A 288,358-nucleotide genomic window follows, 5' to 3' on the forward strand; every position below is an offset into this window, starting at 1 on the left:
AAGAATATATTTGCTAAATTTGTTAAAGCAGAACACATCAAAACATGAAGACTAAAATAGCAGTACATATCAGATTCGTCGTAATACTGAGTCATAAACACATCCACAGCTGTAAATCCCAGTTTAGTTAGGAAGGTAAGGGTCCACTGAACGCCATCTCATGGAGCATGTTTAGTCCAATGAAGCAATAAAATTGTAATATGCATGATAATTCCTTGATTGACGTTTCAGTTCTTCAGGGACAGTATTGTTTGTGTCCATTATGGAATAATTCATGCTCAGAAAACTGTGTTTTGGTAGTAAAAAAACAGCATGGTTTTTTAGCGTACAGTGCCACAAACAGAGTGAGCTTATCTTCAAAAAAAGTGAAAGATAGGCAGAAGTTTGTTTCTTTGAATTCTGGCGCTCTTTCGTGATGGCCCGTGATGTGCGCTGTGACGCACCTGTCATCCGATGGAGGTGTAACTTAGCTATTGGCTTTTTCTTTATTTGTTTTATTTTTCAACATTTTGCATTTATATGTGAGTGTGTTTTATATTAAATGTGGCTGTATCTGCATGATTACCATCTGTTTGATCGCAAATCAGCACGCTATTACTGTGTAATCACATCTATCAATGTGAACAGCATCTATATGTCAGGGATCAGGCAGTTCCAGTTCCTGCCAATCAACCACAATCCCCGTCACCTGAGTTAACCAGCCACACCTGCCACACCTGCCTCCGCTAAAGTAAAATTTTCTCTCAGAGGAACATCACAAAGCCCTCATCTCACAACCAGACTCCTCAGTTGGTACAGGACACCCCGGGGTAAATAAGACTCTTGAAGTGGTTGTGTTCTCTGTGCAATAACCAAGGTACCTAGACAATTACCTACAGGAAAACTAGTTTCTTTGCCTATTCCCCATCGTCCTTGGTCCTCATATAGGAGTTGATTTTGTCACCGATCTACCTACTTCTGATGAAAAAAAACTTGCATTCTAGTAGCCGGGGTAGGCGGATTAATGGGAGAATGAAATACGGGCTTTATTTTGGATACATGGAAGGCGGGATGAATTCTCCTATACGCAGGAGGGAGTTTAAGGTGGACTGCCACCGGACTAATGATCTTGGTGACAGTAAACGGGCCAATAAATTTGGGAGCCAATTTATTAGATATGGAGCGGAGAGGAATATTCTTAGTAGAAAGCCGCACTCTTTGACCCACGACGTATACGGGAGGCCTAGACCGGTGGCGATCGGCTTTGGCCTTGGTGCACGCCACCACTTGGAGTATAGTCTCACGGGCTCTAGTCCAAGTGCTGTGCCACCTCTGGACGAAGGCGTGAACGGAGGGGACCGCGACTTCAGATTCCAGACTGGGAAAAATAGGTAACCTACACTACACTCAAAAGGAGATAGGCCCGTAGCTGATACTGGTAAGGTATTGTGGGCATACTCCACCATAGACAATTGTTGGCTCCAGGAGGAAGGATTCTTGGAGACCAAACATCGCAACACCCTTTCCAAATCTTGGTTGGCTCTCTCAGTTTGACCATTGCTCTGGGAGTGAAACCCTGAGGACAGACTTACAGACGCTCCCAGTAATCTACAGAATTCTCGCCAAAATTTGGACACAAATTGGGGTCCCCTGTCGGAAACCACATCTATCGGGAGGCCATGTAAATGAAAGACGTGATCTATGACGGTCAACGCTGTCTCCTTGGCTGAGGGTAATTTGGGCAAGGGAATAAAGTGGGCTGCCTTCGAGAACCGGTCCACCACGGTTAAACTACCGTGTTGCCCTGGAAGGGTGGGAGGGCGGTAATAAAATCTTGAGTGATGTGGGACCAGGGTCTCGAAGGGACCGGCAGCGGTTGGAGTAACCCATCAGGGGGCTGATTGGAAGTCTTACCAGTGGCACAAACCGAGCAAGCCAAAACAAAACTGTGAATGTCGCGAGCCATAAGTGGCCACCAGAATCATTGCTTAACTAAAAATCTAGTGCGGTTTACCCCTGGATGGCAAGCTACATTAGAGCAATGTCCCCACTGGATAACATTGGACCTTAATCTCTCTGGCACAAATAAGCGGTTCGGTGGGGACCCGGGCGGAGGCGTTACCCCTTCTAAGGCCGTTCTGACCTTCGATTCGATCTCCCATGTGAGAGTGGAGACCACTAATGTCTCAGGAAAAATACACTCGGGAGTGGATTGGTGTTCGGAATGGTCAAAAATACGTGACAAGGAGTTGGGTTTGAAATTTATGGAACCCGGGCGGTACGAGATAGTAAAGTCAAAACGTCCGAAAAAAAGTGCCCATCGAGCCTGCCTGGAGTTCAACCTTTTGGCGGTGCTAATATACTCTAAATTCTTGTGGTCAGTCCATACAATAAAAGGAACCCTCGATCCTTCTAACCAGTGTCGCCATTCCTCCGATGCCATCTTAACTGCCAACAATTCTCGGTTACCAATATCGTAATTTGGTTCAGCAGGAGATAAACGATATGAAAAATACGCGGAAAGATGGACCTTGTCGTCAGGGGTGATCAAAATAGGGGTTGAAATGAAGTGGCTCTTCAGTTTGGCAAACACAGCCTCAGCTGTGTCTGACCACCTGAACGCAGTCTTGGCGGAGGTCAAGGCGGTCAGAGGTGCGGCTAGTTGGCTGAAGTTTCGAATAAAACGCCGGTAGAAGTTAGCGAACCCCAGAAACCTCTGTAGGCCCTTAAGGGAATCTGAACTTGGCCACTCTACTGCAGCCTTAACCTTCTCGGGATCCATGCGTATTCCCTCAGTCGACACAATATACCCCAGAAATGGAATTGACTGTGCATGAAACTCGCATTTCTCCGCCTTGACAAAAAGCCCATTCTCTAGCAACCTCTGAAGCACTCATCGGACGTGCTGCACATGTTCCTGGAGAGAAGAAGAAAAAATCTATATGTCCTCCCTGATACGAACCAAATGATAAGCATTGTGTAAGTCCAGTTTTGTGAAAATTGACGCTCCCTGCAACCTCTCGAAGGCCGAAGACATCAATGGCAAAGGATAAGTATTCTTTACCGTGATGTTGTTCAGTCCCCGGTAATCAATACAAGGTCACAGTGATCCGTCCTTCTTTCCCACAAAAAAGAACCCCGCCCCTGCAGGAGAAGAGGAAGGGCGGATGAACTTCGAAGCTAGAGAATCAGAAATATATTTCTCCATAGCCTCCCTTTCCGGAACAGAAAGTGAATATAATTTGACTTTAGGCGGAGACTTACCTGACAATAAATCTATAGCACAGTCCTTGGGACGATGCGGAGGAAGAGAAGCAGCACGAGACTTACTGAACACTTCCTTCAGATGGAGGTACTCCGCAGGCACGTTAAACAAATCCACCGCCTCCTCCTGTTACACAGACATAGACACAGACGTACAGGCAGACACTAAACAAGACTCATGACACTTTTTACACCAGGAAAGAATGGAATTGGAGGACCAGTCTATTTTGGGGTTGTGGAGGAGGAGCCAAGGGTGACCGAGGACAATGGGTGCCAGGGGAGAGTGAAGGATGTGGAAGGAAATAGTCTCAGAGTGATTGCCAGATGTGATGAGGGTGATGTCTTCAGTAATGTGTGAAATGGTAGGGAGTTGCTGTCCATTGAGGGCGTGAACAGTGATGTGGTGTGGAAGGGGTCTGAGGGGAATGTGGAGCTTGTGTGCCAGTGTGCTGTCCATGAAATTACCTTTTGCCCCTGAGTCCAGTAGTGCTAGACAGTGGTGGGTCTGTGCTGATCACCTCAGTCTTACCAGGTGGAGCGTAGATGATGATGATAATGACGGTGATGAGGTCTTCTCGGCGGAGATCCCACCCGATAGTAGCCTCATACGTACTACCAGGCCTGGCCTTTTACCGGACAGGTGTAGGCTTGATGTCCGGCCTCCCCCGCAGTAGAGGCCCAGGCCCAGGGACCTCCGCCAGTTCAATAAGTCCGTTGAGGGACATGGGGAGATCCAGGGCGTAGATCTCCTTCTGGACGTGGTCAGCGAGCCCATGCAAGAACATGTCTCACTGCACCTCCTCGTTCCAATGACACTCCACCGCCAGGGTCCGGAACTCGATTGAATAGTCCGAGACGGATCTCTCGTGCTGGCATAAGTCCGCCAGCCTCCTGGCCGCCTCCCGCCCTGCGACGGCCCGATCGAAGACCCATCTCATCTCGGCGGAGAGTGCCTGAAACGAGGCGCAGAGAGTAGAGTCAGCACAAAGGCCACCTTGGCCCTTTCATTAGCACAGATTCAGGGCTGTAGGGAAAAGTGCATGTCACAGCGGGTTAGAAATGCTCTATAGAATTTGGGCTCACCCAATTATGTCTCTGGGATCGGGAGACGTGGTTCCGGCTGGGAGGGGGTCACCGGTGGTATTGGGAGAACAGGTGGTGTGGGCGGCGCAGTTGGAGCTTGTAGTAGTTGGAACTGTTGAGTGAGCTCAGACACCTGCATCACCAAGGCTTGACCCGCGCGACTAGAGTCGTTAAGATTCCTCTCCTGGGAGTCCATCCTCCGAACACTGGTGCTGAGGAATTCCTGGAGAGCGGAAGGTTGAGAACTCGCTTCCTCCATGATGGTCAGATCATTCTGTTAGGACTGGGTATGGAAGACAGGAGGCAAAAGCAAGTAAACAGAGTTTATTGTAAATGATGTGATGATGGAAGGTTGGAGAGTGACGCAGGAACCTCGATGGCAGCACAGACTGGTGAGTAGGTGAGTTGAGTGCGCTGGTAAAGATGACGTTGGTGGTAGACCCGAGTGAGGTGACGATAATCTGTGTGCGAAGGGAACAATCCAGAGCAAACCGAAACAGGAGACAAAGCAAGGCAGGAACATGAGAATCAGACATCTAACATGGAGGACCTCAAACAACGATCTGACAAACAAGAGACGAAAGACAGGGCGTTAAATAGGCTGTTGGAATGAGCTGCACCTGCCGCTTATCAGACGATCAGCGGGAACACCCACATGAAACAATCAACATGACGTAACATGAATACAGCTGGAGACGGTGCATTCATGAACCGTGACAGGCGGGCATTCTTCTCTCTACTCAATGTAACAGTTAGTCTCACTTCCGGATATCACCCCCAAGCCAATGGACAAACTGAAGTAAGATACAGGACATTAGCCGATTCCTCAGAACCTTTTGTCACCAAAACCAAAATCTTTGGAACCTGATTTGGGCAGAATATGCTTAGATTTTGCTCCGTCAGTCCTCTACTAACCTTACACCTTTCCAATGTGTCCTAGGCTACCAACCCCCATTGTTTCCTTGGTCCGGTGAACCTTCAGAGGTCCTTGCAGTTAATAACTGGTGTGAGAACAGTGAAAGAGTTTGGGATCAGGCTCATCAACATCTCCAGCAGGCTGTAAATCGTCACCAACACTTTGCTGATGCTCACAGGAGACCACATCCCACCTACCACCCTGGACTGTATGGCTATCAACTAGAGATATCAGATTGAGACAACCTTGCAAAAAACTTAGTCCTAAATACATTGGACCCTTCCCTGTGGAGAGACAAATAAATCCCGTCACCTACCGGTTACATCTACCTGCTCAGAATCAGATACATCCAACCTTTCATGTTTACATCACCCATCTGTTTCCATTCCTACCGCAGACCCGGTCCCTGACGATGAACCCCCGTTGCCACCCATTGAAGCTGAGCCCATCTACACGTTACAAGAGATTCTAGACTCCCAACATCGTGGCGGACGATTGGAGTACCTTGACTGGGAGGATTATGGACCCGAGGAAAGATTTTGGGTTCCTCGCCAAGATATCCTAGACCCCAACTTGCTCACAGACTTTCACACCCAGCACCCAGAAAAATCTATAAGAACTATCCCAGTAGTGGAATCCTCTAGAACCAGTTGACAAATGTCCTCCATGTGTAACTGGCCCACACGAAGCTGGATGTGACCACGCAGTGTCGAACCTCTCACTGGCCAAGGGGACTTTATATGGGATGTCATCGAGTCTTTTCATGAGCAGGAGTGAGTTGCACGACAGTAGTCAGAGGTTGTACATTGACTGAGGAAGAAGAAACCACACTCATCACGGGGCGTTAGATGAAGGATGGGACACATCTGTATGATATGTCCCCCTGGCTGCAGTAAAGACACAATCCCTGTGTCAGCCGGAGGCGATGTTTGGCCAAGGACAGCTGTGTGTTTTCTACTTACATGGGCTAGTGTTGGGATTCTGGAAAGCTGGGAAGCTCTGGTTGGCAGAGTGGAACATGTGGGTTTTTGGCATTAAATATCCTTCATACAGCCGATTAGGAACCCAGATAGAGAATTGGAGGAAAACGCTCAAGCCCTATGGTGTCATCATATGCGGCAAGATGCAACTGCAAGAGGGCTCTAATCCTTGGTGATAGGTAGTCAACAGGGCATGCTCATTCAAACCACTCGAGGCTGCAAGAGTACGGAAGCATAGGGCATAGTCCTGCACAGAGGTTTTTCCTTGTTTCAGATGATATAATTTCTCACCCGCTGAAGCACCTCCTACTGGTTGACCGAATACTTCAAGGAAGTGGTTAATAAAGTCATAAACATGCTAATAAATCATGTAACCAACATGCTAGTTACTTGCTAATCAAGCTAACAACATTCTAGTCACTTGCTAGTCATGCGAGCAACATACCAGTCACTTGCTAATCATGCTAGCAACAAGCTAGTCACTTGCTTATAATGACTGTAATAATAAAAACGCCATAATCACAGGAAGTAGGAGGTGGGAACCAGCAGACATTCGAATAAAAACTTTAATTTCAAAATAAACTCAAAACAGCGCAACAGCCCCTCGTGGACGACTGCCACACACAAACAAAAGCAAAACACAAAACAGCTCTGGTCCTCTCTCGTCCTTCACTGTCATCGCTCCTCTTTTTTATCCTTCCAATCTCCTCCGTAGTACTCAAGACTGGTGAGTGTCACAGTTGTCGCTCATTTCCAATCACTCCACCGTCCTCGCTCTGTTCCCACAGCTCTCGGCCCCGCCCCACTTGTCACATACCCCCATCGCCCCTGGCAGGCTGGGGGGTACTCCCGAGACTGCGCTCTACCCCTACTCACGGTGACTCTCGCCCCTCCACCAACTGGGTGAACTCCTTCCTGCTGCCTGGCGGTGGCACTGGATGGCCCTCGGTGGACAGTACGACACTTCTCTGCTGGGATGGCAACAGCTTCTCCGGTTTTGGGCAGCTGGCAGCAGTCCCCTGTTCCCTGCTCCTCCCCATTCTTGGTGGACGGCAGCAGGCTCCGGTCCGGTCCCCTGGTGAATGGCACCGACTCCTCCGCTCCCTCACAGATGGCAGCTGCCCCTCCACATCACGGACGGCCAGCAGCGAGCTCGTCCGCCCCCGTAACTCCGCCTCGAGCGTCCACGCCGCCAGACTGCTACGCCCACTCGATGGCACTGCAGGTTCACCCCAATGGCGTGTAGTCTTCCTGTAGTCTTGTCTCAGAGGACCACCGAAACAAGGTCTTTACAGGGGATCTGTATCTGGGGCTCTAGTTGTCCTGGTCTCCGCTGTCTTTCAGGGATGTAGAGGTCCTTTCTAGGTGCTGATCCACCATCTGGTCTGGATACGTACTGGATCCGGGTGACTGCAGTGACCCTCTGATCTGGATACAGACTGGATCTGTTGGCAACGGTGTCACTTGCTAATCATACTACCAACATGCTAGTAACTTACTAATCATGCTAGCAACATTCTAGAAACATGTTAACAACATGCTAGTTACTTGGTAGGCATGCTAACGACACGATAGTAACTTACTAATAATTCTAGCAACATGTTAGAAACTTGTTAAGGACATGCTAATCATGCTTACGACATGCAAGTCACTTGTTAATAAAGTATTAACATACTACACTCTGTACTCTGACTTCTAGTTTCAAGTCTGAGAAGTACTCTGGCTTCTAGTTCATTTATTTGAACTAGCTGTGTTAAAAATATCATTGTTAGGGTTCCCTATCCCAGAAAGTGGGGTGGCAGTTAATTAGGCCAACATTCCTAACAGCCATATACTTTAGGTCACATTATTATTATCAAATTGAACAATTGCAAACAGCAATAACTTAATTCATGTGATGTTAGTATAGCTAGGCAACTTTGGTTTCCTCTTTTTGTGAAATTTAGATGGAAAATGGGTGCTTTTTTATCGATGAGTCCTTTATCAAAAGCTAAAAATAGATAAATTTGTTGCTAGGTGCTTTTGGAAGAAAAGGTTGTAAGGGTAGTCTGAAAAGACATAATTAAAAATGAGTAAAAATTTTGGCTAGCTGGTCGAGTTTTATTATCAATAGCAGAAGGTAAGAGTTTCTTGTATTGCCATAATTCATCATAAGATAAATTATTAGACTATATAATTTGATGTGGAAAAATAAACCACACAAAATTAAAAAGGAAATAAGACTGAGAGAGGTGTTGGTTTTGTTCACTTTGCCCTACTTAACCAAGTGTTAAAAGTAAATTGATAAAAAAAAACAAAAAAAACAAAAAACAGGTGGACTGAACATATTTCCTAATTGTTCTTAAGAAGATTGGAGATATTTATTTCTTATTACTCATTAAATTATATAAAATTTACCATAATGTTTTATTAGTCTAACAGCTGGTAACCTACAATTGGTTTGGAAGAAAGAGGATTTGGTTTAGAGTTACAAACATGCAAGCATACAAACGGTAGACAACAAGCCAAAAAACAATCGGTTACTACAGTTTTACTATAATAAAACCATGGTTATTTTTCATATGCCCTGAGAGGACTTCTTAAATTCATAGTGATTAACAAATATTTAATTAATGTCATCTGTGTATTTAATTTAATTTAATTTTAATTTATTTGGTTGTTTTAATTTAATTATATTTATTGTGGAATGTATATGAGGATGCCTGTGACAGGATGAATGACAGTTGGTTTGCGGTAATGGGACACATATGGCAGAGAGCACATTTCACAAATCTTCCCTACTCTTTGCTACAAAGTATGAGCTCAAAGGCATATACTTTTAGTCACAAAAATATTATACTTTTAAGGCTTATAGGCGAATAGAGACGCAGTTGGTATTTAGAAACAATGTTAAAAAAACTACAATTCCCAGAGGTCACGTAACTTCCGCCATCTTGATTGAGGCGGTCTGTGGACAGCAGGCACCGACCACGTTTTTTTATGCTCGCCTATGTATGTTGAGCTTGTAGTGGAGTGTGCAGTACATTTTACAGATCTACTGTTGTGTTACATTCCATCTGCTTGGACGTGTTTAAAAGCCATGGCTGAACCGATACGTGCGCTGTGTGATGAGCTCATAAAGGCTGTGAATGTGATGATGGAGGCAGAATCAAGCCAAACGTACCGTCTGGAGGCCCTAAAGGTGAACTATGTCTAAATTCAAATACGATTAAAAGCCTATTATGAATGCATTAATTTATAAATCCATATTATGAATGTCACATAACATTGTATTGGGAACTCCCGTTAATCGTTCCTCCATATCATTCGCGTTTTTGTTTTGTTCAAATATTCATACGCACAAATCGTGATATTAATAAGTTTTGATGTTCTTGTTTGTTGCCTTATCATACCAATCTTATCAATATCTGTCAAGAAACATGTGGAAGTTAGAAATAGGCAACATTTCTTTGAATATCTCGCATACATAAAATGTTGCATGCCATGCACATTTACATCCTCGCCTTTACAGATGCAGAGCATTCGGTATAAGTACACAATAACACTTGTTAACAGACGCTGAGGTGAGGTGTACCACACAAATATATGAAGACGAGACTATTTGTAGCTGCTCATATCTGAAGTATGGAGCACCTCACTTAGGAAGAAGTACGATAAAACAACAACAGCTAGCTAATATGTTTTCAGGTTTTTCTAATGTGTAAATAAAATATGCACTGATGTCTTTGAATTACATCAACTGATTTGTTGATGACTTGTCATTTTTTTAAAACAATGTGCACATGGAAATTGTTGCCCCCCCCATGATGTAAACTCAGTTTAATAGGTCTGTTATAAGTTTTCTTTTTACAAAACAAATAATTTTAAGACAACATAAAATAGTTTACTTTACTGTTCTGATCAGTCCCTTGAACTGCATATACTAAAATATGAATTGTGTAATGATGCAGTACAACATGTTGTTAAATTCTCTAATACGTTTCCCTGTTGTTGTAGTTTATTGAAGAGTTCAAAGAGAAAAGTCCTCTCTGTGTTGAATGTGGTCTTCAGTTAGCGGAGATATCACAGACTGCAGTGGTCAGACACTTTGGGCTGCAGATACTGGAGCATGTAGTCAAGTAAGTGTTTTAAACCCTTTTTGTGTGAACAGTTGGGGCCAGACGTTTTGGCAGTGACCTACATTTTGTGTTTTGCAAAGTTTGCTGCTTAAGTATTTGTAGATAATTTTTCTGTGTGTTTTATGGTATACTTAAAGGGTTAGTTCACCCAAAAATGAAAATTATATCATTAATAACTCACCCTTATGCTGTTCCAAACATGTAAGACCTCCTTTTATCTTCGGAACACAGTTTAAGATATTTTAGATTTAGTCCGAGAGCTCTCAGTCCCTCCATTGAAGCTGTGTGTACGGTATACTGTCCATGTCCAGAAAGGTAAGAAAAACATCATCAAAGTAGTCCATGTGACATCAGAGGGTCAGTTAGAATTTTTTGAACCATTGAAAATACAAATAGGGTTGTGCCGATAGACGATAGTATCGTGTATTGACGATTGTCAGAGATATCGACTGTAGCAGATTTCTCTGTCGATAGTCAAGATGATATTAGGCTCATTCTCCTATCAATGTATTAAATTATAGCTAATAATAATAACTATTATTATTTTTATTTGGCGGCCTATTATAATTCGGCTATCAAACTGCCCAGCTATTACACTTTAGCACCGCGTTTCACACACACACACACATACAAGCACGCAAAAGAGTATGAGCTTGTAGTCGGTTAAGAAGTATCCACCTACATCGTATGCAGATATAAGGTATTTAATTGCACTTTAACAAGTATTCTGAATGGCCTATTATGTGCAATATTTTAAACGAGCCCTCACTAACTGAGTTTAATGCCACAGTTATGTTAGAATGCATCTCGTTCTTGTTTCTGTGGCGGTGTGTTCTCGTTCTTGTTTCTGTGGCGGTGTGTCGGGGCTCATCATGAGGCGGGCTGTCTAGAGCACTGTATGACTAAAGCCCCTGTTTATACTTTCCACGTCCGCGAGTCTGCTATGGGCTGCTAGGTAGGCGTGACGTAAAAATCATCATCGGAGAGTGCCCATTTTTTTTCTGCACTGTCAGTAGGCTTCAAGACCACAATTGCACATGTGCAGGCAGTATGTAGAAGCCCATTGCTATTCAAACCTGTGCAATCTGTCAATAAAAGAATATAAAGACAGTCAGGTGTGCAATAATTCTGGGCAACTGTTTGTTCACATGTTTGTTGTATAGCAGACCATCAGCATTTGCTTTCGGAAGTATAAATGAAAGAAGTCCGTGTGCATGTCCGGATCGCTCATGCAGAAAATATAACATAGGCTTTATGCATCAGTTCAGTTGAACTTTTGAATAATTTATGTTTAACATGTTCGTTTATGTCCAATATAAGAGTTAAATCTACTATTGATTTTCACCGTTGACATTTAGATTGACAACTTTCCAACACAGATGTGGCAAATTTGTCACAGGACGCACTAGATGACAGTTCCGTCCGACTATATATGAACTAGCTGTTTTAAATACAGAATTTTTTTTATTTAATGTTAGTTTATCATAATGTCTGAAAGTATATTTTTTCGATTATTGGTGATTCAATAGGCTCTCTCTCGTGCACCTGCGCAGCTTAAAACACCAAGTAGTTATGCTATGACAAGGGCAAATTGTCATAGCATAACTCTATCTTGCTTCACCCATGCATGATGATAATATCGTGTTTCGTTGATCTCACGGGCTGACGTTATGACAATTTGAAAAATAACTATATTGCCCAACACTATACTGAAAAACAATAAGCATATCATAAAGTTTAAAGGTTTTTATTGGCAAATATTTATAGACTATATATTTACAGCATTGTTCTTCATAACCTCTGCAGTTCACTCTGGCATGCTGGATATTAGCTTCTAGGCCAAATTCTTTCTGATGGCGATCCATTCCTGCCTTTTTAGTTGGATCACAATTTGTTGGATTCTGCTTGTCCACTTGCCTTTTGAGGACTGACCACAAGTTCTCTATGGGATTGAGATCCGGAGAGTTGTCTGGCCATGGATCCAAAATTTCAATGTAATGGTCTTCGAGCCACATCTTTATCACTCTTGCTTTGTGATTTTTGGTGCTCCATAATGCTGGAAAATGCATGGTTCATCACCGAATCGCTCTTGCAGGACCTTTTGATACCATTCTTTATTCATGGCAGTGTTTTTGGCCAGAATTATGAAAGTGCCCACTCCCTTTGTTGAAAAGCAATCCCACTGGATGGTCTCAGGATGCTTCACTGTTGGCATAACACACATGACTCATGGTAGTGTTCACCTTTTCATCTCCGAACAATCAATTTTTCAAATATCACAAACAAAGGAGCTTCATCAGAGAAAATAAATTTGCACCTGTCTTCTGCTGTCCAGACCTTGCACTTCATGCAGAATTTTAGTCTTTCCTTGATGGTTTTCTTGGAGAGAAGTGGCTTCTTTGCTGCCCTTCTTGACACCAGGCCATTGTCCAAAAGTATTTGCCTCACTGTGTGTGCAGATGCTCTTACACCAACCTGCTGCCATTACTGAGCAAGCTCTGCAATGGTGGTGATATGATTCCATAGCTGACTCAGGAGGAGATGGTTCTGGTGCTTGCTGGACACTCTGGGATGTCCTGAAGAATTTTTCACTGCAGTCAAAACTCTCTCCTTGAAGTACCTGATACCTTTCCTTGCATGTGAGGCCATTTTGATGCAAAACAATAATTGCTGCACGCGTTTCTTTTGAGGTAACCATTGCTAACAAGATCACAATGATTGGAATTCATCCAGCTTATAAGCTTAACTTATTTTTATGCAATCAGTTTGCTCTTACAATGTAATCAGTATGATAGGGATTTTACCTGATTTGTACTCATTCATACTTTCACATGTGTTGCTGATATGATTAGTCAATTAATGTTAGCTGGTCATTTTGTGTCAGGGTCAAATTTTTTTGGTGAAAAGTAAATTTTTTTTGGTCAGTGAAGCTTTTAGCAATTATAAAAAATGCATCTGATCACTCTACACAATCTAGAAACAGTGTGAATGAGCACCACAACAGCTTAAGCAGCAAACTTTGCAAAACACAAAATTTATGTCACTGCCAAACTTTTGGTCATGACTGTTTACCACAATGAATGCTGAGCATTAAGCTAAACACATTTTTGTGAACAGGTTTAAATGGAATGACATGGCACCACAAGAAAAGCTACAGCTGAAAAACAGCACTATGGGCCTGTTGTCAGATGTAAGTATTTTGGAAGTGTATCTACTAAATCTTATCTGTTTATAAATAAATTGCTTATTCATATTATGGCTTAATGTCCTGTTTTAGGGTACACATCCAATTCTGCAAGAGGAATGTCATGTTAAGGATGCCCTCTCACGCATAGTTGTGGAGATGATCAAGAGAGAGTGGCCGCAGCACTGGCCAGACATGCTTAAGGAGATGGAGGCCCTTACTGCTATGGGGGTATCAAGATTATTTGCTAACATAAAGGGTGATGTTGTAAGACTTTGGTGCCAGATCATGCTCCTGAAGATATGCCTTCATGTCAGAGTTTATTTACAACCCTCCTCTTAAGGGCAGCCATGGTCTAATGGTTAATCGTCTAATGATCTAATCAGTTCTGTAACCTGAAGGTTGCGGGTTTGAGTCTCAGGTCTGGCAGGTGGGTGGGGGGAGTGAATAACCAAAGCTAGGTCTTGGCAAAAAATCTAATGGGATTTTCATGCGCATCTCATCAGCAAAGCCGCTCGTGTGTAGTGGTCAATGTGTTTTTTGACCGCTAATATCTTGGAAAGCAAATGGGGCTGATAGCCGATATAATAATAATAAAAAAAGATTATTAATAAGATGATAAAGAGAAATTTTAAATCATTTGACAATGGGTTAAAAAATAAAGATGTAAAAGAAACATACTTTAGATGACATTATTTTCCACAAATAAATATTTAATAAAAATATACTTAAAAAGTAAACACTGTAACCAACAAAACACTCAGTATTCTGGGAAGTTTGTGTGCATTAGGAATCATATTTTTAGGGCCGGACTATTATGGCCTAAAATCAAAACTTCGATTAATTGAACATTTTGCCTCGGTTTTGCTTTTTTTTGCCCTCATAGTTCACTGACAAGGTTTGTACTGTAAATATGATTGACTATCGGTAGTTATTTTATCTATGTTCGTAACATTTCTTACTAGGGTTGGGTATCGTTTGAATTTTATCGATTCCGATTCTTATCGATTCCTAGTTTCAAATCCAATAAGATAAAAAATCCAATATTAAAAAAAATTAAGTAAAATATTTAGATGTCAAACATTTTTACAAAGCATTCTGTTGCAGCTGAATAACATGAGAAAAAATCAGCAGCCTACAAAACACTGCAAGAGGAATTTTGCCTGTGATAAAAAAAAAAAAAAAACATGGCAAAAACAATTAGATTTATATAAATTTCAAATATTAAAGTGTTAAAGACAAGTAATAAGATAGGTCAGTAATAAGACAGAAACAAACAAATCAATTAGCAATATCATAAATACAACTAAACTAAATTTCTTTTTGTATCGTAGTTTCGACTTTGAACAACCTTTTCTACAGTTAAAGCTGCAGTAGGGAACTTTTGTAAAAATATATTTTTTACATATTTGTGAAACCTGTCATTATGTCCTGACAGTAGAATATGAGACAGATAATCTGTGAAAAAAATCAAGCTCCTCTGGCTCCTCCCAGTGGTCCTATTGCCATTTGCAGAAAGTCATCCGCTCCCGGTAAAAAACAACCAATCAGAGCTGCGGTCCGTAACTTTGTTTGTGTTTAAAATGTAGAAAAATGAACATAAGCGAGTACACCATGAATCCATTTTCCAAACCGTGTTTTTAGCTTGTCCTGAATCACTAGGAGGGTACACCTATAATAAGTCTTGATATTCTGACTATTTTAGATTGCTTCGGGGGTACCGCGGCGGAGTAATCCAGTACCTTTGTGATTCTTCATAGACATAAACAGAGAGAAGTAGTTCCAGCTACGATGTTCTTCCGCAAGACGCAAGAAGTTCTGTTTATTAACCACTAGAGCGTCAAAAGTTCCCTACTGCAGCTTTAAAATACACCGAACAGTCCGAGAACGGACACAAACCGGGAACCCGCAGCGCGACCGGTGCTCTCTATACAAGCGCATGTGCTTCATGTTCTATAAAAAGTTTTGAGATTCTAAGCTACTTTAGTGATAAATCACAGGACAGCGCTGACAACTAGTTTCTGTGTTCCTCTGTGCGCGCGATCTTCATAGCTACTGTTTATATGAGTGTTTGTGCCACAATGCAGCTGCATGAACAAGGTAGCTCGATATAAGAATACACATCCGTTTATCTAATCGCTTGAATGTCCAAACCATAAAACAAATGCAACTGACAAAGTTTATTGAAGACGCAAGGCTCACCACTCACACCGCTTTGCTTTTATGCCACTGACTGGAGAGCAGAGTCATGTGGCTACACACGTGCTAGTATGCTTTTAAGGGGGAAGTGTTAACAGGATTAAAAAAATGAAATAACCGACATGGGAAAATTACATCGGTTAGAGGTTATGAATTTCGGTTTTGATTATTTTCCGATTAATCGTCCAGCCCTAATATTTTTCAAATAAAGCCTGGGTAACACTCATTTTACATACCAGCCCACAATGAAAATGACATGAATATGACAGTGCACAAATGCATAAAGTGCAGCATACCGTATTTTCCGGACTAAAAGTCACACTTTTTTTTCATTGTTTGGCTTGTCCTGCGACTTATAGTCAGGTGCGATTTATTTATCAAAAATTAATTTGACATGAACCAAGAGAAATGAAACAAGAGAAAACATTACCGTCTACAGCCGCGAGAAGGGCCCTCTCGCCACTGTAGATGGTAATGTTTTCTCTTGGTGCTTGGTTCTAAATAAATGCAACTTATAGTCCAGTGCGACTTTATATATGTTTTTTTTCCCTTGTAAAGACGTATTTTTGGAATGATGCAACTTATACTTAGGTGCGACTTATAGTCCGAAAAATATGGTAATTTGAAATCTAGAGTTAAAATTTTAAAGCATTCAACTCAGACTGACTGACCATCCCGCAGAGAACATGTGATCATGCACACTTCACAAAATCTCATAGCAGGATTCTAAATTTGCAGTGTTTGTCAAATTAAATGTTCATTAGTCATTCAAAGATTTAAATTATATAAATGCGTATTTTCTAAATGCTGACGGCAAACGAGGAAGTATTATAATTGTTTGAATTTCTATTACTAATAGGCCTAATATAAAAGTAAAATGTTATAATACTTTCTGTATACATTAATTCCTTTTGTTTAACCGTTCTATCTGATTCTTGGACAAAGAGGGAACTGCTCCATCTTTCAAGAATAATCTTTGTGCAAACACACTCTACAAACGCAACTCTTCCTTCTCCATGGGAGCGCAACAACACCACGCCCCCTTTTTTTGTGTATTCCTGTGGGCGGAGGTTAGTCAAAAAACGCTTCTAGTGAAGTCATTAATGAAGGAAGTAGAGGGATGTAGTCCAAACTGGGCGTTCGATGTAGGCAAATTCTGTTAAATAAAATATCTCACTTGACATTGAACTTTGTACTTTAGAATTTTACAGATGTTATTTATACTCTAACAACAACATTACACACTAACTAAAGTGTAAAACATGGGATCACGAAGAACGGTAACTTTTAAATGAAAATGTGTGCCTTTTTATCTTTTAGTTTTAAGTGGTCTAAATGTATTTATATATTATGTGGAAGGTGTAGTACCAAGAAAGTGTGTAAATGTGTAATGTTGCTGTTTGAGCATAAACAATATATGCAAAGTTACAAAACTGAAAGTTCAATGCAAACGGAGATTGATCGGCTACTGATCACAATTGGCTGATAATCACTCTGGGATAATTGATCGGTGTCTCTAAAAAGGCAGATCTTATAAAACCAATCTCAAGCAATTTCTTGATTAACTGATAAAGTCATTTGAAAAAGTTTCTGTGAGACATAATTTCATAAACAGCTAGAGTTATTCCGATTCCGATACTAGTATTGGAAATATCACCGATACCACAACAAATTCTGGCATCGGTGAGTACATGAATCCATACACCGATCCGATACCATTTTCTTAAACAAGACCTAGTTATGACCGCTAGCTTTGCCTAACGGCTGCACGGTTCTTCTTCGGTGCTCAGAATGCATTGCAAGCACAGGAAGTTGTGCCGTTAACCCAAGCAACCCCTGTTTAGAGCAGCGAAGAAGAAATGAAAACGCGTTAGCAGCACTGATCTATATATGACTGGATCGCTCATCACGTTTTAAACTGCCAACAGACAGTGAAGCTGCTTCAATATTATAGATCAGTGGTTAGCAGTATGTCCGCTGTTTATCAGTATTTCAGACTGGACCAACCAGACTGTAAAATGGCGACTAGGGATGTCACAAGTACTGGCACTTCACTACTAAGTCGGTGCAGAAAATGTAAACAGAGTCTCTGTAGTACCGGTAGTAAGTTACCGACTCCAGAGTATATTTGTTACCCACAGCTACATTCAGTCACTTCCGTGTTAGTCTAAGTGCAGGGCTCCAGACTGTAGCCGAATATATACTAGTGTCTGTGAATATTAAACTGCAAAATACTATTTAAATATTACTCCTGCAAATTCTACATCTCTGTGGGTGATGGGCGCAGATGCGCGGGGGCTCGCTGTTTTGTAATCTCTGCGGTGTGTCACTATATGAGGACACGAATGCATAAACGAACGTCACTTCATGAGAATTTACCATTTCATTTGAGAAAACTGTCATATCATAAACACAGACACTCAAAGATCTTCATGGCAACCCATCAAAATAAATGTTCGGTTTAACGTGAGTAAATTGACAATATATTAAGCTACTGTTGTAGCCTACAGTAGATTTAGCTATGTCTCTATGTAGTAATAATAATACGTCTCTATTGATAATAATAATTATTCCTAGACTGTTGCTTGTTAAAGAGATTCTCATTAATATATAATTTTTTTATGTTCCTAGACTTATTTGTTGCAGTTTTTTTATACAGTTATATTGTAAAAATGTTAAGAGTGTTAGATTTTTGGCTCAATTTGAAGTTCTTTTTTGCTTAAGAAAATAAGTGAAGTGTCATACATAGTGAAGTGACATAGTGAAGTGAATTTGTGCTCTGCTTTTAACCCATCCAAAGTGCACACACACAGAGCAGTGGACACACACACACACACACTGTGAACACACACCCGGAGCAGTGGGCAGCCATTTATGCTGCGACGCCCGAGGAGCAGTTAGGGGTTCGGTGCCTTGCTCAAGGGCACCTAAGTCGTGGTATTGAAGGTGGAGAGAGAACTGTACGTGCACTCCCCCCACCTACAATTCCTGCAAGCCCGAGACTCGAACTCAAAACCTTTCGATTACTCTCTAACAATTAGGCCACGACTTCCCCCAAAGGATCTCTCGAGAGAATGTGCCATTGAGTTATAATCACATGCAGTATCTTTATCTCTTTCTATAAAGATATGTTTGCACTTATTCCTAATTTGCCATATCTATAGGGGGCACCCGGATATTAACCGGGGACCTCTTGATCTGCAGTCAAATGCTCTACCACTGAGCTCTACCCCCCAAATAAATAATATTACTGTCAAATTCATGTCGGATAATAAAAATACTGTAATAAATACAGTAGTTCACCATGTATTTGTTGATGTTTATCAAGAGATAAGTATAAAGTACACCATAAAATAATTATAGCAGTTTACACAGGGCTAGTAGTGTATACAGCTGTATATACAGATACACACCCAGGTCACATCAGTACTTGGTATCGGCCGATACCCTGAGCCCAGGTATCAGTATCGGGAAGAGAGAAAGGGTTACGGAACATCTCTATAATCAGTGTGAATGAATCATTGAGCACTCTCTCTCTCAGAATGTAAATGGTTTCAAATCACATCGCGTCTAAAAAGATAACGTCTCGCTAGAGTGGTCAGCTTTGTGAAGCGCCTTTCATTTGCTTGTGGATGTTTGTGTCTCAAGTGATATTGCATCGTACTTGCACTGCTGTTTTATTTAAGGTCACCTTCTTAATGGGTATTCCCTTATAACCCACGTGCACACGCCACACCTTAACCCTTTGAAGTCGATTAACGCTTCATTATATCTAATGTGACCACGCCCCTGCACTTAACGCGCTATTCAGATTCAAACTGAAGCGCGTGGCTTAAATACGCCCACACAGAAGAAAAAGCAGCCAGACTGTTCAAGTTTTTATTTTATTTTACTGTTTGCTTCGCGATGAGAGGAATAAGACAATTCACCCCAAAAAGATGTGATGTGGTTGAGGATTTGAGAAATGGATTTCCTCAGAAAAAAGAATGAAGCACTTTATTTAGCAGAGATCATAAACATGAGTAAGTCTCTTTTTATTTATTTGTACTAGTTTTCACATAACGTGTAAACATTTTACTAGTTAGAATTTTTCCAAATACTTTTTCCAAACTATAATTCCTGACTAAATGTATAATCAAGTGAAACATTATGAAGTTTCAATAACAATATACAATACGATAACATTCAAAAGCTTGATGTAAATAATATAAATGTGACAAACAGAGATAACTCTAAGAAATGTAAAAACAGTTCTTTTTTCTGCAGTTCTTTCAATTTATTCCCCTAAAAAAACCTGAAAAATATTCTCAGCTCTTTTCAACATTAATAATAATAATATTGATGATTTTAATAATAAATGGGTTTTTTTTTGGTAGAAAATAAGATTGTTAAAAGGATTTCTAAAGGATTGTGTGACTGGAGTAAGGATGCCAAAAAATTAGTTTGAAAGTAAGCTTTGATTGTTCCTAATAAACTGTTTAACTGCTCCCCCAAGTGGATATTAAATTATGTTGTGGGATAATTAAATATATTCTTAATAAACTACAAACGTAAAATTATATAGATTTATTTTATTCTCACATTCTTTCTTGTAACTCCTCACTCACAGTGGCACAGCTGAATGAGAGGCTCATTATGCGGCCCTTTGTCTTCTCGGGTGTAAATCACAATGATATTCATGATAGTTGACGCCTATGACTTTTACCAACAAAAAGTGTCTTAGAAAATGTAAATCAATATATTTTTTTATGTGAGTGAGTAAACCAGATGATTTTCACATAATTTAGAAAGAAAAATTCTAGGGTACAAGCTCCAGTTCTCAACAGTCCCGGGAACCAATGTTATGTATGTGTTTTATGGCCTTATTCAAGTGATTTAACATTTTTAGTTTTTCACTAACCATGCATAACTTTTTTTTTTTTTTTCTCAAAAATACAATCATGTACATGCATGCATTTTATACATATTATTATAGCCCAGTTTGTGCTGATTACAGTGATATTAGATTTTACCCATTTAGATATTTATAAGAAACTGAAAAAAGCACAAATATCAGGACATGACAAAACTTCTCCAGGCCCCAAATATACCCTTAGACTCCAGAGGGTAACCACGCGGCTTGTATCCAATGCCCCCGGTTGAATCAGGCTTTGATGGATCGAGGTTTGGTTACATCCTGAATCCACCAAGGCCGGAAAAATACCCCCCTTTTAACGCACGGGTATTTGGTATTCGCCGGCCTGACCGGGGGTGACCTGCGGGGCGTCCGGGATCCACAAAATGGTCCGGATCCCCGCAACGCCAGCAGGCCAGCCCAGACCTTTCCCCTGTCCCAGCGATGGGGAGTGGGCTTGAACGACTGGCGTGGAGAGAGCGGAGGAACGGAGGAGCTGTCCCCTCCAGCGGGCATCAGTCCCGGCCCCCTGGGCAGGGCTCTGGAACCCGCGAAGGACCTCTGGTCGGCGGGACTCGAGGAGGGCTGGGTGGCCGGGACCTAGGGAGAGAGACAAGGGCGAGAGAGAGGGGGAGAGAGAGTTAGAGGGCAGGGGTTCGCCGACCCCTGGGCACGCCACCACGTGGTCCTCCACCAGATGGATGGCCGAGTCCAGCGACGTGGGGCGGTGGCACTGGACCCCGACTACTTTTGATTTAGTCATTCAAAATGTGACATTCCGTCCGTGTTAGGCATTCCGTTTTTATGACTGTATTTCTGCATCCCGAAATTATTAGGGCGGTATGTCTCAGAATAGTCAGTGCAATTTGGGAAAGAAATCAGTTAAATCTGTATGTGGATGTGTGTAAATATTCAAATGTAATCCCCTTTGTAATTGTTAAAAATTTGTAATTTAATTACTCATTTTTTTGTAGTAACTAACTAATTACAGTTACAATAATTTTGTAATTAAATTATGTAACGCCGTTACATGTAACTAGTTACTCCCCAACACTAGTATATATTATTTAATGATCAAAAAACAGTCTGGTTTCAAATTGGAATTGTTTTTCTGCTTCGCTTTGATAGACCTCTGGCTTACATTAGCTGCACATATATTGCAAAACACTGCATTAGAGGAATCTTTACAGAAGTAGTCCCACACTTTGCTGCCACAGCGTTCACCTTTTTCAGCCATCTGTAGGGCAGAAAGAGAGAGAGAAAGAATAAGCATGTGTATTAATAATATCACCATGTATAATTACTCATGTCATCATTAGAATTATATATATATATATATATTATTTGTCAAACAATAGGTATTACCTACTTATATTTAACTATTATTACAACATTTTCTTATCTCTGTAAAGCTGCTTTGAAACAATCTGTAAAAAAGAAGAAAAAAAGCGCTTGTTCCGCTCACATTTATTTACATGTCCCCTCTGGTTTAATCATTTCTGACGCACCTACTGTAGTAACTGTAACTACACTATATTTGCTCTCACAGACACATTCACAACGGACCCGTATATCTTATCCTCTTTTTCTCTGCAGAGACCTAAGTCTCCTTCTCTTTGTGCAGTCTGAAGCAAAACATTGTCATGCGCTGGCAAACGTAAAGTTAGCCTTCTGTTACCGGAAGATTACGGAATCAATTCGAAGTTGAATGGTTAACGTTAGTGTCATGAACACACCAATTTCAATTTTGAGAAGAACCACCTTGGAACAAGTTAATAGCAAGCATTTAAGGGGCCTGCTAAAAAGGAAGCTATTTTAGCGTTAGAATAATGTAAGTTGTTGTTTTTTCGAGGCACGCTGTACATAACTTCTAGTCATTGACTACACGCGCCCCCCTGCCACAGTTACACGGTCATTATGTGTAAAACACTGCAGATATATTTAGAATAAGTTAAACGCTAACGTTATAGTTTGACCTCTTATTAACGTTTGCGCTCTTCCACTGATAAACATGGTATTAGCTTTGTGGCTAATCTAATATAGCAATGCATTAGCGGCTGTAAGTGATGTTACAGAATATTTAGAAGTGATAATGATTGGACCAAAAGAGCACATCTCCATGGCTCGGCTGATAGCTTTCTTCTGTAGTGGATTTCTGGCGCTGTTGTCAACTGGGGAGTTGCAGAGCTCCCTCTGGTGGGCAAACTATGCAACACTCATAACATGAGTGAAGCATGAGACTCTGTTTCTTATGTTTCATCGGCCGTTATAAACTCCGATGCCGATTTAAATGCAATTAGCTCATATCGGCCGATAATATCAGCCGGCCGATATATCGGTCGGGCTCTAATGTACATGATTGTGTTTGAGAAAATTTTTTTTATTCGTGGTTAGTGAAAAACTAAAAATGTAAAATCACTTCAATAAGGCAATAAAGCACATACAGAACATTGGTTTTGAGAACTGGAGCTTGTAACCTAGAATTTCTTTTTTAATTATGTGTAAATCAACTTTTTTACTCTCAGAAAACAACATATTGATTTAAATTTTCCAAGACACTTTTTGTTGGTAAAAGTCATATGTGAATAGGCGTCAACTATCATGAATATCATTGTGATTTACACCTGAGAAGACAAAGACCTGCATGACGAGCTGCAAAATGAGCCTTTCAGTCAGGTGTGTGACTGTGAGGGGGGAAGAGTTACAAGAATGAATGTGAGGACAAAATAAATCTATATAATTTTGTTTGTAGTTTATTTAGAATATATTTAATTATCCCACAATAATTGGATTGAAAGAATACGGTAATCTTTCTTACTGTGCATTGCCGTAGGGGAGCTTTTCACTGCGCAGAGGAAGGATTTTGCAAATATTTAATATTTTTATTTTCTGCTTCAACAGACAGAATGATTTTCAATGCATTGTCAAATGTCAATTTTGCTTCTGCTAGTAGACATCTTCGAATTCTGTCGTCATTTATGCCACAAACAATCCACACAAAGCTTGGCTCTATAATTGCAAATTTGTGCCAATCTTCTCAGCTCTGCAACAGATTCCGTTGCAGACTCTTTCAGCTTATGAGTGTACAAGTCAAATTTGTACCTTTGTACAATTTCACTTGGTTGTGGGTTAAAGTAATTCTTTAAAATCAGCACAACTTGCTGATATGTTTGTCTTTTACATTTTTCAGGACATTTTTATTGCACCCCACCATAAACTATTGCAGTAAGCTTACCACACAAGCGCTGCTTTGTTTACATTTCTTATATCTAAGTATATCTCGTATATATTTCAGTTTCTCTTTTTGAATAATGAATATTAACTATTAATAGCTGCTGATAAGGACAGCTCATTCCTCTAATGCATGTGCAGAAAGCAAATGTTAGTTTGGCATTGGCTGCAGTCTGTTCAAGCGCAGCTTTCTGGTTTGATGCTGCGGATGTGAGGTGACAACACCGTCTGCTTTTTTCGCCACTAATTCTTTTGAAGTCTGCTTTGTGTGTCCCGGCCTTTACATTTCACATGTATATGCTCCATTTGAAAATATTTAAAAAGCTATGGAAATATTTCCTGCTAAACTCCACAGATTCATTTAGAATGAGCGCCGCATCCCGCATGTGTGCCAGACATACACAGCTCAATGAAATAGAAGTGTCGTAATCTTGACTAAAATATCAATTTTGCTGAAATATTTGTAGTTGGACAATAAATGTGACGTAGAATTTTAAATCTACAAGTGTATTTGTATGATAGCACTATGAAGTGCAATGTGGTAATCAAAATAGCCTTTTTACTCAGTCTGTAAGATTCTACAATGCTCTCAGCATCTCTACGTTTTTTTTTTTTTCAATTTTGCTGTACTTTACCTGCTCATCTCAGGTCTGTTCATACTAAACAGCTTTGCCTTAACATCGTACACCCGACAGGAGCTTTTGGATATTGGTGTGCACTTTTCCAACAGTTTTATCACCAATCCTCGACTCATCCCTGAGATTTACAGAACACCCAAGGCTACGCACTCCCGGCCGGGCGGAAGTGCTCGCAGGCGGCATCGAGATCCTAAACAAATGTTGGGGGAAGCACAGAGGTCTAAGAGTTAAACTAAAGCTAACACCGCTCTGGCTCTCTTTACTCAGCATTTCAAATGGAAGAGTTACGACTTCGCATTACCCACAGTAAGAGACTTTTGGATTGCAATGTAATGGTTTTCACAGAAACATGACTACACAGCGACATACCCAATAACCTTATTGAGCTAGCCAGATGCTACACTCTCCGGGCAGATAGGACAGCAGATCACTCTGGCAAGACAAGAGGCAGCAGATTGTGCAGTTTTGTCGTTGTTGGGAGACACTACTAACCTAAGAATTTCTCATGGTCAAGTGTAGACATTTTTATCTGCCACGGGAGTTCACTTCCACAACAGAAAAACATCACAACTTACACTAATCAGAGGCCATGGATGAACAAGGAGGCGCGACTCCTGCTGAAACCCCTAAACACTGCCTTTAGATCAGATGATGCTTAGGACGACTACAGCAGATCTAGGGATAACCTGAGGAAGGCATCAAAAAGGCCAGGTACCTGCTACAAGCTAAAGGTAGAGGAACATGTTTCCAACTCTGACCCCCGACGCACGTGGTAGGGCATCCAGGTCATCAGTGACTTCAAGCCAAGCAACTCTACTTCAATGGTCACAGAGAGCCTGGAGAAATTTTGACATGCTCTGACTTTTGTGCTTTTTTCAGTTCCTTGTTAAAGTCTGAAAACACTGTATTGGGCTGCAAACTGGGCTGCAATAATATATAAATAGCATGTATGTACATGATTGAGTTTTTTGAGAAAACAACGCTTGTGTAGTTAGAGGAAAAACTTGAATTTTGAAGTCACTGAAATAAGGTAAAAAAAAAAAACCCACATACTTTTAGCCTATAATTTTTGCTTCAAAATTGTGAAAATCATCTTGTTTACTCACTCACAGAAAACCTTAGATTTAAAATTTTATTAGGTTCAAAGCTAAATTTTTAGCATCATTACTCCAGTCACACAATCCTTCAGCAATTATTCTAATATTGTGATTTGCTACTTAAAAAAACAAACAAACAAAAACTTATTATTATTATTATTATTAATTTGGAAAATAGCTAAGAAATTCTTTTTCAGTTTTTTTTTTATGAATTGAAAGAACAGCATTGTTTGTAACATGATTATTGTAATCATCACTTGTGTGCTAAGTAAGTTATAATTTCTATATAAACTGACTCCAAGCTTTTGAATGGTACTGGGTATGTTACATTTGTAGTAAGACTGGATGCTGAAAATGTAGCTTTGATCACAGGAATAAATATATATTTTTTAAATATATTCAAATAGCAGTTATTTTAAATAGTAAAATCGAACAATATTACTGCTTCAGAGAACTGATATTGACTGGTATTGAGTACTGTTGAAATATATAAATGAACATCACATAACTAGCATTTCCAATGTGTATATTGTTTATGTTCTCTGAAATAAACTAAATGATAAACTACATTATCAACATTTATTTTGATGGTCACTGATACTAGTAGTACAGTAGAACATTTAGATGATGTGAATGAAACTTCATAATGTTTCACTTGATTATACATTTAGTCAGGAATTATATTTTGGAAAAAGTCTAAATGTAAAATGTGAACGTGTGAAAACTAATACAAGTAGATTAATAAAAAAATAATCATCTTTATGATCTCTGCTGGATCAAGTGCTTCATTCTTTTTTTTTTTCTGAGGAAATCCAAAACTGAAATCCTGAGGTAATCCTCAGCACATCTTTGGGTGAATTATGTCTCTCGTGAAGCGAAAAGTAAAAAAAAAAAAAAAAAAATAGCCTTGAATAACTGTCTCCCTGCTTTGTTTTCTGTTTTATGGGCGTTAACACGCCCGATCTTCATGTGGAACATAATATCTATAGCGTGTGGGCGTGGTCACATTAGATATAATGAAGGGATACGTGAAAGACGGGAAATTGCATTGTTTTCATATGGATTACTTTATCACAGATTTTTTTTTTTTTTTCGGTAGCACTTGTTTAGTTTAAAAGTAGACATGTCAAGCTTTCTCTCTAGATATATCTATCATGTCTCTTTCTTGAATATTTGCTGTGATACAGTTCATTTTAATTACACGTGTTTCTAAATGAAGATCACCGCAGGCCAAGGCTGCAGACAGCTCACCCTGTATGTTTTCTTTATTTTGTAAATGCACAAAGTTTTGTTGTTATATGTGTATACAAATAAAAGTAGACCCTTTACAGATCCAATTGATGTGTTTCTCTTTATGATAAAAACTCAGTGTAATTTAAGTTATTTTCAGTGTTTTAAGGAGAAGATGCCACAAAACACGTATTCGCGTAAATCGACTCCAGAGGATAAACAAGCTTAAAGCCCCTTCGACACTGCCATTCCGGCAAATACATGGGTAAAGTGTTTCGGCAATTGTTCCCGGGTGGCTAGATTTTGCACTTTCAGGAAGTCGACCCGAAGTTGAAGTCGGCTGCATGCCGCCATCTTGTAGCAGAACTTCACTTGCGTTAGCATTCCCATTCATTTTGGCGTCACTTTGACAGCGAATAACTTTACATCTGAGGTGTTTAAAAACTCTGTTTGTCCATTATTTATTTCTAAAGATACACAACAATGTATAAAGGGCTCCATTACCTTCTATGTTACATTATGGCCCCGTAGAAACCCCGTAGTTTTTATAAAAATAGGCTAACGATTGCGTCATAACCACTCGACTCTGTCGCATTACCGTACAGACAGGAGGAGAAGCTCGCAGGCAATTAACTTAATATGGCGTACTGGTGTTACATTTTAAAATACTATACAAAATAATTAATCAGAATACTTACTCCTGCTCACTCACGCCAAAGAACTCCCCGCTCAAGCTCGCCGTCTTTGCAAGATTAACAATGGTTGTTTGCACGCACAGCTACTAGAAGATTTACATCTGTCAGACAGGTTGCTGACGTCATCAAGCTTAGTTTGAGTCTGCGGGTCAGAAACGGAAGTGCTAAAAAACGTTGCAATGGGGTCACTGTGTCCATTTCTTTTTCTGTCTGTGAAGCTGTCTCCTTACTGAAATCTGCCCTCTGACACCCAACACACTACAAACACATACTTCTCACCCTTCCTTGACACTTCATCTAGTTTACCAACAAACAATCAAAAAACAGTTCACTGTTATTACTTGCACTATTGTCTGTTCATCCAGAAGACTGAATAATCCGTTTGCACACTGGAATGTTTTTTTTTTTTTTTTTTTCTACTGTCCATTGCACTTTAGTGTAATTGTTCATAGTCTCTCTGCTTATAGTGTACACTCACTTATTAGATAATCCATCTGTATAGTATTTTCATAGTACACCTATCTTTATATCATGCTGATAGTATTTAATCTGTAAATTATGTCCATAGCCTTATCTGTATATTTATTGTACATTTGTAACTAGGGCTGTCACTTTTTGTTCGATCGGACCAACCAAAACAAGTTTCGAAAATGAAAATAGGGAATCGATTTTAACCAAATATGTACACTATTAATTTTGTAAAAATAATTAAACAATTAAAAACTCACAAACAAGCAGAAAAAGAAAATAAAGAATTCCAAAAGTGCAGTATGCGTTGCGAAAGCTAGACAGAAAAAAAAGAAATTTACAGTGGATTCAATCATTTCCTCCACAAAAACATGTAGGCTTAGCCTAATCTCTGTGAATAAAGGTTTTTCAAATGATAACTATATATTAATTGAGTCTTAAATGCATAATGAGGACAGAGTATATACGCTAATATTGATATTATTCTTTTATTAAATGTCAGCTGCTAGTGGCGAAGCAAATCCGGCGAAGCCTTTATCTTAATTTCGTTATTGCCAAATACCCATCTTAATTTAAAATATATCTTAATATAATTTGTAAAAAAAAAAAGACTAGTTTTATTGGTGAGTTGATCTATTTACAGGCTAAATGAGCCTATGCCTATTTAGAGTTCTGAGAAGTTACGATGCTACTTGTCGGGCTCGGGTCCTGTCGGGCCTAACTTTTTAGGCCAGATTACAGCTCTAATGCCAAAAAATAAGCAATATTGCTGATTTATGTGTTTCCAGCACTCTCTTTACGTTCATCTGTTATTTGGCGTTGAAAAAGGAAACGTCTTTTTTTTTTTTACATGAAAAATCGATTTTACAATCGATTTTTTAAGCATTTCACAAAAGTGACAGTCCTATTTGTAACATATTGTAGACACTGTATATCCTGTACTTATTGCTTATTGCACTTCTGGTTAGATGGTAACGGCATTTCGTTGCCTTGTACCTTACATGTGCAATGACAATAAAGTTGAATCTAATCTAATCTTATTATTTTCATTTTTAGTTTAGTAACCTTAATTTCTGCTTTAAAATTCTTTTTGTTTTTAAATTGCAATGGTACAATTTTATATTGTAATGTGATTTTAACCCTTTTTTTTAACATAATATATGCCTACATGCTTACAATCACTTTATTTGTAATCCAAATTCAAAATACTGAGATATATAGGGTACTGTATATTGCAAATCAGCCCAAAAAATACAGAGATATTAATTTTTGTTTGTATTGTCCAGCCCTATACAGATGTATACTGGAGTTTTAAAGTGTACTGGACTTTTTTTATATTTATTTTTCTTCTTTTTTTTTTTTAAATAGCTTAAAAAAAAACTAAATTGCAAAAATTAACTAAATTATTGTAAACCACAAAAGACACTAAACACTATAATGGTGAACAGTAAACCCTTCAGTTGCTCATATGAAGGTTAAAATTACCCTGAAAAGAATTTTAAGGAGGCAAATATTGGCCATTAATGAAAGGGTTTATTTATCTCACTGCTATGATCTGACCAACAAACAGAATTGAATACAAAATTGAAAAAAAAATTGGGAGTCAGCTAAACACAGCCAGCCAATGTTCCAGCACAAGAACACCCTCAGCAAAATATTGTCAAGTTACAACTGCAGGCACCTTCACAACTGCAGGCATCTTCAGGAGTCAGAGTGTGGACATTTTGTTGATCTATTGCTAAATGATCCTTTTGCATGCAATGTTAGTAAATAGTAACCTCAGTAAATAATAATTCCAAATAGTGTCTATTTGAATTAACGATCACATTCTAATTTTTGTTCAGGACACTCAGACGGAACTTGTAATGCTAGTCCTACTGCGGTTAGCTGAGGATGTGATCACATTTCAGACATTACCTACTCAAAGACGGCGAGATATCCAGCACACCCTTACACAGAATATGGACAGTATCTTCACCTTCCTGCTTGGCATACTGCAGCTCCATGTGAATGAGTATAAGAAAATGGTTAGTTCTTGAGATATTCATGAATAAATTACAACTGTAAAAAAAAAAAAAATATATATATATATATATATATTTTTTTTTTTTCTTTTTTTTTTTACAGTTTGGTGCATGCAACAGAATACTGTCATTTTCATATAAATTGACTGAATTGATTAATTCATGTTGTTTTCTAGAAATGCATTGCTGGTCAGGAATTAAAGGTGAGTGGAGTTCACGGACACCTATTTAGGATTTTCAGTATTTTAAGTCATCTCACAATTTTGAAACAATGAGTTCTGTTCACATTACACACTTTTGTGTGGCACCACTGAAAAGAAAATTAGGGTTGATGGGAGATTTTCTCAAATCAAGTCACCTTTATTTATATAGTGCTTTAAACAAAATACACTGCATCAAAGCATCTGAACAACATTCATTAGGAAAACAGTGTGTCAATAATGCAAAATGACAGTTAAAGGCAGTTCATCATTGAATTCAGTGATGTAATCAGTGTTATTAATTTGCAATCAAGTCAACAATATCGCTCTAGTGGCAAGGAACCTAAACTCCATCTGTCACAGAATGGAGAAAAAAACCACAAACCAGGCTCAGTTGTGGGGCCAGTTCTCCTGTGACCATACGAAACCAGCAGTTCAATTCCAGGTTGCAGCAAAGTCAGATTGTGTAGAAGAGTCATCTGTTTTTTGTGGTCTTGTCCCGGTGGTCATCTGAGACCAGGTCTTTACAGGGGATCTGTATCTGGGGCTCTAGTTTTCCTGTTCTCCGCTCTCTTTCTAGGGCTGTAGAGGTCCTTTCTAGGTGCTGATCCACCATCTGGTCTGGATACATACTGGATCTGGGTGACTGCAGTGACCCTCTGATCTGGATACAGACTGGATCTGGTGGCTACGGTGACCTCGGAATTAGAGAAAAACAGACTAATATTAGCGTAGATGCCATTCTTCTAATGATGTAGCAAGTACATCGGGTGTTATGGGAAGTGTTCCCGGTTCCGGTTTACCTAATTAATACAGCCTAAAAAAATCTTTCAACGGTTTTGGATATTAGAAGCATATTAGTGTGTTATGTGTAAGCCAGGTTAAGGAGATGGGTCTTTAAGCTAGAGTGTGTCTGCCTCCCAAACAATGTTAGGTAGGTTATTCCAGAGTTTAGGTGCCAAATACGAAAAGGACCTGCGGCCTGCAGTTGATTTTGATATTCTAGGTATTATCAAATTGCCTGAGTTTTGGACCAATCTTGGTGCTAAACAATTCAGGGCTCTATAAATAACCAATATTTATTTACAATAATTTAACCTTGAGGTCATAAAGATTAACATTTCTGCATTTGACATTGAGAGCATAGGCCGCAATTTAGATATATTTTTGAGATGGAAAAATGCAGTTTTACAAATGTTAGTAACGTGCCTTTCTAAGGAAAGATTGCTATCAAATAGCACACCTTGGTTCCTAACTGATGACAAAGAATTGACAGAGTAGCCATCAAGTCTTAGACAGTGTTCTAGGTTATTACATGCAGAGTTTTTAGGTCCTATAATTAACACCTGTTTTTTTCAGAATTCAGCAGTAATAAATTACTCTATATCCAGTTATTTTTATATCGACTATGCATTCCATTAGTTTTTCAAGTTGGTGTGTTTCACCGGGCCGCAAAGAAATATAGAGCTGAATATCATCAGCATAACAGTGAAAGCTAACACCATGTTTCCTGATATTTCCCAAGGGTAACATGTAAACGCGTGAAGAGTGGCGGCCCTAGTACTGAGCCTAGAGGTACTCCATACTGCACTTGTGATCGATATGATACCTGTTCATTCACTGCTACGAATTGATGGCGGTCATACAAGTACGATTTAAACCATGCTAATGCACTTCCATTTAATGCCAACAGGGTGTTCTAGTCTATGCAAAAGAATGTTGTGGTCAATAGTGTCGAATGTAGCACTAAGATCCAACAGCACTAATAGAGAGATACAACCATGATCAGATGATAAGAGCAGGTCATTTGTAACTCTAAGGAGAGAAGTCTCAGTACTACGATATGTTCTAAATCCTGACTGGAAATCCTCACTGATACCATTTTTCTCTAAGAAGGAATATAATTGTGAGGATACTACCTTTTCTAGTATCTTGGACAGAAAAGGGAGATTCAAGATTGGTCTATAATTAACTAGTTCTTTGGGGTCAAGTTGTGGTTTTGTGATATGAAGCTTAATAACAGCCAGTTTGAAGGTTTTGGGGACATAAACTAATGACAATGAGGAATTAATAATAGTCAGAAGAGGATCTATGACCTCTTTTCACCTCTTTTAGGAGCTTAGATGTTATAGGGTCTAATATGTTGTTGGTTTAGATGATTTAACAAGTTTATACAATTCTGCATACAATTCAAAACCGCTAAGCAAATATATACAGTTTCAGTACATACCACATAGCATACCGCCTTTGCTGATGCTGCTCTTGTTAAATTTCAGCCTCTGGATCTGTGTCACAGCTTCCACATGCTCTCAACTCAAAAGCCTACTGGCGCTCGTGATTCTTTAACTCCGCCCACACGTCACGCCTCTAGGCGCTCGTGTTTTTCCGGGAAAAATCGGTACAGACTATCTTTCTCTTATAAATATAATAAAAATAAAGACTTTTTGGAGTTATGAAGGATGCAGTACTACTCTATAGGTACTCAAGATTAACAGGATATTGAGTGAAAACGAGCATTTCACCCCCCCTTTAATGCTTTTCTGTAGGATAGGTTACTTTCCCGCCAAGCAATACGAAATACCTCTAGTTTTGTTTTTCTCCTTTTGGCTCCATTTTCCAGGCCGCTCTCTTTAGGGTGCGAGTGTGTTCATTATGCCATGGTGTCAGACTGTTTTCCTTAACCGTTAATCAGAAAGGAGCAACTGTATTTAAAATGCTAGAAAAGAAAGAGTCCATAGTTTTTGTTACATCAAGTTGTTCTGAGGTTTTGGATATGCTAAGGAATTCGGATACATCACGAAGATTACTTACAAAGCAGTCTTTAGTGGTTAGAAGTGATGATTCTACCATACTTGTAACAAGAAGTAGAATTTACAATTTTGGCTATATGAAGTTTGCACAAAACTAAGTAATGATCTGAGATATCGTCACTTGGCTGCATAATTCCAACATCATCAACATCAATTCCATGTGACAGTATTAAATCTAGAGTATGATTTCGACAACGAGTAGGTCCTGAGACGTGTTGTTTAACCCCAATAGAGTTCAGAATGTCTATAAATGCCGATTCCAATGCGTCTTTTTCATTATCAACATGGATATTAAAATAACCAATTATTTAAACTTAATCTGTAGCAAGAACTAACTCGGATGTAAAATCAGCAAACACTTTAATATAGTGTCTATGGTGCCCTGGTGGTCTGTATACAGTAGCCAGTACAAACACACAGGGGATTTATCATTAACATTTGTTTCTCTGGATAATGTTATATGAAGCACCATTACTTCAAACAAGTAAAACTTGAAGCCTACCCTCTGAGAAATCCTGAAAATATTCTTATAAATTGAAGCAACACCTCTCCCTTTGCCTTTTGACACAGCTCATGTTTATAACTGTAATCTTGGGGGTAGACTCATTTAAAATAATGTAATCATCAGGTCTAAGCCAGGTTTCTGTCAAACAAAGCACATCTAGATTATGATCAGTGATCATATTTACAAAAAGTGCTTTCATAGAAAGGGAACTGATATTCAATAAGCCAAGCTTTATCCTTATCGGTCAGCAGTGTTTGGAATAATTGTTTAAAAGAACGGCGTTATTTTTTCAGTAACGGGGTAATCTAACTAGTTACTTTTCCCGTCGTTACAACGCCGTTAACGTTACTGAACGTTAAATGTGGTGCGTTACTATGCATTGATTTAATAAACTATATGCAATCCGAACGCACCCCTGGCTCACACAGCGAGTGAGCAGGTGGGTTAATGACGAGACGGTTGTGACGGTTTTGATTGGCTAAGGCAGAGTCATGTGTTTCATGGTAGCCAGTCAGAGCCAGTGTTTTTACACACATGCCGGCACACGCGGCTGTGCAAGCGGCTCCAAACACACACACACACACACACACACACACACACACATGCAACAGCTACACAGAGATCCGCAGCAGAGATGGCGAGTCAGGAGCAATCCGATGAAAAGTTGGCATTTTCAAGGTGAAGATATAAGCACTACTTCAAATTAATTGTGGTCAAAGGCAAGAACGTGCATGTAATGTGTACATGTAATGTGTGACACGCATCTACAAAGTGGCCAAAAACACTTTTCTTACAAAGATAATACTTGAAATGCAGGATAAAACTCTTGCTGTCTGTTGATGTGCGATAAATATAGAAAGTTATGTACGAACACCTGTCTGTTCTACTCATTTCAACTGACTTGTGAAAACTGCAAAAAAAAAAAAAAAGTACAAATTCTCTGACATGTAGCAACTTTTTTTTTTCTTTTTTTTTTTCTTTTTTTTTTTTACAGTAAAGCAAATAGTTACTTTCCCTGATAACGAGTTACTTTTATTATAGAGCAATTCAGTTATTAACTCAGTTACTTTTTGGAACAAGTAGTGAGTAACTATAATTACTTTTTTAAAGTAACGTTCCCAACACTGCCAGTCAGCCCCCATTTTTAGCATGGAGACAGAAATGACATACCCAAAATAAAAGTTTCTGCTCATGATTCTTTCTGACTAGATACATAATCAACATTTGTTCACAAAGCTGACACTTCAAAGTTTACTGTTCAGGAATCTGAACCACTGAATGACTGTTATGATATCAGAGATATATAAGCTCAAACATAAAAAACAAAAATAAAAATATTAAAAACATATATTTAAATGTATTTTAAAATTGTTGATGTCGGATATGAGTTTAAGCCACGAGTCTTCCAAAACTTCATTAAAAATATCATAATCGAATCTGTAAAACTGTAAATTTTATGAAATATTTTCTAAGACCATGTCATGTATGTTCTTAGAGAAGGCTAATCCGATTGATTTATGGCGCTTGTTATCTCTGTAAGATCTCATATGTAAACACTCCTGTGTTTTGTATGTGTGTTGGCTTTGAAAACTCCAAGATTTATGGTTCTATTGTTCTCACCAATCAAATCTTTCACACCTCTGCCAGGTATGACACATTATCTGCATTATTCTTTCATTATTCTATTGTTTTTATTCCACCTTTATTAGCCTTTATTGTGGTTTTTCAGGCTTTACAAGGACACAAAGCTGCAATCTCGCTTTAATCTCAGTATGCATTTAGCCCTTATTTATCAAAAGTCTTACCATTAAAAATACAACAAAAAATTTTCTTACGACCTTACGTGAATTACGTGACAGAAATGCATTATGAAGAAATGCACCTATTAAGTAGCATTAGAGCTAACGTTAGCATCAAGCTACATCAGACAATTTATGAAATTATTAGTACACTTTTACTCAAAACTCACTTTAAACCCCGTTCGAGTGTTTATAATAACTTCCTTTAGCGATCAGGGGTGGAATTTGGTCGTTTACGGTTGTAAAAATACGCTATTTATAGCCTTTTACATCGCTGCACAAGTTAGCATTTCAGATGTACATTTTCAATTTTTGTATAAAAAACACCCCAGATCTCAAGAAAATCTCATACCAATTTTTTCTATCGTAATCGCGGGTTTATTATTCGGAAGCATGTGACACGATGTGGCGGTGTCCGGTTATGACACTCTAATGATTGACAAGGCGAAGGACCAATCGGATGTCTGATTGACACACAGCGCGGCTCTCCGCACTCTCAGCTGGGCCTGCCTCAACTCTAGGTCGCGAATCTGCTTCTCCACGGCCTACAGCTCGAGCTGCATTCGGTGTCCTCACCTACAATCAAAGGTAGACATAAATCTGCATTTAAAGCAAGTAACAGTGAGTAAAGCAATGGTAATATGTGTGAATAGAGTATTAGCAATGCAAGTGGGATTTGCTGCTACCATGCTGGAAATGCTAACCGCTATAAGCTAAATAGCGGATCCGGGAAATCAAAATAAAACTAGTGATAAGGCATTCTGATTTGTTTTTGTTGTAGGATATGTTATAGAAACGAAAGTGGTGTTGTATAAAATAGATTTTTAAGATAAAAAATAGTTGATAAAAAAAATAACGTGACTGACCTCAAACACAATACACACGGCAGCAACAAACAGGAATAAACGTTATAAATAATCTCAATTAGCCCTTATTTTCCATTTCAAGTTAGTTAAATTTGTTAACCCACAGCAACAAATTTTAACCAATTAATCGCCTATTTTCATTTGCTACATGTTTTTTGTTTGTTTTTTTAAACACGCTAAACAATAGTGTGTGAAAGGGGAAAAAAATAAGTCATGTATAAGTTGCATTTTATTATATTCAGAAATAATAACGGCAGGCCTAATAATGTTATAATGTGCCAACAGAATATTTTAAGTTCCCCACTTTACAACAAATCCTTTAAATTTAACAAATTTATCAGAAAAGAACAAGAAATAAAAAATATATAATTCTAATGGATAAACATAATTGCAGTTATAGAATATAGGCTTAGCTATAAACAAACAACAAATAATTTATTAATAATTTAAATCGAAAGGTAAGGTTAGGATCTCTCATTCGGGAGAAATCCAAATGTTTCCATATTCGTGATGTTGCCCATTTGAAGCTTAACTATTATTCATGAGGTAAAATAGGCTTTGTAGTTCAAACATGTTTCAATATTGACGAAAAAATCATAATGAGCAAATATTTGCCAGTGGACTGCTGCTCGCGTTTAATGGCTCGGTGAACAGCTGTGCTGTTTCCAGTGAATATGTGCATGTGAGGCTCCAGCGCGATCAAACAGCTGAAACTGAAAATACTCCATTTTTGGTCACACAGTAAAGGCATAATTCTAAAATGCAAAGTGTTAGCAGTTTGAAAAATCTAGAATAATAACAGTTAATTAGAATTATTTCTAAATGCTGGACCATTCTCATTTGCTCTGCATATGTAACCTGAAGATTTTTTTTAACCAAGAATGAACCGAAATTAAAACATTAGCTTTGTGTGTGGGCATGTTTATGTGAATGTTGTTGTGAATATTTTTTGAATGTTTCTGGGTGTCAGGACACAACTTTGTATAATGACATGGGTATAACACTGGTATTACAAGGAGAGGGTGACTTATGAGGACATAACCCATGTCCCCATTTTTCAAAATGAGTTTTGAGGTTAGGTGGGGAGTTGGTGTAGGGCGATAGAATATACAGTTTCTACAGTAAAAAAAATAATTATAATGTTATTGTTGTTTAACTTAGTCCTTTCATTTCAGTTTACAAACCAACATTTTACAATTACATTTAGTTCGCAATCAGTCCCTTTCCGCCACCTGGCGGTAGTTTCGCTAATTATTTTAACACGCGACTGACTTGAAGGTACACGTGGTGTGATTTACCCATTCTGGTTGTACACCTACTGTATAAATTGTCCGTTAGTCGGTTTACACACATGCACATAAATGTAAAAAAAAATCTGTACTCTTTCTTAGCCGTGCTGCATCATCATTCCTTGAGATCACAGTTTTAAAATAGAAGTCCTGGAGGAAATAATCCACAATATATACAAATATACCATTTAAATTTCCAAGTGCAACGTAATGTTAAAATGCTAAAAAGTATCAAAGGCTGTTATATTTTGGCCAATTTATTTTTATTTATTTTCCCCCTGGTACATTTTCCTATTCTGCTCTGCCTAATAATATTTGCCAGATTAAATTAGCTTTTTTTTTTTCTTTCTTTTTCTTCAGGCAAAAGCTCACTGGCGAGTTGGTGTATCCGCTCTAAATACTCTGGCTGGCTACATTGATTGGGTTGCTCTGGTCCACATCACCAATGATAACTGCCATCTTTTGGAGATCTTATGTCTGTTGCTGAGCGAACCTGAGCTTCAACTGGAGGCTGCAGAGTGTCTACTAATTGCCATTAGTAGGAAAGTAAGTGACAGCATTTACATCATAAAACTTGCTTCAGCTTCTTTTTCCCTTAATATTCCTTATTTTGTTTTTGTTTGTTTTTGCTTATTTTTATTTTATTTATACAGGTGCTAGTCATATAATTAGAATATCATTAAAAAGTTGATTTAATTAATTCCATTCAAAAAGTGAAACTTGTATATTATATTTATTCATTACACACAGACTGATATACAGTACAGACCAAAAGTTTGGACACACCTTCTCATTCAAAGAGTTTTCTTTATTTTCATGACTATGAAAATTGTAGATTCACACTGAAGGCATCAAGACTATGAATTAACACATGTGGAATGATATATGGAATTATATACATAACAAAAAAGTGTGAAACAACTGAAAATGTAATATTCTAGGTTCTTCAAAGTAGCGACCTTTTGCTTTGATTACTGCTTTGCACACTCTTGGCATTCTCTTGATGAGCTTCAAGAGGTAGTCACCTGAAATGGTCTTCCAACATGGTCTTGAAGGAGTTCCCCGAGAGATGCTTAGCACTTGTTGGCCCTTTTGCCTTCTGTCTGCGGTCCAGCTCACCCCTAAACCATCTCGATTGGGTTCAGGTCCGGTGACTGTGGTCATCTGGTGCAGCACCCCATCACTCTCCTTCTTGGTCAAATAGCCCTTGATGCCTTCAGTGTGACTCTACAATTTTCATAGTCATGAAAATAAAGAAAACTCTTTGAATGAGAAGGTGTGTCCAAACTTTTGGTCTGTATTGTATAACCGACAACAAGGACTCCCCTGGGCATGTACAGTGCATGTACAGTGCTCTCTCCACCTTCAATACTACGACTTAGGTGCCCTTGAGCAAGGCATCAAACCCCCAACTGCTCCCCGGGCGCCGCAGCATAAATGGCTGCCCACTGCTCCCGAGTGTGTGTTCACAGTGTGTGTGTGTTCACTGCTCTGTGTGTGTGCACTTCGGATGGGTTAAATGCAGAGCACAAATTCTGAGTATGGGTCACCATACTTGGCTGAATGTCACTTTCACAACAAGGAAAATCCCAAATTCAGTATCTCAGAAAATTAGAATATAAATTAAGACCAATACAAAGAAAGGATTTTTTGAAATCTAGGCCAACTAAAAAGTATAAAAATGAAAAGTATGAGCATGTACAGCACTCAGTACTTAGTTGGGGCTCCTTTTTCCTGAATTACTGCAGCAATGCGGCATGGCACAGAGTCGATCAGTCTGTGGCAGTGCTCAGGTGTTATGAGAGCCCAGATTGCTCTGATAGTGGCCTTCAGCTCTTCTGCATTGTTGGGTCTGGCATATCGCATCTTCCTCTTCCCAATACCCCATAGATTTTCTATTGGGTTAAGGTCAGGCAAGTTTGCTGGCCAATTAAGAACAGGGATACCATAGTCTTTCTCCAGACTCTGGGACCCTGATATGCAAAGGAAATGCAAAATTTACATTTATTCATTTAGCTGACGCTTTTTTCCAAAGCAACTTACAGTTGCTATATATGTCAGAGGTTGCATGCCTCTGGAGCAACTAGGGTTTAAGTGTTGCTCAGGGACACATTGGTGTCTCCCAGTGGATTCGAACCCGGGTCTCTCACACCAAAGGCATGTGTCTTATCCACTGTGCTAACACCACTCAAAAAATTTACTTTCATCAGAGCACATAACTTTGGACAACTCAGCAGCAGTCCAGTCCTTTTTGAAGCAAGACGCTTCTGACACTGTCTGTTATTCAAAAGTGGCTTTACACAAGGAATCAAACAGCTGATACCCATGTCTTGTATATATCTTTGTGTAGTGGTTCTTGAAGCACTCACTCCAGCTGAAGTCCACTCTATGTGAATTTGTTTTGTTTCACAATCCTCTCCAGGGTGCAGTTATCCCTATTGCTTGTACACTTTTTTTTATATCCCATCTTTTCCTTCCCTTTGCCTCTCTATTAATGTGCTTGGACACAGAGATCTGTGAACAGCCAGCCTCTTTTGGAATGACCTTTTGTGTCTTGCCCTGCTTGTGCAAGGTGTCAATGGTCGTCTTTTGGACAACTGTCAAGTCCGCAGTCTTCCCCATTAATGTGTAGCCTACAGAACTGATTTTGAGTTAATTAACTGATTAGAAGGTGGCACCAGGTGTCTTCAATATCTAACCTTTTCACAATATTTTAATTTTCTGAGATACTGAATTTGGGATTTTCCTTAGTTGTTATAAACATCAAAATTAAAAGAAATAAACATTTGAAATATATCAGTCTGTGTGTAATGAATAAATATAATATAGAAGTTTCACTTATTGAATGGAATTAGTGAAATCAACTTTTTGATGATATTCTAATTCTATGACCATCACCTGTATATCTGCAAGTCATTGCGGTCATTGGAGTCACATTCACATATACTTAGGGATGGGTATCTAGGTATTAGGTTAGGGTTAGGTTAGTGTGCATGTGTGATTATATTACAGGACCCTCGAAATTGAACTAATTCTAATTCTAACATTCTAAACAGTTTATTGTACACGTAAGTTAATCGTTGTTCTAATCTAATGTATTGCTGCACTGAATCTTTCAGTGCAGAAATGTAGTGTCAGCGCTGTTCTGTGATTTCTCAATAAAATACCTTGGAAACCGAAAAGTTCTATAATTTATTTCTTAATAACTAAATCCCACAGCTTCACTAGTAGAGAGACGCTGCCAGGTAGAATTCATTGACACACGCAATCACTCTCACTAATGTGTTCATATGAATCTTTCCTGAATGTAATTTTTGCTTTATCTGTATCTGATTTAAAATGAGCAGAAATATGTGAGAAATACAACGACCCAAAGACAAAAGAACTGATAAAATTCTAATTATTTGTTAAAGAAGCAATTACCATGTGGGCAGTGCTGTCACAAGGTTTTTTTTATTTATTATTTTACATCTCCAAGCTTATGTTCATTAATGACGTCATCAGCGACTAGTCGACTTCGTCTCGACTTTCAACACATAAAAGTCAACTTAAAAAAAATCACTGGTCGTTCAACCCCTACTCAGCGGTCATCTTTGAAACACCTCTTGGGCATCCAAGTGCAGCTCCTATCTCTTTGAATGTGGAAACTTAAAATTCTCCAAACCTGTTTTCCAAGCTAAGGATTAACCTTTTAACCCGCACCTGGATTAGGACTGTGCGATTAAGCGAAATCGTAATAAAATCACGATTTGAGTGTGTGCAATTTTTAAATTGCTTTATAGCACAATTTTCCGTGGCCCGACCTCTGTATGCTATCAGAATGCAGCGTGTCTGAGTGGAGCGCGAGAAAAAAGAACAGACTACAGGTTCACACACTTTGTGATTTGTAGCCTTTTTTTTCGAGCCCATGTTACCAGATCAGAACATTCACACTGCACGTCAAAAGATGAGAACAGAAAAGATTATAAATAGAAAGGTGCAAAAAGATACAATATCTTGCTTAATATCTTGGTTGAGCGAGAGGAGACATGTTTTAAGGCAGCGTGTATCTAAGCCTTATACAGTCTATGTATAACTACGTTCTTTATTTGCGCGTGTCAGTGTTTACGAATAGATGAAATGAAACTCACCAGAGACGTGAGCTGCCGGACCCGTGGTCCATATGAGAATCTCACCCGTTTATACGGCCATCCGGCCAGGATGCCAGGCCGTCGTTTCCCGTCAAGCGCTGCGGCCAGCGAGAAGGATGCTTGAGCTAGAAGCCGCCGCTGCCCCTCGCGCCCTGGACCGAAGAGGGGAGCGCGTGTGCCCGCCGGGCTTCACCCCTTACCTGGACCCTTCCTTCCAGAACACTGCCTGACCCACACGAACCCCGCAGCATGACAAGGACACCAGATCCCATGTTTGTTTTGGACACTCTCCCCCTTTGGATACTTATTCCCTCTTGTTTTATTTTCTGTTAATAAAAGCCTCTCCGAGGCCTTACGCCACACCCACTGTGTCTGTCGTTTGCTCCTTATGACTAAAATAGTTTGCAGAACCCTTCAATACAGGTGGTAAATATTTGTTTATATTTTAGGGGTGGGGGGGGCAGACATAGTATCAGAAAAATGGTTGCAGGAATCTCGTTTTTTCCATGGCATCATCTTCAGATTTGAAATAGAAACTGGTGAGACATGCAACTTTCAACCCATTACTTTTCTAGATTGCTCCAGGAATGATTTAATGTATTTTTATATCAAATAAATAAAAAAAATAAAGTAAAGCCCAAAAGGTCTTCTTTCCAAAGACACCTTATGTAACACAATTTTAAGTTAGGTAGGGCACTTTCAGCTGTGAGTCTCATAATGGGGGGTGCTGGTTAACAGGTTAAATTTCATATTTGAAATCACCAAAGAAATCTGACCACAACTGTGTGTCATAGATGTTACTTTTACTCCAGTAGCATTATGAAAAGCTTATTTCTCAGGCTAGATCAGCCAGTGTGCATGTGCAGTCCTAAGAGCAGCACGTCTCAGAGCGCTTACTGTTTCTATAGCAACTGGGAATTCTAACGGCAGCTGCAGTGACGTGCTGACTTTACGATAAGTAATTGGCTCTTTCACTCAGAAGGCAGGGCCTCCTGCGATTAAGTGGCCATATTGAGTGTTGCATATATCCCCATTCAAAACTATACGAGTGACATGTCTTGGCTATTCTATATTCTTTGGTATCATTGTAATGCCCAGCAGGCTGGGTTACTAAAATTAAAATGGGGAATGACTTTTCTGTGTGAGTTAAAACGTGTAAAATATGACATAAAAACAGAAATACGGTTAATAAGATTGGTGTAATTAAAGGTTCACAATAAAAGACTTTTAAATAACACAATAAAAGCAGGTAGACTCAAAAATATAGGTATTTTGTATATACCCTAAAAACAGTCCATGAATCCCTGTCTGTTATTAAGTCCGAATGTGAGTGTCCAGAAGTGTATATACACAATAGAATCTGAGTGAAATCCAAGTGGCAAGTGTCTGGAAAAGTAAATCCAATAAAATGGGGCGGCAGTGGCTCAGTGGTTCATGTAGGTTGTCTGCAAACCGGAAGGTTGGTGGTTCGATCCCCGGCTCCACCTGACCAAGTGTCGAGGTGTCCTTGAGCAAGACACCTAACCCCAGCTGCTCCTGACGAGCTGGATGGCGCCTTGCATGGCTGACATCGCCGTCGGTGTATGAATGACTGTGTGAATGGGTGAATGTGAGGCAAATTGTAAAGCGCTTTGGATGGCCATGTGGTCTGTTGAAAGCGCTATATAAATGCAGTCCATTTACCATTTAAATCCAATAAAAGTAACTCAACAGTCAGGGTGTGAGTGGAACCTGTTAATGGCCTCCTTGTTTGTTTGCCATGCTGCTCTTTTTATGGGGTTATTGCTTCCTGTCAGGTTACTAATCACATGACAGCCCAACCAGTCAGTTCTTAAAGACATACACTCTAAAGTGGATAAGAGGCATAAAATGGACTTAAGAACATATAAACCAACAGGGTGTCCGCGGGGTTTTAAAAAGTATTAAAAAGTGATAAATCAAAATGGTCAAATTTAAGGCCATTAAAAGTGTTAAATGTGGTCTCAGAGGTATTATTTTTTTCCAAATTAGGTATTATTTTTTCCAGACTATCAGGTGTCTTATTCTGATTGAAATTCTATCTGCGTTCGTGTTAGTTCGTTTATATGGGCTTTAGCATATCTGGGCACATAATCAAAGATCTTCCGTCTCCGTCTCACTGTATGTTTGATGCTGACGTCATATTCAGTGGTCGTTCGGCATCATCTCAGAACACTTCGCGCTCAACAGAAGTGGCTGGCTTACGTTTTATTTTAGACTTGCTTCAAGGCATATCTTCAACGACTGGACAACCATCGTCGTCTTCATGGACAAATGCAAGTTTTCTAATAGCTGGGTTAACGACCGGTAGTACCGAGGTCCCGTTCAAACCCGGTTCTTGACGCATACAGCGCTATGATTTCCGCGAAGCAGAAAACGAGTACGGAATCTCAAAATCCAGTCATGAAAATGAAACTTACATTTTAATATGGACAGTCATGGAATTTGTGAAAGCATAAATTAATCAAATCAAATCTCCATATGGACCAGTATCTGTAAATGTTAAGCCGCAAAAGTTGTTTGAAATATGAATCCGTGTTCTGCGCGTCTCTGTGTGAATTAATGAATGGCAGAGACGTGCGGGTTTGTTTACTTCATAGACTGAAGCACATGACGCTTGCATTAATTTCAGCATCTGTTGTCTTCTCCTGTCAAAATAATGGAGTTCATTTAGAATTATTCATATTCATTTTCGAAAAAGCAGAAGACATAGCCTACCGGTTTCTCCGGTAGTGGGCGGAGCTAATGCGCAAATAGAAATTTCAAAATGACAAAAATATGCATTCATTAGGCCTAAAAGAAATTTTTTACATAAGGGCATTGTGCTAGAAATATTACTATTATTTAGTAAAACGTATGTGATACTGCTACCACTGTTGCAAAAAAATAAAAAACTTTATTTAAAAAAAAAAATAAATCTCAATATTTCTCCCATGTTTTAATTTTAATAGCCATTCCCCTTTATTTACCAAACATTAAATGTGTTTAAATTTGATAAATTAAAAGACAAATTAAATTTGGGTGAAACTTGTTTACTGTTTTTCATAATTATATAACTTGTAGAAAAACTTTAAACACAATTCTAAATAAGTATAAAGAATGGCATTGGTTTTATTTTTAGTGCTAAAAAGTTATTTTTTTTTTATTAGCAAATTTTTGTGTTTTGCTTTGGTACCGAAATTGGTACCGAGAACCGTGGATTTTCACTGGTATCGGTACCGAATACTGAAATATTGGTACCGTGACAACACTAACAGGCAGGCTTATTGTTCGGTCTATCCATTTTAACCATTGCACATTTTATGGTATTTGTTTTATTTTTATTTACTAAGTGAAATAAATGTGCAATATGCTGTCAACATCAGTCTCTAAATCTATTATTTTTTGTATGTTATATATGTCAAAATCTGTGTAAATAATAGAAAGGTCGCTGATTAACACTTGCAATTCAGTGTCTTGATGGTTTTAAAAAATATTCTGAAGGTAGTGAAAAAGGTATTAAAAAGTAGTAAATTTAACTTAAGGATTGCTGTATATACCCTGACCAATTAACAGTGTAATAAATAGAGCGGTTAAAACATGTCCCTAGTGTGACAGTTTAAGTTATTTTTTTTCCTCATTAATGTACACAGTTGTTGACATTTTTGCTGATTTATTAAAAGAGAAAAACTAAAATATAACACGGTGTATCAGACCCTTTGTTGTGACACTCATATATTTAACTCAGGTGCTGTCTATTTCTTCTGACCATCCTTGAGATGGTTCTACACCTTCATTTGAGTCAGGCTGTGTTTGATTATACTGATTGGACTTGATTAGGAAAGCAACACACCTGTCTATATAAGAACTTACAGCTCACAGTGCTTGTCAGAGCAAATGAGAACCATGAGGTCAAAGGAACTGCTTTAAGAGCTCAGAGACAGAATTGTGGCAACGCACCAATCTGGCCAAGGATAGAAAAAAAAAATTAAGGCTGCACTTAAGGTTCCTAAGAGCACAAGTGGCCTCCATAATCCTTAAATGGAAGATGTTTGGGACGACCAGAACCCTTCCTAGAGCTGGCCGTCTGACCAAACTGAGATATCTGGGGAGAAGAGCCTTGGTGAGAGAGAGAGAAAAAAAACAAAACAAAGATCACTGTGGCTGAGCTCCAGAGATGCAGTCGGGAGATGGGAGAAAGTTGTAGAAAGTCAACTTTCACTGCAGCCCTCCATCAGTCTGGGTTTTATGGCAGAGTGGCCAGACGGAAGCCTCTCCTCAGTGCTAGACACATGGAGTTTGCCTGCATGGAGTTTGCTATAAAAAAAAAAACACTTGAAGGACTCTGGTCAGATGAGACCAACATAGAACTTTTTGTCCTTAATTCTTAGCGGTATGTGTGGAGAAAACCAGGCACTGCTAATCACCGGTCTAATACAGTCCTAACAGTGAAGCATGGTGGTGGCAGCATCATGCTGTGGGGGTGCTTTTCAGCTGCAGGGACAGGACGACTAGTTGCAATCGAGGGAAAGATGAATGCGGCCAAGTACAGGGATATCCTGGACGAAAACCTTCTACAAAGTGCTCACGACCTCAGACTGTGTCGAAGGTTCAACTTCCAGCAAGACAATGACCTTAAGCACACAGCTAAAATAATGAACGGGTGGCTTCACAACAACTCCCTGACTGTACTGTACCATCCAACCAGACCGAACTGGAGAGGATCTGCAATGAGGAATGGCAGAGGATCCCCAAATTCAGGTGTGAAAAAGTTGTTGCATCTTTCCCCAAAAGACTCATTGCTGTATTAGATCAAAAGGGTGCTTCTATTAAATACTGAGCAAAGGGTCTGAACACTTAGGACCATGTGATATTTAAGTTTTTCTTTTTTAATGTGCAAAAATGTCAACAAATTCTATGTTTTTCTGTCAATATGGGGTGCTGTGTGTACATTGAGGAAAAAAATGAACTTAAATGATTTTAGCAAATTGCTGCAATATAACAAAGAGTGAAAAATTTAAGGGGGTCTGAATACTTTCCGTACCCACTGTACATCGTTAAAGAAGCTATGTGGAGGTTTTTACTTAAAAAAACCTGGGTCTCTCACACCAAAGATATGTGTCTTATCCACTGCGCCAACACCACCCCCAACAGGCTTACAACAGTATGGCACGCCAGCCATTATAGTAAGCAGCAGCAATAGTGTTTTCAAATGGACTCTGCGGATGGAAAGAAGCGACCAGCCTCCAGCAAAATTCAGACACCCACGGACACTACTCGAAGTAAAAAAAAAAAAAAAAAAAAAAGAGCGTGCTCCTCTGCACACTGAGAACGAGCGTGAGACTGGCTGCAGTTCCTCTAACAGCCAATGGTGTCAGTAACGGCTAGAAATTTCAGAACCTACGCAATGCTTCTTTTAAGGTTTTAAATTTATTACTACTCTTGATGATACTGCTTATTGATCTGGTACTGTAATGGTTTTCATATCAGTTGTTTTTTTTTTATATTATATATATGTGTGTGTGTGTGTGTGTGTGTGTGTCTATATACAGTACAGACCAAAAGTTTGGAAACATTACTATTTTTAATGTTTTTGAAAGAAGTTTCTTCTGCTCATCAAGTCTGCATTTATTTGATCAGAAATACAGAAAAAAAATGTAATATTGTGATATTACAATTTAAAATTGTTTTTAAATTTAATATACTTTAAATCATCATTTATTTCTGAGATGCAAAGCTGAATTTTTAGGATCATTATCACATGATCCTTTAGAAATCATTCTAATATGATGATTCATTATCAAAGTTGGAAACAGTTCTGCTGCTTAATATTTTTTCAGAACATGTGATACTTTTTTAGGATACTAAAAAAGTAAAAAAAAAATGAAGCTATGTTTTTAAAATCTAAATATTTTGTAATAATATACACTACTGGTCAGTAATTTGGGGTCAGTAATATATATTTTTTTCTTTTTAAATAAAATCAATACTTTTATTCAGCAAGGATGTGTTAAATTGATATAAAGTGATAGTAAAGAAAATATATTATTATAATATATATTATTTAAATTTATTTTATTTTGAATTAATGCAGTTCTTTTTAACCTTTCATTCATCAAATATATTAGACAGCAGAACTGTTTTCAACACTCATAATAAATCAGAATATTAGAATGATTTCTAAATGATCATGTGGATTAGACTGGATGTTACATGTGACACTGAAGGCTAGAGTAATGATGCTGAAAATTCATAATAAATTATAAATTATTAATAAATATATAATATTAATAAAATAAATTCATAATAAATAATAAATATATATTTTTTTAAGTATATTCAAATATAGAACTATTTTAAGTTGTAATATTTCACAATATTACTGTTTTTTTCTGTATTTTTGATCAAATAAATGCAGGCTTGATGAACAAGAAGCTTCTTTCAAAAACATTTAGAATAGTAATGTTTCCAAACTTTTGGTCTGTACTGTGTGTATATATATATGTATATAGAGCATTTTCAGATTTTGACCGCTGAGTGGCGCTTTAACCACAAGTTATCAAACAAGTGCATCAAACCACATTTTCGCAAATAGACGTCAGTTTTGCCTCGCAGATGTGTTACATTTGACCGCTTCCGTCAGGAAAAATGAAAGAAAAACACTATAGTTAAAATATTTTATGTATTTAATATTCACAGATGAAAGTTTGTTACTTATGAAGTTATGCATCTTTTAGAACGAATTCAAGAAGAATGTCAAACCTGAGCCTGTGCTAATATTTTCTCTAAGCTACATGGTATTAAACCTTATTTTAGATTTGACACATTTAAAAGGTGTGCAGTATTATTTATATTATTATGAGTTATGTGTTTTATTATTCAAAAGAAATGTAGGTTTACTTTTCATCGGGGCATTAAAAGTAGTAGCCTATTTTAGGAGCTAGTTGATGTTAAAAAGAAAACCGATTTTCCTTCAAACTGATGTAAATTACACAGTCAAGTAACTTGCTTTCATATAATAGTTTCATTTTAATAAAATGCAGCTGCATTTAAATGCAGGTGTGTAAAATGTGTGCAAGATTTGCGCAGCACATGTGATTATCGTAAATCTGAATCAGAAACCTCTGATCAGTTGAACCTGCCCAGCAAGTTTGAAACCCTCATAAGACACTGTGCATATGAAAGAGCAAGAGATTCACTCCTTTATCTCAACCCCCACAAGCCATACATAACTACCCCCATAAAACCCAACCCCCTCCATCTGAACTGAATTCGGTCTGTTTTTTGGAAGGCTTTAAGACCAAGCGGAATCCTCCGCTTTTCTCGTAATAACAAAAACATTTTGTTATTACGAGAAAAGATGTCGCTGTAATGAGAAAAGATGTCGTTAAAATTATTATCTTGTTATTACGACATAAGGGGAAAAATAATTGTGTGTGGCAGCAATGCATCACTGTACATTACGGACTTGACAAAAAGAGTTTTTGTGAGACAACATATTTTGAAGACTGATTTACAATGCACAATCCAGTAGTAACAATATCTGCAGAATGGAGAAGGGTTGACCAATATCAAAAAATATTATACGCCTATCAATTTTATTTCAATTGTCATTTTCCTGTTTCAGAGGAAAAATCAATGTTAAGGATGTGTCATCTCTACATTACAGACTGTTCTGAAAGCAGAATTTATGCAAACACACATAAAATATATATAAAAAACCTTTAACAAAGTTTTCTAGAAATAATTTAATAGGACTGCCCACCAATTGTTTTTAGTTACTAGTAGTCATTCATTTAAGTCATTATTCAACATCGCACGTTTATATTAAATTAAAAGTCTAATCCATAATGAGCCTTATGGCCCTATAATACACCCGGCGCAATGCGATGCAAGGCGCATTGTGCAAGTGTGTTTGCTAGTTTCAGTCCGGCACCATCCGGATTTTCCGATCCAGTGCCACGCCGTTTAATTATTGCGCTCATTTTTGCACCCATGGGCGTGCTGGTCTAAAAAAAAAGAGTTGTGTTCAGGCACCTTACTGGTGAAATGCTATTTTAATGAGCAGAAAATAGACTGGGCCATAGACCAACTCAAACCTGGTCTGAAGTCTGGCACAATGTTTTTTCTTTGTTATTTAAAGTGTGTGTTAGTATAGACTGGTCCACAACGTGTGTACACGCTGCTTATTAAACACAGGGATGCACAGCAGCACACAAACATGCCAGATATTAAAAATTAAAGGATTGCAATGCAATATATATATATATATATATATAAATGACTACATTTCATAATTGATAGTCATCGCATGTATCAGAATTAGACTATTTATCGCACACTAGCAGCTCCGTTTCATCTTGGAGACGTGTTCTCTCTTTGCGCTTGCCAAATTCCGCCATGTAAATAGCAAATCCATCATGGCACGAGTGCAACTGGCTCTTAAAGGGAATGGAAGATGAGACTCTGATTGGTTTATTGCATGTTTTGCCCAAAAAACACCCATTACTCATTAAGAGAATAGGGAAAACCGGTTTAGACCATGCGCCCGGGTGCGCCAACTGTTTTTCAGTCATTAAAATAGCATAAGTGGATTTGGACACACTCTGAGTGCACCTGCACCATGTGCTTTACACGTTGCATTTAGATCGTTAAAATAGGGCCCTTAATGTTTTCTGTGCCTAAGCCCACACATTAAGTTAAACCACAAAGCACAGGCAGGAGTAGCCTAATAATTGTGAAAGTCATTTTAATTATTTACTAATAAACTGATGTTTAAGTAAACAAATGTTTCTTGTCAGCTGCAATTCATGGTTTGACTCTCTCCACATGAACGCGCCTTTAGAGAAAAATGCAACCTTCACAGATTACACAATGAGGTAGTATTTGCTTTTATTTTGAATTGGTTCATTCAAAAGTAGACTTTTCAGGCTTTCTTCTGATATAGTTTTCATGAATGCGAGACACCCAATTTTAAAGGGTTAGTTCACCCCAAAATCTAAATTATGTCATTAATAACTCACTCTCATGTCGTTCCAAACCTGTGAGACCTCCGATTATCTTTGGAACACAGTTTAAGATATTTCTGTTTAGTCTGAGAGCAGTTTGCGTCTCCAATAACCATTAATCCACAAATGACTTAAGCTGTTAACTTTTTTAATGTGGCTGACACTCCTTTGTTAAGGTAGTTAAAACAAACCAATATCCCGGAGTAATTAATTTACTCAAACAGTATACTGACTGAACTGGTGTGAAGAGAGAACTGAAGATGAACGCCAAGCCAGACAACGAACAAAAGATTCACTCGTTCACGAGTCAAGAGCTGTTTCTGTCGGACTCATCCGATTCGAGAACCGAATAGCTGATGATAACTGCGCATGTGTGATTCAATGTGAAGCAGACTGACACACAGAGCGTCTGAACTGAACTGATTCTTTTGGTAATTGATTCTGAACTGATTATGTGCTAATGTTATGAGCGCGGGTAAACCGAAGGCTTGAATCAAGGGCAATCATCGCCAATGATGCCATTACGTAGAGCGCAAAAGAACCGTTGAACTGTTTTCTTCAACCGGTTTATTTAATTGAACTGTCCGAAAGAACAACTGGTGATCTGAAAACCTATGCAACCGGTTCTTGACTTGTGAACGAGTCAATCATTTGTTCGTTATCTGGCTCTTGAGTGTACTGTTTGAGTAAATGAATTAATCCAGGATATTGGTTTGTTTTAAAAAGATTAAAAAGAATTAAAAAGATTTGTTCGCAAACCGGATATCATACACTGCAGTGAACGCGCTCACAGCGGACCTGGAAGAGAAGACAACGCTGAATAAAGTAGTAGTTTTTGCTATTTTTGGACCAAAATGTGTTTTTGATGCTTCAAAAAATTCTAACTGACCCTCTAAAGTCACATGGACTACTTTGATGATGTTTTTATTACCTTTCTGGACATGGACAGTATACCATATACACAGTTTCAATGGAGGGACTGAGAGCTCTCAGACTAAATCTAAAATATCTTAAACTGTGTTCCGAAGATGATCGGAGGTCTCAAGGGTTTGGAACGACATGAGGGAGTTATTAATGACATAATTTTGATTTTTGGGTGCACTAACACTTTAAGGTATTTCATTATCAGAAATTCAAGTGATCTCGAGGGCGCCTCTGTGTAATGCATGGTATAATCTATGCCATGAAAAATTAAGGCAGTTTTGAAGGCAAAAGGGGGTCCAACCCGGTACTAGCAAGGTGTACCTAATAAAGTGGCCAGATTGAGTGTATATGCACTGAGGAAATTAGCTCAAAAGTGGCGCGTTTGCATATAGACATAGTTTATAGCTGTTAATGCACAATTACCATGTTAGATCAACTGATTTGATTGCTATTAAAACTGAAAACATAAATCTAGGCTAAAATTAATGCAAAACTCTGACTTATTATTCACTGAAGTTCTACAGTCGGCAACGCTAAACCCAGAAGCACATATGCTTGCTTGCAGGCAACCTGCCAAAATAAAGGCTTGCTGATTTTAAGTTTAAAAATTAAAATAAGTTTAAATAATAATTAAGGATAAAATAATGATGATGATGATAATAATAATAATAATAATAATAATAATAATAATAATAATAATAATAATAATTCAATTTGTTTTGCATTTTATAAAGTTTACTATAAAATTTTTTTTCTATTTTATGCTCCCTTTTTATTTTAAAATAAAATAGTATTATCACACTTTATTTAGTTTATTTTATTAAAAAGTAAAAGTGCAATAATATTATCACTTTTATTAATTATTTTTTTATAGTTATAATTGATGTGCCACACCATGTGCTGTGTGAGGATCAAACCAAATCTCCAGGTTCAAAAAATGAATAAATGTGGCTTGAACATCTATTAACAAAACATTATTTTAGCCCTTCCAGTGAATATGCAGCCTGAAAAACATTAAAATAAATAATACAATTAAATAAGAAAGTAGCCTAATACACAGTCTACAACCGGACATGGGAGGCACAGCTCCGAGACTTATATCTGAAAAAGACTCAAACGTTATCATTATTATATTCAATTTGCTTAAATTAGATTATCAGATAACCAAAAATAGCAACAAATAGACAACTCATATAGACAATTTGTTTGTCAAAGTAGAATCAAATCAGCACGTTGAGTTCCATATCAAATTAGGGCTAAGCTAACAGATAGAGGCTGTTACTAAAATTACATCAAATCGAAGCCTCTAAATACATTTGCAATATGTGCAAATATATATGTGACCCTGGACCACAAAACCAGTCTTAAGTCACTGTGGTATGTTTTCAGCAATAGCCAAAAAAAACATTGTATGGTCAAAATTATCGATTTTTATTTTATGCCAAAAATCATTAGTATATTAAATAAAGATCATGTTCTATGAAGATATTTTGTAAATTTCCTACTGTAAACACGTAAATTGCATAATGTCAATGCATTTTGACCTCAAAGTACGCTGGTACGATTTGCCACTCTAAACTACGCAAAAAATCCATTGATGCCTCTGTCTAAACAAAGTATTCAAAACAAGCAACAGAAAAAGTTACAACCAATTAGAGCATTTTTTTTTTGCATTTAAATAATTTCTGCATTTTATATCTTCTAGTAGCCTATACTGTAGTTTATAGTTTCAGTTCAAAATGGCTCGCGTTTGCCCCGTCATATTTAATAATAGAAAGGCTGCACTGTTGCAGAGATGCACTGTTTAATGTGTTTGAGAGGTGCTATTTTCCTCAATGCATAACTTACATTTCACATGTATATTCTCCACCTGTAAATGTAAAAAAAAGTCATAGAAATATTTCCATTTTGCTGTCAGAAGTGCATTTGACCTCCACAGACTTGATTTAGGAGTGCCACCATGCACATAAGTGCCAAACAGACAGAGCTCAATGAAATAGAAGTGCAGTAACTCTGGCTAAAATATGTTTTGCTGAAATATTTGTAGTTGTACAATAAATGTTACATATGTAGAATTTTAAACCTCCAAGTAAGTGTATTTGTAAGATAGCACTAACTGTAAAGTGTAATGGGGTAATCAAAATAGTCTTTTTACTTAATTAGTCTGTGCTTTTTATTATTTAAATTTTTAGTACTAAAACATATTTTAGATTTTTACATTATCAATAGATAACAATTATCATGCTCAAAAACAGGAAGCCCTTCTTCTGAATTAAAGACCAATCACTAAACTGTAAAGTTAATGCATCACTGCAGCTGCTGTTAAAGTCCCGGTTGCTATATAAACTTGGCGGCTCAGGTTTTGAGAGATGCTCTTAGGCCTGTGCATGTGCACTGGCTGATCTAGCCTGAAAATAAGCTTTTTATTACGAGCAAAAGTAACAACGTTTTTGACAGTTGTTGTAAGATTTTTTTTTTTTGGTAAATACGATTAAATTTCAAATAGGTTAGAAATAGATTTTTAAGATTTTGATGTTTTCATGTTTTGAAGATAGGAGTTGCACTTGCATGCCCGAGAGGCATTTCAAAGATGGCTGCCGAGTGACATGACTTTGCATTAACCACTCTGCTCAAATTTTAAACTGCAGCGCAAGCTTACATGAGCAAAAGAGTTTACTCACTAAAGTCTCAGTCATGCGAGCACTAAACAGGTCTGAGAGATCCAGTGTGAAGTGCTTGAATTCAGTAAAAAACACAAATGACTCATTGATTTAAACTAGTTTAATGCCAGATGAAACAGCGCTGACAAACAAGAGAAACACTGCGTAATGATACAGTCAGAAGGCTTTCAGTCCACAAATTACCATCATTTACCATGGATTTAGCAGTACCATGGTATTGTGCCAGGGTATTCATATCGAATGTTATAAATGTAGATGTATATTAAATGTATGAAAAGAGTAAGGAATACAATTATTGTTTTTTGTAATTAAACCTTATCGGTTGGGCATTTATTCTAAATGTATTAAGACTACTGTTTTTCATACAAATATCTAGAAACCATATAGTTATATTTTTACCATGGTATTGAGGTACTCTGTGTGTTTTTTTTTTTTTTCTATATTATGTTTTTATTAGTTTTATAACAACAAACAAATAAACAACATGAGTCATGAGAACATTGTGGAGTCTGGTTTTAGAATAATGCAGTCTATGTACTATTTTGAACTGAATTAAAGTCTTGCATTGATGGTACAGCTATGTATTCTCTTCAAGATACATTTTAGACCAGATGTTATCAGATAATCTGATACCAGCATCCTTTTCCTAGGCTACCCTAAGATAGTCAGAAGATGTTATGACCTGTGTAGAGAACAGGGAGACGAATTGTGAAACCATATGCCGAGAGTCTGGGGCTTGTCGCACTAGATTATAGAAACAATGCTCTCCCTGGTGAATCATATAATCAGAATACGTCTGTTGAACATAATGCCAAATCTGCAAGTAACGAAAAAAAAGAAAGTGAATAAGATGATATTTACTCAGAAGATTATCAAAGGATGAAAAGTGACAATCTGTGTACAAGTCGATGGTCTAGATTTCTAAAGAAAGATTTTGTAAGATAAATTGGTAAATTCTGAAACAAATATAAAAATATTGGAAGGGCCACCATTTTTATAGCATTAACACGGCCAGTTAGAGACAGAATCAAGTAAAGAATAAACAGCATTTTTAAAGAATAATAGCAATCATCTGGAAAAGTCTAGTCTCTACAGACTCTATTGTAATGCCACTAATTGAAGAATGATGCCGAATGTTTATAGCCAAAAGGCTCTAGAGCCAGATTAAATAAAGACTAAGGCAACACCATTGCCTTATCCCACGATAAAGAGGAACATAGTCCGATTTATCTAGATTGGAAAGTATTGCGGATTTTGTCTTTGCATAAAGCATCTTAATCAAGTCTGCTTTATTGTCAATTCTTCCACATACGTACACAAATACATACAGAGATTCGTAATTGCGTTACTCTCAGAACTCTCATAGTTCAGTGGTGCCTGGGGCAGAAGAGGGGAAGGGGGCAAATTCGGGAGTGAGTTCAGCTTCCTGACAGCCTGGTGGATAAAGCTGTCCTTCAGTCTGCTGGTCTTTGCGGCAGAGGGCTTTGCGAGTGAGACGTGTTCCGTAAATGTGCTGGAGGTAGGGGAGAGAGACCGATCTTCTCCGCTGCTCTCACTATGCGTTGCAGAGTCTTTTGGCAGGACGCATTGCAGGCGCCATACCACACAGTGATGCAGCTCGACAGGATGCTCTCGATGGTGCCTCTGTAGAAGGTGTACATGATGGGGGGTGGGGCTGCTCACTCTCTCCACAGTTGATGGTCAGAGGAGCGTGCTGAGTGTGTGCTCTCCTGAAGTCAACAACAATCTCCTTCATTTTCTCCACATTCAGAGAGAGAGATGTTGTCACTGCACCACCCGGCCAGGCAGCTCACCTTGCTCCTGTAGATGGTCTTCTCTTTGTTGCTAATGAGACCCACCACAGTCGTGTCATCTGCAAACTTAATAAAAAGGTTGGAGTTGTGTGATGATGTGCAGTCATGGGTCAGCAGAGTGAAGAGGAGGGGGCTCAGCACACATCCTTGGGGGGCCCCAGTGTTCAGTGTGAGGGTGCTGGATGTGTTGCTGCCGACCCGTACTGCCTGAGGTCTTCCAGTCAGAAAGTCCAACAGCCATTTGCACAGCGAAGTGTTGAGCCCCAGCTGGATCAGTTTGTAAATAAGCTGTTGAGGGATGATTGTGTTGAATGCTGAACTGGAGTCAATGAACAGCATTATGACGTATGAGTCCTTTTTGTGGAGGGTAGTGGAGATGGCATCATCGGTCGAGGGGTTGGATTGATATGCAAACTGGAAGGGGTCCAGGGAGGGGGGGAGGGCAGACTTGATGTGGTGCATGACTAGCCGTTCAAAGCACTTAATGAGGATGGGAGTAAGTGCAACAGGATGGTAATCATTGAAGCAGGATGGAGATGGCTTCTTCGGAACTGGAATGATGGTTGTAGTTTTGAAGCATGTGGGAACAACAGCCTGACTCAGTGAGATGTTGAAAATGTCTGTGAAGACATCAGTGAGTTCTGCCGCACAGTCTTTCAGTACACGCCCAGGGATGTTGTCAGGGCCCGGAGCTTTGCGTGCATTGATCCAGCTGAAGGATCTCCTCACGCTGTCTGGGGTCAGCGTCATCACCTGGTCGCCGGGAGAAGTGGAGTCTTCTGTGCAGTGGTGCTGTGTTTTTTTTTGCTCAAAGCGAGCGAAGGTGTTCAGCTCATTTAGCTGAGAGATGTTATTGTCACAGATCTGTGGTGGGGGCTTGTAGTCCGTAATGGTCTGTATCCCCTGCCACAGGTTCCTAGTGTATCTGCTGTCACTGAATTGATGGGCTATCCTCCTGGAGTGCTGTCTCTTAGCCGCTCTGATGCCGCGGGACAGGTTGGCCCTGGCTGTTCTCAGGCCCACCTCATCTCCAGCTCTGAAGGCAGCGTTCCATGTCTTCAGAAGTCTGTAGACCTCCCGTCATCCATGGCTTCTGGTTGGCCCGGACAGTGATGGTTTTTGTGACCGTTACATCATCAATACACTTGTTGATGTAGTCAGTGACCGTCTCCGGGTACTCCTGGAGGTCAGTGGTGTTATTGCATGTGGCAGCCTGCTTAAACATGTCCCAGTCAGTTGTGTTGAAGCAGTCTTGAAGAACCTCTGATGATCCTTCTGGCCACACTTGAATCTGTTTTTGAACTGGTTTGGCGGCTTTAATGAGCGGTCTGTATGCAGGCATGAGCATGACAGTGATGTGGTCTGAGGCTCTGAGGTGGGGGAGGGGAGCTTTGTAATCTCTTCTCTGTGTGGTGTAATCAAAGTCCAAAATGTTATTACTTTGTGTTGGAAAGTTAATGTGTTAGTGTATTTTTGGAAACACACTCTTTAAGTCAGCATGGTTGAAATCCCCAGCTATGATGAGAAAAGCATCGGGGTGTGCTGTCTGCTGCTCACTGATGTGCTGGTAAAGTTCATTTAGTGCGTCTTTCCTGTTGCTGATGATGTTGAACGGGGTAATGTACACCGGAATGAGCAGTATAGCAGTATATTCCCTCGGCAGATAGAACGGCCGGCACTTAATAATCATAAACTCCACCAGGGGTGAGCAGTGTTTGCTGATCACAACAGTATCGCGGCACCACTCGTCATTGATGTAAACACAAAGCCTTCCGCCGCGGTTTTTTCCTCCCGCAACGAGAGCTCTGTCTGCTCGATAGCAATCAGCTAGTCACAACAGTCTCTTACAGTCCTCTGAGTTGAGCGTAGTAATCGAATGTAGTCCAGTTTATTGTCCGACGAGCGAAAGTTAGCCAGTACGATGGTGGGGATAGATGGCTTGTATGGGTTAGCCTAGCCTGGATACCTCCGCGCTAACCCCTCTTCTGTTTCCCCTCACACCGCTTGTGGCGCCTCCCCTGGGGCGAGATGCAGTAGTGGGGGTCGGTGATGGTGAAGGCCTCTGTAGCAGACGAGATCCCGCAGCTGTTCCGCATGCACAGTTTAACTGTAAAAATGCGGTTCTGCCGACATCGAGCAGAAACTCGCTACTGTATGCGTGCTTACAGACAGGTAGACGCGATGACGACGTACAAAAACACTGCGACTCACAAGACATAAAACACGAAAACACCGTTCTGTCAGGACAGAGAGAAGCCGCTGGGTGTTGACGCGCCGCCATCTTGGTATATCAAAAATGTTAATGTATGTACAAAAACTTTAACAAAACTCAAACTTACCGAGTACTAAATATAAATACCTTTGCGGCATCAAGTGATATAATGGCGGCACTAGGACTCTGTGTGATTTTACTGTGGTTATCGTGATCTAAATGTATGCTTATTTGCAAGTCTAATAGATTGAAGTTTCTAAATTGTTCTCTTTGGAGAAAAATCTGCTTTTAAACTTTAAAAAATAAAACTTGACACATTGTGATAATCATTGATATCGACTGATATAAAAAGATTAATAAGATATTTTATTTTTTACCAAATTGCTCGCCACTAATCCATACTCTTAAGGAATATACAGAGGAATATTCCTTTTTTGAACAAAGTGTTGAAATATCTAAAGGAAGTGGCTGTGATATAACCTCCTGCTTTCACCTAAGGGTCTTTTAGTCTATTTGTCTAGAGCACTATTCGGACGGGACTAGTTTTCTAAACTACGTTTGAGTTTCGATTCTTACCACCTGACGTCTGTGATTTTCATGTACCAATTCGGACGGGACTAGTATCTCCGTGTTTATTACAGAGGTGGGAGGGTCTGATTTGTGCATCTGGGCGTCACAGAGATCACGCGCTCTGTATGCGTGCATTGCATTCATTCAGAATGATTGCCTTAGTATTATTACACAATAAATACTAAATGGCTAGTATAGCAAAACCATGTTAATGTGTGGTTCCTTTAGTTTAACTTGTTTTTTTTATTTTATTTTTTTTTATTAAATGTAATTAAAACATTATGTAACGGAGTACATAGATGAACGTGAGTAATCTTACCTGATGCTGATATTACAATAGCCGGTATTAACAGTTTACGCGATCTTGCTCTTGATTTTATTGTTTGTATTATTTTTTTATTATTATTTATTTGCCGCAAAGCAAATATATCAAACATCTGCGTGGTAAGAGCATCTACGGTAATTCACGTTGGCCAAAACACACAAGGAAACGCGTTGTGAAATAAAATATCACCGCCAATCACAAACATTCGCATTCGGACGGGATTCGTTTTCTCAGAGGATCACTGAGTTTGCTGAAAAATGGTAGGTAATTTGCTCTGGAATTATCACAGAGGTTGTGTGAGAAAAACACAGACGTGGCAGATTCGGACGGGATTAAAATCACCAAGTACGTCTGTGAAACGCAGATTTCTCTAACGACCCCCTGTAAAACTAGTCCCGTCCGAATAGGGCTTAGGACTGCTTATTTTATTCCTTTTACATATGCGTTTTTTCTCCCTACACATGCGCTGCAGGTGCATGATGTGACGATGTGTGAATCCTTGTAGTTCTGCTATTTTCACTGCTATTTGCGCATGTACTGACTTTTAATTAAATTTAAATCTAACGTTCTTATTTTGTGGGTTATCAGATAATGATCAGTTAATGAGCGTGACGGTTGTAGGTCAGGAAAATTAACCAACATGAACATCCCTAACTTTTGCCGGCAGTGCGTATCTGTCCCTACACCACTGTTGAGAAGGTAACTTTAAGACAATGTTTTTATTTTCTTCTTTTCAATTGTGAATATGTACTTTAGAGCCCTGCACTTCAGCACGTGAGGGGATATTTTAATTATTGAGTCAATTGTACACAAAGATGAAGTTGGCGATCCTGACCTTTAGAGAGAAATTCTATTTACAGATTACAAATTGATTGAGTTTTTGTTACTTTGTTTTAAAGTAATAATTTAAAGCTTTCATTAGATATATTTCTATTGAGTTTCTGGTCATTTTTGTGAAGCAGCCTTGCTCAAGACAGAGACTTGCATCCCAACAGAAAGTGCATCCTTTTTGTTTTCTCTATATTACAAAAGCACAACATTTAGTTGATATTGTTAGTGCACACAATTAAAAGAACACACTTTACAGTTCCGAGTGATGTATTCCTCTTATGAGCAAAAATGGCATATTGTGTTGTTTCTGCTGTAAGAAAAAGTGCAAGTGATTGTGAAATGCATTTATCTAGGTTAAATGTTTAAACTAGTATTGTGATATTGAACTATTTTATATTTATATATTTTATTTTAGGCAAGTCGTGATGATTTTAGGAGGCTAAATTGATCAAACAGGCTATGATCAACTCTGTGTCTTCTGCTGGTCACTTGGTCATTACTTAGAAAAAAAAAAAAAACACATTTAACAAAAAAAAAAAAAAAAAAATGTGCAAAACAGTTTTCTAAATTGACCTAAACAAAAATTAAATTAAATTAAATTAAAAATCTAAACAAACTATAATCACTTTTCAGTTTACAAAACTGAACCATTTTAATAGTTGAAACAGTACTGTAGGCTTTTTTGGGAGAAGAGGAGAAAAATTCGAGAATTCTGATAAGCTGTCAAAAAAGGGCTGGGCTAGGCCCTATATTTCAGCCCTGTGCAGGATAATAATCCACTTCATCAACACTGATGTTCTCTGTTGTTTTCATCTGTTAGCATGCTCTTGATACACTGTAAACCCTGATAAGTTCACAGAACTCAAAAAATATTTTGTAACAGATTACACAAAAACATTTAAGTGATGTTTTTAAATGTTTTAAGTTTACATAAACTTAAAAAATTTAATTCCAGTTGCCTTAAATTATCTCAGAGTTATCTTAAATAATTATATTTCTGAACTTATAATTAGGGAGTAATTCACTCATAATTTTATCTATTTTTCCACTCCTATAATGTGGGAAATACACTCAAAATTAGGCTTTTGCTGTCCATCCTCAGTCTAACCACAGGCTCTACTCTTCACCACAACGGTAACACTACAAATCCAACATAACATAAACCTTTGTAAAATCTAATATAACACAACATTTATGTATTAACTTATGTCCCTCTATGTTAATCTTGTGTAAAAACACACAAAATAACACTTAATTTCTAAATTTATTTTCCTTGTTTTCTGATGCAAAGCATGCTGGGAACTAGAAAACACAATCATTTTAAGTTCACCTCACTACAACAAATTTTTGAGTTAACAGAACTTATTTAAATTAAGTCCAATGAACTTTCGTTATTATTTGAGTGCAATTAACTAATTTCATTTGATTAATTTCACTGTTCGGTTTTACAGATGTATTTTACCTTTCCTCTTTCTTTTCTTTTTTCTAAAAAACGCGTGACACATTACTGCTGGTATAGTCACAGCAGCATGATGGATAACTTATCGCCTGTAATCTCCTACAATTACTATGTAGTTTGAATCAATGATTGAGGGCGCCTCATGGAAAAAAATTAATAAAAATTTAGCAAGACTGAATAGAAATCACAATGTGACTGTTGAGAAACTTATGATGTCTGTTTTTTTCAGTTCATTCATCCTGCTGTGTTTTATTTCTCTCTCTTTTTTTATTTAATTGTGCCTGTTGTTTTAACTTCATGTATTTCCCATGTATAGGGAAAATTAATAAAAACCTAGTTTTCAATTGTTGGCTGCATAATTTATTAAGACTTTCTTTATCATTTTTTATTAATCAGCAAATAAAAGGAACAATCCTTTGTCGCATTTGTTCTTGCAGTAAAATGTTACTGAATCGATTTTATCAGGATAAATTGAACTTATTGAAGGCTCATTTACAGTGGTGTAAAAAAAGTGTTGGTTTAGTCCCAAACCCTGGTTTAGTTTTTTTTTGCATGTTTGTCACAATTTAATATTTCAGATCATCCAACTAATTTAAATATTAGTAAAAGATAACACAAGTAAACACAACATTCAGTTTTTAAATGAAGGTTTTTGTTATTAAGGGAAAACAAAATCCCAAACTACATGGCCCTGTATGAAGAAGTGTTTGCTCCCCTTTTAAAACTGTGGTTTATCACACCCGAGTTCAGTTTCTCTAGCCACACCCAGGCCTGATTACTGCCGCACCTGTTTGCAGTCAATAAATCTCTTAAATAGCTAGACATCACAAATCAAAAGCTAGACATCATGCAGAGATCCAAAGAAATTCTGAAAAAAATTAGCAGCAAAGTAATTGAGATCTGCCAGTCTGGAAAACGTTATAAAGCCATTTCTAAAGCTTTGGGACTCCAGCGCACCACAGTGAGAGCCATTATTCACAAATGGCAAAAACATGGAACATTGGAGAACCTTCCCAGGAGTGGCCGGCCGACCAAAATTACCCCAAAAGCACAGCAACGACTCATCCAAGAGGTCACAAAAGACCCCACAACAACATCCAAAGAACTGCAGGGATCACTTGTTTCAGTTAAGGTCAGTGTTCATGACCCTACCATAAGAAAGAGACTGGGCAAGAATGGTGTGCATGGCAGAGATCCAAAACAAAAAAAGCTGAGCTGAGCAAAAAAAAAAAAAATCTAACAAAAAAAAAAAGGTTTTGCCAGAAAACCTATTGATGATCCCCAAGACTTTTGGGAAAATACTCTGTGGACTGACGTGACAAAAGTTAAACTTTTTGGAATGTGTGTGTCCCATTACATCTGGCATAAAAAGAACAGCATAATAACAGTAAAATATGGTGGTGGTAGTGTGATGGTCTGGGGCTGTTCTGTTGCTTCAGGGCCTGAAAGACTTGCTGTGATAAATGGAACCATGAATTCTGCTGTTTACCAAAAAATCCTGAAGGAGAATGTCCAGCCATCTGTTTGTGACCTCAAGCTGAAGCGAACTTGTGTTCTGCAGCAGGACAATGATCCAAAACACACCAGCAAGTCCACCTCTGAATGTCTGAATAAAAATACAATTAAGACTTTGGAGTGGCCTAGTCAAAGTCCTAACCAGAATCCTATTGAGATTTTGTTGCATGACCTTAAAAAGGCGGTTCATGCTCAAATCCTCCAATGTGGCTAAATTACAATTCTGCATAGATGAGTGGAGCAAAACTCCCCCACACACTGTAACAGACTCATTTTAAGTTGGCAAACGCTTGTTTGCAGTTGTTGCTGTTGAGAGTGGTTATTAGGTTTAGGGGGCAAACACAGGACCATGTAGTTTTGGATTTAGTTTTTACTTAATAATAAAAACCTTCATTTAAAAACTGCATGTTGTGTTCACTTGTGTTATCTTTTAATTATATTTAATTTTGTTGTCTGAAAAATTCAAGTGTGCCAAGCATAAAAAAAAAAAAAAAAGAAATCAGGAAGGGGGCCTGCGTTTTTTCACACCACTGTAAATAGGCCATAAAAATCATATAAAGCTTGACTGCTGTTATTGAAAATACTTGCCAATGGTGCAAAATAGACAACCAGTGAAGAGCAACACTGTTGTGTGAAGTTTTGACTGAACCTGTTCTGTACTTCCACAGGGAAAATTAGAGGAGAGGAAGCCATTTATGGTACTTTTTGATGAAGTTGCCATGAACTACATCCTTTCTGCTGCACAGTGAGTAAACCTCTTGCTCTGAATCAGGTTTCCCAAGTCTTAGAGGGGCACTGTCTTCTAGGTTTTAGCTCAATCCAAGATCAAACGCACTTGAAATTATTTTGTAAGTCTGAAGTCCTTGGCTGCGCCCAAAGGCTGAAAAAAAAAAAGAAGCTTACTTTGCATGTGACATTAGGAAAGCAATAAAGCATGTCCAAATCCAATGATTGTGTGACATCCTGTGATGTACCTTAATCTGATTGCTTTTTGAAGGCAGCATAGATGTATCTTTTACTGGCTTTAATGTCCCACTTTCCTGTGCATTCCATTCTGTGACAGTTGAGAATTAATAAAATAATGAATAAAGTGTGTATTGGGGTATTCAGTTGTGTGTAAATATGTTTTTGATTAACTTTTTTTTCCAGTTTGATGTTTTTCTAGTAAGAAATTACTTTTGTGATAGATAAATATTTAACTTGGTTATAATCAAACTACTCTCCATTTTGTTGTAGATTGTTAAACTATTAGAAGCCTATCCTAAATCAGTTTTGGGAGCCTGTGCTGCCTGACAAGTGATTACCTGATAGGGCAGCAAGGCAACAAGTTAGAGCAGCTTTCAGGTGAAGCCTTTATTAGCTTTTTTCAAGTGTGTTTTATTAGGATTGGCACTAAACCGTTTCTATCCAGAGACAGATTTGAGGAACCCTGTTCTAAATGACTGTATACTATTTGTATGACTACACACTGCTCTTTGAACTTTAATTTAGGTCAGCTGGTGGTGCAGCTCTCTGTAACCAGTGAGTTAACATTTTCTTTTGAAACTGCAAAGCTTAGTTTAGAATAACTGAATTTACTTATGTTAATTATAACTACAACTGTCCATCTTAAAATTCAGATCATCAGGAGGCATTGTGGAAAGAAGATACACTTTTTTGAAGAGGCTGTGTCAGGTTCTCTGTGCCCTGGGTAGCCAAATCTGCTCTTTAGTGGTGAGGTTAACGCATACGCATCACTGTTTTGAAGCAATGTGTTTTGTTTTTTTCCCTCTCTCTCTCATGATAAATACAAAATATTTTATATATTTCTTTAGGGTTCCGATATTGAAGTACAAGTTCCTGTAAACCTGGATAAATACATGGAAGCTCTTTTTGCCTTCACTACTCATCCTAGCCAGGTTGAGTGGCATTAGAGTTACACAGTGAAACTGATTTTCCAATATTTTTTTTCTAAATTTGGTCTACAATGCATTCCATGTTTATTCATTATTTATATATTATTTGAAACAGTTTCTGAAGTCGTCCACGCAAATGACCTGGGGAAACCTATTCCGACATGAAATTTTATCGAAGGATCCTGTAGTTGGCCAGATGGCGATAAAATATTTACGAGCAGCAAGGATAAATCTGGTTAAAGTAAGTGTTATTTATACCAGGCAGAGCAGCCTTGAATAATGCTTCATATCATACTTAATTGCTATGTTTGCCGTTTACAGACTGGATTTCCCTCCAAGAATGATTGTCCAGGTTGTGAATTCTCTAGAGTGGACTTTGATAGTGATGAAGATTTCAACTGCTCCTTTAATTGTGAGATACAATTAGTTAGTAACTAATTTGCTAAATTTAATGTTATTACATCATTGTGCTTAAAAATATTTTTTTAGTTATATATTTATTTTATTTGTTGACTGACAAATACAAACATCTTTTTACAAACATCAATTTCTTGTTAATAATTTTGTACAATATTTTGTTCAGTTGTAATTTTGGCAATCAGATGCATATATCTAGGGGCCCTAGGATTTCTGTGATGAGGAAAAACGTATAGATGGAATTTCAGAATCCAGACATAAAAACTAAATTTACTGTATAACTTGCAATGTCATGGAATTTGTCAAAATTAATTAATCAAAAGTAGGGTATTACACTTGAATCAAATCGTGATATGGACTAGTTAGTATCTGTGAATATTAACCCACAAAATTACTATTTAAATATGAATCCTGCATGTTCTGCTTGTCTCTGTGAATGAATGACAGGCGGTTTTGTTTACTACACACATACTGAAGTGTGCACGTGGTTTCAGTGTCATTTTACTAAATGAGGACATAAATATATAACAACATCTCCAGAACTACTCTGAGAGTCACTTCACGTCCATTTTACCATTCATTTGAGGAAAAACTAGCATCATATTATAAACACACAGAAATGTAAAGGTATTCACGGCAACCCGTCAAAATAGAAATCAGGTTTAACTTGAAGTTAGACATTGTGCCAGAAATATTTTGCAGTAGAATGTACATATTACTACTACTAAACTTATTAAAACTTACTTTTTATGGAATAATCACACAAAATTCCAAAAGTTTATTTTCAGTAATTAAAAGATGAATGAAATTAATGTTTTATGCTTTAAATTGATAACCAGAAAAATGTAAATACACAACACAGAATTTCTGAGGAAAATTTTTCAAAAGGCTATTTTAAGAATTAATTTTGATAAATTAATTTGTTTTTATGCATTCAAATAATTATACATGCATAAAAATAAAACATGGTGGGAAAGTATAAAACATCACTTTTTTTGTTAAGTTTAATAAATTGATGTGACATTTCATGATTTAATTAATTAGACATAATATAATCAACCAAGCTGATTTGATAAGTAACATGAAGTTACTTATTAAAATCCTTTAATTTCAATGGTTATTCAAACAATGAACTAATTATAAAAATGAGCAAATAACTAATTATTTAAAATAAATAAAACTGCATTTACAATGGTTTGATTAAACCCTGAACAATTTTTTCCCCCTTTCCTTTTCATAAACAGCTTTCAAAGCTCAGCAGGGGGAAGCAGTTCGTCTGGCATGTAAAATTGTCCCATTTGAGGCCTTCCAAATTGCAAAGGAATGGGTGCAGTATCAGATTTGCACACCTATAGGTACTGGAAATACAACATGTGAGTACTGATAGTGGACTTTCTCATGCTAGGTAATCTTTCATCTGCCAAAAGTTTGTGAAGTTGGCAGTTTTTATCATTCTATATTGATCTCATTCTATGCTGTACTATCTCATTTGTTTGCATCTTTCTCATTCTATGGTATTGTGAAGAATACACTTCAGTGTATTGAAAACATTGATTTTTAATTGCAAAGATTACCTCAAAAAATGCCAGATATCAAACTTTGACCAAAAACCAGATGGGTTATTTTACCCCCCAAAAATGCTAGAATTTGTAAAAATCATAACTTTCTTTGGAATTTAATGAAATTTGGTGACTTTTGCAGCCCTTGCTATGTGACAATAAAAAACAAATTGTGGACTTTGTTTGAAAAAGCCAAACAGTCATAAAGAAAATAGTCACACTTATGTTGTTTTTGGTCAAAAATGAACAGCATAGGAATATATATATATATTTTTTTATATATTTTTATTGAATTTTGGTGTTTAAATTATCTGCTAGAGATGTAATTATCAAAATCTCACGATAAGATAATATGAATAATATACAATATGAAGTCCATAGTATATTATTGCAATTTTTATTATTTTAAACAATTTATTTACATTAAGTTAAATTATTCTATCTAATTCACTTTGAGAGGTTAAAAATTAAGAGCTCCATCCATTGTTCTTATCTCAGAAAACATACGTCAGAAAAAAAGTCAGCCAAGATGACCAAGATGTTGGTGCGTCCACACGCAGCAGCTTCTCTCTGTCCTGACAGAACGGTGTTTTCGTGTTTTTTGTCTTGTGAGTCGCAGTGTTTTTGTACGTCGTCATCGCGTCTACCTGTCTGTAAGCATGCATACAGTTGCAAGTTTCTGCTCGATGTCGGCAGAACCGCATTTTTACAGTTAAACTCGGACAGCGGAACAGCGGAACAGCTGCGGGATCTCAGTCTGCTACAGAGGCCTACACCATCACCAACCCCCACTACTGGATCTCTGATGGCTATCGAGCAGACAGAGCTCTCGACGGGCTTTGTGTTTTCATCAATGACTCACAGTCTGATGCTGTTGTGATCTGCAAACACTGCTCACCCTTGGTGGAGTTTATGATTATTAAGTGCCGGCTGTTCTATCTGCCGAGGGAATATACTGCTATACTACTCATTTCAGTTTACATTCCCCCAATCAACAGCAACAGGAAACAACACACTTAATGAACTGTACCAGCACATCAGTGAGCAGCAGACAGCTCACCCCTGATGCTTTTCTCATCGTAGCTGGGGATTTCAACCATGCTGACTTAAAGAGTGTTTCTAAAAATACACCAACACATTAACTTTCCAACACGAGGTAATAACAATTTTGACTTTTACACCACACAGAGAGGAGATTACAAAGCCCTCCCCCTCCCCCACCTCGGAGCCTCAGATCACATCACTGTCATGCTAATGCCTGCATACAGACCACTCAGTAAAGTTGCCAAACCATTTCACAAAAAGATTAAAGTGTAGCCAGAAGGATCACCAGAGGTTCTTAAAGACTGCTTCAACACAACTGACTGGGACATGTTTAAGCAGGCTGCCACATGCAATAACACCACTGACCTCCATGAGTACTTAGAGACTGTCACTGCCTACAACAACAAGTGTATTGATGTAACGGTCCCAAAAACCATCACTGTCCAGGCCAATCAGAAGCCGTGGATGACAGGGGAGGTCTATAGACTCCTGAAGATGCGGAACGCTGCCTTCAGAGCTGGAGATGAGGTGGGCCCGAGAACAGCCAGGGCCAACCTGTCCCGCGGCATCAGAGAGGCTAAGAGACCGCACTCCAGGAGGATAGCCCATAAATTCAGCAACAGCAGAGACACTAGGAATCTGTGGCAGGGGATACAGACCATTACGGACTACAAGCCCCCACCACAGACCTGTGACAGCAACATCTCTCTGCTGAACGAGCTGAACACCATCTTCGCTCGCTTTGAGCAACAAAACAGCAACACTGCACAGAAGACTCCACCTCCTCTCGGCAACCAGGTGATGACGCTGACCCCAGACAGCGTGAGGAGATCCTTCAGCAGGATCAATGCACGCAAAGCTCTGGGTTCTGACAACATCCCTGGGCAAGTACTGAGAGACTCACTGATGTCTTCACAGATATTCTCACTGAGTCAGGCTGTTGTTCCCACATGTTTCAAAACTACCACCATCATTCCAGTTCTGAAGAAGCCATCTCCATCCTGCTTCAATGACTACCGTCCTGTTGCACTTACTCCCATCCTCCTGAAGTGCTTTGAACGGCTAGTCATGCACCACATCAAGTCTCCCCCCCCCCCCGGATCCCTTTCAGTTTGCATATCGGTCCAACCGGTCGACCGATGATGCCATCGCCACTGCCATCCACTCAGCACTCACACATCTGGACAAAAAGCACTCATGTCAGAATGCTGTTCATAGATTTCAGTTCAGCATTCAACACAATCATCCCTCAACAGCTCATGTGCATCTGACTGTTGGACTTTCTGCCACTTTGTGCAGCATTGGTCTGCTCACTACCTCATTCAGCATGGAACTGACGTCATTCCACTACCTCATCAGTTAGTTAAATAAAATAACTGCTCTTGAGCCCTTTGTCACTTTAATCAGACTAAATAAGCTTTTTTTTCACTAAAAATCTTTTATCTGCACTGTTGTTCACTTCATTGATTTGATCTGTCATGTGCATTGCGCTGCTTTATTTAACTTTATTTTAAATTTTATTATGTCTTTTTTACATTCCCTTATTGTATTATTGTATCTACATTTTATATTTGATCTAGATTTTTAGGCTCTACTGTTAATGTTATCTGTATGCACCGGAGGTCTGAGAGTAACGCAATTTCGATTCTCTGTATGTATGTACTGTACATGTGGTAGAATTGACAATAAAGCAGACTTGACTTGATAACCGTTCTGCTAGTGGTTGTATGGGCTGCCATACACTCAAGAGCAGAACAAGAACAAGAAAAGTTTTAAGTAGAAATAAATGGTCCATAATTACAATTAAAAACAGTACAATTCATAATTACAATATAATAATAGTTAAAATACAATTTATATTGCAAAATATAGTTTCCTTGTACTAGTAAACTATGCTGACCTTTACCTATTCAGAAGCCATAAGATTTGCCATTAAAATGCAGAATGTTATCCAACACTTGTCCTACACAATTTCACTGTGTGGTTGCATTTATAATTTGGAAATTTAGGTTTAACTCCTTGTGGAAAAAGATTTAAGCTTGACTCCCATTGTTTGTAAATAATATGTCTATTCATACATGCTGCAGTAATTCAGGCAAAAGGAGTCCCAACTAAGTATTGAGTACTGTACATGCTCATACTTTTCATTTTCATACTTTTTAGTTAGGCCAATATTTCTAAAAATCCTTTCTTTGTATTGGTCTTAAGTTATATTCTAATTTTCTGATATACTGAATTTGCAATTTTCCTTAGTTGTCAGTTATAATCATCAAAATTAAAAGAAATAAACATTTGAAATATATCAGTCAGGGGGAAATTAAAGAATATAATAAAGTTTCAATGTTTGAATGGATTTAGTGAAATCTAATTTTTTATGATATTCTAAATATGTGACCAGCACCTGTATGTGTATATGTAAAATGGCATAGTTTTTTAAATAACTGAAAGTACACCCTTAACATCAGTCTATAAGCATTATAATATTATAAATAAGTATTATAAATGATAGAACTTTAGTAATTAGAATTAAAACTTGATAATCATGTTTAAATGCATATTAGTCATTTAAAATGAACAATTTAACTGGACTGGTGGTTGTGCTTTTTTGGTCATTCAGTATTTCTTTAAAAGAAATTGGGGAAAAAATAACAAAAATACTAATAAGATAATAATGATATGAATATGACTAATAAGAACATAAAAAAATGCACTAAGGATTAATGAGCTACTGGATTTATGAATATTAATCAGGTTGTGTGGATTCACTCAAACTGGCTGAAATCAATACAGGGATAATAAAAGGTGAACAAGCCAATGAGTGTATTGTCACACACCTAGTGCTGATAAGTGGTGATATGAAGCTCTTAATTTACCAAGTGTATGATAACAGCTTTCATTCTTCAAGTCATTCATATTCATGAAAAAAATCTGTTAGAATAAGAAGAGCGTTAACCATAATATCCTTTCAAATGTTAAATTAGCCATAGTCATTGCATGCTTTTGTGATTCACTTTATTTGTGACATTTAGATTTATTTGTTTATTAGAATTTAAAAGATGATAACTAAATAGTTTGATATGTAAAGATCTCTAATTTTAGTCCTTGAAAATAAAAAAGTGGTGTTTAAAGTCCTGAAATTTTATTTTGCAGTTTCTATATAAACCCTGACTCACACATGCATGTATACATTTCAGAAATTGTTCATATATTAAATATATTAATATATAACAGAAATTATATGAAAATATAGACATGTAAATACATTTAAATATTTTCAAAATATATATACCGTATGTGTGTATTTATATATACATAATAAATATACACTGTAGACACATACACATTATGTAAGCAAAACTTTTATTTTGGATGCAGTAAATCACGATTAATTGTTTGACAGCACTAATTTAAATATATTTTTAAAAAGTACACTTTTTGCCCAGAAGACCTATCATTTCATATCGTCATGTGACCATGATAATATTGAGACTATTTGCTATCGCAACATGCAAGCACTACAGAAGCAAGAAAGGTGGCAAGCATCAGACCAACTGCCAAAATTAGTTACTTAAAGGCATTTTAATATGATTTTAGTCAAAATGGCCAAAAGAAATCATAAATATACTGGTATAATATAATTTCTGATTTATTGCTTTCGACCAGTAGGCATTGCTGTTAACAAATTGATGTAATGTGTTCAGTGTGAGGTGGTGATGATATGCTCTAAGTTTGGCATCTATGTCAAAGCTTTGTAGACCATCAGATGCAGTTTGTCATCACTGCATCAAATTAATTAAATCGCTGATATGAAATCATAACTTTTTGTTTCGTAAGTTGTGTAACAATACACCAGTGTGTTTTAAAGTATGTCTGACTCCCAACATGACTTGGGGTATAATGGAAATCGTTCGAGTGTTATGGTTAATGTTTAATGATTTAAGCTTGACTCCCATTGTTTGTAAATAATATGTCCATTCATTCATGCTACAGTAATTCAGGCAAAAGTTTCTGTTCTGCTCTGTCTCTGTCAGCGGTTCAGTGGGATGCCATGACTTTCTTCACAGAAAGTGTGTTTGGACAGCTCTTCAAAATTCTTGAAAAGGAGGTAAGACAACCAGGTTCTCTCATGTTACAGCGGTGAGGGATTTAAAGAGGTATCTTGTCACTGAGATGTGTTTTTTTTCCTCCTCCCATTGCTGTAGAAAATTCCCATAGATGAGGGTATGGAGCTGCTGCAGATGGTTGTACACTATGAGACGAGAGATCCTCTCATTCTGTCCTGTGTTCTTACCATTATATCCACTCTCTTTCCCTTCGTTATACACCAACCACACTTTCTGCCTCAAGTACTTTTTAAGGTGAGAAATATCTATCATATGAAGATGTGAATAAATGTGTAGTCACATTTACTGTTGCTCAGTGAAATTTTACAGGCAAAATGTTGTCACTCCAATCGGAGTCCACTCAATTGGGAGTTTTGTATGTGAGAACAATTTATTATTTTAATTTTATTTATTTTTATTATTTTCAATACCTGCTGACCAATTGAAAGCAGCTTGATTATAAAGTGAAGTGCTTAATACATCACTAAACTATTGACAATGGGTTTTGCTAATGTGTCTACACCTAAGTGCATCTAAAACAATGTCTAACCACTGATTTAGGGTGTCAAATAAATTTTACACTGATAATTTTTTTACTGTTGCAGCTATAAATTGCTTCTCTAATGTTCTAGATCTTCTAGTATTAGTATTATGCTCTTATGTGTTCAAATCTGGATTCTCTCCCCTTCTCCCCATAATTTTCTGTTCTTCCTCTGCTATTGTATTTATAAAAAGAACCCTGAAACTTGATGCATTTGCATTTTTTTTTAATTATTAGCTGCCTGTATGTTATTACTTAGTGCATAATAGATGTGCTGAAATCCTATCATCATCAAATATCTTTTTTCACTTACATTTAGATATTTCCTTCCATCACATTTGAATTGGTTGAAGAATGCAAGGTAAGGTGTCCATACTTATAAATGCATGTGATTCTCTAATCAAACAGTCTTGTTGATGTTCTGTGCATGTGTTCAGGCACATCGATCACGAGCTGTTAAGAATCTCAGAAGACATGCCTGTTCTTCCATCATTAGAATATGTCGAGATTATTCAGATTTTATGCTGGTATGTTGAAGCATACATCTATAATACAGTTCTTTACAATGCATAGCATGATGTTTCATTTTAATTATGTTCCTAAAGAAACCAGTTATATTATCATTCTCTTCTAGGATGCTAATGATAATAGTTTTTTTCTTGCATTGTAGCCGTGTTTTGACATGATGTATGAGCACGTGAAAAGGTTGTTCTCCAATGAGCTGCTGCTGACACAAATGGAGAAGTGTGCTCTTATGGAAGCCCTGATATTAATCAGCAATCAGTTTAAAGACTATAACAAGCAAAAAGCCTTTCTGAAAGAAATCATGGCACCTGTTACTGCACAGTGGCTGTCAGAGGAGATGAAGAGGTATGAATGGATATTGTTGCCCAGATATTTTTTAACAGATATTTAACATGACAATGATATGAAGTCACTGATGTTTAGTTTGTGCATGCATCTGAGGCTGTCTGATGCATTAAACTTCTTTTTATTGTATGTTGTGTAGTGTGTTATTGGACCCTGTTAACTTCTTGGCATATGTTGGTGCTGATCAGGTGATCAGTGATGCTGACACAGAGGATCAGATGGGTATCAACAGGTCAAGGGTAGCGGTCACCACTTCTCAAATGAATGCATGCAGTCTGTGTTTGCATAGCTGTTGGATTTTGTTATAAATTTAATCAGTTTTGCTTTTGTCTTTAATGGCAGGTTAGTTTTTGTGTGAACACCATACTTGGGGTTGTAAAGCGTGCTCGTTGGCCTGCTAATCCTGTGGAGGCAAAAGCAGGAGGCTTTGTGGTAAGCACAACCTCTGATGGGGCTCCTATCTACAGAAACCCTTGTGCAGAGCACCTGCAGGCCTTGCTGCCTAACCTTTTTGCTCTCATCAGGTAAATTAGGTCATATCATATATATGCTGTGCTGTTCTATGTACTTTTTCCTCCACTATTGTGACAATGTTTGGAATAGTTTGATGTTTTTCATCCTTTCAGGACCCAAAATAGCTTGTTCTTGCCAGAGAACACCAACCGGCTTAGCAAGACCTTTACAAGGGTCTATGATATTATGGATATGGAGAAGAATTTTGCTTTAGGTTGGTTTCTCATTTGTCCTTTCTGTTTATGAACACCATCAAGTGTCATGTATTTTTATAGTGCTTTAAACAATATAGATTGTCGAAGCAGCTTCACAAAATTAAATAGGAAAATAAGGGTGATATTGCAGATTTCATCAATTATGGAACCGATTCAATTTCACCTTTTAAGCAGCTATGTGAAAGGCAGGAGTGTCATTATCTAGCTCAATTAAGTTCATAATTTTTCATCTGATAGTGTCAGTGCAGTTAAATCAACATTGCCTTTAAAACCCCAGACTCTTGGTATCTTAAAGAAATAACTCTTGATGTTTCCTACAGGAATTCCTCAACCACTTCTAGATGCCTGTGACTCTTCAGCATACAGAAACATTGCTGAACGCATGCAAGGCTTCTTCTCCTCACTCTATGATAACTGGTTGGAGCAATCAAGTTTAATAATTGATTTTTCTTTTCTTTTTTTGATTAATAGAAAAATTCCTGATACTAATTACTCTTTTCTTTTGTATATTTTTTTTTTTAAGTTTCCACGTGCTAGGGAATGCAGGTCCCTGCATGCAGCAAGACTTTTATGCAATAGAAGGCTTGGCAGAGCAGATTGTTGGTTCTGCATTTACCCATCTAGACAGTGTTCCAGACCACAGGCTCCGCCCCTTAGTTCATATCCTTTATATAATGTTTTTTTTTTTTTTTTCTTTTAACTATTAGTTAAACATATTTAGAAGTCAATACCATTTGTTATAATATGGGTTCCTGATCCTAATATCTTTATTATTACTTCAAAATGAGCTAATGATTAGTGATGGCATGAACATAATTGGATGGCACAGGATTAGTTTGAAAATATTTACAGTGATACTTTCAATCAAATGTGGAGAATACTTATTGCAGCTACCACACATAACTTAATTTCAGTATTTTTTGTGTGATTCTCACGTAACTCTCCTTTAAATTCATCCTACTGGCTTATAAGCCTTCATCCAAAAATGAAATTTGTCATTATTTACTCACCCTTACATTTTTCCAAACCTAATGCAGATATACAAATACTATGGAAGCCTATGGCTACCAGCTACTGTACAAATGGTATGTTGTGGCACTACCCTGATGTAGGTCTATATCCAACTGTATAAACACAAGAATTGTTTAATGTTTGCATGTATATTAATGCATATATACTGTTGAGCCAAAACATCATGACCACCTATCTAGTAAGGTGTTATGTGGAATATACACCCAATTTGTTGTTTGTCCTACTCTGGACCACTGCTGGTAGGTTCTCACAGAAGTACCCCATAAGTCTCGGACATTAGGGATGGGCGATACAACTTACATTGTTTTCAATACAATAGGATACTTTTAAAGTCCAGTATCATCAATATCAATGTCGATACCAATACCATACATATAAACAATAACTTTTAAAATAACTGAACTTTTTTTTTTTAGCAATATACAATAAAATAGTATATAAGTGCATCATTCATTCATCCACATTGTTGTAGGAGCTATTTGATTTAGTTTACTCTTAAAAGTAACTATAAAACATTTACTTAAATTAAGTTGTTATTCAGGCATGAATCCATCTTTATTCATTAGTGATTAGTTCATTCGTTTACTAATTATTAGCTTATGTTAAAGTAAGTTTTAATTTGGGTAATTAGTACATGATTATTTGGGTAACCCTTATTATAAAGCTTTATAGTCACCTTGATTAATGATTATGGAAGTGACATCACTGTCATTAGATTTGGATTCTTGTGGTTGTTGACTCTAACTCATGAATGATGTGCTGTAATGTGCAGTTTTTGTTGTTTTCCTTAATGTCTTTCACGTCTGTTCATGAAGCAGCTGGTGATGTCCTGTCCTCGTGATTATTATGACAGCCTCCTCAATCCTTTGCTGGGCCCACTGTTTACCTATTTGCTGCAGGTAACCTTAACATCACTTACAACATCTGGAAGTACGTGTTTAACAAACCAGAACATGTTTTTTCTTTATGCTTCATTTTTAAAATGCCTCCCTCAAATGCTCAGTCATACATTTATTACTACAGTGTAATTTGTGTTTTTAAATTGTGTTATCTGAATCAGATTTACCAATTTGATTCATAGAAAAATAGAAAAATATGCTATCTTAAGAAATCTAGAAAAAAATGCATACAATGTCATTGCAGACAGGCTGGATGATGATAAGATCAGATCTCTGTGTGGAGCACTGGCTGTTGTCAGACTTTTTGTGCAAACATAAATTGCACTGGATTATTACAGTTAATGGCAAAATGTATGTTTGAAAATGAAACATTGAAGTAAAAGATGCACACCAAACAGACAGGTCAGTGAAATAAGAGTGCAATAAATCAGACCAAAAAAATGATAGTTGGACAGTAAACAGACGGGGCACAACTTTAAATTTAATCTTAACCAACTTAAAGTACTATTCAGTCATTCTTTCATATATATATATATATATATATATTAGGGCCGGGACTCGATTAAAAAAATTAATCTAATTAATTAGAGGCTTTGTAATTAATTAATCGAAATTAATCGCATTTTAATCGCATATAAATATTTGACCTGAAAACAGTGAGAAGTAATTTTTTTTCACATGGATTTATAGTATACCATTGAATAATGACTGAATACATAAGCTTAAGCAACAAAATATTGTTTATTTTTGTTCAACCAAGTATAGCAGACCAGTGCAATTTTTGCCATGAAGTGTAGCAATAGCATATTTAGAAACAATTTAGAAATAGTACATTTCAGAAATTCAGGAAGCTTATAGGTGCTGGAACCTTCTGTAAAGAGTTTTTTAAGTAAAACACAATACTGTCAATTACATTCAGAACATTGGAAACACTGACTATTAGAAAACATCTCTCTGTTGCTTCAGAGGCTATAACATACTCAAGTCAAACTCTCAATAACCTTGGCCAAAACAATAAAGAGTTCAACATAAACTGATGCACCAACAAAATAATATATAGTTCAACATAAAGTGTAAAGTCCACGCTAGCTGCTATATGTTTTGCGTTGAGGTGATACTTGAGGCTCGATGTGCTGCAGGCTGCAGTGATATGCGGAGCGAACGCTAGTTGGTGCTTCCGTATAATCGGTCCGCCGAAACAAATCCAGTGAGAAACGTTCCGCGGTGCAATAATAAGTTATTAAAAATGCAGGATTTTTTTTTTCTGTAATTAATTAATCTTAGTTAACGCGTTATTTTTTGTGTAATTAATTAATCTCAATTAACGCGTTAAAGTCCCGGCCCTAATATATATATATATATATATATATATATATATATATATATATATATATATATATATATATATATATATATCTATATATCTATATATACACACACACAGACACACACACACACACACACACCATGTATCACTGCAATGTCTAGAGGTAATATATAACAATTTGAAAATTAAAATGAAAATTAAAATGAAAATTAATATGTTTAATTTATTTGAAAAATAATTTTGTAGTGTCAGGTACATCATGCACTTATTATTTTTGAAGAGTCATGGTTGAAGGAGGGGAGGGGCTCTTATGCTTGTCATGTGACACACAGCAGCCACAATACCACTGTATAATTGATTTAGGCTTATGTCCCTACTGAAAAACAAAACAATAAAACTGTCAGAAATTTTAATGGTTTCAACTACAAATACCATTACAAACATTATAAACCAACTTTTAACCATTAAAACCATAAAAAAAGGTTTTCTGTAGTGCGTTTTGGGATATTTCCCATTAGGATTTATTGGCTTTGGAGTCGATTCACGTGTATACGCATTATGAGGCATTTTCTCCTGATAACCCTGAAGAGAACTTAAATTACACTTTCAGTTTTGATCTTACAGATAAGAGCAATACATCAATCAAATCTGTAAAGGGTCTATTTTTATTTGTATACAGACATAACAACAAAACTTTGTGTATTTCTAAAATAAAGATAACAAACAAGGTGTGCTGTCTGCAGCCTTGGTCTGCGGTGATCTTCATTTAGAAATGCGTCATTAAAATGAACTGTAACTCGGTGAATACTCAACGAAGAGACATATCTTTAGAAAGCTTGACATGTCTACTTTTAAACTAAACAAGTGCTACAGAAAAATAATATTCTGTGATGAAGTAATCCATATGAAAACAATGCGATGTCCGTTTTTCACGTCTCCCTTCATTATCTCTAATGCTACCGCACGGCGCGCTGTTTAGATTATAATGCTTCACTTGAAGCTCGTGACTTGTAAACGCCCATACAGAAAACAAAGCAGCGAGACTGTTCTTTAAGTTTTTTATTTTATTTTACCACTTACTTCACGCTGAGAGGAATAAGACATAATTCACCCCAAAAAGATGTGCTGAGGATTACCTTAGGATTTGCATTTTGGATTTCCTCAGAAAAAAAGAATGAAGCGCTTTATTCAGCAGAGATCATAAACATGAGTAAGGCCCAATCCCAATTCTACCCATAAGCCCTTCCCCTTTCCTCGATTCTCTTTTGGTTGGCCAGATAGCCCTTCGGACGAAGATTTTTCAGGACCATACTTCAAATGAAGGTTTTTGAATTATCTCTGCAACATGGCTGCTACAGCAAACAAAAAGACACATAAATGTAAGCTTTTTTGGCATAAATAAAGTTTTTAACGAAAGTAATCATTTGTTTTGTTACATTCAATTGTGAGTTTATATTATAGGTCATGTTACTCAAAGAAAGAAATGTTCGCTAATATTTGCTAACGTCATTTCATTAAAGACTGCATGATAGTGCCACAGCATATGTCTGATCAGGGTGATAACTGCCGTAGACATTGATGGGGGCTAATTCCCCCAATAATTAGAAATCGCTAAACCATTTTCTCAAATATTGCCTATTCGAGAGAGAAAGAGAGTGAGAAAGTGAAAGAGAAATGGAAGTTGCGAGTATTCACGTCTGTGTAAATGATGACATGTGACAGCATAGTAGTGGTGTCCCAATCCTTAGGGGACTATTTTCTCCCCTACCCCTTGACACACTGTTTCAGGGGATAAGAGGAAGGGGTAGGTCAGAGGGGTATAAAATAGAATTGGTATCGGGCCTCTGTCTCTTTTTATGTATATACTTGTACTAGTTTTCACATAATGTGTAATCATTTTACTAGACTTTTTCCAAACTATAATTCTTGACTAAATGTATAATCAAGTGAAACATTATGAAGCTTCAATTATATACACTATAGCTGTTCTTTCAATTTACCCCCCCCCCCCCAAAAAAAAACCCAGAAAAAACATTGTCAGCTCTTTCTAACATTATTACCGTATTTTCCGCACTATAAGGCGCACTTACAAGCCTTTAATTTTCTCAAAAAACGACGTGCGCTTTATAATCCGGAGGGCTTTATATATGGATCAAGGCCCTGTGTTTAAATGTTGACATTTCCTTATTCCCTTTAGCACAGCTCCATCTAGTGGATGCATAACGCAACCCAGAGAATGCCAAGAGTGTGCAAAGTAGTAATCAAAGCAAAAGGTGGCTACTTTGAAGAACCTAGAATATGACATAATTTCAGTTTTCACACTTTTTTGTTATGCATATAATTCCATATATAATTCCACATGTTAATTCATAGTTTTGATGCCTTCAGTGTGAATCTACAATTTTCATAGACATGAAAATAAAGAAAACTCTTTGAATGAGAAGGTGTGTCCAAACATTTGGTCTGTACTGTATATGAAAACAGTTCTAAAATAGGCCATTCATTGAAGGTGCACCTTATAATCCGGTGCGCCTTATATAGTAAATCTTCCCTCTTACATAATGTAGAAAGAAAAATTCTATTCTAAATTCCAGTTCTCAAAAATCCCGGGAACCTATGTTCTGAATGTGTGTTATGGCCTTATTCAAGTGATTAAACATGTTTCACTAACCACTCATAAAAAATGTTTTCTCAAAAACACAATCATGTAAATACATCTGCTATATTATTATAGGCCAGTTTTATAGTGCTGATTACAGTGATATTAGACCTTAGCCATTTAAGCAACTGAAAAAAGCAAAAATGTCAGGGCATGAAAAAACTTCTGCAGGCCCCAAAAATACCCTTAGACCTCAGAGTGTTAACATGCCAATAACCAATTACCAGTAGAGACCAACATGGTTTATTACAGGTTCCAGTAAATCCAGTTCAAGTCCCTTTATAACCAGTAAAACCATTATAAATTTTGTAACGGTGTCTGTTGTTGTTTTTTTTTTTATCCCTTGCAGGGATTATTCATCTTTTATTTTTTTATTCGAAATATCCCCAAAATATATCAATTGAAATATCTTGATTCTCAATCATGTGTAAGTAAATGCTTTTTACACCTTTATAGATTGTTAGTTGATCTATAATCCGTGATGGGCAAGGTAGACTAATAGGGTAATCTATTATCTTTGCATAAAAATCCATCTTTTTTACTTAAGTACAGATATGGTCTTACCATAAAATATTTTGTATTTAATGTGAATTAAAAATAAAACATTTTAAGTTACTAATCATCCTATAACACTTTCATTGTACAAAAATATGGCAAAGAATGTTTACATCATCAAAGAACATTTTCACTTCAGTGCAGCGAATTAAAGAACTCCCATACTAATCTATAATCTAAAGCTGTTTACTGGGTAAAATCAGTATCTTGCTTGCATTTGTACATCTTCACTTTGTTTTTGATGAAAAAAATTTGCCAGAGAATTCAGTTAGCCAGCGCGCGCACGTAGACAGCAGTGTGTTTTAGCATTGTCTCATCTGAATGCCTCTGACTGGTCCTTGCATTCATAAGATCAACAGAATCATGTGTGATTGGTTATAATGTGCAGTGCTTTAAAAATGCCCCTCTGGTTGAGTGGGCTGCGAGTGAATGCAGATTTTAATTAATCAGCTTTTCTTTTTTTATATATAGTTTACATGACAAACTGTGCTTTTCATCCAAAATTGTTTGGTGTGATATGTTTACACATTTAGGCATGCCAGAGGGGGTCAAAGCTTGTCAGAACAGCCCCTGATTGGGAGTAGGATTCATTTATGATATTAAGTGTCTACAACTAAGCTATTCCATAGTTTTAGTGCTAAATAGTAAAAGGATTTTTTAAATTCTAGGTATTATCAAATAGCCAGAGAATTGAGAACGCAGGAGGACTATAATGCAATAAACGCTTGTTCAAATACTGAGGTGCTAAAACACTCAGGGCTTTATAAGTAATAAGCAAGATTTTAAAAATCTATACGATGTATAACAGGGACCCAGTGCAGTGTTGACAAAACTGGGCTAATATGGTCATACTTCCTGGCTCTAGTAAGAAATCTAGGTGCTGCATTTTGGACCAGCTGGAGTTTGTTTATTAAAACATTTATTAAATGTTGCACGTTTATTAAGTTTATTAATTTAGTCACACAATCCTTCAGAAATCATTTTAACAATCTTATTTTCTACCAAATAAACCCCATTTATTATCATTATTATTATTATTATTATTATTATTATTATTAATGTTGAAAAGAGCTGATAATATTTTTCAGGTTTTTTTAGGGGGAATAAATCGAAAGAACTGCATTGTTTTTACATTTGTTAGAGTTATCTCTATTTGTCACATTTATATTATTTACATCAAGCTTTTGAATGGTATAGTATTGTATATTGTTATTGAAACTTCATAATGTTTCACTTGATTATACATTTAGTCAGGAATTATAGTTTGGAAAAAGTATTTGGAAAAAGTCTAACTAGTAAAATGTTTACACGTTATGTGAAAACTAGTACAAATAAATAAAAAGAGACTTACTCATGTTTATGATCTCTGCTGAATAAAGCGCTTCATTCTTTTTTCTGAGGAAATCCATTTCTCAAATCCTCAACCACATCACATCTTTTTGGGGTGAATTATGTCTTAGTCCTCTCATCGCGAAGCAAACAGTAAAATAAAATAAAAACTTGAAGAACAGTCTCGCTGCTTTTTCTTCTGTGTGGGCGTATTCAAGCCGCGCGCTTCAGTTTGAATCTGAATAGCGCGTTCAGCGCGGGGGCGTGGTCACATTAGATATAATGAGCGGAGATATGAAAAACAGACATTGCGTTGTTTTCATATGGATTACTTTATCTCAGAATATTTGTTTTCGGCAGCACTTTTTTAGTTTAAAAGTAGACATTTCAGGCTTTCTATAGATATCTCTCTCATGTCTCTTCGTTGAGTATTCACGGAGTTACAGTTCATTTTAATGAAATGTTTGTACATGACGATCTGCGGAGACAAAGACTGTAGACAGCGCACCTTGTTTGTTATCTTTATTTTATAAGTGCACAAAGGTTTTTTGTTATTATGTCTGTATCCAAAAAAAACTAGACCCTTTACAGATTCGATTGATGTATTGCTCTTATCTGTACGATTAAAACTGAGAGTGTAATTTAAGTTCTTTTCAGGGTTATCAGGTGAAAATGACTCAAAACGCATATATGCGTTAATCGACTCGAAAGGGTTAAAACTCGCATTGAGTTCCTCAATGAGGTTAAATTATATTTGATACTCCAGTATAGATCAGTCTGGAGGTACATTGCCTGTGTAAAGTTGTCGTTGAAAGGGGTTTTCACGATTTTGCTGATTGGCTGGAAGTTCAGTAGTCATTGAAGTGACATCTTTGGAAGCCTGTGGCTGGGCGTTGGCTCAAGACGTGGAGTTGTGTTGCTGGTTGAAGTTGAACAGGCACTCGAGGTCAGACTCCGGAGACATGGCGTTACATAACTTAACTCAGAAAACGAAACTCTCAAACGGAAAAGAAATGAAGTAAAGTTTGACGAGACTAGGTGGTGTTTCTTCTCAATGTGGCTAAGTAGCAGCAGGCTTGCAGGCCGAAGCACGCTGGAACCGCGCTCAAAGAACAGTGATGACTAAAAGCATGGTTAGAAGCAAAAGCTAGGAAGCAAAGCTACAAGCTAAAAGCATACTTAAAGCAGGCATGACTAATTGCACAAGCAAGCTAAAAACTAAAAACAAAATGTTGTGGTGTCCTGAGTATTTAAACTGGCCTGTTGGCCACACCTCAAATGTTGTCTTGACCAATCAGATATAGTCTTTTGCTCGGGGTATCATGAATCATATGTTGTCTTATCAAGCTTTTGGTCCGAATTTTCCCTCTCTTGCAGGGTATAATTTTGGACATGATTCCTATAACAAGAATATGATACATTTGACAAATAACTGATGGTCAGGACTGTTTCAAGCTAACAGGTTCAAACACATACATACTAGACATGAATATGTATCCTCAAGCTATCAAATAGTTATTAAAAGACATACACAATAAGTGATTATAACATGATAGTCAAATGTGTGGGTTACATATAAATGAATATGGAGTAAAGCAATGAACTGATATTCATTTATAAGTCTCTTTGAGTTAATTTTGGTCCATATATATGTAGAAAAGACAGTTTCTGTGTAGGGCTGTGCGATTAATCGAAATCGAAATAAAATCGCGATTTGAGTGTGCGCGATTTCTAAATCGCCTTATAGCACGATTTTCTGCAGCCCTGACCTCCTGCAGTATGTAATCTGAACCAATCAGGATGCAGCGCACCTGAGTGGAGCACGAAAGCAGTGCACTGAGAGCAGACTGGGCATGTGCCTAACTCCAGGTTCACACACACTGTGATGCGTATCATTTTTTTTTTTCGAGCCCATGTTAACGGAACAGAACGTTCACACTGCACACAGTAAAAAGACGAAAACAGAAAAAGTTATAAATAGAAAGGTGCGAAAAGATTTAATATCTTGCACAAGAGCACAGAGAGAGTTGTGAGTGCACAGGACACAGGTTGAGCGAGAGGAGACACGTTGTAAGGCAGCATATATCTGATCCTTTTACAGTCTATGATCTGAGCAAGCGCATCTGGTTTTGTTAACGGAGCAAATGAAATCTGCGTGCGAGTCAGTGATGCGCGGGTTGATCCCAAATGAGCAGGTGCCCGTGGTTATGAGTCATTCAAAAATATTTTTATTGATATTCGGGTCGCGGTCGCATTTTTTAAATACATAGGCCTATGTAACGGAAACAGGTCAATTTAGCTCAAAGGGAATCATTTAAGATTTTAAAGGGAATTTGAACAGAATCACTGTTTCACGGCTGGTCACTTAGACGCCCTGCGATTCAGTGAACGAGCCGTTTAACATCAAATCTGCGCTGGATACTAATATCCAAACTATAGTGAAACACTATCAATTAGCACAGTAACAAGATCGGCAGTTTAAGACATTAACTTGTAAGCACAAAACACAAGATACTTCTCTTTTCAATATGAATAAGGCTTTATTAGTTAAATCTAAGACATATAAGCTAATCTAACACATAAACGCACGCACCCACACATTCACACAAGTTGCAGGAAGATCGAAAGTTAGGGAAAGATGAGTTTAAGAGAATGGAAATATGGAATCCCAAGTTTACAGCAATACGTTAAATTGCATAGACATGAACAACCATCAATCACGCAATTAGCCCTTGCATTGAGTTCCTCAATGTGACTAAAATTATATTAGATACACCAGCACAACACATATCTGGGGATACATTGCCTTCGTTTCCTGTGAAAGGGACTCCCATTGTAAGGGGTATCCCGGTGTCGCTGATTGGCTGGAAGTTCAGTAGTGGCTGAAGTGACATCTTGGGAAGCCCGTGGTTGTTGGGCATTGCAGAGTGCAGAGTCGTGTGCACTGGTTGAAGTTGAACGGGCACCCGAAGTCAGGCGTCGGAGACTCGACGTTACAAAACTTAACTCAGAACACGAAACTCTCAAACGGAAAAGAAAATAAATAAAGTTTGACGAGACTAGGTTGTGTTCCTTCTCATCGTGGCTAAGTAGCAGCAGGCGTGCAGGCTGAAGCACGCAGGAACCGCGCTCAAAGAACAGTGGTGACAAACAGCATGGCTAGAAGCTACAAGCTAGCAGAAGCATAGCTAGAGACTAGAAGCAGACATGGCTAATAGCAGCAGCATAGCTAGAGACTAAAGCAGACTAAAAGCAAGATTTCATGGTGTCCTAGGTATTTAAAGTGGCCTGTTGGCCACACCTCAAATGTTGTCTTGACCAATCAGATATTGTCTTGGCTCGGGGGTATCATAAATCATTTGTTTATCTTACCAAGCATGTGGTCCGAATTTTCCTGCCTTGCAGGGTCTAATTTTGGACATGATTCCTATAACACGAATACGATACATGGGACAAATAAATTATTGTCAGGGCTAATTCAAGCAAGAAGATTCGATCACACACATACCAAACACAATTATAAATCGTTAAGCTATGCCATAGTCATTAAAAAAAAACATACACAATAAGTGATTATAACATGATAGTCAAATGTGTGGGTTACACATAAATGAATATGGAGTGATGCGATGGACTGATTATTTTATGAGTCTTTTTGAGTTCATTCTGGTCCATATATATGTACAAAAGCAGTTTCTTTGCCATTCTCATGACAAAGACTTTTCTGTGAAGACAGAGGTTTAAAGCCCTTCCCCCCCTTAGGAATTTCAGTCTGGTTCTGCTAGGTGGGGGGGGGGGGGGGGGGGAGTCAATGGAAGTGTTTAACTCATGGGTTTCCATGTGATGTCCAGCGTTGCATTTCAATTACGAACAACAAATTTGACACCAAATTTCTCTTCTTCGAATTGAAATTGTAAATAATTGTTCTAGTGGTTCTTAATGTTGAAAGCTGTTGTGTGAACAAGTTGGTTGGTCATCTTGCTTGGTTCTTGTGGCACTAGAACTGATTTATGACTTCCTGAGGAATTCGGCTCTTGTGTTTCAAACATCGCTTTGATAGACTCTTTAATTTGTCTGGTTCGACTCATTTCTGTTACACCTACACTTTATTGGCTGAATAACTGGCATGAAGATGACGCACGAGCTCAGTCTGCAAGTAGAGATGGAGGCGGCAAAGAAGACTGCATGGGGAACAACAGCGCTGTTTTTGGTAAAACATGATTTTGAAGACTTCATTAAGTTTTGTTTTATATAAATTGTATCTTAATTTTGATCAATGTTTTATCAATCAGTTGCCCGTATTTAATAAATAAGAATATATATAGCCAAGCAGACAATGTAATAAGGCGCTGGCACGATCACTTGCATTGCATGTGAATTCTCAGCATGTGCCTCCCAGTTTTGAGAAATATAGGCTATATATTACAGAAAGCTTGAAATGTCTAATTTTAAACGAAAATATTCAAACCAAAATAAATGGGCTACTCTCTGATGATGTAATTCATATGAAATGTGCATTTCTCTCTGGCATTCATGGCGAGTCTCCATCGTCAACTTCATCTCTGCAGCAACACAGAATACACCAGTTTATTACTACTCAATTAAATGACTCCTTGCATATTTTCGAACCAACAGGCCGTTCTGGGTTGAGCGAGACCCCACGGAATGAGTGAGCGGATCGGGATATTCAGAAATGCGCTCTCCGCTCACGAGCTCATGTCTGCTGACTTTGCAGAAACATACAAATAGACATAGCCAGACTAGACTATTTTAGTACAAATTATGAGCTTACTGACGATTTTTTAAAATGCTTGACAAAATTATAATATATTAAGTTTTGTTGTTTTTTTTTGTTTTTTTTTGCCTAGTTAGTTTTGCCTACATTTCTATGGCCCATTGACGCTACGATGAGCATTTACTGCTTTTTAAAAATGCGGGTCGGGTACAATATTTAATTGTTATTTTTTTGCGGTCCGAGTTGCGGGCGGGTTAGTTGAAAACGTCGGTCGATGCAGGTTTTTAATACATTGACCCGCGCATCACTGGTGCGAGTGGATAGATTCGCGCTTGCACATTATTTTAATGTGCTTTTGCGTTACAATAATGCACTCTCGTTGCTGCTTCTGAACTGCTTACACATAACTTACTGTATACGCACTGCAGATGCGTACAGTGACCCTTGGGCAATAAATATATTGGGCAAAACACATAACACCTGAGGCACCGCTACAGTAAGCTAGAGATAAAGCTCTCATTGGTTTTCTTTTGGAAATATGTGTAAAATTTATACTGAATGCATTTATGACTGTAAAGCATGTCTGTGTGTGTCAAAATCGTGATTAAAATCGAAATCGCAAAATTTATCTAAAAACCGTGATAGGTTTTTTTTGTCCATATCGCACAGCCCTTTTTCTGTGTCATTCTCTTGACAAAGATTTCTGTGGAGACCAGAGGTTAAAAGGCAACCCCTTAGGAATTTCATTCATTCATCTTTATTACGGTTGAATTTACCTACCTCTGTGAGTCTGCGTCTCTCAAAAGTGTTTGGCAGCAATGTCTCTACTAATAGTGAAACTTTATTAATTTTCTTAACAAACAGCTCCGTTGTTACCTTACTTGTCATGTATTTTAAGTTGTTAAATGATGTTACTGACAAATTCGTCAGAGCATATGTTAAACGTGTCTGCAAACTGTATGTGAGTCTTGGAGAGGGAGAGAGATCAGGAGAGATGGAGTATGTGATTTCTGTATATAATGCAATTTTATGGTAAAAACAGGAAAATCGTTCTAATCGTACTGTTTACTATTTTTTTTAGAAGGAAGTGGGAATCTACGAATATTGAAACGCATAATGAAAATAAACAGTAAAATGAAAGTAAGCGGCAGCCCCTTATGGATGACTGCCTAACACAAAGTAAATTCAGGCTCATTATTGTTAAACTCCACCTGCCTCGCTTTGCTCCCACAGCTCTCAGCCCTGCCCCACTTGTTATAACTATATCTATTTGTTTATATTAATAATTATATACATTTTACACACACACCAGAACTTGCAAAAATGCACATTAGGGCTGTGTATTGCCAAGAATCTGGCGATACGTTACGTATCACGATACAGCAATACGATATATTGTGATACACTACGATACTGTAAGCAAGGCGATATATTGGGATATTTCTTATTTTAGGAATAGTATATATTGTAAGGAAAGCTGTCATTAAGAACACCACCATAAGTAAACCATAGCATAAATAAATAAATAAATAAAAACTGTTAACCAGAACACAGTGGGATCTGCATTTGCAATCATCAGTCCCTGTAACAATATCAAGCCCTTGTGCATTGAAGAATATAATAGTTGGTTTGATACCTTTATCTCAAATGGTGTTAGTTTAATTAAAGTGGGTGCAGTATATAAACAGTTGAAAAATATGGATATATATAATTCATATAAAAACAAAGACACATAATTTGAAAAACTATGCCTTGAGCATCATACTGAATGATATTCTGTATATTTTACAGTTGGTTTGATACCTTTAGATCCAATGGTGCTGTCAATTAATGGATTTATATTATTGCATATATTAAAAGTTGTCAAATTATTATAAAACACATAAAACAGTAATTAAAAAAATGAACTTTGTGCAACCATAGGGATGTTTTTCTGAACATTTTAATATTGGTCTTATATTATAATGTCACAGTTAAATTGTTTAATTTATATATATATATACATATGCCCCTAAAAAGAGAGAAACTGCAGCCTCAGTTCCGCCGCTTGCAGCGACCATAGACTGATTAAAAACAGGCCGCGACACGTGAAGAGGCCCACACGGGACCAGCTGAAAACGAAACAATTGGCATTAGTCTTGTAAGATTTATATATATATATCGATATTACGTTTTTGAGAATCGATACAGTATCGCCAAACAAAATATTGTGATACTCATGTGTATCGATATTTTCTTACACCCCTAATGTACATCTGATATGGGTTTCAGAAGTGGATGTGATAAAATGGCTCAATAGCGCCACCTGTATACATTCAATGGAGTGCTCCTCAAGCTACATTTTACATGTACGAAAATCAGTAAACTCATGTAACACACCATTACATACAAAAAAATCTGTGCGTACAAAACCCAACAGAAATTCCTCTGTGACTTTTGTGCAATTTGTGCCATTCCCAGGCCTCATACTTTCTAACATGATTTAACGTCAAATCGGTTATCGTTACATCCCTAGTGAATTTTTGGGAGTTAATCTGGTTGTAGAATGCAGTTGTCATTCCTGTAAATTACTAAAAAACAATATTGACTGCAGAGAAGGATTTTCCTAATGTTATCTCCTATTTTTTACTTTGTTGAAAACAGAGACTGAACTTTCGGTGGCAGATTGTCAACCAACGGACCAGTCTGTGGTAAGACCTTTGAGTTATTGATACTACCATAAATATTTGCATGCATATTGTTTTGTTTATAGTTCTGAAAATGTATACACTGTTTTCAAGTTGACAAACTTTTTTTTACATTTATTGTGTATACATTTACATAAACCCCTCCCCTGGGAACATGCAACAAAGTGGGCAAGGCTATGTTGCACTGCTTTATAGAAGAAGAAGGCCCCTTTCAAACTGCGATTCCGAATAAAACACGGGTAATATGTCCCGGCAATTGTCCCGGGTCGCTAGATTTTGCACTTTCACACTGCCAGTAATTACCTGGAATATGTGCATGCATTCACACACAACCCGTAAAGGTTCCGTAAAGACACGTGACATCAGGGTGTGACGTGTAATATAAGAGTCAAAAACGCTAGGCACGTTAACTTTCGCTTAAGCTGGCAAACGGAACTAACTGATTTCTGCTTTGTTACAGTTTGCACACATTTTTTCTGCCACAAACATTGATTTGCCTTCAAAACACCTGGTAAAAAAAGTCCAATGTGCAGTGTGAAAGGGGCTGAAGAGTTGTTGCCTGCCGTCAAAACTATGGGTGCTCAAAAATATCTATTCATATATTAATCATGATTCTGTCTTCTAGCGATACTAATGGGTTCACAAGTTTCACAAGTATTGTTTAAAATAAAGCACCGGAGCACATGCCACTGAGGTGAGGGGTGCACTTTAGGGAATCTCAACACACTGGGCCATCTAACCAATCTGTGCCCATTGCATATTTCTGAGGGATGAGCTTCGTAAAACCAGGAAATCATCAGAGCATGATGATCGGAGAAGGGACAGAGTGGTGTAGAATAAAGAATAAATCCATGAATGTGTTTACAGATTAATTTTATAAATAGCATTTGACATCACAGTAAGTGATTACACCTACTGATTGGCAGCATTAGAGTTAACCTTGAATGCTGTAAAAACATCTAAAACATGAAATAGCTGTTGTGTGATTTACTGTATAAATAGGTGAAACGTGAAATCTAAACTATCTTTTTACAGATTAAAGCAATAGAAAAAATATACAGTAGGTGGCCAGCCTATCTGGGGCTTACCGCTGCGCTTATATATATATATATATATATATTAGGGGTGTAACGGTTCACAAAATTCACGGTTCGGTTCGATACGATACACTGATGTCACGGTTCGGTTCGGTTCGGTTCGGTACGTTTTAGATACAGCAAAATGTAAAAACATCTCAACTTTTCAGAATGCCGCAAGCGCACCGCGGGTCATGTGACAAGAACCAACCAATCAGCTTCATCCTTTCCCGTATCAACGTTGAGAGCTCAGCCAAGATGAAGGAACAGCTGATCATAGTTGTATATGGATTGCAATTTTGAAATAAATTCAGTAGCAGAGCTACTGCAAGCGATTTTTAGAGCTGCAAATCCATTTATCCTTCGCTGAAATTTCCGCGTCTCATGGAGAGAGCACGTCATTGTTGCTTAGCAAAGACAGACGCCTCATGAGCGCTTCTGCCCGAGCGCTTTGGAAAGGAGGAGAAAGACGCGCTTAGCGTTTTCCATGCGTTTTTAGGTACGATATGTGAACGGCCCCTAAGGCGCTCGCTCACTCAGCACGCGCTGAAGGCTCGTTGCAAAATGTCGAATGCATTTAACAGACCAGAAATATAAGATCCTAAAATAACCAACAGGTCTGGTGTTTGGGTTGGATTCCCTGTAAGCTATAGTGTCTAAATGCTGCAGGGATAGTTTGCTGCGTGCATGTTTCTCCTTTTTTTCGTCTTTTCCCAGATAGTACTGACGCATATATCCCAGATATTCCCGCTGTTTTTTTTTTTTTTTTTTTTGTAATCCCGCTGGTGTACCCTGTCATGTTGCAGATGCGACATACCGTTGTTTTTTTATCCACCACTCTCTTGCCATCACCATTATAGCTTAAAGGGAATCCAAAGTGCACCCAAACACCAGACCTGTTGGTTATTGGAGGATCTTCTCATTTCTAGTCTGTTAAACGCATTGGCTATTTTGCAACGAGCCTTCCGCGCGTACTGAGTGAGCGAGCGCCTGCTGAGTAGCCTAACATAAACATATAAGATGGTGTTTTTTTCTTCTTCGGGAGTGTCAGGGGCGTTGCCTGTTACGTTGTTTGGGTTATTGGGCTACCTTGTTGAACGCATATCATTATATTTCTCTCTCTCTCTCTCTTTTTTTTTTTTTTTCAAATATAATTAATTACTCCAACGAACCGTTCGGTATACATAATGCGTACCGCGTACCGAACCGAAAGCGTCGTACCGAACGGTTCAATACGAATACGCGTATCGTTACACCCCTAATATATATATATATATATATATATATATATATATATATATATATATAAGCTAAATGTTTTAATTTCATTTTCATTTCGGTTCATTCTTGGTTTAAAAAAATCTTCAGGTTCCATATGCAGAGCGAAATGGGAACGGTCCAGCATTTAGCAATAATTAGTATTAACTCTGTTATTATTCTTGATTTTTCAAACTACCAGCATTTTTGAATTATGCCTTATGTGTGACCAAAAATTAAGTATTATTTGTTTCAGCTGTTTGATCATGCTGGTGCCTCGCACACATATTCACTGGAAACAGCAGTCGTTCACCAGACATTCGGCGAGAGCACTTTGACATATTGTTAATTGTTTTTTTTTCAACGATACTGAAAAGCACACAGCCTATTTACCTCATGAATAATAGTTAAGCTTCAAATGGGCAACATCACAAATATGGAAACGTTTGATTTCTCACGATTGAGAAAGCCCAAGCTTACCTTATGCTTGGCTTATTATTATTATTATTATACTTATTATTATTATTTTTTTTTATTACTTAGCCTATATTATTATATACTGCAATTATATTTATCCACTAGAATTATATATTTTTAATTATTGTTTTCTGATAAATTTGTTAAATTTAAAGGATTTGTTGTAAAATATTTTCTAATAGCCTATTTTTTTCCTCTCACAAACTCTGATAAATTTTTTAGCGTGTTTAAAAAAACAAACATGCAGCAAACGAAAATAGGTGATTGATCCGTTAAAATGAAACCTATACACGACTCATATATTTGTTTCCTCTGACAAACTTAATTTATTTTTTAGCGTGTTTAAAAAATAAAAAATAAAGAAAACATTTAGCAAATGAAAATAGGCGATTAATCTGTTAAAATGTGTTACTCTTGGTTAACAGTAATTATAATTATTTTACTTCAGAACAGAGCCTGGGACTAATCTAGGTTATCCATGTTTTTTTTTTTTTTCATTGCATCTGAAAATGACTTTGTCCATTACATTCACTTCACGCGATCTGGCACAGATAAGCCTCCAGCAAAGCTCAGCTGTGGATGATTTAAAAATATTTGATATAAAGCAGTGGTTCTCAACCCGCGGCCCGTCATGAATTCAAATGTGGCCTGCACCACATGCTGAATAAAATTTAAATTAAATTTTAAATTTTACATGCTGAATGAAGAAAGAAAATAAAAAAAATAAATAAAAACTTTATCAGTTTGTAAAATGTTATGATAATAAAATTGCCTTTAAGGTAAAATTGCGCATCAGAATGGACAAAATTGTTTTTTAAGAAAAAAAAAAAAAAAAAAAAAAAAAAGAAATTCAAAAAATGCCAGCGAATGAACACAATGTACAAACTGTGAATCGCCTTTAGAGAGTGTGTGCCGAGGCTCTGAGCAGATGACCGCGCGGACAGGTGCGCGTGGTCAATAGGCTTCAAAAGCAAAATTGCACATGTTCAGGCAGAGTGAAGAGGCTCATTGCTACTCGAACCTGTGCAATCGGTCAATAAAAGAATATAAAGACAGCGATGTGCAATAATTCTGGGCAATTGCAGTGCTGGCCATCAGTCTGCACATTCAGAAGTAGGCTATAAATTGAAGAAGTCTGCGTCCGCGCTGGCCGTGTACACGTCCGGATTGCTCATGTGGAAAGTATAACACAGGCGTTACAATCGCAACTTCTTTGTGTTACTCCTTTCAAGCTGAATCTCACAAAATTGGTCAGCTCCCGACAGCATCAGGTGTTTTATTTATGGGGAGTAGAATTGTTTATTTCAATGAATGTTATAGATTATATATCATAATAGTTAGGCTATAATATTATACATCAGGTTGGTTTGTATTGCTGACGTAATATGTAAATTATATGCGTAGAGGAAAAAAAGGTTGAGAACCACTGATATAAAGGCTGCTGTCCCATTTTATACAGGAATTGTTCATTTTAAAAAATCGAATTATATTGTTAGTTCTAATTATATTGTTAACACAAGTTCATTTAGAATTTTTTTTTTTTTACTTATAAACTCCTGGAGAATTTAAAGTTAGTTTAATAGTATTTAAATTCAAGTTTAAAAAATGGTTTGAATTGCTTAAATTATTTTTATTAATTAATAATATGTTATCATGTTTATTCTTGTAAAAAATACGTGTTTATTCTTTAGGAAAACAAGGGAGAAAATAAGGGACAATCCAAATATTTGTTTTGCTTTACCTATTAATGTAAGCTACAATTATTCAAATAATAATAATAATAATAATAATAATAAAATAATGTCATTAAAAAATACCATTGGCCTGAGTAATTTTGACCATTATAGAATTGTGACTTTAAAGATTAGTCATTTAGGTGGTAAAAATACTGTGAAATTAATAATACAGCATGTGAATAAATAAAATGCATAATTTTCATAACATTTCATTATTCATGAAATGCATAACATTTCTGGTGTTTGGATTTGTACTTCAATATAATGAGCTCCAAGTTTAAGAATAGTCCTAGACTTCTCTCTCTCTCTTTAACAGCATTAGCTCAATGATATACGTCTTCCTTCCGTTAGAATTTTCCTGCCTTGCTAAATGTTGGGCTCATTATCGATAAGTTCGCCTCAATCTGATTCAGTAAAGTCAAACCACACAGTGAAGCCTCGGAGACCCGTGCGCTGTGAGGCGGGAACAGAGGACTCAGCTTGGTCTTAAAGCCTCCCGCAAACATCCACGATCACAAATAACAATGATTTTCGAAAAAAAATAATGATTAATTATTAATTGATGATTTGTTATTATCATTATGGTCTTGTGAAAATAATAATATGGGCTGCGAGAAATTTATGAAGTGTAGTGCAGACATGTTTCAGCACAGTAACACACCGTTCCTCAGAGCCAAAACACAGACCGAATTCTGTTCAGCTGGAGGGGGTTGGGTTTTGGATAGTTATTCATGGCTGGTGGGGGTCGAGATAAAGGTGCTCTTTCATATGGACAGTGTCTTATGAGGCTTTCACTTGCTGAACCGGTTTATATAGGACTGTTGTTTTGGTTATATTCACAGTGCTGGCTCTCTCCGACGAGAGAAATGCAACATTCACACATTACACTATTCCTTTTCGTTTAAAAACATTTCAAGCTTTCTGTAGATATATTTTTAATGTACCTATGTGAGACACATATTATGTTAATTAAAAAATTATACATTCATTATCATGAAAAATTAAAGTGATGAGACGGTGCCTCCCTGTCATTAATGAAAATTAATAATTTTTGCACAAACATTTAAATATGATCTTATCACGAGTAAAATTCATGACAACAGCCAACATATTTAGCTTGATCAGAAGGTTGACTGCAAGAGTCGAGCGGGATGTTAAGAGTCTGTCTGTTTCTTTTACTGATTATTTTCGGGTTAAAGCATGATTTAAACAGATTCACACTCAATCGCTTTCGCAATAATGCGTTCAAACAAATGTAATCTTACAGTCAGTGTTGGGAAAGTTTCTACATGAATTAGTTCAAAGTTCAATTCACAAATTTTAAAATGATCTATAGTTCAGTTCATAGTTCAAACTACAAAATTTTTAACTAAGTTCACACAGTTCCTTTTTTTCAATATGTTGCTGCGAGCTATTATCTTTCAAAATTATTGCAACAGCCAATATAGAATCACAGACAGCAATTATTTTTATCAGTTTTAACAATGAAGCTATGCGTCAGATTTCATCTTCATATCCAATTTTGAATCCTTATCCAACCAGGGTTTACATTAGCATTGAGGGGACAGCATTTCCCTCTTATTGCTTTAATGCTTTGTCTCCCATTCTCACCGACCTTGTCATAAATATCATAAAGTTCTTTTAAATGATCATACGCCTTCTTGCTACATGCTGCTGTCGCCTCGATGTTTTTTGTTTTTTTGTTTTCTCCGCTACATATTAAGACCCGTTTACGGTGTTTTTAGCCGGTTTTTCGCCTGGAAGGCTCTATAGAAATCTGGCACCCTATTGAACGAAGTTAACCTGAGAGAGCGTGCCATTCACAGACACCAGAATGAACGAGCTGACAGTAACGTTCATCAGGCATTAATACAGCACGTTCAGTTCACGTTCGCCCAAAATATGAACAAGTTCATGAACTATCCTTCAATGAACGCGTTCAGGCACAACACTGCTTACAGTGCTACATTATCAGCATGCTATCTGATTTTGAAATCTTGAAGAAGTTAATCGATCTGTTTAGATAAAATAACTGACAAAGATGTTATTTTCACCACAAACAAAATTTTCACAGCAGAAAGCAGCAATTAAAGATGTAGCTAATGCTTAAAATGTTATTAGTTTTGCATTTTTTAGGCCATATGATATTACCCTACTTTAAAAGCAAGTAAAGAAGTTTCACTTTAAAATTACTTTAGTTATCAATTACTAAAGCTTTTTTTTTTTACATCTTGTGAATGTTGTTGATTATAATGAGAGAACTTGCGTTTAATTGTGAGGACGTTTTATTAATTCTTTAGAGTTTCAAAGATTTAATCGTGCCGGTTTAATTTTATTCGTTTCTTGCTTTAGGCAAATTAGGCCTAAGTAATGGGAACGAAATTATACACTACTTCATATTTAAACATGCAACAATTTCTTAATCAGTTTACAGACAAATGTCTTTTTCCCAATAGGTTATGTCAAAATAAAGGGCAGGCAACGAATAACAAAAACGCATGTTGTTTTATTAAAGGAAAAAATATATTTATATTTAAAATATAAATTAAAATATAGGCATAATATATTAAAATATTGACATTTTGCATATTAATCCATGTAGCCTACCCCCCTAAAATAGGCTACCACTTTTAATGCTCGGATGCAAAGTAAACCACAATTTATTTCGAATAATATAATGCATAATTAATATAATATAAATAATACTGCACACCTTTTAAATGTGTCCAATCTAAAATATGGTTTAATACCATGTAGCTTAGAAAATATAAACACAGACTCTTTCTCTTTCTGGTTCTAAGAAATGCATATAACTTCATAAATACCAAACTTTCTTCTGTGAGTTTTAAATATTAAATATATTAAATATTTAAACTATAGTGTTTTTCTTTCATTTTCCGTGACTGAAGCAGTCAATTGTAATCAAAGGCAAAACTGACGTCTATTTGCAAAAATGTGCTTAAGCGCTTGTTTGATAACTTGTGGTTAAAGCGCCACTCAGCGGTCAAAGGCTGCAAATGCACTTTACACCGAGGCGGCGGCGGTAGAAGTGGCGGTAAAAGCGGCGTTTTGGATGTCTAGTTAGTGTATCACCACCTAACTGGCAGTTTTAGAGTATCATTCCATATACCTAACTGCCATTATTTAGAGTATCATTCCATTAAAGGTACAATTTGCAAGATATTTGCAGTAAAATATCCAAAAAACACTAGGCTAGTGTTATATATTTTGTCCAGCTGATTACTAACAATATCTCTAATGTATTCAACTACTTGTAAATAATGAGAAAATTCCCATTCTAAACAGTGACACGGGGCAGTGCAGTCACCTGTCAATGACATTAGTTAACCTTTGCTACTGCCTTTACTGTGCCACAACAGTGTCGTGGACAAATGACCCAAGAAGAGTTTGGGACAAGAGTAGAGAAAGAGCAAGGATCAATATCGGTGTTGCATTTTCTAGATGGAAAGAGGACGCGTCTGATCCATAGTCTGATCGCGTCTTTGCATTGACCATGTATGTAATCTACTCGCGCTAATCATTGAACTTTATGTATGCCCAATTATTGTTTTTGAAGACAAAATATTATGTAGGTGCAGTGTTATTACATTTGGTTATTTAATGCTTTATTTACACTGTTTTTTATTTTTTATTTTTTTATTTAGTGGTTAAACAATGTAAATAAATACAGTTAGTGTTATACAGAAATATGAATCAATCATTATTGCAAATAATTTTGGTAAGTTCAAAATAACATTTATTATTACCGAACACTTGAAACTGTGCTGTTATTACACCATTGAATTGGACAAATATTCTAATATCTATGACTAAAAATTTTGTTGTAAACCATCCATTACTCGGGTCTTATTTGATATAATAAAATTATGAAAGTGTGAAAGTGAAAGTGTTTTGGTAGTGTGCCCTCTAGTGGCAGGTCCTACAACCTGTACCTCTAAAGGGGTCATATGATGTTGCTAAAAAGAACATCATTTTGTGTATTTTGTGTAATGCAATGTGTTTATGTGGTTTAATCCTCTGGGGTGGATACGCTTTTTGTGGCATCGTCCTTTGATAACACTGAAAATAAATTACACTTTTAGTTTTGATTGTACAGATAAGAGCTATTATCAGTAGTCTGTAAATGGTGTACTTTTTGTATACACACGTTAACAACTACACTTTGTGCATTTCTAAAATAAAGAAAACAAAAAGTGTGCACTGCCGCACTGATCTGCGTGATCTTCATTTAGAAACGAGTCATTAAAATTAACTGTAACTAAGCAAATACTCAGAGACATGAGAAATATATCTATAGAATTCTTGACGTCATCTTTTAAACTAAGCAAGTCTTAATGAAAACAAATATTCTATGATAAAGTAATCCATATGAAACCAACGTGATTGTCCAGTATTTCACATCTTCCTTCATTACATCTAATGCAACCAAGCCCAAGCGTTGAGCACGCTATAGATATTATAATTGTTCACGTGCAGCGTGAAAAGCCCACATCACAGCAAACAAAGCAATGAGACTGTACCTCAAGGTTTATATATATATATATATATGTTGTCCTATGTTGTCTCCTTTTGTTAATAATGATTTAATGGCTTGATATTTATTTGCCGCCGTCACTGCTATAATGCTTCTCTGACGAGCCGCTTCTTCTTTGGCTTTTGTTGTGGTACTGCAGGTTACACAAGCAACATGCCCATGGACACTGCAGGCTAGAGTTTTGCATGTGTACTGCAAGTCGATGCGGACAGCGACGCAGAAGTATAAATGAAACCTGAAACATAGCCTTTGGTGTAAAAGGCTACGGCGTAATTCCGATGCAGAAGTATAAATCAGCCTTAAGACCAAGCGAGACACATTCCCATGAGTCTCTTTCAAAAGTTATCAAAGCTACATTTTCAGCATCATTACTCTAGTCTTACTCCAAGTGTAACAATAAACACTATACCATTCAAAAGCTTGAGTCAGTATATATAGAAATTACATATAAACATTTAGCATTAAATTAAAACTTTAATTTAGCACACAAGTGATGATAAAGACATTTATCCCGTTACAAACAATGCTATTCTTATGAACTTTTCTATTAATCAAAAAAACCTGAAAGAAAAAAATCTCCACTCTTTTCAACATAATAATGATAAAAAAAAAAAAAGATCATGTGACTGGAGTAATGATGCTAAAAAGTCAGCTTTGTTCCTAATAAACTGTTAAACTGTACTTGCAAATGAATCTCAAGTTATTTTGTTTGATAGCTAAATATATTCTAAATTTTAAAAAATTTAAATTTATTTTGTCCTCACATTCTTGTTTGAAACTCTTCCCTCCCAGTCACATACCTGACTGAAAGGCTCATTATGCGGGCCTTTTGGTTTTTTCAGGTGTGAATCATACGCCTTTTCGCATAGACCCTTTTTACTCAAAAATTGTTGTAGAAAATTGTAATCAAAAATTGTATTCTGTGAGCGAGTAAACAATGATTTTTACATCATTTAGAAGCAAAAACTCTAAGCTACAAGACCCAGTTTACAAAAGTCTTTTTATGGCCTTGTTTTCAGTGACTTCAAAATACGAGTTTTTCACCAACCAGGCTTAAAAGTTGCTTTCTCAATAATGCAATCATGTACTGTATATACATGCTGCTCGCATATTATTGTAGCCCAGTTTGTGCAAATTACAGTGTTATTAGACTTTAGCCATTTATATGTTTATATATTTCTTCTCCTCACACCCAGGTGTTTTTTCATGTGTCTTGACTGAAGAGAGGATTGAATTTGGCCACACAGCCATAAAGCACAGTTCAGTGGAGGGTTGCAGTGATTTTTGTTCTTCTCTAGGTTTCTCCTGTCTCTACATATGATCAAGGTGCTCATCTAGAATGACCATCAGCTTCTTGTTCACTACTCTAACCAAGCTCTTTTCTATCAATTGCTCAGTTTTGGAGGAAAGCTCTAGGAAGAGTCCTGGTTGTTTCAAACCTTTTCCATTAAGGGTAACATTGGCTACATGCTTCTGTGACTATTAAATGAAGCAAAAAAGAAAAACAGCTCTACAGGCAGTTCTTTTGACATAATGGCTTGGTTTTTGCTCTGAAATGCATTATCAGCTGTTAGATCTTTTATTAAGATGTGTGTTTTTCCAAATCATACCCATTCAATTGAATTTGCCTTTAACTTCACTTGAAGTGTAGTAACATTTACTAGAAATATGAATGCTCCTGTGCTAAATTTCAACTGTCCCCGATAAGGGTATCAGTACTTAGCCTATGCAATGGAACCCTTTTTTTTTTCTTCTTTTTTTTTTTTTGTGAATTTGCAGATTATATATATATATATATTTACCATTATGGTATTAGGAGTGAAGATTAATGTGAAGAAAAAAAAAACTTTTAAAGCAGTTTAAAATAAGGCAGCACCATAACAAAATCTGGAAAAACATTATGAAGGTGTTTGAAGGGGGTTTAGCAATACCAGAGACAGTTTATAAGAGACATGCCACTTCCTCAATCCTCAATACAACTACATAAGGAAAACCCATAACGGCAAAGATGGCGGTTGTGTGCACATGTCCCGCCCCTCCCGCTGGAAAGCCAATCATCTGCTTTTAACAGTCAAGCCGGGAAAACATTTAAGCCTATCGTCTGGTTCCACTGACGTATGCGCACAGTTGAGGAACCCTTGTGCATGCCTAGTAAAGGTATAACCAGTGGGGAAAAAGGTGTTTTAAACCTTATTTTGGGGCAAAGTCATCAAATATTTTCAGTGATTTTTATCATATTTCACTGCTGTTTCTATACATGCTGTTTTTATGTCCCGGTGAACAGTGAAAGTGCAGTTCTGACTCTCTGCCCATTCATTTAGATAGGAGCTGGTCTTGTTATTCTGAAATAAGTGCCCAGAGGCGTTGCCAAGATGGCGGCCGAGTGGCATGACTTGCCTGAAAGGACTTTGGCAATACTCTATAAGGAGAAACAGTTTTCTACTGTATGTTTCCTAAGATAGTTATGCTGGGTGATTTAAACATTCAAGTCAAGTCTGCTTTTTGTAAATTTCTTCCACATGTACAGCACATACATACAGACAATTGAAATTGTGTTACTCTCAGACCCTTGGTGCATACAGATAACACTTACAATATACCATAAAATAAATATAGATAGATTAAATATAAAATACAACTATACAAATAAGGGCATGTTAAAAAAAAAAAAAAAAGTGCAGTTAAAGCTACACAAGGCATGTGGCAGATCAAACCAGTGAAGTAAACAAACAGTGCAGATATAAAGATTGTAGTGTGTAGCCGCACTGGGTTGTACATAATTATTAACTCAAATGATATATAGGGAATTTGAATAATTAATCAGGAATATGATTAATATATTTATCTCATATGGTGGTTACATTAATATTATTGATTGAAAAATGGCTCAATTGCATATATCAATAACTCATTACAGGGCACTGTAATTTACTCATTAATATGTCAATATTCCATTCTTCATATCAGTTATGGTGATATCTCTTACTGTAAATTACCGCAAATCAAACAGTGGTTTGTCCAGCAAATGGCCGTAAGATTAACTTATCAATTTTCAATAAAGTTATCACTTCTTATAGTTCAAGGGAAAATATTCTCTGGCCATGAAAACATTCTATCATTATGATGAATTTAGTTACTCAAAGTAAACGGCGTGTAGCTAAAGATCAGACATTTCATTGACTCGTAATGTGAGCGGTTCAGAGGCAATCATGAATATATATTGGTCTTTAATAATTGACCTAATAATACATCAAACTACAAATCACACAGAGTAAATACGCGTACGACAATACAGACAGTAAACTTTGTACAAGACATAACGGAATCCAAATAAGGGAGAGGGAGAGAGAGAGAGAATGAATGAGAGAGAAATGACGAGAGAGAGGTGAGAGCGAGCGCGAGAGAGAGAGAGAGAGAGAGAGAGAGTGATCCCAGACTAAGCCCAGTTATGCAAACTCACAGACAGTAACCCTTGAAAGACAACAACGAATCAAATCATAGACCAACTTTAAGCAACATTTAAATATCCATAGAGAATGATACTTGCACGTGTCTCTTGTGATGCTTTGTGTGCTTGAGCAGCGTGAGCGTGGCTAGGCGTGTTCTCTCGTGTCTTCCGGGGCTGCTGCAGAATCGCGCAGTATTTGAAAGGTCCAACAAAGCAATGTTTCAGAATTGGTCTTCCTCATGTGGAGAGGCGAATAGGTGAATAAACTTAGTAATGAAAAGAAACAAAAACTACGGAAATGGAAGCTCCCGAAGGAGCCATGAGAACAGCTGTCCTATCAGCCTCTGTGCTGGGGACGGCGATAGGAGAGCGGACCGAGGCCACGAAGAAGGACGAGCAGGGTCAGAGAAAAATGACAAGAGAGCGAGGAACTTCCTGGTTCAGCTCTTATGGCTTGAAATGGTTCACGCCTCTGTTCGCGTGAACAACCAATGAACGTCCGCGATCTGAAGCGGGAAAAAGTTCCTTTGTCTCCGTGGAAACACCCACCCTAATAAATTAGGGCTTATCAGATTTCAGCAGTGATATTCTAGCAAGTTCGTAATTCCAGATTAATACATTTTTCATTAATTTCCTTTATATAAGTGAGTCCGTCAAAGCATGAAGATTAAACAGATACCAAAAGTAACATATATAAATGATCAAAACATGAAGTTAAATTCCAATGCAGAATTACACACATTTAAAGTTTGATTAACCCATGATAAAACTGCTGATACTCCAATTTATATGGGGAACATCTAATGCACCAAAAAGCAATACTTAATACATTTAGAATACATTGGGAAAAAAAATAATAGATTAGGATACATTAAGAAAAAGGTACCGGTGAACTGGCTTTTTCCTGTCCTGTTTCCCAGTGGGATCATAAAGTTTTATGAGCTGGTCAGGGGTAGGGTTACACTCAGATTATATTTGAGAACATTCATTCCAAAAACATTTCCCATTTACAAGTCAGCAACTTAACCATTTACACAGGATTAACCATTTTTATGCAATACACAAACCTATTCAAAATACATCTTATTAATAAAATGACGAAGATAAAAAACGTTAGGAAAGGTTTGTTTGTGTGTGTGTGCTTATGTGTGTGTGTGTTGTGGAATGTGTTTCGTTTCTTCTTTGAGGCTGCTCACGTGACTCTAGAATTTCTTGTCGTAAATAATTTAAATCCAGCCAGGCTGGCGCCAGGCAAGGCATTTAGTGTAAAAAGGTTTCATTTCATACGCCTGAATTTAACCCATGAATCGATGACCTGCATATCTGTTACAAGTGCAAAAGAGCTTATTTTGACTGATTTAAAGTGACAAAAAGCTCAGAGAGCAGTTCTTTAAACTGACTTAAGAGGTAGTTGAATGAGGTTGTGAGCAGGCCAATGCTGCACAAAGTGAGTGACTGCAGGTCAGAGTTTGTTACTGGGAGGGGGGAGTGGAAGGCTATGGGAGCTTGGGGGGGGGGGGTCAATAAGAGGGGAGAGGTTCAGAGTTCAGTGGTGACTGGGGCAAAAGAGGGGAGGGGAAGCAAGGTCGGGAGGGAGTTCATCTTCCTGACTGATGAATAAAGCTGTCCTTCGGTCTGCTGGTCTTTGCCTGGAGACTCTGCAGTCTCCTACCTGATGTGGTGTTGTCAGTTGTTAGATTTTGCCGTATTTAGCTGAGCAGTAGTTTGGGTGGCTCACCAATGTATTAGATTTCTCTAATACATAAAGTAAGTAAGCTTGACCAAAGTTCTTGTAGGGAGAAGAATTTATTGAAGGTAGCAGTGTAGCAGTTCTTCAGCAGTGATGTTAGCATGTCATCCATCAAAGAATCTTAACCCAAGGTACTGTTTGTGAGACCACACCTTTATACCTGTTAACAAATGTGCTACAAACAATACAATAACTCCCCATGGAGAGGCAATGATAGTGTAACCTTATGATGACCTGACAGTATCTCTCCCATGTAGAGCCCTTTCATTGATCTGTTGACCTAAGAGGCTGATTATATGGGCCATTTGATTCAAACTATTGTGAACAAAGAACAATTGTCTACGTTTTGCAAATAAGTTCAGTTAATTAAAAACAAATCATCTTTCTCAGTCCAGGGGAGGTCCTCTGTGATGTGCACTCCCGGGAACTTGGTGCTGCTCAATCTCTCCACAGTCGCACCGTTGATGGTCAAGTCACCTTTATTTATATAGCACTTTAAGCAAAATAGGTTGCGTCAAAGCAACTGAACAACATTCATTAGTAAAACAGTGTGTAAATAATGCAAAATGACAGGCGGTTCATCATTGAATTCAGTGATGTCATCTCTGTTCATTTTAAATAGTGTCTGTTCATTCATTTGCTATCAAGTCAATTATATCGTTGTAAATGAAGTGACCCCCACTAAGCAAGCCAGAGGCGACAGCGGCAAGAAACCAAAACTTCATTGGTGACAGAATGGAGAAAAAAACCTTGGGAGAAACCAGGCTCAGTTGGGGGGCCGGTTCTCCTCTCACCAGACAAAACCAGCAGTTCAATTCCAGGCTGCAGCAAAGTCAGATTGTGCAGAAGAATCATCTGTTTCCTGTGGTCTTGTCCTGGTGGTCCTCTGAGACGAGGTCTTTACAGGGGATCTGTATCTGGGCCTCTAGTTGTCCTGGTCTCGGCTGTCTTTCAGGGCAGTAGAGGTCCTTTCTAGGTGCTGATCCACCATCTGGTCTGGATACATACTGGATCTGGTGGCTTCGGTGACCTTGGAATAAGAAAGAAACAGACAACTATTAGCGTAGATGCCATTCTTCTAATGATGTTCAGTCTGCAGTTAACAAAGCAGACTTCATTTCTTCTATTGCTACTCATTCCGGTCTCAACCTCATGGCACTGAGACACTTGGATCAAACCTGAAGATACTGTCACCCCTGCAGCCCTCTCCACTAATTTCACTTGTTCCCACACTCCTCATACCACTGGGAGGGGTGGAGGTACGGGTCTCTTTATATCCAAAAAATGGAAATTTGATCATCTACAGGTACTGGTTCATTTGAATCACATGCCATTACTGTAACCCACCCTGTTAAAATCCACTTTGTGGTCATTTATCGTCCACCAGGTCAACTGGGAAACTTCTTGGAGGAGTTGGATGTGCTGCTATCAAACTTTCCTGAAGATGGTACTCCTCTGGTACTGCTTGGTGACTTCAACATCCACCTAGATAAACCCCAGGCTGCTGACTTAAAAACTCTGCTCACCTCATTTGATCTCAAGCTAGTGTCTACTACAGCGACTCACCAATCAGGCAACCAACTGGACCTCATCTACACGTGCTGTTGCTCCGTGGACACCTCTTCAGTTGCTCCACTGCACACCTCTCACCACTTCCTCATTACTGCTAACCTAGCACTTACTCCTGAAGTGGCACACACTCCAACGAAGGTCACCTTTCAACGGAACCTACACTCGCTCTCTCCATCTCGCCTATCTGCTGTGGTTTCATCCTCACTTCCTCCACTCTCTCAGTTTTCTGCTCTGGACATGAACAGTGCTGCGGACACTCTTTGCTCCACTTTAACATCTTGCTTGGACAACTTTTGCCCACTGTTGTCTAGACCAGCACGCACTGCCCCATCTGCCCCCTGGCTGTCCGAGGTTCTCTGTGAACATCGCTCTAAACTCAGGGCTCTGGGCTCGTCAACCATAACTCCTTCGAGGACAGCCAGAAACCTAGGAGTTGTGATGGATCATCAGTTAAGCTTCACAGACCACATTGCTACAACAACCTGGTCCTGCATGTTTGCCTTATACAACATTAGGAAGATTAGACCCTTCCTGTCAGAGCAAGCAACCCAACTTCTTGTCCAAGCTCTTGTTCTCTCCAGACTGGACTATTGTAATGCTCTCCTGGCGGGCCTTCCTGCATGTACTGTCAAGCCTCTGCAAATGATCCAGAATGCAGCAGCGAGGGTTGTCTTCAATGAGTCAAAAAAAGCTCACGTTACTCCTCTCCTCATCAGTTTACACTGGCTACCAGTAGCTGCTCGCATCAAATTCAAGGTACTGATGCTTGCCTACAAGACGACCACTGGTACAGCACCAACTTACCTAAACTCACTGGTTAAATCTTATGTGCCCTGCAGAAGTTTGTGCTCTGCAAGTGAACGACGCCTTGTGGTGCCATCCCAAAGAAGTTCAAAATCACTCTCACAGACCTTTTCCTGGACTGTGCCCAACTGGTGGAATGACCTCCCAATCTCAATTCGTACAGCTGATTCTTTACTCATTTTCAAGAAACATCTAAAAACTAATCTTTTTCGCCTGCACTTAACCAACTAACACCAGCACTTTTCCTTTTCTTGTCTTTTCATTTAATTAAAAAACAAAAAAAAACCTGGCTATGCATTTTATACTAACTAACTGAGACTTGTCATGGCACTTGTATACTGTTGTTCTCTTGTTGATCTGACTGCTTCTATTGTTCTCATTTGTAAGTCGCTTTGGATCAAAGCGTCTGCTAAATGATTAAATGTAATGTAAATGATGTAGCAAGTACATAGGGTGTTATGGAAAGTGGTTCCGGTTTACCTAATTAATGCAGCCTAAAAACCCTTTAACGGATTTGGATATTAGAAGCATATTGGTATGTTATGTGTAAGCCAGGTTAAAGAGATGGGTCTTTAATCTAGATTTAAACTGCAAGAGTGTGTCTGCCTCCCGAACAATGTTAGGTAGGTTATTCCAGAGTTTAGGCGCCAAATAGGAAAAGGATCTGCCGCCCGCAGTTGATTTTGATATTCTAGGTATTATCAAATTGCCTGAGTTTTGAGAACGTAGCGGACGTAGATGATTATAATGTAAAAGGAGCTCATTCAAATACTGAGGTGCTAAACCATTCAGGGCTTTATAAGTAATAAGCAATATTTTAAAATCTATACGATGTTTGATAGGCAACCAGTGCAGTGTTGACAGGACCGGGCTAATATGGTCATACTTCCTGGTCCTAGTAAGAACTCTTGCTGCTGCATTTTGGACTAGCTGTAGTAGCTGTAGTAACTAAGCATGCAAAACAACCACCCAATAAAGCATTACAGTAATATAACCTTGAGGTCATAAATGCATGGATTAATATTTCTGCATTTGACATTGAGAGCATAGGCCGTAATTTAGATATATTTTTGAGATGGAAAAATGCAGTTTTACAAATGCTAGAAACGTAGCTTTCTAAGGAAAGATTGTGATCAAATAGCACACCTAGGTTCCTAACTGATGACGAAGAATTGACAGAGCAACCATCAAGTCTTAGACAGTGTTCTAGGTTATTACAAGCGGAGTTTTTAGGTCCTATAATTAACACCTCTGGGTTTTTTTTTCAGAATTTAGCAGTAAGAAATTACTCGTCATCCAGTTTTTTATATCGACTATGCATTCCATTAGTTTTTCAAATTGGTGTGTTTCACCGGGGCCGCGAAGAAATATAGAGCCGAGTATCATCAGCATAACAGTGAAAACCAACACCATGTTTCCTGATGATATCTCCCAAGGGTAACATATAAAGCGTGAAGAGTAGCGGCCCTAGTACTGAGACTTGAGGTACTCCATACTGCACTTGTGATCGATATGATACATCATCATTCACTGCTATGAACTGATGGCAGTTATACAAGTACGATTTAAACCATGCTAATTCACTTCCACTGATGCCAACAAAGTGTTCAAGTCTATGCAAAAGAATGTTGAGGTCAATTGTGTCAAACGCAGCACTAAGATCCAATAAAACTAAAAGAGAGATACACCCACGATCAGATGATAAGAGCAGATCATTTGTAACTCTAAGGAGAGCAGTCTCAGTACTATGATACGGTCTAAATCCTGACTGGAAATCCTCACGTATGCCATTTTTCTCTTAGAAGGAATATAATTGAGAGGATACCACCTTTTCTATTATCTTGGACAGAAAAGGGAGATTCGAGATTGGTCTATAATTAACTAGTTCTTTGGGGTCAAGTTGTGTTTTTTTGATGAGAGGCTTAATAACAGCCAGTTTGAAGGTTTTGGGGACATATCCTAATGACAATGAGGAATTAATAATAGTCAGAAGAGGATCTATGACTTCTGGAAACACCTCTTTTAGGAGCTTAGATGGTATAGGGTCTAATATGTTGTTGGTTTAGATGATTTAACAAGTTTATATAATTCTTCCCCTCCTATAGTAGAGAATGAGTGGAACTGTTCCTCGGGGGGTCTATAGTGCATTGTCTGATGTGATACTGTAGCTGATGGCTGAATGGTTGCAATTTTATCTCTAATAGTATCGATTTTAGAAGTAAAGTAGTTCATAAAGTCATTACTGATGTGGTGTTGGGAAATGTCAACACTTGTTGAGGCTTTATTTTTCGTTAATTTAGCCACTGTATTGAATAAATACCTGGGGTTATGTTGTTTTCTTCTATAAGAGAAGAAAAGTAATCGGATCTAGCAGTTTTTAATGCTTTTCTGTAGGATAGGTTACTTTCCCGCTAAGCAATACGAAATACCTCTAGTTTTGTTTTCCTCCAGCTGCGCTCCATTTTTCGGGCTGCTCTCTTTAGGTTTATTTTGTATATTAATGATCTTCCGCAACAGTGTGAAGGGATAAGAGTACAAATGTATGCTTATGATACTGTTATTTTAACATATGCAAAACAGCAGAATCAGCAGCTGAGAAGTTAAAACCTGCTACAGAAAAGATTACACAGTGGCTAGAACAGTCATGTCTTAGCTTAAATATCAATAAAACAAAACGTTAGATTTCCTGATGTTTATGTATGTATTAATGGTGAAAAGATAGAAATAGTAAATGAGTTCAATTATCTTGGTATAATATTTTACTCAAATCTTAGTTTTAAAAAAACATGTAAAGAAAATGGTGATGAATATTAAACATAATATGGCAAACTTTAGACAAATCAGACAATGTATTTCTTTTGATGTAGCTAAGGCTCTTATGCATGCTACAATTGTTGCTCATATGTTTTACTGTTTGACATGTTGGGTTCAAGCTGGTGATACTGTTATTAAACCTTTAAAATCTCTATATTAACCGGCATTAAAAATTTAAGATAAAAAAACTAACCATTTTCATTCTTGTAAGATCATATAGAAACAATTTTTTTTAAGCTTTTAAGGATAATTTTAGACTTTATTCAAATTTCTGTATGGTTCAGAAAATCCTAAACGGTCTGGCTCCTTCTGTATTACTTGACTTTATTTATCTTCGTGGTGAAACCTCTGTGAGATCTACTCTGTAAGTAGTTGTCTGGTTCCCTTTCATCGCTCTGCATTTGGTATCATCATTTCACAGTGAAAGCCACTGATCAGTGGAATGCCCTACCAGAGGACATAGAAGGGTGTAAAGCACATGGTATTTTTAAATTGAAGTTAAAATCTTTTTTTTAAATTGAACCAATTATGTAGTCATTGAGTTTGTGGTAATTAAATTTATTGATTTATTTATTATTTATTTATGGCCCTGACAGTATGTGTATGTATTGTATGTGAACTAGAGGTGTCAAGTAACGAAGTACAAATACTTTGTTACCTTACTTAAGTAGAAATTTGGGGTATCTATACTTGAGTAATTATTTTTCAGCCGACTTTTTACTTCTACTCCTTAATTTTCATGCAAGTGTCTGTACTTTCTACTCCTTACATTTTAAAAATAGCTTTGTTACTGCTATTTAATTTCGGCTTGTTTTCATTCAGGCTTGTCATCATTCAAAAAAAAAAAAAACCCTATCCAGATAAATTGTGCCATCCGGATGGAGTGAATTTGATTGTGGTTGGATGAGAAGTATAAACATATACCATTCCGACACCCTATTGGCTTGTACGTGATCCATCACACCTGCACATGACCCAAACGCTTTGGGTTCGTTTATCAAAAAATATATTTATTAAAAGTAGGGTTGGGTATGAAAATGGTATGCACCGAACCGAATAAGAGGAAGCAGATTTTGGTGCCTTTTAAATGTCTGAGCGATCGATTAAAATGTTTGTCCTGGTTCTTCCGAAATGTACACAGGAAGCAGGGGCGTCACTAGGCTCTTTTAGCGGGCTATAGCTTTTAGCTCCATAAACTGTACACAAATTAGCAATCGCCTCGGAGTCAGTACCCTTCAATTTCATATGAAACCGGCATCAGACCGGTCTCCTCCATGTGTTTCAGCACGCTCTTCAATTTGCAGACCGGGGCAGAGCAGCTCGAGCAGACTCAAACAAACACAGTACACAGGGTAACTTTTGCGCTCCCGTGTGTTTAATGAATGAAAACGCGCTTCTGCTCCATTCCTTAACAGAGACACTCAGAACATGCGTGATTCATATTTAAATAGACTGTTCCGGCTTAATATTTACAGATATTAGTCCATATCTTGATTTGATGTTAGTGCAATGACCTATTTTTGATTAATTAATTCAAAATTTGGCAAATTCCGTGCCATTCCAAGTTAAACTGTAAATTCCGTTTTTATGACTGGATTCAGTGATTCCCTCTGTGTTTTCTACATCGCGGAAATCGTAGGGTCCTAGTTGTGGTATGCCAGCTCTATCTTGCAATTGACACACACCACGATGTTCTCTTTACGTTTGCCCGTGTCCTCAAATCAAAACACTGCTGACTCCTGCCGTCATACACAGCGCTTGTGTCTCCTTCCGCTTTGTGGGTGACGTAAACGCATTGTCACATTTAAAAAAATCATTGCAAAGAGCCTGACGTGAGATTTAAAATAAATTAAAAGAGGATTTGCCTCAATCATTTTTGTAATAGTTACTCGAGGAATCGTTTCAGCCCTATACCTTACCAATTATATAAATGTAAAAATTTGCATATTGTGATAAAAGTTCATTATTTTCCATAATGTAATGATAAAAATTTTACTTTCATATATTTTAGATTCATTGCACACCAAGTGAAATATTTCAGGTCTTTTATTGTTTTAATACTGATGATTTTGGCATACAGCTCATGAAAATTCTAAATTCTTATCTCAAAAAATTAGCATATCATGAAAAGGTTCTCTAAACGAGCTATTAACCTAATCATCTGAATCAACTAATTAACTCTAAACACCTGCAAAAGATTCCTGAGGCTATAAAACTCCCAGCCTGGTTCATTACTGAAAACCGCAATCATGGGTAAAACTGCCGACCTGACTGCTGTCCAGAAGGCCATCATTGACACCCTCAAGCGAGAGGGTAAGACACAGAAATACATTTCTGAACAAATAGGCTGTTCCCAAAGTGCTGTATCAAGGCACCTCAGTGTGAAGTCTGTGGGAAGGAAAAAGTGTGGCAAAAAACGCTGCACAACGAGAAGAGGTGACTGGACCCTGAGGAAGTAGTGACTGAATCTGGAGTAGAAACATCCAGAGCCACCGTGCACAGGCGTGTGCAGAAACTGGACTACAGAGAAGCAGCACTGGACTGTTGCTCAGTGGTCCAAAGTACTTTTTTCAAATTTTGCATGTCATTCGGAAATCAAAGTGCCAGAGTCTGGAGGAAGACTGGGGAGAAGGAAATGCCAAAATGCCTGAAGTCCAGTGTCAAGTACCCACAGTCAGTGATGGTCTGGGGTGCCATGTCAGCTGCTGGTGTTGGTCCACTGTGTTTTATCAAGGGCAGGGTCAATGCAGTTAGCTATCAGGAGATTTTAGAGCACTTCATGCTTCCATCTGCTGAAAAGCTTTATGGAGATGAAGATTTAGTTTTTCAGCACGACCTGGCACCTGCTCACAGTGCCAAAACCACTGGTAAATAGTTTACTGACCATGGTGTTACTGTGCTCAATTGGCCTGCCAACTCTCCTGACCTGAACCCCATAGAGAATCTGTGGGATATTGTGAAGAGAAAGTTGAGAGACGCAAGACCCAACACTCTTGCATTTCTGCAAAAGGATTCCCGACCAAGTATTGAGTGCATAACTGAACATAATTATTTGAAGGTTGACTTTTTTTTTTTGTATTAAAAACATTTTTATTGGTCGGATGAAATATGTTAATTTTTTGAGATAGGAATTTTGGGTTTTCATGAGCTGTGGACCAAAATCATCAGTATTAAAACAATAAAAGACCTGAAATATTTCAGTTGGTGTGCAATGAATCTAAAATATATGAAAGTTTAATTTTTATCATTACATTATGGAAAATAATGAACTTTTATCACAATATGCTATTTTTTTGAGAAGGACCTGTATTTCTTAAATGTTTATATTACGTTGATTATTATTTTTTTGATTAATGAAATATTCACCTTGTGTTTAATCTTAAAATTTCTCAATTGTGCACATAAATTAGTTTGTTTCATCATTTTCACAACATATTTTATTATTTTACAGTCAACTTTGCATCAAACATTTTGAAATGAAAAAAATGGGCTGTAAAATACAACTAATACATGACTAATTTTTATATTTGTTTTATCTGAAGAATTCGTAACAAAATACTGCGCTGCTTATAGACAAAATTATTTGTGCTGCAGATATTTTACAAAAAAGATAAACATTGATAAAGACACACATGAATGCAAACAGCAATCTTTTAATTAATGCAGACCTACCATAATAGCATTACGTTAAATTGTACACAGTTATAAACTGTTATGAAATAAAGTTAATAAAACATGCATACTTTATCAGAAATATCTGTCTGTCTCGTTTGACAGTCAGAAACCTTATGATCTTATAGATAACAGTCAGAACAAAATCAGCTCTCCGAAAATGAAGAAAAGACAGTGCGACAGTAAAAGAACGCACGTGCTGGAGATGTACTTATAATCACAGGAGCGTTTTTACAGACGAGATGCGCATTAAAATTGCATTCAATTTTTTTACACAGCCCTAACATCTAGTTAACAAAGCTAAACAGCGTTTCCCTTTGTGTAATAAGTTACAGAAACTGTTAAACGCACCAACTTAATAAAATACACTTACCGGTTGTGGTCCATAAACGTCGCCTTCTCTGGACAAAGAGGGAACTGCTCCATCTTTCAAGAATAATCTTTGTGCCAATCCGGCATTAAACTGATTGAGATTGAGGAAGCTCGCTGTCCGCAGCTAAATGTGCTGCATATAATTTTACATATGGATTATAATTTTCGGGAACCGAGTTAAACATAAATTGTAACCATTAATCTCCAAGTAAAGCGTCCCTGGGAAGCCCAAACAAAGCTGATTGGACTCCGAGATGAAAATAACAGTGTTTCGACGACATGGCGAGAAACACAGCTCTTCCTCTTCTCCGTTGGAGCGCAACAAGGCCATGCCCCATTTTTTGTGTATTCATTTTGGCGGAGGTTAGTCAAAAAACTGTTTTAGTGACGTCATTATTTATTTATACTCTAACAACAACATTACACACTAACTTAAGATTAAACATGGGATCACGAAGAACGGAAGCTTTAATATTTGATCCGCATGTTCATAATTCAGTCCACACTGAATATCTTTTTTAATCTCAGAAACATTGCCAAATTAGGTCCATTGTTGACTTTTTGTATGGCTGAAAAGTAAATAAACACTTTTTTTCACATATTGGAATGCTTTGCTGGCTTTAGTTTCAAAAGCTGCCCTAAGTAAATTACAGTTGATACAAAATTCAGCTGCTAGAATTCTGACTAGGATCAGTGCAAGGGAGCACATCACACCTATCTTGGATAATTTGCAATGACTTCTTGTTAGTATACATATTGATTTAAAAATAAGGCCTTGAATAATTTGGCTCCTCAATATTTGTTGTTGTTAACCCCCCTTAACGTGTTCTACACACTTGAAGCTTGTCTTTTAAAGTATCATGAAACCCCAGTTTCAGCACTAGTCTTTCAGAATCAGAATCAGAATCAGAATGAGCTTTATTGCCAGGTATGTTTACACATACGAGGAATTTTTTTTCGTGACAGAAGCTCCGCAGTACAACAGAATGACAGCGACAGGACATAAAACACATAATAAAAGAATAAAAAATACAAATAAGTAGATAGTGAATGACAATATACAAATGACAATTGTAGGCAGGTATATTACAAAATGCAGTTATGTATGTACATATATATTATGTGCAAAATTTAAGTGTATACTAAGTATGTGTTAGATAAAAAAAGTGTATGTGTATATAAATATAAAGTGTAGTGTGTTCGCCGTTATTATCAGCTGTTCATAAGATGGATTGCCTGAGGGAAGGAAACTGTTCCTGTGTCTGGTCGTTCTAGTGCTCAGTGCTCTGTAGCATCGACCAGATGGCAACAGTTCAAAGAGGGAGTGTGCTGGATGTGAGGGATCCAGAGTGATTTTAACAGCCCTTTTTCTCACTCTGGATAAGTACAGTTCTTGAATAGAGGGGAGTTGAACCGATGATTCGCTCAGCAGTCCGGACTACCCTCTGTAGTCTCCTGAGGTCAGATTTAGAAGCTGAGCTGAACCAGACAGTTACTGAAGTGCAGAGGATGGATTCAATGATGGTGGAGTAGAACTGTTTCAGCAGCTCCTGCCTGTGGCAGGTTAAACTTCCTCAGCTGGCGAAGGAAGTACAACCTCTGCTGGGCCTTTTTCACAATGGAGTCAATGTGAATGTCCCACTTCAGGTCCTGGGTTTTCACATCTCATCTCACAGCCAGTCCAGTTTGATGGCACACTTATGCTCACATCTGCATGTAAACATGTCGTCGGCATGGGAGTTCTTTATTTTGAGTTAAACAGACAACAGTTTGCACTTTGTAACACGATATTGACTGTTTTTGCTCCAGTTCGCTGACAAAGTTTCAATCAAAGTCACAGCAGAACTGTTTTGTGTCTCTGAGCAACACATCAGTGTTTCAATACTAAATGAATCCACGTTTTTGAACAAATCAAGTGAATCAATGATTCAGTAACCCATTCCTAAAGACAGTAGTGAATTGCCTCATTTTTAATGAATAATCAATTTGAATGAATGATTGATGACTCATTCATTAAAAGAGTCATTTACAGTCATCTGGTGGTTTGGGTTTTTATATTTAAAAGTATTGCATTTTCCACAATATTTTTAACTTGTATGTTCAAGAATATTTAAAACATTAATCTTATAAATTATATATGCCTTTTGAAATTTTGTTGTTTAATTGCATTCATGGCACCACAGCATCATTAAACAGTCTGTGTAAATGCATCTAATTCCACTAATTCCAGCTTCTGTTTCCTCTGCAGTGTAAAGATGGAGCTTGTTGAAAGTATGTGCACATTAATGTGAACATTAGAATTAGAAAAAATAAATGACTTAAAAGACTCCAAAGAGAAGTATGGACACCAATGAAAACAGAGTTGCACTGTCAATAAAGTCTGTGGTATAAATGACCTTTTTTTTTTACTTGAAGCATATGTTGTCCCTTCCGTTTATTTTGTTGTCAGAGTGCACAAGCATGCTTCATTTACATGTTAAATTCTCAAAACAGACCCCCCCTACAAGGGTCACATTCTGTACTGTTTTTACCTTTTTTACTGAGTTTGCAGTTATGAATAAACAATCATAATTTAGTTTGTTTTATCTTTAAATTATTGTATCTGGCCAAAATATTTATAATTAATAATATTGTATCCTCCTCATTCTGATGACACCCATTCATTGCAGAAGAACTGTTGGCGAGCAAGTGGTGTAAATATAAAATGTGGCATATTTAAGTATTTGTTTACACCATAGTGATTAAAAAAAAAATCTAAATGGCTGTTTGAAAATACTAATATTGTTTGAAAATATATATTTCCTACTGACATACTACAGCAAAAAGTAGAAATAGTTTCTTAAAACCATTTTTTTTTCTAGCTGGTGAAAATTATTCTGTTCTGATGTTCTAATAATTTTGGCCACCACTGTACAAGTTATCTTTAAGTTGATGGCATGATGCCCAACTGGATCTTGTCACTCTCACCCAACAACGACCACACCAGATCATTTTGCTGGTACTGATAAGTGATAAGCAATTGCACATTACACACGATAGTATTTGTTTTAATTGGTTGGATGCTCCCTGCCATGTTTGCTTAACTCCTTGTTTTGCTTCTGTTTTGTTTGGCTCCTTAATTGCTGCTTGCAGGTCTATTTTATTTTATTTTATTTTATTCTTGTTGTTCATATTTTAGTGCTCAGGAGGAGGATGAGGCCTACGAAGAGAACGTTGTCACTCAGGAAGTGGTGGAAGAGCAGCTGTTGCGGCTGGTCACACGGGAAGTCATGGACCTTCTTAGTAAGTTACCTTTATGGATGAGAAGTTTTTCAAGTTTAATAAAAAAATAAATTATATAATAGAAAAAAAAAACATTGTTTATATGTTTCCAGGTGTGACTTGCATCACAAGAAAATTTCCAGAGCTATCTGCAAACAAAGAGGAAGCAGATGGTGAGTCTCTTCGATGTCTCCTTGTTCTTTTTTGCTGAAGATCGTTCTTCATGACTTTGCATAAAGAATGGCAAATAAAACTTGCAGAACAGTGGTAGCAGTGCCATGAACTGTATAAAGAAATATTAACTCATTTATTTTGAGAAGAATCAAATCTAAAGTTTCAAATTGCTTTAATTGGACAATTCCAAATATAATTAGTTTATACTTCTTCAACGGTTCTTCCAGCAAACGTTAAAATCTGTATATCTTAACAATGTTTATATTATTTCATGGATAATGAGAATACAAACAGAATGGTTATAAGTTACGAGCTGGTAGCTCAGGATCTGGGCAAAGTTTAATCTTAAAATACACCACACAAGACAATACTTATTTATAAATGAAACAAGAATTAATTTATTTGAGCTACTCCATTACATGGATCTAAAACCTTGGAAGTCAATCCAAGAATCTTGTTTATTACTTTAATGGGTTAACATGGGGTGTCCGGCATTTCATCTCGATTACTTGCCCCAAATTTGACAATCTCTTCTCTGAATTGAGATTGTCAGTAATTGTTCTAGTGGTGTTAATGTTGAAAGCTGTTCTGTGAAAGAGTTGGTTGGTTGGTTATCTTGCTTGGGACTTGTGGCACAGAATGATTTATGACTTCATGTTGCCTTTCTGAGGAATTCGGCTCGTGTTTCAACCACAGTCCTGATCGACTCTTTAATTTGTCTGATTCGGGTCAGATCCGCTACAGAATGATAATGGATTTGAATGAAGTCTCAGGAGTTATTCGTTAGATCACACCAAGAAATTCACAAAAGCATGTCTTATCTTTACAGCTTAAGATCAATTTGCACCTATTTCAGCAAGAAATGAAGTTTGTTTGTTTTACTTGCATTTGTGCTGAAAAGCAGAGTTGGAGATTCGCTTGTTGCCTCGTCTCAGGGAAACCCCGTGCCTCAAATTGGATGCAGATCTGACGTCTGGATGACGTTTTTAGGGAATACATCATATCATATGTGTTTGCAGTACACAAGCCACGGATGGTTAACACAGCTGACTCCACACACACACACGCACACATGCACACATTCACGATGCACAAAACTCTGCATTGAACAGTCAATAGCAAATACTAAAACTAATAACAAAACATATTTACAGTAGCTGATTCAGAAGCGCCAGCTTGTTGTAGCAAAGTCAGAATTACCTCCTCTCCTAGGTTCACGAAATGGTAGTCTATAAAATGTGTTGCTGTTCTGTTCTAAGTAATCTTAAAGCTTCCTATATGCATCTACATTCGGAAGGCCAAATAACGTGCTTTTGCTTTCATCTAGAAAGCTTTCTTTCTTTGTGTGAACACTTTGGCGGCATTATAGAACTATTTCCACATCTTGACATAGACATGTGGGGGGCATGTTTGAATGAGCCGTTTTAGGGGGCCATGGCAGAAATTTAACTTAGACAGAAAATCTCTTTGGGTTTAAGACTTCAGAATCTTATCTGTGCAGAATCAGCTTGTAACACTCCAAAGAGAAAAGAAAACTTGAAGTCTCAAATTTGACCCCTTTAATTGTGTAGTATCTTGAGATATTGGAAATAGGAAACACAGACCAAAAGTTCTCGATGGTCACTTTGAGGAAAATAAAATAAAGAAGTGAAGTCTGCACACTGAGAACTACTGCTCCAGAGGAATTTAATTAAGTTCAAGCATCTTCATCAGGCACAGTATCAATGTAAAGTGAAGTCAACTTTAAATAGACACAGGTGATCACCCACCTTAATTAGGCACATCCGAGCAATCATGTGACAAATACAAGTCATGTGACACATACAAGTCATGTCTATTATGTGACAAAAACAAATCATGCAACAGATACAAGCTACAAAGACATTTTGAATCTCTATAAAAATGGCTTAATATCAAAATCCTCATTCAACCCTAAAGGTGACAATGTATTTAAAGTATAAATCCAGAAACTTTCCCTCTGTAATAATTTCTTATCATAATCTCCTCCTCTTAAGGGTTTTGTTACCTTTTCTATACCGATATACTGTAAAATGCTGACGTTATGGCCTGCTTGTCTAAAATGAGACGCTATAGGACTGCACATATCTCCAGTTCGAATACTACTGCGATGTTCACTAATACGAGTGCGTAATTGTCTGAATGTTTTACCCACGTATGCAAGACCACAAGGGCAACGAATTAGATAAATTACATGAGTGGACCCATCCCAGCGTTTAGACATACACACCAGCATGGCAATAGTGTGCACACAATGTGCTTTTTCACAGCCTTTTAATAGTGTATAAACCCATACACAATGCATTACCGACCCTTGCTGGAAAAATATCAATATGCACATACAACACTTCTTCCCGCTTAAATCCAAAAACTGTTTTTTTTTTTTTTTTTTTTACTCCAATCAACAAACTTGAGGGGAAAAACTTTGTTCACGTACAAGAAAATGTTCAATAAAGTGCAATTGGTAACACTTTAGAATAATGGTGAATTAATGTTAGTTATCTACTTTAGTTAACATGATCTAAGCAAGAATAGCATTCTACAGCATTTATTAGTCTTAGTTGATGTTCATTTCATCATTTACTAATGCATTATACAAATCAAAAGTTGTGCTTGTTAACATTAGTTAATGCACTGTGTATAAGCATGAACTAACAATGAATAACTGTATTTTCATTTATGTTAACAAAGATTAATTAATACAGTAATAAATGTTTTGTTCATTGTTTATGTTGATTATTGAATTAACTAACATTAACTAATAGACCATTAATCTAAAGTGTTACCGTGCAATTTCAAGATTTGGTAAGGTTTTTTTTTTTTTCTTTTTCTTTTTCCAAAGTTCCAATATTATTATAATTTTTTTTCATCACAAAGTCCTTTAAGTGTGCTAATAATTTATAAATCACAGAGTCCTTTAAGTGTGAGGGTAGTTTCCGCTCTCTTACTGAACGTTAGAGACCCCCAGTAGGTACAATTGCAGTGTTTTTTACTACCTGCAATTTATGTCACTTCAGGAATGGCAGGAGCACTAGATATCTCGGACAACAGCCTACTGGAACATTCAGTTTTCACATTTTCAAGCTCCATTTTCTCAGGAGTTACACCCAAAGTTGGTATTTTGGAAGTACTGGGTGATTTGGGCACTTGAACATCAGTATCCTGAAACCCAGTATCAGCATCACATAACTGAAAATCCATGCTCAGTTGGTAATCAGTTATCGTTTATTTTTTTGTGACTAAATAATTAATCTACATGATATTGCACTATTTAAGCATTCTCGAAAGCTACTGTACAGGTTCTGTAATGTCCTGAATTACTCCATGTTTTATTTGGGTCCATACCCAAAGTTTTGGATATACACAAGATCTCCAATCTGGAAATAAGGAGATTTTACATGTTGATCATGATACTGTTTCTGAACTTTTTGTTTCCTTTTCATTTTGCTTGTAAAATCAGGATGTATGTTGTCTAAAGTACAATGCAAATTTTTTTTTTTTTCACATCAGCAATTTAGCAGGAGACAGTCTAGTTATAGACTGGGGTGTGATGCAACAATTAAACAGAGCCCTATGTACAGTAGGTGACCAACCAGAGATTGCTTTTTATTAAATGTCAAGCCTATGAGCCTATGTTTATATTTTCTCTAAGCTACACATTTTTTTATAATTACACGTAAAAAGAAAAAATATTAACTCTGTAATGCATATGCAAAATGTGAATCTCCAATCTTATTTGCAGTTTATAGCTTTTTATAATATTTGTACCACAATATTGAACTTAACCTGCTTTGTATCTTTATTATGTATTACAAAAGAGATTTATTAAAACAAGTTTATGAGAGTCATCCATTTAATATTGATCAAGAACAACAAATAAGCAAAGATTTAAAGCAACATTTGCCTTTGGATCATTTTAAAACTTCAAATTGCCTTAAATTTATGGGTTATAACTGCAGCTGTCTTGGTTGTAGACTTGTGAAGATTTATTTTGTAATGCAAATCCCATACTGTAACCTAAAATAAATTACCTCTATTACTATTCATATTCAAGTGTTTGTGCTGAAAATATCAGTAATGCTCAGGCATTACAGGGAGGCGCCCTTGCGATCACTTAAATTTTTTTTCTGATAAATAATGTAAAATTGGGGTGCTTCACATACACAAGAAATAAATCCACAGAAAGCTTAAAATGTCTAATTTTAAACAAAACAATTCAAAATGAAAACAAATACTCCCTGATTATGTTATCTGTGAAAGTTGCATTTTTCTCTAAAGGTGCGTCCAGTAGCAGGAGATGCAGCAGCAGACAAGAAAACAATTTTTTTTATTATTAATAAGTAATTAAAACGCTCCTTTTTCACAATTCTAAGTCACAAACTTAATGCATGTACTTGAGCGCGGAATATATTAACCCCTTAACTGTCACTCACAGTTTTGAACATAGACTTTATAGTGCACGTTCCAAACGTTAATTTTTTATAATTCATAAATGAAAATATTTTGTAACATGATATTGATGTACCATTTACATGGCAATGCAATGTCTGATTTTAAAATGGGTTTTAAAGGATGAATTTTGATATTTTAAGTTTTCATTAGATAAATAATTTCTGATGATTTCTAAAATGTAAAGGCAACAAATAAGTCTTTTTTTTTTTTTTTTTAAACAAAGGTCAAAACTCCTGTTATAATTCAAATTTTTGAGGGTGCACTCTTGTCATAAATGAATCTATTACTTTTCCTGCATTATTTTTAACAAAAAAACATAATAATAAAATATATATTTGGGAGTCTTAGACCTTTCTAACGATATATAGTTTGTCAAGATTAGATTAAAGCTTACATGTCAAAGCTTACATTAATGAAATGTGATAAAAGAAAATGTCAACCCAGGCAGTAGTATAGGACTGTGCATCTTTTGGAAGTATTGATGGAAACAATATGTTCTATCTATGTTTTGATGGAAGTTCTGAATCTAATCTGAATGTAGTTTTTGATAAAAACATGATTTTTCTCACCTTTTCTGTTCTGTAGTTTATTAAAAGTGAATTATATATATATATATATATATATATATATATATATATATATATATATATAAACAAAGAAAAAAAGCTAAAGGAAAGCATACCCAAGAAGGCAGTACCCAAACTCAAGGAACATGAAAACATTCTTTATCATGTTTGCCTCCCAATTGAGGACAGCTGCAGGACTCTTGTTGCAGTGTTTATCTTAACTATAAACTTTTATCCCAGTTCTTCTGTGATTTATTTGTAACACAGGAATAACAATTCCTGTGTTACAAAAAAAAGATGTTTCAAATACATGCAAACAGATTTAAATGTTACAGAGGGAAGGTGTACTGTCAAATGTTTAATAGATAAAGCTGCATCCTTGTCATTTTGGAACAAGATTGCTTGGGTAATTAAATCTGGCTATTTAAATATCCAAAACAAAAAATCAAATATGTTTATTGGAATGAACCCATAAGGTAAGCAGTAATCTTCAAAAACATCTGGGGCATTTGGCAAAAAATAAAATAAAATTGCAAAATGAATTAACTCCCAGTGCCCCCCTCACAATGCCACTGTGGTCTTAGAATGCCAACTCCTAAGACCACCTCCTGGAGTTGTCTTAGGTTTAATACATTGATCCGCTCCATGTGACAGCTATGCTCCATTTCATTCTTTGTACTACATTTTTTTTTTTTTTTTTTTTTAGTTTAATTAGTTTTTTTGTCTTCTGTTTAGGAGATGAGGAAATGGTGTCAATGGACTCCTCGCAGGGAATTCAAATGAATACACCTTCAGATGAGCTCTCAGAATTGGGCAAGTGCCTTCTCCAGAGTGAGGTAAACATTTATTTGTGCTCTCCATCAGTTTGCTGCAATATTTGGGCTCTGTGAATGGAGTAAAATGTTTTACACCCACTTTTTTGTTCTTTTTTAGGATATATATATGACTCTCCTGACTATATGTTTTAACTCCCTTTCCTGGAAAGACACAATAAACTGTCAACGGTGTGCTAGTGTGCTTTGCTGGACTTTGTTAAAACAGGTACTTATTTTTCTCTCCCTTTTAGGGAATTGTTTCTAGAACAGAGAATTCACCAAATATTTCTGTCAGTTATCATTAGAATTGCATTCTAAAAATTAGTTTTTTTTTGTTTTGTTTTTTACTTTTGAATTCTTTGCACTATGAAAATACTGTCTATATGTGGATTAATTCATTTGCAGGTGCTTGACTGTAACCTTCTCCCAGACGCTGTGACATGGCTTTACACCAGTGTACTGAAGGGTCTGCAGATGCATGGGCAACATGAAGGCTGCAATGCTGCACTGACTCAGCTGGCCTTGCTCATCTACGAGTCTCTGGTGCGTAATGCCAGCTCAGCTGTGATATCTTGAAAATGTAATTTGGCAAAAAGATAAACTTAATTTTTGTCCTCTTACTAGCTATGATAAACTAAATTTAAATCAAAATATACAGCAGTGGAAAAGAGATTGCTTCAAATTTTTATTTAATCAGTATCTCTGTGTATGGCAGCCATTCCAGTGTCTGTTGAATTCCAACACAGGCACACCTCATTCTGCTTAATGAAGTACTGATTAGGAGATCACCTAAACCAAATCTAATTTAATGAGGAAATGTTTTAAAAGCACTGCTGTGGTTATTGCTATCCTCTAGCAAGGGGACCATGTGGATGGCAAAAACAGTGCTAGTAGTACCTCAAAAGTAAATGGAAACAAAAAATAACTACTTGCAACGCCAAAAAACTGTAAAAGAGCAGTTTTGAATAGGAAAAATAAGTGTTTAATTCTGGCTTTACTGGCAGGAGTGTCAGGTTGCTTCCATCTTTAAAATGTCATAGACAAACCCTCTGGAGTAGATTCCCGTGTATACACATGTTGAGGCATCTTCTCCTGATAACCCCGAAAATAACTTAAATTACTCTTTCAGTTTTGATTGTACAGACGAGCAATACATCAATCGAATCTGTAAAGGGTCTACTTTTATTTGTATACAGACATAATAATAAAAAAACTTTGTGAATTTTTATAAAATAGAGATAGCATACAAGGTGCACTGTCTGGAGCCTTGGTCTGCGATGATCTTCATTTAGAAATACGTCATTAAAATTAACTCTGTGAACACTCAATGAAGAGACATGAGCGATATATCTATAGAAAGCTTGACATGTATACTTTTACCCTGCTGTGATAAAGTAATCCATATGAAATCCATATGTCTTTCACATCTCCCTTCATTATATCTAATGCGACCAACCCCACGCGCTGAACGCGCTTTATAATATTATAAAGATTATATATTTATTATATAAGATTATAATATTTAACTTGCAGCTCACGGCTTGTAAATGCCCATACAGAAAATAAAGCAGGGAGAGTGTTCTTCACCATTTTTTTTTATTTGTTTGCTTCGTGCTGAGAGGAATAAGACATAATTCACCCCAAGAAGATGTGCTGAGGATTACCTCAGGATTTGAGTTTTGGATTTCCTCAGAAAAAGATTGAAGCGCTTTATTCAGCAGAGATCATAAACATGAGTAAGTCTCTTTTTATTTATTTATATACTATATGTACTAGTTTTCACATAATGTGTAAACATTTTACCCGATTTACAAACTATAATTCCTGACTAAATGTATATTCAAGTCAAACATTATGAAGTTTCAATAACAATATACACTATACCAGACTGAATGGAAAATTGGTAAGTGGACCTTTCAAATTTATATTTGATACCTTTCAAATATAAATTTGAAAGGTCCACTTACCAATTTTCCATTCAGTCTGGTATAGTGTATATTGTTATTGAAACTTCATAATGTTTGACTTGAATATACATTTAGTCAGGAATTATAGTATAATACTATACTCAAATATAAATTTGAAAGGTCCACTTACCAATTTTCCATTCAGTCTGAGGTCCACAAAAGTGACCGTCAAATTCCAAATACAGAACTCCAACAACAAAAAAGGCATTCCCCAAAACTTTTGAACTATTCACAAAAAAAATGACATGGTAGAACTTTTAGTGTGAAAGGTGACACCTTCTTTGCGCCACCAGTTGTTTAAACTTGGGCATAAAAGGTGTTAGGGCCAGGCGGAGGCACTGATGTAAGTGTTCATTGGTGAGTGTGCTGCGGTAAGCGTTTTTCACCATGTTCATGGTTGAAAAGGCAGATTCACAGCAGTACGTTGAGGGAAACATTGTGAGAATCTGAAGGGCCATCTTCTGCAGCTGAGGAACACCTGCTGCGGTAACCATCTTCGTCCAGAAGGTGACAGGGTCACAGTGAGATTCCTGCAGTGCTATGTTTTCTTGGAGCTCAATTAGCTCTGTTTGGAGAGAAGCAGCATTGGCCCATGGGAAGACTTTTGTGACTTCAGTTGAGAATTATGCAACTTTTTTGACAAGAAATGGATTTTCAATGCACAGCAAGACGTGTTTTGCCAGAGGGAAATCTTCAAAGCGAGTTTGGAAATTTTTATTCAGCTTTTCCAGGAATGACTGTTGTCATTACTTCTGAATACTTTTCTCCAAGGCTGGCACACAAAACCATCTGGTGAATTATGCAGTGGTATGCCATGAGGTCAGGGTGGTGAGCTCTCAAGCGTGACACCAATCCCCTCTCTTTCCCAATCATACATGGTGCACCATCAGTAGCAATGGAAACAACATGCTTCAGGTCTATCTCTCTATCTCTAAGTATCTTTGTCACTGCTTCATAAATGACATCCCCCCCCTTGTGTGTCCTTGGAGGTTTGTGAGACCCAAAACATCTTCATGAAATTGTCCCTTTTCTTCATCAAAAAATCTGACAAAGACCATGAGTTGTGCATTGTCTGTGTTATCTGTGGCTTCATCCACAGTCAATGAAATGAATTTGGCTTTTTTAATAGCAAAGCTAAGTTGTTCAAGCAAATCATCAGCAAGTATTTCAGTTCGTCTTGCAGCAGTGGAATCAGAACAGGGTATTTGGTAGGGGAGCAGCTGTTATTACACAGAGCCATTGTTAATTGAGAAGATGTGCAAATCCACTTCATTTTCAGCGTTTTTTGGCGCATCTTCTCAGTTAACAACGGCTCTGTGTAGTAACAGCTGCTCTATGTGAAATCACGCACCTGATGGAATTAACCGCTGATTAGAGAACCGGCTTTACTGACGAGATGCGCATTAACGATCGTCCGATCGTGATCGGAGCGCCCCTAGTATTTGGCTTATTTTCTGGATTATTTCATCCTTTTGAGTGCCTTCAAACGGAGCAGTCACCACTTCACTCATACACTCCTTGACTATTTCAGCATCAGAGAAAGATTTCTTGTGTTTTCCCAGGACCCATGCTATTCTTAGTGAGGCTTCCGTTTGCCCACTCCTGTTGTGTGGCTGATCTAACTAATACACTGCTTGTAGCTTCATAGGATGATTTCAGGTGCAGATTAAACACATTGGTTTTCTGCTTCCCGCGGGGAGCACAAATGCATATTTTTCTGTCCACTCACTCTTAAACTCGCGGTTTTCAAAATCAACTTTTCTTTTCTTATCAACGGCCAACTTTGAGCACGCCATTTTCACTTTCAGTCAGCAAAAAAAAAAAAAAAAGGTCAGTTATCGATATTTGCACTGCTCGCAAATGGTGAGAATGCCTGTTCGCCTGACCGCCTGGCCCAGAAGATGTGATCGGTAGATACATCTGGCTGCCTTGAGTGAGCGAGCGAGTGACGTAGTGACGACGTTGCTATAGCGACGCTGTTACAGCTACTGTGATTGGACAAAGATGAAGCAGCCAAACCAAGTAGACGCCTCAAAGATAAATAGCGTGGAATCACAATTGCTCACCCCTTTGAAAATTAAGGATTATGATTAAATTAGTATGTTGTGTTTGGCATCGGTCCAGATTTAACCGCGTCTGGGTCCGGATGCGGACCGGAATTCGCCTATTGAGTACCCCGAAAGCTTGATGTAAATAAGATAAATGTAAAAAATAAATGTAAACGTAACAAATGTAACAAACAATGCTGTTCTTTCAATTTATCCCCCCAAAAAAACTAGAAAAACATATTCTCAGCTCTTTTCAACATTAATAATAATAGCAATAAATGTTTGTTTGTTTTTTGCTGTTGTTGTTTGTTTTTGTTTTTTTGTAGAAAATCAGAATGTTAGAAGGATTTCTGAAGGATCGTATGACCGGAGTAATGATGCTAAAAATTCAGCTTTGAAAGTCAGCTTTGATTGTTCCTAATAAACTGTTTAACTGAACTCGCAAATGGATATTAAATTATTTTGTGGGATAATGAAATATATTCTAAATAAACTACTAATATAAAAATATATAGATATATTTTGTCCTCATATTCTTTCTTGTAACTCTTCCCTCTCAGTCACACACCTGACTGAATGGCTCATTATGCAGCTCATTATATGGGCCTTTGTCTTCTCAGGTGTAAATCACAATATAATGCTGATAGTTCTACACAAAAAGTGTCTTAGAAAATTTAAATCAATATATTATTTTCTGTGAGTGAGTAAACAAGATTATTTTCACATAATTTAGAAAGAAAAATTCTAGGCTACAAGCTCCAGTTCTCAAAAGTCCTGGGAACCAATGTTCAGTGTGTGTTTTATGGCCTTATCCCAATTTAGTTTTTTTAGTTTTTCACTAACCACGCATAAACATTGTTTTCTCAAAAACAAAATCATGTACATACATGCGGCTATATTATTATAGCCCAGTTTGTGCTGATTAGTGATATTTGACTTTAGCCCAGTGCTTTAAGTGGGCCGGTACTCAGTACCGCCACTTCCAAATGTAGCTCTTGAGCGTACCGCCACCTCTCCGTGCACCCAGAACGTGCTTTTAGCGTACCGGTATGCTCATTTGGACATCTGTTTTAATAGAGGTTTTAATCTTTTGCCTGCGCTGCCGCTTTTCAGAGCGCCCTTCACAATGCACGCTTCCTAATTCTTCCCACCGATAGCAGAGACTACATTACCCATACACCCTTGAGTTTTACACGTGAAAAGCGCATGCATTGCTTTTTGCTGTCAGTGTCAACAACTCAACTTGGCCGGAGATGGTTTGTGAAACGCTAACTCTCAGCTCTGTAAAAATTCAAAAACAGTGAACAACACTTAATATGCTCTTCTTGCTTCAGACTCTAAGTACTAAAAGAACACGGTCAGAATCAGATGACTTGCTGGCTGACATCCCACCAAGCCTGAATGATATCGCTGCAGGTCAGACGCAAGCTAATGAAGTAATGCAGCTCTTTCTAATGTTATTTTTTTTTTCAAAATCCTTTTGCACTTTTTTTTTTATGTTCAGTAGCTCTTTCTGAGGGTATAATAAAAGGATGTATTATTTTTTATAAGGTCGTCTGTTGACTGCTGTATATAAAACAATTTAAATATAGTTGTTACCTCAGAGGATGAGGGGAGTCATAAAAAAAAAAAATTTGTCCACAAGGTGGCAACACTGCGTCTATTCCTTTACTGGCCCGGGCCAGTGTTGCCACCTTGTGGACAAATTTTTTTTTTTTATGACTCCCCTCATCCTCTGAGGTAACAACTATATTTCAATTGTTTTAACAGTTTTCCCGCGGAATAGGGCTAATTTAACACCATTGCCGGAGGTCTTTTTTCATATCTACGGGTCGAAGCAACTCCAACAACACGATATTTATCCCCTGGAATGTGAATTTAAGCAGTGGACCCCCACCAAAAATCACGATTTTAAATCCAATTGAGCTAGTTTTCTGCTTGTTTTGAGTAGTATTTGGGTGGGTTTTCTTGTGAAAACCTGGCGACCCTGATTGATAGAGACACAACAAGAACAATCTACTAGACCACAACATCAGCGTTGACAAGCGGTTGTGTAAGGCAGTTATGGTAGTCAACTCTAGTTTAAACAAACAGAGTGCTTTCGATCATAATGTATTTCAAGAAATAACGCAGACTGGATGAAGGTGATTATCAAATGCAATAACGTTACACCGGTAGTTTAAATGTCTGTGCGTTCGGCTGAACACACATGCTGGCTAACTGCTTAGGACCAATGCGCCAGTAGCACTTTAAACAACAAAAACACATGCAAATGTGTCAAAATGCACTGTTTTGGCGAGCGATTTTGTAAACACGGCCTTAATTGAGTAATTGTAAAACCGGATATAATTTTCAGATATACATCATGCATGTCAGATTTTAAAGAGGCAGCGCTGCTGTGAAACTTGCTGAAGTCTGTGAAATCACGGAAATGAAATAGAGAAATCACTAGACTGTTCTAGTCGCTGATTAAATTTTGTAGCTTGAATAATTAATTATTCTCTAAATAATTAATTAAAGATTAATATATATGGTTTATGTATATACAATTTATATTTTGTGAAAATTGTTTTACATTTTCTTAAATTGTTATATTTTCAGAGCCTAGGTAAAGTTAAAATATATATATATATATATATGTATATATATATATATATATATATATATATATATATATATGTATATATATATATATATATGTATATATATATATATATATGTATATATATATATATATATGTATATATATATATATATATATTAGGGGTGTAACGATACGCGTATTCGTATTGAACCGTTCGGTACGACGCTTTCGGTTCGGTACGCGGTACGCATTATGTATACCGAACGGTTCGTTGGAGTAATTAATTATATTTGAAAAAAAAAAAAGAGAGAGAGAGAAATATAATGATATGCGTTCAACAAGGTAGCCCAATAACCCAAACAACGTAACAGGCAACGCCCCTGACACTCCCGAAGAAGAAAAAAACACCATCTTATATGTTTATGTTAGGCTACTCAGCAGGCGCTCGCTCACTCAGTACGCGCTGAAGGCTCGTTGCAAAATAGCCAATGCGTTTAACAGACTAGAAATGAGAAGATCCTCCAGTAACCAACAGGTCTGGTGTTTGGGTGCACTTTGGATTCCCTTTAAGCTATAATGGTGATGGCAAGAGAGTGGTGGATAAAAAAACAACGGTATGTCGCATCTGCAACATGACAGGGTACACCAGCGGGAATAAAAAAAAAAAAAAAAAAAACACCAGCGGGAATATCTGGGATATATGCGTCAGTACTATCTGGGAAAAGACGAAAAAAAGGAGAAACATGCACGCAGCAAACTATCCCTGCAGCATTTAGAAACTATAGCTTACAGGGAATCCAACCCAAACACCAGACCTGTTGGTTATTTTAGGATCTTATATTTCTGGTCTGTTAAAGGCATTCGACATTTTGCAACGAGCCTTCAGCGCGTGCTGAGTGAGCGAGCGCCTTAGGGGCCGTTCACATATCGTGCCTAAAAACGCATGGAAAACGCTAAGCGCGTCTTTCTCCTCCTTTCCAAAGCGCTTGGGCAGAAGCGCTCATGAGGCGTCTGTCTTTGCTAAGCAACAATGACGTGCTCTCTCCATGAGACGCGGAAATTTCAGCGAAGGATAAATGGATTTGCAGCTCTAAAAATCGCTTGCAGTAGCTCTGCTACTAAATTTATTTCAAAATTGCAATCCATATACAACTATGATCAGCTGATCCTTCATCTTGGCTGAGCTCTCAACGTTGTTACGGGAAAGGATCAAGCTGATTGGTTAGTTCTTGTCACATGACCCGCGGTGCGCTTGCGGCATTCTGAAAAGTTGAGATGTTTTTACATTTTGCTGTATCTAAAACGTATCGAACCGAACCGAACCGAACCGTGACATCAGTGTATCGTATCGAACCGAACCGTGAATTTTGTGAACCGTTACACCCCTAATATATATATATATATATATACATATATATATATATATGTATATATATATTATACTGTAATGGCTAAAATTGAGAGGAAGATGCATTTAATAGAGACATCATGAGCAGTATTATCAAAAATGTGTTAGTAATAAAGAAACTTTGTTAAGAGATGTAATTAAATATAAATTTAAAAATACCATCTTTGTTGTTTCAACATTCATTTGAAGGTGCAGTGTAAAATTATGACAATATATTGATAATCATTTAGTCATGGTTAAAGAAAATGTTTGAATATATATATATTTTTATTGACAGACAACACAAATGTTAACCTTTCATAGATGTTGCTGTTGGTAATATTAATTCATTTTACTACTGAATATGCATTTAATTGTAATTAATGATTTTATAGAAATAAAGTAAACACCCCCCCCCCCCCCCTTAAAGAGATTGGGATGGCCCCCAACCCTCTTGGCCCCCTTCAAATTTTCAATTCTATAATCTGATCTTCAGATGAAATTAATTGAATAGCCCTGCTCTAGGCTCTGTGCCACACAGCCAGGCCAAGAAAATCAGGGTTATTCCACCGAATATAGATTTTTCTTTTTTAACTCTTCCTAAGTTAAAACTTTATTAGTGTGTTTTTTAAAACTTGAACTTGCTTTTCTTTGCCTACATGCAAAAAATTTCATTCTAAATATATATGTATTTTTTTATTTCAAGCAGTTGTCATTTTCTGCAAATAAATGCTCTAAATCACAAATGTTTGTCAGTAGTTGTCAGTGCAGACACAAATGTTTTCAGTAGATCATACAGTATAATAAAAGAAATATGTTAATTTTACTCAAACACATACCTATACCTAGTAAAACTGGATTTTTGCTCTTCCATAAGCAAGTCAAGTCACCTTTATCTATATAGCGCTTTAAACAAAATACATTGCATCAAAGCAACTGAATAACATTCATTAGGAAAACATTGTCAATATGCAAACTGACAGTTAAAGGGAGTTAGTCATCATTGAATTCAGTGATGTCATCTCTGTTCAGTTTAAATAGTGTCTGTGCATTTATTTGCAATCAAGTCAACGATATCGCTGTAGATGAAGTGTTCCCAACTAAGCAAGCCAGAGGCGACAGCGGAAAGGAACCGAAACTCCATCGGTGACAGAATGGAGAAAAAAACCTTGGGAGAAACCAGGCTCAGTTGGGGGGGGGGGCAGTTCTCCTCTGACCAGACGAAACCAGTAGTTCAATTTCAGGTTGCAGCAAAGTCAGATTGTGCAGAAGAATCATCTGTTTCCTGTGGTTTTGTCCTGGTGGTCATCTGAGACAAGGTCTTTACATGGGATCTGTATCTGGGGCTCTAGTTTTCCTGGTCTCCGCTGTCTTTCAGGGATGTAGAGGTCCTTTCTAGGTGCTGATCCACCATCTGGTCTGAATACGTACTGGATCCGGGTGCCTGCAGTGACCCTCTGATCTGGATACAGACTGAATCTGGTGGCTACGGTGACCTCGGAATAAGAGAGAAACAGACTAATATTACCATAGATGCCATTCTTCTATTGGTGTAGCAAGTACATCTGGTGGTATGGGAAGTGTTCCCGGTTCCGGTTTACCTAGTTAATGCAGCCTAAAAATCCTTTAATGGATTTGGATATTAAAAGCATATTAGTGTGTTAGGTGTAAGCCAGGTTTAAGAGATGGGTCTTTAATCTAGATTTAAACTGCAAGAGTGTGCCTGCCTCCCGAACGATGAACAAAGGTAGGTTATTCCAGAGTTTAGGCGCCAAATAGGAAAAGGATCTGCCACCCGCAGTTGATTTTGATATTCTAGGTATTATCAAATTCCCTGAATTTTGAGAACGTAGAGGATTATAATGTAAAAGGAGCTCATTCAAATACTCAGGTGCTAAACCATGGTCATACTTCCTGGTTCTAGTAAGAAATCTTGCTGCTGCATTTTGGACTAGCTGTAGTTTGTTTACTAAGCATGCAGAACAACCACCCAATAAAGCATTACAATAATCTAACCTTGAGGTCATAAATGCATGGATTAACATTCCTGCATTTGACATTTGAGAGCATAGGCCGTAATTTAGATATATTTTTGAGACGGAAAAATGCAGTTTTACAAATGCTATAAACGTGGCTTTCTAAGGAAAGATTGCGATCAAATAGCATACCAAGGTTACTTACTGATGAAGAAGAATTGACAGAGCAGCCATCAAGTCTTAGACCGTGTTCTAGGTTATTACATGCAGAGTTTTTAGGTCCTATAATTAACACCTCTGGTTTTTTTTTTTAAAAGAAGAAATTACTCGTCATCCAGTTTTTTATATCGACTATGCATTCCATTAGTTTTTCAAATTGGTGTGTTTCACTGGGCCGCGAAGAAATATAGAGCTGAGTATCATCAGCATAACACCATGTTTCCTGATGATATCTCTCAAGGGTAACATATAAAGCGTGAAGAGTAGCGGCCCTAGTACTGAGCCTTGAGGTACTCCATACTGCACTTGTGATCAATATTATACATCTTCACTGCTACGAACTGATGGCGGTCATATAAGTACAATTTAAACCATGCTAATGCACTTCCATTAATGCCAACAGAGTGTTCAAGTCTATCCAAAAGAATGTTGTGGTCAATTGTGTCAAACGCAGTGCCAAGATCCAATAAAACTACTAGAAAGATACAACCACGATCAGACAATAAGAACAGGTCATTTGTCACTCTAAGGAGAGCAGTCTCAGTACTATGAAACGGTCTAAATCCTGACTGGAAATCCTCACAGATACCATTTTTTTCTAAGAAGGAATATAATTGTGAGGATACCACCTTTTCTAGTATCTTGGACAGAAAAGGGAGATTCGAGATTGGTCTATAATTAACTAGTTCTTTGTGGTCAAGTTGTGGTTTTTTGATGAGAGGCTTAATAACAGCCAGTTTGAAGGTTTTGGGGACATATCCTAATGACAATGAGGAATTAATAATAGTAAGAAGAGGATCTATGACTTCTGTAAGCACATCTTTTAGGAGCTTAGGTGGTATAGGGTCTAACATACATGTTGTTGGTTTAGATGATTTAACAAGTTTATACAATTCTTCCTCTCCTATAGTAGAGAATGAGTTGAACTGTTCCTCAAGGGGGTCTATAGTGCATGTGATACTAGTCTATAGTCTATAGTCTGATGTGATACTGTAACTGAAGGCTGAATGGTTACAATTTTATCTCTAATAGTATTGATTTTAGAAGTAAAGTAGTTCATTAGTCATTACTGCTGTGATGTTGGGAAATGTCAACACTTGTTGAGGCGTTATTTTTCGTTAATTTAGCCACTGTATTGAATAAATACCTGGGGTTATGTTTGTTTTCTTCTAAAAGATAAGAAAGGTAATCGGATCTAGCAGTTTTTAATGCTTTCTGTAGGATAGGTTGTTTGCCTCTATTTGGTCACACCAACATGTTGTTGTAAAATGTATCCATTTGATGAATAAGAAGCTATGTGCATTTTAAAACTAGACAATACAGTTTCAATAATTGTTTACTCTAGACAATATGGTATCAAGAATTGTTTGCAGTGCTCACGATAATACTGTAAATGTTTATTACTGCAATGTATCATGTTGCTAAATACCAGCAGATGTCTATTTCTATATAGCTGCAACGTCCTATACAGCTTTTGTTACTGCAGATGCTTTAAGGATGATTTAATTGAACTGTATTTAAGGTTTAGAAGGAATGGGTCTAGACTGTTGAATACTGAACTTGTTTATTTTTATTTTATTTTTATTTTTTTATGGAAGTCTAAACCAGTAGTTTAATCACATATTTAAATATAGTTTACAATCATTGGCCTCCCATGGTTCCTTATCTTTGCTGCAATTGGAAGCCAGTAACAACTTCCATCAGCAAAGGTGTATTCAGTAGCTTGATGTTAATTTAAAAAGCTTTTCACAATAAAACATACATTGTTTTTGTGAAGTCATCTTAATAGTGTATATTTACAGAAAATATGAAGACTATAATTATTTTTATTTTTGTAATAAAAAAGTTTTAATTGCATGTGGTGTAAGTCACCCACCTTTAATGTATTTTGTTATGCTGAAATGATGTTTCGACACTTGAAATTTTGCTCTCTACAACTCCCTAGTATCTGTGTAATTTACATAAGTCAGGGACGCTCATGCTGATCCTCATAGACGGACTTAGAATTGTGACCACTGTGGTATGTTTTATTTTCAGTACACAAAGAACAGTAATGTTAACACTAGCTAAAGTACTACTGAATGCACCTTTACATGATTATGATAGCGACTTAACACTTGGTGAGAAATGTAATTAGCAATGATTTAAGAGTTTTTCATTCTAATGTTTCTGTACAGAGGCCTCGATACACTGAGCTGCGTTTCATCATGAATCAGATCCCTGATATCCATGTTGAGGCCCTGGAGCAGTTTGATCAGAAGACCATACAATCCACTGTATCAAAGGCAGGAGAGAAGAAAAAGAAGGAGCAGTTTAAAAGGCTCATTGCAGGCACTGTTGGGGTATGGCCACTTTTCTTACTTTGTTTACATTGTCACCTGTGCTCATATTGCATGTAATCAAGTTATTTTCATTTTTTTTATAATATTGTTTGACATTGATATTGTCTATTTTTTTTAGTTCTGTATGGTCAAGTCTAGTCCTTGTATTCTGTCCGTGCTGCAATTAGGTTGCACATCAACAGATAATTAAACAGGATCAGCGCTGAAGAAAAAGTCAAAACTGAAGTAGTTATTTTCCAGTATTTGTAATCATCAGTTATACATCGTTTTTTGTAAAACTGTAATGCAAACACATTATACATTAAGTATAAAGTATGACTAAAAGTAATTTTTTAGGAAAGAAAACAGCAAATCTAGTATTACTACGAGAGATAAAACAACAACCTTCTTATTCAAATGAACCACAATTGTTTATTTTTAAATGGCATGAAATACTTATTTTTTTTAAATAGATGAAATTCAGTAAAACAATTAAACTTACAGAAAATGGCCTATGTCACAAAATTACACAAATATAGCTTTTATCAGGGAGACATCTGCTGCTGCATCACTGCTTTTTTGAAATTAAATCTAGGATGGCCATGACCTTAAAGGGGTCATATGATGCTATCTAAAATATCATCATTTTGTGTATTTGGTGTAACAGAATATGTTGACATGCTTTAATGTAAAAAAAAAAAAAAAAAAAAAAAAACATTATTTTTAAATACTGTAGATTACTGTAGGTCTTCTATGCCTCACCTATCTCAATAGCAGACATTTTTAGCAAAGCCCCTCTGATTGGCCAAACATCACAAGCGCACGTCATAAATGTAATGCCCCTTTCCATAATCGCGAGCTTCAGCTTTCAAAGTATATATCAAGACAGTTAATAATGTTATTAGTTTTACCATCACTTCAGGGCAACAGAGTCGTGTGACACAGACAGTGCTTGTTCTGTTGTGCTGTTCTGTTGTAAACAAATCTTAACAATGATTCCTTATTGCATCTACTTCTGGAAGGCCAAAGTGCTTTTGCTTTCGCACAGAAACACATACTGTCTCCCTGACATGGCTGCATCATCACTACCTTAGTTCCTGAAACCACACCTTCTTTCCTCACAAGAACATGTCGTCGCCATTACACAAATAGTTCTAAATTGTGATGTAGATATGTGGGGGCATGTTTGAATGAGTTAAGCCTGCTATATAAATAATGCTGACTGAATTGCACCACTGTTCTGTTGTGATTTTTGGTTTGAAAATATTTTTGTTAAAGTGACTAAACCATAAACCAGCTTTTTTTAGTTAATGATCTATAAGAATGGGGCTTTATTAGTGTTATCAATGCTGTTCATTGATTCGAGTAACTTTTTTTACATTTGAGTATAAAGTGTGGTAACACTTTATAATAACTGCACACTATTAATCATTAATTAAGCATTAGTAAACAGATAATTCATAATTTATAAAGCATTAATAGACAGTAATAAGCAGTTTATAAATACAGATATAAATGCTTTATTCTTGATTTGAAAGCATATCTATAATGTGTTTAATAATTGTATTATCATACTTTATTCATGATCAGTTTATCATTTCTCAATGAAGTATAGCATTATTTACAAACCAGTTATTTAGAAGTTGCCAGTGATTCATAAGATCACAAGAAATGTAGTAAATTCAGGTAGTTATAAAGCATTTAGTAGTGGTCATTTAACTATTTATGTGAGCTCATCTAAAGTGAGGAGTAGTTATGCCTTGTAAAGCATTTATAAAGGATATTTAAAGGCTCAGTTATCTTTTTCTAAACAAAAAACGGAAACAAACACAACACAGTGATACAGAACATAAAACATTTGTAAGTCGCTTTGGATAAAAGCGTCTGCTAAATGATTAAATGTAAATGTAAATGTAAAACACTATAAGTAACTATTACTATATGTCTGAATAAAAATATGTATGAATGCACATTTAAATAATTTATTAATCATTTACTTACAATTTCTAAGTGATCTTATGAACCACTGACAACTCCTTAATAACTGGTGTGTAAATAATGCTATACTTTAGAAATGATAACTTGATCATTAATAAAGTATGAATTTTTTTTTTTAAACACATTATAGATATGCTTTTAAATCAGGTATAAAGCATTTATATCTGTATTTATAAACTGCTTATAAATGTTTATTAATGCTTTATAAATGATTAATTAACTGTTTCCTAATGCTTAACAAATGATTAATAGCATGCAGTTATTATAAAGTGTTACCAAGTGTTTTAATTCTACAATATATGGTGTAAAAACGTCTGAGTGCTGCCCTCTTCAGGTTGAACGGTGGCTACTGCAGTTGATTTTTCCTATTGGATGTTGCGGTGGCAGATGATGTAAGCAGTTTCCAGCTCACCACGCCCCTTGGTACGAGCTACCACGCCCTTGGGAGTATAAAACCATCTTGTTCCGTCAAAATCACTGTAGTGAGTCAGGAGTTGAACTGCGAGCATTGAAAACGATCAGGATAGACTATTATAGCATCTATTTAGCATATCAATTATATAGATATTTAGATCTTCAAGTTAGCGTAGATTTATCTGTATTTAGTACAGTGGTCAGGATGGTACGTAGGTGTGTTGCTCTTTGTGACAGTACTGCTGGACTGCATAGTTTTCCAGCAAACTTTAAAATTAGGCACCAGTGGTTGCATGCACTTGGCCTGGAAGACCGTGAGTTCCCAGATAGAGCTGGAGTGTGCAAACTGCATTTTAAACGGGATTGCTTCTCAAGCGGGATTGCTTTTTTGAAGCTTTGTGTTTACAGTGTGCAATATAACATGTGTTCATGTATCGCGTGTAAGAAAAACAGTATTTTTCACACAATTCACCTATCTGTATACTGCTGTTTTCACTGTCATAAAAACGGGCTGATGTCTTCCTTGTTCTATAAAGTCCCTCCTTCAGAAATATGTAAAGCTTTCTGCTTGGGCCAGTGGTTCCTGATTTGTGATTCAACGGCAGCTGAGTGCATGCGGCCCTCCTGGAAACCCGAGTGGACTAGTTTTGAGAAGCAAGTGGGCAGGAGCATGTGCTGTGGAGATGTACTTATAATCACAGGAGCATTTTTACTGATGAGAGCGCATGAAAATCTCAAAAAAGTTTTTTTTGCACAGCCCTAACATCAAGTTAACAAAGCTAAACAGCTTACAGAAACTGTTAAACGCACCAACTTAATAAAATACACTTACCGGTTGTGGTCCATAAACAACGCCTTCTCCAGACAAAGAGAGAACTGTTCCATCTTTCAAGAATAATCTTTGTGCGAATCCATCATTAAACTGATTGAGATTGAGGAAGTTGTCCTGCACAGTTTTACATGTGGATTATAATTTTCGGGAACCGAGTTACACATAAATTGTAACCATTAATCTCCAAGTACAGTGTACCTGGGAAGGCCAAACAAAGATGATTGGACTCCGCGATGAAAATAACAGCGTTTCGACGACATGGCGAAAAAAGCAGCTCTTCCTCTTCTCCGTCGGAGCGCAACAAGACCACGCCCCCTTTTTGTGAATTCATGTGGGCGGAGGTTAGTCAAAAAACTGTTTCAGTGACGTCATTACTGCAGGAACTAGAGGGATGTAGTCCAAATGGGTCGTTTTTTGTAGGCGAATTCTGTTAAATAAAATATCTCGCTTGGCATTGAACTTTGAGCTTTAGAATTGTACAGATATTGTTTATACTCTAACAACAACATTACACACTAACTAAAGTTTAAAACGTGATCATGAAGAACGGGACCTTTAACCAAATCGAGCAAAAACTGACAGCATTGTACTAAAATGCAGAGCTGGGCAACAATCACATCCAAAATAAAATGTACGTACTATTGTGTACATAATGTGTACAGTATGTGTGTGTACTGTGTATATTTATTATAAATATTTATAGACACATACAATATTTTTTGAATACTTGCATGTGTATATTTATATAATTGATATTATAAATATATTTAATATATAAAAATAGCATATCTTATATCTTAAATGTATACATGCATGTGTTTATTTGTATACAAATAAATATATATAGTATACATACATTTCCATATAAAAATTTTTATTGTATTTTGGATGTGATTACTAAAATGCATATTGACACTCTTATAAAATAAATGTAAAAATTTAAAATGCCGTTTTCAGGTTAAACTTCACTCTCTTGGCCGTGTCATGTTGCTTAACTAGGCTACATGTTATAAATATAAAAACGTTACATTTACTCTAGTAAGTTTCCTTAGTGTGCGGAGCATTCATTTGTTTTGATTTCTCCACAAGATTGTTATTGACTAAAGTATTTCTTTAGTAAATTATTAAATGATTACATGTTACACTGTATTTGGGATATTTATAAAAGGTGGAACATGTGCTGAATGTTTCATTTCAATTAAGTGAAATTAGAAAGCAGTTAGACCGAATTTACATTAGTTTTAAACAAGGACTCGGGCGTGAGTCGACGCAGTGCTTCAAGCCTGATCCATACTGCCAGATATGCTCATGGAGATTTGTGGTGTAGGGCCGCGCAAGAATATAACCGAGCGTTACAAAACAAACTGGGTGAGTGCAGCAAGTGTGAACAGCTCATCCCTAAAGCAGGATGGGGAAGAGAGGAGCGAGTATGAGAGCATTCAGAGACACAGGCTGTATGCGGTCTTCCAAATTGGGAATAGCAAACATGCAATAAGAGATGCTCATGATATGCATTGTGTTGCAGCTCTTGTAAATTATATTTTTTGTTTCGTTGTCTATCTTTTCAAAGCGTAAGTTACATAACGTTTTTCTTTAGTTTTAATTTGTCTAACTATCAACCTGACTCCGTAGGGGTCTCTCCTTCTTTCCGTGCATTTTTTTTTTAATGGTGGGTGTTTACACAGTTGGCTAGAGCAGAGTTGATTGGGGAGAGTGGAGGTGCCCTCACTGTATTGGTAAGACTGTCACTCAAGGCTGACAGTCATGCATATGCTCTGAAACAGAGCAGGCTTTTCGCAGGCAGGCTTTTGCGATAAGCAAATCGCAATGTCTCAAATCGCGATTTCGATTAATCTCACAGCCCTAGTCCATGGTTGAAATAAGACTTTCTGACATTTGTTAATTTTGTGCTTTAACCCTTACGCGAGGATGAAAACATCCACTAAATTAAACTGCTGTAAAAATGTATCAGATAAATATTTTTTCATTTTTTTTTTTGCATAAATCTATTAATCAACCTCAGTCCTGATCAAAACTACCAAAAGTAAAAAAAAAAAAATAAATCCAAGATTTTAACTATTCGAATAACCAAGTTCATAAATGATGTCACTGATTTGGGGAAAAAAACATACAAAATTACATATTTTCAATATAAAAAGTGATTGTGGACTGGATTTTTTTTTTACCTTTTACCACAGTCTTGGGCATGTCAAAGATTAGTAGCAACACTGGCTTTGATGCATTTTTAGTTTTTGTGCAGCATTAAATTTAATTTTTTTCTCCCTCATTTGTTGTTGGTGGCTGTTTTTGCCCCATTGACTTCCATTATAACGACATTTTTTGATTACAAAGCCATGACGCCATATAATCATGCATTCTTGATTGTTTGTGGTTTTCCCTTTTGGGAAGAGGTTAAATTTGTTATTTTTACAGTTGATAACTAGGTGGGTCCATTGACCCTTTAGATAGGCCTGTGCAAAAAAGGCTTAGTTTCTGGCTTGTATGGAGTTATATGGAGTATACAGTAGGTGGACAGCCTAATTGGGAATTACCGCCGCGCGTACTGTAATTCAGTCGCATGTTAAAATCATTCACGAAACTATCGCCAGGTGGTGCAAAGGGACAGATTATGAAATGAATGTAATCGTAAAATGAGATAAAAGGATGTAAAACAACAATAACATTGATATAACATTGTAACATTAAAAAAAAAAAAACATAAAATGTACAATTTTTTTATTTCAAAATGTAGGATAGTCTTAGGCTACAGTCTACAAAACAAAAATTAAAAGCCCTTAACACAAAGGATCATATGCATGCTATTTTTATTAAACGGTAAATAAATATAAGGCCTATGTATGTATGTGTATATAATAGGGCTGGGAAAAACAATTATTTTTAAAACGATTAATCTAGCGATTATTTTTTTCGATGCATCGATTAATCTAATGATTAATTTTTTCAGACCGATTCGATTTTGATTATCTCCCCATTAATTGACTACTAACAATTTATACATGTTGATTTACATCTGAATGAAAAAAAACATGAATTCCTTAACATTGCAATATATGTTTTAGAGAGAGAGAGAGCAAGACAGCGCTCGTGTAGTTTGACTGTGAGTGAGCGAGCGCGCGTGAAACTTTGGTGTTTCGCCCTTTTTCTATCGTGTTTAATGATTTTGATTAATATGCACAAGGGAGAGAAAGAGCAAGAAGCGCTCGTGTTGTTTGAAAACTGTGAGTGCGTGCGCAGCCGGGGCTCTCTCTCGTACGCGCCCTGTCAGGCGCAGCAGTCATTCTATTCTACATCACCCACCGATCAAATAAGGCTTTGACAGCCGCCAAAAAAAGAGATCAATGCAGAAAAACCCCTGGATTGGTTATATAACGTTGGACAGAATGTTGATCCGGCCATCGCGTATATTCAGCGCACGTAAGGTAAACGTTTTACAAACGTTTTTTAGAGAAATAAAAACGTTGTCGACGTATTTTTTCAACAACGTCATCGATGACCTCGACGCGTTGTCCCAGCCCTAATGTATATTATATATATATATATATATATATATATATATATAAAAGCTAAACGTTTTCATTTCATTTTCATTTCGGTTCATTCTTGGTTTAAACACCGAGGTGCAAGGACCCTATTGTATCTGCTCCATTTATTAGGGGCCAAGCACCGAAGGTGAGTGGGCACCTATTGTATCCGTTCCGTTTATTAGGGGCCAAGCACAGAAGGTGCTTGGCCTCAGATGGGCTCAGATCATCTTAAGACCATGCTGGAAAAAAGTGATGGAATTCAAGTTGATTCGTCCAATCGTTCTCGAATTACACGTGAACAAATTTGACAAAGTACGCAAAAATAAACGTGAGGCTATATCTCGGCAACGGTTTGGCATATTGAGACCAAACATGATGTGTGTTATAAAAAGCATGAGCTGAGACTACCTGCAGTGTTTCGTCGCAGCACCACCTAGTGGTCAGGAGATATGAAAAATGTTTATTTTGGCTTATAACTTTTGAACGGTTTGGCTAAAAATCACACAACTGGTCTCCTTCGATTCAGTGAGTCATGTCGAGTCGAATGATATCCAATTTCATTTTAGGCGTCGGCCATTTTGAATGATGTTTTAAAATGGTGTATTTTTTTAACGCAGCATCGTATCATTACGAAAATGAATACAAAAATATTCAGCTCCATGCCCTGAACATACTCAAAAAGTGTGGTGGCAGCGCCACCTCGTGGTCAAGAGATAAAATGAAATATCACAAAAATGCTAATAACTTTTGAATAAATTCGACTATTGAAATGAAAAAGATCTCTATATTATCTCTATATACCCACTATATTCTGTGGGTCATGCCGAGAGCATCGATACCAATTGTGCGAAAATTGGCCATACTTCCTGTCCGCCATTTTGATTAATGTTGAAAATATACTTTTTCGAACTCCTCCTAGACCGTTGGTCCGATTTTTACTAAATTTGACGCGGATAATCTTCTGACCCCACTGGCCAAAAGTTATGTACTTCGTGTCGATATAGGAAATGGTTCTCATTTAGCGCATCAAAGAATTTGCTGGACTGATGCCAAAATGCATTTGAGGCTGTATCTCTGCAAAGCTTTGACATATTTGCACCAAACTTTGTATCTGTTATTGTCACCTCAAACTGACCATGCAACATAAATTTGGTAACAGCGCCACCTATTGGTCAAGAGTAATAAACCATTCATTAACCATGAATAATTACACTTTTAAAAATGCTAATAACTTTTTATTGCATCAACCTATTGGAATGAAACTGATCTCAAAACATTCCTTGGCTTATGCCGACAACATAGATACCAAATATTCCAAATTAAGCCGAACTTCCGGTCCGCCATTTTGATTTGTTGAAAACTAATTTTTTTCTAACTCCTCCTCAACCGTAGGTCCGATTTTCACCAAATTTGAATCAAATGATCTTCAGAATTTGCTGACACAATGTTATGGATTTTGTGTCAATAGACAAAACTGTTTTCGCACACCATCGCAACGAATTTGAGGCATCATGCCAAAATGACTATCTCTGCAATGCTTTAGCATATTGACACTAAACTTTTTGTGTCTTATTGACATCTCACACAGAACACACCAGAATGATTTGTTTACAGCATTACCTGTTGGTCAAAGGTGAAAGGCAATTTAATCTTATTACTAGTGGTTGTATTTATGATTTTTCAGCCATTTCAATTACAATCATCCTAAAATTGCTGTAATTGCTTACTGTTGCATTTGATGTGGTCCTCCATGCCATGCTTACCTCCTAAATTTGCCGTTGGAGTGCTTGGCCCCGTAATTGCTGCTTGCAGCTATATTTATTATTATGGCTCAAGCCTGGAGGGCGAGAGCCCTATTGTTTTCCTTAGGATTATTTGTTATTATTATTATTATTATTTATTATTATTTTTCTTCAAGGTTTCAGGGGCTTTTGGGGCCCTTAACATGCTTAAAAAGTATTGAAAATTGGCACACACATTGGAACCTGCGGCCATTAGGTCCGGGCAGAGACTGATACACAGGCGTGGCACAGGGGCTCTACAGAGCCCCCTGGAATATGGAGGGCCATATATCATACATACTTGCACGTAGACGTACGAAACTCGGTACACATATAGAACTCATCAATACAAACAACTTTCGTATTGCATGTCATAGGCTCCGCCCAACAGGAAGTTGGCTATTTAGGGTTTATTATTCATATTTGTCGTCAAAGTTGTGGGGGCTTTTGGGGTCATACTCAAAAACTCTTAAAAATTTGCACACACTTTGGAATCTGTGGCCTTAAGGAGCCTGCAGAGGCTGGGACCCAGGCGTGGCACGGGGCTCTACGGCGCCCCCTGGAACACAGTCATAAATGTTGACGTAAAGCTCACACATACTTGCACGTATTAATATGAAACTCAGTACACATATAGATCTCATTGTGCCGAACAACTTGCGTATTGCATGTCATAGGCTCCGCCCAACAGGAAGTCAGTTATTTAGAGTTATGTAAAAATCGCAAGCTCTGGAATTTGATATATCCGATTGTCACCAAACTCGGTCAACATGATCTCAAGACATTGGGGATGAAAAATTGCCAGGGGATTTTTGATATCTCAAACGGTTTGCTCGTGGCGAGGCGTTGAAATTATGGCGAGAAATGAGAAACAGGAAGTGTCTAATACCATCCACATACATTTCCTGATTTTAATCAAACTTCATCAGATTATTCGTTGTATGATGTCGATCGCATATATATGACTATTAGGAGTCAAAGTTATAGCGCCACCAACTGGCAGCAGGAAGTGTCTTTTTCAAAATGCTTTAAATTCAGCATCTTATTTTTACTCTATTTGCTTCAAACTTCATCAGAATAATGTTAAAACACAGCCGATATAAATCTGCTGGGGGGATATTGATATCTAAAAATATTGTTGCCGTGGCAACATGTCAAACTGGAATACTTCTCAGGTGATTTTGAGGCATTTGCCCGTTGCTGTTGATAATAGGATTAAACAAGTGTATATATGAAATATAAACATGCGCAATTATACAAAAATTATACTTTAAAAAAAAAAATTATACAAAAATCATTTTTTAAAAACTAAAACAAACAAATTGTTTGGACTACAACAAGCATTTTCCGGGATTTGTGATATCACAAATATTGACGAATGGGATGTGAATTGGTTGAGCTGCACTAGAGAAGGCAACGAGTGTGATCTATACGTAGTTGACCATGAAGACTGGAAGAGAAAAAAATATCTCCTTATATTCAGGTGTGCAGAATTATTAGCCACTTTTTCCTTTACTGATAAAATGAGCAAAAAAAAAGACATTTCACTCAGACTAAAAAAAAAAAAAAAAAAATTATTAAAACCTCATTACAAAGTAAAGACATGACCACTGGATAGCAAAATGCTTACTGGGTCAGAAGGGTCATAAAAAATAGAACAGAAACACCTAAACTGCAAAAGAATTAAAGTGAAGAATTAGGTGTGACACTATCAGGGAGCATTTAGTCTACAGTGCCACCATTTTCCAGAACTGCAACCTTCCTGGAGTCTCAGAATCACAATATGTCAGGAGAGACGTAATAGATCCCAAAAAATGACTTAATAAGAATAGCATGACGTATTGTGGAATATTATTTATTAAGACCTTATATATAGGCTTTATGAACAGATAGGTTTTGAGTGATTCTTGAAGGACTAGCATCACCTCCTCTTGTGCGACGGTTTGAGGAATATATCTTCCAGATAGTACCGCCACTCCCTATATGTAGAGTATGCGGTCTTTGTAGGGCACCAACTCCCAGAGGGGGCACCATCCCAGTTGCTCAAAAAAACAAAAAAAATAAACATGCTCCATTCTCCCATCCGCGCTCGCGACCGCTCGCACCTCGTGTTTGCGGCTCAATGTTCGTAATTGATGGATGGACATCTATGCCTGGGTAAAAGCCCAATAGCATTTGAGGAGAAAGACTTGCAGTCATAAAACAAGTGTAATGTGTTAATTTAGGTGTCAGCTACAATGCACACCTTACAAATTTTTTATATATATTGAAATAGAGTGTTACTAAAGTTATGTATATTGTTCTGTGTATGTGATTTCAAAGTCTAGATGGGTTGGATTAACCCTTTAACTGCCGTATCCCTTAAAACTTGATTGCCAGAGGGTTACTGTAAATGCTTATGCCCCCTGGGCACAGTTTTCACTGATGGCTTGAGCCCGCCATCACTGCTTGCAGCTATATTTAGGGCCCGAGCACCGATGGTGTGAGGACCCTATTGTATCTGCTCTGTTTTTTATTATTATTCTTCCGCTTCTCCAAAATGAATCGCATTTTTTAGGGCTTAAACATGCTTAAAAAGTCATGAAACTTTGCACAAGTGTCCAACGTGGTGAAAATTTCCGTCGATTCAGAAGAGGGTGTGACAAAATGGCTCGACAGCGCCACCTATACTAAGAAAATCAACAGCCTTCCGGCTATGTTTCACATGCATGCACGAAAATTGGCACACATATGTAACACACCAATACCTACAAAAAAGACTCTTGGAGCAAAATTCTAAACCCAACAGGAAGTCAGTTATTTTTAATATTATGAGCAAATTTTGTCAAATTTTGGTCATTTCCATGTGTTGTATTTTAACTAACTAACTCCTAGAGATTTCTTCAAATCAACACCAAATTTGGTATGCCTAATCTAAAGGCCTTTGCGATGTTAAATTGCGAAGATCTTGAGTTTTCGTCGAAGGGCGTGTCCGTGGTGGCCTGGCAAATTTCGATGATTCGCCATGAAAAATGAAGTTGGGGCAGATGTGTTCTGAAGGCCAATATTCCATCGGGTGTGGCAAAATGGCTCGATAGCGCCACCTAGACACTTTCAGTGGAGTGCATATACATTTTCAACGGAGTGCGCCTCGAGCTATGTTTCACGTACATGTACAAAAATCGGTATACCCATGTAACACACCAATATCTACAAAAAAGTATCTTGGTACGAAATCCCAACAGGAAGTCAGTTATTTAGAATTTTCTCTGCAAAATTGTTGTTTTTGCCATTTTCAGGGGTTGTACTTTAACGAACTCCTCCTAGAGATTTATTCAGATCAACACCATACTTGGCCAGTGTAATCTAAAGGCCTTTGCGATGTTAAATTGCGAAGATCTTGAGGTTTCGTTAAAGGGCGTGTCCATGGCGGCCTGACAAATTTCGATGTTTCGCCATGAAAAAGGAACTTGCTGTAACTCAGACATACAATGTCCAATCTTCCCCAAACTTCACATGTTCGATAAAGAGTCCTGGTCCGAACACATCTGAATGCCAATATTCCATAATAATGATAGCGCCACCTGCTGGCAACAGGAAGATTGGAACATATAAGGAATATACTTTGATATATTCCAATCATATTTATGACTTTAAATAAATATTTCTCACCATTAACCTTTTTACTAATGCCACTCGCTGGCGGGGAGCCCGGGTGCGAGGGCCCGTTCATCGCTGCTTGCAGCCTTTGGTGCGAGGACCCTCTTGGAATTGCTCCGTTTATTAGGGCCCGAGCACTGCAGTGCGAGGACCCTATTGGAATTGCTCCGTTTATTAGGGCCCGAGCACCGAGGTGCGAGGACCCTCTTGTATCTGCTTTGTTTATTAGGGCTCAAGCCCGAAGGGGCGAAGAGCCCTATTGTTCTTCTAAGGATTATTCTTGTTATTATTATTATTTTTATTTTTTATTAAACCTTCCGGGGTGTTTTGGGGGCCTTAACATGCTCAAAAACTCTTGAAAATTGGCACACACATTGGAATCTGCGGCCATCAGGACGCCGCAGAGGCTGGGACCCGGGCGTGGCACAGGGGCTCTACAGCGCCCCCTGGAAGACAGTCAGAATTCTTGAACCATAGCTCACACACACTTGCATGTATTTATATCAAACTCGGTACACTTATAGATCTCATTGAGCCGAACAACTTTCACACTTTATGTCATAGGCTCCGCCCAACAGGAAGTCAGCTATTCAGGGCTGTTTAAAAAAAGCATGCTCTGGAATTTGAAATACTCCTCTGAGGTTTTCAACCCGTTCGCCACGAAACTCGATGAACATGATCTCAAGACATTGAGGATGAAAAATTGCGAGGGGATTTTTGATATCTCGAACGGTTTGCCCGTGGCGAGGCATGGAACTTATGGCGAGAAATGAGAAACAGGAAATGTCTAATAACATCCACATACATTTCCTGAATTTGATCAAACTTCATGGGTTTGTTCGTTGTATGATACCGATTGTATATATGTGGCTATTAAGAGTCAACGTTATAGCGCCACCAACTGGCAGCAGGAAGTGTGTCATTTTCCAAATGCTTTGAATTCAGCATCTAATTTTTACTCGATTTACTTAAAACTTCATCAGAATAATGACAAAACACGGCCGATGTAAATCTGTTGTGGGGATATTGATATCTGATATAGTGTTGCCATGGCAACGTGTCAAACTTGAATGTTCTGTTATGGTGAGTTTGAGGCAGACAACAAGCTCAGATTTACATGAAACTCAAAACACATATCAGTATTCTTGATAGCTAGACAATGGCAAAAGTTTTTAAAAGGGCGTGAAGGAGGCACTCTATAGCGCCACCTTTTGTCAAAAGTGGGGGGGTTAGTTTCAGCTACAGACACCAAACTTGGTACATAAATTGTTCTTTTCAAGACGGACAACTTTCTAATTCACAGTCATCAGCTACGATCAACAGGAAGTCGGCTATTTTGATTTGAATGTGTATTTTTGAGATTTTACAGTTGTGAATTAATGAATACTCCTCACAGGGGAAGTACACTATACACACCAAACGTTGTCTACATGAAGAAAAAACATCGAGGAACTTAAATTGCGAACAGATTTTGGTTAGCTTGAACGGTTTTGTCGTGGTGATTTTTTGAAATGACAGTAAAAAGTGAAACATTAATCGTCTTGTATTTTTAAATTGCAGCTTCCAAACCTTTAAAAAACATTTTTAATTTAGAAAACCAGTGATTCTGAGGAAATATGCATAGTTTCATGACTTTACAGCACTGTATGATTAAAAGAAAATTAAAAAACTGTCAGACATCTGATCTCACTCTGTCACTCTGTGTGCTGACTCTGTGTGTGTGTGTGAGTGTGAGTGGGGGAGGGGTGTGAGCTGAGTGGCAGACAGACAGAGAGAGAGAGAGAGAGAGAGAGACTTAAACATCTCTTTAATCACCAGAAAAAAACTGTATTTTAAATAGTTATTTTTTTGTTGTTGTTGCTAATTGTGCTGTTATCATTACATCTTAAGAAATATCTTAGGCCTTATCCTTTTCTGACAGTTTCAGGGATTAAAAAAAATCCTAAAAAACCTTATTTGTGCTGCAAATAATAATTTCAAACTCATTTGATACTGACCTCTGTCACCCTGTGACATGACATTTATTTGAATTTACATAATCTCAAGGATGTAACAGTAAAACTGTTCAGCTCACAGATGAAGACTAAGCTTTAATGCAAGCAGAACTATTTCACAAATGCTTATAGGTTAATGAAATCATAACAAAACACTTTTAAATTATTTAAGGATTTGGTAACACTTTAAAATAATGTCTCAATTGTTAACATTAGTAAATGCATTGGTAACACTTCATAATAGCTGCAATTCTTAGCTAAGCATTAGTAAATAGTCAGTTCATGCTTTATATAGCCTTCTCCCAAAATTAATATTTTAGTAAGCATTTTATAAATACAGCTATAATTAAATTGTTCATGGTTTATATGCACATTTATTTTGAGGAGATTAAAGGCTGTAATCTCCCTAAAAAAATGTAAAATAAAAAATAAAATAAATAAAATAAACAAACACAGAACTCATAAATATTTATTTCAAGATGCAATAAAAGAAAACTGTACACTTGAATTTATATATATATATAAATATATATATATATATATATATATATATATATATATATATATATATATATATATAAAAATATAAATATATATATATATATATATATATATATATATATATATATATATATATATATATATATATATACACACACACAATTGCATAAGTTTATATTTAAAAATGTTTAGCAAGTGTACAGCTAATAATAATAATAATGCATTTTATTTAGTTTTAGCTACAGACACCAAACTCGGTACTTAAATTGTTCTTATCAAGACGGACAACTTTCTAATTCACAGTCATAAGCTACGATCAACAGGAAGTCAGCTATTTTGATTTGAATGTGTATTTTTGAGATTTTACAGTTGTGAATTAATGCATACTCCTCACATGGGAAGTACACTATACACACCAAACTTTGACTACATGAAGAAACAACATCGAGGAACTTAAATTGCGAACGGATTTTGGTTAGCTTGAACGGTTTTGACGTGGTGATTTTTTGAAATGACAGTAAGAAGGGAAACATTAATTGTATTGTATGTCTAAATTGCAGCTTCCAAACACTTCAAGGCATGTTTTCATACAGAGATCAAATCATTATGAGGAAATATGCATAGTTTCATGACTTTACAACACTGTATGGATAAAAGAAAAGAAAAAACTGTCAGACTTCTCAACTGACATGATCTCACTCTGGCCACTCCGTCTGTGTGAGGAAAGGGAGGGGGAGAGGGAGGGGGAGTGTGAGTGTGAGGGGGTTGGTGACTGTGAATCTTTGGTGACTGACAGTGTGTGTGGATTGTAGGGAGGGGCTGTCTGGCAGAGAGAGAGAGAGAGAGAGAGAGAGACCTAATCATTCCTTTAATAATCAGGAAAAAAAATCTATATTTTAAATTGTTATTGTTTTTGTTGTTGCTAATGGTGGTGTTTTTTTCCTTTCATTACAGGTTAAGAAATCTCTTAGGCCTTATCCTTTTCTGACAGTTTTTGGGATTTAAAAACATCCTAAGAAGCCTTATTTGTGCTGCAAATTATAATTTCAAACTCATTTGATACTGACCTATGACAACCTGTGACATGACATGACATTTATTAATCTCATGGATGTAACAGTAAAACTCTTCAACTGACAGATTAAGCTGCAATGCAAGCAAAACTATTTCACAAATGCTTATAGGTCATTAAAATCATTACAAAACACTAATAAATTATTAAAGGGTTTGGTAACACTGTATAATAATGTCTAATTTGTTAACATTAGTAAATGCATTGGTAACACTTTATAATAACTGCACTCATTAGCTAAGCATTAGTAAATAGTTCATGATTATAAAGCCTTTTCCCTTAATAATAGTCATTATTAAGCAGGAATACATCTCTAATTACATTGTTCTTGGTTTAAAAGCACATATATTACAAAGGAGATTAAAGTTTCAGTTGTCTTATAAAATAAATCAATAAACACAACCCAGTTTGATTCAGAATTCAGAAATATTTATTTCAAGATGCAATAAAAGGAAACTGTACACTTGAAAAGGTTTTGAGCGATTCTTGAAGGACTAGCATCACCTTCACTTGTACGATGGTTTGAGGAATATATCTTCCAGATAGTACCGCCGCTCCCTATATGCAGAGTATGCAGTCTTCGTAGAGCACCAACTCCCAGAGGGGGCACCAGTTGCTCAAAAAAAACAAAACAAATATGCGCCATTCTCCCATCCGCGTTCGCGACCACTCAATAGCATTTGAGAAGAAAGACTTGTAGTCACAAAACAATTGTAATGTGTTCATATAGGTGTCAGCTACAATGCACACCTTATACATTTTTTATACATTTTAAAATAAAGTGTTACTAAAGTTATATATATTGTTCTGTGTATGTGATTTCAAAGTCTAGATTGGTCGGATTAACCCTTTAACTGCCACATCCCTTAAAACTTGATTGTCAGAGGGTTACTGTAAATGCTTATGCCCGCTGGGCACAGTTTTCCCGATGCCACCAGGGTGGCGTTGCACTGATGGCTTGAGCCCGACATCGCTGCTTGCAGCTATATTTATTATTATTATTATTATTATTATTATTAGGGCTCAAGCCTGGAGGGCGAGAGCCCTATTGTTTTCCTTAGAATTATTTATTATTATTATTATTATTTATTTTTTTTATTATTTTTTTTTCTAACGTTACGGGGGCTTTTGGGGCCCTTAACATGCTTAAAAAATCTTGAAAATTGGCACACACATTGGAACCTGCGGCCATTAGGGCCGGGCAGAGACTGATACACGGGCGTGACACAGGGGCTCTACAGCGCCCCCTGGAATATGGAGGGCCATATATCATACATACTTGTAAGTAGACGTACGAAACTCGGTACACGTATAGAACTCATCAATACAAACAACTTTCGTATTGCATGTCATAGGCTCCGCCCAACAGGAAGTCAGCTATTTAGAGTTATGTAAAAAGCGCATGCTCTGGAATTTGATATACTTGTCATAGGTTTTTTACTCGATTGCCACCAAACTCGGTCAACATGATCTCAAGACATTGGGGATGAAAAATTGCCAGGGGATTTTTGATATCTCGAACGGTTTGCTCGTAGCGAGGCGTTGAATTTATGGCTAGAATTGAGAAACAGGAAGTGTCTAATACCATCCACATACATTTCCTAATTTTAATCAAACTTCAACAGATTATTCATTGTATGATGTCGATCGCATATATGTGACTATTAGGAGTCAAAGTTATAGCGCCACCAACTGGCAGCAGGAAGTGTGTCATTTTCAAAATGCTTTGAATTCAGCATCTTATTTTTACTCTATTTGCTTCAAACTTCATCAGAATAATGTTAAAACACAGCCGATATAAATCTGCTGGGGGGATATTGATATCTAAAAATATTGTTGCCGTGGCAACATGTGAAACTGGAATACTTCTCAGGTGATTTTGAGGCATATAACATGCTTATAATTTCATCAAACTCAGAACACATATGAGTATTAGTGACAGCTAGACACTGGCAAAAGTTCATAAGAGGGCGTGGAAGAGGCACTCTATAGCGCCACCTTTTGTCAAAAGTGGGTGGGTTAGTTTTAGCTACTGACACCAAACTCTGTACATATATTGGTCTCATCAAGACGGACAACTTTCTAATTTACAGTCATCAGCTACGACCAACTGGAAGTTGGCTATTTTGATTTGAATGTGGATTGTTTTTTACATTTAGCTGTGAATTAATGCATACTGCTCAGAGGAGAGTAACACTATACACACCAAACTTGGTCTACTCGTTGAAAAAACATTGAGGAACTTAAATTGTGAATGGGTTTTGGATAGCTTGGATGGTTTTGTCGTGGTGATTTTTTTAAATGACAGTAAAAATTGAATTATTAATTTTCCTGCATTTTTAAATTCCAAACACTTCAAAACCTTTTTTCATACAGAAAAAAAAAGTTATTTTGAGTAAATATGCAGTTTCATGACTTTACAACACTGTATGGATAACATAAAATAAAAAACTGTCAGACATCTCCTCTCACTCTGTCCATCTGTTTGAGTGTGTGTGCTTAGACTTCCATTGTCTGAGAGAAAATGCGCCCCTACAGGTGCAGTTACCGGACTAAAAAAGGGAGGAGACTCTTGGTTTCACTTTTAAATCGGTTAAAATACAAATAAATACTTGGATTTAATTTACACTGACAAGCTAAACCAACATATATGATTATTATCAGGTCAGGGCTCATTAATAATCGATGTGTGGTCAGTGATACGTGAGAAACAGAGAGATGAATCACCGCTCTGAGCATGAGCGTGTGGAATGATGAGCTCAGAAAAAACGAGTTTATTCTTGTTTTATAGCTATTAAAAATAAAGTATTGCAGCGATATCACACAATTCACCAATCAGAACACACCAAGAGCTAAATTAAGATGTTTTTGAACTGTTTGTGTGAAAATGAAATATTCGCGGCTGCCTATCTGAAATCACCGCTCCGATCAGCGCGTACAGTGTCACAAGTTCAAAACAAACAAATTTATTCTTGTTTAAGAGCTTTTTAAAATAAATTATTGCCATAAATGCACACAATACACCCATTATAACACAACACGAGCTAAATGCAGGTGTTTGTGACCCGTTTATGTGCGCAAGACTGTTTGAAAGCTTGACTGGCAGAATAACATATATCTCTCGAGCTGCAGGATTCTGCCTTTCGTCGTAAGAACGAACACATCACGGACAAGATTATTTCAAAATACATAATAGCTTGGCTAATATAAACGAAAACAGCCACGTGAACATAAACTGTTGAGAAATAAATCTGAAGTGGATCTACTGGATTTTAATATTAAGTGACCGCATATACCAGCTGCTTCTGTCTTCAATTTTAATCTATATAAAAAATTAAACTCATTCATCTTGGCTCCTTTTTTTTAATGTGTGTACGTATTTATTTATTATTTTGCTCTAACAAGACTTAATCTATATTTAATTAAATCAATTACATTTTATTTTACATTTGATTTGTCCATTTCTGCATCTTAACGCCTAAAAACCTAAAACATGCTCTATTATACTATTGTTAGCAATTTCTTTATCGTCCAATTTATCTGGTGTACACACTTTTATTTTCATAATAAACTTGTTTGTTAGACTATACACAGTTACAGTGGTCTATAATAAATATTAACAGGTTTTATTCAAGCTGTTTAGAATGATTGCCATAGGCTAGTTTTTTTAAATGTAAATTTAACAAAATAAATAAAAAAATTAATAAATGAAAAAACATTGGAAAAGAATAACTGTTGTACTTTTTTATACATTTTGTATAATTTCATAGTTTATGCATTATAGTTATAAAAACAAATAAATTTAGCCACTCACATAGAAATCTTGGGCCTTATCCTTTTCTGACAGTTTTAGGGATTTTAAAAAATCCTAAAAAACCTTATTTGTGGTGCAAATAATAATTTCAAATTAATTTGATACTGACTTCTGACATCCTGTGACATGATATTTATTTGAATTTACATAATCTCATGGATGTAACAGTAAATCTGTTCAGCTCACAGATCAAGACTAAGCTGTAATGCAAGCAGAACTTTCACAAATGCTTGTAGGTCAATAAAATCATTACAAAACACTTACAAATCATTTAAGGGATTTGATAACACTGTAAAATAATGTCTAATTTGTTAACATTAGCAAATGCATTGATAACACTTTATAATAACTGCACTCATTAGTAAATAGTCAGTTCATGCTTTATAAAGCCTTGTCCCAATATTAATAGTCAGTAGTAAGCAGTTTATAAATACAGCTATAAATAGCTCATTTATTAAAAAGGAGAGTAAAGGGTCAGTTATCTTCCTATGAAAAATAAAAAAATAAAAATAAACAAACAACAACACAGATTGATACAGAACTCAGAAATGTTATTGTGGATTTATGATAAACTCAGCCTGTAAATGAATTCATTCTCCTCCAAGAAGACACAAGTAGTTCACACCAAACTGTTTTAACATGAAGCCATATACTGAAGATGTTAAATTTCGAATGGGTTTAGGATACCTTAAATGGTGTGGCCATAGCGATTTATTAAGTGAACATAAAATAATACAATAGTTATTTTACTATATCTTTAAAATTTTTAATTCCAACTCTTCATAATTTTTTATATACGTAGAAGTCATAATTTGAAGGAAGCACAGTAAGTTTCATAGCTTTATCATTTTCAAGAGCCAGCATAAAATTAAAACTATCATAACGTATAAATCAAGCTTGCAATTCTTAGTACCAATAATGGCCACCAGATTGAGCTATAGGATTACTTTTAAATAATTATTGTAGAAACAAGTATGATTTAAATCATTTATAGAAATCTTTCAAAGAAAAATAATATGTATTTTATGTATTTTACAGATAAAATGACCCTCCCTTAATTAGAATAACAAGCTGAAGTATTGTGAACCGTATATTAAGAATAATTCTTTATAGGCTTTATGGACAGATACGTTTTGAGTGACTCTTGAAGGATCAGCACCACATCCTCTTTTACCACTGTTTAAAGAATGCATCTTACAGTACAGGTGTGGATGAATTTTGAATAGCTTGAATGGTTTTGTCGTGGTGATTTTTTGAAATAACAGTAAAAAAGTAACCAGTAAATGTCTTTTTTTTTTTTTTAAGTGCAGCTTCTAAACACTTCAAAAAAATGTACACATAGAAGACAAGTCATTCTGAGGAAATATACATAGTTTCATGACTATACAACACTATATGGATGATAGAAAATTAAAAAACTACATCTGATGTCACTCTGTCCCTCTGTCACTGTGGGTAGTGTGTGTGTGTGTGTGTGTGTGTGTGTTAAGTGAATTAGGTGTGAAACTATCAGGGAGCATTTAGTCTCCAGCGCCAACATTTTACAGAACTGCCACTTTCCTGGAGTCTCAGAATTACAATGTGTCAGGTTCTGAGAGATCTAAGATTCCAAAAAATGATTGAATTAGAATACCATGAAGTATTGTGAAATACTATATATTAAGACTTTATATATAGGCTTTATGAACAGATTAGAGTGGCTCGTGAAGGACCAGCACCACCTCCTCTTGTCTGATGGTTTGAGGAATATATCTTCCAGAATCCGGGATTAAGATTTAGGAGCTCATTTTTATTCCACCTCCTTTCCTGAAAGTCTGTCTTGCAGAATTGACTAAAAATTAATCTTCACATTAATTCCTAATTATTTATTAGCAATTATCACCTCGTGACCCAGTCAGCATTTTTGTACAATGGTCAAGTCTTAACTTATCTATTTCTGTATTGCATTTGTGTTTGATATTTCTCATGGGTATTTCATAATTTATGACTTTGAGTTAAAACAGTTTGAGTTAAAACTCTTTTTTAGCGAATTTCATCTGTAAAAGAAAACATGCCTAATAATTCTGCACACATGAATATAAGGAGTTTTTCTCTTCCAGCTTTCCTGGACTATTGTATAGCACTCATAAATGATTAAATAAAAAATAATGGTAGTTAAATATATATTGTTCTGTGAATGTGATTTTAAAGTCTAGATGATTCGGATTAACCCTTTAACTGCCATATCCTTTAAAACCTCACTGCCAGAGGGATATTGTGAATGCATGTGCCTGCTGGGCACAGTTTACCTGATGCCACCGGGGTGGCGATGGCACTGGTGGCTTGAGCCCGCCATCGCTGCTTGCAGCTATATTTAGGGCTCAAGCCTGGAGGGCGAGAGCCCTATTGTTTTCCTTAGGATTATTTGTTATTATTATTATTATTTTTCTTCAAGGTTTCGGGGGCTTTTGGGGCCCTTAACATGCTCAAAAACTCTTGAAAATTGGCACACACCTTGGAACCTGCGGCCATTAGGGCCGGGCAGAGTCTGATACACGGGCGTGGCACAGGGGCTCTACAGCGCCCCCTGTAGTACTGAGGGCCATATATCATGCATACTTGCACGTATACATATGAAACTTGGTACATATATATAACTCATCAAACCAAACAACTTTCACACTGCATGTCATAAGCTCCGCCCAACAGGAAGTTGGCTATTTAGGGTTTTATGAAAAACACATGCTCTGGAATTTGATATACTCCTCTGAGGAACTCCACCCGTTCACCACCAAACTCGGTGAACACAATCTCAAGACATTGGGGATGCTAAATTGCGAAGAGATTTTTGATATCTCGAACGGTTTGCCCGTGGCGAGGCGTTGAAATTATGGCGAGAAAGGAGAAACAGGAAATGTATAATAACATCCACATACATTTCCTGAATTTGATCAAACTTAATTGGTTTGTTCATTTTATGATACCGATCATATATATGTGAATATTAGGAGTCAAAGGTATAGCGCCACCAACTGGCAGCAGGAAGTGAATCATTTTCAAAACGCTTTGAATTCAGCATCTTATTTTTACTTGATTTGCTTCAAACTTCATCAGAATAATGACAAAACACGGCCGAAGAAAATCTGTTGTGGGGATATTTATATCTAATATAGTGTTGCCATGGCAACGTGTCAAACTTGAATGTTCTGTTCTGGTGATTTTTAGGCAGATAACTAGCTCAGATTTACATGAAACTCGAAACAGATATCAGTATTAAAGATAGCTAGACCATGGCAAAAGCTTTTAAAAGGGCGTGAAGGAGGCACTCTATAGCGCCACCTTTTGTCAAAAGTGGGGGGATTAGTTTTAGCTACAGACACCAAACTTGGTACATAAATTGTTCTTATCAAGACGGACAACTTTCTAATTCACAGTCATCAGCTACGACCAACAGGAAGTCTGCTATTTTGATTTGAATATTTAAATTGAGCTCTGATTTAATGCATACTCCTCACAGGAAATGTTCACTATACTCACCAAACTTTGTCTACATGTTGAAAAAACATTGAGGAACTTAAATTGCGAAAAAGCTTGAACGGTTTTGTCGTGGTGATTTTTTTGAAATGACAGTAAAAAGGGAATCATTAATTGTCTTGTATTTTTAAATTGCAGCTTCCAAACACTTAAAAAAAAATTCATACAGAGATCAAATCATTCTGAGGACATATGCATAGTTTCATGACTTTACAACACTGTATGATTAAAAGAAAATTAAAAAACTGTCAGACATCTCAACTCACTCTGTCCCTCTGTTTGAGGAATGTATGTGTGCTGACCAAGTGTGTGTGTGTGTGTGTGTGTGTGTGTCTGTGAGTGGGGGATGGGCATGAGCTGAGTGGCAGACACAATGAGAGACAGAAAGAGAGAGAAAGAAAGAGAGAGAGAGACTTAATCATCTATTTAATCACCAGAAAAAAAAAATATTTTAAATTGTTATTTTTTGTTGCTGTTGCTAACATTGCTGTTTTCATTACAGCTTAAGAAATCTCTTAGGCCTTATCCTTTTCTGACAGTTTCAGGAATTAAAAACAAAATTCTAAAAATACTTATTTGTGCTGCAAATAATAATTTCAAACTCATTTGATACTGACCTATTCCATCCTGTGACATGACATTTATCTTAATTTACATAATCTCATGGATGTAACAGTAAAACTGTTCAGCTCACAGATCAAGACTAAGCTGTAATGCAAGCAGAACTTTCACAAATGCTTATAAGTCATTAAATGATTTTATAACACTGTAAAATAATGTTTAATTTGTTAACATTAGTAAATGCATTGGTAACACTTTATAATAACTGCACTCATTAGTAAATAGTCAGTTCATGCTTTATAAAGTCTTGTCCCAACTTAAATAGTCATTAATAAGCAGCTTATAAATACAACTATAAATAGCTTGATCTTGGTTTATAAGCACATTTATTAAAAAGGAGAGTAAAGAGTCAGTTATCTTCCTATGAAAAATAAAAAAAATAAAAATAAACAAACAACACAGATTGATACAGATCTCAGAAATTTTATTGTGGATTTATGATCAAATCAGCCTGTAAATGAATCATACTCCTTCAAGAAGACACAAGTAGTTCACACCAAACTTTTTCAACATGATGCCAATATACTGAAGATGTTAAATTGCGAATGGGTTTAAGATACCTTAAATGGCGTGGCCATACCGATTTATTAAAGTAACATAAAAAAATACAATAGTTATTTTACTATATCTTTAACATTCTTCATTCCAACTCTTCATCATTTTTTATATACGTAGAAGTCATCATTTGAAGGAATCACAGTAAGTTTCATAGCTTTATCATGTCCAGGAGCCACCATAAAATTAAAACTATCATAACATATAAATCAAGCTTGCAATTCTTAGTACCAATAATGGCCACCAGATGGAGCTATAGGATTACTTTTAAATAATTATTGTAGAAACGAATATGATTTAAATCATTTATAGAAATCTTTCAAAGAAAAATATGTATTTTACTGATAAAATGACCCTCACTTAATTAGAATAATATGCTGAAGTATTGTGAAATACTGTGTATTAAGAATAATTCTTTATAGGCTTTATGGACAGATAAGTTTGGAGTGACTCTGAAGGATCAGCACCACATCCTCTTTTACCACTGTTTAAAGAATGTATCTTACAGTACAGGTGCGAATGAATTTTGGATAGCTTGAATGGTTTTGTCATGGTGATTTTTTGAAATAACAGTAAAAAAGGAACCAGTAAATGTCTTTTATTTTTTTAAGTGCAGCTTCTAAACACTTCAACAAAATGTACACATAGAAGACAAGTCATGCTGAGGAAATATGCATAGTTTCATGACTACACAACACTATATGGATGAGAGAAAAAAAAAAAAACTACCATACATCTGATGTCACTCTGTCCCTCTGTAACTGTGGGTAATGTGTGTGTGTGTGTGTGTGTGTGTTTGTGTGTGTGCTGAGTTTGTGTGAATGTGTGAGAGAGGAGATGGGCTTGGTGTCAGAGAGAGAGAGAGAGAGAGAGAGAGGGAGGGAGACTTAATCATCTCTTTAATCACCAGCAGAGAAAAAATAAGCAATTTTGTGTTGTTGTTGTTGTTGTTGTTTTTTCATCATTACAGCTTAAGAAATATCTTAGGCCTCAACATCAACTGTTGCTGCATCATATAGCCTTCTCCCAAAATTAATAGTCATTAGTAAGCATTTTCTAAATACAGCTATAATTAAATTGTTCATGGTTTATATGCACATTTATTTTGAGGAGATTAAATGCTGTAATCTTCCTAAAAAAATAAAATTAAATAAACAAACAGAACTCAGAAACACTTATTTCTAGATGCAATAAAAGAAAACTGTACACTATATATATATATACACAATTGCATAAGTTTATATTTAATTTTTTTTTATCAAGTCAAAAATAACAGCAAATAACAATGTCAATTAAAAAAACGCAATAGTATTAGAATAGCACAACATATTGTGGAATACTATATTAAGACTTTATATATAGGCTTTATGAACAGATGAAGTACTAGCATCACCTCCTCTTGTACGACGGCTTGAGGAATATATCTTCCAGATAGTACCGCCGCTCCCTATATGCAGAATACGCAGTCTTCGTAGGGCACCAACTCCCAGAGGTGGCACCATCCCAGTAGCTCATAAAAAAATAAAACATGCGCCATTCTCCCATCCGCGCTCGCGACCGCTCGGACATTTGCGGATGAATGTTCGTAATTGATGGATGGACATCTATGCCCGGGTAAAAGACATCAGCAATCCGGCACAGAGAAAAGAAAAATAAAGTAAAAAAAAAAAAAAAAAAAAACCGGCATAAAGTTGGCTTGACATTGGACATTCGAGAGTCTCAAATTTAGGGTCTCTAAAGTTACATGTGATATTGTTATACACTTTTCTAACGTCAGTAGCATTTGAAGAGTATGACTTACAGTCATAAAACAACTGTAATTGTCCATCTAGGTGACAGCTTTAATGCATAATTAAATTGAATGTTTGATATCTATTAAAACAAACTGTAAGTCATATGTAAATTATGCTACTTTTTCACATGGGCTCAAACGCAAATTTGAAGCTCAATAGCATTTGAGGAAAAAGACTTGCAGTCATAAAACAATTGTAATGTGTTCATTTAGGTGTCAGCTACGATGCACACCTTATACATTTTTTATATATATTAAAATAAAGTGTTACTAAAGTTATATATATTGTTCTGTGTATGTGATTTCAAAGTCTAGATGGGTCGGATTAACCCTTTAACTGCCATATCCCTTAAAATTTGATTGCCAGAGGGTTACTTTAAATGCTTATGCCCGCTGGGCACAGTTTTCCCGATGCCACCGGGGTGGCGTTGCACTGATGGCTTGAGCCCGCCATCACTGCTTGCAGCTATATTTAGGGCCCGAGCACCGATGGTGTGAGGACCCTCTTGGAATTGCTCCGTTTATTATTATTATTATTATTATTATTATTATTAGGGCCCGAGCACCGAGGTGCGAGGACCCTCTTGTATCTGCTTTGTTTTTTATTATTATTCTTCTTCTTCTTCTTCTTCTTCTTCTTCTCCCGAATGAATCGCATTTTTGAGGGCTTTAACATGCTCAAAAAGTCATGAAACTTTGCACACGCGTCAAACCTGGTGAAAATTTTCGTCTGATATAGGATTCAGAAGAGGGTGTGGCAAAATGGCTCGACAGCGCCACCTATACCAAGAAAATCAACAGCCTTCCAGCTATGTTTCACGTACATGCACGAAAATTGGCACACATATGTAACACACCAATACCTACAAAAAAGACTCTTGGAGCGAAATTCTAAACCCAACAGGAAGTCGGTTATTTTTAATATTATGAGCATATTTTGTGTAATTTTGGTCATTTCCATGTGTTGTATTTTAACGAACTCCTCCTAGAGAGTTCTTCAAATCAACACCAAATTTGGTATGCCTAATCTAAAGGCCTTTGCGATGTTAAATTGCGAAGATCTTGAGTTTTCGTTGAAGGGCGTGTCCGTGGCGGCCTGGCGAATTTCGATGATTCGCCATGAAAAATGAAGTTGCTATAACTCACACATACAATGTCCAATCTGCCCCAAACTTCACATGTTTGATGAGACTCCGAACCTGAACAGATTGACATGCCCATATTCAGTTATAGTCATAGCGCCACCTATTGGCAACAGGAAGTGACATATTTTACGCTGCGACGAACTACTCCTAGAAATTTTATGACATCAATGTCTTTTTTGTGGTCAGTCTAATCTAAAGGCCTGTGCGATGTTCAATTGTGAAGATCTTGAGTTTTCGTTAAAAGGCTTGTTCATGGCGCCGCGACGAAGTTCGATGTCTCGCCATGGGAATAAAAGATGTTATAACTCAGGCATAAAATGTCCGATCTTCCCCAAACTTCACATGTGTGATAAGAGTCCTGGCCTGAACAGATCTGCAGGCCAATATTCCAGCGGGTGTGGCAGAATGGCTCTATAGCGCCACCTATACACATTCAACGGAGTGCGCCTCGAGCTATGTTTCACGTACATGTACAAAAATTGGTACACACATGTAACACACCAATACCTACAAAAAAGTCTCTTGGTACGAAATCCGGATCCCAACAGGAAGTCGGTTATTTTGAATTTTCCATACAAAATTGGTGTTGTTCTTGCCATTTTTTAGGGGTTGTACTTTAACGAACTCCTCCTAGAGATTTATTCAGATCAACACCAAACTTGGTCAGTCTAATCTAAAGCCATTTGCGATGTTAAATTGCGAAGGACTTGAGGTTTCGTTGAAGGGCGTGTCCATGGCGGCCTGACAAATTTCGATGTTTCGCCATGAAAAAGGAAGTTGCTGTAACTCAGACATACAATGTCCAATCTGCCCCAAACTTCACATGTTGGATGAGACTCTTGACCTGAACAGATCTACATGCCCATATTCAGTTATAGTCATAGCGCCACCTATTGGCAACAGGAAGTGACATATTTTACACTGCGACAAACTACTCCTAGAGATTTTATGACATCAATGTATTTTTTGTGGTCAGTCTAATCTGAAGGACTGTGCAATGTTAGCTTGTGGAGATCTTGAGTTTTTGTTAAAGGGCGTGTCCATGGTGCCATGACGAAGTTCGATGTCTCGCCATGGGAATAAAAGATGTTATAACTCAGGCATAAAATGTCCGATCTTGCCCAAACTTCACATGTGTGATAAGGGTCCTGGCTTGAACACATCTGAAGGCCATTATTCCATTATAACGATAGCACCACCTGCTGGCAACAGGAAGATTGGCACACATATGGAATAAACTTTGATATATTGCACTTATATTTATGAGTTTAAATGCATATTTCTCAACGTTCACCTTTTTACTAAAGCCACACGATGGCGGTGAGCCCGGGTGCGAGGGCCCGTTCATCGCTGCTTGCAGCTTTAATTATTATTATTATTATTCTTCTCCAAAATGAATCGCATTTTTGAGGGCCTAAACATTCTCGAAAAGTCATGAAACTTTGCACACACCTCAGAACTGGTGAAAATTTACGTCTGATATGGGTTTCAGAAGTGGGTGTGGCAAAATGGCTCAACAGCGCCACCTATACACGTTCAACGGTGTGCGCCTCGAGCTACGTTTCATGTACATGTATGAAAATCAGTATACACATGTAACTCTCCAATACCTACAAAAAAGTCTCTTGGAGCAAAATCCGAAACCCAACAGGAAGTCAGTTATTACTAATATTATGAGCAAATTTTGTGTCATTTTTGTCATTTCCATGCGTTGTATTTTAACGAACTCCTCCTAGAGATTCATTCAGATCAACACCAAATTTGGTATGCCTAATCTGAAGGCCTTTGCGATGTTAAATTGCGAAGCTTTTGAGTTTTCGTTAATGGGCGTGTCCGTGGCGGCCTGGCGAATTTCGATGATTCGCCATGAAACAGGAAGTTGCTATAACTCAGACATACAATGACCAATCTGCCCCAAACTTCACATGTTTGATGAGACTCCTGACCTGAACAGATTGACATGCCCATATTCAGTTATAGTCATAGCGCCACCTATTGGCAACAGGAAGTGACATATTTTACACTGCGATGAACTACTCCTAGAAATTTTATGACCTCAATGTATTTTATGTAGTCAGTCTAATCTAAAGGCCTGTGCGATGTAAAGTTGTGAAGATCTTGAGTTTTCGTTAAAAGGCGTGTCCATGGCGCCATCACGAAGTTCGATGTCTCGCCATGGGAATAAAAGATGTTATAACTCAGGCATAAAATGTCCGATCTTCCCCAAACTGCACATGTGTGATAAGAGTCCTGGCCTGAACACATCTGAAGGCCAAAATTCCATCAGGTGTGGCAAAATGGCTCGATAGCGCCACCTATACACTTTCAACAGAGTGCGCCTCGAGCTATGTTTCACGTACATGTACAAAAATACACATGTAACACACCAATACCTACAAAAAAGTCTCTTGGTACGAAATCCGAATCCCAACAGGAAGTTGGTTATTTAGAATTTTCTCTGCAAAATTGGCGTTGTTTTTGCCATTTTCAGGGGTTGTACTTTAACGAACTCCTCCTAGAGATTTATTCAGATCAACACCAAACCTGGTCAGTGTAATCTTAAGCCCTTTGCGATGTTAAATTGCGAAGATCTTTAGATTTCGTTAAAGGGCGTGTCCATGGCGGCCTGACAAATTTCGATGTTTCGCCATGAAAAAGGAAGTTGCTGTAACTCAGACATACAATGTCCAATCTGCCCCAAACTTCACATGTTAGATAAAACTTCTGCCCTTAACAGATCTACTTGCCCACATTCAGTTATAGTCATAGCGCCACCTATTGGCAACAGGAAGTGACATGTTTTACACTGCGACAAAATACTCCTATAATTTTTTTGAGATTAACATATATTTTGTGGTCAATCTAATCTAAAGGCCTGTGCAATGTTAACTTTTGGAGATCTTGAGTTTTTGTTAAAGGGCGTTTCCATGGCGCCATGACAAAATTTGATGTCTTGCCACAGCAAGAGAAGTTGTTGTAACTCAAGCATAAAATGTTCAATCTTCCCCAAACTTCACATGTTTGATAAGAGTCCTGGCCTGAACACATCTGAAGGCCAATATTCCATTATAATGATAGCGCCACCTGCTGGCAACGGTAAGATTGGCACATATATGGGATATACTTTGATATATTCCACTTATATTTAGGACATTAAATGCATATTTCTCACTGTTCACCTTTTTACTAAAGCCACTCGCTGGCGGTGAGCCCGGGTGCGAGGGCCCGTTCATCGCTGCTTGCAGCTTTAATTAGGGCTCAAGCCCGAAGGGGCGAAGAGCCCTATTGTTCTTCTAAGGATTATTCTTCTTATTATTATTATTTTTTTATTTTTTATTAAACCTTCCGGGGGTTTTTGGAGGCCTTAACATGCTCAAAAACTCTTGAAAATTGGCACACACATTGGAATCTGCGGCCATCAGGACGCCACAGAGACTGGGACCCGGGCGTGGCACAGGGGCTCTACAGCGCCCCCTGGAACACAGTCAGAAATCTTGAACCATAGCTCACACACACTTTCATGTATTTATATGAAACTCAGTACACTTATAGATCTCATTGAGCCGAACAACTTTCGCACTCTATGTCATAGGCTCCGCCCAACAGGAAGTCAGCTATTTAGGGCTGTTTATAAAAAGCATGCTCTGGAATTTGATATACTTGTCATAGGTCTTTTACTTGATTGCCACCAAACTCGGTCAACATGATCTCAAGACATTGGGGATGGAAAATTGCGAGGGGATTTTTGATATCTCGAACGGTTTGCCCGTGGCGAGGCGTTGAAATTATGGCGAGAAATGAGAAACAGGAAATGTCTAATAACATCCACATACATTTCCTGAATTTGATCAAACTTCATTGGTTTGTTCGTTGTATGATACCGATCGTATATATGTGACTATTAAGAGTCAACATTATAGCGCCACCAACTGGCAGCAGGAAGTGTGTCATTTTCCAAATGCTTTGAATTCAGCATCTTATTTTTACTCTATTTACTTAAAACTTCATCAGAATAATGACAAAACATGGCCGATGTAAATCTGTTGTGGGGATATTGATATCTGATATAGTGTTGCCATGGCAACGTGTCAAACTTGAATGTTCTGTTATGGTGAGTTTGAGGCAGACAACAAGCTCAGATTTACATGAAACTCAAAACACATATCAGTATTAGTGATAGCTAGACAATGGCAAAAGCTTTTAAAAGGGCGTGAAGGAGGCACTCTATAGCGCCACCTTTTGTCAAAAGTGGGGGGGTTAGTTTTAGCTACAGACACCAAACTTGGTACATAAATTGTTCTTTTCAAGACGGACAACTTTCTAATTCACAGTCATCAGCTACGACCAACAGGAAGTCGGCTATTTTGATTTGAATATTTAAATTGAGCTCTGATTTAATGCATACTCCTCACAGGAAATGTTCACTATACTCACCAAACTTTGTCTACATGTTGAAAAAACATTGAGGAACTTAAATTGCGAACGGATTTTGGTTAGCTTGAACGGTTTTGTCGTGGTGATTTTTTGAAATGACAGTAAAAAGGGAATCATTAATTGTCTTGTATTTTTAAATTGCAGCTTCCAAAAACTTAAAAAAAAAATCATACAGAGATCAAATCATTCTGAGGACATATGCATAGTTTCATGACTTTACAACACTGCATGATTAAAAGAAAATTAAAAAACTGTCAGACATCTCAACTCACTCTGTCCCTCTGTTTGAGGAATGTATGTGTGCTGACTGAGTGTGTGTGTGTGTGTGTGTGTGTGTCTGTGATTGGGGGATGGGCATGAGCTGAGTGGCAGACACAATGAGAGAGAGAAAGAGAGAGAGAGAGAGAGAGAGACTTAATCATCTCTTTAATCACCAGAAAAAAAAAATATTTTAAATTGTTATTTTTTGTTGCTTTTGCTAACATTGTTTTCATTACAGCTTAAGAAATCTCTTAGGCCTTATCCTTTTCTGACAGTTTCAGGAATTAAAAACAAAATTCTAAAAATACTTATTTGTGCTGCAAATAATAATTTAAATCTCATTTGATACTGACCTATTCCATCCTGTGACATGACATTTATCTTAATTTACATAATCTCATGGATGTAACAGTAAAACTGTTCAGCTCACAGATGAAGACTAAGCTGTAATGCAAGCAGAACTTTCACAAATGCTTATAAGTCATTCAAGGATTTTATAACACTGTAAAATAATGTCTAATTTGTTAACATTAGTAAATGCATTGGTAACACTTTATAATAACTGCACTCATTAGTAAATAGTCAGTTCATGCTTTATAAAGCCTTGTCCCAATATTAATAGTCAGTAGTAAGCAGCTTATAAATACAGCTATAAATAGCTTGTTCTTGGTTTATAAGCACATTTATTAAAAAGGAGAGTAAAGGGTCAGTTATCTTCCTATGAAAAATAAAAAAATAAAAATAAAAAAACAACAACACAGATTGATACAGAACTCAGAAATGTTATTGTGGATTTATGATAAACTCAGTCTGTAAATGAATCATACTCCTCCAAGAAGACACAAGTAGTTCACACCAAACTTTTTCAACATGATGCCAATATACTGAAGATGTTAAATTGTGAATGGGTTTAGGATACCTTAAATGGTGTGGCCATACCGATTTATTAAAGTAACATAAAAAAATACAATAGTTATTTTACTATATCTTTAACATTCTTCATTCCAACTCTTCACAATTTTTTATATAGGTAGAAGTCATCATTTGAAAGAAGCACAGCAAGTTTCATAGCTTTATCATTTTCAAGAGCCAGCTTAAAATTAAAACTATCATAACATATAAATCAAGCTTGCAATTCTTAGTACCAATAATGGCCACCAGATGGCGATATATGATTACTTTTAAATAATTATTGTAGAAACAAGTATGATTTAAATCATTTATAGAAATCTTTCAAAGAAAAATAATATGTATTTTACTGATAAAATGACCCTCACTTAATTAGAATAATATGCTGAAGTATTGTGAAATACTGTGTATTAAGAATAATTCTTTATAGGCTTTATGGACAGATAAGTTTGGAGTGACTCTTGAAGGATCAGCACCACATCCTCTTTTACCACTGTTTAAAGAATTTATCTTACAGAACAGGTGCGAATGAATTTTGGATAGCTTGAAGGGTTTTGTCATGGTGATTTTTTTAAATAACAGTAAAAAAGGAACCAGTAAATGTCTTTTATTTTTTTAAGTGCAGCTTCTAAACACTTCAACAAAATGTACACATAGAAGACAAGTCATTCTGAGGAAATATGCATAGTTTCATGACTATACAACACTATATGGATGATAGAAAATTAAAAAAACTACCATACATCTGATGTCACTCTGTCCCTCTGGGTAATGTGTGTGTGTGTGTGTTTGTGTGTTAAGTGTGTGTGTGTTAAGTGTGTGTGCTGAGTTTGTGTGAATGTGTGGGAGAGGGGATGGGCTTGGTGTCAGAGAGAGAGAGAGAGAGAGAGAGAGAGAGGGAGGGAGACTTAATCATCTCTTTAATCACCAGCAGAAAAAAAAGCAATTTTGTGTTGTTGTTGTTTTTTCATCATTACAGCTTAAGAAATATCTTAGGCCTCAACATCAACTGTTGCTAGCCTACTCCCAAAATTAATAGTCATTAGTAAGCATTTTATAAATACAGCTATAATTAAATTGTTCATGGTTTATATGCACATTTATTTTGAGGAGATTAAAGGCTGTAATCTTCCTAAAAAAAAAAAAAAAAAAAAAAAAAAACAAACACAGAACTCAGAAACATTTATTTCAAGATGCAATAAAAGAAAACTGTACACTATATATATATATATATATACAATTGCATAAGTTTATATTTATTTTTTTTATCAAGTGTACAGCTAATAATAATAATAATAATAATAATGCATTTTATTTAAGGCGCCTTTCAAACCACTCAAGGTCACCGTACAACAAGTAACAACAGTAACAATATTAAAACAAAAAATAACAGCAAATAACAATGTCAGTAAAAAACCACAATAATATTAGAATAGCACAACATATTGTGGAATACTATATTAAGACTTTATATATAAGCTTTATGAACAGATAGGTTTTGAGAGTTTCTTCAAGTACTAGCATCACCTCCTCTTGTACGACGGTTTGAGGAATATATTTTCCAGATAGTACCGCCGCTCCCTATATGCAGAATACACAGTCTTCGTAGGGCACCAACTCCCAGAGGGGGCACCATCCCAGTAGCTAAAAAAAAATAAAACATGCGCCATTCTCCCATCCGCGCTCGCGACCGCTCGGACATTTGCGGATGAATGTTCGTAATTGATGGATGGACATCTATGCCCGGGTAAAAGATATCAGCAATCCGGCACAGAGAAAAGAAAAATAAAGTAAAAAACAAAACAAAAACAGGCATAAAGTTGGCTTGGCATTGGACATTCGAGAGTCTCAAATTTAGGGACCGTCTCTAAAGTTACATGTGATATTGTTATACACTTTTCTAACGTCAGTAGCATTTGAAGAGAATGACTTACAGTCATAAAAACAACTGTAATTGTTCATCTAGGTGACAGCTATAATGCACCATTAAATTGAATGTTTGATATTTATTAAACCAAACTGTAAGTCATATGTAAATTATGCTACTTTTTCACATGGGCTCAAAAGCAAATTTGAAGCTCAATAGCATTTGAGGAGAAAGACTTGCAGTCATAAACCAATTGTAATGTGTTCATTTAGGTGTCAGCTACGATGCACAACTTATAAATTTTTTATATATATTAAAATAAAGTGTTACTAAAGTTATATATATTGTTCTGTGTATGTGATTTCAAAGTCTAGACGGGTCGGATTAACCCTTTAACTGCCATATCCCTTAAAATTTGATTGCCAGAGGGTTACTGTAAATGCTTATGCCCACTGGGCACAGTTTTCCCGATGCCACCGGGGTGGTGTTGCACTGACGGCTTGAGCCCGCCATCGCTGCTTGCAGCTATATTTAGGGCCCGAGCACCGATGGTGTGAGGACCCTCTTGGAATTGCTCCGTTTATTATTATTATTATTATTATTATTATTATTATTATTATTCTTCTTCTCCAAAATGAATCGCATTTTTGAGGGCCTAAACATGCTCGAAAAGTCATGAAACTTTGCACACACCTCAGAACTGGCGAAAATTTACGTCTGATATGGGTTTCAGAAGTGGGTGTGGCAAAATGACTCAACAGCGCCACCTATACACGTTCAACGGTGTGCGCCTCGAGCTACGTTTCATGTACATGTATGAAAATCGGTATACACATGTAACTCTCCAATACCTACAAAAAAGTCTCTTGGAGCAAAATCCGAAACCCAACAGGAAGTCGGTTATTACTAATATTATGAGCAAATTTTGTGTCATTTTTGTCATTTCCATGCGTTGTATTTTAATGAACTCCTCCTAGAGATTCATTCAGATCAACACCAAATTTGGTATGCCTAATCTGAAGGCCTTTGCGATGTTAAATTGCGAAGCTTTTGAGTTTTCGTTAATGGGCGTGTCCGTGGTGGCCTGGCGATTTTCGATGATTCGCCATGAAACAGGAAGTTGCTATAACTCACACATACAATGTCCAATCTGCCCCAAACTTCACATGTTTGATGAGACTCCTGACCTGAACAGATTGACATGCCCATATTCAGTTATAGTCATAGCGCCACCTACTGGCAACAGGAAGTGACATATTTTACACTGCGATGAACTACTCCTAGAAATTTTATGACATCAATGTCTTTTTTGTGGTCAGTCTAATATAAAGGCCTGTGTGATGTTTAGTTGTGAAGATCTTGAGTTTTCATTAAAAGGCGTGTCCATGGCGCCGTCACGAAGTTCGATGTCTCGCCATAGGAATAGAAGATGTTATAACTCAGGCATAAAATGTCCGATCTTCCCCAAACTGCACATGTGTGATAAGAGTCCTGGCCTGAACACATCTGAAGGCCAACATTCCATCAGGTGTGGCAAAATGGCTCGATAGCGCCACCTATACACTTTCAACAGAGTGCGCCTCGAGCTATGTTTCAAGTACATGTACAAAAATCGTTATACACATGTAACACACCAATACCTACAAAAAAGTCTCTTGGCACGAAATCCGAATCCCAACAGGAAGTCGGTTATTTAGAATTTTCTCTGCAAAATTGGCGTTGTTTTTGCCATTTTCAGGGGTTGTACTTTAACGAACTCCTCCTAGAGATTTATTCAGATCAACACCAAACCTGGTCAGTGTAATCTTAAGCCCTTTGCGATGTTAAATTGCGAAGATCTTTAGATTTCGTTAAAGGGCGTGTCCATAGCGGCCTGACAAATTTCGATGTTTCGCCATGAAAAAGGAAGTTGCTGTAACTCAGATATACAATGTCCAATCTGCCCCAAACTTCACATGTTAGATAAAACTTCTGCCCTTAACAGATCTACATGCCCACATTCAGTTATAGTCATAGCGCCACCTATTGGCAACAGGAAGTGACATGTTTTACGCTGCGAAAAACTACTCCTATAATTTTTTTGAAATTAACATACATTTTGTGGTCAGTCTAATCTAAAGGCCTGTGCAATGTTAACTTTTGGAGATCTTGAGTTTTTGTTAAAGGGCGTTTCCATGGCGCCATGACAAAATTTGATGTCTTGGCACAGCAAGAGAAGTTGTTGTAACTTAAGCATAAAATGTTCAATCTTCCCCAAACTTCACATGTTTGATAAGAGTCCTGGCCTGAACACATCTGAAGGCCAATATTCCATTATAATGATAGCGCCACCTGCTGGCAACGGTAAGATTGGCACATATATGGGATATACTTTGATATATTCCACTTATATTTAGGACATTAAATGCATATTTCTCAACGTTCACCTTTTTACTAAAGCAACACGATGGCGGTGAGCCCGGGTGCGAGGGCCCGTTCATCGCTGCTTGCAGCTTTAATTATTATTATTATTCTTCTTCTCCAAAATGAATCGCGTTTTTGAGGGCCTAAACATGCTCGAAAAGTCATGAAACTTTGCACACACCTCAGAACTGGCGAAAATTTACGTCTGATATGGGTTTCAGAAGTGGGTGTGGCAAAATGACTCAACAGCGCCACCTATACACGTTCAACGGTGTGCGCCTCGAGCTACGTTTCATGTACATGTATGAAAATCGGTATACACATGTAACTCTCCAATACCTACAAAAAAGTCTCTTGGAGCAAAATCCGAAACCCAACAGGAAGTCGGTTATTACTAATATTATGAGCAAATTTTGTGTCATTTTTGTCATTTCCATGCGTTGTATTTTAACGAACTCCTCCTAGAGATTCATTCAGATCAACACCAAATTTGGTATGCCTAATCTGAAGGCCTTTGCGATGTTAAATTGCGAAGCTTTTGAGTTTTCGTTAATGGGCGTGTCCGTGGCGGCCTGGCGAATTTCGATGATTCGCCATGAAACAGGAAGTTGCTATAACTCAGACATACAATGTCCAATCTGCCCCAAACTTCACATGTTTGATGAGACTCCTGACCTGAACAGATTGACATGCCCATATTCAGTTATAGTCATAGCGCCACCTACTGGCAACAGGAAGTGACATATTTTACACTGCGATGAACTTCTCCTAGAAATTTTATGACATCAATGTATTTTTTGTGGTCAGTCTAATATAAAGGCCTGTGCGATGTTAAGTTGTGAAGATCTTGAGTTTTCATTAAAAGGCGTGTCCATGGCGCCGTCATGAAGTTCGATGTCTCGCCATAGGAATAAAAGATGTTATAACTCAGGCATAAAATGTCTTCCCCAAACTGCACATGTGTGATGAGAGTCCTGGCCTGAACACATCTGAAGGCCAACATTTCATCAGGTGTGGCAAAATGGCTCGATAGCGCCACCTATACACTTTCAACAGAGTGCGCCTCGAGCTATGTTTCACGTACATGTACAAAAATCGGTATACACATGTAACACACCAATACCTACAAAAAAGTCTCTTGGCACAAAATCCGAATCCCAACAGGAAGTCGGTTATTTAGAATTTTCTCTGCAAAATTGGCGTCGTTTTTGCCATTTTCAGGGGTTGTACTTTAACGAACTCCTCCTAGAGATTTATTCAGATCAACACCAAACCTGGTCAGTGTAATCTTAAGCCCTTTGCGATGTTAAATTGCGAAGATCTTTAGATTTCGTTAAAGGGCGTGTCCATAGCGGCCTGACAAATTTTGATGTTTCGCCATGAAAAAGGAAGTTGCTGTAACTCAGACATACAATGTCCAATCTGCCCCAAACTTCACATGTTAGATAAAACTTCTGCCCTTAACAGATCTACATGCCCACATTCAGTTATAGTCATAGCGCCACCTATTGGCAACAGGAAGTGACATGTTTTACGCTGCAAAAAACTACTCCTATAATTTTTTTGAGATTAACATACATTTTGTGGTCAGTCTAATCTAAAGGCCTGTGCAATGTAAACTTTTGGAGATCTTGAGTTTTTGTTAAAGGGCGTTTCCATGGCGCCATGACAAAATTTGATGTCTTGCCACATCAAGAGAAGTTGTTGTAACTCAAGCATAAAATGTTCAATCTTCCCCAAACTTCACGTTTGATAAGAGTCCTGGCCTGAACACATCTGAAGGCCAATATTCCATTATAATGATAGCGCCACCTGCTGGCAACGGTAAGATTGGCACATATATGGGATATACTTTGATATATTCCACTTATATTTAGGACATTAAATGCATATTTCTCAACGTTCACCTTTTTACTAAAGCAACACGATGGCGGTGAGCCCGGGTGCGAGGGCCCGTTCATCGCTGCTTGCAGCTTTAATTATTAGGGCCCGAGCACCGAGGTGCGAGGACCCTCTTGTATCTGCTTTGTTTATTATTATTATTATTATTATTATTATTATTATTATTATTATTCTCCCGAATGAATCGCATTTTTGAGGGCTTTAACATGCTCAAAAAGTCATGAAACTTTGCACACGCGTCAAACCTGGTGAAAATTTTCGTCTGATATAGGATTCAGAAGAGGGTGTGGCAAAATGGCTCGACAGCGCCACCTATACCAAGAAAATCAACAGCCTTCCAGCTATTTTTCACGTACATGCACGAAAATTGGCACACATATGTAACACACCAATACCTACAAAAAAGACTCTTGGAGCGAAATTCTAAACCCAACAGGAAGTCGGTTATTTTTAATATTATGAGCATATTTTGTGTAATTTTGGTCATTTCCATGTGTTGCATTTTAACGAACTCCTCCTAGAGATTTCTTCAAATCAACACCAAATTTGGTATGCCTAATCTAAAGGCCTTTGCAATGTTAAATTGCGAAGATCTTGAGTTTTCGTTGAAGGGCGTGTCCATGGCGGCCTGGCGAATTTCGATGATTCGCCATGAAAAATGAAGTTGCTATAACTCACACATACAATGTCCAATCTGCCCCAAACTTCACATGTTTGATGAGACTCCGAACCTGAACAGATTGACATGCCCATATTCAGTTATAGTCATAGCTCCACCTATTGGCAACAGGAAGTGACATATTTTACGCTGCGACGAACTACTCCTAGAAATTTTATGACATCAATGTCTTTTTTGTGGTCAATCTAATCTAAAGGCCTGTGCGATGTTCAGTTGTGAAGATCTTGAGTTTTCGTTAAAAGGCTTGTTCATGGCGCCGCGACGAAGTTCGATGTCTCGCCATGGGAATAAAAGATGTTATAACTCAGGCATAAAATGTCCGATCTTCCCCAAACTTCACATGTGTGATAAGAGTCCTGACCTGAACAGATCTGCAGGCCAATATTCCACCGGGTGTGGCAGAATGGCTCTATAGCGCCACCTATACACTTTCAACGGAGTGCGCCTCGAGCTATGTTTCACGTACATGTACAAAAATTTGTACACACATGTAACACACCAATACCTACAAAAAAGTCTCTTGGTACGAAATCCGGATCCCAACAGGAAGTCGGTTATTTTGAATTTTCCCTTCAAAATTGGTGTTGTTTTTGCCATTTTCAGGGGTTGTACTTTAACGAACTCCTCCTAGAGATTTATTCAGATCAACACCAAACTTGGTCAGTGTAATCTAAAGCCCTTTGCGATAATAAATTGCGAAGGACTTGAGGTTTCGTTAAAGGGCGGGTCCATGGCGGCCTGACAAATTTCGATGTTTCGCCATGAAAAAGGAAGTTGCTGTAACTCAGACATACAATGTCCAATCTGCCCCAAACTTCACATGTTGGATAAGACTCTTGACCTGAACAGATCTACATGCCAATATTCAGTTATAGTCATAGCGCCACCTATTGGCAACAGGAAGTTACATATTTTACACTGCGACAAACTACTGCTATAATTTTTTTGAGATTAACATATATTTTGTGGTCAGTCTAATCTAAAGGCCTGTGCAATGTTAACTTTTGGAGATCTTGAGTTTTTGTTAAAGGGCGTTTCCATGGCGCCATGACAAAATTTGATGTCTTGCCACAGCAAGAGAAGTTGTTGTAACTCAAGCATAAAATGTTCAATCTTCCCCAAACTTCACTTGTTTGATAAGAGTCCTTGCCTGAACACATCTGAAGGCCAATATTCCATTATAATGATAGCGCCACCTGCTGGCAACGGTAAGATTGGCACATATATGGGATATACTTTGATATATTCCACTTATATTTAGGACATTAAATGCATATTTCTCAACGTTCTCCTTTTTACTAAAGCCACACGATGGCGGTGAGCCCGGGTGCGAGGGCCCGTTCATCGCTGCTTGCAGCTTTAATTAGGGCTCAAGCCCGAAGGGGCGAAGAGCCCTATTGTTCTTCTAAGGATTATTCTTATTATTATTTTTATTTTTTATTAAACCTTCCGGGGGTTTTTAGGGGTCTTAACATGCTCAAAAACTCTTGAAAATTGGCACACACATTGGAATCTGCGGCCATCAGGACGCTGCAGAGGCTGGGACCCGGGCGTGGCACAGGCACTCTACAGCGCCCCCTGGAACACCTTCAGAAATCTTGAACCATAGCTCACACAGACTTGCATGTATTTATATGAAACTCGGTACACTTATAGATCTCATTGAGCCGAACAACTTTCACACTTTGTTATAGGCTCCGCCCAACAGGAAGTCAGCTATTCAGGGCTGTTTGAAAAAAGCATGCTCTGGAATTTGGAATACTCCTCTGAGGTTTTCAACCCGTTCGCCACGAAACTCGGTGAACATGATCTCAAGACATTGGGGATGAAAAATTGCGAGGGGATTTTTGATATCTCGAACGGTTTGCCCATGGCGAGGCGTGGAAATTATGGCGAGAAATGAGAAACAGGAACTGTCTAATAACATCCACATACATTTCCTGAATTTGATTGAACTTCATTGGTTTGTTCATTGTATGATACCGATCGTATATATGTGACTATTAAGAGTCAACATTATAGCGCCACCAACTGGCAGCAGGAAGTGTGTCATTTTCCAAATGCTTTGAATTCAGCATCTTATTTTTACTCTATTTACTTAAAACTTCATCAGAATAATGACAAAACACGGCCGATGTAAATCTGTTGTGGGGATATTGATATCTGATATAGTGTTGCTTGAATGTTCTGTTATGGTGAGTTTGAGGCAGAAAACAAGCTCAGATTTACATGAAACTCAAAACACATCAGTATTAGTGATAGCTAGACAATGGAAAAAGCTTTTAAAAGGGCGTGAAGGAGGCATTCTATAGCGCCACCTTTTGTCAAAAGTGGGGGGTTAGTTTTAGCTACAGACACCAAACTTGGTACATAAATTGTTCTTTTCAAGACAGACAACTTTCTAATTCACAGTCATCAGCTACGACCAACAGGAAGTTGGCTATTTTGATTTGAATATTTAAATTGAGCTCTGATTTAATGCATACTCCTCACAGGAAATGTTCACTATACTCACCAAACTTTGTCTACATGTTGAAAAAACATTGAGGAACTTAAATTGCGAACGGATTTTGGTTAGCTTGAACGGTTTTGTCGTGGTGATTTTTTGAAATGACAGTAAAAAGGGAAATATTAATTGTCTTGTATGTTTAAATTGCAGCTTCCAAACACTTCAAAGCATTTTTCATACAAAGATAAAATCATTCTGAGGAAATATGCATAGTTTCACGACTTTACAACACTGTATGGATAACAGAAAATTAAAAAACTGTCAGACTTCTCAACTGACATGATCTCACTCTGGCCACTCTGTCTGTGTAAGGAAAGGGAGGGGGAGAGGGAGGGGGAGTGTGAGGGGGTTGGTGACTGTGAATGTTTGGTGACTGACAGTGTATGTGGATTGTAGGGAGGGGCTGTCTGGCAGAGAGAGAGAGAGAGAGAGAGAGAGACCTAATCACCTTTAATAATCAGGAAAAAAAATCAGTATTTTAAATTGTTATTGTTTTTGTTGTTGCTAATGGTGGTGTTTTTTCCTTTCATTACAGGTTAAGAAATCTCTTAGGCCTTATCCTTTTCTGACAGTTTTAGGAATTTAAAAACATCATAAGAATCCTTATTTGTGCTGCAAATAATAATTTCAAACTCATTTGATACTGACCTATGACAACCTGTGACGTGACATGACATTTATTAATCTCATGGATGTAACAGTAAAACTCTTCAACTGACAGATAAAGCTGCAATGCAAGCAAAACTATTTCACAAATGCTTATAGGTCATTAAAATCATTACAAAACACTAATAAATTATTTAAGGATTTGGTAACACTGTATAATAATGTCTAATTTGTTAACATTAGTAAATGCATTGGTAACACTTTATAATAACTGCACTCATTAGCTAAGCATTAGTAAATAGTCCATGATTATAAAGCCTTTTCCCTCAATAATAGTCATTATTAAGCAGTAATACATCTATAAATAAATTGTTCTTGGTTTAAAAGCACATATATTACAAAATAGATTAAAGTCTCAGTTGTCTTATAAAATAAATGAATAAACACAACCCAGTTTGATTCAGAATTCAGAAATATTTATTTCAAGATGCAATAAAAGGAAACTGTACACTTGAATAGCTTTTGAGCAATTCTTGAAGGATTAGCATCACCTCCTTTTGTACGACGGTTTGAGGAATATATCTTCCAGATAGTACTGCCGCTCCCTATATGCAGAGTATGCAGTCTTCGTAGGGCACCAACTCCCAGAGGGGGCACCATCCCAGTTGCTCAAAAAACAAAAAAAAACCAAACATGCGCCATTCTCCCATCTGTGCTCGCGACCGCTCACACCTCATGTTTGCGGCTGAATGTTCGTAATTTATGGATGGACATCTATGCCTGGGTATAGGACATCAGCAATCCGGCACAGAGAAAAGAAAACTAAAGAAAAAAAAAAACAGGCATAAAGTTGTCTTGACATTGGACATTCGAGAGTCTCAAATTTAGGGCCGGTCTCTAAAGTTACATGTGATATTGTTATACACTTTTCTAACGTCAGTAGCATTTGAAGAGAATGACTTACAGTCATAAAAACAACTGTAATTGTTCATCTAGGTGACAGCTATAATGCACAATTAATTTGAATGTTTGATATTTATTACAACAAACTGTAAGTCATATGTAAATTATGCTACTTTTTCACATGGGCTCAAATGCAAGAAAAGAAAGACTTGCAGTCACAAAACAATTGTAATGTGTTCATATAGGTGTCAGCTACAATGCACACCTTATACATTTTTTATAAATATAAAAATAAAGCGTTACTAAAGTTATATATATTGTTCTGTGTATGTGATTTCAAAGTCTAGATTGGTCGGATTAACCCTTTAACTGCTGCATCCCTTAAAACTTGATTGTCAGAGGGTTACTGTAAATGCTTATGCCCGCTGGGCACAGTTTTCCCGATGCCACCGGGGTGGCGTTGCACTGATGGCTTGAGCCCGACATCGCTGCTTGCAGCTATATTTATTATTATTATTATTATTCCGCTTCTTCTTCCCCCGAATGAATCGCATTTTTGAGGGCTTAAACATGCTCAAAAAGTCATGAAACTTTGCACACGCGTCAAACCTGGTAAAAATTTTCGTCTGATATAGGATTCAGAAGAGGGTGTGGCAAAATGGCTCGACAGCGCCACCTATACTAAGAAAATCAACAGCCTTCCAGCTGTGTTTCACGTACATGCACGAAAATTGGCACACATATGTAACACACCAATACCTACAAAAAAGACTCTTGGAGCAAAATTCTAAACGCAACAGGAAGTCGGTTATTTTTAATATTATGAGCAAATTTTGTGTAATTTTGGTCATTTCCATGTGCTGTATTTTAACAAACTCCTCCTAGAGATTTATTGAGATCAACACCAAATTTGGTATGCCTAATCTAAAGGCCTTTGCAATGTTAAATTGCGAAGGAATTGAGGTTTCGTTAAAGGGCGTGTCCATGGCGGCCTGACAAATTTCGATGTTTCGCCATGAAAAAGGAAGTTGCTGTAACTCAGACATACAATGTCCAATCTGCCCCAAACTTCACATGTCGGATGAGACTCTTGACCTGAACAGATCTACATGCCCATATTCAGTTATAGTCATAGCGCCACCTATTGGCAACAGGAAGTGACATATTTTACACTGTGACAGACTATTTCTAGAAATTTTATGACATCAATGTCTTTTTTGTGGTCAGTCTAATCTAAAGACCTGTGTGATGTTTAGTTGTGAAGATCTTGAGTTTTTGTTAAAAGGCGTGTCCATGGCGCCGTGACGAAGTTCGACGTCTCGTCGTGGGAATAAAAGATGTTATAACTCAGGCATAAAGTGTCCGATCTTGCCCAAACTTCACATGTGTGATAAGGGTCCTGGCCTGAACAGATCTGAAGGCCAACATTCCATTGGGTGTGGCAAAATGGCTCGATAGCGCCACCTATAAACTTTCAACGGAGTGCATATGCACATTCAATGGAGTGCGCCTCGAGCTATTTTTCACGTACATGTACAAAAATCGGTACACACATGTAACACACCAATACCTACAAAAAAGTCTCTTGGTACGAAATCCGAATCCCATCAGGAAGTCGGTTATTTAGAATTTTCTCTGCAAAATTGGCATTGTTTTTGCCATTTTCAGGGGTTGTACTTTAACAAACTACTCCTAGAGATATATTCAGATCAACACCAAACTTGGTCAGTTAAATCTAAAGGTGTTTGCGATGTTAAATTGCGAAGATTTTGAGGTTTCGTTAAAGGGCGTGTCCATGGCGGCCTGACAAAATTCGATGTTTCGCCATGAAAAAGGAAGTTGCTGTTACTCTTACAATGTCCAATCTGCCCCAAACTTCACATGTTAGATAAGACTTCTGCCCTTAACAGATCTACATGCCCATATTCAGTTATAGTCATAGCGCCACCTGCTGGCAACAGGAAGTGACATGTTGTATGCTGTGACAAACTACTCCTAGAATTTTTTTGAGATTAATGTATTTTTTGTAGTCAGTCTTATCTAAAGGCCTGTGCAATGTTAACTTGTAAAGATCTTGAGTTTTTGTTAAAGGGCATGTCCATGGCGTCATGACAAATTTTGATGTCTCGCCACAGCAAGAGAAGTTGTTGTAACTCAGGCATAATTTGTTCGATCTTCCCCAAACTTCACATTTTCGATAAGAGTCCTGGCCTGAACACATCTGAAGGCCAATATTCCATTATAATGAAAGCGCCACCTGCTGGCAAAATGAAGATTGGCACATATATGGAATAAACATTGATATATTATACTTATATTTATGAGTTTAAACGCATATTTCTCACCGTTCACCTATTTACTAAATCCACTCGCTGCCGGTGAGCCCGGGTGCGAGGGCCCGTTCATTGCTGCTTGCAGCTTTATTTATTCTTGATTTTTCAAACTACCAACACTTTGCATTTTTGAATTATGCCTTATGTGTGACCAAAAATTAAGTATTGTTTCAGTTGTTTGATCGTGCTGGTGCCTCACGCACATATTCACTGGAAACAGCAGTCGTTCACCAGACATTCAGCGTTAACACTTTGACATATTGTTAATTATGATTTTGTTTCCATCTATACTGAAACACGCATGAACTACACACCCTATTTACCTCATGAATAATAGTTAGGCTTCAAATGGGCAACATCACGAATATGGAAACGTTTGGATTTCTCCCGAATGAGAAAGCCCAACATTACCTTATGCTTAACTTTTTTTTAAATTACTAAGCCTATATTATTATATACTGCAATTATATTTATCTATTAGAATTATATATTTTTAATTGTTTTGTTCTGATAAATTTGTTAAATTTAAAGGATTTGTTGTAGGAACTAAAGGGAATTAGTGAAGTGAAGGGAACTAAAAATATCCTGTTGGTACATTATAACATTATTAGGCCAGCCGTTATTATTACTAAATGTAATATAATGCAACTTATACCTGACTTACATTTTTTTCCTCTCACAAACTCATGCAAAATAAAAAAAACATGCAGCAAATGAAAATAGGTGATTAATCCGTTAAAATTAAACCTATACACGATTCATATATTTTTTTCCTCTGACGTTAAAATTTGTTACTCTGGGTTAACAGTAATTATAATTATTTTATACTTCAGAACAGAGCCTGGGCCTAATCTAGGCTATCCGGGGTTTTTAATTTTTTTTATTGCATCTGAAAATGACTTCTTTCATCACATTCACATTAATACGACTGAATTTATATTTAATTTACTTATAACACTTTCATTGTACAGAAATAGAGCAAAGAAGTTTTTCACAGTGTAGAATTAAAGCACTCTCGAAAACTCCCATTAAAATCACTGAAGCTGTTTATACTGTGAAATGAATATCTTACAGATTCTGAGGGGGCACTTGGGCATGATGCCTCTGGGTTTCATACAAATTATGTTTCATGAAAGGTAGTTATTTTACAAGGGCGTGTGTGTTACATGTGGAATTTTTTTTCCAAAATACTTTGAGACAAGTTGGGGGTGGGGGGGGGGGGGAGTGTACACAGAAATATCTTAAATGCCCGTCCGGAAAATGACTAAGATGTTTGAGAACCATTGACCTAGAAGAATGTGGCTATATTTTTTTTTTTTTTTTTTGCTTTACAGTGCAAAATTAGTCATAAATTATTTGTGTAACTTGCACTGTAATTTCATGATGTACTATAAGTTGATGTCTGATTAACTGTATGCAATTTTATTTGTTTGAAATGTTTGTGTGTGTGTTTGTGTGTGTACTGATAGAAACCCCTGGGACAGCAGTTTAAGAAGGAAGTACATATCCGAAATCTTCCATCTCTGTTTAAAAAGCCAAAGCCTACGAGAGATGTGCTGGAGAACACTGAAACTGCAGGTCTGATTACCCTATTCTCTTCTGACAATGACAATTGCTGAGAGAATCACAGTTTCGCAATAGCCTCACTTCATTGCCATTGAAACTTCTCTGTGTAGTACAGTACTGAAAGGGCTTTTTGGAGCATGAATGTTTTTTTTTTTAATAAGGAAAGACGACAAGGACATTTGTGTTAAATGTTATTTGGATGTAATTTTTTTTTTTATTATAATTATTTTTTCTCCTTTTTTATGTAATATACCTGTATCATTATCATTTATTGAATAATAAAAAAATTGTTGTAAGGGCACCTCATTGAAAAAATTAAATAAAATTAAAAATTAAAAAACAAATACCTTTTGAAAAAGTTATATTAGAAAGCTTGTTAATTAGAGGCTTGTTATTCTCTGAGTATCTGATTCAGCATTACATTCCATTATGATGCAAAGGCCAACTTTTAAATAAATAACACATTCAACAATTTTTGCCATTTGACGTGTGTGTACAGATTGTGTAAACAGTGTTGTGATTTATACACTGCAATTTTTAATAAATGCATAATTGGACAGATTACATTGTATGAACGCTTTCTTAAAGGGTTAGTTGACCCAAAAATGAAAATTAGGCCATAAATCACTCGCCTTGAAGTCGTCCTAGGTGTATATGACTGTTTGATGCCACTACATCAGGTGGTATTGCACTACATCAGTCCAAGAGATTTTTTTATAAAAAGCTAATCCATTAAATAAAAGTGTTTCACACGGCTCCGGGATGAACAAAGGCCTTCTGTAGTGAATCAATGCCTTTTTGTAAAAAAATATCCATATTCAAAATGTAATCACTTTAATCTAGTTTGCACTCACTGTTGTAAAACAGAAGCAAAATGAAAAACAACATTTGTTACCAGGAGAAAAGGAAGCAAAGATCTATTACTTTAGTTTCTCAAACTTCTCAAGGAATGATGCAGTGCAACATCTGCTAAGTGGCATCAAACAGCTTGAAAGACCAAAGACAATTTTTTTTTAATAAATCCAACTGGATTTGTCAGAAAGAAGAAAGTCATATACACCTATATGACTTCACGGTCAGTAATTTATGGCTTAATTTTCATTTTTGGGTGAACTAACCCTTTAAGTTTGTAAATATAAAGCAGAGCTCGACATTAACGCTTGTCCGCTTGTGTGGGACAAGTGGATTTTGTGAAGGGGCAAGTGAAAGAGAAATTCACTTACCCGACCGGACAAGTAACCTGATTGAAATTTTAATAAAAAACAATATATAAGGCAGCACTGAAACTTTTGCAAGAATTATCCTGATTTTATGACTTTAAGTGTAAATGGTGACTAATAACAGATAATCTATATATACAGTATCAGAGAAGCATCAGTTAAGGCTCGTGTGGCCTGTTTGACTCATGGAGAAATCAAAACTTTAAGCACAACAGCGCACACAAAGAAACAAACATGAACAAAAATATTCTATATTATATGCAACATCACACGACCAGGAATTATGTTTTCCTGACTTTCAGCTGAATTGCAAATGTGATGTTTATTTAACTAAAGTTGTATAAACTTAATAAGTAATATTAACTGACTTACATTTTAGTCACATTATGGATAGTTTTTGCTCCATTTTGCTAACGAAAATAGTTCTAAGCAAAGCCACAGCAGAACAGTCGTGCATCTCTGAACAACACACAACTGTCTTTTGTTAATAAATGATTCAGCAATTTTGAACGAGTCAATGATTCTGTGAGCCATTTATAAAAATGGTTACTTCATTTATTGAATGAATCAGCCATTTGAATGAATCGGTTGATTCACACATAAAGACAGTGACTTGCCACCACCTACTGGTGGTTTAATTTCAAATTTAAAAGTATTATTGCATTTTTCCAATATTCCATATTTGTACGTCAAAACATAAAACATTTAATCTAATACCATTATTTATGCATTTGCAATTGAGTAAATTAATTTATGGAACCTATCTTCATAAATACATCTAAATGGCACTTTCGATGGAGCTTCTGTGTTTCCTCTGCAGTGGACGGATTGAGATGAGACTTCATAATAAATTACATTTGGCACAAACTTTTTTTTACTCTGACAAGTGAATGAATGATTTACTTGTCCGAAGGACAAGCTCACGTCAAAGCTTAATGTCGAGGCCTGTAAAGATAGTTGTCATTTGCCAGTATTGACTGTATAAAATATTTGATTACCATGACAAGCTTGTGTGTGTATGTATATGTGTAGGTGTAATTTGCAGGTGGAACATTTCCCCATGACTTTTTCACAAATTTGATTCCCTTTCGAACGTTCACTCCCGTTATGTATTGGAAAACTAATTTTTTCCTTATTCGGCATCCAAGCAAAGAGCGATTTCCAAAGAACAAGTTCCCAGCTCGCATTGTTCCAAATGTTTGGCCGTGAGTGTGGTTCATGCAAGGGGCTCTTCCACGATGGAGATGGACACAGCGAGTGTGCTGCCTGCCTCAGCCGCGTTCCACGCAGAGGCTGTGCTCGCTGAGGACTCGTGCTCTTTTTGCAAGAGCATGAGCCTTTCCGGTCTGTGCTCGTGGGCCGCCTTGTTCCGTCAAGCCCCCCGCCATAGCCTGGGGCTGCGGATCTCTCTCAGCAGGCTCGAGCAGTGTTGTGTCGACTCAGCGATTGCTTTGCTATTGAGGACCAGCGCCCCTCTTCAGCTTTGAGCGGACTGGTCTCATTCATCATCAATGACTTCACCGCCAATGACTCTGTGACCTTGGCGGCGTCAGAAATGGAGGAATAGGGTGATTCCGACGATGACCCCTAAGTATCCCCGCCCCCTCAGGTGCAGAGGACAAGGCAAGACACTGAGCTAATCCACATCCTCGCAAAGGCCATGGAGGATCTGGGCCTCGAGTAGCCGGCTCAGTGCTGCACACAATGGCGATCCTCCAAGTGTTTCAAGCCAAACTTCTCCGCAGTATGGATGGGTTTGGCCAAGAGCACTAGGAGGCATTTAACCCTCAAAGAAATTTAATAACTTTTGAACCGCTATTCCAATCTGAATGCTTTAAAAAGTGATGTAAAGCAGATATTATCTCATTTGGATATTCAGAGGCGCCGTAGTGTACTTGATTACATAATCACATTTTGACAACATTGATTCGTCAGAAGAAACCAATGCTTTCGTTCCTCTGAGCCAAACCGAAATGATTGTTGACGCTTATTCACACCCCCGTGCCCAGATTGGTTCAATCTGCCCCATATTCAACCAATAAGTAGTCTTTTGAACTACTGCCTAACTTATTTCTTTAGAAATAAAAGTGAAAAGTGAAAGTAAAGTCTGCCATCAGTGCATGAATACAAACACAAAATAACACATTTTGCATGAGAAAACACTCTGAAAAAGCACAAAAAACACACGACAGAGTACTTTGACATAAAACAAATCAAAAACAAAGATGAAACAGTGGTACATATCTGATAAAGCACTGGAATTTATGTATTGGGTTGCTAGGCGATATCCCGGATAAAATCGATTCTGACACAGATTACAGCCAACGAATCTATCATTTATATTATTTATATTAAAATAATTATATAGTTCATAAATATATTTTCACTATTTTTTTCTGTTGCACTCTAAATATTTCTCACTAATTTTGTGTAGTTTGTGAATCATTTGCACTTTTTGCACTGTATTGTTGAAGACAATTTGTGCAACTGTTTTTACTATATGCTACATAGTTTGTGTTTGTTTATACTCAGATCGGAAATGTATTTCTCAGAAGAAGAAAAAAAATTGTTTTGTTTGGGTTTGTTATATAACACTCTTTCCATTTTCGTTACTCATTAAAACATTTTTTGGACACATCTCTATCGTTAACAAAATAGGCCTGTTTTTCCCTTAATAGCATCGATAGCAATATAATAAATGGCTATAACTTGCTTGGGGAATAGAATATGTAAACAAAATTTTATTTGGAAGCGTAAAACACCCAGACACAACTTTCTGAAGAAAAATATCCAAACTTTCTGTTGCTTGCATTTTTCTTAAAATTCTGTCATTTCATTCATTCTTAGAGAAAACAAAATGAAAATTGAGACTTTAAATTAGTTAAACTTAAACTGTAAGTTCTCCTGTTTATAAATATATATGGCACTTGATGCTGACTGCTAGAATAGGTCTGAAAAACACACTGCACGCTACAAGGGCCACAGCACAAGCGATCGGCAAGATCATGTCCAGCCTGGTGGTGTTGGAGTGCCACCTCTGGCTGACGCTGACAGAGATCAGAGATGCTGAAAAAATGGCTTTTACTCACCAGTCTCACCGAAAGGGCACTGCTGTACATGGGTTCACTGAACATTTTTCAGAGGCTAAAGACGTCGTAGGCGCCACGTTACTTCCTCCCTAAATGCCCTGGCACTGCGGCTGCAGGCCGCCAGAAGAGCCCCGCTTTTCAGACCGATACTTAAAAAAAAAAAAAAAAAACCCTGGATAACATTAAAGAACATTACAAATATTTCAAATAAATAAACCCAGCATGTACATGATCCTCGGATTAACTCATTTCCTGAGTTTGAATATATGGCCTTACTCAAAGGCTAATACAATTATTAAATTATTAAATACAAAACCACACATAATATTTCTACTGTATCTCTGAACTGTGAATTGCCTGAGTGCTGTGCGTCACTGTCTTCAATTAGTTATGTGAATGACTGTGGTATGCCACATGCACTGTAATATGTTTTATATTACATATTATAATTTCGAATGAAAATACCAACATGACCGTTTTATAAAGTATGTGTTCATATGTGTTAAGGGATAGATTTTCGCAGGAGGAAACAGCATTGGTGTGATGAGCGTAGAGTTCAGTGAATTTATAACTTTCCCATTCGGCCCTAAATCTGGAGATTCTTGTGTTCAAAGAACAAATGTGAGCTCTAGATGTTTTAAACTGTTCATGTTTGTTTACCGCATGCTGCGTTCACGTGAAAGGGCTTTAACAGCATGTGCTCTGAAGACTATGACATTTTGGAAACAAAGACGTTAAAATCACAGTCTCCTTAGCCCTGTATTTTCTTCTGGCCATCAAAGGCCACCACGTCCTGGTCCTGCATCCTCAGACGGTACAGCAAATTTGGGCAGTCTACGGGAACGCAGAGGTCGACCTCTTCACCTCAGAGGACAACTCTCGTTGCCCAACATTTTTCTGGCCCAGGGCTTGTCTGTATACATTTCCTCCTATCACCCTGATTCCCCAGATAATCAGGTGAGTCAAATGCTCCCTCCTCTTAGTAGCTCTGCTCTGGAAGAACCAGGCTTGGTTTCCAGAACTGATGCAGCTGATTATGATGGCCCTATGGCCCATCCCATTGAGGAGGGACCTTCTCTCGCAGACGAAAGGCATGATTTGGCATCCCCAGATGAAGTGACCCAAACTAAGAAAGCCAGAGGCGACAGCGGCAAGAAACCGAAACTCCATTGGTGACAGAATGGAGAAAAAAACCTTGGGAGAAACCAGGCTCAGCTGGGGGGCCAGTTCTCCTCTGACCAGACGAAACCAGTAGTTAAATTCCAGCCTGCAGCAAAGACAGATTGTGCAGAAGAATCATCTGTTTCCTGTGGTCTTGTCCTGGTGGTCCTCTGAGACAAGGTCTTTACAAGGGATTTGTATCTGGGGATCTAGTTGTCCTGGTCTCGGCTGTCTTTCAGGGCAGTAGAGGTCCTTTCTAGGTGCTGATCCACCATCTGGTCTGGATACGTACTGGATCCGGGCGACTGCAGTGACCCTCTGATCTGGATACAGACTGGATCTGGTGGCTACGGTGACCTCGGAATAAGAGAGTAACAGACAAATATTAGCGTAGATGCCATTCTTCTAATGATGTAGCAAGAACATCGGGCGTTATGTGAAGTGTTTCCGGTTCCGGTTTACCTAATTAATGCAGCCTAAAAATCCTTTAACGGATTTGGATATTAAAAGCATATTAGTATGTTATGTGTAAGCCAGGTTAAAGAGATGGGTCTTTAATCTAGATTTAAACTGTAAGAGTGTGTCTGCCTCCCGAACAATGTTAGGTAGGTTATTCCAGAGTTTAGGCGCCAAATAGGAAAACGATCTGCCGCCTGCAGTTGATTTTGATATTCTAGGTATTATCAAATTGCCTGAGTTTTGAGAACGTAGCATACGTAGAGGATTATAATGTAAAAGGAGATCATTCAAATACTGAGGTGCAAAACCATTCAGGGCTTTATAAGTAATAAGCAATATTTTAAAATCTATACAATGTTTGATAGGGAGCCAGTACAGTGTTGATAGGACCGGGCTAATATTGTCATACTTCCTGGTTCTAGTAAGAACTCTTGCTGCTGCATTTTGGACTAGCTGTAGTTTGTTTACTAAGCGTGCAGAACAACCACCCCATAAAGCATTACAATAATCTAACCTTGAGGTCATAAATGCATGGATTAAGATTTCTGCATTTGACATTGGCCGCGAAGAAATATAGAGCTGAGTATCATTAGCATAACAGTGAAAGCTAACACCATGTTTCCTGATGATATCTTCCAGGGGTAACATATAAAGCGTGAAGAGTAGCGGCCCTAGTACTGAGCCTTGAGGTACTCCATCTGCACTTGTGATCGATATGATACATCTTCATTCACTGCTACGAACTGATGGCGGTCATATAAGTACGATTTAAACCATGCTAATGCACTTCCATTGATGCCAACAGAGACACGGCTATGTTCCTCAAGTGCTCTCTACTCCCTTTAGAGAGTGAGCAGGGCCCTGTTAGGGCTCTGAGAGTATATGTGTAATGATCTAAACTGTTTAGGCAGTCTGAACAGCTGTTTATTTGCTTCGCTAAGCAAAGACTTACTCGCTGGATTGTTGACGCAATAGCTCTGGCTTATGCATCAGAAGGACTGGAATGCCCTATTGGTGTGAGAGCCCACTCCACAAGGGGACTGACCACCTCATGGACGTGGTCCACCGGCATATCTGTCAGTGAGATCTGTGCGGCCACCAACTGGTCCACTTTAGCCAGGTTCTATAACTGAGACATCCCTGCTCTGCTTCTATCGATTCTATCGGTTTAATCCTCCCATATTGTTAGTGGTTCTCATGCCCTCAGCTAAGCTTGGGGCAAGATAATGCCTAAGTCCCTTAGGCCCCTTATTAGTGCTCTGACACTGGGCTCGCAGAGCGGCATGTAATTGATTGGATTCGTTCCCATACATAACAGGAGTGAGCGTTCGAAAGGGAATGCTTCGGTTACTTAACGTACATTAACCTCGGTTCCATTGGGAACAAGCATTATGTCATTTAAAAAAAAGTCTAGCATAAAGAAGGCTTATAGTGTTATGTAATATAAAATTAAAACTATTCCAATCCATTGTTCATCATAATTTGATTCTTCATGTAACCAAAAACACATTTGCCTGATCTATAAACCATATATTGGGATTTATAAAAAAATACATTGTGTGTACGTACATGTGTGTGTGTGTGTGTATGTGTGTATATATGTATATATATATATATATATATATATATATATATATATATATATATATATATATGTATATGTGTATATATATATATATATATATATATATATATATATATATATACATACACATACATATATCTCTAGCTATCTTCAATGCATGATTGTTTATAAATGTATAGAGGGAGAGATAAATGGCAAAATGTATCTCAGATATAAACAAATTTGCTTTTTCTTATTCTTTTTGGAACTAATTTGTACATAAATGAACTAAGCAAACCAAACATGTTCACATCTGAAATTAATTTAGAAATTTATCAAAAACTGTGTGGTTCCCAATTACCAACACACACATTTGTTCCTCGGGTTCTCTAGTTAAACATATCCACAGCACCACAGCAAAACCTTTACCATTCCCAAAATGGCTCCTACTAATAAAGTACAATATGCAATATAATTGCAATAAAATGCAATAAAATGAAACCGTACACTTGAATATATATATATATATATATATATATCCACTGTTAAAGTGTACGGTTTCATTTTATTGCATATTGAAATAAATATTTCTGAGTTCTGTATCAATCTGTTATTTTTTTTATTTATTTTTTTTCTGTTATCCATACAGTGTTGTAAAGTCATGAAGCTATGTATATTTCCTCAGAATCACTTGTTCTCTAAATGAAAAATTGTTTTGAAATGTTTGGAAGCTGCAATTTAAAAATACAAGGCAATTAATGTTTCCCTTTTTACTGTTATTGTCACCACAGCAAAACCATTCAAGCGATCCAAAATCCATTCGCAATTTAAGTTTCTCAATGTTTTGGCATCATATAGACAAAGTTTGGTGTGTATAGTGTACTTCCCCTGTGAGTATGCATTAATTCACAGCTATATTTTTCCAAAAATCCATATTAAAATCAAAATAGCCGACTTCCTGTTGGTCGTAGCTTATGACTTTGACCCATACTCAGAATTTGTGCTCTGCATTTAACCCATCCAAAGTGCACACACACAGCAGTAAACACACACACACTGTGAACACACACCCAGAGCAGTGGGCAGCCCGAGGAGCAGTTTGGGGTTCGGTGCCTTGTGTGTACGTCATGGTAAGTCATGGTATTGCCGGCCCAAGACTTGAACCCACAACCCTAGGGTTAGGAGTCAAACTCTTTAACCACTAGGCCACGATTTAGGATTAGCTGTCCTGTGGAATGAGGCACATTTGCAAATGTACTCTACATTTGATACATTGTGTTAGCAGTGCAAAAGATTGTGGGTTAAATTCCCAGTACATACTCGTAAATTTTATTTTTACTTTAATAAAATATAAAAACATTTTATTCAAATACACCACAATATGTTCATTTTAGTTAGTTTGTCTCGTTTATCGAGCCTGATTGATATGTTTTATATAGTATAGATTGATTTTGTTTGTTCCTCTTACTCCTACTAACTACTTATTCAGTGTGTGTTACATGAACAAATTGGGATCTAAAATAGACATGTGAATATTCAGCTGAAAGCCCTGTTACAACGAAATGTGACATATGACACATCTTATGGGCCAAAATATATATACTTAGAACAGAGAAAATAAGTCGTCTGAAATTGTTCTAATTTTCTATAATTCTTTTTTTTTATTTATTTTTTTATTGTGGCTGTTTTCTTTTTATTGCTTGGTGTTAATAAAACTAGTTGTGACTTTCTTTGGCAGCGTGTTGAGTAAATGTATTGTTGGTAGTTGCAAGTTATGAGTGAAAGAAAAAAAAAGACAATAGATTAAATAATTTGAGTTTATTGAATTTTGCAGGTGGTTATTTTGAGCAACCCCCTTTTTTTTTTCTTTTTTTTTTGGCAGGCCTATACCTGTCTGGCGCCCAAAAAAGTTACATTTAAATGATTTATCAAAATCTTGACAGCAAATTTTTTCTGGGGCCCACCACTGTTAAAGAGTGGCACCTGAACAGGGACCTTGAAGCCACAGACCAAATGTGAACTATGACTTAAACATGAACGGTAAAAAAAAAAAAAAATTCAGAAGGTTGTTGGTGTTGTTTTATTGCAAACCTCTGAAATTGTGTGTTGATTGATTGAATTTGAATTCATTTGTGAGAAGTTATCTGAATGTTTTTGTTTCCTTTTTGGGTTGAAACAATTGTGTGAGCAAATTGGAAAAGTGTGTATGTGTAAGAAATTACTAAATGCTAATATTGGTGGAACTGTTTATTTAACCTTGTTGTTTAATATATTGCCCCTATAGAATATTATAGTTTATTTTGTCCCGGTTTGTTAGTTTCCTTTAAAATTTTCATATTCATTTACTGATTTTTATTTTACACATAGTTTACACATAAAAATTACCTCCACACCCTCTCCATCTCCATTCACTTGTGTGGATATTGAAGTCCCTGAAGTAGTATCACCAGGACCCCCTTCCTTTACAGCCCCATTATGCCCAAATCTACATGATTCTCCGGGAACCAGAGTGTGCGGTTTGCCACTTTGCCCCTAACAGTTAGCACTCCTGGACAAACCCTCCCCAGGGTATCTCCCCGTGCAGACCATATGCAGCTTTGCTCATCACCTGAATCTTTTCCTCCATCTTCTGTGGGACAGCAGGATTTGCCTTGTGAACTTTCCTACACCTGGCAGAGGAATTCAACAACTTACTCAAGTTAAAGGAGATTTGGACTCCTTAAGAGGCTAGCCAGAAACAGGAGAGTGCAATGATTCAGCTCACCAGGGAGGTAAAGGACAAGTCATCTCAATATGCAAAACACATTTCCAATATGGGGATGAGGGTTTAAGAGGAGGTGCGGCCTTCCTGTTTCCTATTTTATACAATCAAATGGAATTCTGGGTCTCCAGTGTCAGATGTGAGTCAAACGTTTTTTGACTGCAAGCAAGCGTCTCCCCGCCTTTGTCCTGGTCATGTCCCCACAAAGATGGAGGACAACCAGCAAAAATTACTCAAGTGCATCTCTGATAACAAGCAACACATAGAAAGTTAGATGGATCAATGGACCAAAGCTACCAAATGTATGATCGGAGATGAACTGACAAATGTGAAGACTGCCCTTGTATCTGAGGTATGTTTCTTGGTTGAACAGCTTCAGGTAGAAATTCAAAAAGATCTTAAAGTCATGCACAGGAACCTGCAGACTAGTCAAGATGGTCTCAACAAAGAGCTTCATCTGTGTAAGAAACAAATGGAGGAGTTTAGCACTAACTTTCAAAAATTCCAATCAGACTTAACCCTTTAACTGCCCCACCAAGAAAAAAGCATTTGAAATTTTTTTTGTTTGCATTTCTTATCTCCTTATGTCATTAGTTACCATACTCAATGTATTTTTTTTCAACACGTCCCATAATTTTTAAAATATCGGCCTCTACCAAATGGTTGATATGTCACTTTATGGCAAAAGTACCGGAATTCATACACATACTATGGAAATCAGAAAATATGAACTATAATGAATGATCAGAAAGTTATATTTCTCAGCAAATAGTACATTCTGACAGCAGAAAGGATTATCTGAAAACATTAGCTTAGCTTTTCTACGTTTACCATAAAGTGACAAATCAACCATTTGGTTGAGCAGGCAGTTAAAGGGTTAAAAGAGGTGATGCAAAGAGGTGTGTGAACTTGCAAGCACGATGTCAGACACCGTAATATGCTCTGGTCCCCTCCCTGTTTACCGTGGTGACTAGATGCATAGCAGATTGTCATCACTAAATGGCTGGATGTCTAAGTGGTGCCCACAGAATAACATAGGTTTCATAGACAATTGGACGAGCTTTTGGGGCAGACCTGACCTGTTCAAAAGAGATGGTCTTCATCCCTCCTGGGGTGGCGCCACTCTTCTCTCTAGAAATATGGCAAATAGTCTTAGTTTTTATACTTGACCAACTGGGGCCCAGGTCAGGAAGCAGACAGACTGGCTAAACCGACCGTCTGCTACAGGGGCGGGTCTACGTGGTGGCCAGGGGGGGCACCGGCCCCCCCTGAAATTCGATTGGCCACCCCAGGTGCCCCCCCATAAGATGTCTTGTGATTGGTTCATTCTATGGCCAATCATTTTATAGAATCTACTGAAGTTAGCGATTCAAAGAAGTGCAGCGTCGACAGAAGGTGCGTTCCGTTCGACCGTAAGTGTACTGCGAAGTGGACTTCACAGGGTATTCCGCCATCTTAAGTGAGATTCCAATCGGAAGGGAGCGAACATGTTCAGTTCGAAGGGCACTACGCACGGCACAGGGAATAAGGGAACATCGATACATCACTTCACAGGAAGTGGAGAGCGATTATCCCCCAACTGTCATTGCGCGAAGCACGTCATTACCAGTCAGAACGGCCGTCTTCGCTGACTTCATTCATATTCATTACGGATTGTAAAAAGGTATAATAATAAAAGTGACTAGAAGCAGACGAGGCTCTGCCATTTTTCTTTATTTTACTTTATTTACCTCAGTGTTTACTATACGGCTGTGCGCGGGAAGAAGGCGCACGAGACCGCTATGCAATTATATGACCATTTATTAAAAACACATTTAGGCTATACAGTTAACCAAATAAAAGTTTATTTTCAAATCGGCATGACAGCAGGGCTTCAATTCTGTTAATAGTGAAGTAATAGCAGCAATTGTCAATTAAAGTGTATAATAAACATACGTTTTTCATTATATAGTACTCAATGATTTTTTATTGTATAGTGTACATATTTTAAATGTGATTGTAAATAAAAATTAAAATATGAATGTAGTCTTATATATTTATATCATAATCTGTGCGACCCCATTGGTGACTTTCTTTGGTGACGTTTGCAGGGCGTTCCAAATGAGCAGTTATTGCCAGTGAAGTCCACTTCAACTGATATACCGTGCTCAGGGAGTAGGGAGCAGTGAACACTACGTAGGGACCCTGTCGAATGGAACGCACCTAGAGACACTAGTGATGGGAAGTTTGGATCATTATACTTTGAGTCACGTTCAGCAAAATGAACGAATCTTTTTCTTGAGTAATTTCGTTCATTTTAGCAAAATGTAATTAAAATGTTACGTGTTACTTCCCCAACACATCTAGTAACGTTACTTAAGCAAACGTTGATCACACTACAAACAATACAAAACTAAAATGCTATAAAGACACAGAAAAGATTAATTAATTATTTACCTGGGTCTTCAGTCTGTGATTAACTCACCTCTTGTCTGACAAGTCTTCAGCTTCAAATCATTCCTTAATCACATGACAGATCCATGCGCTATTTCTGACATTTCTGACATTTGTCACTGTTTTTGTTACTGTTTCTTCTGGATCTGTGGTGTTATTATTTTATGAATAAATAAAACCTTGTTATAAATAAAATATTGATTAATTTGTCTTTTTGACTGTCTATCAGTAAATAAACACTAGGCTATATAATAATATAATAATCCAAGTATTTATAGCCTAGTTTATTTTTTAATCCAATTTTGAGTTTGCTGGTATAATAAATGTTTTTCCTAGGCAGACTTGACAAATTGGTCTAATATATACATAAACATAAAACAAAGAGCTGGTAGGTAACCTTTATGTATGTTTTAATATGTTTGTATGGTTTTCTCAGATCAACCTCGTCAGGCTCTGCTCTGCTCGTTGGTCGTGGTTGATTTCAATCCAATGTTCAGTCAACGTTTAATAAAACGCAATAAAAGTAAAATACGCTGGCCAACATCAAACAATAAACAGTCATGGTGATTTGCATATTTTGTATCCGTTTATTTTGTGACAGTGACCACATAGCAAGATTGCACCAAATAACAATATGCACAGAATGTTCCATAATAATACTTGTTAATGCATGAGAGTCAGTCAGTCAGTTAGTCAGTTAAATTGTCAGGCCTAACTTAGTCATTTACACGTGAAATTACGTGGATGCATTCTGTGCATTTCATTCACAATTAAAAATTTTTTTTTGAGATTGAGAATAACAGACACACATAAGTGTTTCTTTTGAAGGCAGGGAAGGCAGTGAAGAAGTAAAGATATAGGGAGTTTCTTTCAAAGAAAAAATAAATTATTTATTCTCAAATTTAATACATACAGGGATGACTAAAAACTACATTAATAAAAAATGTGCTTTATTACTGTATTTGTTTACAAGTAACTTTATTCAAGTTAATAAATAATAAAATCAATAGGATTTGCGTAATATACTGTAGAATTTAGCTTTTTTTTTTAATTATTTTTGGTCACTGGTGGCCACCCCATTTGGAGGCAGTGCCCCAGCATGGCCCCCCCACTGAAAATGCTCTAGGCACGCCCCTGGTCTGCTAGCTGCCTCCCGTCACAGAGGTCAGTTAATTCTCAGCACATAGAAACTCTTTCACCTAGATATCACACTATAGATACTGTGTCTGTTCCCCGAACTAGAAAATACAAAAAACGTCCAATCCAAGTTAAGATTAACAATTTAATTGAGGTTCAACAAATAAAAAACAGATGCAATACTGATAAACAAATGATAAAGCTTGGCTTATTGAATATCAAATCCCTTTCTACAAAAACACTTTTTGTAAATAATATGATCACTGATCATAAGATAGATGTACTCTGTTTAACAGAAACCTTGCTAAAACCTGATGATTACATTATTTTAAATGAGTCCACCCCCCCAAGATTACTGTTATAAACAGGAGCCGCATCTAAAAGGCAAAGGGGGAGGAGTTGCTTCAATTTATAACAACGTTTTCAGAATTTCTCAGAGGGCAGGCTTCAAGTATAACTCGTTTGAAGTAATGGTGTTTCATAACATTATCCAGAGAAACAAATGTTAATGATAAATCCCGTTATGTTTGTACTGGCTACTGTATACAGGCCACCAGGGCACCATACAGACTTTATTAAAGAGTTTGGTTATTTTACATCCGAGTTAGTTTTGGCTGCAGATAAAGTTTTAATAGTTGGTGATTTTAATATCCATGTCGATAATGAAAAAGATGCATTGGGATCAGCATTTATAGACATTCTGAACTCTATTGGTGTTAGACAACACGTTTCAGGACCTACTCATTGTCGAAATCATACTCTAGATTTAATACTGTCATATGGAATTGATGTTGATGGTGTTGAAATTATTCAGCCAAGTGATGATATCTCAGATCATTATTTAGTTCTGTGCAAACTTCATATAGCCAAAATTGTAAATTCTACTTCTTGTTACAAGTATGGAAGGACCATCACATCTACCACAAAAGACTGCTTTTTAAGTTATCTTCCTGATGTATCCAAATTCCTTAGCATATCCAAAACCTCAGAACAACTTGATGATGTAACAGAAACTATGGACTCTCTCTTTTCTATCACTTTAAATAAAGTTTCTCCTTTACACTTAAGGAAGGTTAAGGAAAACAGTTTGACACCATGGTATAATGAACATACTCACACCCTAAAGAGAGCAGCCCGAAAAATGTAGCGCAGCTGGAGGAAAACAAAACTAGAGGTTTTTCGTACTGCTTGGCAGGAAAGTAACCTATCCTACAGAAAAGCATTAAAAACTGCTAGATCCGATTACTTTTCTTCTCTGTTAGAAGAAAACTAACATAACCCAAGGTATTTATTCAATACAGTGGCTAAATTAACGAAAAATACAGCCTCAACAAGTGTTGACATTTCCCAACACCACAGCAGTAATGACTTTATGAACTACTTTACTTCTAAAATCGCTACTATTAGAGATAAAATTGCAACCATTCAGCCGTCAGCTACAGTATCACAACAGACAGTGCACTATAGACCCCCTGAGGAACAGTTCCACTCATTCTCTACTATAGGAGAGGAAGAATTATATATTATATATATTATAATTAAATCATCTAAACCAACAACATGTATGTTAGACCCTATACCATCTAAGCTCTTAAAAGAGGTGCTTCCACAAGTCATAGATCCTCTTCTGACTATTATTAATTCCTCATTGTCATTAGGATATTTCCCCAAAACCTTCAAACTGGCTGTTATTAAGCCTCTCATCAAAAAACCACAACTTGACCCCAAAGAACTAGTTAATTATAGACCAATCTCGAATCTCCCTTTTCTGTCCAAGATTCTAGAAAAGGTGGTATCCTCACAATTATATTTCTTCTTTGAGAAAAATTGTATATGTGAGGATTTCCAGTCAGGATTTAGACCGTATCATAGTACTGAGACTGCTCTCCTTAGAGTTACAAATGATCTGCTCTAATCATCTGATCGTGGGTGTATCTCTCTATTATTTTTATTGGATCTTAGTGCTGCGTTTGACACAATTGACCACAACATTCTTTTGCATAGACTTGAACACTTTGTTGGCATCAGTGGAAATGCATTAGCATGGTTTAAATCGTACTTATATGACCGCCATCAGTTCGTAGCAGTGAATGAAGATGTATCATATCGATCACAAGGGCAGTATGGAGTACCTCAAGGCTCAGTACTAGGGCCGCTACTCTACACGATTTATATGTTACCCTTTGGAGATATCATCAGGAAACATGGTGTTAGCTTTCACTGTTATGCTGATGTTACTCAGCTTTAAATTTCTTTGCGGCCGGTGAAACACACCAATTTGAAAAACTAATGGAATGCATAGTCGATATAAAAAACTGGATGACGAGTAATTTCTTACTGCTAAATTCTGAAAAAACAGAGGTGTTAATTATAGGACCTAAAAACTCTGCTTGTAATAACCTAGAACACTGTCTAAGACTTGATGGTTGCTCTGTCAATTCTTCGTCATCAGTTAGGAACCTAGGTGTGCTAATTGATCGCAATCTTTCCTTAGAAAGCCACGTTTCTAGCATTTGCAAAACTGTGTTTTTCCATTCAATTCAAGTTTATTTGTATAGCGCTTTTTACAATACAAATCGTTACAAAGCAACTTTACAGAAAATTGTTTTTACAATATTTAGTAGTAGATTATGGTGGTGACTGTCAGTTTGTGCACGTTTGACAGGATTTTTAGAAAAAATGAATACAAGACGTAGTCAGCTAGACAATTTGCATTATTGATATTAATAATTAATAATTATTATATGATGCAGTCACACATGTAGCAATAATTGTTAGTTCTGTTTGTTGATTCAGGGTTAACATCATCTGAGGTCCTCTGAGGGGTCAGCATCATCTCTTCTCAGGTGTTCTGGATCCAGACTGGAGCTTGTGTAAATCCTAGTTACGGCAAAACATAGAAACCTAAATAGAGACATCATTAGCATAGCCGCTATCCAACAAAGTAAAATTAGTTTAACCCAAGCTAATGAATAAAAATGCACATTTGATCAGATGCAACTACACTCACAATTGAAGAGATACATTATTCGAATGCTTGGCGAAAGAGATGCGTTTTTAATCTAGATTTAAACAGAGAGAGTGTGTCTGAACCCCGAACATTATCAGGAAGGCTATTCCAGAGTTTGGGAGCCAAATGTGAGAAAGCTCTACCTCCTTTAGTGGACTTTGCTATCCTAGGAACTACCAAAAGTCCAGCGTTTTGTGACCTTAGGGTGCGTGTTGGGTTGTAGCGTGGTAGAAGGCTAGTTAGGTATGCAGGAGCTAAACCATTTAGGGCCTTATAGGTAAGTAATGATAATTTGTAACTGATACGGAACATAATAGGTAGCCAGTGCAGAGACTGTAAAATTGGGCTAATATGATCATATTTTCTTGACCTCGTAAGGACTCTAGCTGCTGCATTTTTGGATTACCTGTAGCTTGTTTATTGACGAAGCAAGACAACCACCTAGAAGTGCATTACAATAGTCCAGTTTAGAGGTCATAAATGCATGAACTAGCTTTTCTGCATCAGAAACAGATAACATGTTTCGTAACTTGGCAGTGTTTCTAAGATGGAAGAATGCAGTTTTTGTAACATTGGAAATATGATTTTCAAAAGACAAATTGCTATCTAATATAACACACAGATTTCTGACTGTAGAGGAAGTAACAGTACATCCGTCTAGTTGCAGATTGTAATCTACAAGATTCAGTGTAGTATTTTTTGGTACAATAATTAATATCTCTGTCTTATCCGAATTTAATTGGAGAAAATTTCTTGTCATCCAATCTTTTACATTTTTAACACACTCTGTTAGCTTAGATAATTGAGAAGTTTCATCTGATCTTGTTGAGATATATAGCTGAGTATCATCAGCATAACAGTGGAAGCTAATTCCGTATTTTCTAATAATATTACCAAGGGGCAACATGTATATTGAAAATAGAAGGGGACTTAGGACGGATCCTTGTGGCACTCCATATTTTACTGATGATAAATGAGATGAAACCCCATTTAAGTAAACAAAATGGTAGCGATCGGACAGGTAGGATCTAAACCATCTTAGAGCCTGCCCTTGAATACCTGTATAGTTTTGTAATCGATCTGTAATCGATTTGTAACTCATCATAATAGTTATTTGAGAATTGTCTTACTAGTCACATGGAGCGAAGTGTCCTGGAGATATTGTCAGAGAGCAGCTCCACTCCGATTCTGCTGGTGTGCAATACATCAGCGCGAAACAGCCTAGGACGCTCCCAGAAAAGATTCCAGTTACTAACAAATAGCAGTTTCTGTTCTTTAAACCATGACCACAACCATTCATTTAAAGCAAAAAGTCTACTGAACCTTTCGTGTCCTCATCGATACGTGGGCAGTGGTCCTGACACGATGATCGTCGCCGTGGGCGTCGTGCTGCGAACCGTCTCGATCAGGCTGCTGAAGTCCCTCTTGAACGTCTCCGTCTGTCGCAGCGTGGTGTCGTTAACCCCGGCGTGAAGCACGACCGCTCTGGGGCTCTCGTCGGCCTTCAAGATCGCGGGTATCTGCGCAGAAACATCGAGAGCACGAGCACCAGGGAAACAATGAGTGTGCACTTTACCTTCGGCTAACGTAGCACGGATGTGTCGGACGATGGAGTCTCCGATGATCACAGCGTCGCATCCTGTCTCGCGGAGGGCAGCAAAGTGGATCCGAATGGAGATCTCGAAGGCAGGAGGGGGATAAGTTGTTGCCCGGGGCCCGGCTCGCGTCCTCCGCTGTGGATGCACCCAGGGTCCGTGGTGTCCCGGTGTCGGAGTGAAGGACCTCTGGGAAGATCGCGTCCTGGGTGCACCGGGCCTGTACAGAGAAACACACGGAGTAGACGTGGTGGGACTGTTAACGGCACGCTGTATACTTACCCCGGACTTGTGAGCGTCAGCCCGGGATGATTCCAGCGCAGCTCTCCGCTCTTTCAGCTGGGCCTGCCTCACCTCCAGGTCGCGAATCTGCTTCCCCACGGCCTCGATCCCCACCTGCAATCAAAGGTAGACATTCATCCGCCATTAAAGCAAGTAACCGTGAGTACAGCAGTGGTAATGTGTGTGAATCGAGTATTAGCAATGTAAGTGCAGTTATCTGCAACCACGCCACTGATGCTAACAGGCTATAAGCTAATAGCGGACCCGGGAGATCAAAATAAAACTAGTAATAGCGAGGCGCTCTGATTGTTTTTGTTGTAGAATACAATTGAGGATATATTCACACGTTATATAAACGGAAACGGTGTATAAAATTGATTTTTAAGTTAAAAATTGTCTATAAAAAGAATATTGTGACGGAGCTCAAACGCAGTACAGACACCAACAACAAACAGGAAGTGAGATGCCTTTAACTATCCATCTCAAAAATATATCTAAATTATGGCCGTATAGATTTTAAATTATTGCTTATTACTTATAAAGCCCTGAATGGTTTTGCACCTCAGTTTTTGAATGAGCTCCTTTTACATTATAATCCTCTACGTACGCTACGTTCTCAAAACTCAGGCAATTTGATAATACCTAGAATATCAAAATCAACTGCAGGCGGCAGATCCTTTTCCTATTTGGCGCCTAAACTCTGGAATAATCTACCTAACATTGTTCGGGAGGCAGACACACTCTTGCAGTTTAAATCTAGAATAAAGACCCATCTCTTTAACCTGGCTTACACATAACATACTAATATGCTTTTAATATCCAAATCCGTTAAAGGATTTTTAGGCTGCATTAATTAGGTAAACCGGAACCGGAAACACTTCCCATAACACCCTATGTACTTGCTACATCATTAGAAGAATGGCATCTACGCTAATATTTGTCTGTTTCTCTCTTATTCCGGGGTCACTGTAGCCACCAGATCCAGTCTGTATCCAGAGCAGAGGGTCACTGCAGTCGCCTGGATCCAGTACGTATCCAGACCAGATCGTGGATCAGCATCTAGAAAGGACCTCTACTGCCCTGAAAGACAGCCGAGACCAGGACAACTAGAGCCCCAGATACAGATCCCCTGTAAAGACCTTGCCTCAGAGGACCACCAGGACAAGACCACAGGAAACAGATGATTCTTCTGCACAATCTGACTTTGCTGCAGCCTGGAATTTAACTACTGGTTTCGTCTGGTCAGAGGAGAACTGGCCCCCCAACTGAAACTGGTTTCTCCCAAGGTTTTTTTCTCCATTCTGTCACCAATGGAGATTCGGTTCCTTGCCGTTGTCGCCTCTGGCTTGCTTAGTTGGTGTCACTTCATATACAGCGATATCGTTGACTTGATTGCAAATAAATGCACAGACACAATTTAACTGAACAGAGATGACATCACTGAATTGAATGATGCACTGCCTTTATCATTTATCATACTTTTCGCAAAGTCTAACATGGAACTGCACATGATTGGTGGGAAGTTGCTCACTCTTCCACTTTCTCCTGGACTGAATTCGAAGCAGCTTTCTTCTCTGCTTTTCTTTCAGAGGACTATGAGGATGAGTTGGCTGTGTGAGTCAGATCTAGGACTCGAGAACGAGAACCTATTAGAGATTTGGCCTTTTCCTACAGAGCATTGTGCAAGAGATAGAAGAGCACATTAACAGAATGCAAAATTGTAAAAATGATAATAAAAAAAATATTAGACCTCACCTTGCCAGTCAACTCCACAGTCGAGTGTCTACAGTGGAAGAACTGGTGAAGCTAGGTCATCAATTAGAAAAGGACTATGAGCAGCAACTCCGGTATGATTAACCTCCTGTTAATCTCTCTGGACAAGTCCGAAGTTCAGTGCTGGCGGTGTAAAGGACACCATTCCCCAGGGAACTGTCCTTAATTTACATCTCTTTCAAGTCAGCCATCCCATCAGCCTGAACCATATTACCAGAAATGACCCCCCTAAAATCTAAAACAGGATGGGTTACCCTCCCACAAGCACTGTCTCAGCCACGGTGGCATCACCTCTCACCTCCAGTCTGAGAACTAACCAGGTTGGTAACAACCAACAATTCACAGTACCCCAATAGCTAGTAGTCCTTATCACTATTGGCACCTGGAAAGGAAAAGCTATTGTGGACACTGGAGATAGCTATCTATGTATACCTAGCAAACGGCGAGGCTGAAGTTCCCCTCACGAAAAAGATGGAAGTCTCAGGTTCTGTGTTGACTATAGAAAGGTCAATGCTCTCACCAAGAGTGAATCATATTTTTGAGTTAAGTTTTTAAAGTGTTAGGAGTTCTAAGCTCAGAAACTTATGTTTCTGCTACAATTCTCAGGTATGTCCGTTTACAGCTTTCTGAGAACACTAATGCTGAAGTAGTGCATCAGGTCAATTGAAGTGAAAACTAGCCCACATATGCTGAAAAGCTTCTCTCTCAGTGAGAGAAAGCTGCTTCATTCACTGTTAAGTCCAAAATTTCCCTACATGAAAGATTCTTCTGAATTTAAATGTTTTTAGTTTTTTTGCAATGCAGAAAGACAGTTTTTAATGTGTTAGAAGTTCTATGCTCAGAAACATATGTTTTAGCTTCAATGCTCAGTTTTGTCAGTTTACAGCGTTCTGAGAACACTAATCTTCTCTCTCAGTGAGATAAAGCTGCTTCATTCAATGTTAAGTGCAAAATATGAGGCGCCGTGTAGGACTTATATCAAACTGTGTGAAAGCAATAATATATGTATGTGAAAGGAGAATGCAAGTGTGTGAAAACAAGAATGTATGTATGTGAAAGGAGAATGCAAGTGTGTGAAAAAAGAATATATGTATGTGAAAGGAGAATGTAAGTGTGTGAAAGCAAGAATATATGTATGTGAAAGGAGAACGTTAAGTGTATGAGAGTGCCAGAATGAGGTAAGTCTTGCACGGCCCCTCATAGAATCGCGTATTTTGTTTCGGCCTTCGAGCCCTGGCATACAAAGCATCAATAACAAGCAAATGATGCCAACATCATCCGCCGGCGAAGTTCACGGACCATGATATCACACTCCCCAGCTGTAAGGTAACCTGCTAGAAAAAGGTGAGAATTTCACATCTATGCAATCTTCACGAAATACCTTCCAAATGCTATGCAAGTTAAACAGAGAGAGAGAGAGAGTAAAATGTAAATTGTAAAAAATGTAAAAAAAAATAAAATAAAATGAAAGCAATCCATGTGTCATACAGATCTATTGTGGCTGTGTTGTGTCACATGACAAGCATGACACATCGGCATGGAAACAATAAGGCGGTACATTCTAAAATACAGTCTCGGGCTCAGCTAGAATATATTAAACACATGTGCGAAAGGGTTTTACATACCACCACACACATACCACCCACCCACACATGGTATAACTGTCTCAAATGTTTGTCAAAACATTTGTTACAATGTTAGAATTACAATAATTAACTATAATAATAAAAATAATAATGTCCAGAGATGAAGCAAGAAAATAAGAGAAAGTAAAAATACACATATATTTACACAAATAAGCATTTTTTAGCTGCAGTGCTTGCAAGCAAAATAGCATAGCCTTCATGAGTCATGCGAAGTGAACTGATATTACCTAGTATCCAAATTTTAGGATCAGGATCAATATGATTCTTTGAAATTTCTGAAATTGTTGCAATAGCATACTTCCAGAATGTCTCTAAGGCTGGACAACTCCAGAGCATATGAAGAAGAGTCCCAGTAGACATCTTTGATACATGGCAGAGATCTCACCATTCATTTGTTTAGTCTGTGGGGGTGTAATATGTTCTATGTAAGATGTTAAATTGAATTTGTCTGTGTTTGGTGGATACCAGAGTATGTGAGTGGAGTGGAGTGGCAACAATTTCCCCTCAGAGCATTTAATAATCACTCCGCTCCGGGTTCACAATTTCCCGCTCCCGCTCCACTCCGCGCTCAGTGATACCTGAAACACCGCTCCGCCTTCGCTCCATGGCTAAAGTATTTCAGTATGTTTGAAATGTTATGTTCATAACTGTCACGGAGACGAACCCCATGATTCCCTCTACTAGCCAGCAGAGGGCTCCATCTCCTGAATATTGACACTCACGCACCCACACACTCACTTAAACTGATTCACAACTACACTACCCATCTACCCCGTGCCTTGGACTCTGATAACCACACAGGTGCAGCTTATTTGTACTGCTATATAAGCTGCACAACTACATCAGTTTAACGCGAAGTCTTGTTTTGCTCCGGGTGACATTTCCAAGCATTATTTCCCGTGTTTGGGTTTCCCGTTTACCGTTTGTTTACCGTTTCTTGAACCATTGCTGCCCGCCTCTTTACCTTGGACTGTTTATTGGACTCTGAATATTGCCTGTGACCCCGATCTATTGCCTGTGTTTGACGACGATTCTGGTTATCTCCACTGTTGTGTTTGCTGGTTTTGACCCCTGCCTGTACGACCACGAGTTGTTTAATAAAGCTTGCAAGATGGATTCCCCGTCTGGTGATGACTCATTACAATAACGTAGCCTATATTAAAATAAAAAATAAAATAACAGGAGAGTTTAAAAGTGGTTTAGGCTATTGTGTGCAAACGTTTTTTCCTACCACATGCCAAACTAATAACATGGATGTCAGCATTAATATAATTACTGTATTCTGCTGTGCAAATTTTGTTTGTGATGAAAATAACAGTACATTTTTATTTTATCTACAGATCAATGCATTTCTTACAGATTTATGCTCATTCAAAATCAGATACAGATGAAGTAACACTGTAAGATTACATTTCTTTGAATGCATTTTCGCGAAAACGATTGCGTGTGAATGTGCTGTAACTGTTTAAATCATGCTTCGACCCGAAAATATTCAGTAAAAGGAACAGACAAACTCCTTGAGAACTAACCAACTTCCCGCTCGGTTATTGTCGTCATTGTAACCTTCTGATTTGAGAGATCCATCTGTATCAAGCTATAGTTAAATATGTTTAACGTGAATACTTGCTAAATATGCAGTTATATTACGGGCCATTGGCATGAATTGTACTCGTGATGGAGCGGTGGTGGTGGAGTGCTCTTGGAGCGAGTGAAAACCACAATGCTCCGACTTTTAAAAAATCCGCTCCTCGCTCCTGTCAAAATCACACCGCTTCGCTCCCACTCCGCTCCGCTCACATACTCTGGTGGATACCAATTGTAACCCAGGTCATTAACTCGGGTCACTAATATTTATAATTATTATTCTTTTATTTATATCACTATAAAATTAATAGTAAGAAAAGAAGGACATAAAGTAAAATGTATGTATTTAATTACAAATAATCCCAAAACATAGAAGTTGAACTAAATCCTTATTGGTGAGGTGAAAGGTTAGCCCCGCCCTTGTTGGAAAGTTTCCAAAAAAAGATCGTGTCAAGCAGAGATGAGAGAGAGTGAGAGAGATTGCGAACGACACGAGACACGACAGTGATAGTAGATTAAATGATTTGAGAATCGCTGTTTAATAATCCAGCTATAGATCATTCTAAAGTGAGAAGTAGATTTATGTTCAAGCTTTGAGAAGTTCATTGTGAACTTGATGCGACAAGAAGTTAACACTAACGTGATAGGATCAATCTTGCGATCTTTTTCCTTGAAACTGTTTTTTTTTCTTTTGTTCTCTGATTTATTTCTTCTTGGTGAGTACAAATTTCTTTATAAGAAATGTATTTTCGAAATGTGGATACTGTTTTTGTAATCTCAATGTGTAAAATCCATTTGAAAAATGATGTGATGTAAAGAAAAAATAGGTTGAAAATGCTTTAAGTGTTTCTGATATAATATGTGAGTGCATATATGTTTGAAAGACATACTTTTTGTTGAGATGATATTTTTCTCTATTGTAAAATTGGTGCCATGCGGTGCTAGCTTTGCTAATACTGCATATATACTCTAGTGTGTTGATTAAGCACAGTGGGACTAGCATGTATTTGTTTCTTGTATCCAAATAATTGAAACAGACATTTTAGTAATTTGAAACTGTTTATTTGAATGAGTTTAACTGATGATTGTTTTGGCTTTGTTTTTGCAAGGCCGGGTTTTTTTTGTGGTTCTTGTTTTATTTCTCTCTTTTGTGAGCTTCTGAATTGCTGCTGTGATCTTGAATTCTGTCCTGGCTGTGGATCCTTATCCCTGGTTTGGACTGGCGAGCCATCCCATATTCTTGTACCTGGAAACAGAGCAAAAGAGTTGTGAGGGCTGCAAGAAAGACATTTCTGATTGGTAGGACAGACTGCACACATTACGGGTTTTCTTTATTTTTCCAAGTTTTTCCTGGATTTCCCTGAGGACAAAGTTTTTTTTCCTTCATGGACTGTACTCATTAATTCATTTTTGATGAACATTCCTATTTCTGGAATTTGAAATTGAGATATTGAACTTGAAATTGAGACACTGAGGTCAAATTTCAGAAACTGACGTTTGGAATTGTTGACTGTTTCTGTGTTTTTTTCATTTATTTCAAATACTGTGTGTTACTGTTATCCATTTGTTTTATTTTTGTTTTGTTTTATTTCATTCTACCAATTTCGAAAAATACAACATATGCAAGACAACAAACAAAGAGAAAACAAATACACTTACCTTTTAATTAGCTACATTCCAGTATTCCGAGTGGTTCATTTATTTTATTAATTTTTACTATCATCTTTGCTAATAATTGCTTCTGTGAGTCGATCCGAAAATCTTCTGTTTCTGGTCCATGGTTTATATTTTGTAGGATCTAGTATCGAGCCGTGTGCTACACAATAATGTTTGTGACTTTTCTAGAAGAGTACACCAATCATTAACATCATAAGAACACTCCAAATCTGATTCCCATTTTTGCTTTGTTGAAAATCTTTGGTATGCTGGAAGATTGCTTATAAGAGTTTTGTATATAGAAGATGTTAAGCCCTTTGTAGAGGTATGTCTGATATTGAGCAGTCTGTCATCAAATAGGGATTTTTCAGATATATTAGGGAATGACTCCAATGATTGACTTATTATATAGTGTCTTATTTGTAAGTACTTAAAAAGGTTATCCTTTAAGGCAAGTTAAATAATTCAGATATCTGAAGGAAGCTAGTAAATATTCCATTTACATAAAGATCACCAATTGTTTAAATTCATTTCTTAATCCAGCTTTGTATAGTTTTGTCAAAAATTGGCACTTGGGATATTAGGATTTCCATCAAGAGGAGTGTTTAAAAGTTATGACGTTTAAACCCAAGAGTCTATGTGATTCCTGCCATGCATCAAAGGTGTTCAGGAGAACAGGGTTTTTTCGCAATCACAGAAAGTTCCTTCCTTGTGCCCAGAAATGGAATATCTTTACTGGGGTAGTTTTCATTTCATGCTGCTCTATTGAGACCCATCTCACATCACTGTTTTTTAGATGCATCCATATCCACAATTGTCGGAACTGTGATGCTAGATAATAAATTCAAAAATTTGGGAGATTCAGCCCTCCTTTAGCATTTGGGGCCTGAAGTGACACATTTTATATTTTTTAACTAGAGGCAGGCCATTTTACTCTCTCTCCCTGTGTACTTTGTATAGCGTTTGGAAGGTATTTTGTTAAAAGTGCATAAAAGTGAAATTGTGAAATTCTCATCTTTTTCTAGATCGAAACTGCCAATTAAATGATGTTCTTGTAACAAGATTCGTGAGGAGCACATCAGATACTTAGCCTAATCAACATAGGTGGACCACAATCTAGTAATCAATCCCACAGTACAAATATCGCTGACTTACCTCTATCCATTGACGGTTTATAAGCGAGCACAAAGTTCCTGTTGGATGCTGATGAAAGCCTCCTGGCCACATGTTCCAAATCTGGCAGCTGTCCTCTTGTCCATTTGCTTTTGGGGGGGGTACTCTAGGTTTGGGCCCTTCCTGAGCTCTGAGCACTTCCCCGGACAGCATGCCAATGTAGCAGAAATGAGTCAAATCAGACAAATCAAAGAGTCTATCAGAGCTGTGTGCATTGAAACATGAGCTGAATTCCTCAGGAAGTCATAAATCAGTTCTAGTGCCACAGGAACCAAACAAGATAACCAATCAACCAACTTGTTCACACAACAGCTTTCAACATTAACACCAATAGAACAATTATTGACAATTTTAATTCAAAGAAGAGATTGTCAAATTTATTGTTCGTGATTGGAATGCAACGCTGGACATCACATGTAAACCCAGGAGATCAAGTTAAATACTTGCATTGACTTCCCCCCCCAGCCAGTGAAACCAGACTGAAATTCCTAAGGGGGAAGGGCTATAAACCTTTGTCTTCACAGAAAAGTCCTTTGCCAGAGAATGGCAAAGAAACCCTTTTTATACATTATATATGGACCAGAATGAACTCAAAAAAGACTTATGAATGAATCATTCCATTGCTTAACTCCATATTCATTTACGTGTAACCCACACATTTGACTATCATGTATAATCACTTATTGTGTATGTCTTTTGATAACTATAGGATACCTAGTCATGTCTAGTATTCAAATAATCGCATTTTCTTGCTTGATATTGTCCTGACAATCATTTATTTGTAAAATATATCATAATCATGTTATAGGAATCATGTCCAAAATTAGACCCTGTGAGGCAAGAACCACATGCTTGGTAAGATAAACAAATGATTTATGATACCCACCCCAAGAACATATCTGATTGGTCAAGGCAACATTTGAGGGGTGGCCAACAGGAAGTTTTAAATACTTTGGACACGATGTAATTTTTGCTTTTAGTCATGCCTTGCTTTTAGTCTGCTTTTAGTTCTAGTCTAGCTGCTGCTATTAGCCATGTCGGCTTTTAGTCTAGCATTGCTTGTGCTATCAGTCATGCGGGCTTTTAGTCTGCTTTTAGTTCCAGCCTTGCTCGTGCTATCAGTCATGCCTGCTCTTAGCTTGTAGCTTTGCTACCTAGCTTTAGCTTGTAGCATCTAGCCATGCGGTTAGTCATCATGGTTCTTTGAGCGCGGTTCCAGCGTGCCTGCCTGCTGCTACTTATGCCACAATGAGAAGGAACACAACCTAGTCTCGTCAAACTTTATTTCTTTTCTTTTCCGTTTGAGAGTTTCGTGTTCTGAGTTAAGTTTTGTAACGTCGACCTCGTCTGCGCGTTTGAACTCCAACCAGCCACACAACTCCAGCTTCAGCCAACGCCCAAGCACGGGCTCCCCAAGACGTCACTTCAGTCAACTGAACTTCCAGCCAATCAGCGACACCGGGAAACCCCTTTCAACTGGAGTCCCTTTCACAGCAAACGAAGGCAACGTATTCCCAGATATTTGTTGTGCTGGTGTATCTAATATAATTTTAACCCCATTGAGGAACTCAATGCGAGCGCTAATTACGTGATTGATGGTTGTTCATGTCTATGCAATTTAACGTATTGCTGTTAACTTGGGATTCCATATTTCCATTCTCTTAAATTCATCTTTCCCTAACTTTCGACCTTCCTGCAACTTGTGTGAATGTGTGTGTGTGTGCGTTTATGTGTTAGATTAGTTTATATGTCTTAGATTTATCTAATAAAGCCTTATTCATATTGAAAAGAGAAGTATCTTGTGTTTTGTGCTTACAAGTTAATGTCTTAAACTGCCGATCTTGTTACTGTGCTAATTGATAGTGTTTTCACTATAGTTTGGATATTAGTATCCAGCGCAGATTTGATGTTAAACGGCTCGTTCACTGAATCGCAGGCGCGTCTCCGTGAACAGCCGTGAAACAGTGATTCTGTTCAAATTCCCTTTAAAATCTTAAATGATTCCCTTTGAGCTAAATTGACCTGTTTCCCTTACACCAAATACGAATACCATACCTCAGCTAATTATATGTGAGCGTGAACTTACTGCTGGTGAGTGTGATATCATGGTTCGTGAACTCGCCAGTGTTGTGAAATTTTCAGTGTCTGAGATACTTTGGTGTCACTGAGAATAAAGAACTATATAAAGACTTATGCAGTGACAGCTATTCAACTTTTTTTTTCTCCTTAAAAAGGTGCCACATGGAAGTGCATGACAGCCTACAATTCATGTGTAGAAGCTGTTCTGTGTGTAGAATTAATATAATTTAATGTAATTAAAATATATGTTACAAATCAGCAGAGTTTGATACTTGCACTTCTGCCTGTAATTTTTTTCCTAGTTTGCAGAAGCTCTTCTAATGGGGGAGAATTACATTTTCTCAAGTTATATATGAGATCACTATTGCACACATACATGAAGACATGGGTAAACATTCTCAGAATTAACTTTTTTTTTTAATCTGATGCAGAGTATGGTGAATGTGTACTTTATCAGTGTAATAGTTAAACATCATGTGCAAATTTAAGAAAAACGTGTATAGCCTTCTATTTGATACAAATGATGTATTAAAAGTTTTACTACATTTTGTAACTGAAATCCACACTTTTGGAATGAAGATAATCAAAGAAATGCCTAATCAAACCAAGCACAACCTAATAAAACTTTTTTCACTGATAAAGGGTTTTGTAAAAAAAAAGATCATGTTGGTGGATATTTTACTAATTATACTAAAAACATAGTGGTCTTTCTTGAATTGGCTTATTCTGCAATGGGTATAAACAATATGGTCCCATTGATTTGGAGGCATGTTTCTTCTCCCAGCATTTATACTGATTTCAGTGAGTTTGTTCCTGGTATATAAATCTTTTTGACATTTGTTGTTTATATAGGAATTTACTTTAATAATGTATTTAATGAGTATTTACATTTAATGATGTATTTAATAATGCAGAGACGTCACTTCCTGTTTGTTGTTGACGGCTGTACTGCGTTTGAGCTCCGTCACTATATTCATTTCATTGACTATTTTTAACTTAAAAATCAATTTTATACATCATCGTTTCCGTTTATATAACGCGTGAGTATATCCTCTATTGTATTCTACAACAAAAACAATCAGAGCGCCTCGCTATCACTAGTTTTATTTTGATCTCCCAGGTCCGCTATTAGCTTTTAGCCAGTTAGCATCAGCAAGCGTTGTTGCTGCTAACTGCGCTTACATTGCTAATACTCTATTCACACACATTACCACTGCTGTACTCACTGTTACTTGCTTTAATGGCGGATGAATGTCTCCACTCTGTGCAGCTCGAGCTTGAGGCTGTGGGGAAGCAGATTCCAGACCTGGAACAGAGGCAGGCCCAGCTGAGAGAGCGGAGAGCCGCGCTGGATTCATCCCGGGCTGACGCTCACAAGTCCGGGGTAAGTATACAGCGTGCTGTTAACAGTCCCACCACGTCTACTCCGTGTGTTTCTCTGCGCAAGCCCGGTGCACCCAGGACGCGATCTTCCCAGATGTCCTTCACTGCGATGCCGGGACACCACGGACCCTGGGTGCATCCACAGCGGAGGACGCGAGCTGGGTCCCGGGCGACGACTTCTCCCCATCCTGCCTTCGAGATCTCCATCCAGAACCGCTTCGCTCCCCTCCGCGAGACAGGACGTGACGCTGTGATCATCGGAGACTCCATCGTCCGACACGTAAGTGCTACGTTATCCGAAGGTAAAGTGCACACTCATTGTTTGCCTGGTGCTCGTGTTCTCGATGTTTCTGCGCAGATACCCACGATCCTGAAGGACGGCGAGAGCCCCAGAGCGGTCGTGCTTCATGCCGGGGTTAACGACACCACGCTGCGGCAGACGGAGACACTGAAGAGGGACTTCAGCAGCCTGATCGAGACGGTTCGCAGCACTACGCCCGCGGCGACGATCGTCGTGTCAGGATGAGTTTTGTTCCAACCGCTTAAATGCTAAAAGTACTTGCACTGTAAAACCTATTAAGACTGTGTCTGTTCTCCGAATAGTGAGGTCAAAATATAAATATAATGTAGGATCTAGAAAAAATCTTATCGTAATTAAACCAGAAAAATTTAAAGTAAATGAACAAAAACAATTTTTAAAGTTTGGGCTCATAAATATTAGATCACTCACACCAAAAGCATTTATTGTAAATGAAATGATCACAGATAATAGTTTTGATTTACTCTGCTTGACTGAAACGATGAGTCTACTCCACCAAACTACTGTTATAAACTTGAGCCCCGTCAGACTGGTCGTGGCGGGGGTGTTGCAACAATATATAGTGATATTCTCAATGTTACCCAGAAAACAGGATACAGGTTTAACTCTTTTGAAATACTTCTGCTAAATGTTACTCTGTCAGGCATGCAAAAGAAATCTAATGTATCTCTTGCTCTGGCTACTGTGTATAGACCACCAGGGCCGTATACAGAATTCCTAAAAGAATTTGCAGATTTCCTCTCAGACCTTCTAGTTACAGTTGATAAGGCGCTAATCATGGGAGATTTTAATATTCACGTTGATAATGCAAATGATACATGAGACTTGCGTTTACTGACCTAATAAACTCCTTTGGAGTCAAGCAAAATGTCACTGGGCCCACTCATCGTTTTAATCATACACTAGATTTAATTATATCGCATGGAATCGATCTTACTGCTATAGATATTGTACCTCAAAGTGATGATATTAAAGACCATTTCGTTGTATCGTGCATGCTTCGTATAACTGATATTAACTATATGTCGCAGCGATACCGTCTGGGCAGAACTGTTGTTCCAGCCACCAAAGAAAGATTCGCAAATAACCTGCCTGATCTATCTCAACTGCTATTTGTACCCAAAAATACACATGAATTAGACGAAATTACTGACAACATGGGCACTATTTTCTCTAATACATTAGAAGCTGTTGCCCCAATCAAATTGAAAAAAGTTAGAGAAAAACGTACTGTACCATGGTATAACAGTAATACTCACTCTCCCAAGAAAGTAACTCAGAATCAGAATCAGAATGAGCTTTATTGCCAGGTATGTTTACACATACGAGGAATTTGTTTTCGTGACAGAAGCTCCGCAGTACCACAGAATGACAGCGACAGAACATAAAACACATAATAAAAGAATAAAAAATACAAATAAGTAGATAGTGAATAACAATATACAAATGACAATTGTAGGCAGGTATATTACAAAATGCAGTTATGTATGTACATATATATTATGTGCAAAATTTAAGTGTATACTAAGTATGTGTGTTAGATAAATAAAGTGTATGTGTATATAAATATAAAGTGTAGTGTGTTCACCGTTATTATCAGCTGTTCATAAGATGGATTGCCTGAGGGAAGAAACTGGTCCTGTGTCTGGTCGTTCTGGTGCTCAGTGCTCTGTAGCGTCGACCAGATGGACACAGTTCAAAGAGGGAGTGTGCTGAATGTGAAGGGTCCAGAGTGATTTTGACAGCCCCTTTTCTCACTCTGGATAAGTACAGTTCTTGAATAGAAGGGAGGGTTGTACCGATGATTCGCTCAGCAGTCCGGACTACCCTCTGTAGTCTTCTGAGGTCAGATTTAGAAGCTGAGCTGAACCAGACTCGTAGTCTTGAACGCAAATGGAGAAAAACTAACTTAGAAGTTTTTAGAATTGCATGGAAAAACAGTATGTCCAGCTATAGACAGGCCCTAAAAACTGCCAGGGCAGAGCATATACACAAACTCATTGAAAATAACCAAAACAATCCAAGGTTTTTATTTAGCACAGTGGCTAAGTTAACAAATTACCAGACGCCACCTGATTCAAATATTCCACCAACGTTAAATAGTAATGACTTTATGAATTTCTTCACTGATAAAATAGATAACATTAGAAATACAATAGCAAATGTAGATTCTACAACATCTAACACTTCAGTTTCATCCATCGCACCCAAAGATAAACTGCAGTGCTTTACAACCATAGGACAGGAAGAGCTAAATAAACTTATCACTGTATCTAAACCAACAACATGTTTATTAGATCCTGTACCCACTAAATTACTGAAAGAGCTGTTACCTGTAGCCGAAGAACCGCTTCTCAATATCATAAACTCGTCGTTATCTTTAGGACACGTCCCAAAACCATTCAAGCTGGCGGTTATCAAACCTCTTATTAAGAAACCAAAACTAGATCATAGTGTACTAGCAAATTATAGGCCTATTTCAAATCTTCAATTTATGTCTAAAATTTTAGAAAAAGTTGTGTCTGCTCAATTGAGCACCTTCCTGCATAAAAATGATCTGTATGAAGAATTTCAGTCAGGTTTTAGGCCCCACCATAGCACAGAAACTGCACTTGTTAAAATTACAAATGACCTGCTCCTTGCGTCAGACCAAGGCTGCATCTCATTTCTAGTCTTACTTGATCTTAGTGCTGCGTTCGACACCATAGATCATGACATACTCATAGATCGTTTACAAAACTATACAGGTATTCAAGGGCAGGTTCTAAGATGGTTTAGATCCTACCTGTCCGATCGCTACCATTTTGTTTACTTAAATGGGGAGTCATCTCATTTATCATCAGTAAAATATGGAGTGCCACAAGGATCCGTCCTAGGTCCCCTTCTATTTTCAATATATATGTTGCCCATTGGTAATATTATTAGAAAATACGGAATTAGCTTCCACTGTTATGCTGATGATACTCAGCTATATATCTCAACAAGACCAGATTAAACTTCCCAATTATCTAAGCTAACAGAGTGTGTTAAAAATGTAAAAGATTGGATGACACACAATTTTCTCCAATTAAATTCGGATAACACAGAGATACTAATTATTGGACCAAAAAACACTACAAAGAATCTTGTAGATTACAATCTGCAACTAGACGGATGTACTGTTACTTCCTCTACAGTCAGAAATCTGGGTGTTATATTAGACATCAATTTGTCTTTTGAAAATCATATTTCCAATGTTACAAAAACTGCATTCTTCCATCTTAGAAACATTGCCAAGCTACGAAAAATGTTATCTGTTTCTGATGCAGAAAAGCTAGTTCATGCATTCATGACCTCTAGACTGGACTATTGTAATGCTCTTCTAGGTGGTTGTCCTGCTTTGTCAATAAACAAGCTACAGGTAGTCCAAAATGCAGCAGCTAGAGTCCTTACGAGGTCAAGAAAATATGATCATATTACCTCAATTATACAGTCTCTGCACTGGCTACCTATTAAGTTCCGTATCAGTTACAAATTATCATTACTTACCTATAAGGCCCTAAATGGTTTAGCTCCAGTGTACCTAACTAGCCTTCTACCACGTTACAACCCATCACGCACCCTAAGGTCACAAAACGCTGGACTTTTGGTCGTTCCTAGGATAGCAAAGTCCACTAAAGGAGGTAGAGCTTTCTCACATTTGGCTCCCAAACTCTGGAATAGCCTTCCTGATAATGTTCGGGGTTCAGACACACTCTCTCTGTTTAAATCTAGATTAAAAACACACATCTTTCGCCAAGCATTCGAATAATGTATCTTTTTAATTGTGAGTGTAATTGCATCTGATCAAAGGTGCATTTTTATTCATTAGCTTGGGTTAAACTAATTTTACTTTGTTGGATCAGCAGCTATGCTAATAATGTCTGTATTTTGTTTCTATGTTTCGCCACGGGATTTACATAGGACGGGTAACTAGGATTTACACAAGCTCCAGTCTGGTTCCAGAACACCCGAGAAGAGATGATGCTGACCCTCAGAGGACCTCAGATGATGCTAACCCTGAATCAACAAACTGAACTAACAATTATTGCTAAATGTGTGACTGAATCATATAATAACTTAATTAATAATATTGATAGTTCATCGTCTAGCTGACTACGTCTTTTATTATCATTATTTTTATTTTTTCTAAAATCCTGTCAAATGTGCACAAACTACTAGCTACTACTAAATATTGTAGAAACATAATTTTCTGTAAAGTTGCTTTGTAACGATTTGTTTTGTAAAAAGCGCTATACAAATAAACTTGAATTGAATTTAAAAATATACTTACAACAGAAACCCTTTAACATGTGCTTGTGTAGCATGTCTGGACCGGTCACCCTCACACACACAGAGACCACACAACCACTCTTCAATGAGATTTAGCACTTTCCTTTACTTGATCTGTAGTGAGAAGAAATAATCAGTGGATCAAAAGGCGACCGCTTCTCCCTCTCTGGCACACAGAGTCAATTACGGGGAGAGCTCGATAATACATGTGCTCCTTAGCCTTGCACACAGATGGACTCAGGCTATTGCACATCGCACGCGGGGAAAACCCCGGATGTCTTCCACTGATATAATTCCCTCCCCAGACAGAATCCAAAGAAAAAGTTCCCCGAATCTAATATTATGTAATTTTAACCTGCAAACAATAATAAATGAACAAAATTTTGTGGAGTTCACTAACCCATTCTTATTATGAAACTAATAGAATTTATAAAAAATAATAATAATCCAATATAGAAATTAAAAGAAAGCAAATTAAATTGAGTCAATTATACACACCAGTTACATTCTCCGCCCTGAACTTCACAAATTTTGACTATTACAGGGTCTAGTATAAACTGAGGTCATTAAACCACCTTTTTTTTCCAGAACATTTTGCAACAAAATGTTTCCCACTCTCAGGGAAGGTGAGTGCGGCAGGTTGATCAGGCCTACCGCAGCCACCTGCAAAAGGAGCCTTAAACACCATTCATATCAGATGAAACTTCATCACTGATCTGGAACAACAATATACTGAAATACACTGACTCACATGTTCTATATTTTAAAACTCAAAATGACAAAAAAACATAGTGAAATACCATACATTCTCATCTCAATAAGGATCTTACAACCCCACTAACTGGGTTCAGAGTTTTGATAGATTGAGTCATGTTCTCTATCAGTCTGTTGACTGGTTTCACAATCCTACCTACTCTGGTCCTAACTCTCATATCCCCTGAACCAGGAGGTGGCTCAACAGCTTCAAGAGGTGAACCGCTATGGTCACTATGGCCAACTGCCTCAGAAACAGAACTGCCAGAAACGCGGCTCTGTCCTTCATCTGGACTGCTTACAGTATTTTCCACCTTGGTACAATCATTCTTTGCAGCTAATTGCTCATGTCCGGTTGACTCAGAGATTTCGTTCAATGATTCAAGGCTTTCAGATCTGCAGGACAACCTCTGCTCAGTGTCATCAGAAACTGCGGTCCTTTCCACCCAACTGGCGACTCATTCCAACAAAGGACACAAATCAGATGCAGAACCAACAACATCCATTGATAAACTTCTACTGCTAAGGGCAGATTCACCACTGTCCTCAAATGATTCAGATTCCTCAAACTCACGTGGAAGGAAGTTTGCTTGCAACAGCAAATTGCCGTGAACAGTTTTCCCCTGACCTGTCTTGGTGTAACGTATACGGTAAATGTGACACTGTGGGTTTAGCGCAACTACCCTATAGGGCGTGGACTCCCACCTGTCTGCCAGTTTTCTTTTCCCACACTCACCCTTGTTGGCCAGCAGAACTTGATCACCCAACTCAATGTTACGACCTTTTGTCCTTTGATTATAAAACTGATGTTGCTGACTGGCATCAATGTTTTTCTGAGCAACTGTAAGTGCTTCTTTTAGATCATCTTTTAACCTCTTTACATACTTGTCGTAATCAACAATGCCACAGTCTCTTACAACGTTGCCAAACATCACATCCACGGGCAGCTTCGGGATTCTACCAAACATCAGGTAAAATGGAGCAAAACCTGTGGATTCGTGCGCGGTACAGTTGTACGCAAAGGTCAGTGTCTGGAGCAACTGGGACCACTTTTCCTTAGACCTCGCCGGGAGCGCTCTGATCATGTTGCCTAGGGTTCTATTAAACCTCTCAACAAGGCCATTTCCCATCGGGTGGTAAGCAGTTGTTCGGGACTTTTTTTACACCGGCAACCTGCAGCAACTCTCGGATCAGTTGGCTCTCAAAATTTGCCCCCTGATCCGAGTGGATCCTATCAGGAAAACCGTACACACAAAAATAGCGCTCCCACAACTATCGTGCTATCTGTTTTGCTGACTGGTCACGACATGGGAAAGCGTGAGCCATCCGAGAAAAGTGGTCAGTTACTACCAACACGTCCACATTACGACCTTTTGAACTTTCTGGGGTCCAAAAGTCTATACATACCAGCTCCATTGGACTTGATGTTCTCACACTCTCTAGTGGGGCTCTGCCTTCGGGTTCAGGCGTTTTACTAACAACGCAGCGCTTGCAACACTTTACATATCTGCGAACATCAGATTCCAGCCCGACCCAAAAGAACCTTTGTCTTGCCAGGTGCATTGTTCTACCCTGGCCCTGGTGCCCTGCTTCGTCGTGAATGCCGGTCATGACCTGTGTGATCAAAGAAGAGGGAACAACATACTGTAACAGTTTCTTTCCTGTCAGATTATCTTTGGTTACACAATAAAGTACACCATCAAGTATCTTTAACTTGTCCCACTGCTTCAAGATCCTGAGCACCTTATACGTTTCACCAGCACACTCACGACGAGAGGCTCTCTTGCCCCTATTTACATAAAACAGGACCCTAGACAGACAAGGATCATGTTGCTGTCTGTCTCGAAGTTCGTCTAATGAGAAGACTGGTAATGGGCATTGCCCAGGAGGCAACAAACACTGGGTGTCTTGGGCAATCCAAGAGACAGCTCTCGATTCGACTCCTGCTTTCCAGTCGTTATGACCCTCTAACACAGCAGACACCTCGGCACTAGAAAGCGGACAATTGCATGACATTACACAAGGAGAACATTCAATGCTCTGAATACCAGCACTAAGCCTAAATGCATCCTGCACGGTCTCTTTCTCAAATTGTTCAGCTTCCTCAAGCAATGTATTGTAAGGCTCATTCAGCAGCCTCTGACTGACCCGGTTGTGGACGAAGGGTTGACGACTTAAGGCATCGGCTACTATGTTCTTACTCCCAGGTATGTACTTGATACTGAAACGATAGGGTGCCAACTTGGAAACCCACCTCTGCTCACACGCGTCGAGCTTGGACTTAGTTAGAATGTAAGTTAAGGGATTGTTGCCCTAGTCTCACCCTCTGCAACCTGCGATAACACAGCACCCAACCCGTCCAGGGACGCGTCAGTGGACAAAATAAATGGGCTGCTAAAATCAGGATGCTTCAAGACCACAGAATCCATCAGAGCACCTTTTAACTGCTGGAAGGCCCTACTGTGCTCTTGTTTCCAGTCACTAGGACTCAACTTCCTGAATGAAGCACCCTTCTCCGGAGGCTTCTTACCCCTTGGTGCGGCTGTTAAGGCAAACAGGGGTTTCGCAATGGCAGAACAATTTTGGATGAACCTCTGGTAATACAACACCATCCCAAGGAAAGATTTAATTTTCCTTTGGGATGGGGTTACCCCATCCTCCATCAAATCAGTCTCTGTTACCGCTCCGATAGCGTGGACTTTATCTGGGTCGGTTGCTACCCCTGAACTGTCAATGATGTGCCCTAAAAACCGCATGCTTCTCCGGAGGAAATTAAAATTTTTGGGGGCTAATTTTAGCCCATGCTCTCGGAGCCTATTGAACACCATCTCAAGTCTCCTTATGGCCTCACCTTCATCTGGGGCATACACAAGTAGGTCATCAAGATAACAGAGTAACGTCAAGAAATTTTGATCACCGAAGATGTTCGTCATCAGACGCATAAAGCTAGCAGGGCTATTGCAGAGCCCTTGCGGTAAGCGATTAAACTCAAAAAGCCCCATCGGTGTGGTGGAGGCAGTAAGGTTTTTGTCCTCCTCCGCCATCGAGATGTTATAAAAGCCATAGGTGAGATCCATCCCGCTAAAGACTGCATTTCCACCCAAGGCCGCCAAGCAGTCTGCTTGGTGAGGTAAGGGGTGAGCATCCTTGATGGTTCGGGCATTAAGCCAGCGGTAATCAACACAAAAGCGAAGATCACCACTTTTCTTCCATACCAGGACCAACGGGGATGCCCACTCACTGCAAGACTTGCGGATAATCTCTTGCTCTTCCATCTCAGAGAGCACTTTTCTCAGTTTCTGATATTGAGCAGGGGGAACGCGTCGATACGGAAGTCTAAACGGGCGGTTATCTGACAGGTGAATCCTGTGGACAAACTCTTTGGCTTTACCGCAGTCTAACTTATGTTTAGAAAACACATCTTGATATCCTTGGATCAACTGCAGAAGCTTGTCTTTCCAGTACTGAGTGACCTCACATGACTCAATATCGAGATCGCTAAGACCAAGCTTCTGCAGTGCCTCACGAATTCCAGAAGGAGAACTAACCGCTGCACTTGTGCCAGAGGAGACAGCTTGGCTCTGCACATTCACAGTTTCCCCATCATCATGTCCAGGCCACATATCAAGGTCTTCAACTGCTAAAACGGGAGAAACATCTGCTATTTTGGCATTACGTCTTAAAGTTACAGGTTTATTGGATGGGTTAATCAACTTAACCGGCACCCATCTGTCACCAGGCAAAGTAGCTATGACACGTCCAACAAGAACACTCTTCTTATGGGTTAGTGCCCTAGATGGCTCAATCAACACTGTGCTACCAACAGAAACAGTGGAACTGGTTGGAAGTCTACCACACACGAGGTGCTCTTGGTGAGGTAAGAGCGTGACGGCCTGAGTGAGCTTGGCAGTCCCAACAACGGTTGGAATACTACCACCTTCCCATCTATCATGTCCAGACAGCATACTCCAAAAACGCTGAATCTCGGGTTCCCTTGAAGAATTTGGCTAGTTCATGACACGCCAGTAACTTTGTGACTGTTTAAGTTGACTCATGACATACTTGATGACGTTAGTACCAACAATTAGCTGGTCTTTTTGCCCTGGTACGACCAAAGTAGGCACAATAACCTTACATCCATATACGCACATCTTCAGCTGATGGATACATTTAGGTTTGACCCGAACACCACCACAAACGACAAGCAACATATCAGCATGGGGATGCTCAGGCTCAAGAGTCCCACATGCATCCAGCAACCTGCGCTCAACTTCCTCGTTGATAGTACACGCCATAGAACCAGTGTCTAACAGACCTTGACAAGCGACCATATCATTCACCAACACATCGGTATAAAACAAACTGTCAGCTTTCTCCAGCTTTGCAATGTTTTGGAACAAGATAATACTGCCGCTTGACTCAGTCTGACACTGGTTGCTATAGATGACCATAGGATCATCCTCACTGATGAGAGGTTGATTCTCGACACTCACACTGCCCTCTCCCCAATGTGAGTGATCTAGTTTCCCTGATCATCGCTGGTCTGGGCCACGCCCCGTGCAACAACCCTGTGACACTGCCTACGTTGGTGACCAAATTCAAAACAATCAAGGCATCTTTTTTCTCTCATGCAGTGCGAGTGAGTCGAATGGGATCGGTCTCCGCACACTGCACAAGGAGAAGCTCGATACCACGGTGACGTTCAAGGTTTTGTTTCTGAAACTGGTAAGGTTGTGCGCTCCAACACCCATTCTAACATTTTCAGCACCCGCTCTAAAGTGCCCGAATCATTTACTTCATTTGGCTTAGTGTGAAGACCTGTTATACATACTGGTGAGGTTGAACCCACACTTTCGCTTCCAGTAGCTACCTGATTTCCGACTGCTTCCTCTGTAACAACAGCCTGATTCACTACGACCTTAGGCAGAGGTGAACCTGGTTTCCAGGACTTACAGTCCCTCTCATACTCATCATTGGCCTCTTGGACTTTCTCTGCAGACCATTTGCTTATGGGCTTACACCTAAAAACACTGGAAAGGTCAGAATTAGGGCAGTTTCTGATAAACATCATTAAAACTTTTGAGCTCATGTTTTCCATTTTGCCACCGTATCTTTTCAGGTGAGTGTCTGCTAGCTCGGTTGCCTCATTCAACCTGACCCAATAATCAACAGGGCACTCACTTTTCTTCGGCTGCGTGGCATAAAAGTCGGCAAACAGCTGGCACGAGCCAGGGCTCTCGCTAAAATAGTGCCGCAGTACCTCGTAGACAACTTCGGGACAAAGTACAACAACTGGACTACTTTTCAGCTTAACCTTAACGATGCTTTTTGCCCGACCACATAGATGGTTCAGTATTTCTTCTACACTATCAGTTTTGTTGCAACCCTTTTTGGTCAGATAAACATTCATCTGTTCAATCCACTCCACTATGGAGCATTTGTCACTACCATGCCCCCTGAACATTTGTGGTTCTCTAGTGTCAGCTTTTACTATCAGGTTTAACTTAGAAAAATCAAGGCTTGTAGACAGGGGTATGGACCCAGAAGGTTGCTGCTCAACCGATGGAGAAGAATCAGGTAATACGGAATTCTAGCTAGTTAAAAATCGTGAAATAATTGAATCACCAATCTGGTTTCCAAGCTCGCCAATGAGGTCGCGCAGCTGCTGTGTAACACTGTCACAACCAACATTGGCAGGAGTGGAAGACTTTGGCTATTCGACTCATTATCTGACATGTCCGAAATAGTCGCAGAATCAAACACCAAAACACGTGGTTTGCCTACTACAGGCTCAGGTACCCAAAAAAAACCACGACCCCGGCCAACGTGTAGCGTCACTAAATCTTCGTTCCACCCCCCTTCTGCCATATGAAAGGTAGATTGATGAAAACACAAGAAAAAATTACTTCACTGTTATTCACTTTTAAATACAGAAATAAAGAAAACAAAATAAATAAGTAAACCTTCAAATATGCACAATGTGTAAAGTCCAATGTGTGAGTAATGTAAAGCGAGAGTTCAGTTACTCAGTTCCATGTCCAGACACCACCACCAAAACATCAACGATGAAGAGTCTTTGTCCGATGATTTTAGAAGCGTTGTGATTCGGCGTTGTCAAACCCCAGCGATCAGCTACTGCAGATCTGGCACATCCGGGTCACGGCACCACATTTATGTAGCATGTCTGGACCGGTCACCCTCATACACACAGAGACCACACGACCACTCTTCGATGAGATTTAGCACTTTCCTTTACTTGATCTGTAGTGAGAAGAAATAATCAGTGGATCAAAAGGCGACCGCTTCTCCCTCTCTGGCACACAGAGTCAAATACGGGGAGAGCTCGATAATACATGTGCTCCTTAGCCTCGCACACAGGTGGACTCAGGCTATCGCACATCGCACGCGGGGAAAACCCCGGATGTCTTCCACTGATATAATTCCCTCCCCAGACAGAATCCAAAGAAAAAGTTCCCAGAATCTAATATTATGTAATTTTAACCTGCAAACAATAATAAATGAACAAAATTTTGTGGAGTTCACTAACCCATTCTTACTATGAAACTAATAGAATTTATTTAAAAAAAAAAAAAAAAAAAATCCAATATAGAAATTAAAAGAAAGCAAATTAAATTGAGTCAATTATACACACCAGTTACATTTGCTTGTGTTGATCAGTAGGCCTATCCCTACACACATATACAAGTAGACCCTTGTGTAGCTTTTCACCTGAATTTTATTTTTATTTTTTTCAAAACATTACCATGTATTTTTTATGTCTACAGGTATGTAGTAAATGTCATTTATGTAATGCCTTTACCACATCTGTTAATAAAACTTTTAACACAGAATCAGTTGAAGTCTTCATTCAGCAAAAGCAATCAACTTTTATCTTAGAAATGAAAATATACAAATTACTGCATGGTTTGATTTAGCCATATCTTATTACATTATAAAACATTTTACAGTGGGGCTCGAAAGTTTGGGCACACCTTGCAGACTCTGCGAAAATATGAGTAATTTTCAAAAAATAAGAGATATCATACTAAATGCATGTTATTTTTTATTTAGTACTGTCCTGAGTAAGATATTGTACATAATATTGTACAGATATTGTATTTTCACCAACTGAAATATTTTTTTTTATTGTTTAAATACTGATGATTTTGGCATACAGCTGATGAAAACCCAAAATTCCTATCTCAAAATATTAGCATATCATGAAAAGGTTTTCTAAACAAGCTATTAACCTAATCATCTGAATCAACTAATTAACTCTAAACACCTGCAAAAGATTCCTGAGGCTTTTAAAAACTCACAGCCTGGTTCATTACTCAAAACCGCAATCATGGGTAAGACTGCCGACCTGACTGCTGTCCAGAAGGCCATCATTAACACCCTCAAGCGAGAGGGTAAAACACAGAAAGAAATTTCTGAACGAATAGGCTGTTCCCAGAGTGCTGTATCAAGGTACCTCAGTGGGAAGTCTGTGGGAAGGAAAAAATGTGGCAAAAAACGCTGCACGAGGAGAAGAGGTGACCGGACCCTGAGGAAGATTGTGGAGAAGGACCGATTCCAGACCTTGGGGGACCTGCGGAAGCAGCGGACTGAGTCTGGAGTAGAAACATCCAGAGCCACCGTGCACAGGCGTGTGCAGGAAATGGGCTACAGAAAAGCAGCACTGGACTGTTGCTCAGGGGTCCAAAGTACTTTTTTTGGATGAAAGCAAATTTTGCATGTCATTCAGAAATCAAGGTGCCAGAGTCTGGAGGAAGACTGGGGAGAAGGAAATGCCAAAATGCCTGAAGACCAGTGTCAAGTACCCACAGTCAGTGATGGTCCGGGGTGCCATGTCAGCTGCTGGTGTTGGTCCACTGTGTTTTATCAAGGGCAGAGTCAATGCAGCTAGTTATCAGGAGATTTTGGAGCACTTCATGCTTCCATCTGCTGAAAAGCTTTATGGAGATGAAGATTTAATTTTTCAGCACGACCTGGCACCTACTCACAGTGCCAAAACCACTGGTAAATGGTTTACTGACCATGCTATTACTGTGCTCAATTGGCCTGCCAACTCTCCTGACCAGAACCCCATAGTGAATCTGTGGGATATTGTGAAGAGAAAGTTGAGAGATGCAAGACCCAATACCCTGGATGAGCTTAAGGCCGCTATCAAAGCATCCAGGGCCTCCATAACACCTCAGCGGTACCACAGGCTGATTGCATCCATGCCACGTCGCATTGAAGCAGTCATTTCTGCAAAAGGATTCCCGACCAAGTACTGAGTGCATAATTGAACATAATTATTTGAAAGTTGACTTTTTTTTGTATTAAAAACGCTTTTCTTTTATTGGTCAGATGAAATATGCTAATTTTTTGAGATAGGAATTTTGGGTTTTCATGAGCTGTATGCCAAAATCATTAGTATTAAAACAATAAAAGACCTGAAATATTTCAATTGGTGTGCAATGAATCTAAAACATATGAAAGTTAAATTTTTATCATTACATTATGGAAAATAATGAACTTTATCACAATATGCAAGGTTTTTGAGAAGGACCTGTACATATAAACTCGCTGCATACAAACACACCTGCACATACTCGAATATACATACAGTATAGAGGGTTTTCACAATGTGTCATCAATCCGGATGTCAGCCATGTTGCCATGAACACTAAGATTTCATATGTTCACATGTGTTTTATATCTATTTTTGTACCTCTCTAAACCACAAATGCCTTCTTTAATCACTTTTTTTTTTGCTCTCTTCTCTTTAACTTTTGACAGAACTCGAAATGTTTTTAACCGATGTGACCGATTAGTAAAGACCAAAACTCGACCATTTTTTTAGCAGCAATAATCAGTCAAATTTGCAAGTCGGTTCAGTGGCACTGTTTATGTTCTGTGCCTCCAAAATGCCTGACTTCTGGATTGATGACGCATCTGTGAAAACCCTCTATAAACTTGATCCATGCATATACACCTATTAAACACTTGCATATACGTATAAACTCGCTGTATACAAACACACCTGCACATACTCGCATATACATATAAACTTGGTCTGTGCATACACCTATTAAACACTTGCATATACATATAAACTTGATGCACACATACACATCCATAAAACAATCGCTGATACATAAAAAAACAACATTTACTAACGTATAGTTCAGATAATAAAATATATACATTATTTGTGTACACACACACACACACACACACACACACACACACACATACATTCACCTAAAGGATTAATAGGAACACCTATTCAATTTCTCATTAATGCAATTATCTAATCAAACAATCACATGGCAGTTGCTTCAATGCATTTAGGGATGTGGTTCTGGTCAAGATAATCTCCTGAACTCCAAACTGAATGTCAGAATGGGAAAGAAAGGTAATTTAAGCAATTTTGAGCGTGGCATGGTTGTTGGTGCCAGACGGGCCGGTCTGAGTATTTCACAATCTGCTCAGTTACTGGGATTTTCACGTACAACCATTTCTAGGGTTTATAATGAACGGAGTGAAAAGGGAAAAACATCCAGTATGCAGCAGTCCTGTGGGCGAAAATGCCTTGTTGATGCTAAAGGTCAGAGGAGAATGGGCCAACTGATTAAAGCTGATAGAAGAGCAACTTTGACTGAAATAACCACTCGTTACAACCGAGGTATGCAGCAAAGCAATTATGAAGCCACAACACACACAACCTTGAGGGAGATGGGCTACAACAGCAGATGACCCCACCCGGTACCACTCATCTCCACTACAAATAGGAAAAAGAGGGTACAAAGGCGGCAGTGGCTCAGTGGTTCATGTAGGTTGTCTACAAACCGGAAGGTTGGTGGTTCGATCCCCGGCTCCACCTGACCAAGTGTCGAGGTGTCCTTGAGCAAGACACCTAACCCCAGCTGCTCCCGACGAGCTGGATGGCGCCTTGTATGGCAGACACCGCCGTCGGTGTGTGAATGTGTGTGTGAATGGGTGAATGTGAGGCAAATTGTAAAGCGCTTTGGATGGCCATGTGGTCTGTTGAAAGCGCTATATAAATGCAGTCCATTTCAGGTTGTGCGTAGGGTTCATTTTTTTTTTTTTTTTTTTTTTGTGGGAAGTCGTGGCCTAATGGTTAGAGGGTTGGACTCCCAATCGAAGGGTTGTGGGTTCTAGTCTCGGGCCGGACGGAATTGTGGGTGGGGGGAGTGCATATACAGTTCTCTCTCCACCTTCAATACCACGACTTAGGTGCCCTTGAGCAAGGCATCGAACCCCCAACTGCTCCCCGGGCGCCGCAGCATAAATGGCTGCCCACTGCTCCGGGTGTGTGCTCACAGTGTGTGTGTGTGTGTTCACTGCTCTGTGTGTGTGCATTTCGGATGGGTTAAATGCAGAGCACAAATTCTGAGTATGGGTCACCATACTTGGCTGAATGTCACTTCACTTTCACTTTTCACTTTCACTTTCACTTTCAATTTGCACAAGCTCACCAAAACTGGACAGCTGAAGACTGGAAAAATGTTGCCTGGTCTGATGAGTCTCGATTTCTGTTGAGATATTCAACAGAAACAGATGGTATGTTAGACCCTATACCATCTAAGCTCTAAGACCCTATACCATCTAAGCTCTTAAAAGAGGTGCTTCCAGAAGTCATTATTAATTCCTCATTGTCATTAGGATATGTCCCCAAAACCTTCAAACTGGCTGTTATTAAGCCTCTCATAAAAAAGCCACAACTTGACCCCAGAGAACTTGTTAATTATAGACCAATCTCGAATCTCCCTTTTCTGTCCAAGATACTAGAAAAGGTGGTATCCTCACAATTATATTCCGTCTTAGAGAATAATGGTATATGTGAGGATTTCCAGTCAGGATTTAGACCATATCATAGTACTGAGAGGGCTCTCCTTAGAGTTACAAATGATCTGCTCTTATCATCTGATCGTGGGTGTATCTCTCTATTAGTTTTATTGGATCTTAGTGCTGCGTTTGACACAATTGACCACAACATTCTTTTGCATAGACTTGAACACTTTGTTGGCATCAGTGGAAGTGCATTAGCATGGTTTAAATCGTACTTATATGACCGCCATCAGTTCGTAGCAGTGAATGAAGATGTATCATATCGATCACAAGTGCAGTATGGAGTACCTCAAGGCTCAGTACTAGGGCCGCTACTCTTCACGCTTTATATGTTACCCTTGGGAGATATCATCAGGAAACATGGTGTTAGCTTTCACTGTTATGCTGATGATACGCAGCTCTATATTTCCTCGCAGCCTGGTGAAACACGCCAATTTGAAAAACTAATGGAATGCATAGTCGATATAAAAAATTGGATGACGAGTAATTTCTTACTGCTAAATTCAGAAAAAACAGAGGTGTTAATCATAGGGCCTAAAAACTCCGCTTGTAATAACCTAGAACACTCCCTAAGAATTGATGGTTGCTCTGTCAATTCTTCGTCATCAGTTAGGAACCTAGGTGTGCTACTTGATCGCAATCTTTCCTTAGAAAGCCACGTTTCTAGCATTTGTAAAACTGCATTTTTCCATCTCAAAAATATATCTAAATTACGGCCTATGCTCTCAATGTCAAATGCAGAAATGTTAATCCATGCATTTATGACTTCAAGGTTAGACTATTGTAATGCTTTATTGGGTGGTTGTTCTGCACGCTTGGTAAACAAACTACAGCTAGTCCAAAATGCAGCAGCAAGAGTTCTTACTAGAACCAGGAAGTATGACCATATTAGCCCGGTCCTATCAACACTGCACTGGCTCCCTATCAAACATCGTATAGATTTTAAAATATTGCTTATTACTTATAAAGACCTGAATGGCACCTCAGTATTTGAATGAGCTCCTTTTACATTATACTCCTCTACGTCCGCTACGTTCTCAAAACTCAGGCAATTTGATAATACCTAGAATATCAAAATCAACTGCGGGCGGCAGATCCTTTTCCTATTTGGCGCCTAAACTCTGGAATAACCTACCTAACATTGTTAGGGAGGCAGACACACTCTTGCAGTTTAAATCTAGATTAAAGACCCATCTCTTTAACCTGGCATACACATAACATACTAATATGCTTTTAATATCCAAATCCGTTAAAGGATTTTTAGGCTGCATTAATTAGGTATACCGGAACCGGAAACACTTCACATAACACCGTACTTTCTACATCATTAGAAGAATGGCATCTACGCTAATATTTGTCTGTTTCTCTCTTGTTCCGAGGTCACCGTGGCCACGAGATCCAGTCTGTGTCCAGATCAGAGGGTCACTTCAGTCACCCGAATCCAGTACGTATCCAGACCAGATGGTGGATCAGCACCTAGAAAGGACCTCTACTGCCCTGAAAGACAGCGGAGACCAGGACAACTAGAGCCCAGATACAGATCCCCTGTAAAGACCTTGTCTCAGACGACCACCGGGACAAGACCACAGGAAACAGATGATTCTTCTGCACAATCTGACTTTGCTGCAGCCTGGAATTGAACTACTGGTTTTCGTCTGGTCAGAGGAGAACTGACCCCCCCAACTGAGCCTGGTTTCTCCCAAGGTTTTTTTCTCCATTCTGTCACCGATGGAGTTTCGGTTCCTTGCCGCTGTCGCCTCTGGCTTGCTTAGTTGGGGTCACTTCATCTACAGCGATATCATTGACTTGATTGCAAGTAAAAACAGACACTATTTCCACTGAACAGAGATGACATCACTGAATTCAATGATGAACTGCCTTTAACTATCATTTTGCATTATTGAGACACTGTTTTCCAAATGAATGTTGTTCAGTGCTTTGACGCAATGTATTTTGTTTAAAGCACTATATAAATAAAGGTGATTGATTGATTGATTCAGATGGTTAGAATTTGGTGTAAACAGCTGGGGTTTGCGGGGGCCCGGTGCCGATTGTACCAGTGGGCCCTGTTTGAAATTGTTTAATTTATATGTTCATTCTATTTATTTATTTGTGCTAATTGCACAATGTTTAAGTTGTTTCATGTTTGTAGGTGTCCAGGTACAGAAAACAAAAAGAATTAAATATAAAATAGCACTGCATAGTCTTCACTGTAAAAATTTAATTAACTACCAAACCAAAATGTATTCAGACACCTTCAACATTTCTTACATTATCACAGTTTATGTGCTGTAGTTACTAAAATGGTAATAAAATATGATAAGAAATCAGAGTTGAGCTGTCAGATCAAATTAATCTTGATAATATCAGATAACTTTGATAGAAAGATATGTCATGGATAACAATCAAACCAAACTTCAGACAACTGTTGGTATGGAAATATTTACACAACTATAAATACTTTCTTGAACAATTACCTAGCAATGCTTAATTCTGTTCGGTCTGTGACGTGAAAAGGTTGCATTAGCAATTAAAGAAAAAAAAACACATTAGCAATACATGAGTGTCAATTATTCAAAGTGTCTGAATAATTTTTGGTCCAATTTTGTTCTATCAATTTCACTAGTTGTCCATTGTATGAAGTTTTTTTTTTTTTGGGGGGGGGGTATAACATGTCACAGTTTGCTTTATTTTGCTATACTCACTTAACTAAATTAATTATAGTGTCCTGCACCTACTATTAAACTTTTTTAAAATAATATATGGTGTCTGAATAATTTTTGGTTTGACTGTGCACTCATTCTTGTTAAAACTACGGAGTAATTCAGTCAAGAGCAGTGAGTGAGTTTCTTAATTTAATTTTCTTGGATTAACGTTACAGCAGCTAGTAGCTAAATAAGGTGTGGTCACTTTAAGAGACAATGAACGCATACAGTACAATACACATCCGATTTTTTTTTCTCAACCGTTTACTTTCACTTAAGACATAACCAACACTTTTTTCGAACATACTTTCCAAGACGGGTATTTTGACATTTTGTATGTATTTGTAGGCACAAGAGCAAAAAGAGGCAAATTCTGTGTTCAAGTGTTTTTTGATGCCTTTCTCTGCTTGAGCCCTAAACGCCAGAACACCGCGGGCTTTTTCACATCCTTGTCTGTTTGTTTAAACTTGTATTTGTTCGTTCAACTGCAGAAGGACGTTCGAGGAGAACTTTGCAAAGGAGAGCTCGTTTCAGTGTCACTTTCTGTGAGACTGAGACTGTGAGATGCATGCGCACCGAACACAGCGTGCGAGTAACCAGTTAAGCTTTTCCGCATCTTGCATTTGAATGATTTAAACTCTTTTGAATGTTTAAATTGGAAAGTGACCAGGCTTAAAAACTAGGGCCGGGACTCGATTAAAAAAATTAATCTAATTAATTAGAGGCTTTGTAATTAATTAATCGAAATTAATCGCATTTTAATCGCATATAAATATTTGACCTGAAAACAGTGAGAAGTAATTTTTTTTCACATGGATTTATAGTATACCATTGAATAATGACTGAATACATAAGCTTAAGCAACAAAATATTGTTTTTTTTTTGTTCAACCAAGTCTAGCAGACCAGTGCAATTTTTGCCATGAAGTGTAGCAATAGCATATTTAGAAACAATTTAGAAATAGTACATTTCAGAAATTCAGGAAGCTTATAGGTGCTGGAACCTTCTGTAAAGAGTTTTTTAAGTAAAACACAATACTGTCAATTACATTCAGAACATTGGAAACACTGACTATTAGAAAACATCTCTCTGTTGCTTCAGAGGCCATAACATACTAAGTCCAACTCTCAATAACCTTGGCCAAAACAATAAAGAGTTCAACATAAACTGTTGCACCAACAAAATAAAATATATTGTTCAACATAAAGTGTAAAGTCCACGCTAGCTGCTATATGTTTTGCGTTGAGGTGATACTTGAGGCTTGATGTGCTGCAGGCTGCATTGATATGCGGAGCGAACGCTAGTTGGTGCTTCAGTATAATCGGTCCGCCGGAACAAATCCAGTGAGAAACGTTCCGCGGTGCAAAAATAAGTTATTAAAAATGCGGGAATTTTTTTTTCTGTAATTAATTAATCTTAGTTAACGCGTTATTTTTTGTGTAATTAATTAATCTCAATTAACGCGTTAAAGTCCGGGCCCTATTAAAAACATATGAAAATGATAAGCTTTCATGACGACAAGCAGCAGTGGCCTGTCAACTGTCCTGATCGTCTTTTTATGCTAGCCTCAGCCAGACGGTTGAGATTGCCGGGGCCCCCCACTCATCCGTGGGCTCCTATAATCTTCACCACCTTTCACCCCATTTGCGACGGCCCTGTAAACAGAATGAGAACCTGGATCCATTATGCCTTGTTACCACTGTGCAGGCTGTTGGCCTAGTGTGAGTTATTGTTTCTGATGTAAACTGAATTTGTCTTTACAGTGTTCACAGCAATATTTCTCCTGAAAATATGGATGAAGGGGTTGAGCAAGTGGTGGTTCAAAAAGAAGTCAGCGACAGAGAAGAAGCATCAGCAAGCACGTCTCCAGGATCATTCTTCTCCAGCCCAACTGTGACCAGGTCTACTTTAAACAAAAGAAAACGGCCAGAGACACCAGACTTGTTGGACCGGTACCTTTATCCAAAAAAGCCAGGGAAAGTGAGAAAGAGGAACGCAGAAGAGAGAAAGAGGAGCGCAGAGAGCAACGAAGAGAGCAACAAAATGATGAAAATTACTTGTTTGCTCTTGGCTTGATACCAGCACTAAGGAGATTGTCCCCAGCCGTACAGTCTTCAGTCAAATTAAAAATACATCAGCTGTTGCATGATGCTGAGTTTGGCCAGGCCTCTTCTGCTTTTTTTCCACAGCAGTCGCCGGTGTCCTACCATCAGGTCCCCCCACAGACCCCAACAAACTATGGCTGCTCTACAACTTCTTGGCTACCCTAATAGATGTTTACTGTATACATTTTAATTCTGTATTTTTTTTTTTTTTTTTTTTTACATTCAAGAAATTTAGTTGAAAATGGCCATTTCATAAATGTTTATTTGCACTATTGTTCACTTGCACTACAGTCATTGTGACTTATTTGCACAACCTTTTCTGACTCCCTTTTTTACTTTATGTTTGTGATTTGTTATTGCAACTTGTAGTTCATTAATAAAAAGTTTCATTTTTCCAAAAGAAATTGTGCATAAGTGACTTGAAAGTAATGTAACATATTTTGGGATTTGGCATATATTTGTACATAAGTATTCTTGACCTCTTATTGAAATAGCTATGTGCCTAATTATGGAGTCACTGCATTTATAGGCAACAGTTATCAATCTACAGGAACATAACCATTTTGGGCACAGCATTGTGCAGGGAATGAGAACATTTTAAAGAAAATGCTAGTAAAAATGTTTATTAAAAATACACATTTTCAAAAATACAACTTACATTTAGTTGTAAATAAGTATATGTTGAAGTGACCAAATACTTTACTTTTTGCAAAAAAAACTATGCTTTAACTTTGATAGAACATGTTATATCAAAAATATTTAATTTGCTGTGGTGAGTGCTGCCATATTAATTAATGAAGAATCAGATGCAATAGATTTGATAGTGTATTCAAGTTCACAGAAATTGTATATATACACATACACTAGCAGTTTTCACAATGGAAAATGTAATTAAAATGGCTCAAATTTATAGGTTGATATTATCTGTTCCCCAGAGCATGGTTCACATGGTCATACTGCCAAGCAACTTCTCCTGCTGGTGAGTTGAAGTACTCTTTGTACAGTTCTCGGACATTTTGGGCCTCCACAAATGCCCGCTGCCCCCTACAATGTTCAAAGCCTTGTAGTGGTTGCTCACAATCATGGTCATCCTCTGTGGCACGATTCTGGTCATTTCCGTTCGGGCGCAAATAATTGCACAATGCACAAGCAGCTTTGACAACTTTGTCAACAACACTTGGTTGAACCTGTAAAGTTCTTTGGAAAACCCGGAAGCGTTGACTGAGGATGCCAAATACATTTTCAGAGATGCGCCGTGCCCGAGACAAACGATAATTGAAAATTCTCTTGTCTGTGGGGAGGCGGCGTCCAGGGTATGGCCGGAGGAGATATGGTTTCAGCGGAAAAGCTTCATCCGCCACAATGACATGGTTAACTTTTCCCAGCTCAGGAGCACCTGGAAGTTCACTTGGTGGGGGAACATTCAGAGTTCCATTTCTGAGTGCCTTTCCCAGTACAGAATTGGCAAAGATTCCTCCATCACTGTTGCTGCCATAGCTCCCCACATCAACCACCAGGAAGCGGTAATCTGCATCAACTAAGGCCAGCAATACAACGGAGAATGTACCTTTATAATTAAAGTATAGAGAACCAGAGTTTGCAGGGGCCTGGATGAATATGTGTTTCCCATCCATTGCTCCCAAGCAGTTAGGGAAATTCCATCTTTCACGGAATCTCCTGGCTGTACTCCTCCACATCTCTTCAGTAGGCACTGGCAAATGTTCATCTCTGAGGCAGTGCCACAATGCATCACAGGTTTCACTCACTATCGAAGCCACAGTTGACACACCAAGTCGAAAGCTGGACGCAATAGTGCGGTACGAGTCCCCAGTGCTTAGACAACTGAAATAGAAATAGAAATACTAATTTTTAACAACGCTCCACATATGTTTTTACAACATTCATTGAAGTGAATAACAATGTAAACGAACTCACCGTAAACACACAGCCAAACGCTGTTCTGGGTCAATTGGTTTACGGTAGTGTGTCTGTTCTTTCGTCAGCGAGGGAGCCAGTTGTTGAAGTAAATTTTAAAACTCACTGACGGACATTCTAAAATATCCCCGAAAACGCTCATGATACATTTTCAGCTCTTGTACCAGTCGATAAAACTCCCCATGTTCTTCTCTTCTCGTAACTATGGTATGTACCCAAAATCGGCGTCTTTTCCGGCGTCTTTCCTCATTCAACAGAACAATAATTTCTTCATCGCTGGAACTAGAGCTGGAGCTACTGGTGCTTGAAATATTCATGTTTTCTTTGTATGATTCTGACAAGCGCGTAAATACTTGCTCTCTTCTTCTGAGTGAAAAGCGAGTTTAAGAAGCGTAAAGTTGCGCAGCGCCACCTTGTGTACAGGGGTATTTCTGTTTTACATTAAGCGCCATCTAATGTCAGGGAATGAATTTGCATGTTCACTCGGCTCATCGTCAGCGAAAATCGCTTGGGTGTGAACACAAAAAAACGTGTTGAAAAACGCTGGCGAATAACGCGCGCCGATATTCGTCCCGGTGTGTACGGCCCTTCAGGCTGCTGTTGTAGGCTACTCAACTCATTATACTCAGATGCAGAAATAAAATAAGTCTTACTAAATGTTTTTCTAAACTTGAGCTATTGTTGTTCACTTACAATATTTGTTCATTTAAAATGGAAGTTAATTTGTAAAAATTGATTTACTTGTTCAAAGAAAAGGCTTAATGTCGAGCTAGCCTGAGTTAGCCTATATTTTATATAGTGTAATGGTTATGTGGTGAGCCTGAGTATAGTTTTACACATCAGCCCAGTCTAGTCTGTAAAGTTATTGATACGCAGTCAGGGTTTTTTTTTTTACACATTAATCTGAAAATGAATGTGGCACACCCAGTTTTTAAAATGTACATCCAGAGACTCTTTTCTGGCTATGTGGACTCAATATGATCATAACTCAGTTGTTTTCATATCAGAGCACAGATGAGGTGGAGCTGCTTCAGAACAGAGAGGGAGAGATAGGGAAAAACAGTAGCAGCACAACGTTACAGGTAGGTTATGTGCGGTATAAAAGGCCAGGTGATTTTGATTTGTTGGTGATAAAAGGGAAGAAGTGTACATGATAAATAGTGAATACAGTTTGAATATTATCAAATTAAATGTTCTTCTTGTAGGAGCCAAATTGCGTGTTGTTATTTGTTTAGAATATTTTTTTAACATGGTCACATCATCACATGGGTGTGGTTTCATATTATTTACCTGCTCACTTGTGTGGTGGGAGAGAAACAGAATCAGTTGACTGTTATAATATAGTTTCAGTTGTGATGAACTTTTGTTTATTTATTTATTTTTATGCCATGCTTTCATATCAGAGAACAGATGAGGTGAAGCTGATTAAAGACAGGGAGGGTGAGACAGGCAGAAGTAGCCCAGAGTTGCAGGTGCTGTGTAAAGGGTCAGGTAATTATGTCATGTCAGAAATAGGCTAGCACATTTTCATATTTCATAGGTGAGACAGGGAACATTTTCAGTGAAAGTTTTTAACGTTATAAAATTATTCTCTCAAGTCTTGGCTATTCAACAATAAATAACGTAAGACATCTTTTTCTTATACATAGTAGCCTATTATTCTTTTTGGCAGAATTTATCATTATAAACAACTTAATTATTTCCTGGATTTTGTATCACCATAGTCCCTAACTGTATTTAAATGGAGGAAATGGGATTCAAATCGAAACCATTTTTCCTCATTTTGTGTCCCCCCCACTTCTCAAACCAAAGTTACACCCTTGCAATTGGGCATCGTCTAAATGCCACAGCCTACCTGAGGATTGTTCCTGACCATGTCCATCCTTTTATGACCACCATCCTCTGATGGCTACTTCCAGCAGGATAATGCACCATGTCACAAAGCTCGAATCATTTCAAATTGGTTTCGTGAACATGACATTGAGTTCACTGTATTAAAATATTAAAATGGCCCCCACAGTCACCAGATCTCAACCCAATAGAGCATCTTTGGGATGTGGTGGAACGGGAGCTTCATGCCCTGGATATGCATCCCACAAATCTCCATCAACTGCAAGATGCTATCCTATCAGTATGGGCCAACATTTCTGAAGAATGCTTTCAGCACCTTGTTGAATCAATGCCACGTAGAATTAAGGCAGTTTTGAAGGGCGAAAGGGGGTCAAACACAGTATTAGTATGGTGTTCCTAATAATCCTTTAGGTGAGTGTATATGTATGCAAGTGATTTCATATGTGCATGAATTATCAGTGTAAATGGAAGGCATTTCAGTGTAAAAGGATGTAGTTTAAGCGTGAACGAAAGTAACCTGTCCATATACCATATTTGCAATCATGGACAGGGATTGTTTTTGCAAAATGCAAAATGTTCTTTCTTCGCCCGCTGTTATATGATCTATTACTATCAGTTGAATCAAATGTGTTGCCTGCTCACCTGCAGTCAGAAACAGAATCTGAATCGCGCATTTTGTTTTTAGGCCTACGAGCCCTGGCATACAAAGCATCAATAACACGCAAACGATGCCAACATCATCCCCCGGCGAAGTCCACGAACCATGATAATCATACTCGCCAGCAGTAAGGTAACTGGCAGTTTAGATCTAGAAAAAGGTGAGAATTTCTCTTCTATGCAATCTTCACGAAATACCTTCCAAACGCTATGCAAGTTACAGAGAGAGAGAGAGAAAGAGAGAGAGAGAGTAAAATGTCCTGCCTGTAGTTAAAAAATATAAAATGTGTTCCCAACTAAGTCCCAGTCCCACTAACGTTAGTGAGCTTAGCCATTTTCAGAATTAAGGTATAGATCAACTAATACGGTCGATATAAAAGTGTTTAAGATACCAAATATCATACCAAATAAGATCCATGTGTCATAAAGATCTATTGTGGCTGTGTTGTGTCACATGACAAGCATGACGTGTCGCCATGGAAACAGTAAGGCGGTACATTCTAAAATAACGGTCACCTAAAGAAACTCATGCTGGGGGCCTCAGCTAGAATATTTTAAACTCACGTGCAAAAGGGTTTTAATTCTGAAAATGGCTAAGCTCGCTAGTGGGACTGGGACTTAGCTGGGAACACATTTTATATATTTTTTGTAAATATATGTTTATTGTGATTATACATAAAATTATGTAGTATGCATTTTTTTTTTTTACAGTTAGCAAAAAGAAAATAAAAACAAAAATAAACTGAACACCCACTGCCCCCCCCCCCCCACACATACACACACCACCCAACCACACATGCTATAACTGTCTCAAATGTTTGTCAAAACATTTGTCACAACGTTAGATAGAATTACAATAATGAACGATAATAATAAATAAAAAAAATTAATGTCCAGAGATGAAGCAAGAAAATAAGAGAAAGGAAAAATACACATAACAATTAAAATACAAACTGGTCAATCATTAGAGCCTAACAAAGAAAAGGAGCCCAAATATAGTCAAAGTCTGTGGGTTTTCAGAATAAAGTATTTTCTCAGGGTACTATAAGATTAAAGCTCATTAATTCAGTGTTTTTACTCTGGAATTTGTCGGTGTTTGGTGGATACCAATACTGTTTGCGACTTTTCTAGAAGAGTACACCAATCATTAACATCATAAGAACAGTGTTGAAAATCTTTGGTATGCTGGAAGATTGCTAATAAGAATTTTGTATAAAGAAGATGTTAAGCCCATTGTAGAGGTATGTATGTCTGATATCAAGCAGTCTGTCATCAAATAGGGATTTTTTGGATATATTAGGGAATGACTCCAATGATTGACTTCTTATCCAGTGTCTTATTTGTAAGTACTTAAAAAGATTATCCTTAGGCAAGTTAAATAATTCAGATAACTGAAGGAAGCTATCAAATATGAAATTTACATAAAGATCACCAATTGTTTTAATTCATTTCTTCATCCAGCTTTGTATAGTTTTGTAAACAATGGCACTTGGGATATTAGGATTCCCATCAAGAGGAGGGTTCAAAGTAATGTAATGATGTGTTTAAACCCAAGGGTCTATCCTGCCATGCATCAAAATTGTCCAGGAGAACATGGGTTTTTCGTAATCACAGAAAGTTCCTTCCTTGTGCCCAGAAATGGAATATCTTTTACTGGGGTAGTTTTCATTTCATGCTGCTCTATTGAAACCCATCTCACATCACTGTTTTTTTTGGATACATCCATATCCACAATTGTCGGAACTGTGATGCTAGATAATTAAATCTACAATTTGGGAGATTCAGCCCTCCTTTGGCATATGGGGCCTGAAGTGACACATTATATATTTTTTAACTAGAGGCAGGACATTTTATTCTCTCTCTCCCTGTGTACTTTGTATAGGTTTGGAAGGTATTTCATGAAGATTGCATAGAAGTGAAATTGTGAAATTCTCATTATTTTCAAGAACGAAAATGTGTGATATCATGGTCTGTGAACTTGCAGTGTCTGAGATACTTTGGTGTCACTGACATTGAAGAACTATATAAAGACTCTTATGCAGTGACAACTATTCAACTTTTTTTCTCTTTAAAAAGGTGTTACATGGAAGTGCATGACAGCCTACAGTTCATGTGTAGAAGCTGTTTTTTTTTTATTTTTATAAATCACCGTCACAAATCAGCAGAGTTTGAAACTTGCACTCCTGCCTGTTATTTTTTTCCTAGTTTGCAGAAGCTCTTCTACTGGGGGAGACTTACATTTTCTCAAGTTATACATACTATTGCACACATACACGAAGACATGGGTAAACATTCTCAGAATTAACTTTTGTTTTTTATCTGATGCAGAGGATGGTGGAAGTTTATATGTATATGCGAGTGTCTGTAGGTGTATGTACATGTCAAGTTTATATGTATACGCATGTTATTCACAAGTGTGTATGACATTATTGCTAACATTATATGTATTGGTATTGATTTCATATTAGTGTCCACATGTATTTTATATATGTATTTTTATGCATGTAAATGTGAGTGATTTGTACGTGTATATGCACGTGTTTAATGATTGTATTTATAAGTGAAGTTTAATTTAAATCTTAATGGCGCCTCATAATCATATGTATTAGTATCGATTTCATATTAGTGTTCAAGTGTATTTTATATTTTTATATATGTGAGAGAAAGTAGCTTTTTACAATGTTAACTGCTAAACTAGCCAACATGAAAGATCTCTCTGACTAATGATGAACTAATGTGCTTTTTGCAATGAAGAAACACAGTTTTTAATGTGTTACATGTTCTATGTACATAAACTTATGTTACTGCTCAGGATTGTCAGTATAAGAGCTTCTGAGAGCACTAATGTTTAGTTAGTGGTTCTGGTGAAACGAAGCTAAAACAAGCCCACATATGCAATACCGCTTATCTCTCAGTGAGAGAATGTAGCTTTTTACAATGTTAACAGCAAAACTTGCCAACATGAAATCTCTCTCTGACTAATGAACTAATGTGGTTTTTTTGCTATGCAGAAAAACAGTTTTTAATGTGTTACATGTTCTATGCACATAAACTTATGTTACAGCTTCAGTGCTCAGGATTGCCAGTTTAGATCTACTGAGAGCCCTAATGTTTAGTTAGTGGTTCTGGTGAAACAATGCTAAAACAAGACCACATATGCAATCAGAGATGTATAAAGTACTAGAGACCCATACTTGAGTAAAAGTACAAGTGTTCTATCAAAAAAGTGACTTGAGTAGAAGTTAAAGTGCTCTTTAAGCACCACACTTAAGTAGAAGTACTAAAGTATTCAACATTTTTTGTACTTAAGTATTGCAAGTAGTCTATTTTAAAATTTACTACTCAAGTACTGAAAGTAAAAGTAGAAGTATTGTGTTATGTAGCTATTAAAGAAAGTAGTCAAAGGTTTGAACATATTGTTTTTCCTATTTCAAATGATTAACCTAAAGGACAATCACAATTCCTTTGACTGTAACTTTAGTAAAACAAAAAAACGGTTACTAGGGTTAGTTAGCCCAATTTGCAAAATTATGTTATTAATAAATTACCCTCATGTTGTTTCAAACCCGTAAGACATCAGAGGGTCATTTAGAATTTTTTGAAGAATCGAAAATACATTTTGGTCCAAAAATAGCAAAAACTACCACTTTATTCAGCATTGTCTTCTCTTCCGTGTCTGTTATAAGACAGTTAAAAAATAGCAGTTTGTGATATCTGGTTCGCGAACGAATCATTCGATGTAACCGGATCTTTTTGAAACAGTTCACCAAATCGAACTGAATCGTTTTAAATGGTTCGCGTCTCCAATACGCATTAATTCACAGATTAATTAAGCTGTTAACTTGTTTAATGTGTCTGACACTCCCTCTGAATTCAAACAATCCAATATCCCGGAGTAATTCATTGACTCAAACAGTACACTGACTGAACTGATGTGAAGAGAGAACTGAAGATGAACACCGAGCCGAGCCAGATAATGACTCGTTCATGAGTCAAGAACCGTTTCTGTCAGACGCGTCCGATTCGTGAACCGAGGAGCTGATGATACTGCGCATGTGTGATTTAGCGTGAAGCAAACCGACACACAGAGCATCTGAACCGATTCTGTGCTAGTGTTATTATTTTAGTGATTGATTCTGAACTAATTCTGTGTTAATGTTATGCCAATGATCCAGCTAGAAATGCTACGTTCCCAGGACGTTCTCAGAACGTCCCCACTGGTGTCAAGGACGTCGCCTAGTAACGTCCCAGGAATGTTCATAGACGGTCATGATGTGGAGTTCTTTAAAGGGTCGGGGGACGTTATTTCGCGGACCTTCACAGAACATTCAGGACGTTATCGGAACGTTTAGGGGACCATGTTTTATTTGCAAATGTGACGTTCCCAGGACGTTCTCAGAACGTCCCCACTGGTGTCAAGGACATCGCCTAGTAACGTTCCGGGAACGTTCGGAGACGGTCATGATGTGGAGTTCTTTAAAGGGTCGGGGGACGTTATTTTGAGGAACTTCACAGAACATTCAGGACGTTATGTGAACGTTTTCAGAACGTCCCCACTGGTCTCAAGGACCTGTAGGGAACCAAACTAAAATTTTACTGCAAAAAACACTTTACTTTAATCAGGAATAAGCATGCACGTTTAATACATTCAAAGATAAAATCAGTCATTTATTTTGTGTGAACAAAAACAGATTATAAATAAATTATATATTACATAAATTATATATATATATATATATATATATATATATATATATGTGTGTGTGTGTGTGTGTATATATACATATATATATATATATATATGTATATATATATATATATATATATATATATATATATATATATATGTATATATATATATATATATATATATATATATATATATATGTATATATATATATATATATATATATATATATATATATGTATTATACACACACAAATATTAAGAAACAGTAATAACAACAAGAACACATATTTATATTAATTTTATGTTGCGTAAATGGTGAACAACAAATAAAAAAAAACAATTATTTATATTAAATATATACTGTGTGTGTGTGTGGTGTGGTGTGTGTGTGCGTGTGTGTGTGTATCAGTCACTGTCTCCATCTTCAGGAGGTGCCCGAAATTGTTCTTCCGCTGCCTGAAAAAATTAAACATTATATTTATCAATCACTTCAATGACTCTTTAATTACTTTTAACTCCACTTTGTTTATAAGTACCGGTACTAAGTAAATAAATCAAAACAGTTATTTTATTCTAGAGAATAGAGAGAGAGAGAGAGAGAGAGCTCTCACTGAATAAAACAACTTACAGGTGTCGCAACCAACTTGGCAAGGTGAGGTGCATGTTTGAGGGTTTCCCCTATACATGTATCAATTTCCTTTTCTGTGTGTTTCGGAAATTGTTTGGCACAAGCACCTAGAAGAGAAAAAAAAGGTAACAAAATAAATGTGAAAGGCTCAGGGCTCCAAACTATGCTGAAAAGTTTTTACAAGAACAATAGTCACAGCTCCACCGAACAAAAATTGAAAAAAGAGACACTTAAACGTTTAAAATGGACCATTATTATGACGTTATTGTTATACATGATTACATTTTTAAATATGACTAGGCTATTATAGTTATAATTATAATTTGATTATTTTATATTTTTTATTTGTTATAATATCCCATTAGCCCTAATAGATGCGATATTTCTGTAGTACTTTTATAAAGAACACCGCTTTCTCACATAACGCAGTGAAGCAGCCCTGCACGAGAGCAATTGATTCTATAATAAGAACTGATCAACCGATTCAGCACCATCGCCTCGGACAGCACCGGGGAACGGCGCGATGTGGAAATAATATTGCTGATGACGCAATTGCCCTGCTCCCTCCAAAATGGATACAAATGCATATTCAACAAGCGGGTTAAAATAATCTAAATAAATATATGACGATTATCACTATTGACATAAAATGTGAAAATAAATTAAAAGTGTTTTACGCCATATTACAGTAAGTCAGCCTATACATGACATGCAAAATTGAGCATTATAAACAATCAGACACGAATCTGATGAACTCATGATGCAATAACCAATCATATGAGTTTAGATAAGAGTGAAGAAAAAAAACTGCTGGTTCGCGTGAGTTTTTTTCCGCGTTCACGCCAGTGCCGCTCACCTCAGACAGAGACAGACACAATCTGGATTTCACTGAATTCACTCGAGGAAAACTGTATATGTAAGTGAGATATTAATTTATAATCCTATTGTTTTTTTCATGCTACTAAAATAATGACTTCATTTTGTAATCGGAAAAACGAATTAACTAATTCATAAATGGTTCTTGTGATAGTATACAATAATTTGTATTTATTGTAATATTGCAATTGTTTTTGTGTTTTTTTTAATTAAATATAAGCATAGGCCTATATGGTGTAGCTTACATTTAGAGTCCTGCACGGGGTCGGGTACCTGTAGGTTTTTGCTCAAACGGATGAAAAATATCCACCCGTGTCGGATACGGGTGCAGGTCGGGTCGGACACGGGGGAAATACGGGTTTTAAACAATCACATGCAAACGTAATGCATATTTTTAGCAACACATCTACAAAAATATGCCTGTATTTCAAGTTGATAAAATAATTTTTAATAAAATAATTTAAAATCCATATCAGTTGATTTGTGTCCACGCGCCACGCCCTCCCAGGAATCTATAACGTTACCTATACTTCCACCTTTAAAAATTCATCATAACCGCGCGCGCAATCTGCTTGCAGTCATCGAGATGGATGCTGAGGATTTTAAGAAAAGAATAGCTAGTGGAGGAGTTTGTAAAGTTGTCGACAATACGTCATCAAAAATCAAGTACAATATGTGGGAGAATTTTGGAGTTAACTGAAGAAAATATTGTGAACTGCTTATTTGCTGCATGCATTTTCGTGTTCGGAAATGTGGAACTTCATTGCTGAGGAAGCACAGATAACTGGTTAAGTGAGGAAGCTCATTAAATAACTTCATATCTATTTTCTCACAATATTTTGTCACCTATATCACAACACATCTGTTATTTTCTTATTTTTTTAATTATCATATTTACATTTACATTTATTTGTTTAGTTTATTTTAATAAAGTTTTGAAATCCAAAAGTACACTTTTTGAGCAATATGAATAAGTGAATAAGTAAAACTAAAACCATATGAAACATTTATGATTATTAGTGATGAAAACAGTTGTGCTTCTTCACATTTTTGTGTTTTTTTTTTCAGGGTTATTTGATGAATTAAAGAAAAAAAAAGCAGCATTTATTTGAAATGTAAATCTTAACTCTCTTTTCTGTTCAATTTAATGCATCCTTGCTGAATAAAATGTTTTTTTTTCCTTGTTTTTTTTTTTTTTTCGTTTAGAAGTCAAAAACGAGAAAACAAATTATTCGAAGGTACAGGGACAGTACAGGCATTTTTCTGTTTATCATTTGCTCTTTAAAAAGTTGCATGATGAAGTGAAAAGAAGAGAGAAGTTTTGAAAAGCATACTTAAAACAATATGGTGGAGGGCTGTCCCAATGAAGGTCAGTTTTCCTTTTCGGCCTTTAAGGCTGTAATTTGACCAGGCCTCATTGGTGGCTATTTTCCGATGGATTCTCCTCACAGTGTCTCCAATGTTGCTACCTCCCATCAGGCTCAAAAACTGTATCTATGCAACATTTAAAGATAAATGAAGCAAATGTTAGTATTGCAATGGCACATGGAGCAGGGTTAATTGCTGACACACAAGCAAATGCGAGAGGTGTATGTATTTCATTCAGATAATTTAGCCTACATGCACACAAATCTACATTTTGAAATTAAAAATGTCACTTTGTAACAAAAAGGTTACTGAACCCTGTGCTATATCAACATACCATCCTTTTTTTCCCTTCTGGGTCCTCAAGTTTTAATATGAAAGCTTGCAGCTCCTGCAATGTTTTGCAGGGCCTCTCAATGGTCTCCTGTGGTGGTGTTGTGATGGTTGCCGGACCAGGACGATTCTGTTGAATAGCCTGGATCAGACGCTCAATAGAATTAGAAATATCTGTCGACATTCTCTCTATTGCGAGGAGCATCCGCTGCTCAGATTGCTCGATGAGATGCTGGAAATCTGAAAAATTTAGATGGGTGAGATGATGATGATGGAAGGGGGGTTCATCTTGACATCTAGTTATTTGCTTAGTATTCAGGCATATGTGTGGTACTTCAAGAAATAAAATATAGACATTGGCATGACTGTATTGCCAATAGCTACAGTATGGTCTTATTTGGATAGTAAGTCAAGTCAAGTCATCTTCATTTATATAGCACTTTTAACAATGCAGATTGTTTAAAAGCAGCTTTACAGAGATGAATGTATAATGTAAGGTAACAGAGATTGAGATTAGAAGACAGTAAAAAAAATGCAGCCATAATCTTAATTTTTTGAAGATTAAAAAAAAAACATTTATCTTAACAGATGAATAGAATATCAACATTAAAAATGCAAACCATGAAAAGTATTATTAGCAGAAAGATTTGGCAGGGATGGCTCATCTTCCTCAGGTGAGTGAGCTGTGATGTCAGGAGGTGGTTTGTCTAAAAACAGACATTGAAAGCATGTGATAAACTCAGTTCAGGGGAGTTGAGTACTTTCACAAGGAATTTTACACAAAATGCCATGACAAAAAATACCAACCTACAACTCACACAATATAAAACACTCCAACCAAATTCAAAACATTTTTAAAATAGGATTTTCATTAGAAATCTGTTTGTACTGTATTTCACACAAAATAGCTTCTTCCCGTCAGCTGGCAATGCACTTATTTTGCCTGTTCACTAATTGACGCACCACCATCAAATCAACACAACACAAGAAATGACACATGACAATGAAAAGTTAAATCTGTTACTTACAACTTGGAGGCTTTGGGAGGCTTGATGGCTTCTGAGAGGATGTGGAAATTTTTCTCCTTTTTTTGGTAGGAATCTCACATTCTCCTATTTATTCAGGATGAAACAGTTTATATATAGTTAAGTTTTATAAGAGTAGTTTTCTCTGTAATCATGGCATGATTTTTATACATAAAAAGTGGAGTAATGCATGACAAAAAGCAATCGCTTGTGTTTACCTTCACTCTCGGTCCAGTATTTTGATGGCACTTTTTTTTCCGCTCTTTTAGCACCTCTTCTTTTGTGTCCACGTTTGAACTTTCTACAGCTTTTTTGGCTCGTTCTCTGGCTGTCTTATAGTTGTCTAAGGATAGAGTAAATTTGAGTTGTCTTTTTAGTTTTTGTAATCATTTTACTGTGTAAAGGCAGTGTACCTCCATATGACTATATATTTATTCAGTTTTCTCACCAATCTCGGAGAGTATTCTTATTTTGTGCCGCTTCCAGAGCTCCTTATCTGGCCTTTGGGAGGCCTTTGCCATGGCAGCAGCGTTTCTACGGGGCCAGTAGCAAATCAGAACCTAAAACATTTCAGGGAATATGTTATTTCCGGTATTGCGTGTGTGTGTGTGTGTGTGTGTGTGTGTGTGTGTGTGTGTGTGCGCATGTACCCTTACCCCATTCACCTCCTCTACCCATAATGCAGGCGCCACAGCAATTGCATTTTCTTGTTCAAAAATAACTATGTAAAATCCAACCTACATTACAAACAGAAGAACAGACACTCCTTAGAAAAGAGGGCCAATATACAGTATATGAAATCTAAGTTAAGACATTAAAGCAATGACAGAAAAAAAAATAATACTAACTATGTACATATTTCCATATTTCATTAATCAAGGTCATGAAGGAGAGAAAAGACAACTTTGCGGCCATGCCCGTCCTCAAGGATCATTGCCCTTCCTTGCAAGTTTGTCTTGTCCAGGATCTCCATCTTTGATGGACCACATACATAGGCTCCATAGATCATCGAGTCACATGGCTCGTAAAGGTACGACGTTAAGTGCGAGAAGACTCTACATAAGAGCTTTCCGGAGTTGGTCCTCTCCAGAACTTCACAGCAGGATGTTGGGCTAACAATGTAAACATTATTAGGATGTTTCAATTGTATTGGTTTCTCTTCACTTGTTTGTATAGGAATCTGTGAATGTTCTTGGAGCCGTTTTGCTGCTTGGACTAGAACATGGTTTCCTGATCTAACCATCTTCTTCAGCTGGTGCATGTAGCTCTCAAACGCAAAGGCACTGCATTTGTCTAATGATCCATATGTGGTGGCATCAGCAGTGAGGTGAAGCAGTGAGTGCACATTGTACACTAAGAATTCTTTCCCATATATATGCCGGCCTTGTTCTGCAAAATATGTGAGGAGTTCATGGGCATACACATTGTGGGTTTGTGTTAAATGTGGAGACACTAGTATACACAAAGCCACACTAAAGGCCATGAAATGACTGTACAGGGTTTCTGGCAGGATTATGGGGTATGTCATTTCTCAAGTTCCTTAGCCTCTGATTGACCTCCCTCAGCTGAGCCGGCGATAGCCGATGCCCCGACTTGCCCTGTGACCCTAGTAGGAGCATTTTTCTCATCACTCCCAGGCAGCACTGGTGCATGTAGTCAGGAGGGAAAGACTTGATCATGTCTATTTGGAGATTGCTGAAAGGGGACACAGCATTTTCGTTATGATGTTCTGGCTGGTGTTGCTCTCTAAATGAGACATCGTTCCTCAAAGTGAGGTCATGCACTTGTTGGTAAGTGATGCGTCCCTCCCAGTTGCCTTTTTGGGTGCATTTGTCACAGCCATAGTAACCTGAGAATTGTTTGATGCACTTCAGCATGGCTTTTGCTGGTGCATCACCAGAGGTGTCAAGTAACGAAGTACAAATACTTCGTTACTGTACTTAAGTAGAAATTTGGGGTATCTATACTTTACTTGAGTGATTATTTTTCAGCCGACTTTTTACTTCTACTCCTTACATTTTCAGGCAAGTATCTGTACTTTCTACTCCTTACATTTTAAAAATAGCTTCGTTACTGCTGTTTCATTTCGGCTTGTTTACATTCCGGCTTGTCATCATTAATAAAAAAATAAAAAAACCTATCCAGATAAATCGCGCCATCCGGATGGAGTGAATTTGATTGTGGTTGGATGAGAAGTATAATCATATACCATTCCGACACCCTATTGGTCTGTACGCGATCCATCGCACCTGCATGTGACACAAATCACATCACAGTCCAGCCAGGACATAGACAGTTTTGGGTTCGTTTATCAAAAAATATATTTCTTAAAAGTAAGGTTGGGTATGGAAACGGTATCCGATCGCCTCAGAGTCCGTCCGCTTAAATTTCACATGAAACCAGCGTCAGACCGTCTCCTCCCGTCTTTCAGCGCGCTCTTCAATCCGCAGAGGCGCAGACCGCGAACGGAGCAGCGCATGCGCACTTAAACAAACAGAGGACACAAGGTATGTGTTTATCGATAGATTGTTAGAATATCCATATCTGTGCAGTTCTTTGTCATAAATACAGTTTACAAAAGGTCACGAGGTAGCAGTCGGTTTCTCATCTGTAAAGTTTTCGCTCATCACACCACAGCCGTTTCCTCCAGTGAAAATCTAGCCCTTAACACATATGAACGAACACATACTTTAATTACACTTACTTAAATATACTTAATTTAATCATACGGACTTTATAAATACACTACTGTGCAAAAGTCTTAGACACTTTAGTATTTTCACTTAAAAGAATGGTGTTCGGACAGTTATTTATATATTTTGCTGTAGTGTGTCAGTATAAAATATCAGTTTACATTTCCAAACATTCATTTTGCCGTTGTCAGACTGCTTGTGCATTCAAAATCGCACTAGATTATTATTAAAATTAATGGCAAACTGATATTTCCAACTGACACACTACAGCAAAAGATATAAATAACTGGCTTAAAACCCTTTTTGGGGAGAAAATACTCATTTTTCCATAAGACTTTTGCACAGTACTGTATTTTAAAAACGACATTGTTGCTACTTTATAAAGAATGAGCATACAGTAATTCACAGAACTGATTTAAGACAGTGACAGACAGCACTCATCTTAACTAAATATCAGAGTGAGTGACAGAGATACAGTAGAAACCTTATGTGTGGTTTTGTATTAAATAATGACCCAGATTGTGAAATACATTTATTAGGCTTAGATTAAGGGAAGCACAACTTGCACAACAAGCTATGGATTTATTTAAAATATTTGTAATGTTCTTTAAAGTTATCCATAGTTTTTTTGTGGTTCTTTTTTTTAAAGTATCGGTTCAGGCACCGTTTAGGAGCCGGTACCGTTTTAAAAGTATTGAAAAGGCACTGGACCCTACTTAAAAGTTATTATTTCTCACTGGCTCATTTACCAAATGAGTGCTTTTTCTTCGTCCTCCACAAATTAAGCTACTGTAGGTAGTTTGGTAGCGAGACGTTTGAATAATTTAGCGTTTTCGACTGACGATGCGATTGACAAAGTTGTGATAAGTAGGCTATACCAACTTTGTAACTCGTTACCCCCCAACACTGGACATAGCAGACGTATGTACCAAATACAAGAAGCTATCAATCAAGAAAGTATCAGGATTATGATTTCTTTTTCAGTTTTAGTATTTGATTAATCACTTGGATTAATCATTCATTTGGCAGCACTATAATGTTTACTGTAAATAGACAACCATACAAGTGTTATTGTTACTAAGCCTGCACCAATGTTCTTGTCCATTGCCCTCGCAGATTCCTGCAGCTAATCATGGATGTACATAAACATTCCATTAAAAGTTATTGATGACAAGCCTCTGAAGTTTGACTTTTTGCACCATAACAATACTTATTGGCAACTAGTCATCATATCTCTAGTCCTTTAATGTATTTGCATTGTACTAAAGTGCGTTCATTTTAAATGGGCATATATGCGGCTGAGGAAGACCTGAAGGTCGAACATTGCTTGATTAAATTCCTCTGGAGCAGTAGTTTTCAGTGTTTAGACTTCACTTCTTTATTTGTCTATATCATTTAGTTGTCTTGCACCTGTGTCCTAATTGGATGTTTGGGATGTGCACACCATTTTTGTATTTTCATATATGCGGCTGAAACAGGAAGCCTAGTGCATCCCAAATTTTTCAACATGAACATTTTAATATAACATTATAGTCATTATGGCCTATGGCCTTTAGAAAAATGTTTTTTTAGGAGGTGGGGTAGTGCACAATAGGCCCCTGTGGTGCGGCCTAAGCTTTTGTTCTTAATGGCATTTTTTTCCCCTTACATTACTTTTACTTTTATACTTTAAGTAGTTTTTTAAACCAGTACTTTTACACTTTTACTTGAGTAAAAAGCTTGAGTTGATACTTCAACTTCTACAAAAGTCTTTTTAAACCCTAGTATCTATACTTCTACTTGAGTAATGAATGCCAGTACTTTTGACACCACTGTGCATCACAGGTAATGCATCTCAATCTTACATTGAGTGTTGTTTCTCCCCATGCAAAGCCATTCATTAGAATCATTTTCAGTTCATCTGATATGACTTTAATGAAGTCCAGTGATTTAGGTTTGGCCTCAGTGAGGGGAATGGCCAAAGGAAATGTGCTTGCTGGTTTTAGATGTACTGTGCAGAGTACAGGCCAGAAAGATTTACCAGTGCTCTTAAAGAGTGGCAGTCCATCTACATTGAGGGAAATCTCAAGCTCAGTGATGTCTTTTGCATAACTGTAGGGATATCGATTCAAACACATGATTAATTGTTCAGTCACTCCTAATTTAATGCATTCCACACCAGACACCATTTGGCTTTCAATAGGATCCGTTTTTAATAATGTTTTAGTAGTAGATGGCAGGTGTTTATGCCTGTGATTCCTGAGAATTTTGAGCAATGGTAGTAAGTATTTTTAGACTATATTAAGTCGTAAAGTGCGCTTGATAAATTAAAATTTAACGCACGACTTCGATGCGGGTGCTATGAGACAGTGTCAGAGCTCCACAAAACTCCACAATTTTCCAATGTAAATGTGGTGAAAAATTGAACTGCATCACTTACGCATCGCTTATTTTCACGTTGCCTTGATCTATGACATTGTATTGTTTTGTATGTCTATTTGTTAATAAGGGATTTATGGACACATCAAGGAATTTAGATCTGTAAAAGCCATAGTTTTTATTTTGAAGTAGCCTAACAAATATCAAATCCTAAAAAATTAGCAGAGAGGACCTAATAAATTGGCTAGCATGTTAGTGTTATTATCTAACAAATATGTTTAATACTTTCTATATTATTATTTAATATTTTCATGAATTAGATGAAGATTTAATACATCTTTGCGTTCATTAATTTGTCATATTTTAACGTTGTTGTGTGACCATATAATAACCACATTCGGAACGTTATTATATGACCAACAGAGAACCGTATGGGAACGTTCTGTTCACGTCCGGAATGTCCTCTTTGTAACGTTGTTTCATGACCATATAGCAACCAGTATGGAACGTTTCCCTAAAGTCACTTAGGGAACGTTATTATTAGTGCTGTCAATCGATTAAAAAAAATTAACTAATTAATCGCACAATTTTTAATTAATCGCAATTAAAAGACTGAAACTTTTTGGATATGTAAATGTAAAATGTAAATAATTAATGTAAACTCAAGACAAAGAAACTATTTAAATTCAAAATATGATTGTTTATTGGAATTTTTGTTTAACTTGTAACACCGATTTTCTCATGTAAACAACATACCTGCAATAAACCATCAATATCCTCCAAATTAACTGTTGGCTTGAAAGCCATATTTATTACAGAAATAAAAACACAGGCATGTAAGTACCATTTGAATTTCAAAACAATCAATGCCAATAAAAAACAAAAATGATTTCCATGTTGAATTCTAAGTGGACTGCAAAAAAATTCCACCTGTACTCAGTACTGCCACATCCAAATATAGCTCTTGAGCGTACCGCCACCTCTCCGTGCGCCCAGAACGTGCTTGTAGCGTACCGGTACGCTCATTTGGACATCTGTTTTAATAGAGGTTTTAATCGTTTACCTGCACTGCCGATTTTCAGAGCGCCCTTCACAATGCAAGCTTCCTAATTCATCCCACCCAGAGCAGAAACTACAATACCCATTCACCCTTAAGTTATACAAGTGAATAGCGCATGTGTCGCTTTTCCCACTGTTAAGTGTCAACAACTCAACGTGGCCGGAGAAGGTGTGTGAAACTCGTTATGAGTGTACACCACACTCGGTTCGGTTAAAAATCAAATACAGTTAACAACAACACTTAATATGTTTTCTTGGCTTCAGACCAGAATCAGATGATTCGCTGACTGACACCTCACCAAATATGAATCCCATCATTGCTGGTCAGACTCAAGCTAATGAAGTAATGCAGCTCTTTCAGGAAGGGTGACCAGACATCCCGAAAAATTCGGGACAGTCCCGAAATCTAAACTGTTGTCCCGACTCCTGAATCTGGCCCTAATTGTCCCGGAAGTTATACTAAAGCAAAATCTTGAGTATTTATTGTCTGATAAACATTAAAAACTGTCTGCGGAGGGTGAGTCGTCCTGCAGCCAGCCCCCGCTGGCTGCTCATTGAATGCAGCATCTTTTTTCTAAGTTCTAAAAAAATACCGTAGATGGCAAGGCACAAATTTAGATATTCATTTATCTAATTAATCTATAGCCTATGCACAAAGACAATATGATCTTTTTGTCCCCTTTTTGTTTTAAAGCTTGATGAAGAGAGAGAGCGCAAGTTGCTGCAGCTGCGAGGAGGACAGTGATGCACGCGTACAGGAGTAATTGACAGTTCGCGGCAGTGTACAAAAAATAATCCGCTAAATAATTATTTCGTTATTTTCGTTTAAGCTTATTAACGTTAGCGTTACAGAAAGGTCTGATTTACGCACTGTTACAACAGTCATTGTTTTTTTTGTTATTTTAAACAATGACATTTGAGTTCATGATTTTTATGTTGCTGTTTCTTGTGGCAGACTGAATGAAGAGTAATGTTTCTTGTGGCAGACTGAAGAGTAATCCGGCAGAGTTTTATACTGAAACTTTCCGTCTAAAAGTCCTTCCTTGGTCTTATCCATATTTCTTTGCACGTTGAACACACATAGGCCACAACCGGAAATAAAAAAAACTGCAACCGCGTTAATTGCGTTATTTTTTTTTAACGTGTTAAATATTTCAAATTAATCGAATGCGTTAACGCGCTAATTTTGACAGCACTAGTTATTATATGACCAACAGAGGACCATGCGAGAACGTTCTGTTAACGTCTCAAATGTCCTCTCTGTAACGTTTTCTATGTGACCATAAAATGCCCCAAATAGAACGTCCCCCTATAGTCATATAAGGAACCTTGAACTGCAGCACTTTCATAACCAAAGGAGGACGTTCCAAGAACGTCCCTAATGTTCTGTAAAGGTTCGGAACTTTCGTTACCTTTAGATAACTTTTAGGGAACGTTGCACAAGGTCGCGAGAACGTCGTCATTACGTTGAGCGCAAAATAATCGGTGAACTGTTTTCTTCAACTGGTTTATTGAATCGAACTGTCAGAAAGAACTAACGTTACTGGTCATCCGAGAACCGATACAACCGGTTCTTGACTCGTGAACGAGTCATTATCTGGCTCGGCTCGGTGTTCATTTCTCTCTTCACAGCAGTTCAGTCAGCACGCGCAGTCTTCTTAATAGCTTGATTCGCTCAATGATGTGCCAGCTTCATCAAATCTGCCATCTACAGTTCTGGCAGTGGTTTGTAATGGAATGATTCGTAACATTATTATAATTGTAACGAGTAATGATGCAGCACATAAAAAAAAATATCGGAGTAAAAGTATTAAACTCAGCGAAAATATGTACTGAAGTGGAAGTAGGAGAAAAAATAATACTCTAGTAAAGTACAGATACCGCCTTTTAGAACTTAAGTACAGTAGTGAAGTAGTTCTACTTCGTTACTATACATCTCTGGTTGTAAGACAGTTCAAAACAAAGCAGTTTGTGATAACCAGTTCGTGAACGAATCATTCGATGCATCCGTATCTTATTGAAACAGTTCAAAAAATCGAACTGAATCGTTTTAAATGGTTAACATCTCCAATATGCATTAATCCACAAATGACTTAAGATGTTAACTTGTTTAATGTGGCTGACACTCCCTATGAGTTCAAACAAACCAATATCCTGGAGTAATTCATTTACTCAAACAGTACACTGACTGAACTGCTGTGAAGAGAGAACTGAAGATGAACACCGAGCCGAGCCAGATAACGAACAACAGACTGACTCGTTCACGAGTCAAGAACCATTTCTGTCAGACGTGTCTGATTCAAGAACTGAGGAGCTGATGATACTGCACATGTGTGATTCAGCGTGAAGCAGACCGACACACAGAGTGTCTGAACTGAACTGATTCTTTTGATGATTGGCTCCCTATCAAACATCGTATAGATTTTAAAATATTGCTTATTACTTATAAAGCCCTGAATGGTTTAGCACCTCAGTATTTGAATGAGTTCCTTTTACATTATAATCCTCTACGTACGCTACGTTCTCAAAACTCAGGCAATTTGATAATACCTAGAATATCAAAATCAACTGCGGGCGGCAGATCCTTTTCCTATTTGGCGCCTAAACTCTGGAATAACCTACCTAACATTGTTCGGGAGGCAGACACACTCTTACAGTTTAAATCTAGATTAAAGACCCATCTCTTTAACCTGGCATACACATAACATACTAATATGCTTTTAATATCCAAATCCGTTAAAGGATTTTTAGACTGCATTAATTAGGTAAACCTGAACCGGAAACACTTCACATAACACCGTACTTTCTACATCATTAGAAGAATGGCATCTACACTAATATTTGTCTGTTTCTCTCTTGTTCCGAGGTCATCGTGGCTACCAGATCCAGTCTGTATCCAGATCAGATGGTGGATCAGCACCTAGAAAGGACCTCTACTGCCAGATACAGATCCCTGTAAAGACCTTGTCTCAGAGGACCACCAGGACAAGACCCAAGGAAACAGATGATTCTTCTGCACAATCTGACTTTGCTGTAGCCTGGAATTGAACTACTGCCCTTACGAAAATTAACCATGGTTTTACTACAAATAAAACCAAAAAACCATAGTTACTGTAGTTAAACCATGGTAACCACAAATTAACCATGGTTTTGCTATATTAACCATAGTTTAACCATGGTATTTGTAGTAAATCTGTGGTTTTATAAATGGCAGTCAATACGCCAAAAAACCATGGGTTACTACAGTTTTACTATAATAAAACCATGGTTATTTTTCGTAAGGGTGGTTTCGTCTGGTCAGAGGAGAACTGGCCCCCCAACTGAGCCTGGTTTCTCCCAAGGTTTTTTTGTCCATTCTGTCACCGATGGAGTTTCGGTTCCTTGCCGCTGTCACCTCTGGCTTGCTTAGTTGGGGTCACTTCATCTACAGCGATATCATTGACTTGATTGCAAATAAATGCACAGACACTATTTAAACTGAACAGAGATGACATAACTGAATTCAATGATGAACTGCCTTTAACTATCATTTTGCATTATTGAGACACTGTTTTCCAAATGAATGTTGTTCAGTGCTTTGACGCAATGTATTTTGTTTAAAGAACTATATATATAAAGGTGATTGATTGATGATTGATTCTGAACTGATTCTGTGCTAATGTTATGAGCCCAGGTAAACCGAAGGCTTGCAGTCAATGCCAATGACGCCATAACGTCAAGCGCAAAAGAACCGTGAACGAGTCATTATCTGGCTCGGCTCGGTGTTCATCTCTCTCTTCACAGCAGTTCAGTCAGAACGCACAGTCTTCTTAATCGCTTGATTCGCTCATTGATGTGCCAGCTTCATCAAACCTGCCATCTCCATTTCTGGCAGTGGTAATGTGGGTTTGTAATGGAATGATTCGTAAAATTTTTATAATTGTAACGAGTAACGATGCAGCACATAAAAAATATCGGAGTAAAAGTATTAAACTCAAAAAGTACAGATACCGCCTTTTAGCACTTAAGTACAGTAGTGAAGTAGTTCTACTTCGTTACTATACATCTCTGTATGCAATACAGCTTATCTCTCAGTAAGAGAATGTAGCTTTTTACAATGTTAACTGCAAAACTTGCCAACATGAAAGATATCCCTGACTAATGAATTAATGTGCTTTTTGCAATGAAGAAACACAGTTTTTAATGTGTTACATGTTCTATGCACATAAACTTATGTTACAGCTTCAGTGCTCAGGATTGTCAGTATAGAGCAGTATAGAGAGCGGTCACCCGCGGTTACGAGTCATCCAAAAATATTTTTAATGATATTCGGATCGCAATCGGTCGGGTCCTTTGAAACAAAGATGCCAATTAAACCTTTGTAATTAATATAGTACTATACACAATTTTGAAATATATAGGCCTACACTTTATTGGCTGAATAACTGGTGCGATTATAGAGTGACAACCTGTCCCACTTTACGTTGTACAGCAATTTTACCCTTAGTCCCGCCTCATGCAAATTGAGCATCTGTCCCGCTTTTTCATTTGACCCTGCCAAATAAATACACGGATACGTCCATAGGCGTAGTGTTAACTTGTGTCCAATAGTTCAGAGGAGAGAAATAAAAGCGTTAGTCGATAGGCTCAGTCGTACATCAATCAGACTGTTGACGCGCGCGCTGTTTAGTCAGGTTAATGGCCACGAAAACTGAAGATGCACTTTTAATAGCGAATGGACCGCAACATACCTTTGATTAAGACCTGTAGATGGCGAAGCAGAGAGAGCTTTTTTTCTGTGAGACATGGAGGAGAATACGACGTGAAGCGACATGGTGCATGTGAGTACCTCTATCTTATGAACTGAAATGTTTTTTGCAACGCAGAGACAGTTTTTATAAAGTTAGAAGTCCTATTCACATAAACTTATGTTAGAGCTTCAATGCTCAGGTTTGTCAGTTTACACCTTTCTGTGAACACTATTGCTGAAATAGTCTTTCTGTTGAAATGAAGTGGAAACAAGCCCAAATATGCTAAAAAAACATCTCTCTCAGTGAGAGAATGTTGCTTCATTTAAAGTCAAGTGCAAAACTTGCCATGTTTAGCACATGCTTAGTACAAGTACAAAACTATGCAAGGAGGGAACAAAGCCACTCTAGGCTTGTACAGAGTTCCACTCCTGCTCATATTAACTCATGAGACATGCAGACTAAACACTAAAAAAACAAAAACAAACAACAAACGAAACAAAGCAAGAGCATAAGCAGAAAACAACCACAACAACAACAAAAAAACAATACAAAACAATAGTTCAATAACATAAAAGATGATCAGTCTAGATAAAAATACAAAACAAAAAAGCAAGCACTACCTAGAAAGGACTACATAAAGGCATCAGGCTAGCAATAGAAGTCTCTTCAGATGCTTTTTGAAAACCGAATAAGAGGACATTGATCGCAACGATGCGCTTAAATCACTCCAGAGCTTAGGACCTCTAAAATAAATATTGTAAGGGAAACAGGTCAATTTAGCTCAAAGGGAATCATTTAAGATTTTAAAGGGAATTTGAACAGAATCACTGTTTCACGGCTGTTCACGGAGACGCGCCTGCGGTTCAGTGAACGAGCCGTTTAACATCAAATCTGCGCTGGATACTAATATCCAAACTATAGTGAAAACACTATCAATTAGCACAGTAACAAGATCGGCAGTTTAAGACATTAACTTGTAAGCACAAAACACAAGATACTTCTCTTTTCAATATGAATAAGGCTTTATTAGATAAATCTAAGACATATAAACTAATCTAACACATAAACGCACGCACACACACATTCACACAAGTTGCAGGAAGGTCGAAAGTTAGGGAAAGATGAGTTTAAGAGAATGGAAATATGGAATCCCAAGTTAACAGCAATACGTTAAATTGCATAAACATGAACAACCATCAATCACGTAATTAGCGCTCGCATTGAGTTCCTCAATGAGGTTAAAATTATATTAGATACACCAGTAAAGGTCACAGTCTGGAGGTAAAGTTACTTGCATCTCCTGTGAAGAAGGAGCCTCGGTGAAAGGGCTATCCCGAGGTCGTTGATTGGCTGGAAGTTCAGTCTCTGAAGTGACGTCTTGGGAAGCCCGTGGTTGTTGGGCGTTGGCTGAAAGTGCAGAGTCGTGTTCGCTGGTTGAAGTTGAATGGACGTTACAAAACTTAACTCAGAACACGAAACTCTCAAACGGAAAAGAAAAGAAATAAAGTTTGACGAGACTAGGTTGTGTTCCTTCTCATAGTAGCAGCAGGCAGGCACGCTGGAACCGCGCTCAAAGAACAATGATGACTACCGCATGGCTAGATGCTACAAGCTAAAGCTAGGTAGCAAAGCTACAAGCTAAAAGCTAAGAGCAGGCATGACTGATAGCACGAGCAATGCTAGAACTAAAAGCCGACATGGCTAATAGCAGCAGCTAGACTAGAACTAAAAGCAAAATTTCATGGGGTCCAAAGTATTTAAAACTTCCTTGTTGGCCACCCCTCAAATGTTGCCTTGACCAATCAGATATGGTCTTGAGTCTGGGGTATCATAAATCATTTGTTTATCTTACCAAGCATGTGGTTCTTGCCTCACAGGGTCTAATTTTGGACATGATTCCTATAACATGATTATGATATATTTTACAAATAAATGATTGTCAGGACAATATCAAGCAAGAAAATGCGATTATTTCAATACTAGACATGACTATGTATCCTATAGTTATCAAAAGACATACACAATAAGTGATTATACATGATAGTCAAATGTGTGGGTTACACGTAAATGAATATGGAGTTAAGCAATAGAATGATTCATTCATAAGTCTTTTTTGAGTTCATTCTGGTCCATATATAATGTATAAAAAGGGTTTCTTTGCCATTCTCTGGCAAAGGACTTTTCTGTGAAGACAAAGGTTTAAAGCCCTTCCCCCTTAGGAATTTCAGTCTGGTTTCACTGGCTGGGGGGGGAAGTCAATGCAAGTATTTAACTTGATCTCCTGGGTTTACATGTGATGTCCAGCGTTGCATTCCAATCACGAACAATAAATTTGACAATCTCTTCTTCGAATTAAAATTGTCAATAATTGTTCTATTGGTGTTAATGTTGAAAGCTGTTGTGTGAACAAGTTGGTTGGTTGGTTATCTTGCTTGGTTCTTGTGGCACTAGAACTGATTTATGACTTCCTGAGGAATTCAGCTCATGTTTCAATGCACACAGCTCTGATAGACTCTTTGATTTGTCTGATTTGACTCATTTCTGCTACATATATCCCCCTTTCGATCGGCGAGGTGTTTAGGTGAAGACATCGTCGATCGCTGGAGAAACAAAGGCAGAAGAAGCAGACAAACACAGCAAACAGCAAGACAACACCTCCATGACAGTTACTGTACTGGTGCAGGCATCAGGTTATTTAGGTACACGTGGTTAAGTTCAATTAGTCAATGTAGTTTAGCACATTGAGGATAGTTTAGATCGTCTTGGAAATTGTCTTTATTTTGATTCATCAATCAAATTTGTGGTTAACTTTGTTTGGTTCTTCTAGGTTGTCTTACTTTACACATTTACCGTTAGTTTTCTAGTAATTTCATTTTCAATTCAATGAATTGACCTATCATGCATGGAGCTCTCTGGCTTCCATTCAGTTTAGAGTGGCTGGCGGATATTAGGTGTTGCGAGTCAATCCTAATATCAGACCTTCGACCCTCGCAGGGTGTCTAGGCATTTCACCTACTCAGGAAAGAGGGGAAGGAGAAGGATAGGTAGAAGAAGAACAAAACAAAACAAGGCTGCTGTGGGTTTTCCTAGCATGGGTTACAACGACTATTGAGCTAGGATGTCAGGTGCAGCTAGTGTGTCATGAACCTTAACTTAGTGTCAGGTGTTCTACCTATTGTGAGGATGGCTGCACTTTTCTTCATGGTGGGTATGTGTAACTTTGTTACACTAAAAGTTGGATATTCTACCTGTGGGAAGAATATGTTTGTTGACTGTGTTATCAGTAGATGTGTTTACCTCTGGGTGTAGGTAATGTGTGGTCAGATCTGTTCAAGTCTGTGTTGTCTCCCCCTTTTTCTAGCATGTCACTGAAGACTGGCTCTCTGCATCCTTGGCTTGGATGAGGGTGTGTCCATGGTCTAATGAGGGGTCAGTCCAGCAAGGCAGGAAGTTCTTTGGCAGACAGTCGGAGGCAGTTTGGCATGGCTGTGTGAAGCTGAGTTGCAATACTTGTCTCCTATGTTGCATTCTTCTTGTGATGCCTTCTGGCTGTAGCAGACTTTCTGACCTTCTGTGCTCTGGTGGTTGCTGTTGCACAGACAGGGAATTTGGAACTTGGAGTTGGAGTTCATTTGACAGTTTGTTAGTGACTGAGGTGATGTCCTTTAGTACCTCAGATTTTTCATCAACAGTTGGCCGTTAAAGACTTGTTCATTCTGGGTTGTTGTTGAACAGGTGCTTGTCATCTCTGATGTGGTGCACCAGGTGATCACCGGCCTTCCGTTCTGTCGCTGGTCACAGCGAGCATGACTCAACTTTGTGGTCATATGCATGTAAATTGTCTTGAAGGAACTCTCTTAGTTGTTCCCTGACTTGTTCCGTGTCTTCTAATGGTAAGCGGTTATGTTCTTGTGCGTACTCAGCACTGTGCATGTCTGAGTGGTGCTGAGGTGGGTTTTGTTGTCGCTTACCCACACGAGTTGCTCTTGGATGAGTCAGGTGATTACCTTTGGATATCTGGTTAGGTTTCCAGATGTTATCCTTTTGGTTTCTTGAGAAGCGTGGCTGGTCCCATGGATTTTTCCAGCAGTTGGGCTGAAAGCGGTCGTGGATATGGGCGTCACGTTCTCTGTGCTCTTGCTGGAAGACTCTGGTGTTGTGATGCCACTGGGTGTCGTCCAGTGCAAGGCTTGAGTCTTTGTTGACAGAGTTCAAGAGTGTGGAGGTTTTGCTACCTTTCTTTGAGGCCACCTTCTGCTTGTTATAGGCCTTCTGTGTTAGGTCACGCAACTGTTGGATGGTCATAGAGTTCGGACAGGCCATGACACCTAGATGGTGACTGACTCCAGGGTGCAGATTTCTTACGAAGAGGCTTTTGAAGTTCACATCCTCTTCAAGGTCAGGGCTGTTGTGTGCACCAAAGTAGGCTTGTCGGAGTCGGTTGTAATAAGCTTGTGGAGTCTCTTGACGACCTTGTTTGGTTTCCAAGGCAGTTAACAGTCCATGTTCAGACTCTGGGTCTGTAAACTCTTTAATCAGGACCTCACGAAGTCGCTGGTAGTTTGACTTGGTTTGACTGGGCTGTCGATCTAGAAAGTTTCGTACCTCGGAACTGGACGTGGCTCTAAGGAGGTATAACCAGTCTCTGTCAGTCACATGAGGTCTCACTTCCAGATGGAATTCGATATCTTGCAGGTAAGCTTGGATGTCGGGGCTCTCTGTGGAGTTCGGGTTGAACCTGCTGATGTTTTTAGACAGCTTGTTGAGGTCTTTGATGGTCATCCCGTGTGCAGCTTCAAGGCCTTGGACGGGAGGTTTTCTTTCGTTGGCAGGAAAGGGTTGTGTGGCGAAGGCAGGTGAGGTTTTGGGTTGTGGCCCTTCGCTCCTTTCGTCATATGCCAGTTCTTGGACGTGGGACTCTGCTCTGCTCAGCAGTGATGAGGCTAAGAGAGGTTTCTCTTTCCTTGGCTCTAGTTTGTGCTTGTAAGCATTTTGGAGTTCTTTTCTGACCATGTAGAGCTCATCGTTGGTATCATCTAGTTGTTGGGTCAGATTGTCCATTTCAGTTCTGTACCTTTCAAGGTTGTCTTTCAAAGCACTGATTTCAGAATTCTTGTTTCTGATGTCTATCTTGGCTTTCTCCAGTAGCTGTTCGTCATACTGGAGTCTGTTTACCAGGTCTTTCTGAGCAGCCGTTGCATGTTGCTGGTCGAGCTGAGCTGCTGCCAGGGCTGCTTGGAGCTTCTTAACTTGTTCTGTTGTATCCTGCTCCCTCTCGCTGGGTGCTTTGAGTTGATTTTGGACTTTCACTTCCAGCTTGTCTATGCGACGTTGAGCACGTGTCAGCTCCTCTTGAAGGTGGGTGATGTGCTTGTCGCTCAGTTTCAGCTGGGTGGTGAAGGCATAGCTTAGTGAGCTCGTGATCTTGACTAGCTCCTCGTGTTTGTTGTTCTGGCTTGAATCTTGTGTCAGGAATCTTCTCAGGATTAGGATTATTATTAAAAATAATAACAGTTCAAATGTCTTTGGAGTGAGGCTGTCTGTTATGCCTCTCAGCCAAATGTTCACATCTTCCCCATGGGCAATGGGGTCTGCAGTCTGCGGCATGTTGGCACACTGGGGAGAAGAGAGACTGACACAGATCTGTGTGGAGCAAAAGCCTATGTGTGGTGGGACAACTAAGGGTTGTATCAGTGATTGTGAACCACTAGTGAAATGTGGTGATGACTGTGTTGGTCTCAGGGTGTCTAAGTAGACTAGAGATGCGAAGACTTTGTCACTCTAATGAGGAAGAGGAAAAGAGAGACAGAGGTGAAAAACAAATTCAAATGACAAGCAAAATTTCTGTTTTTCAAATGAGGAAAATTATTTTTTTCCAATTAAATGTTATCAAAAACATAAACAATATTATTATATTTCTTGCTTTGGACAAAATAATACAATACTAATTCTGATATCTCTTTTCTTAGTCTGACAGGATTGACACCGTACACCTTTCAGTTGGACCGCTCACCAGGGAGTCAGCGAAGGCGACAGTTGTTCAACACGTATCTCTATTAAATTGATCTCAACGTTGGATGAGATGCTAAAACTTGGATTGCGTTTCCAAATGTAGGGAGGTTAGGAAGAACAAGTGAGAGGATGATTACAATCAAATGATTCGTCGTCTTTGGCACGATTGTGTATTTACTTCACTTAGAATTGATTGATGGTTCTTACATGTCCTACAAATGTAAAAAGAGAAGAGGAAAGTAAAGGAGAGAGAGGACGGAGATGGTAAGTCTCAGTAGCGGTTATCTGAACTACAGGGAGAGCGTTGTGTTAGTTGCTGCACAACTTATCAAACAAAATAAACTTTAAGTGAAAGAGAGTTGTCTTTCTAATTTATTTGAACTCGTAGTGAGGGATAACAATGTCTCCTTTTAGGACTCAGGTTTGTCGTTCCCAGGCTAGGATACACAAAAGAAATGGTAAGAAATAGGAAAATTAAAAAAAATTAATAAATGGGCAAAATATGCAAAAATGAAATTAAAAAGAGGAAATCAATACGTAAAACAATAGTGGTTAAGTGTATAACCAAAACAGGAAGAGGGGTAAAACGCATTCAAATAAGTAAAGGTCTGAATAGCATATATTCAGATGGGTAATAAATAAATTAGGAAGAATAAGTTTACTTTAACTTCCAAAGTTCAAGGCTTATTCATTCCTAAAATAATTAGACCCAAAAGAGAATACTAGAAATAAAAGATCATATGAAATTATCTGAAAGGGAAATTTTTAAATGCTTCCAAATAAATGTAATGTTTCAATTAAATTTCAATTTGACAATTAATAATTGTGAGTCAGTATTTCCCTTTCTAGTAAAATCAAAATAAGTGGTCTAGTGAGAAAAGAGAGCGATAAAAAGAAAGAGACTAACAAGTGTTAGTTAAGATGTTTAAAATGGTTAAATCACGTCAGCGTTGCCCAAACACACATTATTCTACCACTGGATGGTAATGCTAACGGCTAACCTTCGAGGCTAGTGGCTTTAGTATAGACTTCAATGTAAATGCAATGGTTTCGTTAGCTTAGCGAAACCGCGGAGTTTGTGCGCTGCGCGTGCACAGTTCAGAGTTGCTCCGGAAGTACGTTAGGCTTCCGGGTCACGGTCGTCACTATGGCAACCAAAACACATTCTAGTGGATTAGCACATGAATCGTTGCATTGTTGCAAATACAGTTAAGCATGTTACATGAAATGTCTGCTCATTTCAACACTGTACAAATAACAACACCGCCTTACAGTTGGTTTTGCGATGTGGCACTTAAACTCTCAGTTTGTATAGAGTTAAATTTATCTTAATTCAAATAGCAGCTTCCTGCTGTAGTTATTATATCAATCTCAGCAATTTGATTCTCCGTGCCAGTTTTTCTGGACACAAACATAAAAGTTTTCCTTCGCTGTTGGTACACAGTTAAAATTTACTTGATCAAGCTTTTAAAACACTCCCATTCAAATTACTCTCGGACACACGCAGTGTTACGCGAGATTGCATTCACTTTGTGAACGGATACAAATGGGCAAACATTGTTCTCTAATGTTTAACGTAAACTTAGGGGAGTCGAATATCAAATTTGATTCGGCAGTGGAACACGCACTGGCAATCAAACTATATGAAATATGAATACGGGGACTTTGATAAATAGATTGAGGAACCCGCTCAAAACTATTCTTTATTCACTGATTTATATCCCTTTTGAAACACTAACAGTTTAGCTCCGTTCAGCAAACAGTGACTGAGATAGCGTTTGAGACACTGGAACACGCAGTGAAATCAAATCAGCTATAAAACAAGGCATTACACAAATGAGGAACACGCTCAATTTCTACCTTATTGTACGTTCTCAGATGTTTACTTTTAAGTTCACTTACTGCTGTTAACAACGGGGAGTCTGATTTGACTCATTTCTGCTACAATATTAAATTGATGTCTTGTAGTTTGTGTGTAGGGTAAGACAAAAGTATTATTGCTATGTCTAGTTTAAAATGAGTGTACATGTGAGATAGGGATAAACAACTCTGAAAGGAGTCTGGTAGATCTTGTGTCCTATATATAGACTTATGCATAAATAGACATGTTTGATAAATATTTACCTTATCAATAGGGAGAACTTTAAATTTATTGTAAAGGGGTGCCGAGGGTCCATATCTATTTGAATGAGAAATAAATCTAAGATATTTCTTCTGTTTGACTATTAATTTCTTCAGATAAGTAGGATAGGTAGCTGTCCAGAAAATATTGCAATAATTAATGAATGGAAACAAATAGCTATAATATAAGGTTAAAAAAGCTGTTGACCCTCCCGAGTCGAGTCAGGTTCCAGTTGACCCTCCAGAGTCGAGTCAGGTTCAAGTGAACACTCCAGAGTCAAGTCAGGTTCCAGTTGACCCTCCAGAGTCGGGTCAGGTTCCAGTTGACCCTCAAGAGTCGTGTAAGGTTCCAGTGAACTCTCCAGAGTCAGGTCAGGTGTTCGTTTATTTTTTAAGGATAATGCAGTCCCAACGAAAAAGGGTCACGATCGTGTGTTGGAACCGCAGGCGGTGAGTAAAACTGCTTCAAATATCTCTGTGTTGTTAACTTTGCTATCGGCGTGTAAGCACATCAAGTAAACAACATGCGATGTTACCTCAAAATTATAAGAATTAAACAAAATATTATCAATCAGAGTAGCAGATGAGGAAGTGATTCTAGATGGTTTTGTAATAAGAGGGAAAAAAATTAAAAGAATGGAGTGCATTTAAAAAATCAGCTGTTTATGTTAAATCACATTTAAGTAAATTAATATTATAGTCACCGAGTAAAAAACATAATTTTTTTCTTTGGTTATTAAATCAAGTGTTGATTGAAGTGCATCAATAAATGTATTATGGTCTGAGTCTGGTGGTCTATAGATGCATCCGATCAGAATACTCTTACCATTGAATTGCTGACAAGATGGAATTTCAATAAATATAGACTGTATTAATGGTGTCAAATTCTGCACTAAGATCATCTCTAGCACCAGCATCAAAGAAATTCAAAACATATAGAGAGACACCCCCTCCTCTTTTGTGTTATAAGTCCTATTCAAATAAACTTATGTTAGAGTTTCAATGCTCAGATTTGTCAGTTCACAGTTTTCTGTGAACACTGATGCTGAAATAGAGTTTCTGTTGAAATGAAGCGGAAACCAGCCCCAATATGCTAAAAAAAACAATTTCTATTAGTGAGAGAATGTTTCTTCATTCAATGTTAAATACAAATCTTGCCAAAGTGAAAGATGCCTCTGTCTTATGAATTCAAGTGCTTTTTACAAGGCAGAAAGACAGTTTTTAATGTGTTAGAAGAACTTTGCACATAAACTTGTTAGAGCTTCAATTCCAAGATTGTCAGTTTTCAGGTTTCTGAGACCACTAATGTTGAAATATTGCTTCTGTTCAAATGAAGTGAAATCTAGCCCCCAAATCTGCTCAAAAGCTTCTCTCTCAGCGAGAGACAGCTGCTTCATTCAATGTTCAGTGCAAATCTTGCCAAACTGAAAGATGCTTATGTCTTATGAAATACAATGATTTTGCAATGCTGTAAGACAGTTTTTAATGTGTTAGAAGTTATATGCACAAAAGCTTATATTAGAGCTTCAATGCTCAAGATTGTCAGTTTACAGGTTTCTGAGACCAGTAATGTTGAAATGGTGCTTCTGTTAAAATGTAGTGACATCTAGCCCAAATCTGATTAAAAGCTTCTCTCTCTGTGAGAGAAAGCTGCTTTATTCAATGTTCAGTGCAAATCTTGCCAAACTAAAAGACGCTTATGCCTTATGAAATACAGTGTTTTTGCACTGCTGTAAGACAGTTTTTTATGTGTTAGAAGTTATATGAGAGAAAGCTGCTTTATTCAATGTTCACTGCAAACCTTGCCAAACAAAAATATGCTTAAGTCTTATGAAATACAATGTTTTTGCAATGCTGTGAGACAGTTTTTATATGTTAGAAGTTATATGCACAAAAGCTTATGTTAGAGCTTCAATGCTCAAGAATGTCAGTTTACAGATTTCTGAGACCAGTAATGTTGAAATAGTGCTTCTATTCAAATGAAGTGAAATCTAGCCCAAATCTGCACAAAAGCTTTTCTCTTAATCAGAGAAAGCTGCTTCATTCAATTTTCTGTGCAATCCTTGCCAAACTGAAAGATGCTCATGCCTTATGAAACACAATGTTTTTGCAATGCGGTAAGACAGATTTTAATGTGTTAGAAGTGTAACGGATATGCAGATCATCGATTCATGTGTTCAATTCAGATTTTCCAAATGAATCCCTTTTTGCACTAAATGCCTGAGCCTGGCGCCAGCCTGGCTGGACTTAAATTATTTACGATACCCATGCGAGCTTCAAAGGAGACCTGAAAACCCCCCCAAATTCCTCCAACACACTGGAGACAAAGGAAACCTTTCGTAAAGTTCCTTACTTTTGTAAGTCCTTATTAATATGTATTTTAAATATGTTTATGGATTGCATAAAATGGTTAATCTTTGTTATGTGAAGAGTATAAGTTGCTAGCTTATACTTTAGGAAATATCTCTCCTCACTTTAACTTTCTCAAAGAGAGCCATGTTTCTGCAACCCCCACCCCTGCAGGTCGTAAAACTTTACGACCACACAGGACTACACAGTACAGGAAACCTAATCCTTACAAAAGAATGGTAAAATGTACTCAAATGTAGTCTTAATGTGTATGTTATTGATTTTGCGGTGCATTAGAGGTTTCCCATATAAATTGTGACTATCTACAGTGTTATCATGTGTTAATCAAATCTTTAAATATGTGTAATTCTGCATTTGAATGTAATTTCATGTTTTGATCACTTATACATATTATGTTTAGTATCGTTGTGATCGTCATGTTCTGACAAACCCATTTATCTAGAGCAAAGTAATGAAAAATGTATTTTAATCTGGAATTACAAACTTCCTAGAACTCCCCGATGAACTCGGAGGAGCCCTAAATCATCAGGGGGTTGTCTCCACAGAGACAAAGGAACTTTTCCCTCCACTGCAGATCGCGGACATTCATTGGATGTTCCCTCGAAAAAGGGGCGTGAACCATTTCAAGCTATAAGAATCGACCGAACAAGGTCCGCCCTCTCTTCTTACGCTGACTCCCTTCTCTCCTGCATCGATCAACATTGCTTCCGCGCGGCCTTGGGCCACGCTCATAGCGCAAGCCCCCTCAGCACAGGGGCTGAGAGAAAAAGCCATTGTAATGGCTCCTTTGGAAGCTTTCGTTTTTGTTGTTTCTTTTCTTTTCTTTACTAAGTTTATTCAACTATTCGCCTCTCCACACAAGGAAGACGAATTCTGGAACATTGTTTGTTGAACCTTTCAAATACCGCGTGAGGACAGAACAAAGGACCACGTGCTACACGCTCACGCCAAGATCAAGCGCAGCGTGCACGCGCGTCACATGGCCTCCAGGACCACGCACACTGTTTTCAAAAGGAACAGCGCGCAAAGCTCACACGCTCGACGCCGATCTCACGCCACGCACACTGGGCCATGCAAGTATCAGTTTTCTATGGAGATTTAAATGCTGCTTTAAATTTACATTTAAATGATTTCCATACCTGAGCTCCTTATGTGATCTCATTCTATTTTCTCTCTCTCTCTCTCTCTCTCTCTTTTATTTGGATTACGTTATGTCTTGTATAAAGCTTACTGTTTGTAGTGTCGTACGCATATTTACTCTGTGTGATTTGTAGTTTGGTGTATTACTAGTTGATTTATTAAAAACCCATATACTGACGATTGGCTTGGACTCCACCCCACTTACATTACGAGTCACTGAGATGTCTGATCTTTAGCTACAAGCTTTACATTTAGAAACTAAATTTATCATAAGGATAGGATAATGTTTTCATGGCCAGAGAATATTTTTCCTTGAATTATAATAAGTGATAACTTTATTGGAAATTGATAGGTCAGTCTGGTTTGCTAGACAAACCACGGTTTGATTTGCAGTAATTTACAGTAAGGGATATCACAACAATTGATATGAAGAATGGAATATTGACATATTAATGAGTAAGTTACAGTGCCCTGTGATTATTTATTGGTATAGGCAATTGAGCTATTTTTCATAATCAATCAAATTTAATGTAACTGTCATCTGAGATATATATTAATCATATTCCTGATTAATTATTCAAATTCCCTATATATCATTTGAGTTAATTATTCTGTAAGACTCATTGTTGTTACAGAATTGGTGGAGAATGCGGGCATTTCAAACTTCGTTTTGTGAGCAATCAATCGGTGTAAATGGTTTTTAATAATTTCTGCACGTGCGCTATGAAATTATGTAATGTTACTTCAGTCAGCGCGCTAGATATTTGTAGAAACTTAACAGTATAGTCACTGTTATTTTTAATGAAAGTAAACTGCAGTATAATGTTAAAAGTATCCTGTTAAGAAAGACCAAAATCTTTTTACAGTGAGAACATTTTAATATGAATAATTAAAAGACAAAGAAATCTTTTATTAGTTGCAACATGTAAATCTGAACATGAGCGATGTTCCTCTGATTCAGTTAAAAGGCCTTGCTTATTAAATATCATTATTGAATTCGTGGTAAACCACATGATAGTCAAAAAAATAAACGATAAAAACTCCTGGTCTAAAATTGGCTTAGCTACCCGATTTTTAAACCTAAAACATTTAAATCATTAGTGCTATTTTGATAAATGTTTATTGGAGTCAACAGTTGGAAAATTCCTGTTTTTGTTACATTTGTGTTTTGGAAGTGAACGGATCCTTCCTTCACCCTATGTTAATATAGTACCTCAGAGATTAAAACCTTTGGTTTTTTACTTGTGATTTTTGATGCAGAAAATCAGCCTGACAAACGATCAGATAATTTCTAAGTCATATTGAAATTGTAATTCCGCTATCTAAACACCAGAGGGAACGCGTGGGTTAGAAATTTCAGGGTACGCCCTGCTTTCTGATTCCAGCTTGCATGAGTGCAAAGCTGCCATCCTGTGGCCGTTTCAGATAATGCGCTCTGATTGCTAATTTATAATCCCCTGTGATGTATTTGAATTAGATGTCTAAATTCTCGATAATTATTTGCATTTACAGCTTTGCTCGTGCAAATATTATTACAGGGAAACAAAAGAATGTTCCCTGCCTTTGACTGTTTACATTTACTTTGAGTTTGGTTCAAACATGATTTGAATTAAAATGTAATTGTTAATAGTGGAAATCTAGATGTGTCAGGTCAACTACGGTTTGACCCACTTAGAAGGTAAGCCATCTAGTGGCAGTCTCCTGTTAAATCGACTAACAGACCTCTGTCTTTTCCATTCTGTTTTGAATTGCATGTCCACTTTTACCCTTTTTGATTAATCTCACCCTGTTTGATTAATTTCATGATCATTAATGATAACTTACAAGCTATCATGGGTTATTATAGGATATTATTCAGATTTTCCTTTTAATTCATACATGCTTATTTTAAATTTTGATTTAAACCATTTTTGAATTTTTAATTTGAATTAAATTTTCTGCTCGGCAGGTTAAAGACAGAGAAGCAGTACTTCCCCCCCTTGTGGTGAAAACCAGCTACTCCTTCTCCCTTGTTTCATTCCTGTCTTTTAATTTGATTTTTATTATTTTTCTTCTCCCTTTGACTTAGGTTATTTTGATAATTACCATGATTATCATAATTCCTTTGTTTTTGTTTATCATTATTAGGTAAAGCTGTTACCTCTCATTGCTACATATATATTTACTCAGTTGATGATTAAACAAACCAAACCTTAATTCACTTTAAGTTTCTTTTGTTCATCCTTTGTGTCTATGATTGTAGAATACCCTTGGTGATTGGACGGTCATCTCAGGTTTCCAGTGAGCAAGGGGGCCGACCGGCGTTACCAACACTGGCCGTGAGTGAAACTCTGTCCCTCTTATCTCTGTCCGTTTGCGGCAAGAAGTGGAGACATCAGCAATTTGGCACTCCAACGGTGATCAATCAGTCCAGCCGACACACAACGCAATCTCTGGGACCAGTACCTAAACCGGGGCCTAAATCGGGGGCCACTTTCTTTTCGAAGAGAGGGTTCTGGGGAACAGCCCAATTTTGTAGTGCTGTCTGGTGGTAAGTAAGTAAGTAAGTAAGCTTTATTTCTATAGCACTTTTCACAGACAAAAAAGTCACAAAGTGCTTCACAAAATTAAATTAAAATATACACTTAACAGATATACTCATGCACATAACATACAAATATACACAGATACACAAAAACATACAAAACCATATTGCTAATTAAATGCTTGTCTAAAAAGATGCGTCTTAAGGCATTTTTTAAAAGCTTTCACTGAATCCAAAGCTCTCAAGGCTAATGGAAGGGAGTTCCAGAGCCTTGGAGCCACCACAAAGAAGGCTCGGTCACCTCTTGTTTTAAAACGTGTTCTAGGAACAGTTAAAAGGTCTTGACCAGAAGACCTCAAAGAGCGACCAGAAGTGTATACATGCAGTATATCCTGGATATAAGAGGGAGCCTGATCATGCAAGGCTCTGTTAAGTAATGGTTAAAATTTTAAACTGTACTCTAAAACTAATTGGAAGCCAATGTAGAGCCTTAAGTATAGGTGTAATATGTGTTCTTCTGTTGGTCTTATTCAAAAGTCTTGCAGCTGCATTCTGTACCACTTGCAACTTGTCCATAGAGGATTTGTTTAAACAAGTGTACAGTACATTGCTAAAGTCAAGACGAGAAGAAATAAAAGCATGAATAAGCATCTCCATCTCTTTTTTAGAAACCACAGATCTAATCTTAGCGATGTTCCTGAGATGGAAAAAACAGGAACGAACCACAGATTTTACATGACTGCTAAAACACATAGATTTATCAAAAATGACACCCAAATTTCGCACAACATTACATCGCCTTATCCTAGGAATAATGTTATCTGGTGCAAAAATCAGCACCTCAGTTTTGTCTGGATTTAGTTGCAGAAAATTATCTGCCATCCAATTTTTAATGGAGGCTAAGCAATTGTGCAACAAGGACAGTTTGTCCAACCTATCAGGGCTAAAAGATAAATATAATTGAATATCATCAGCATAACAATGGTATGATATTTCCCCAAAACTACCAATTATCTTCCCAAGAGGAAGCATATACAGGCTGAACAGCAGAGGGCCAAGCACAGAACCCTGGGGCACACCACAAGACAAAGGAGCAGAGTCTGACATATATGTTCCTTACGGACACAGAGAAACTACTGTCTGAAAGATAGGAGGAAAACCAATCCAGAGCTGATCCAGTAATGCCCACAGTTGTTTTCAGTCTATCAATCATAGTGCAGTGATCCACGGTATCAAACGCCGCACTAAGATCTAATAGAACCAGCACAGAGCATTTACCCCCATCAGCAGCCATCAAAATGTCATTTGAAACCCTAAGGAGGGCAGTCTCAGTTGAATGATTTTTACGAAAACCAGACTGAAACTTATCAAGGATATTATGGGAATCCAAAACATTATTAGCTGCTTCGCAATAACCTTTTCTAAAATTTTAGAAAGAAAGGGCAACTTAGAAATAGGCCTGAAGTTTTTAAATGAAGCTGCATCAAGATTATTCTTTTTCAAGATAGGCTGAACAAAAGCATGCTTAAAGCAGCTAGGAACCTGGCCCAACTGAAGAGATAGGTTTAAAATTGATACCAAACATGGGCCCAGATGATTTATGGATTTTAAAAGTAAAGTAGTAGGTAAAATATCAACAGGGCTTTGAGATGGTCTCATCGAGCCCACTAATTCCATGATGTCATTCAGGGTAATAGGGCAGAAAGAGTCCAATATTGAAGGTCTATGATCTTTAACTATATGATGGTTAACTGATGGAACCAAGCCTGCCCTGACAGCTCTAACCTTGACATCTTGGTGTTGCCGGTTGTGTTTAAAGTCACAAGCTGTTTGAGAGGGCGCAGCGTCAGAGTAACGGAGGGACAGGGACAATGCGGTTGAGTGTTTGGGAGCGCCAGGGAGGCTGACCGTGCCGCTGGATTCCACCAGGTGAACCAAATGTGATAAAACCCATCCACTTATTATAAGCCACAGTATATTAGATATTCCCCAGGATATATTTTAAGTGTTTGACCCTTCTGCTTCTTTAAGCCACACCATATTTCTAGGTTTCCTACCCAGATAGCCCACTCACCTGTTGGCCCTATCTTAAAACCTAGCAGTAGGCTTAGGCCTCCTTATTCTCACTAACACATTGTGTTTCTATTGTTTTTCTCATTTCAAGTGTTGTTTCACTTTGATCTTTTTCTACCCTCTGTTCTGTTGTGATTTGTTTCTTTCATTTCACATAGAGACAGTAACCTGTGAGCCACCAACACGAAGTTAAATCATAGAGTAACCAGCAGCCGGTGTCATCACATGACCCGCTAGGCTACTGCCTGTCAAATCTCCATTTCAGGTCCTTCGTTGACCCAAGTTAATTGGCTACTTAACTGTCTGACTGTTTGCATCAGTTAGCCCAAAATTCTCATAAATGGCACAGCCCGTATGAATATAGCTCGTTAAACGTAGAACGAACTTGCATTGGTCTTTTTGTGTGTGTGTGCTGTGCTTCTCTCACCGACAGAGAATCAGGATGTTCCAGGCATCCAGTCCAGCAGTCCACGGGGGCAACCTCTTGACATGGTTGAAAGCAGTGACGACCCCCTTCCTGCCCAAGGACGCCAGTAACCTGCAGCACCCAGAGCAACTAGACACCGAGCTAGATGAACTGATGGCACGCGATCCAAACCAAAGCGACTACTACGGAGAACTCGCCAGGATCTTCGGAAGCCTAGTTCACATTCTCGTCGCCCAGGCACGGCTCAGTGAACGGAGCAACATCGCAGAGGAGGCCTGGAAGAACCAGGCCCCAACCCAGAGTCATCTGGATCAGCTCCTCCTCGAGACCCAGAACCAGCGCGAGAAAGAGGACGACACAGATCCAGAGCTACAGAAAGGAGTTGAAAGACTTCACAATGCCCTGCAAGATCTTCGCCTTGACACAGATCAAAGAGAACAGCTGGAGAGAGAAGCCAGAAAAGAACTCAACAAAAAACTCCAGCAAGGCGACGCTCTCCTAAAAAGAGCAGAGACTGAACTGAAAGAAAGAGACTATAAAACCTGGGCCTGCAAAACACACTTGCAAGCGGCCCGAGCTAAATTCAACAAGCTTACTCTGCAGAGAGATGAGCTCCAAGATGAACTTGACACTGTTCACACCGAACTGAGACAATCTCACAGATTACAGAGTGGCTGGATCGGAGAAACGCAACCACAAAATTTCTCCCGGGCCGCCACTCCAACCCTTTCAGCCAAGAACCCAGAGCTGGAAAAGGGGGTGTAAGCCCACTTCTAAGGAAATCACCAGCCAGCTTACAAGAACATCTGTCAACAACGGAGGGGACAGAACCCTTCCAGAGAACGCATGTCACTAAACCCTGCACTGCTCACAGAGAACTTCACAAGCTAGCCAGAAGCATCTCTACATTCAATCCAGATCCTGCAGGAGGACATGACGTTCATGCTTCTTTACAAGCCATTGACTTTCATTTGCAAATTGTTGCCAACGTGACAGATGTGAACACATTGTACCTGTTAAAAATCACGTCCAGCCGTGATGTGCATTGCTTTCTGGATCGTCAACCAGAGACTGTCAAAGCGTACTACCAGCAACTGCTACAGACTTTGATTCTTGAATTCTCTGATCCAAACTCAGACCATGGGCTCCTTATTGCTATGGACCTCAAACAGGGCCGATTTGAAAACCCACAGACTTTCTGTAGTCAGCTACGAAACACCTACTTCGGAGCATGCAACGAACCAGGTATGGAACAGGATTTCAACTTAAAAACTCTGTTCCTCCTAAACCTACATGCCAGTTGGAGTTTTCATCTCAGAGTCCCAGCGTGTCCCCGTAACAGGACTACACAAGAGTTACGGAACTTAGCCCACAAAGCTTGCACCAAGCAAAAGACTATTTGTGAAAAGACTGTGAAAAAACCCAAAGTCTCTGTCTCTGAGCACTGCTTGGAGTTAACCCTAGATGGCGCCCTACAACACCACAGTCACAGACATTTTTACAGAGAGTCAATACCGTTTCAAGCCAGCAGAGGGCAACACAGTGCAGCCACGTCTGAGACAGCAGAGATCTTGAGGGTGCTGAAAGTGCTTCTTCACATGAAAACTCACAAGGAAGATGAGCCAAGCACCCAGAACACTGCCCGTCATCTACAGACCACAGAGCTACCTGTTACAGCACAAAGTGACAACAACACTCAAGCTCCACAGTCAACAGCTGCACACCCTGAACGAGACAGCACAGGTCCTCACACCAGGTACCACAAACACAAGGTACCAGAAAATGCTGTTTTGACTACCTGCCTTCGCAGCGAGCTACACAAGACCGGTCCTCACCACCCACCGATCGTCACACCTGCCCTGATGCCAACATTCCTGGGCAGCCTTGTCAAAAAGGGGGTGGGCCGAAAAGAAGTCAACAGGGAAGACCTGATCGACACAGGTTTAAACCTGACAGTGATCTCATCTCACCTTTTCAAAAGACTCCAATTTGAAGCTAAGAGACAAGATCGAACTCTTACACCTCAAACTTATGAACTGAATGTACAGGTGTACAGACAGGATGACATACAGTTTGAACAGGTTGTTTCCATTCACCTGACAATCGTTCCGATGAGTCTAATACATCCCATGTATGTCCCACCAATGAACACTCATACATTGCTCATCGACAAAGACCTGCTAGAACACTTTGACCCTTTTCTGAACTTCAAACAGCTAAAAGACTTTGCTAAAGTGCGAGAACCTTTTTCTCTCCAGCCACACAGGTTGCTAGAGCCAGACTGTCAGGTCGCAGAGGTCATGGGAACTCCCACAGAGCCAGACGGTCAGGTCACAGAGGTCACGGGAACCCCAACAGCCAGCCATGAGTACAACGCCCTAACGACAGGCTCAAGTTCATGCCTCTGTACCTTAGTCAACAAACAGGGTACGGTGGTACCAGCTTACACCAAAGTGGTCGCTGTTCGGCTCAACCTGCAATGTGGTCAAACCTTACACCACACGCTTGGTTTCTTCCAACCCTCACCTGAATGTGTGGAACTCTGACTCACACTTGCAAACAACAAGCATGTCAAACACCAACACCTGTTACAGCAAGGTGATAACATCACAAAAACACACAATGTGATCGTGTACTGGAAGAAGGTAAAAGGACACTCGAAGCTACCAAGTCTAGACAAGGACTTTAAAGATCACACTGACACCCTTGCCAAGACTGGCACACTAAACAACATTCTGTGGTCACTCCCAACCCTCCCACCCACATTCAAGGTTGAAGTGATTACACACAGCATAAGAACTTTACTAGCTAAACTGCCTACCTCAGAATCACTTACGTTGACTCCGTTGTCTACACAGACCAACATAGCGGACATGCGTGCTTCTGAAAACTCGATAATGACTTTGCTTTACCCCCTCTCAGACCCCTCCATCCACCCTGGTGTAGCAGAAATGAGTCGAACCAGAAAAATCAAAGAGTCTATCAGAGCTGTGTGCATTGAAACGAGAGCCGAACTCCTCAGGAAGTCATAAATCAGTTCTAGTGCCACAAGAACCAAGCAAGATAACCAACCAACTTGTTCACACAACAGCTTTCAACATTAACACCAATAGAACAATTATTGACAATTTTAATTCGAAGAAGAGATTGTCAAATTTATTGTTCGTGATTGCAATGCAACGCTGTACATCACATGTAAACCCAGGAGATCAAGTTAAATACTTGCATTGACTTCCCCCCAGCCAGCAGAACCAGACTGAAATCCCTAAGGGGGAAGGGCTTTTAACCTTTGTCTTCACAGAAAAGTCCCTTTGCCAGAGAATGGCAAAGAAACTGCTTTTTGTACATTATATATGGACCAGAATTAACTCAAAAAGACTTATAAATGAATCGTTCCATTGCTTAACTCCATATTCATTTATGTGTAACCCACACATTTGACTATCATGTATAATCACTTATTGTGTATGTCTTTTGATAACTATAGGATACATAGTCATGTCTAGTATTGATATAATCGAATTTTCTTGCTTGATGTTGTCCTGACAATCATTTATTTGTAAAATATATCATAATCATGTTATAGGAATCATGTCCAAAATTAGACCCTGTGAGGCAAGAACCACATGCTTGGTAAGATAAACAAATGATTTATGATCCCCCGAGTCAAGACCATATCTGATTGGTCAAGGCAACATTTGAGGGGTGGCCCACAAGGAAGTTTAAATACTTTGGACCCCATGAAATTTTGTTTTTAGTCTGCTTTTAGTTCTAGCATTGCTTGTGCTATCAGTCATGCCTTGCTTTTAGTTCTAGCCTTGCTTGTGCTATCAGTCATGCCTGCTCTTAGCTTTTAGCTTGTAGCTTTGCTACCTAGCTTTAGCTTGTAGCATCTAGCCATGCGGTTAGTCATCATTGTTCTTTGAGTGCGGTTCCAGCGTGCCTGCCTGCTGCTTCTATGCCACAATGAGAAGGAACACAACCTAGTCTCGTCAAACTTTATTTCTTTTCTTTTCCGTTTAAGAGTTTCGTGTTCTGAGTTAAGTTTTGTAACGTCGACCTCGTCTGCGCGTTTGAACTCCAACCAGCCACACAACTCCAGCTTCAGCCAACGCCCAACCACGGGCTTCCCAAGACGTCACTTCACTACTGAACTTCCAGCCAATGAGCGACACCGGGATACCCCTTTCAACGGGAGTCCCTTTCACAGCAAACGAAGGCAACGTATTCCCAGATATTTGTTGTGCTGGTGTATCTAATATAATCTTAACCCCATTGAGGAACTCAGTGCGAGCGCTAATTACGTGATTGATGGTTGTTCATGTTTATGCAATTTAACGTATTGCTGTAAACTTGGGATTCCATATTTCCATTTTCTTAAACTCATCTTTCCCTAACTTTCGACCTTCCTGCAACTTGTGTGAATGTGTGAATGTGTGTGTGCGTGCGTTTATGTGTTAGATTAGTTTATATGTCTTAGATTTATCTAATAAAGCCTTATTCATATTGAAAAGAGAAGTATCTTGTGTTTTGTGCTTACAAGTTAATGTCTTAAACTGCCGATCTTGTTACTGTGCTAATTGATAGTGTTTCACTATAGTTTGGATATTAGTATCCAGCGCAGATTTGATGTTAAACGGCTAGTTCACTGAATCGCAGGGCGTCTCCGTGACCAGCCATGAAACAGTGATTCTGTTCAAATTCCCTTTAAAATCTTAAATGATTCCCTTTGAGCTAAATTGAAATGTTTCCCTTACACTGGCAACCAGTCTACTGTCACTGGCAACAAAAGCCCCAGACCACTACATGATACACAAACCATGCTGCGTGCACAGAACAATATTGTGGGTTGTGCACCGTCTGACATCACAATGCCAGGGCTTGTAATGCCACGGAGCAAAAGGGGGATAATGCCAATATATTTCCATGACGCAGCATGTGCTGCACCACGCAGCACCAGAGCCACTGACAAAACACTGAAGCAAGTGTCATGCCAGCAGCAAGATGTGGCAAAACATGGGCGAGGGCGAGCTAAACCCAGTCGTCACCCACTAAGCAAAGAGGCTGCCCTGTCTAACCAAAGACAGCCCTCGTTTATTTCTTTCTCCCCTTTCTCTCTCTCTCTCCCTATTATCTGTACCAGGATGCTGCTGTGGTTTGCCATGCCGTGCTGTCAGCCAAAGAGAGGACAGCTGCCACCGAGAAAACCGCTGAGACTCCTGACTACTGATGACAGGGCACACTACCCCAGCACTGTAACCGAATACAGCTGTACAAGGTTCCGATGGAGAGAGGACTCCCTCACTCACACTGAAGCCGATGTCAAACACCTGTTCAGCCAACATGAGAAAGTGACGGTTACACAAATGGAGTTAGGTGGACACCACCACCGCTCCAAACAGTTCCCGGGAGCTTTGCTTAGAGCCGCTGCTGCCGCCAGAATGTTTAACATTGTTATGTCCAGTGTCAATGCAGCGAACCAGACTGTAAACTCCTTGAAACCACTGTTTACTGTCTTCCAGAAGAACTTTACCCAGACTCAGCTGTTTACAGCATTAACAACAGACATGCTGTGGGAGGTTAGCTCCTCCAATGACAGCCTAACCACGAGTAAAACCCCCCCATACATGACACCCTTAAGCCTTGTGTTAACTGTGCTGTCTTACCATGCCAGCCATGCCAGCTGACCTGCGACAAATACACCTGGCCAACTCTCTGGATAGCGCCTTCCTACGGCACGTCAACCCCAAACAGAGAGAAGTGAACGTGCTCCTGAACCAACCCATCAGTGAGTCAAGCCAAGTCTACAGACCTAAAGACATTGTCAGTGTCAGGATGTGGAAAAGCAACACCCACACCAAAACACACATTCCAAATGTGGTGGCCTACCACGACAGCGACACACAGCTGTACCTGGCCCCAAACATGCACATGTGTGCTTTGTCCAAAGACATTCATTATCTCTGCCTTAGCAAACCCTTCCTCAGACACAACTCTGAAGGAATCTGCGAGCTGCAACCCTGGGTCAGCGATACGCACTGCCCTGCCGAAGCCAAGCCTCGTACACAAGTCACAGAAACGCAAGCAGAGATTGTGGGTAACAGATGGCTCGTCAACACTCCTGTGCGCTCAGCTACGCTGACCTACGACCAGCATGACACCGCCACCCGTGCCAACCTGCTTGACCAAGCACTGAAAGATACCACCCAACACATTGACATTACTCCTGTCGACACAGCCCTCCAAGCACTGTCTCGACAGCCCATTCTGAACCAGTCATCTGCGGTCCTAGCCAGGACTGCTGCCGACACTGCACGGGGCATCTCCACTGTCATTGGTGCCGCCCTGACTCTTGGCGTGACCTTCATCCTATACAGGATACTCAATGAGATGAAAACCTCTACAGCCAAACTCACGACAACTGTGGCTGGAGGTCTCCGATGGAATCCCCGGAAAAGGGACGCAAAGTCAAAGACAACACCGAACCTCATCAAGCTGAATCCTCAGCTTCAGGAACCACCTGCCATCATGACCCACCTGCTACATGACCATCACGATTCACTTGTCATCTGCCCATCCTGATGATTGCCGTCCGATGATGTCCACACCGGGACTTCATCTGACGTAAAGGGGGAGGTGTAACGGATATGCAGATCATCGATTCATGTGTTTAATTCAGATTTTCCAAATGAAACCCTTTTTGCACTAAATGCCTGGGCCTGGCGCCAGCCTGGCTGGACTTAAATTATTTACGATACCCATGCGAGCTTCAAAGGAGACCTGAAAACCCCCCCAAATTCCTCCAACACACTGGAGACAAAGGAAACCTTTCGTAAAGTTCCTTACTTTTGTAAGTCCTTATTAATATGTATTTTAAATATGTTTATGGATTGCATAAAATGGTTAATCCTTGTTATGTGAAGAGTATAAGTTGCAAGCTTATACTTTAGGAAATGTCTCTCCTCACTTTAACTTTCTCAAAGAGAGCCATGTTTCTGCAACCCCCACCCCTGCAGGTCGTAAAACTTTACGACCACACAGGACTACACAGGACAGGAAACCTAATCCTTACAAAAGAATGGTAAAATGTACTCAAATGTAGCCTTAATGTGTAAGTTATTGATTTTGCGGTGCATTAGAGGTTTCCCATATAAATTGGGACTATCTGCAGTGTTATCATGTGTTAATCAAATCTTTAAATATGTGTAATTCTGCATTTGAATGTAATTTCGTGTTTTGATCACTTATACATATTATGTTTAGTATCGTTGTGATCGTCATGTTCTGACAAACCCATTTATCTAGAGCAGAGTAATGAAAAATGTATTTTAATCTGGAATTACAAACTTCCTAGAACTCCCCGATGAACTCGGAGGAGCCCTAAATCATCAGGGGGTTGTCTCCACAGAGACAAAGGAACTTTTCCCTCCGCTGCAGATCGCGGACATTCATTGGATGTTCCCTCGAAAAAGGGGCGTGAACCATTTCAAGCTATAAGAATCGACCGAACAAGGTCCGCCCTCTCTTCTTATGCTGACTCCCTTCCCTCCTGCATTGATCAACGTTGCTTCCGCCATAGCGCAAGCCCCCTCAGCACAGGGGCTGAGAGAAAAAGCCATTGTAATGGCTCCTTTGGAAGCTTTCGTTTTTGTTGTTTCTTTTCTTTTCTTTACTAAGTTTATTCAACTATTCGCCTCTCCACACAAGGAAGACGAATTCTGGAACATTGTTTGTTGAACCTTTCAAATACCGCGCGAGGACAGAACAAAGGACCACGTGCTACACGCTCACGCCAAGATCAAGCGCAGCGTGCACGCGTGTCACATGGCCTCCAGGACCACGCACGCTGTTTTCAAAAGGAACATCGCGCAAAGCTCACACGCTCGACGCCGATCTCACGCCACGCACACTGGGCCATGCAAGTATCAGTTTTCTATGGCGATTTAAATGCTGCTTTAAATTGCTGCTATGATCTGATTGTTGTTGGCTTCCAAAAGTTACTGACTATGATTTCCATACCTGAGCTCCTTATGTGATCTCATTCTATTTTCTCTCTCTCTCTCTCTCTCTCTCTCTTTTATTTGGATTACGTTATGTCTTGTATAAAGCTTACTGTTTGTAGTGTCGTATGCATATTTACTCTGTGTGATTTGTAGTTTGATATATTACTAGTTGATTTATTAAAAACCCATATACTGACAATTGGCTTGGACTCCACCCCACTTACATTACGAGTCACTGGGATGTCTGATCTTTAGCTACAAGCTTTACATTTAGAAACTAAATTTATCATAAGGATAGGATAATGTTTTCATGGCCAGAGAATATTTTTCCTTGAACTATAATAAGTGATAACTTTATTGGAAATTGATAGGTCAGTCTGGTTTGCTGGACAAACCACGGTTTGATTTGCAGTAATTTACAGTAAGGGATATCACAACAATTGATATGAAGAATGGAATATTGACATATTAATGAGTAAGTTACAGTGCCCTGTGATTATTTATTGGTATAGGCAATTGAGCTATTTTTCATAATCAATCAAATTTAATGTAACAGTCATCTGAGATATATATTAATCATATTCCTGATTAATTATTCAAATTCCCTATATATCTTTTGAGTTAATTATTCTGTAAGACTCATTGTTGTTACAGAAGTTATATGCACAAAAGCTTATATTAGAGCTTCAATGCTCAAGATTGTCAGTTTACAGGTTTCTGAGACCAGTAATGTTGAAATGGTGCTTCTGTTCAAATGTAGTGACATCTAGCCCAAATCTGATTAAAAGCTTCTCTCTCTGTGAGAGAAAGCTGCTTTATTCAATGTTCAGTGCAATCCTTGCCAAACTGAAAGATGCGTATGCCTTATGAAATACAATGTTTTTGCAATGCTGTAAGACAGTTTTTAATATGTTAGAAGTTATATGCACAAAGACTAATGTTAGAGCTTCATGCACAGGAAGCTTAGTTCATTGCTTCTGAACAGTAATACTGTGTTAGTGCAACTTACCAAATGTATATATTGCAAGCCCATTCTTTCTCTGTGGGAGAAAGTTGATTTATGCAATTTTTAGAGAAACGTTTGAAACATGAAATTTGTTTCTAACATATAAAATATTATGGGCCGGCCCTTCCTACTAGGAAGCTACAAAGGGAAAGTAAGGCAAAGTGAATCATCATGATCAAACAACCCAATGTACCTTTTCTTATTTACAAAGACATCACACCAACAAAAATCAGTTACACTGGAATGTGCACCTTTCATTTGACTGAAAAAAGTGAAAAGAAACAATGGAGATTATGGCCGGTTATGGCGGCAAAGTGAGCAGAATCGTTTTTCTCGTGCTCAGTTGCTTTTCAATAAATCCTGCATAATATTCCAGAGAGAGGTCATATAAAGAGACAAAATTGTAAGCATAACAGTAAAATACTTCAAACATGCCAAAAAAAAAAAGCAGCTAAGGAGAAGAAAACGATGGAGAACTGTGAGAATGCAGACCAAGAGCTGCCGAATAAGAGCCAAGGTTGTGAGTTCGAGTCCCGGGCCGGCAGGAATTGTGGGTGGGGGGAGTGAATGTACAGTTCTCTCTCCACCTGCAATACCACGACTTAGGTGCCCTTGAGCAAGGCATTGAACCCCCAACTGCTCCCCGGGCGCCGCAGCATAAATGGCTGCCTCTGTGTGTGTGTGTGTGTGTGTGTGTGTGTGTGTGTTCACTGCTCTGTGTGCGTGCACTTCGGATGGGTTAAATGCAGAGCACAAATTCTGAGTATGGGTCACCATACTTGGCTGAATGTCACGTCACTTTCACTTTCACTTCAAACAAGACTTTAACAAAAATATTTACGGTGTATTGACGGAAATAAGAATTGTTTAAACGGATGTGAAAGACTGTAGTGGACATATCATGGAGGCCGAATTGCGGATATCTATGGCAGAAGACGAGATCCAAACCCTGAAAGAAACTATCGAAAAACTGGAGAGACAAAAGACAAAAGACAAAAGTCCTCAATAACAAAGTCAAAGACTTAGAAGGGAGGAGTAGACGTAATAACCTGCGTGTACTGGGCATGCCCAATAAAGTAGAAGGCAATGATACCTGTGTTACTTTATGGAAAAGTGGATAGCAGATACTCTGAAGATAACACCACCAGTTTTGGAGAGAGTGCATCGGATAACAGCGAGTCAAAGTTCCACCACGTATCCAAGAACCATCATCATCAAGTGTTTAAACTACAAGGACAGAGAAAACATATTGAAAGCTGTGAGGATACAGAAAGAAGTGATGTACCAAAACAACACAATCCGATTTTTTCCAACGGAAAAATTTAATGTATCAGAAATATTCAATACAGTATTATTCTTATATCCGATCACTCTCCTGTGTCGTTGACATACGACATACAAACATACAAACCAATGTTTACTTATAATCGTACTAAATGGAGATTTCAAAGGCACTGGATGCAATCCAGCAATGCTGAATCTATTTTTGTGAGCTCATCTAAAGTGAGGACTATTTATGCCTTGTAAAGCTTTTACAAATGAGATTTAAAGGCTGTTAATATTTATATGTTCTGTATCACTGTGTTGTGTTTGTTTCCATTTTCTGTTTAGAAGATAACTGAGCCTTTAAATATCCTTTATAAATGCGTTACAAGGCATAACTAGTCCTCACTTTAGATGAGCTCACATAAATAGTTAACTGACCACTACTAAATGCTTTATAACTACCTGAATTTACTACATTTCTTGTGACCTTATGAATCACTGGCAACTCCTAAATAACTGGTTTGTAAATAAAGCTATACTTCATTGAGAAATGATAAATTGATCATTAATAAAGTATGAAAAAACAATTATTAAACACATTATAGATATGCTTTTAAATCAGGTATAAAGCATTTATATGTGTATTTATAAACTGCTTTTAAATGTTTATTAATGCTTTGAAAATGATCAATTAACTGTTTCCTAATGCTTAACTAATGATTAATAGCATGCAGTTATTATAAAGTGTTACCCATAAGTTTATGTGCATAGGAAATCAAATACATTAAAAACTGTCTTTCTGTCTTGCAAAAAACATTTCAATTCACAAGACAGAGGCATCTTTCATTTTGGCAAGATTTGTATTTAACATGGAATGAAGCAACATTCTCTAACTGAGAAAGATGGTTTTTAGCATATTTGGGCTTGTTTCCACTTCATTTCAACAGAAACACTATTTCAGCATTAGTGATCTCAGAATGCTGTGAACTGACAAACCTGAGCATTGAGGCTCTAAAATAAGTTTATGTGCATAGGAATTCTAACACATTGAAAACTGTCTTTCTGTCTTGCAAAAAGCATTTCAATTCACAAGACAGAGGCATCTTTCATTTTGGCAAGATTTGTAAACATGGAATGAAGCAACATTCTCTAACTGAGAAAGATGGTTTTTAGCATATTTGGGCTTGTTTCCACTTCATTTCAACAGAAACACTATTTCAGCATTAGTGATCTCAGAATGCTGTGAACTGACAAACCAGAGCATTGAGGCTCTAACATAAGTTTATGTGTATAGGAATTCTAACACATTAAAAACTGTCTTTCTGTCTTGCAAAAATCATTTCTAATCACAAGACAGAGGAATCTTTCATTTTGGCAAGATTTGTATTTAACATTGAATGAAGCAACATTCTCTAACTGAAAAAGATGGTTTTTAGCATATTTGGGCTTGTTGCCACTTCATTTCAACAGAAACACTATTTCAGCATTAGTGATCTCAGAATGCTGTGAACTGACAAACCTGAGCATTGAGGCTCTAACACAAGTTTATTTGCATAGGAATTCTAACACATTGAAAACTGTCTTTCTGTCTTGCAAACAGTGTTAATTTAGTTGACTAAATATTTTCGTCATTATTTTCGTCACGAATATATTTTTGCGGACGAAAACGAAACGAAAACTAAAATAGAAGGCACTGATGGAGACTAAAACTATGACTAAATTGATTGACATTATCGTCAACGAATAAAGGACGAGACGAAAATAGACTGTGACGAAAATCAAATCAGCAGATGGGAGAGGTGCGAGGAATGAACAAAAGAACCGGCAAAATGGAACGGGCGAGACTGCATGAGAGAAGAGAACCAATCCGAGCCTGACTTATTGAGACGTGAAGCGAAGGTTTTCAGTTTTTAAATGAGCTCCCGGGAAGACGGCATTCGAAGAGGTGATGTCTAAAAGAGCGACAAAATGTCCACAGCTCACTTCACGTTTGACAACGAACAAAACAAAACAAAGCGTAAAGCACGCGGAGCGCTCATTCGTGGCAAGAACACAACCAATTTGAAAAGACATTTACAGACGAGCCACCTGGACATTTTCTCAAATGTAATTTCACAACAATGTTCTTTTGTTTATTGAGCTAAGCAAAATTGGAAGACTGCAGTGCATAGATGTTGTAGCATTAAATATTACGAACTGAAAAGTACTGTAAAATAGCCCCTTCTTCAATTTAGATGAGAGCACAATACTAATACGTAATATCATGATAAATACATTTGATTAATACTAATGTTTAGTATATTTTATGATGTTCTACTTGTTGACAATATCACAAATATTTCTATATTAGTCATGTGAAACATGAATGTTCACATCCTATCATTATACATACAAATCTAGCAATATTGTAGTATTTAAAATATACAATATTGCTAGACAAATGAATACCTTATAAAATCTTGTTACTTTTTTTTATCCACCTAGCTGCCAACTTATTAAATATTTACTTTAAATGTATGCACTTATTGTTCAGCTCAGCTGTAAGCTTTAAGGTCCTGGAGCTAACTTTATTTTTATTTTATTGATGGTCAATTGGCAGCTAGTTATTGTTTACATTATCACGACAGTGTTTGTTGCTGCATAAAAGCTTTTGAATCGAAATAAAGACACAGTTGTGTTGAAATAAAGTTGAATTTGTGTTTTATATATTTTGGTTAAGTTTGTTTCCTATACCAGCTGTAAAAAATTGTTTAGTAAATCTGTTATTGATTTTAGTCTTATTTTAGTCGACTAAAATACCAAGCAATTTTAGTCGACTAAAATAAGACTAAAATTAAAACAAATCAGATGACTAAAACTTGACTAAAACTAAAAAGAATTATAGTCAAAAGACTAAGACTAAAACTAAATTAAAATTTCGTGTCAAAATTAACACTGCTTGCAAAAAGCATTTCTAATCACAAGACAGAGGAATCTTTCATTTTGGCAAGATTTGTATTTAACATGGAATGAAGCAACATTCTCTAACTGAGAAAGATGGTTTTTAGCATATTTGGGCTTGTTTCCACTTCATTTCAACAGAAACACTATTTCAGCATTAGTGATCTCAGAATGCTGTGAACTGACAAACCTGAGCATTGAGGCTCTAACACAAGTTTATGTGCATAGGAATTCTAACACATTGAAAACTGTCTTTCTGTCTTGCAAAAAGCATTTCTAATCACAAGACAGAGGAATCTTTCATTTTGGCAAGATTTGTATTTAACATGGAATGAAGCAACATTCTCTAACTGAGAGAGATGGTTTTTAGCATATTTGGGCTTGTTTCCACTTCATTTCAACAGAAACACTATTTCAGCATTAGTGATCTCAGAATGCTGTGAACTGACAAACCTGAGCATTGAGGCTCTAACACAAGTTTATGTGCATAGGAATTCTAACACATTGAAAACTGTCTTTCTGTCTTGCAAAAAGCATTTCTAATCACAAGACAGAGTCATCTATCATTTTGGCAAGATTTAACATGGAATGGAGCAACATTCTCTAACTGAGAGAGATGGTTTTTAGCATATTTGGGCTTGTTTCCACTTCATTTAAACAGAAACACTATTTCAGCATTAGTGATCTCAGAATGCTGTGAACTGACAAACCTGAGCATTGAGGCTCTAACACAAGTTTATGTGCATAGGAATTCTAACACATTGAAAACTGTCTTTCTGTCTTGCAAAAAGCATTTCTAATCACAAGACAGAGGAATCTTTCATTTTGGCAAAATTTGTATTTAACATGGAATGAAGCAACATTCTCTAACTGAGAGAGATGGTTTTTAAGCATATTTGGGCTTGTTTCCACTTCATTTCAACAGAAACACTATTTCAGCATTAGTGATCTCAGAATGCTGTGAGCTGACAAACCTGAGCATTGAGGCTCT

At 37.8% G+C, this 288,358-nt stretch overlaps 2 protein-coding genes, 5 long non-coding RNA genes and 1 other non-coding gene across 9 annotated transcripts; 4 read left to right on the top strand and 4 right to left on the bottom strand.

Moving 5' to 3' along the window:
• The first annotated feature begins 9,153 nt into the window (after window positions 1-9,153).
• Window positions 9,154-182,785, top strand: LOC127970069 (exportin-5). 2 transcript variants are annotated; one of them, XM_052572303.1, is made up of 33 exons: window positions 9,154-9,403; window positions 10,219-10,340; window positions 13,458-13,530; window positions 13,618-13,755; window positions 29,821-30,003; window positions 30,177-30,203; window positions 37,830-38,015; window positions 63,604-63,680; window positions 64,427-64,456; window positions 64,555-64,648; window positions 64,750-64,833; window positions 64,946-65,071; window positions 65,152-65,242; window positions 66,492-66,620; window positions 71,882-71,955; window positions 72,053-72,208; window positions 72,814-72,855; window positions 72,932-73,021; window positions 73,165-73,364; window positions 73,504-73,603; window positions 73,707-73,888; window positions 73,991-74,091; window positions 74,413-74,509; window positions 74,616-74,751; window positions 75,925-76,023; window positions 89,272-89,318; window positions 116,027-116,130; window positions 116,223-116,282; window positions 122,055-122,155; window positions 122,253-122,360; window positions 122,540-122,677; window positions 134,493-134,657; window positions 182,128-182,785. In XM_052572303.1, exons 1-33 carry the CDS (start codon window positions 9,212-9,214, stop codon window positions 182,275-182,277), a joined length of 3,702 nt encoding a protein of 1,233 aa, XP_052428263.1. In that variant the 5' UTR covers window positions 9,154-9,211; the 3' UTR covers window positions 182,278-182,785. The 2 variants fall into 2 exon arrangements, with proteins under 2 accessions (XP_052428263.1, XP_052428264.1); XM_052572304.1 differs by having other exon boundaries at window positions 122,058-122,155.
• Window positions 18,886-18,957, bottom strand: trnac-gca (transfer RNA cysteine (anticodon GCA)). The gene has a single exon. It is a non-coding gene; the product is annotated as a tRNA-Cys (tRNA).
• Window positions 151,358-169,286, top strand: LOC127970073 (uncharacterized). Its single transcript, XR_008156505.1, has 2 exons — window positions 151,358-160,407; window positions 169,083-169,286. It is a non-coding gene; the product is annotated as an uncharacterized LOC127970073 (long non-coding RNA).
• Window positions 161,894-180,581, bottom strand: LOC127970074 (uncharacterized). The gene is made up of 3 exons (XR_008156506.1): window positions 179,421-180,581; window positions 174,813-175,148; window positions 161,894-162,359 (listed from the first exon to the last, which is right to left on the bottom strand). It is a non-coding gene; the product is annotated as an uncharacterized LOC127970074 (long non-coding RNA).
• Window positions 182,786-189,834: 7,049 nt separating the features above from the next.
• Window positions 189,835-195,122, top strand: LOC127970076 (uncharacterized). Its single transcript, XR_008156508.1, has 2 exons — window positions 189,835-194,141; window positions 194,569-195,122. It is a non-coding gene; the product is annotated as an uncharacterized LOC127970076 (long non-coding RNA).
• Window positions 195,123-211,222: 16,100 nt separating this feature from the next.
• Window positions 211,223-218,970, top strand: LOC127970518 (uncharacterized). The gene is made up of 3 exons (XM_052573113.1): window positions 211,223-211,234; window positions 212,117-212,745; window positions 216,491-218,970. Exons 1-3 carry the CDS (start codon window positions 211,223-211,225, stop codon window positions 216,501-216,503), a joined length of 654 nt encoding a protein of 217 aa, XP_052429073.1. The 3' UTR covers window positions 216,504-218,970.
• A 26,652-nt stretch (window positions 218,971-245,622) lies between these two features.
• LOC127970072 (uncharacterized) lies at window positions 245,623-246,694 on the bottom strand. The gene is made up of 3 exons (XR_008156504.1): window positions 246,649-246,694; window positions 246,241-246,327; window positions 245,623-245,860 (listed from the first exon to the last, which is right to left on the bottom strand). It is a non-coding gene; the product is annotated as an uncharacterized LOC127970072 (long non-coding RNA).
• Window positions 246,695-247,110: 416 nt separating this feature from the next.
• On the bottom strand, window positions 247,111-248,019 carry LOC127970075 (uncharacterized). Its single transcript, XR_008156507.1, has 3 exons — window positions 247,501-248,019; window positions 247,302-247,382; window positions 247,111-247,205 (listed from the first exon to the last, which is right to left on the bottom strand). It is a non-coding gene; the product is annotated as an uncharacterized LOC127970075 (long non-coding RNA).
• Window positions 248,020-288,358: the final 40,339 nt, after the last annotated feature.

Source organism: Carassius gibelio, chromosome B13 (assembly GCF_023724105.1).
Source record: "Carassius gibelio isolate Cgi1373 ecotype wild population from Czech Republic chromosome B13, carGib1.2-hapl.c, whole genome shotgun sequence".
NCBI classification, from domain to species: domain Eukaryota; kingdom Metazoa; phylum Chordata; class Actinopteri; order Cypriniformes; family Cyprinidae; genus Carassius; species Carassius gibelio.

Coding starts and splice junctions, on each gene's coding strand:
- LOC127970069 (XM_052572303.1), top strand. CDS start 9,212: ATGTATGTTGAGCTTGTAGTGGAGTGTGCAGTACATTTTACAGATCTA. Junction 73,022..73,164: donor ATTATTCAGATTTTATGCTG/GTATGTTGAAGC, acceptor CTTGCATTGTAG/CCGTGTTTTGACATGATGTA. Junction 122,678..134,492: donor TGCTCATCTACGAGTCTCTG/GTGCGTAATGCC, acceptor GTTTCTGTACAG/AGGCCTCGATACACTGAGCT.